The sequence below is a fragment of the Dipteris shenzhenensis genome, chromosome 6 (assembly GCF_047967505.1).
Source record: "Dipteris shenzhenensis isolate YYH24624 ecotype China chromosome 6, Dip_SZ_1.0, whole genome shotgun sequence".
NCBI classification, from domain to species: domain Eukaryota; kingdom Viridiplantae; phylum Streptophyta; class Polypodiopsida; order Gleicheniales; family Dipteridaceae; genus Dipteris; species Dipteris shenzhenensis.
In genome coordinates, this window is record NC_141601.1 from 46,830,319 (window position 1) to 47,098,766 (window position 268,448).

General features: G+C 42.2%; 3 protein-coding genes and 1 pseudogene across 4 annotated transcripts; 2 read left to right on the forward strand and 2 right to left on the reverse strand.

Moving 5' to 3' along the window:
• Positions 1 to 55,867: 55,867 nt before the first annotated feature.
• LOC147901245 (polyphenol oxidase, chloroplastic-like) lies at positions 55,868 to 182,902 on the reverse strand (annotated as a pseudogene). The gene is made up of 2 exons (XR_015541188.1): positions 180,861 to 182,902; positions 55,868 to 56,015 (listed from the first exon to the last, which is right to left on the reverse strand). The product of XR_015541188.1 is annotated as a polyphenol oxidase, chloroplastic-like (transcript).
• Positions 56,116 to 57,945, reverse strand: LOC147901246 (polyphenol oxidase, chloroplastic-like). The gene has a single exon (XM_087375876.1). The coding sequence runs from the start codon at positions 57,866 to 57,868 to the stop codon at positions 56,279 to 56,281; it is 1,590 nt and encodes a 529-aa protein (XP_087232002.1). The 5' UTR covers positions 57,869 to 57,945; the 3' UTR covers positions 56,116 to 56,278.
• Positions 98,128 to 128,586, forward strand: LOC147901247 (aureusidin synthase-like). Its single transcript, XM_087376456.1, has 3 exons — positions 98,128 to 98,298; positions 98,419 to 98,654; positions 126,813 to 128,586. Exons 1-3 carry the CDS (start codon positions 98,128 to 98,130, stop codon positions 128,383 to 128,385), a joined length of 1,980 nt encoding a protein of 659 aa, XP_087232582.1. The 3' UTR covers positions 128,386 to 128,586.
• Positions 182,903 to 252,603: 69,701 nt separating the features above from the next.
• LOC147901248 (uncharacterized) lies at positions 252,604 to 264,531 on the forward strand. Its single transcript, XM_087376458.1, is given in 6 exon segments — positions 252,604 to 253,117; positions 253,119 to 253,245; positions 263,029 to 263,135; positions 263,411 to 263,948; positions 264,041 to 264,305; positions 264,473 to 264,531. Coding segments are annotated over 6 exon segments (1,230 nt in total). The 5' UTR covers positions 252,604 to 252,983.
• The last annotated feature ends 3,917 nt before the right edge of the window (positions 264,532 to 268,448 follow it).

The following is a 268,448-nucleotide window of genomic DNA, read 5'->3' on the forward strand; positions in this document are numbered from 1 at the left end:
TGCATGTGGCACGAATCCTGCAGGCATCCACTACACATGGCACAAATCCCGTACATGATGCGACACACCCTTGAGTGCCACGATAGACTGAGGTGCGTAAGATTTAAAGTCCCTTCTTTCTAAGTCGCCCTATTCTTGAAGCATATATTGACAGTACGTTATGTTTTTGTTTAGGGGTCTACTAAGTGATGCCAAAAAACCTTGAGTGACAGGCTCAAGTCATAATTTGTGTAGACAGGCTCAAGTTATTGTGTGTCTAGTAATTCAATTTCATTGTAGTGAAGCCTGCATCTGAAACAAATCCACAAAAAAGAGGAGGAAAAATATCACATGTACTTTGCATATTTACACTAATATTTGTAGGGATAGACTTGTCATTAGAGACATTTCAATGAGCTCTTATAAGCAAATAGTGTTACAAATAAACCTAGGAATCCAATTTTGGACAGCGTTGGGTAGCATGGGCCCCATTGCATAAGAAAGCATGCATGATTTCTAGGCACTAACGAAAGGAGATATAAAACTTTGATCTAGGGCTCTATATCTCCTTTTGGCTCAAAGGTCAAAGGTAAGCCGTATTGATGTTGTCTATTGAGTTCATGGTGTAGTATTAGCTTATCCTCTTTTGTTGTTTATTACCTTCTGGAATTTTGGCGTACTGTTGCCAGCTTCTGTTGGCACTGCTCTCAGCACAGGGTAAATCAAAAGCACATTTACCCCTTCTTGCACTTTTTGTTCCCAAGCTAGGCCTTCCTGTTTTGGTTTTCATTTGATTGGCTGCCCCTTGATTTGGACATGAACTCATGACCACAAGTAATATGCATGTGAGCTCCCAACTTACGTAGCCTCACATCCACAAGGATGCCCCGTTCAATTTCTACATATGTCGATAGCACAAGGACTCTTGGTGATACAAAAAATTGTTTCTAGGGAGACATTAGTTATAAAGGGTCAGGGGGAGAGGTTTGAAAATGAGCTCAGAGGCTGGTGTAGCAGCATTTCACATGGTCTTCCTGTCGTGTGTCACGCTTGTATTTCATGCAGCGACTCAAGCTCTGCAACTTGTCAATTATATCCTCTGTAGAGGTTGTGATGTGTCTCTAACGACAAATTCATGTACCACATTATTCACCCCAATACAACTTCGACCTGGCACATTCTTCACACCTTTATCCATTATCCATTATTGCTTTCTGGCTATATCAACTGTAGCATGTGACGTGTCTCTAACAACAAATTCATGAAACACATTATTCACCTCAGTACAACTGCAACCTGGTACATTTTTCATAGGTCAAGATGACTTTGAATTTAGTAAGCAAAGAACGAGGGTGAAGTTGGGGTTGTAGTCCGCTTGAATAACTTGGCCCAGCGAATCATATGTATTTGTGAAGGGGCTTGCATTAGGTGGGGATGACATTTGATGTTGCCTTAGTCGATAGATGGTTGGTTGGTCGGTCAGTTGGTTGGTTGTAGGTTTTGATGGTGATGCATTATTGTGATCTAGCTCAGAAACCAAATTTGCCGCACATGCTGCACGTTCCACATCCTTGTGGAATCTACATGATGAAAGCAAGCTCAACCATGCTAGAGGGACATGTTCATATGGCATGGTGAGGATCAGATCCTCTGCCTCTTCCAATAGTCCTCTTCGCCCAAGAAGATCAACCATGCACACATAATGCTCCACTGAGGGAGTTATACACAATAGTCTCTTTTCATAGAGACAAAGTATTGCCTCCCATCAGCAACCAACCCAGTATGACTGCAAGATGTGAGAACACTGATGAAGGTGACCTTGTCTGGCTCAAAGCCTTTGGCCTGCATTTGACCAAACAGTCGCAGGGCCTCCTTGCTATGTCCATTCTGGGCACACGCAGCAATCATGGCATTCCAGGAGACCACATTCCGCTTTGGCATCTTTGCAAACAATGCTCTAGCATCGTCTATGCTCCCACACTTGCCATACATATTGACAAGGGTCATTCCCACAACAACATCCAACTCCCACCCACTGCAGGCAACAGTAACATGGATCACTCGACCCTCTTCCAGGGCTGCCACACTGGCACATGCATCCACCACGCGGATGAAGGTGATCTTGTCTGGCACGAAACCTTCTGCCTGCATTTGATCAAACAGTTGCAGGGCCTCCTTGGCATGTCCATTCTGGGCACATGCAGCAATCATGGCACTCCAGGAGACCACATCCTTCTGTGGTATCTCTGCAAACACTGCCCTTGCATCATCCAAGCTCTTGTTCTGGGCACATGCATCCATAACACAGATGAAGGTGATCTTGTCTGGCTTGAAGCCTTCGGTCAGCATTTGGCCAAGCAGTTGCAGGGCCTCCTTACCATGCCCATTCTGGCCACACGCTGTGATCATGGTATTCCAAGAGACCACATTCTGCAGTGGCATCCGTACAAACACTGCCCTGGCATCATCTAGGCTCATGCACTTGCCATACATCTTGATGAGGTTATTCCCGACAACAACATCTGAGTCCCAACCGTAGCCAGCAAGAGTAACATGGATTACTCGACCCTCTTCTAGGGCTGCTGCACTGGCACAAGCATCCATAATACAGATGAAGGTGATCTTGTTTGGCTCAAAACCTTCACCTTGCATTTGACCAAACAGTTCCAGTGCCTCCTTTCCGTGTCCATTCTGGGCACATGCAGCGATCATAGCACTCCACGATACCACATCCCGCTCTAGCATCTCTACAAACACTGCCCTCGCATCAACTAGGCTCTCACACTTACCATACATATTGATGAGGTTATTCCCCACAGCAACGTCTGCGTTCCATCTGTTTCCAACAACAGTAGCATGGATCTGTCGACCCACTTCTAGAGCCGTGATACTGGCACATGCATCAACAACGCAAATGAAGGTGATCTTGTCTGGCTGGAAGCCTTCGGCCTGCACTTGATCGAACAGTTGCAGGGCTTCGTCGCCATGCCCATTCTGGGAATATGCAGCAATCATGGCACTGTAGCAGACCACATCCTGCATGGGCATTTCTTCAAACAATGCCTTAGCATCATCTAAGCCATACATATTGACGATGTTATTACCCACCACCAAGTCTGAATCCCATCCGTTGCCAGCAACAGTAGCATGGATCGCTCGAGACCCTCTTCTAGGGCTGCCACGCTGGCACATGCACCGAGGATGCAGATGAAAGTGACCTTGTTAGGCTCGAAGCCTTTGACCTGCATTTCACCAAACAGTTGTAGGGCCTCCTTGCCACGCCCATTCTGAGTACAAGCAGCGATCATCGCACTCCATGAGACAACATCCCGCTGTGGCATCTCTGTAAACACTGCTCTCACATCATCCAAGCTCCCGTTCCGCGCACAAGCAGCGATCATAATGTTCCAAGAGTACAAATTCCGATCGACTAATAATTGTGTCAAACACGGCGCGGGCATACTCAAGGCGCCCACATTTGCTGTACATTTGAACGAGAAGATTACTCAGGAATCTGTTGCGGGCATATCCACGGAAGCTCAAGTGTTGATGCACAAATTGGCCGTGAGAGAGGGCAATGGCATCGGTGCAAATGTTCGAGCCTGTAATCGGGCAACATAGCTCAATGGCCAACTGACGCATGCCCATTCTAATAACTAACGAAAAGCAGCAGCAGAGGAAACAAAGAGCGCGCCACTCCAGCTCGCCATGGTGGCGAGATTGCTCTTCGAATGTTGCACGCTACCACACCTTGCTGAGGAACATGCGCCGCACAAGGCGACGCAGAGCCGCAAGATGTGCGCGTAGCGTCAGATTGCAGCTGCCAATCCGCACGCGTCGTGTAGACTGCCAGTCTCATCAACGAGCACAGTAATCATATGGTGGGAAATTGAGAACATGGGAAGAAGTAATATTTCCCACCATTTCAAGACTTTCCTACGATGTGTACATCTTTGCTTGTCATATGGAGGATGAATTTCCCACCACATTCCCCAAAAAACCCCTTCAGCATATGAATTCCATTTCCCACAAAACCCCTCCAATGTCATAAGGCCTCAAGTTGTAGGGGCCATTGCACAGAACAGGGCGGTGCAGACTGTGCGAACCATAAGCGAGGCCAACCACAGCCCATTCCCCCACGTGAAGGGCCAGCAAAAAGGGTCAAATGATTGACCTTGGGAGAAAAGCTGTTTGCGGATAGTCATTTCATTCTTAGTAATCCATGCGTGTTATTAAAGGTAATTGTGGGAAGGTTACTTTTGTAAGGTTATCCGAAATGTGCGAGTTGATGTTGGAGGGCTCGTTTCCCTTTATGAAAACTAGAGTGCTTGGCCAGCTGGGCTCTTGATGAATACTTCTCTCTTTTGCTATCTTGTTGAGGTTCACATGAGTCACGTTGTCAGAAATGATGCAGAAGATTGATGTTCAATTGCATGCAACCTTTTCTAGAGATTTCGTTATCATCCAGTCCTGCTTGCACTTGATGTTGTTCATGTCGACAGTAAAACGTAGTTTTTCTTTTTTTCGGAGGAAGACAAATTTCTATTCTTTGCACTGTAAGCAAATCTATTGTCATTCCACTTCGAGCGAAAGACGGGGAGATGTATTTCAGAAATGTATAAATAATAAATCAAAACCAAATTGAGCGAGAAGCATGCAACTGTGACAGGGAAAATCCAAACCCAAAGTTGCATTGCATGTACGACAAAAGTTCGAGCACCATTTGCAACTTCATTGGATCCCTTTTTTCGAAGGCGCAAATGTTTTTTTTTTGGGTCAAATTATGTTCCTACGCTTTAGGAAATAGTACTTCCGCGCTCTAGCCAGATGGCCCTCGAGCGTGTTGTAACCTAATGGACCTACTGTGTTGTGGCTCCTTATGTAGTACTGCTCTAAAGTTCGTGCTTTGTCTACAGTGTCTGTTGTTTCCAAAACTTTGATTTTGAAATTTTCTTCGAAGGGCTTGTAACGCTGCAAGTCCTCTTTCATTTTCGCCGGTGGTTTTTTATTGTGCTGTTTGATCCTCCGCGGCAGGTCCGTCGTGCTCCCTATGTATTTTCTGTTGTTGGGCTTGCACGTGATGCAGTAGACGACGAGGCTCGCGCGATTCCCTTGCGCGGGCGCTTCAGTGGAGGCTCCTCCTTCATCTCGAGGCTCGTGTCTTTCAATGTCGTACCTGCGTAAACATTGACAATTACGTTAGTCATCGAGGTTTTCGGACTTTTTTTTCCCGTTTGAGTTCCATAATAGAATGCATTTATTTACTTGCCCTGGTTTTTCTCTGTTGGCGTGAAAGGATCGTTTCCAATACCGAAGCGCTCCTCATATAAGTCCCTGTCGAAAATATACGTAAGCTTCTCCATTGTCGTCACCGTGTGCGTCGCGTCGTGCGTCCCTCCAAATTGTTCCATGAATTGTTCGAGTATAGCCGTTGCTTGATCGCGCGTCGTATCCCTCAGCAACTCCAAGGATACGTTGTACCCGTAATGCAGCAGCTCGCACGCATACGCTGTGATCCCTTTCGTCTTCGTGTCTAGTAGCTTCTGCCCCTCCAAACTTTCCATCATCCTATCGGTCTCATCGAACTCAATGTCAAGCTCGACAAGGATCTCTTTGAGGAGTCCTGCAGGAGAAGTGCAATCCATGATGAGTTTGTTGTTCTTGCAACTCGTTAATTCTTTTTCTCAATTGTTGCGGTTTTTTTTAATTTTCGAAAGCATTACGCACCATTTGCGAATCTCAAGCCTCCCGGCTGTCTTTTAGCTGGCAAACGCCTATTGCAGTTGTCAATGAAGTCGCGTAGTTCCGGATACGTGTTGAAGCCGTTGATGTAAGCTCCCGGACGTTCTCCTGCATTGTTTGCTAGCCGGAATTGCTTTGTGGTTAGGAAGAACCTCCTCTTTGCTGGTGGAGGTTTTGTTGCCTTCGCGTTGCTTTTGTATAGCTCAAATAGCTGCTTGCAGGCACGACTTATTACACCGTCTTTTCAAATGAGCCGTCTTTTTAAATCTTCAAGAAAAAAAGATTCTTTCATGCTGGTGGAATTTACCTTGTCTGCGTCCATGTCTTATGCTGCAATGTCCCGAGCTTTCTGATTCTCTGCACCTGTTCTCGACAACAGACAAGATATTAAAACCATTTTCCTTGCACGCATGTTTGACGTAACATATTCATGACTTGCCTCTGCCTTTTTCAATCTCTGGTAGTGAATACCTTTATGCGCGTGGTTGTGTTGTCGGCTGTGAGAACTGTCGTGGAATTGGTCTGAATATGTCTGGATGTGGGCAATGTAGTATGCGCAGCCTCGTTCTCTCAGTCACTCTGGACAACATCACGTATGCTAGGCCAGGGGCAAACACTCCTCGAGATATGAGCAGCGCTTTGTTGGATATGGTTGCGCCTTGGGATTTGTGTCCCGTGATAGCGTATGCTAGGGTTAGTGGAAATGTGGACTTGTGGAACCATTTTCCATTTAGAGCACGGCCGCTGTTGTCTCCACGACGACAGTGATACCGTTGATTTCCCCCCTGCTAGTTGCATTGATGCTCTTGATTTTGCACATTGCTCCATTTGCGGCACCTATTGCGAGGTCGATGTTTTCCGTTATCATTGCCTTGGCCCCCACGCAAATTTTTCCTATCTCGTTGAAGCTTTTGTCCTCCAACCATTCTTTGAGAGCTGGTTTGCTCGCGGCGTTACTGTGTATTTGAACGTGCACAATCATCTCGGGAGTGTTGAATTTCTCCACAAGCTCATCGTTGAAGGTAGCGACATCGACTCAGTGCGTGCAAATGATGGTTGTTTCGGCATCGATGAAGTGGCATGCACCTTCCTTGTCGACAATACACGGAAGGGTGGTAAGGGACGACGTTTCGGTGCTCATGTCCCGGCCGGTAATACAACCAACGTTGCGTCAGAGGGTCGAGGATGGGTTCATATTCTGGCTGTGTTGCGAAAGGGAAGCCGTGCTTGCAACTGTGGTGTGACGGTCCGACGTAGCACGCTTTCCTGCATACGTGCAATTGCTTCCTGAGAACTAGTTCTCGCAGCCTTGTGTTTCGAGGATCCAGGGCCTCGTCTCTGGGGACGTAAGCCGCAATCTCATTTGCAATTCGCTGACGGTCATCATGGTGGACCCACAATATGACATGGGCGTGTAGGGAGCCCCTGTTTTGTATCTCATAACGAACGACATGGTGTTGTATTCGGCCAAGCAGACCGTCGGATGAAAGCAAATGCTTGCGCATGAACATGTGGAAGCGTGCGTGGAAAAGTGCGACGCATTCAACAGGACAGTCCTTCCAAGTGAATTGCGCATTATAATGTGTTGCGATGCTCTCGATCACATTAATTTCTTGCCACCGTGTATCGGTGACCTCGTCTGCAGTGAATGTCAGAAAGAAATCTGGGAGGCGCCAAGCATCGACCATCGTTACGAGGTCCTTCAGTTGCCGTCGATGCCACGATGGGGACCCCGGCATTGTTGATGGCATGCTGTAGCGAAGCACGTGTCTCATTGCGTCTTCATCGATCGTGGCAGGGTTGGCTTTCCTATATTGGTCGATGTCTCGTTGCAAGCATGTAGAGTTGCTTGAATTGGCAATCATCACTGCCTGTTTTAACTGGAACATGATCAACAGGTACGGCTTGTAGAGCGTGTAGATAGAGAATAAGGTGCATATTCTCATTTTCACATAGTTGCTGAACTGTATGCAGCCATCATAGTAGCCCCGTCCGAAAGGGAACAGGAACAGGAACACTACTGACTCCATGGTTATGTCAACGCACGCACTGCCAGCTGCTGCTACTCCGTCGACGTGGAATGAAGCGACCCTCTCTGAAAGCATTTTTGTACCCCGTAGCTGTATGGAGGCAAACTCATGCTTGTCCCTTGCATCAAAGGCGCGACGGTTCGCGGGGTCCACCATGTTTTGCAAAAGCAGGAGCTCAGGCTGAGATTCCGCTATTGACATTAACTCGAAGGGAGCTGTCTCATCGTGTAGTTCCAAGATACCTGCAATGGTTTGAGGACTCAAGATGCACATACCCATCTTGATGTCCGCACGCTCTGCTAAAGAAATGTACTTGCGCAATATTGGATTGTTCTCGATGTTGTATGCGAGCACACCTGACAGCTCGTTCGTCACGATTTCTTGAGCCGAGCTTAGTGGGACGTTTCGCCAAGATATCAGAGGATTGTCTAGAAGTGACCTTCGATCGAGTGTGCCACGAGCAATCGCATTTGCAGTCGTGGTAACTGAAATGGATACATCTATGATGCTTAGCAGTTGCGTGTGGAGGTGGTTTGTTTTAAGCAATTGCCGAGAGTACTGTGGCACCAACCGCACAATGTATCTGCTCCGCTGGGCATCTCGTGTGCAGCTTTTGCATTTCCAGTAAGTCACTTGCATGCCCATATTCTCGCAGGCATCCAAAAGTATCATGTTTCCGAGTGCGGCGCTGTGGCTCGAGATGCCTATGCCTTGCGAAGAAACGATCCTTTGGTTTGCAGACAGTAGCGTGGTTATGCCACAGACACCGCAGATTTGAAGGCTAGAGAAAATAGCCGCGCAATTACTAACCCATTGCTTGTATCTATTTGCGATGGTCAACCACGATGACGTAGCTGGCCTCAAGGACATCTTTCTTGATGTTATATCAAGTTGAATAGCTCGACCTCTGGCTGCTCTTAGCGTTGACGAATGGTCATGTTCGAAGGAGTTTCCGGTGGTCATTTCTACATCGTGACATGAATCGATGTCTTATGTTCAGGTTTAAACACCTACAGGGATTAATAATAAAAACCATCCGAAACTTTGCTACAATTTCACTCACGTGGTTTTGTCTAAACGCAACAGGAAAACCAAAATGGACTGAACCTCTATCTTTAGAAGGTGAAAGAATTGATAAAATAACTTGAATCAAGCAAATACATTTTGTTGTGCGTACCTTTAGGAGAAGACACTCGTTTGGAGGCTGCAAACATCTCGAAAACTGAAGTGTTGCAGACATGATTAGTATGTTGGTCGAACCAAGCAAATGTAATGTTCCCTTGCGGAAACAGAATGTGCGAAGAAGTGTGCGTGCTCAAGATGAGGAGTAAAAAAAAAAAAAACCATACGTAATGTATGGTGGAGAGCTGGCACATGTCTCTCCAAAAATTATATATCATAGGGGAATGTGCCATCACCATGTTTCGAATAGTCACCTCCAGTGTTGGAGGTGTAGCGCATTAATGCGGACCAGAGCAACAGACGGTGCAGAAACATTTCAGAATTGAAATGATCGTACATTCTACTTACGTGGAGTGTCCTTTGTGACGTCCACAGCTCGACGAGAAGTCGCCTATTTCTTTGCTGGAATGTTGGAATCTGAAAAACAATCATGATTAGTCAATATGCATTCCTCGTGTTCTGCATGTTTGGATATGTTGGTTAGCATATGTGCAATTTCCTAAAGATGATAAATTCAAGCACAAAAGCTACACAATCCAACGTCAGACATCGTCCGTGTGCTGATATCTATCTCTCGGAGGCTCAGTTCCTTTAGTAATTATTTGTCAATGCTGCGAGCTTCTAGCGAGCTAGAGAATGTCAAAATTTCTCATCAGCGTTTTAGTACTTTTGTCTATCGACCTATATGCACTATTGATTGGAAATTCTGAGTTGTAAAAGGGGGTTCACATCCCAACCTACAACGAAACAAGGTTGTGGCAAGCCAACGCAACCTACAACGGAAATTAGAAGCAATTGTAGAAATTATAGCTAAAGAACTAGAGGATCTCTCGTTGCAAGCCCACACCGCAGAACCAGCAACCAATAAATCGACTTTTGCTGCAGTTTTGTAAGCTGCAGCAGCTTTGTTCTTCATGACTTTAATTCCTCTGCCATTGAGCTCTTGCAACACGAACCATGAAATGTGTAAATAAGATACAAAGTAAAGTAGCAGGAACCATGAAATGTGTAAATAAGATACAAAGTAAAGTAGCAGGAGGACACGCAGACAAGATCCAGCAGGAGCAGTAGCGGCAGCAAGAAACGTCCACGCAAGATACCATCCAGAGGGCGCGAGATAGTACCAGTGAGTATGTGCCGAAAGGCAGCGACGACAGTGCAATGCAGACGAAAGACCAAGGAGTGCAGAAAGCCAAGGATAGCGCAGTGCAGACGAAAGACCAAGGGGTGCGTAGGCTACGTGCAATCCGTGACAGACACAATCTCTCAGAAGGCAAGGGCGTAGAAGGAGACGCTGTTGGGAAAATTGGAGCAAGCGAAGGGAGCACCGGAGGGGACAGCAGAGGAAGCGAAGGAGAAGGCGAGGGGGGGTGCGCAATCGGCGAAGGAGGCAGTACAAAGGAAGGCAAAGGAAACGAGAGGAGCAGCTAGGGAGGCGGGGGAGCAAGGAACGGGGTATTTGCAATCGGTAGTAGAGACGGTATCAAAGACAGCAGTGTCGTTGAAATTGACACTGATGGGAAAGACGGAGGAAGCAGGGAATGAGGCGAGGAAGGCGAGGGAGCAAAACCTGGGAGAGATGAAAGTGGAGTAGTAGTAAATCGAAGCTCTCAGACATGATATTTCCGTAGCTTCATTTCATTCCGTCACCAGTTTTGTCGCTTAATTTCTACATGAAGATCTAGCAGACTGAACAGCAAGGTTAAGAAAGCGTTGTTTCTCCGCTTCGTCACACAGAGCAGAGTGGGCGTCATCGCCATAGACACTGTTGTTTTCGACCATGCTCATAAGGCCTAAAATGAAATCCGAATGGCAATTGCCAAACACGAAGAAAAGAGCTCAACCTTTCTAGAAAGTGCCACTACTAGTATGCATACAATCCCAAGATAGTTCTGGTTCGTCTCCAGCATAGACAGGACGTATGTTTGCCGTATAAAAGAAAGGATCTGTAAAACGAAAAATCACGAATAGAAGAAAAGCGAGACGCAGAGGGAGTTTTATAAACGGAGAAGCACTAGCTCGATGTAGCAAGAGCATGGCAAAACATACTACTCTCGCTCAACCGTTTCCTAACGTGGGTCTAGGTAGTAACAAGTAAGGAAGTAGAAGCAAACCTGATGGTGATGATGCATGATGAACAAACAGCAACACACTTGAAATTACAATGTTTTTGTTTCGCCTATATTTAAAGGTTTTGCCTTGGCTTTTTACGCAGTTGGCTTTTTACTACGCAGCTTTTCAAAAGCTTTCAAAGCTTTTTTCCTATATTTAAAGGTTTTGCCTTGGCTTTTTACGCAGCTTTTCAAAAGCTTTCAAAGCTTTTGGGCTTTCAGAATTTAATTACGCAGCTTTTCAAAAGCTTTCAAAGCTTTTTTCCTATATTTAAAGGTTTTGCCTTGGCTTTTTACGCAGTTGGCTTTTCAAAAGCTTTCAAAGCTTTTGGGCTTTCAGAATTAAAAAAAAAAGGTTTTGGGCAGAATTTAAAAAAAAGCTTTTGGGCTTTCAGAATTTAAAAAATCTAAGGGTGTATATTGTGCCATGTGGAAGCATAGGATTTCAGAATTTCAAAAAATGTCCTAGTGCTGGCCAAGTAATGACCACATCGGGTAGCAAATTAAATCTCTGCTGACGATGGAACTTTACTTATAGGGAATGGGCCCAAGAGCGATTTCTCGAGAGGAAAGTGCTTGAATTTGGTGTTAGCCGGAGGTTGTGAGTCAATTTCTGAGCACTTTCTGACCACGAAAGTATGACTCTAACCCATTCCCCTATGTGGAGGATTAGAGGAACATGGTTGGGTGGTTAACCATGGTTAAGTTTTCTAGTCGTTCCTTTATGTCTGTTGACAAAGTGATGTGTTTGAACCTCACTAAGATGTGATTGTTGTGGTAGTGTTTGCTGCTGTATTTCTTGCTGTTGAGTCTGGTCGGTCCTCTTAAAAGTCACCATTATATTTATAATGTGCTTCTCAAGTGTTTCTACCTTATCTTGGTTAAGATCCTTGGGAAGAATCTCTTTAGGAGCCAGCAGATAGGGGATCATTCGATGCAAAACATTCTTATAGCTCGACAGAGTTTGCAATCGTCCTTCTGGCATGGGCTGTTTGGTCATATTTACAAGCATGGCATATATGTCTTTCATATCATGCAGATACTTTTCCTTCAGTGCTTGGACCTTTCCCCAAACATTACTTTTTTTATCTGTGATTTCTGACAGCCCAGTCTGTGCAGATGATAATTCCTCAGAAACCCCTCGCTGTTGCTCAGCCCGGAGTGACTGTTGCTTTTGTTCTTCTATTGAACTTGCTTGCTGCATTACATCACTTGACTGTTGCTCAGCCCGGAGTAACGGTTGCTTTCTTGCTTCTATTGAACTGGCTTGCTGCATTACACCACTTGACTGTAGAAGCCGCTGCTGCTGTGATGAGGGTGGCTGCATTACACCACTTGACTGTTGCTCAGCCCAGAGTAACTGTTGCTTTCTTGCTTCTATTGAACTGGCTTGCTGCAATACACCACTTGACTGTAGAAGCCGCTGCTGCTGCTGCTGATGCTGCTGCTGTGATGAGGGTGGCTGGGTCTGTTGCAACGTCTGTTGTTGCCGCATACCCAACTGCCGGCGCGGTCGTACAGGAGCCATCTGCTGCTGCTGGGGCTGCTGCAAGCTGAGGATCTTGAAGTTGATGTTTCGCAAATAGTCATCCTGGTTTGCAGCAGCACGGAATACGTCGTCCTCAAAGCTGGCAGCGATCTTCCAACGTTGATTCAGGTCGACTTGAGAGAGCGTGGAGAGTGCTTGCAATGCAGACAAAATGGAGATAGAGTTTTTTTGGCGCAACTGGTGAGGTACAGCCGATCTCCAATTGCTGTTGTCCATAGCTAGATTGCCGTGAGCTCGCAAATTCTAACGCAGGAAGAAGAAAGAATGAAGAAGAACATCTGCAAAGGGAAGCTTTATAAGGATTTCGTTACTTTGCGGACACGTTTTTATTTTCAAATAAATTCTACATTTTTAGTCCAATTAATTCTTTTTTTTTTAAAATCACTCGCCACAAAAAAGCATTGCTTTCGGAGACGCGCTTTTGGCGGTTGAGCTTCGGGTGCTTTCCACTCAAGGCCTCCAAGACTCTTTTGAAATGAGCCTTGGAGCGCGGGTTTTTCTGCATTCTCCCTGAGCATCTCGGAGCTAGTTGCCCTTTTGCCAATCTTGCGCTATCGAAAGTTGTCAACCGAGTGAGCATTCACACTCGTCAGTGACCCGTAGGAACGTTTGCCCGCCAATCCCACTCAAATAGGCATTGTCGCTCGACTGGCGTCGAGCGGGAACGTCCTCTTACACACCATCTTTTCTTGTAGACTTGCTCAACCTCGTCACACTCTCAGTTGGTGGCGAGTGGGATTACACACACACGGCCAAAGATGTGGTCAGGTCCATCTCTAGGGCTAACGCCCGTGGCCTATCCTGCTAAAGTAGTAAAAGAGCATCACCGCAACAAAATAACAATATATTGAAGGATACAACCCACCAGCTGGTCTTTCCTGGTAACCAACATGCCCAAATCCCGCACATTCTCCTTACATTCAATCAATAGCAAAGGTAGCCTCTGCGTTAGAAGCAAAGACCCCAAACATCAGCTGATTCCTTACGGACTAGATCACCATTAACACGGAAGCTCATAAGAATGGCCAATCGCACATTAGTGTACAGTCTCCATCCTCCTCCACAGCTCACGAACTACAGAACATTCCCAGAATAGGTGTCGGATGTTCTCCTGCGCAAGACCACATAACAGGCATAAAGGGTTCAATTGCATCCATCTAGCTAATCTAGTTCTGACCAGGAGCCAACCATACATAATCTTCCACAAGAGGAATTTAAACTTCCCAAGGAGCACACTCTTCCAGATTTTAACAGCCCTCGCTCTCCACCGAGACTACGACCTTTGGATTTTCCATAGTGAATTAAGGTCATGAGTCTCCACCTGCCTGTTCAAGAGCTCTTTGTAACATACCCTAGCTGAAATCTTTGATAACATGGTCTTTCCAACTATCTAGTGATTTTCCCACCATTGACGGGAAGGGCAGGAGTTGGAAGGCCAGGATTGAGGCAAAGCAGCCACTACACTACAAAGAAAACGAGCTTCCAATGCAGTGAGACCAAACTCTTGCACCACACTACACAAGGGCTTCCAAAAGGCCTGATCGACATCCCAAAGGTCAAGCCAACATCTCACTCCTTTTCTATAAAGAGCCCTTGATCTCTAGATGTCAACAACAGCTAACGGCTTCCTTTCCATTGCTGTTGCTAAACCCCACTAGATACTTTCAAACAGGATGGAATCCGTGCTCTTAGCCCGTCTCATCCCTTCCACTGCAAGATAGGCATGCAAGACCACCAATCCTGCACCAATCCTGCACGAGCTCAGAGCCTTGGATTTTCAGTGGGAACCATGACATTAATTTGTCATACCAAGAAAGATTACCCTAGGTTCCAGTTCTAATCCCACTCGCTTTCTCCACCACGAAGTCCCGGATGACCTTGGACCACGGAGCCGAGCCTTTAAGAAGCTTAGGTAGCCATTTAGCAATAAGAGACAGATTTCTAAGTGAAATATCAGGTTGAGCCAGGCCTCCAGCACTTTTTGGAGCCTTCAATAGATTATGGGGGACATAGTGCAACCTTCTCGCACCGGCATCCTCCGACCATAAGAAAGCCCTCAGCATTTGGGATCTAGCATTCCACCTCAATTGGACTCCACTCCACAGCTGAAGCTTCAGCTTGAGCCTGTCCTTCACCTAATTGAGCCGTTGACCCATAGAAAGCCCAATCCCCAAAGGGGCTCCAAGGCATCGAACAATTTGCCTTCTAGGGATCCACTTAATTGGAAGAGAGGCGGCCTAATCAGGCAAATCATCAAAGGAGACCCACAACACATAAGTCTTATTCAGACTACAAACCAACCTTGAGGCCAAGCAAAAGCATTGCCGGACTTGCACTAAACAGTCCACACTCTGCTTGGATTCTTCCACAAAGGTCAACAGATCAACTTCAAACATTTGCAAACTAAACTACTTCTGGGATGGCAGTTTGACTCCCCTCATCATCCCCAAATCTACTGACTGTTTTATAGCACAAGTCAAAGGTACTGTACAAACAACAAAGAGAAATGGAGACAAGGGGCACCCTTGTCGGATAGATCTACATAGCTCAAACTTGCCCACCACACCACCATTGATACACAAGATAGCTGAGGCATTTCCAAAGAGCGTACAATATTTTCTGACCAGTTGAGCACCAAACCCCATATGATCAAGAACCACTTTGATAAACTCCCACGAAATCCGAACGTATGCATTGTCCAAATCTACACCCAAAACCATACATTTCTGACCAAAGGACACTGCATAATCCAACACCGAGGAAACGTTAAGAATGTTTTCTAAGATATCCCGACCTTTAATGAAAGCATTTTGTTCTTTATCCTCATTCTGCATGCACACTGTCTGCACTCTGATAGCTAGAACTTTTGCAATTAACTTGTAGGAGACATTAAGCATAGTGATTGGCTTCAAATCGCCAACTCTCAGCCCGTCCGAATGCATGGGGAACAACTTCAGAAGCCCATCATTCATGTCCTCAAAAAGAGTACCCCTCTCTACTGAGGCATTAGCTGTATTGACAAAGTCACATTTCAAAAGATCCCAAAAGTGCCTTAAAAGCTCAACTGAGAATCCGTTAGGACCAAGAGACTTGTCCTTCATTTACTCTCAAGGCATCCTCGAGTTCTTGAAGAGTAAAAGGATGAGCTAAACTGGCATCCTTTATTACTCTCCAGGTATCCTCAAATTCTTGAAGAGTAAAAGGACGAGCTAAACTAGCTCTTTAATATAGAAGTAGAGTATAGTTCTTGTGCACACCATAGAGCATGCCAGACAATGGATTGTGGCATGTTTTGGGAACTTTGCTAGTAATGAGTGGATGGCTTAGATTTTGTGAAATATACTTAGATATAATTTTGGACTTGTCTATTGTTTTTTAATCTCTTCTTCCGAGTTTTCTCTTCCTTCTTTTCTATTGAGGTTCTTCTATTGCATACACCTTATCCGTTTATATATTCACTGTTCCATGGAAAAGCTTGCCAAGGATCTAGGTTCTTCTATCAAGGATCTAGGTTGTTCTATTCCATACACCTTCTCCATTTACATCTCCACTGTTCCATGGAAAAATAGCCGAGAGATCTAGGTTATTCTAACATGGATTAGAGCCTTGCTACCTATCTAGAAGTGCCTTAGTGAGATATAAATTCAGGAGGTATATGCATTGGTGATCAAGCAACCTAGTAAGAGACTAACTTTGATAACTCAAAAACAAAAGCGGCTTTCGAGGAGTAAATATGTGACAAGAAGGTTAATGCGTGTAAGAATTCCCATTGCAAAAAAATCTGGCTGGGGGGGAGAGAAAAAAATAAGGAGGCATTGGGGTGTTCTAAGATAAGGACATAAAAGGGGGGGAAGAGGGGACAAGAGAAATCCAAGGGGATCACACAAGGGGTGAGATACAAAAGGGAGTGGGGGTGAGAGGAAATACAAGGAGGGGGAAGTGAGAGAATCATTGGTCTATGTGCTTGTCACATCATAATAATTATATACAATCAAAAATTGCCATTTAAATAATCTAATTGGTAAGACTTTTCAACAATGGCACTAAGCATCACAACTATTGAGAGGTTCACTAGGGAACGGTTTCACATCCAGGCTACACAAATGAAGTACCTCTCAATGCACAACACACACCACATCCTAGCCTCATGGGATTATCCATCCACTCATTGATTCCATCATACACACTAATCACTATGTGGTTTCTGGTGTGACTCACATGTCATGGGGATCTTGGAAGAATGCCGATGGAGCCTCCTACTCCATGCTACTTCTTGTGCGAGCAATGCATGCATGTACGAGCCATAAATGTCATGCAAATGGCTTCCGAAGTTGTTGTAATGCGAATTCTCATGTCAAAAAGGGGGAGAAGTGAGAGGAGAGAATTAATGAAATTTTGCATTTGGTAGGTGAGGCCATATGCAATAGCCACATTTGGAAAGTCGAAGCAAGGAAGATCATAGATGACATTGGGGTTACTCGCTTGGACCGTTTGGAAGAGGCCCCAGTTCCAACTGGCGGTGAAGAGGCATATATGTTGGGTGGATATGTCGATCCCGGCATGCATTACAGTACATGTGTCAATAATTTTTCTACTTTAAGAAATGAATCCTCCAAGCTAGTTGTACTCCAGCATTTATATCCACTATCAGCCTCTGGACTCCAGCTTATTTGTGACCTACCACTTCTAAATGGTCTTATCTACTATGAAAGTGGTCAGGGAATGAACCTCCATGATGTCGAGGCAGTCGATAGAGCGAGCGAGGAAAAGCGAGCGGGCCCAAAAAAGCGAGCGAGCTTTTCCACAATTTCCTTATCGAGGTACTCAACATAGCTTTGTGAAAACCACTATTTGGGAAGATTCTTGAAAATAAAACTTATGTTACTATGTGTAACTATACCAATATTGCGAATTATAGTCTACCTTAACTTCCAATTGGAGCCATACTCACATTATGCAACAATAGTATGTGGGTTTGAAAGAAACCAAATTTTCACTCCAAAGCAGATTCCATTACTGATACAACAATTCTTTTGCATTTGAAATGGGTCTTATTATCAAACTCCTTCGATAATCAAAACAAATGCGTTGCTTGATATGTTGAACTTAGTAATGTAAACATCACTTCACCCATATGCGGGGAAAAAAAAGTGTTTGTAGACTTCATAGCATGGGATTGCATCAACACTTATGACATTCAAAATGGTTCTTCTTATTAAAAGTGCTATCAACCATGAAAGAAGTGAATGTTTAAAAATAGTTAACCTGTATGTTGAAAAACATGTGTCATTTATGACATTCAAAATTGTTCTTGCAACCATCCTATAGTTGCTAGAGATTTTGCCCATACTTCCAACCTCTTCCCTTCAACCACTAAGAGGTATCTAATAGTTTTATAGAACACTTGAGATATCATCACCTCCTAATACAAAACCATTATTACTATTTGTAGAGCACTTGAGATATCATCACCTTTTAATACAAGACCATTCTTACTATTTGTACAACACTTGAGATATCATTACTCCTTCCCTTTAGCCACTAAGAGGTACCTAATAATTTTGTAGAACACTTGAACCATTCTTACTATTTGTAGAACACTTGAGATATCATCACCTTTTAATACAAAACCATTCTTACGATTTGTATAACACTTGAGATATCATCACCTCTTAATATAAGACCATTCTTAGTATTTGTAGATCACTTTAGATATCATCGCCTCTTAATATAAGACCATTCTTACTATTTGAGAGATTAATGGATTAAAGGTTTGAAGCTCATAGGAGACGAAGGAAGAGAAAGTCACTTTTAACATGAGGACAATAAAACTAATTGGAATATTTTGACTTATGTATTATACCTTTTTGAAAACTATGAATTTAAGTCAGTTTCAACATTAGGATGATAAAACTAATTAGAATCTTTTGACTTATGTATTATATATTTTTGAAGACTGTGAATTTTAATGAGGAGAGGCACGCACACTACTTAGTAAATACACTAGTACTACTACTAGCCTATGACTATTAAGCCTAGTAGCACCAGTGTGATTTTGAGCCTTGTATCAGCCTTTTGATAATTTTCTTTCATCGTTAGTGCAATAGAAATTATTCCTTCTATCAGAAGAATCTTGTCAAATTTATTCAAAGTGATGATTTTGTAGTCTATAGCCACTATCATCTTACTCTCAAAAATATATTAAATGTGAGCACCCATTTATCTTGTATGATCAACCCTAGACTATGCTGTGATAGGACACTACTAGAACAAAAAAAATATGAATTGATATGGCAATGTTCGGTGTGAAATAACCAAATTAAGGATTTAATAAGAAAGAAAACAATAGAATTAATAGGCTATTCAATGGCTTAAATCTGCATGGAAATTATAATGTGCCTCCCAACTCTTATGCATTCCAGCTCCTCATGTTTGATAATAATGCAAACAATAATGAAATCACATTATCTTTAGTTTCAAAGTAAGCAAAAAATCAAAAATAAATGCAAACGTATTGGATGAGGAATAAATAGGTATAGATATAGATAGACCTATGCATATGCATTCATAGATATAATGATGATTAAAGTTGGACGGTCGTAATAATATTATGTGTACTATCATTGCGATTAGGACTACTATTGGTAATATTGTATGTAGTAGTAGGAGAACTACCATTAAGGAACACTCTAATAAAATTAATAATGGTGGTGACAAAACTACCACTAGTAGTTTGGTAATTACCCCTAACATCTACAACAAATATTTGATGGGTAGCTAGTATTAGGTCAAAAGGCCCCAATTGTGCTATAATAATGGACCAAAAAAGGGAGTGCTATATCATCACCTAAGGGTCACTTTTTATCCATGAAAGAAACAAGTCGGTGCAACCTAGGTCATACAGATCTAGGTCATGTGGAGTGGTTTGCGTCTCTTTCCTTGACAACAAAGCTACACTACATTTGATAGTAACTATAAAGATTGCTGCCATAGTGCCGTAGAGTAGCCCCTAGGTTGCACCATCATCCTTTTTTGCTTTTGAGCCATTAAGTTTGATCCATTGATTTAATGTAGAATTATTCTACTATATGTTCACATGTCCTTAATAGAATCTTGATATAATTCCTTCCATTGTACGTACTTTTACTATAAGTTTCACATATCCTTAACAAACCACTAGGCTTCAACACAAATTCATTCTTATGTTTCAAGCCTCAAACTCAAACACCCTTGTAAAAGGGATAATGTATTAAAGCTACATTCAATCCATCAAATCTTTTGAATGACAGTTCTATTGAAAATTCATGTATCATCAATAGGATTTCATCCATTATATGTTCATTTGTCTTTAATAGTATGTCTAAAAATTCATGTATCTTCAATATTATTTCTCTCATGTGTTCCAATATCTTCAAAAGGATACCTTTATTTATGTCCAAACTTGAGCATTGATTTGTATTTATCAAACACAATTTCACTCCACCTATTCTTTAGAATGAAATTTTTCGCTAAAAGTGGGCCAAACGTTAGGTCTTTCCACATATTCTTAAGAATGAAAATTTTAGCCTTACGTTGGCAAGTCTATGGAATGAGGGTAAGGCCAAAGTCTCTGGTACGGTGCATTAGGTCTTGATTAATTCTTCTTTAGGCTTGAATATTTAATGCATTAACTTCACAACTATTATTTATGCTTGAACTTGTAATGTATTAATTTCATGACTTAGGATTTTATGAAGTTATATATAACATGTCCCAAATTTAATGGAAATTAATATCCTACATAACACAACAAAGTATCATCATATCCCTTCCCAAAATCAATGCAGCTACCTAGCAACTCTCTTGGCATTTACACTGCCTTGCATTTGAGTTAGCTATGATGAAGAATGTTGCCTGCCTTTGGAACCTCTTAGAGTTACCGTCAACATGATCTAATTTCATGTACCCCAAAACTTGAGACTTGAGATTCCCATATCACACCAGCGGTAGCTGTCTTGTCCACTCTCAATGCTAGTAAGAGCTGGGGTCCATAGACCGATAAAAGAAGTCTTATTCATCACCCTACATTTAACGCAAGAATTGACACAACTTCTTTTGGAATTGACTATGCAATTTACATCCCAAAATTGGTGCTAAAATTGCAAACTGGGAGATTCCCATATCACTCCAACGGTAGCTGTCTTGTCCACTCTCAACACTAGTAAGAGCTGATCCCCATAGACCAGTAAAAGAAGTCTTTTTGGAGGTTCAAATTTTTGCCTCCGTCTTCTCTGGCCCCATGACGGAATAGGATATATTCACATCCCTACATTTAATGCAAGAATTGACAACTTTTTTGGGACATGACTATGCAGCTTACATCCCAAAATTGGTGCTAAAATTGCATACCGAGCATCTCCATTTGCCGAGGGGTGTCCCTAGCGACCCCTTGGACTTGCTCTATTTGTCTAGTTGTGTCTCTCCACAAAAATCAAAGTGGGGCCTATTTTCCCCATCTAGTATGTATGTGTACTAAAACTACTAAAACTATATGCATCAAATAATGTTGTCAATTGTTACATTTAACGCAAGAATTGACAACTTTTTTGGGACATGACTATGCAGCTTACATCCCAAAATTGGTGCTAAAATTGCATACCGGGCATCTCCATTTGCCGAGGGGTGTTCCTAGCGACCCCTTGGACTTGCTCTATTTGTCTAGTTGTGTCTCTCCACAAAAATCAGAGTGGGGCCTATTTTCCCCATCTAGTATGTATGTGTACTAAAACTACTAAAACTACTAAAACTATATGCATCAAATAATGTTGTTGATCAATTTTTAGCATACCCCACCAAAATCAAGACCCCCATTGCAAAGAAAGGTAAGGAACACAAGTGCTTGTTCTTATGCTCATGAGACAATAAAATGCATGACATAGGCAACCAATGGGGTCTTACTTTAGATGTTTGTATGTATGTATGTATATATGTATGTACATACATACATACATATATATGTGTGTGTGTGTGTGTGTGTGTGTGTGTGTGTGTATATGTATGTATGTATGTATGTATATATATGTATGTATGTATGTATGTATGTATGTATATATATATGTATACATATATATATATATATATATATATATACATATATATATATGTATATGTATGTGTTGATGCATATATGTATATATTGATGCATACAATTTTGATATATGGAGAAAATGGACATGAAAACCATCTAAATTGGCTCTTGTCATTCGATTTGATATATGACATGATTTCATTTGGATTTGTAAGTCCAAAGATATGGGGTCCTACTTTTAGGGCCTGAATGCCTAAAATAGGCAGCGCGTTAACGTGCTACCTATTTCATGCATTTAGGCCTCAAAAGTAGGACCCCATTGGCAACACAATGGGGTCCTAATTTTGAGGCCTAAATGCATGAAATAGATAGCGCGTTAACGCGCTGCCTATTTTAGGCATTCAGATCCTAAAAGTGGTACCCTGTATCTTTGGACTTGCATATCCAAATGGGGTCATGTCATTTATCAAATCGAACGGCAAGATCCAATTTAGATGGTTTTCATGTCCATTTTCTCCATCAACTAAAACTATATTCATCAAATAATGTTGTTGATCAATTCTTGGCATACCCCCCCAAAATCAAGACCCCCATTGCAAAGAAAGGTAAAGAACACAAGTGCTTGTTCTTATGCTCAGGAGACAACAAAATGCATGACATGGGAAACCAATGGGGTCTTACTTTTGATGTTTGTATATATATGCATGTACATACATACATACATACATACATACATACATACATACATATATATATATATATGTATGTATGTATGTATGTATGTATGTATGTATGTATGTATATGTTGATGCATATATGTATATATTGATGTATATATTGATGCATACAATTTTGATATATGGAGAAAATGGACATGAAAATCATCTAAATTGGCTCTTGCCGTTTGATTTGATATATGACATGATCCCATTTGGATTTGTAAGTCCAAAGATACGGGGTCCTACTTTTAGGGCCTGAATGCCTGAAATAGGCAGCGCATTAACGTGCTGCCTATTTCATGCATTTAGGCCTCAAAAGTAGGACCCCATTGGCAACACCAATGGGGTCCTACTTTTGAGGCCTAAATGCATGAAATGCCAATGGGGTCCTACTTTTGAGGCCTAAATGCATGAAATAGGCAGCGCGTTAATGCGCTACCTATTTCAGGCATTCAGGCCCTAAAAGTAGGACCCCGTATCTTTGGACTTGCATATCCAAATGGGGTAATGTCATATATCAAATCGAATGGCAAGATTCAATTTAGATGGTTTTTATGTCCATTTTCTCCATCAACTAAAACTATATTAATCAAATAATGTTGTTTATTAATTTTTGGCATACCCCCCCCACTTTGCAAGGTAAGGAACACAAGTGCTTGTTCTTGTGCTCATGAGACAACAAAATGCATGAAATAGGCAATCAATTGGATCCTAATTTTGCTGTATGTATGTATGTATATATGTATGTATATACATACATATATATCTATATGTGTATATATGTGTGTGTGTGTGTGTGTGTGTGTGTGTGTGTGTGTGTATGTATGTATGTATATATATATATATATATATGTATATGTATATGTATATGTATATGTTGATGCATATATGTATATATTGATGCATACAATTTTGATATATGGAGAAAATGGACATGAAAACCATCTAAATTGGCTCTTGTCATTCGATTTGATATATGACATGATCCCATTTGGATTTGTAAGTCCAAAGATATGGGGTCCTACTTTTAAGGCCTGAATGCCTAAAATAGGCAGCACGTTAATGCACTACCTATTTCATGCAGTTAGGCCTCAAAAGTAGGACCCCATTGGCAATACAATGGGATCCTAGTTTTGAGGCCTAAATGCATGAAATAGACAGCGCGTTAACGCATTGCCTATTTTAGGCATTCAGGCCCTAAAAGTAGTACCCCGTATCTTTGGACTTGCATATCCAAATGGGGTCATGTCATATATCAAATCGAACGGCAAGATCCAATTTAGATGGTTTTCATGTCCATTTTCTCGATCAACTAAAACTATATTCATCAAATGATGTTGTTGATCAATTTTTGGCATACCCCCCCAAAATCAAGACCCCCATTGCAAAGAAAGATAAAGAACACAAGTGCTTGTTCTTATACTCATGAGACAACAAAATGCATGACATGGGAGACCAATGGGGTCTTACTTTTGATGGTTGTATGTATGTATGTATATATATGCATGTACATACATACATACATATATACATATATACATATATATATATATATATATATATATATATATATACATATATATGTATGTGTGTATATGTTGATGCAAATATGTATATATTGATGTATATATTGATGCATACAATTTTGATCTATGGAGAAAATGGACATGAAAATCATCTAAATTGGCTCTTGCCGTTTGATTTGATAAATGACATGACCCCATTTGGATTTGTAAGTCCAAAGATACGGGGTGCTACTTTTAGGGTCTGAATGCCTTAACACGCTGTCTATTTCATGCATTTAGGCCTCAAAAGTAGGACCCCAAATAGGTAGCGCGTTAACACGCTGCCTATTTCATGCATTTAGGCCTCAAAAGTAGGACCCCAATGGGGTCCTACTTTTGAGGCCTAAATGCATGAAATAGGCAGCGTGTTGGGGTCCTACTTTTGAGGCCTAAATGCATGAAATAGGCAGCGTGTTAACGCGTTGCCTATTTCAGGCATTCAGACCCTAAAAGTAGCACCTCGTATCTTTGGACTTGCATATCCAAATGGGGTGATGTCATATATGAAATCGAATGGCAAGATCCAATTTAGATGGTTTTCATGTCCATTTTCTCCATCAACTAAAACTATATTCATCAAATAATGTTGTTTATCAATTTTTGGCATACCCCCCCCAAAATCAAGACCCCCATTGCAAAGAAAGGTAAGGAACACAAGTGCTTGTTCTTATGCTCATGAGACAACAAAATGCATGAAATAGGCATCCAATGGGGTCCTAATTTTGTTGTAGGTCATATTCTTAGTATACGCATCATGTGCGACCGGAGTAGGAAACTCCTTTGGCTTTCATAGAAGGATTATGTTACAAAAGTGTTGCAACATTTCAATATGGAGGGGCAGAAGTCAGTAAGTACTCCATTGAGTCCATATGTGAAACTAAGTCAGAAAGATAGTCCCAAATCAGATAAGGAGAGTGTAAGAAAACAATACAATGTCTATGCTCAATAGATAACAGGACCTCATACGCAAGAGAGAAAATAGATAGTATGGAGAATAAAAAATTTGATTACTGTAAAACTGATACAATAGATGGTGCTACCTCCCAGCCGTGTGCTCCTGTGAAAGAAGCTTTGACGGCGAGCTGGAAACAGTAGAGGACGGAGGCTGGATGCTAAGGAATCAGGGTTGCTGTAGCCAGTGATGAAATGGGCTTCACGGGCTTGCTCTTATATAGCCACCAGTCATAGTCAGCTAGACCAAATTCGGTGACCGACCCAGTCCGCCCAAAATGGTCGACTGGGGGTCGGTCCCAAAATAGGCCACCGACCACATGATAGAACCGGTGCACAAAATAGAGCAACTAACCTAGGTTACCATTCGCCTAGAGCCATCCGGGATCATCTGGGGCTCTAAATGGGCCTCGCAACCTGGGAGTGGGCTGCCTCGAGAAATGCTCCATCTACCCGCAGTGCAGTTAGTCATGGAATGCCTTCCCGCACTTGCATGTAGCCTAGTTGGCAGTGTGTCAACTCTATCTAAAGTCGTCCAACCATCAGGCCACACATGGCCCCCATCTGGTGTCCAAACTAGGACCTATCAGATAACCGAGCTACTCAAATGCCTTCTCCTCATATGGGGGGCTTACAAGTAGAGTTAGCTGGTTCCCACGTAGTTACATGAGAGTGGAGCATTGATATCTAACACCCCCCCTCAATGTCCACCCGCAAGTGAACTTACCTTTTGAGCCCAATGCCAAGTCGATGAAGATGCCTCTCTAGCAAGTCTCTTCCAAGAGCCTTCGTGAAGATGTCCGCAGCATTCTCTGTAGTCGAACAGTACACCAAGTCAACCTCTCCATCCATGATGAGCTCGCATACAAAGTGATATTGAATCTCAATGTGTTTTGTACGAGCGTGGAACACATGGTTCTTTGCAATCGCCATGCAACTCTGATTGTCACATGATAACTACGTAGGCTTGTTCTGCATTGTACCCATGTCCCCTAAAATCCTCCTCAACCACACTGCTTCGCAAGAAGCAAAGCATGCTGATTTGTACTCAGCCTCGGTAGAAGAAAGAGCAACTGTGGGCTGCTTCTTGCTAACCCGTGACATAGCTCCAGATCCAAGTGAGAAATATTAACCTATCACTGATCTCCTGCTGTCCACGTCTCCTACCCAATCCGAGTCACAGAATCCGGTCAAGATGTTGCCCTTAGTATAGGTGATGCCATAATCAAGTTCCTCTTGATATCTGGCACATAAAGAACATCGGACAACTATTTTACAACTCCATCTGACTTGAGAGCAATCATACCTTTTTCCTTTGCTGGACATTTTGCATCATTGTCGACTGCTACCAGGATGTCATTCCCTACCAACCATAGAGAGGTATACCAATCCTTCTGACTGGTCATGTGGCATGATGTACCACTATCAATAATCCACAGTTCATCGGTAGATACATGAATTGCCTCCGTGCAAATCTCCTCAATTGCTATGAACAGCTCTCCTGGTGCTGCCTGCGTGCTGTTGCTGGACTCTTTCTTTACTCCGTTCTTCTCATCTGCAATCTTCTTCTGGCACTCATTCTGCTCGTGCCCTACCTTGTTGCAATAGAAGCACTTGATCTTCTTCTTTCTCTTTTTATCATCAGAAGAAGATGAGTTACCAGAGTCCTTACCCTAACCTTTCTTTGATCCAGCATAGAAAGCCGAATCTTCTCTAGCCCTCGTCTTTTGACGCATCTCCTCCTCTAGAAGCATTGCACTAAAATCCTCAAAGTTGAGGGGCAGATTTTTGTTTTGCATATTCAGCACCGTAACAAGACCGTCATACTTTGGTGGGAGAATCCGTATGCATCTTCGTGCTAGATTCTCATTGGTGATGGTGATGCCAATTGCAGTCATCTAATCGCACAAATTCTTCACCCTAGTGATGAACTTCTCTGTCGCTTTAGACTCAGACAGTCTCGTTCGTGAGTTGAGTCTCCAGATTCTGAATCCGCGTCTGATTCATGGACTCGTACTAATTTTTCAAGACGATCCATGCCTCCTCTGTTGTGGTGACATGTCAAATTAATGCCATGACAGAATCACTTACACTGCAGGCAATAGAACACAGTGAATCTGCATTTCTTCTTGTCCATGTGAGAATCTCATCCGCAATTGGTACTATTTGTTGTGCTACATTGGCCAGATTCGATCTCGGGATCGGCTTCATGTCCACCCCAGTAGTAGTATCCCAAAGCTCGTATGCGCTTAGGATGGTCTTCATCTTAAACTTCCAGAGTGGATAGTTAGTGCCGTCCAACTTTTCGCTTTCACCGAACGGTGGGATTCACAGTCTTACGAGCTGGGCCATCTCTCACAATCTACTCGCAAACAAAAACACACTACCAAATCTTCGTGCTAGAGTCTAGGCTTTGATACCATGTAAGAAAACAATACGTCTGTCCTCAACAGATAACATGATCTCGTATGCAAGAGAGAAAACAGATAGTATGGAGAATTAAAAATTTGATTACTATAAAACTGATACAATAGATGGTGCTGCCTCCTAGCCATGCGCTCCTGTGAAAGAAGCTTTGATGGCAAGCAAGAAACAGTAGAGGACGGAGGCTGGATGTTAAGGAATCAGGGTTGTTGTAGCCAATGATGAAATGGCCTTCAAGGGCTTGCTCTTATATAGCCACCAGTCGTAGTCGATTAGACCCAATTGGGTGACCGACCCAGTCTGCCCAAAACGGTTGACTGGGGGTCGGTCTCGAAATAGGCCACCAACCACATGATAGAACCGGTTTGCAAAATAGAGCAACTAACCTATGGTCTCCGTTCGGCATGAGCATCAAGGATCATCTGGGGCTCCAAATGGGCCCCGCAACCCGAGAGTGGGCTACCTCAAGAAATGTTCCGTCTACCCGCAGTGCGGTCAGTCATGGAATGCCTTCTCGCACTTGCATGTAGCCTAGTTGGCAGTTGGCCAACTCTATCTGAAGCCGTCCAGCCATCAGGCCACACATGGCCCCCATCTGGTGTCCAAACCAATACCTACCGGATAACCGAGCTACTCAAATGCCTTCTCCTCATATGGGGGGCTTACAAGTAGAGTTAGCTGGTTCTCACGTAGTTACATGAGAGTGGAGCATTGATATCTAACACCCTCCCTCAATGTCCACCCGCAAGTAAACTTACTTTTTTAGCCCAATGCCAAGTCGATGAAGATGCCTCTCTAGCAAGTCTCTTCTAAGAGCCTTCATGAAGATGTCCGCAGCATTCTCTATAGTCAAAAACAGTACACCAAGTCGACCTATACATCCACGATGAGCTCGCATACAAAGTGATATTAAATCTCAATGTGTTTTGTGTGAGGGTGGAACACAGGGTTCTTTGCAATCGCCATGCAACTATGATTGTCACATGATAACTGCGTAGGCTTGTTCTGCACTGCACCCATGTCCCCTAAAATCCTCCTCAACCACACTACTTCACAAGAAGCAAAGCATGCTGATTTGTACTCAGCCTCGGTAGAAGAAAGAGCAACTGTGGGTTGCTTCTTGCTGACCCATGACACAGCTCCAGATCCAAATGAGAAATAGTGACGAGCTGGCATCATTTCTACCATACACTTGCATCCATTTGAGACTTCTATGAAGAATATCTAGATTGCAACGCTGGTATTCCAAGGATGATGGCTTAATCAATTCTATCAAAGGCATAGTCATGGTAAAGTCGACGTAACATTCTAGTCAACGCCATGCAATTATATACAATGGGGTGGTAAAAGAGTTTCGGGATGTCCATATCGATGTCCATGACAATGTCCTCATGAAATTATGTCATCGCAATGATAGGATGGGCTTGGATGGTGGTGTGGTGACAAACCTCATCGAGGTTGTGCAAGGTGAGTGTATTATCAAAAAGGATATCACGAGGAAGGTGACAAAATATGAAGAGGGGAGAGGAGAAGAGTGGAGATGAGGAGAGAGGGCACAGTTAGAGAGCATACCGCAAATGACTAACTATACACTAGATTTAGTTGAAAATGTAGAATATATACAAACCCATTTAGGGTTAGGGTTAGGGCATCTAACCCTTTCCTTTATAGCACTCTTTAAGTGTTAGTGCTATTCACATATGATCACATGATGTTGAGCGTGGTCTCTCAACACCTTCCCTCAAGATCGACATCATGAAGTAGGCCTTCCCTCAAGATTGCAATTCTGGGGAATCGAAGAAGGATTGAACGTTAGATTCCATTACACCCCTTTAATGGGAATGTCATTCCTCTCCGTCAGAGACCAAGAGCTTGTCAGTGTTCCTCGAAAAGCTCTTTGTCGAGTGGTTTGGTAAAGATATCTACAACATTCTCTTTGCTATCACAATGCTACAGTGTGATGTCACCAAGTAACACTCTTTCTTTGATGAAATGCTCTCTGACATCAATGTGCTTTGTCCTAGAGGGATATACGGGATTCTTGGCCAATGCTTGAGCTGATAGATTACCATAGTATATTGTTGTTGGCTTTGACTCATCAAACATATTTGTTTCTGATAATAGTCTTATGAGCCATATAACTTCACATGCACCTGTAGTGAGTGCTCTATATTCTACTTCAGTCAAAGACAAAGAAACAGTTGGCTATTTATTTGACAACCATGATATATCACCTTGACCAAGGACAAATGCATATCCATGTGTGGATCTCCTGGTTGCATGATCTCTAGCATAGTCACTGTGACAGTATCCATGCAACCGTGGATGACTTCCTCTATATTCTATTCCAAACTGTATTGTACCTATGATGTATCTCAAAGACTCTTTTGGCTGTATTTCAGTGAGACTGTTTTGGATTTGCCATAAACTGTGCTAGTGAACTTACTACATAATATATATCTGGCCATGAGATAATTAGATATATAAGAGATTTGATGAGCTGCTTGTAGTACTTGTCATTAACTGTAGTCTTTTATGAATCTTTTGTAAGTTTCAAACTCTATTCCATGGGAGTGGCTGCAATTTTGCAATCTGCCATATGAAACTTCTTCAAGAGACTGTGAACATATTTGAGTTAACTCATGAAGGTGTTGTCTAAATCTCTCTAGAACTCAATTCCAAGACAATTGCTTCCTGACAATCAAGTCATCTACGTACAAAAGTGCAATCGTAATGTCTTCCCCTTGAACTTTGTAGTAGAGAGTATGATCTACATTGGATTTCATGTATGTCAGATTAGCAAAATACTTGCTGATTCTATTGTACCAACTTATGGGTTCTTGCTTTAAGCCATAGAGACTATTCTTAAGATGGCAAACCTTATTCTCCTTTATTGATTCAACATAACCTGCTGGTTGTTGCAATAGACTTCCTCGTCTAGGTAACCATTGAGAAATGCATTCTTGACATCAAGCTGGTACACATTCCATCTGCTGAGTGTCGCTAGTGATATCAATAACCATATGGAATTCATCTTTGCTACTAGAGCATAAGTCTCATCATAGTCTTGACCATATTGCTGTGCAAATCCTTTTGCAATTAGTCTGGCTTTGTATCTTTGAATACTTCCATCTGCATTGTACTTCACTTTGTATACCCATTTGTTTGCTATGGCCTTCTTTCCTACTAGAAGGTCACATAGTTCCCAAGTATTATTCTTATACAAAGCATCCATTTCTTCATTCATGGTAGCTTCCCATTCTGTCTTGTCAACTACATCTTTGAAGTACATTGGCTCTTCTGTAGCCATGATGGTAGTCATAAGAGCATAGTTGGTGGTTTCAACCTGAATCGCTTTGCCTTTCTAAGCATATGTAAATCTGGCTGGTGGTCTACTTTCCTTAGTAGACCATTTGAGCTGTTGTGGCTCTGCTTGGGGTGTTTCTGGCAATTCGTACTCTTCTTCATCAACCATTTCTCTAGATGACTGTGAAATTGGTGCGTCTATCTCCTGTGTGTTTGATCTTTTCCATTTTGATTCCTCATCAAAGATTACATCTTTGGAGATAATGACCTTGCAGTGGATGGAATCATACTTGTATGCTTTGGTTTCTTCACTGTAGCCAACCATGATGTATTTATGTGACTTTGCATCCAATTTCCTACGATGATCATCATGTATGTGGGCATATTCTATGCAACCAAATATGTGGAGATGCCTTGTGTGTTGGCTTCTGTCCAGTGAATGCTTCATAAGGTATCATACCCTGTATCGGCTCGATGGGAAGCCAATTAAGCAAGTAGTTTGCAGTGGCTATTGCTTCTACCCAATACTGATTCTAGTGCCATAGTCTTGCAGGAGTCTTGCAAGGCATTTGCTTTTTTCTTGGGTAGCATAAGACATCAATTGCAAACTATACTCTTCATGTAGTACAATATCCCTTATCTCAGCTTTTCACAAATTGCCACATTCTTATCTTATCAGTAAAATCATCCCTATATGCCTTAATAGATATTGGCTAAAGCTTTCACTTTCCCAAAAGTAGGTTCTTTTAGCATCTAGCCTCATTTTAGGGTAGTTTTGAGAACTAGCATATAGGTAGTGTGAAATATAATTAAGGAATACTGAGGGAATACCCAAGTCAAGTTCAAAATTGGGATCCACTTTTCTATCCATATTTTTAATAAATAAAATAATTTGTAGCCGTATGAGCACTTCAAATTCTCACTTGACTTCTAAATACATAATCTATATGACTAATCTATGTATTGATGTCTAACCTCACTATGATATCCACATGATTAATCTATGTGATTATGTCTAACGTCACTACAACTTCTACACATGTTTACATCCAAGATGGACAAGCATTCTAGTTGTTAATTTTTTTATCTCTCCCCTCAAGCATTGTTCATCAAGCTCCTAATATCTCTACATGACTACCATCTCTAGATCTAGAGTAGTGACATCAACACCTAGACATTAGGAAAAGACGGAGCTTATTTTGAGGCCTTTTAGGTTAGATAATTAATAGAGATCCTCCAATGAGAGAGAGGCCAGCATTACATTGGAAATGTTTTTTTTGTTTAATAGAGTTTTCTTGAAACACTGACATTTTGAAGTCTTCTCTCTTGTTTTCTAGTGTCATAAATGCTATGCTAAATTGCAAACAGATAAACTCAAATTTTAAAGTTCCTGCTCGAGCGTTTTGTAGTGTCATACATGCTACATCCAAGGAACCAAATGGATTTCTTACAGGAATGTGCTTAAGAAAGCGATCTAGGGCCAAGTGCCCAGATCGCTTTCTTAAGCACAAATGGATTTCTAGTATTCTAGTGTGAAATTTGGTGGTTTTGGCATCACCATTGTGTCTGGAATAGGCAAGAATCCCCAAAATAACATTTGAATTACAAAATTTGACCTCCAGAGGTGTCAAAATGAACAAACTAGGCACCTGACATGAATGTGCTTAAGAAAGCAATTTGGACACTAAATTTGGCTTTTAGAGGGGTCAAAATTGTGAAGAGAGTGAGAGAGAAGTAAGGAGTCTCACTTGCAACTTTCTCACATACACAATAAGGGAATACACACAAAGGTAGAGGATGAAAATAGTTTTTCTCTTCTTAGTTGTGTAAACCAAAAGAACTCTCTCTCTTAGTACAAAAGGAATAGATGAACCCTATATGTGGGTCTCAAACAAAAATCAGCTAACCTAGGTGGCATACTAGCTGAGCCACTAACTAGAGTACGTAAAGATAGATGTCATCCAGTATTATTCATGAGTGGTGTACCAACCGCATCTGTAGCTAACAAGTCGGTGACATAAATGCACAATGGTCACCCTGGCATATCACAGGTGGAGCTTGATATCTCAACACTCCTCCTCGAGCTCAATCCCAATTCTTGCACACCAAGTAGGTCTCTGAATTTGCGCAGCTTCTCTGCACCCAATGCCTTCGTGAATATGTCAGCTACTTGATCTTATGTGCTGACATAAACCAGATTAATAAGATAGAACCTTCTCCCACACATAGTGATAATGCACCTCAATGTGCTTTATTCTAGCATGATAGACTAGGTTATTTGCCAAGTGTATACTACTCATGTTGTCACAATAAATGACAACTGGCCCATCTGTAGACTGATGCATATCATAAAGTAGCTTACGCAACCAAGCTACCTCACATGCAGCCATTGCTACACCCCTGTATTTGGCCTCTTTGCTTGACAAGGCAACTGTAGGCTGTTTCTTGCTGCTAAAAGTGACTGCAGCACTCCCAAAAAAAAACACATATCCACTAGTAGATCGTTTATTAGAAATACTACCAGCCCAATCAGCATCAGTGTATTTATGCAACTGTATCTGAACCCCAGTCTCCTAAAATAGTCCATACTGCAATGTGGACTTCGAATACCTAAGTATGCATCTAGCTGCATCCAAATGAGGTTTCCTTGGAGCTTGCATAAACTGACTTACCAACCCAACAGCATAGCTCAAATCTGGCCTGGTAATAGTCATATAAATTAAACTTCCTACTATGCGTCTGTACATAGTAGGGTCTTCCAGAAGCTCACCTGCATCTGCACTCAACTTCACATTCAGCTCCAAAGGAACTGAAATAGGCTTACAGCCTGTCATCCCATATTTGGACAGCATGTCCAATCCATACTGCCTTTGCAAGAGCCATATCCCACTTGTGGATCTAATCACCTCAATGCCCAAGAAGTAACACAGCTGTCCCAAATCCTTCATCTCAAACTTTTGCTTCAATAGCATTTTCACATGAAGGATATCTTCATCACTATCACTTGTGATGATCAAATCATCAACATAAATGACAAGCAGCATAATACCTTTCTCTGTTTTTCTCACATAAAGTGAGAAATCTGCCATGGAAATCTGAAAGCCAATAGTGACAAGATTCTGTCCTATCTTGTCACTGGGTGCTTGCTTCAATCCATACAAGGCTTTCTTCAACCTCACAGCATGCACATAACCTAGTGGCTGCTCCATATAGACCTCTTCTTGCAAATCACCATGCAAGAAGGAATTCTTTACATCCATCTGATGTAAAGACCATCCCTTTGATATAGCCATAGCAATGACTGCTGTTATAGTTGCCATCCTTGCAACCGGACTAAATGTTTCTTCATCATCAATGCATATGTCTGTGCATACCCCTTGACAACTAATCTTGCCTTGTATCTGCTCACAGAACCATATGCATTGTGCTTCACCTTATAAACCCACTTGTAGCCAATTTCATTCTTGTCTTTAGGCAAAGGCACCAATTCCCATGTAGCATTTGCTTCCAAACCAATTCCCATGTAGCATTTGCTTCCAACGCATCCATTTCTTCATCCATGGCTTTCTCCCATTTTTCTTTTCCCATGGCTTGCTCAAAAGAAGTGGGTTCTGGTTCTTGTATCATTTTGACCATATAGGCATAGTGAATGGCTGTAAATCCATTATATTATAGCCTATCCATAGGATACTTGACTCTGGTAGACCTGTGCAAAATAGGCTCACTACCAGGTGCTCTCAAGACATCCCTTGTCTTTCGTACTCCGGGTGTAACAATAGAAGGAATACCCAACTCATCATCAAGGCTCTGTTCTGAGCCACTGGATTCACCATCCACGTAAGAGTGACCTGTATTCACATCAACCATGGGCTGATCTACTTTCTCTTTTCCCTTTCATGATACTTGCATACCACTATCTGCATTGCTTTGAGAAGATTCATCTGATCTCAATCTGCCTATCCATTGTGAAGTATGTGAACCTTTGCTAGAGGACACTACAGGTCCACTAATATTTTGTGATTGCTGTTGTGAATTCTGTGCAGCATTACCATTTTGTACATCTATATCATCAATCACATTTACTGGTTTATACCAACTGCTCATCTCATAAAAAACAACATCTTTGCTCATTGAAAACTTACGAGTAGAAGGGTTATAGCATCTATACCCTTTTTGCTATAGAGAATAACCAATAAAGATGCACTTCTCAGCTTTTGGATCCAACTTGGATCTCAACTCATTTGGCACATGAACATAGGCAATGCAACCAAAAACTTTCAAATGAGAAATATCTGGTTTCCTACCAGTATACCTCTCCTCTGGCGTCATGCCATGTATTGCTGCAGTGGGAGTCCTGTTCATTATGTAGACTGCTATAGCAACTGCTTCAGCCCAATAATAATCTAGCAGGTCTTTTTTCGTTGAGCATGGCACGAGCTACCTCTCCAATATGCCTGTTTTTCCTTTCTGCATGTCCATTTTGCCGTGGGGTATGACTGCATGAATATTGCTGCTTTATGCCATTTGAGAGGTACTCTCCCCCTCCATCTGACCTTAGGCATTTTATTTGCAAGCCTGTTTCTTTTTCAACCATAGCTTTAAAAGCTTTGAAATACCCAAACACTTCACTTTCCTTTTTCATAAAATAACCCAAAATTTTCTGTTGTAGTCATCAATAAAAGTAACAAAATAATGACAGCCTCCAATAGATGTAGCTTTAGTAGTCCACACATCAGAGTGAATTAATTCCAATGGCCTCTTACTCTCTTGAACATGTCTAGGAAATGGTTTCCTTGACTGTTTTCCAAATTGACAGGCTTCACATACCTTATGCATTTCTGCAACCTTGAACTTAGGCAATCCTGCAACAATATTTTGGGCCTGCATTAATTTAAGTCGTACATTGACATGACCAATGTGTTTATGCTAGATATCAATATCTGCAACTACACCGGTCCCATGTGCAAACATTGCTACACTCAATTCAGGCATGTCCACATGCAACCTAAACATCTTGCCCTTCTTCTTCCCTTTTGCTATCAAGCGACCTTTATTTTCATATCCTCAACAAAGCATCCATGAGGATTAAATCTGACCTGCAAGCCTCTTTGCTCTTCAGAAATTAGAAGAGCAATCAACTCCTCAAAATCAGAAAATTTTTCACGGATAGCAATGGATGTCCCGAACTGTGCATAATCCTTTCCTAGACCATTCAAGGTCACAGAAACTACTATTTTGGATTTGCCATAAACTTTGCTAGTGAGCTTACTACATAACAAATATCTAGTCGTGTGATTGTCAGATATATAAGAGATCCAATGAGCTACCTGTAGTATCTGTCATTGACTGTAGGCTTTTCTAAATCTTTAGTAAGTTTCAAACTCTGTTCCATGGGAGTGGCTACAATCTTGCAATCTGCCATATGAAACTTCTTCAGGAGACTGTCAACATACTTGAGCTGACTCATGAATGTGCTATCTAAATCTCTCCAGAACTCAATTCCAAGATTATAGTGCATAAGTCCAAGATCTTTCATGTCGAACTCTGCAGATAAGTCTTGTTTTAATTTTCTGATGAAGCTATCCTTGCTTCCTGTCACAATCAGATCATCTACATACAAAAGTGCAAGAGTAATGTCTTCCCCTTGAACTTTGTAGTAGAGAGTATGATCTGCATTGGATTTCATGTATCCCAGATCAGCAAAATACTTTTCAATTCTATTGTACCAACTCCTGGGTGCTTGTTTTAAGCCATAGAGACTTTTCTTGAGATGGCAAAACTTTTTCTCCTTTCCTGGTTCAACATAACCTGCGGGTTGTTGCATGTAGACTTCCTCATCTAGAGAACCATTGAGAAATGCATTCTTGACATCAAGCTGATACACATTCCATTTATTGAATGTCACTAGTGATATCAAGAACCCTATGGAATCCATCTTTGCTACTGGAGCATAAGTCTCATCATAGTCTTGACCATATTGTTGTGCAAATCCTTTTGCAACTAATCTAGCTTTGTATCTCTGAATACTGCCATCTGGATTGTACTTCACTTTGTATTCCCATTTGTTGGCTATGGCCTTCTTTCCTGGTAGAAGGTTACATAATTCCCAAGTGTTATTTTTATACAAAGCATCCATTTCTTCATTCATAGCAATTTGCCATTCTGGCTTGTCTACTGCATCTTCAAAGTACACTGGCTCTTCTGTAGCCATGATGGTAGTCATAAGAGCATAGTTGGTGGTCTCAACCTGAATTGCTTTGCCTTTCTGAGCATATGTCAATCTGGCTGGTGGTCTGCTTTCCCTAGTAGATTGTCTGAGCTGCTGTGGCATTGCTTGGGGTGTTGCTGGCAATTCTTGCTCTTCTTCATTAACCTGTTCTGTAGATGACTGTGAAGTCGATGCTTCTATCTCCTGTGTAGGTGAGGTTTTCCATTTTGATTCCTCATCAAAAATTACATCTCTGGAGATAATGACTTTGCGGTTGATGGGATCATACAATTTGTATGCTTTGCTTTCTTCACTGTAGCCAACCATGATGCATTTGTGTGACTTCGCATCCAATTTTCTGCGATGATCATCATGTATGTGGGCATATGCTATGCAACAAAATATGCAGAGTTGCCCAATGTGTGGCTTGTGTCCAGTGAATGCTTCATAAGGATTCATACCTTGTATCGGTTTGGTAGGAAGCCGATTAAGCAAGTAGTTAGCTGTAGCTATACTTCTGCCCAATATTGATTCGAAAGATGCTTTTCACTAAGCATTGCTCTAGCACTGTCTACTAAAGTCCCATTCTTCCTTTCAGCTATTGCATTCTACTGAGGAGTATCTGCACATGTGAATTGTCTTCGAATGCCATGATTTTTGCAAAAGTTCATGAATGCTAAAGTCATGTATTCACCTCCTCTGTCTGATCTCATGACCTTAATCTTTCTACCTGTCTGGTTTTCTACTATGGCTTTGAATTCTTGAAATCTACTTCAGATTTCTCTTTCAGAAAGTAGACCCAACAATATTTGCTGTAGTCGTCAATGAAGGTCAAGTAATAAAGTGAACCATTGATGCTGCGGGTCTGGGCATAACCCCATACATCTATATGTATCAAATCAAGAATACCTCATGCACGAGAGGTACTTCTAACAAAGTTGGTTCGCTTTTGTTTGCCGAAACAGCATGCTTCACAAACCTTTCCAAGAAACTATAGCTTTGGAATCCCGATTGCCATATTCTGATTCCTGAGATCTAACAAGTACTTGAAGTTAACATGACCATATCTCTTGTGCCATTTTGCAGATAGTGGCATCTGTTGCATTTGAGCTGACATGGCATGCTTATCTGGTACTATAGCTAGCATTCCGTATAAGCGTCCTTCCTTGACACCTTTTGCTACTAGCTGACATCTTTTGGATTTGTCTCTGATAATGCATTCATCACTGTTAAAGATGACTTTGTAATTGTGTTCCGTCATTTGACCTACTGACAAAAGGTTCTTGTTGAGCTTCGGAACATAGAGCACATCTTTGACTAATCCTTTTGTACCAGTGAAATTGTTCATAGGGATAACACCTGTCCCTTGAATTGGATTCGGTGTATTGTCTGCTGTGTAGACTGTGAACCATTCCTGATGATTTGTCATATGAGATGATGCACCACTGTCTATGTACCAAGGATCCTGTTCCACTTGGTCGACTTGATAGCTGAAATCCTCTTTGGGATTAAAATCAGTGTCTAGGTGCATTGTATCAATCTGATGCAATTTCTCACTTGCAAGAAACATATTTCCATGTTCATTTCCAAAATGACTTTGACTAGAGTGTCCACCATGGTGATTTCCTCTTCCTTGAGAATTCCCTCGATTACTACTGGATTGACCGCCTTGGTCGAACTGCTTCTTGTGGCAATCTCTTTCATAGTGTCCAAACTTGTGACAGTAGTTGCACTGAATGTTTGACACATTGGTGGATGCATTCCCTCGTCCTTGGAATCTTCCTCGATTGGAATAATTTCCTCTTTGCTGATTTTGATGTTGCTGAGGATGATGCTGATTCTGACTTTGATTTTGTTGATGATGACCACTTTTATGATATGATCTACCTCTGTTTCTGCCTTTGCCTCTGCTTCTGTCTGAAGCTGTGAATGCTTGATCATTAGAATGACCTTTACGTGCTTGAATGGCCTGAGTCCTGAGTTCTTCACCAAGTAGGACTGACTGAAGTTCTTCCAGTGTTGGAATTTGCCGTTGGATGGCAATACTCTGGACTAGATTCTCATATCCCTCTCCTAGTCCATTCAAGATTACTTGAACCATTTCTACGGGGTTCATAGTCTCTCCTGCTGCTGCAAGTTGATTATTGTAGTCTTTTATGCAAAGTACATAAGCATCACCGGTTTCACTGCTGTTGTGGAAACTTTGGTTAATTTGGTTTCTCAGGGTGAGAATCCTAGATGTGTTCGTAGAGAGCTGCAAACATATCCCATGCTTCTTTTGATGTCTTGACTGTGTTAAGTTGTCCTAGCATGACATCTTGCATATTCTGCTTGATCAAGTGATAGGCATACTTGTGTTTCTTATCCCATTCTGCTTGAGCTCGGGCAATGGCAGAATCTGCTACTGGTGCGAAAACTGTTTGTGTAGATGTAGATCCCGATGTAGATCCCGTTGCTGGTGCTGTGACAACAAATGGAGTAGAGCTACTGGTGGCTAGATCAGCCAATGGTCTAGGTGTAGACCCATCGACATACTCCCATTTGTCCTGAAGCACAAGAATGGTCTCCATTCGGTATTTCCATGTACCATAATTGGAGTTGTCTAACTTAGCAGATGCCTCCAGATTGAGGTTGCTAGTCGACATAGTGCAAGAAATGTACTCAAAAGTGTCGTGAAGATCTCTGTATGAATCAACTACAAATACACTGAAGATGCCAAGTGAAATCTCTGAACCATCGGTGAAGATAGAACTGCAGTATATAAAATCTGATCTGTATTACAAGGCTTGTGGCAATGATGCCGGGAATAGCCAAGAGGCTTTACAAGGCTGAAAATGATGTGCACGATGCCGTGAGATAGCCGAATAGGCTTTACAATGGTGGCACGTGTGTGTGAAATCAAATGCTATTTGCCCACTCAATCAATCTGCAATGCCTCTGAACTCTGAAGTCTGCTCACTGAACTGATGAACGTAAGGTTTCAGGTAATGTAATGATGTGAAACCGGATGTGAGCGTATGGACTGACTCCGAGTAGGTACTAGTCGGGAATTTCGGGCATGGCTTAGATTGGCAACTTGGGGAAATTCAAAGCGTCCCCTCTATGGAAATCTAGTCTACTTTGATCTAGATCAAAACCAACCATCGATCGATGAAAGAACAACAAATAATCCTTTTCTTTTGTTCTTTTGAAGTGCTGGGTTAGATGCGTCGATGTAGAGGCAAATGTGCGTGAAAGAAGTGGTTTTGACGGCGAGGCTCAAATGTGAAAGTAACTTGCACCGAAATGGGCATGTGATGTGACGAGCACGTAGAGCACAAAAAGATGAGCGACTTTCCTTTTCGGAGCGCCCTCAAATTCTTTCTGGATCAAGAGATACGACTTGATCTAGGTGGAGGGGCAAAAGGAGTGCAAATGGTGCTCAATGATGATGTGTCACTATGAGTCACATGCAGTGATGATGTGGCACTGTGCCTAGCAAGAGGTGTGCCAATGAAGCCTGTGCTGTGGTGGCAGGATTGGTCACATGAAGTGACTATGAAACACTGTGTGTGCCTACAAAGGTCAGTGCTGATTGGACAGCTGAAGTAGCACTGCTAGCATTGCTGAGGTGATACAGGTGACGTGGCAATGATGACATGGCTTGATGATGTGGCGAGATGATGTGGCAGTGGTGGCACTGATGATGTGGCAGTTGAGCTGGCAGGTGACATGGATATGCTGACGTGGTACTGATGATGTGTTAAGCTGACATGTCAGCTGACGTGGCAAAGGATAAGATAGGTACATGTGGCACACCAATGTGCTTGATGATGTGGCAAGTGGATAAGTGCCACGTGTCACAATTTTGACCACAACTTAATCGGGGTTAACTTGACCGGGTTAAGGTGACTATACCACTTAACTGAGGTCAAATCCAATCTGCCACGTGTTGACTTCTAAGGTCTCTGAACCTTTGTGAAGCAAAAAGAAAGACGACGGAGTTGGAGAGCTCGAAGCTGTGTGCAGATGGAGGCACAGATGGAGGCTCTGTGGCATAGAAGCTTGTTGAAGGAGCTTTGGAGCTTCCGTTTGGCTGAGCGGATCGTTGGTTGAGTTGTTGCCTGCAGGTGTGGACGTGAAGGCTTGTTGATGACTCATCGGTGCAGAGAGCGTTTGGCGGTGCGTGGAGCTCGTTGGCGCTGCAGAGTTCTCGTAGTTGAGCTACAACTGGACTAAGGCCGATAGCCGTCGTTGCATTTGGAGCGAAAGGCAGATAACTTAGACTAGTTTGGGAGCCCGTCGGATTCAAGAGGCTGTAGGTTGGAGAGATGGTCAATGGCGAAGGCAGGGTGGCATGGAGTTGAGGCAGGCGCTAGTTCCAAAGATTAGTTGTTTGTTGGAGAGAGACGTTGTGAGCTTGGAGCTCCTTCACTGTCGGTTGGAGGAGCCTTCTGTAGGCTATGGGGCTCCTTGCTTGTAGCTCGTGTCATTGATGAAGCTTAGGCCGGCTCGTTGGAGAGCGTTGAGGCGAACTATGCAGATGGAGAGGTTGTTGGAGGCGACGCAAGTCGATTAGTCACTGCTGGAGCTTGGCTTAGTCAAAGCTAGGAGCCTTATAAGAGCTAGGAGGTGCTAGAAGGAGCTACAGCCCATTGATAGAGTCGGCTGGCTGAGCGAGTTCTTAGAGGGCGCTAGTCGTTGCAGTCCGAGAAGGAGTCGGAGAAGGAGCTCGCAGTAGATGGTCAATACAGGCAAAGGCTTTGGAGCCTTTGCCTTTGGATTTTTGTGGTCGTTCAGCGAGTGTAGGTCCATGGAGGACACTACGAGAGGCGGCATTGGAGTAGGAAGCCTGTGAGCTCAGGAGCTCGCCAAGTCACTATCTGCCAACCATTTGGGCACATTTTGTTGGAAGTCAGCACTCTCTGCATGAGCTACATGCATTGCTACTGGAGAAGGCCATAGTTGAAGAGCCCGTTGAAGGAGGGTTGTTGGCCGAGAAGCTACAGATCTAACTTCTCTCCCTTACACTCCCTAGAAGCTCTTAAAGATAGATTTCCTCTAGGAAATCTCAGGAACTCTCCCTCTCTTGCAAGCAGCTCTCAAAGAACTCACTAAGTCTCCCAACAAATCTATTGCAAAAACAAAGAAGAATCTCAATGAATGGAAATTTCTATCATCAACGGAATGAAAGAATGCTCACTCAATGGAAGTTTCTCCCACGGAAGAAAAAACTTGATCTCAATCTCTATCTCACTCTCTCAAGGATCGTAATGCCTCAGTAGAAGGCAAGGAAGCTCTGATACCATGACAAAATATGAAGAGGGGAGAGGAGAAGAGTGGAGATGAGGAGAGAGGGGATCTAACCCTTTCCTTTATAGCACTCTATAAGGTTAGTGCTATGCACATATGATCACGTGATGGTGCTATGCACACATGATCACATGATGTTGAGTGTGAACTCTCAACATTGGCTTGTGCTTACCTTTGATTAGAGCATCCCTTAGTTCATATCTACGAGACCTAAGGAGCTCCCTCCTGCAAGTAAGAATGGCATTTGTTTCAAACTCAAACCCTTTAGGATTTGGAAATTGTCTCTTGCGGGCTTCTATGCAAGATTCCTTGGCTCTTTTGTCTTGTTGTTTCCAAGGTTCGAATATATCATTAGGGAATTGGGTGCTCACCAGCCTCCTCATGTATCTGGTGACTACCTTTCCGTCCCCATCCTGTATAACCTCCCCAACGATGTTCATTTTGTAGAAAAGGTCCTCGGGCAAAACAAAGTCTGAAGGATTCGCAATGTGGATGGAGTAGCAGAGCTAGAGCAAGGGGTGTTGCGAGCACTTACGGAGCGAGGAGTAGTAAAAGGAGTGAAGCGAGGAGTGGCAGAGGGAGTGGGCTCTGGGGTGCCACAGCCTATGAGTGGAGAGGGCAAGGGACCTAACTGGTACTGCATCTCATGACGAAGTGGAGACCTGTAGGGATGTGAGTGTGCAGACTCATCTACATCCCTTGAGCCACCACAGCAACCTCGACCCTTACTACTCTTCCTGGACCTATGATGGGTACGCCCAAGTGATGACCCCTCGGTCGAAGGGGCTACAAGGGACAGCTGTCGAGTAGGTAAAGCCGTCGATGGCCTTGATCTACCCTTGAGGGGTGTAGGAGAGGGAATAGCTGAGGCCTCTGGGACAACAGAGAGAAGAATCTCACTACCTTTGTGTCACTCATGGATGCGACAAACTCTTTGGGACTCCCAACAAAGCCATGGGCTATAGGGGTAGTTGCAAGGGTAGGCCCGAGAGGAGTTGGCCCATGGGGAGTCCACCCAGGGGTAGTCACAAAGGGTAGGCCTCGGAGGAGTCGGTTGAGTGGAATCAAAGTCCTCTAAAGAGTATAGATCATGACATCTCCTCCTATGAGGGGTTCCATACTCTCTGGATGTGCAATGTGATGACATGTCTAATTTGGGGGGATTGGACAAACACAGACACAAACACAAAAACAAACACTAACACAAGAGCGGGTAAGAAGCGTACTTACAATTTACCTAAAAGACAATACTTAAAATTTACTTAAAAAATAATTTATTACTTGAAACTCAAATTCAATTTACTATGAAAAGACAATTATTTACTTAAGACTTCATCATATATTATCATATATCTCCATAAGTTACATTACCATATGTATCCAAAAGAGTATTTACATACCAAATTTGGGTCCAAAAGAGTGTTACAAAAATTCTCGTAAAAAATAGTATTGTTAAACAAAATTTGTCTCCAAAAGAGACATTCTCCAAAAAATGCCAAAAGAGAGGAGGAGGTCTAATTCTCTGCATTACTATTCGAGGTACTTTCCTCCTCCTCACCGCTAGACGGGTCACTCAGGACCTCATCTTCCACTTCTTCTAATATATAATTATACTCTTCTTGGACTATGTACTCGCGGTCCGGGAAGACATCTAGACAAACCATTATGTCTTTGACATGGTCATCCTTGCTATATAGTCGTTCGTAGTGGTCTCTCCAAAGCTTACGGAGATCCCGTATGTTGTTTTGTGCCTCTTTCAATCCATGCCGTACCACGCGTGATCGGTCAAGACCCCACCCACGCGCATGCACTTTGACGTTATAAAACACATTACAAATCATATCACACCACTCATTCAAGATATCTAAAAGAATTCAGGGTACAAACAAGCTACATTCACATTCACTTCTATTCAACAAAATATATATATCGCACAAGCCAATATATTCAGAAAAGATAATTCTAGGAAACTTTATTGCATCCACCCTCCTTTATTCCACAATCTGCGCCAATCATGTCCCCTATCTCCCTATCCGCTTTATCCTTCTCAACCTTTAAACATTTGATTCTTTGCCTTTCCCTTCTCTGCTTCATCCTCCCATAATCTTTAAAGTCTTCCCTCCTCTCTTCTTTGTCTCACACTACTCCTATCTCGTCGCTCCCCTCCTTCCACTCCTCCCACTCTGCTACTTCTAGTTGCTCTCTTATCGCTTCTTCTCTCTCTCTCTCTCTCTGTGACTCTCTCTCTGCTCCCTTGTCTTCGCTCTCTCTCTCTGCTACTCTCCATATATTCTACATTTTCAACTAAATCTAGTGTACAGTTAGTCATTTGTGCTATGCCCTCTAACTGCTCCCTCTCTCCTCATCTCCACTCTTCTCCTCTCCCCTCTTTATATTTTGTCATGGTATCAGAGCTCCCTTGCCTTCCACTTAGGCATTGCGATCCTTGAGAGTGCGAGAGTGATTGAGAGTGCGAGAGTTCTCTTGAGTGATCATGAGTTCCTTCCGTTCACTTCCGTTGAGAGAATTTTCGTCCATTTGATTGAAAGAGATTTCCGTTCTATCATTGAGAGATTGAGAGAGTTCACAGAGATTCATTTTGAGTAAGAGAGATTCTTGAGTGTATGAGAGTCATTTCTTTCTAGTTGTGAAAGAGAGATTCCTTGTGTCAGTCCTTTTGAGAGAGTTCTTTGAGAGATTCATTCTTGAGAGAGAGAGAGAGATAGAGATATTGAAATCCATTTTTTTTCCTTTGGAGAGTTCTATGTGTCAGAGAGATCGATAGAGAGATCAGTCTCTAGGTTAGAGAGCCGACTTTAAGTGCGAGTTCATTTCTGTTTTTGAGAGACTCATTGGAAAGAGTTTTTCAGACTCTCTAAGAGCTTATCTGAAAGAGACGGGTGAGGACGCAGCAAAGCAGTGCCCTTTAGCTCGTGACCCAATCCTCCATCTATGGCTACAACCTCCGAGTCCTGTAGCGTCTACCCGCTGCCCAACCGATGAGCCAAGCTCCGCTCGACTAGCCTCTCCAACCGGGTCCTCAAACAGCCACAACCATCTACGTCTGTGCAACATCCATCTCAATCCGCAAGCAACCTGCAACAACAGCTGGCTCTACATCCTGCACCGACGAGCTACCTCTCCAAAGCTCCAACGCCTCCCAATGAACCAATGACTCCTTCTCTGCAGCAACCAAAGTACTTCCACGGCTCCCTAAGTGCAACTAGGTAGACCTCCAACGAGCGCACAACCCTTCATCTCTGCAGGCTCCTAAGGTACAGTACACCCTGACGCAGAGGCTCCCGAGACAGAGTGCGACAGCAACTCATAACGCCTCCATAATGGGCTGCTCCACTACAACTCCACAGGCGCCCTTAATGGAAATCCGGCGAGCTACTGCTGCTGACAGAATCTTTTCGATTCTGTCGAAATCTTAACAGATTCCAGTGGCACCTGCAAGGAATATTATAGCCTCACCTTATTCTTAGATTAACACATGGCACATCACCTAATCTTGCTGCGATGTCACCCTTATCCTGCCACGCCATTGGTGACTCATCTGCCAGGTGTCAATGTGCCACGTTAGCATCCACATCATCTACCACATTAGCGTTGACTCTAGATAGGTCAACTTGACTCTAGTTAGGTTAACTTGAAGTTGGGTTAGATCAATCTCTGCCACCCCATCATTGCCACATGTAGCAGTCCCCTATCAGGCACAGTTACCTCTTGCAAGGCACACACAGGCATTGCATGTGAATCCTTATGCCACCTCATCACACAGTGCCCCAGATGCACACCTCTTCACATGCACAGTCATCACTGCATGTGACCGCTGACTGCCACATCATCACTAAGCACATTTGCACTCCTTTTGCCCCTCCACCTAGATTAAGTCATACCTCTTGATCTAGGAAGAATTTGAGGGTGCTCCAAAAAGGAAAATTGCTCAATTTTTTGTGCTCTATGTGCTCATCACATCACGTGCACATTTCGGCACAAGTTTCACTCACTTTTGAGCCTCGTTGGCAAATCCACTTCCTACATGCACATCAGCCTCTACATCGGCGCATCTGACCTAGCACATAAAAAGAACAAAAGAAAAAGAAATTATTTTGCAGTTCTTTTCTTCGATTGATGGTTGGTCTAGATCTAGATCAGAGTAGACTAGATCGCCATAGAGGAGACGATTTGAATTTCTCCAAGTTGCCAATCTAAGCCATGCCCAAAATTCTCGACTAGTTCCTACTTGGAGTTAGTCCCTATGCCCACATACGGTTTCACATCATCACATTACCTGAAATCTGACATTCATCAGTTCAGTGAACAGACTTCAGAGTTCAGAGGCATTGACCGATTGTTCACTGGGTAGATAGCACATGATTTGATTTTACACACACATGCCATCATTGTAAAGCCTATTTGGTTATTTCACAGCATTGTGTACTTTATTCCAGTCTTGTAAAGCCTCTTGGCTACTCCCGACATCATTTGCCACAAGCCTTGTAACAGGTCAGATTATATATTGTAGTTCTACCTTCACCGACAATTCAAATTTCACTTGCTACAGTTAGTGTTTGGTAGCTGATTCAGACATTGATTTTCACGACACTTTGAGTACATTTCTTGCACCATGGCTACGATTAGCAACCTCAACTTGGAGGCATCTGCTATGCTAGACAACTCCAATTACGGCGCACAGAAAAATCGAATGGAGACCATTCTTGTACTTCAAGACAAATGGGAGTATGTTGATGGATCTACACCTAGACCATTGGACGATCCAGCCAACAGTAGCTCTACTCTACTTGTTGCCACAGCACCAACAGCAACGGGATCTACATCTACACCAACAGTTTTTGCACCTGTAGTAGATGCTGCCATTGCCCGAGCACAAGCATAATGGGACAAGAAAGACAAGTATCTCTATAAAGGGTAGCTGATATTGGTCTTTTCATGTAGCGGCATTGACCTTTTTTAGATTGACACATACTTAGATTTTGCCTTTCTTTTTTAGCATAATGACAATGGAGATACTTAGTCTGTATATTTGATCTCATAGATGAATCCCAGGTCGATGAGTTTTTGTATTTCCTCCCTCACAATCGTAACTTATTTGTTAGTGCCCTTAAGACATTAATCATATTCAGTGGGCCTATAGAACCAAGAACCTTAGAGTCATATGTGGCCATAAGTGTTCCTATCTTCTCAAACCCATCCATGGTCTCAAGGATGTGCATCCAATTATGGGAGCATACAAGTGTTCATCCCAATCCTCTCTTGCATCCTTCTTGTTGCAGGCTTGGAACACATTTACAGAGGTGATCCGTTGTGTAGTGTTGGATTCAATTGTGAATAGGTTATCAGTCATGGGGTGGGCATTCCAAGTCTAAAGGTTGACCCTCATGATTTGCTCAGATTTACACAGATAGATACAGCTAGAGGACTAATCATGAACCAATCCTACTGTGCGCATAAAGAGCCTTCCTAGTGTAACATCATAACCATCCAGTTGGTCATGGAAATCCATAACAATGAACCATACATGGTAGTTGAGTCTGAAGGCCTTGATCTTAATGTCCCTCAGAACTCCCATCGGTTGGGCTATCACTCCATCATCTACCTTGACTACTAGATTGGTACTCTCCATCTCGGGCCATTCCCACTTGGCCCAACATTATTTGGTGACTATGCTCACTCCTACGCCTCCATCCAAGATTGTCGTGGCACCCTTGTTCTAGTAAGTGATCATGAGTATCGCATTAGTGCCATCAGTTTCAAAGTATGGGCCTAACTTATTGATTAGTATCTAGAGAAGGTTCGACTCCTCTACAGGAGCTTCTGCTACCTCGATGGGCACTACCTTGGGGGTGACCATCTGTCCATTCATCTAGTCGGAGAGATCTCTCCAAAGGATAGGATTCCCTCTTAGCAGGGTTGCAATAGGCATTTTCACCTCTATGGACAAGAATGCAGCTAGGCTAGCCACATCTTGAGGTTGGGTAATTAGTTCTCGGCCTTCTGATTGTGGCTCTTCAAAGCCATAGAGGACATATGGTCCTCTTTTGTAGCCTGATGCCATGTGGGGTCATCCTCAAACATTTTATGCCTTCCATTGAAGAGCCGCACGATCATTCCTTATCCACCCCCATCCACCTTTTCCCATACGAGAGAGGCTTTAAGGGCTCTATTAAGGACTTGGTAGTTCATATGGATCGTATTCACACCCTTGTTGGTCTTGAGTCATTTCTTAAATCTCGCTTGGTAGTCTTGTACCAACTGTTGTACCTCAGCAAGGTGTTGTTCTAGATGTAGTAGCAAGGTCGGGGTATTCATCTTGATCCTTAGGGGTTGGGTTCTGCTTATAAGTTGGGACCCATATTGCATTGTCTCTTCCCTTAGGCCATAAGTTAGTTGGATTTGGAATCTATGGGGTGTGCCTTGAGAATAATGAAGTGGATATAGTAGTCGTGTCTACTTCAAGTCCGCTCTGAATAATCGCTCTATGTGGTCCTCTTCCTATTTTAACAGCATTCATGTGGTATGTATCCCTAGCCATTTTATCATTCTTGGCCTACTTATGGTGTTCCTTGCTTAGTTCTCTAGCCTAGGCCCTAGTTAAAACATTTTAGGACACCAAAGGGACTTGGCCTCTCTTGATACTTATCAAATTAATGCTAGTCTTAGGATTTGTGGCCATTCTAGGGGTCCTTTGCATTGGACAATCCTTGTAGAAATGGTCCACCCTACAGCAGCCAGAACACAATGGAGCATTCATGCTAGTGGTGGTTGTTACAGAAAGGGTTAGGTAATCCTTGTAAGGGAAGTCCCTTAGGAATTGAGATCCTTGACATTTAAAGCAAGCCACCAGTTGATTGGATAGCATCTTACAAAGACACTCACTAGTATGATGTGTTCCTTGACATATTGTGCATCAAGGTATTTATGTCCCACGATTTTTGAGTTACCGGTAGCATCTATTTGATATATCAGGATGTATTTTTTATCATGTATAATGTAATGGCTCACATAGATGGACTGATATGGGAGACTCTCATATTGTGAGGAGTCACTTGCCGTCGAAGCAGGGATGTTTTTATCGAAGGTATAGAAATATAGTATTATAATATACTGGCAAAATTTTTCATAAATTATTTTTAAAAGTCTTAAAGAATTGGCGAATTATATCTTTTGTTATAATTTTTGTTTCAAAACTTGGCTAAATATTCTAGGACATTTAAAAAACTTTCAATTTTCACAAATATATTAAAAACTCTATCTTTTCCGTTTTACATAATTTCAAAATACATGAAATAGCTAGCATTTAGGATACTGTAGAGTATGCAAAACATAAAATTGTTTAAGGATAATGAATACCCTTCAAATCCAATGGGGGAAGAAAATTCTCAAAGTCTTGTTTAAATAGTCCAAAAAAGCTAATTATAGCCTTTTCTTTTATAGCTTGACTTCCAGAGTGCTAATGCTCTGTCATACGGAAAGCTACTAACATCATAAGAACAAGAGTATAATCTCAAGCTAAGATCTAAGTTATCATCTAGCTTATTACGAAGCTTATCCTTCAAGTAACCGAGAGTACTAGAACACGTTTCATCCTCAACTGAGCCAAGAATAAAGGTTTGACATAAATTTGCAAGGTTGAAGTACTCAGAAATGTTATCTTGTAGGAATGTACTGCGAGAGAGCTCGTTCCAAAGCCGAACCATCGAACCTTGCATTTGAACATTTTCCATTAAATTACTTTGCTGGTGCATGACTTCTCCAAAAAGGGAAGACTGTGAATAAAGCTTTCCAAACTCCAGCAAACCATTGTACTTTATATTGTCCATGTCAATGTCCCATCCAAAGTGTTTTTTGAAAGCATCCAAATGATTCTTTAGACCTGCTTTGATATTTTCATAAGATCCATTGACCCAAAAATGTGGAAATATGATGGTAAATGCTTCCATTAAGTCATTTCGTGGAAACCTACTTCTAATCTCATCTACCACTGCACTTGCAACTTCACTAAGGGCATTTTTCACCGTTTTTACTTTCTTTAAAAAAGCCTCTTTTTTAATGTATTGTAGTCTTTTGTGTCGTTTGTTTTCTCTTGTCATCCTGAAAATCTGATTGTTTGCACGAAGGCAAACATATCCTTCTTGGTTACATGTTAAAAGTGAGGAATCCCCATCTAGGTCTATTAAACTTTTCCAATTTTTGAACAATTTCTCGTCTTGAAAACTGGAGCTTGACTTCTTATCGTATGCTGTTGTTATAGTCAAATTAGTGAGTTTTATTGCCTTGACATATTCATTGATATAAATATCTTTCGATTGCGACATTTTACTCAACATATTCATTTTGTCTAAAAGTGGAATAATTCCACACAATCCCAATATCGAATCTATGTTGGTCAGTTTATGATACAAAATATCTGCCTTTTCAACCTCTTCTTCTGCCTCCATGTGCATTAAATAGACCAAAGTCTTGTATTCATCCCATAATCTTTTCACTGGCTGAACCAAAGATATCCATCTAGTATCCACATTCTTCAAAATCTTCCTCCCTTTTGTACCCAGTGCTTCTGTAATAACTCTAAATTGATTGTATCTTTTTGGACTCTTGCAAAAGTAAGAGTAGCTTTTTTTAACCAACGTCTCGATTCGTTGTACTGATGGAAATGTGGACACAACTTTGTAAGCCAGATTTGTGCGATGAGCCATACAATGTATCCCAACACAGTAAGGAGCATATTTTGTTTCTATTTGTACAGAGACACCATTCTGACAACCTTGCAAGACTGAAGCACCATCACATGCAAAACAAACAAGTTTCTTGACCATCTCAGACTCTGTCACACCTCCATACTCTTTTAAAGCTTGGATCAAAACTTGCACTATGTTATTAGCATTGGATTCTGAATTAAGTTTGTGTACATGTAAAAAATATGGTTTTCTCTTATTGTTTTCCACCACGTACAAATGCATTCCCAACCACGATGTAGTATCCACAGCTGTGTACTCATCCAATGACACACAAAAAAAGTCGGCAAGTTTTAAAGTCTCCTTTAAATCATCAATTATGACTTGGTTCATGTGGTTAGCCATATCTGTTGCGCTACTCCTTGACCAATGCATGCTTGCCAAATTAGGAACATCCAAAAATTGAAGATATGATTGGTAACCCGAGAAGTTTATCAATGAGTATTAGGAAAAAAGGAAGCTCATTTTGGGGCCTTTTAGAAGAGAGAGAAAATAGGCTCTCAACCAATCAGGAGTGGGCCAACGTAACGTTGAAAATTCAACAAAAGAATATGAAAATAAGAAAAAGAAATAGTACTATATGTTCGTAGAAGCATGTCACATTAATGCGGTGATCTAATTTGAATCTTTTAAAAATTTATTTTCTGTGTAGAATCTGGTGATTCTGACACCGTAGACGCATCCGGAACGGCCCAAAACCCCAAAAACGGCACTGGAAACGCTGGAATCGGACATCTGGAGGCCCGGAAACGGCCAAAAAAGGCCGAAAAGTGGGATTTGCAGCAAAACGCGATCTGGCACCTTTTGAAGCCAGATCGCGTTTTGCTGCAAATCCCACTTTTCGGCCTTTTTTGGCCGTTTCCGGGCCTCCAGATGTCCGATTCCAGCGTTTCCAGTGCCGTTTTTGGGGTTTTGGGCCGTTCCGGACGCGTCTACGGTGTCAGAATCACCAGATTCTGCACAGAAAAGTGTTGCTCTTATATGAACATTGAATGTAAAGCATGTGAAAGAATATATTTATTCCTTTTCACACTGACATTTCTCACGCAAGTATCCATATTTTCTTGCTTTTGTAGAGAGAGAAAAGAGAAAATAGTGAATTTCTTACAGGGCCCCAAAATGAGCTCCCTTTTTTCCTAATGGGCCTTGCTTCAATATTTGCATGATAGTTGAGAGAATTACACTATCTTTTCTCTATCAACCTGATCATCGATACATTCCCAATGCTTTTTCAATGATCCTTCACTTTTATTTCTACTAGACTCTTGTGCAAGCAAGAACTTATTGTACTCAATCTCATTTTTTAAGTGGCGGTTATTTTCCTTGTCCCATTCTTTGATCACTTTCTTTTCATTACTTGTACCTTCTACAGTCTTGTAAACCTTCCCACAATGCTTCTCAATCGTATCAATCTTCAATTGTAACCATGCCTCCTTTTTCCTTGCCCATGTGCATATTTTACAAATGGCCCACTTTGGTGCATCCCCAGTGTCCACTTGTTCTACGTCTAACCAAGGATATTTGGCTACCCAATCTTCTTGAAAATTCCTACGAATATCCCAAGCTCTCTTTCTCTTCTACTTACTTGAAGAGTTGCAACTTTGTGATGCATTCTCAATGGCTTCTTCAGTTGGTGTTGACATTGATGATACTGTTTCTGACATTTTTCCACTTTCCAATCCAGTTAAATCCACTTCCTCATTATTTGTCAATGATGTGCCAGCTGATGAATTTTCAATTCCAACTGCATTCCCTTGATTATAGTTTTGTGATCCTATCTTCCCTGCTTAATGCCCATCAATACACGACAATACTCAAACCGCTGACTAGGTAGACTCTTCGTCAGCATATCTGCAGGGTTATCATCTGTATGAACCTTGACAAGCTCTATGCGCTTGTCCTCAAGTACCTTCCTGATGAAATGGTACCTGATCTCAATGTGTTTGGTCTTTGCATGAAAGACCGAATTCCATGCTAGCTGAATAGCACTCATGGAATCACTATGCAATGTCGGTACACCTGTATGAATCCCCAAATCTCCCACTAGCCGATCAAGCCATATAGCCTCCTTGCAACCCTTTGTGGCTGCAACATACTCAGCCTCTATGGTAGACAAAGCAACGCACTTCTGTGCACGAGACATCCACGACACTGCACCACCTACAAAGGTGAACACATAACCAGAAGTGGATCTCCTACTATCCGCATGCCCTGCATAGTCTGAATCTATATACCCAAGTACACGCATGTCTCCTCTAGATTGGAGCATATGCCTTTAGACTTTCTGTAATTGGAGAGTGATACAACAAAGACGCATAGCTGAAGATGGAATAACAAAATATATTCCTCTTACATGGAAATCAATATAAAGAACAACAACTTTGAGTCACCAAATCCTTTACACATTATACAAAAGCAGATCTTGTCACGTTAAATATAATATTCTTTATGTAAATTTTATGTTTTATTTTAAAAGAAATGAGTTTATGTCTCGAATATTATTTTTTATTCTCTCTTTTTTGAGACTTTGTTGTGTTTATGGCAGAATATTTGAAGATCAAGAATAATGGGATAAAATCATTGCTCTTTTGAGTGAGATTGCAAAATCCAATGTTGATGTGCCATTGATGTTGGAAGTCTTATCACAGAGCATTGAGCAAGAATAGCAAATTGGAAGTATGGATGTAAACACAGCACAGTCTAGAAGAGTAAGTATGGACATATCATAATCCTCTATACCTCTAATAGCAGAGACAATTGGTGAACATCACTCCATTGCTCCAATGGTGGAGACACCTTTGTATGAGCAAATTTTTCATGTTCCAAAAAAGAGGGATCGTGATGAAAGTGTCATTTATGGGAAGAAAGTGTTAGAAAAGCACTTTAGTAATCAACATTAGATCCTTCTAAAAAATTATAGCATTGTTAAAGGATGGTTTAAAGGACAATATTTGGCTATGGATTTATGACACAAGAAGGAGGAACAAGAGAAGTTAAAACACATCATTTATGAGAATCATCAAGAGATTTTGCCATTGAAATTTTCTGGAGTAACTTATACGTGGAAAGAAGAGGACATACATGAATGGTATGTATTGTCCACACAATCCAAGCAAAAATATGAGAAAAAGAAAACATCCCAATACCAGGTATTTGATCTTTACTCATATTTCTCTTAATGTTATTTTACATGCAAAATAATTGGACCACTTGATTCTATTATGTTTTGTTGATATAAGTTTACTTTTTTGTAGACAAATACACACATGGCAAAAGTATCAAAGCAATGTGAAGAAAAATTACCTGATTCTAACCAGGTAGGAGATAGCTCTTAAGATAAATAGGAGGCATCTCTTTTCTTTGTTACAAATAAGTTTGTGTTTTTGCAGACAAATATCCACAGAGGTGAAGCATACGAGCCTGAAGAAAGTGAAGAAAATAATTTACCTCCTCTTGTTCAAGTAAGAGATAGATCTTAATATTTTAAGAGAAAGCTCTTAAGGTTGCACTTTTCCATGTGATAAATTTTGTCATGTTACTAGATTCATCTAAGATATGGGTAAAATGGATATGTATATGTTGAAGATTTATGAAATTATGTGCTTCAAAATTAAAGAAGAATTGACTCTCTCTCTCTCTCTCTCTCTCTCTCTCAGTATCTCTCTCAAGAAGAAGTTCAAGCGGCTCTTGTGGAAAATGTTTCAAGTACTATAAGAAAAGGAGATCGAGCAAGAAAGGTGTGAATATGCGAAGAATTTTTATTAAAAATTTGTATGTTTCTCAAATATGTTAATTTTTTGATAATAACTTTGGTTCAAGTTTTTCTTTTTAACGCATTTATTATGTTTCTAAATATGCTTGTGATTTTATAGATGAGTGATAGGATGTTAAAAAAGAAATGCTCCCAAAAAAACTTCAACAAAATCCAAGAAGCAAAAGGTATGCTTTTCAAAACCGAAATGAATAGCTCTAAAGGATTTCCTTACCACGAGAATAAATGTTTTAGGACATTTTCTTTTTTTTTAATTTTAAATGTGGGATGTAATATGTTTTGAAATGTCTAATTCAATTTGATAATAGGACTTGACACAAAAAATTGGATTGAGAATCGAATCTACTTCTCTTTACCAAACTATAGCGAGGTAATAAACTTCTTATTGCATTGTCAATCAATAGAATCTTAGAATTATTATTTTTTATGTTACGTTTTCTTTTATGATATTTTGCTAAAGTATGACAAAAGAATAATGGATGTTTGTAAGTGATAAATACGAGTGAGAAACATGAGAAAACAATCCCTCAGTATATATGGATGTGCCTACGATCGATGACATGTAGAAAGGGCTTAAGGCATTGCATGCAGAGTTTAGAAAGACTTATGATAGTTTTAATAGTTTTTTGCTAGAACTAAGAATAGTCATAGTTACATTGATACCATGAGAAAGGACTTGCTATCTTGGTTACTTGCTCATGGCAAAGTTAGAGTACATAATATTTGCAATTAATGTAGTAATCTTACCATAGATGCATGTGCATCTTGATAGAGTAAGCATCAAACTACAACATTATTTTTTTATTCAATTGATACAATTTAACTTACATCTAATTCATTTTTATTTATTTTCTTTATTTCAAGTTTTATTAAATAAAACTTCTCCTCTTTGTCATATATATGCTTTAAAGTTTATTTATATGTAATTATTATGAAAGTTAGAATTTGCTTATGTTTATTTACATCTAATTATTGAGGAAATTACAATTTGCATGAAATTTATAATCAATACAAAATGCCTTCTTTGATTTTAATGTCAAGTGGAGAGCATGAATGAAGCTCAATGTCATATCGTAAAAATGGCTTTTAAAGCATAACATGCAACCATAATACCCCATCTTAGGACTAAGCAATTACTTGAAAGGAAACAAGCTTACAAATTGAATAAATACCTCTATTAAGAAATTCAATTAAAAAAAAAACCTGGTTACAATCTCTCTCGGAAATCCAGTATGGACAATTTTAAATGTAGAGAATGGCTTAGGATATTTTCATATATAAAAACATCGTAGGGAATTTTTCTAAATAGTAAACCATTATGGATCATTTTCCTATGTAGAGAATGGACGAGGAAATCTCCCTAGAGTTACTGTATATAGGAAAACACTATATCGATACTTATGGATAAATTTTCTATGTAGAGAATAGGCTAGGAAATTTCACTATATAGTATACTTATGAGACTAAAATTCCCTGGTTTGCCAATCTAGATAATCAACCATTTGCACTTTTCCTAGATACGTTCGTTTCAATCTAGGAAATCATCTAGTAAATTGCGTTTTTTTCCTATATAGACATTAGTCTTGTGTAAAAAAGTAAGATGCTGCCAAAACTGAAGCTCATTGAACTTCTCTCCTCCACGCATCATCAGTCGCTTCCTGTTGCACACACAAAATTTCGAAGCTCGCAATGGAAGCAGGCACACCAATGTCGGAGCTTAAGCCTCTCGGCACAATCGTCACTATAATGCTCTCCTGCTCCGTCAAATTTAATTCCTTCACGATTGCGCCAATATCGTAGCTCGCCGTCGTCTCATTCACTCCTACGTAAAACTGTGGCACCGTTGTGAAGAACCCAACGTACTCTACACATCCCGTCGATGTAGACCTGTTCGCTGTTGGAAGGTTCATGTAGATGTCGAAATCCGTCGGATATGACGTCTCCCACTCCACCCCGCCAAGCACCAGCTCCTCTTCTACGTCTGTGGTTGCCTGTTCCGGATCTCTCTGTACCACCGCAGAACAGGGTGTCAATATGAGCTCACCCGCCGTGCACAGTGTATCGTTCTCAGCTAGGCTTGCAACACCGTCGCTCAGCCTCACAGGAACAGCGTTCATCCATGGATTCTCCACGTCCTCATAGACATAACCCAAGTTCGTAGTGTCGAGGGAGTCTCTGACTTTCACGCTGACGAGCTGGGCTTCCTCGTTATAGAAGGCAAACTCGGAGTCCAGATAGTCTGGGTCATCGATATCTAGATTGCCTTCCATGCTCTTCCACACCTCCCATAGCCTGTCAATGTTAGCGTGATGAGCGTAGAACATCGGGTCGCGCGCAGCGGCGTAAAAGGAACCCATATCCTTCCAGCCTACTTGAGAGCGGCTTCCAGCCCAGAGATGTACTGAATTGTGTGGCCTCCTCTCCACGGTTCCATATCCAGGGCGTTGAGTGTCCCCCCTTCGATATGGCATGCCGAAAAATCTGTGCTGGGACGTAGCATCTCTGATTAAGGAGCGGTAAATGGTGTTTGCATTCTCCTCGATTTGTACTGCAGCAGTGCGTTCGTCTGTGTCATAAGTGTAATCGATCGCTACCAAAGCAGGAGGCTGGTGCCTACTGTCCCTCAGCGGATCTACAAGAGCTGGAATGTCGGTGAAAACCCATGGCATTGTACTCCGATTTGAATTATCATAATTCCAAAATGTGAGCGCAAAAGTGTCATCTCCCAGCAATTTCGACAAGATCCGCTCGTGGAAGTACAGATACCACCGATGAAACGAGAAGAAGAGCCAGGATCCGTGGACTTGGAAGACTTGAGTGGAGTTGAGCTGAGTGTAAACAGTGTTGCAATAGGCACAGTGGATGTTGGCTTGCTGCTGAAAAGAACGAGGGTCTTCGGGGGGGAGAGCGCGCATGAGATTGTAGGCTCGGAGAAGTTTCTCAGCATACGACTGATTGACGGCATGAGAAGGCTGGCGGACTTTGAGGGAGCTATAGGAGCTGCGATTAGGCTGGAAAGGGATTGGGGGGGAGGAGAAAGTAGGGGCGCAACAGTTGAAGGGAAGTTCAGCAGAGGGGAGGTCGTATGGGAGATGGCAACTACTCATGTTGGGAGAGATGGAAGCAGAGGATGAGGGAGTTGCGAGGAGGAAGAAGAAGAAGCTGAGAAGGAACAACGGAAGGCAGCAAGAGGCTGAAGAGGAAGCCATGGCCAAGAGCAAGAGTGCAAGGAGCAAATCAACTGTGATGGAGCTCTGAAGGGTGTGAATGCTCAGATTCCATATGAAGTGAAAGGTGCCAAGAAAGTACTGGCTACTTTAGGTGACTTAGCTAGCTACGTGCAAGACATTCACTAATTGCCATAGAAGCCAAGGCTAGTTAGCTACCTGCAAGACATTCACTACTAGCTTGTACTCTACGAGCAAAACAGCCAACGGACACAAGTTACAATTTACGCCATAGAAGACATTCACAAGGTACATTTACGCCATAGAAGACATTCACAAAGTACGATTAACGCAAAAGAAGAGATTGACTACTAGCCGTAGAAGAAAAGTCTAGCTTGTACTCTGCTAGCAACACGTGAAAGGAGCAAGGCCACAAAATTTATGCCAGACATTTCGTCTCTTACTGAAACACCGCAACTTCTTATGTAACGAACTTCTAAAAGCATAAACAACACAATGCAGAGGTGACGCCCCTCCTTAGTTTCGTTGCGGAAACGTGGCCCTCGAATCACCGCACCAGTTCCTTTACGTGAAGTAGAGCACACCAAATGCACACCACGTGAAGTTGACGGGTGCCATTGCACCTCGGCGGTCCCCATCCCTCGTATAGCTGCATTGAGAGGGCCTTCCCACTCCAGCCAGTGGTGCTGGGGAGCCTCTCTAGCATAGTATTTTTGCAGCCCCATGGTTGTGAACTATTCTCAAATCTTGGGAGTTGAATGCTAGCCTAGTTGAATGCTAGCCTGCTTGACTCGTTCAACGGGGCATTTATTTCTGAAATCGCCTATTGTTGAGACATGAGACGTTCTACAACATGTGGTGGAGACCTGGGATGCTAGTTTCACTTGGTCCAGCCAGTCTGGAGGACTGTAGTAGATCACTACCGACACATAGAGACATGTTCCATTCCACAGTATATCTGTTGAGTCGACAGCCTCCCCAGCCTCAGCCCTGATGCGGAGAGACCCTCTAAGTCTCCCTTTACAACTTTGGGCTTTCCCAAAAAGCATCAGAACTTATGAATCCTAGACATAAGGGCTACAAATCCAAACTCTCTTTCTTTCGTCTTGTGTTCTAAGGACCTACACTACATAACTCCGAAGCTCCCACATTCCATGCACATGTATCTCCCCCCACCATAGCCCTAGAAAGAATGAGCATTTTGGAGGCATTTTGCCTTGTCTTAGCATGTATGGGTTTGAGAGCTTCTGCACATGGGCCAAAAAATGTGAGGTTGATGTGCAGTTGGTGCACCATGGTGAAAAACTCACGTGAACTAAATGGTGAATTAGTATATACGCTTGCCTTTGGCAGAGATGTATACATTGCCATTCGAGTTCTTGCTCTAGAGCTTGGTCTGAGCCTCACAGTGTCTAGGTGGCCATTGTTTATTAGCTAGGGTAGATGAGCCTATCAATTGGCCCAACATTGAAGTCATCAGGATGTAGAGTCAGAGACATATGTGGATTGGGTAAATTGGAAATTGCACTCCATTGTTGAAATGTGCAACTTTGAAAATTGAGGTGCGAATTCCAACACCAAAGGCACTCCAATCTTGCATTAGCTCAAAAGTAATAAAACATGTGAACTAAATGCAGTGCAACTACTCGCACATTTCCAAGCCATCATGCATAAGCCCTGAGTGACCACTTTCTTAAAAGCAATGAGCTTTTTTCGTAGCCTTATGGATTATGGGATGGAGTGACCACTTTCCCAAAAGACTTCGAAATGGAGTGACGTTCCCAATGCTCTTTGTCTTGTAAGGACATGCTACAAAAGAGTAGTATTTCATAGCACTTGAACACAAAATGCCAAAGCATAAAGACTCTAACAAGTGAAACTTAAGGCAAGGTAGCCACAGTCACTACTTGGGGGGAGGTGTCACTATGTATAAACCCCATATATTACGTGTTCGAAAATTTGGTGGACATGCAAGGCGTTTGAACTGCACATAGAATTATAGAAATGTATCAAAGCCAATTCAGTGCTCTAGATTCAAACTCGTTCATAGAAACATGTTCATGGATTCATAGCTTGTTACACATATGGTGAGATGCAGAGAAGAAGGAAAGTAACTTCTACTAATGAGAAATCACACAACTCAATATAGACCTTTTTGCTCATGCCTACCAGCTTTGTTGCAAGATTATACAATACATGAAGACTAAAACTAATCTATGGACCCTACTACTTAACAGTAGCTGCTCCAACATATTATAGAAAGCTTGAAACACTAACCGACTCTCATCGGTGTACACACAGGTCTCGTGGACCTTCCAAGAGAAGAGAAGTAGACTCTACATTTGTGTATATGTAGAAACTTTTCTCAGAATATTGTTACGAGGTGGCCACCATGCAAAACACTTCCACGGTGTAATCATGTATTACCAACAATCATGTATCACCACAAGCAAATTGATTTGTCTTTGAAAAAAGGCCTTTATGAAGATCACTTAGCTAACATCATGTGCATTCAAGGCCTATTTGTAAAACCCATTATCTATAAATTTATCATGAATAAAACACACCCTTTTCTATTCGATGTGTGAATAGCCCTTTATATGATGCCCTTTTGTATGTACAAAATGTGAAAAAGGGGGAGTTAAATAACTCCTTCTATTGAACCCACGTGCTATGCTTTCATATTTATAAGTGACCCCCTCGAGAGTCACTATTAACCATCAACACATGTCTTGAACCTACAATGACCCACTTAGTACTTTTAACATAAAGTAAAGAGCACATTGACATGACCTCTCTTTACTTCCCACAAGAGAGACTACACTTGACGACACTTAGGATATATCCCCCAATAGATCTTTCTAGGTGGGTGCATGATTAGGTGGTTCAATGGTGGTATCCCACATAATACTATTAATGACTACTATTATAGATATTTAGGGTAGCTACAAAAGTCAACACAAATTATTTTGATTTTAAGGAATATCATACCTGATTATTCCAGAAGGCATATTTTTTTGTTAACAGGGTCAACGTTAGCTTGGGTGTAGCCAATCACGAAACTATTTTCGGGGCCATTTTGGGGCCGCGACGCAATGCACTTCTGGGTGAATATTTGAATTTTGTGTGGACCTCCGCTCTTGCTAAAAATTTTCCCGACGTCATGAAGGCACACTGCGTAATAATGAGACGCAATCTATTTGTTCAGAACACCGCATAACTCGACACATGGCATCTCTGCACTGCTTCATGCAAGGCAGTCTCTAACCTACAATGCCTGATCAGTTATTATCGCATAGCCTTTTGCTGCTATAGCTTTGCCACCTGCCACTAGGCACACACTGTTATGGATAAATTTGACCAAAGTAAAAGTTATATGGTGAAATCTCATGAACTGTAACTCTCTAACTATAGGGAGTTTCCTCGTGTTGTAAAAAGAAAAAGTACTTCATTTCATGTGCTCTATTCATATTTGATACTAGATCATAGATTTTGAAGTTTTTCAAGTTCACTCCTTGGATGCATGCCACACGAGGAGGGTGGATATTTATGTCACTTCTCGATGAGTTCAAGGATTTGGTGCTTGGTCCTCCGCTCATTACGGCTACCAATTGGCAAGATCTCTTTCTTGATCTTCATGTAGATCTTCAACAAACAATGCATGGTTCAAGGAGACGACGGGTGGGATGATACACCATGGATGATTCAAGGTGAAGAACTAGCGATACACTGGGAGGACTTTCATTTCAATTCTACTCATTGTGCGGTGATCGAGCTACTTGCTGCATCAGAGGTAATTAAAAGGGTGACATTCTTCGAAGGGTGGGATGCTCCCCAAGCTTGGGGGGAGATTCGGTGCATCTGCTTATTAATTCCTGTGGATAAGCTCGTCTTGAATGATTTCTTCTTGATCTCATTACAAAGGTTTCTAGGGCTTAGCTATGGTTGATAATGTTTCGACCAAGGAATCCCTTTGTACCTAATCAACCTTTTGTGCCTCATTTTGAGCTTCAAGTTATAATTCTTTTTGGTCTAAAGATAAACTATCAACAAAGGATTGCAAGTTTATTTGGTGCTGAACTTCTTGCTCAAGTGTTGAATTCTCCCCACCCTCTCCTTCTACCTATCTTGGACTACCACGAAACTTGGGATGTTTGGATTTTAGTCTTAATGTGACGACATCTTGGCTCCTCCAATTTGACAGTGCATACAAACCTTTGACCAAGGCTACTGGTGTGGGTGTGAAGCTCACTTCACTAGGGGGTGAGGTGTATTGTTATAGCAAGTCTGCACCAGTAAGTAGTTGCAACCAAGCTGAGTACTTGGCACTCATTTTTGGGCTACAAAAGACGCAAGAACATCGCATCAAGCAACTTGAGGTGCAAGGAGATTCTCAACTTGTGTGTGAACAAGTTAGTGGAAGGTGCGGAGTGAAGGCTTGGTTCCATGACAACAACAAGCGTTGGAACTTTGCCAACAATTTGAAGAGGTAAAAAATCAGCATATCCCTCGAGCTCAAAATATAGTTACTGATTTCTTAGCACATGAAGCTTGTACTTCAATCAAGCATGAAGTGAGTGGAAGCACTGCCCCAACAAAGCCGCAAGCCACGAATGAGGGTGATCATTCATAAGGAATGCAAAGGTTGTGGTCATCATGAAACTAAGCGTTGGACATATTTGATACGAGTTTAACGACTTCAGAAGATCATCAAAAAGGTCCTCAAGGACATTGCTCAAAAGAAGGATGCTAGACTGCACACCCCTTGAAGAAATAGCATGGCAATTACAAGAATTGGAAGAAGCTGAAGGTGATGTGCAAGCTCTCCAACTGTTGACATTTGTCATGGCATTCTTGTTTGCCCTGATTAACAACCTCATGTAGTGCCATGTCTCTAACCCTTGCTTGTAAAGATGCATGCCATATCATGAGGGTTGGTCCTTTTAAGATTGTCTATGAGCTATTCTATGCTGAAGATTCTTCCCGTGTAGTATTTCACAATACACCAGTCACACCCTACCCTACCTATGTGTGCTTTGTGGATGTATCTTCACACGATTTTTAGTTCAAGCTACCTCTTTCCATTGTTTGCCAATAGATAAGCCTCATTTCATCTCTCTTTTCCATTTTCCAAGCATGGCTGACATTCCTGTGTTTTGTGGATGGGTTGAAGAAAATCCAAATGAGTATCTTGTGGCCTTCAGGTGCCATTGTGTTTCTCTCAACTTTCTTACTGAAGATAGATGGCTATTGGTTCTTCCCACATTTCTAGAGGGTTTTGGCTCAAGTGTGGTATGAGAAGTAGGCTGAAGACATTCACCAAAGCTGGCCAAGGTTGACAGTAGCGATGATTGAGTATTTTGGCAAAGAAGAGGAGCCAGAGAATGTGTACCTGCAGGTGGCAAACTTGAAGCAATCAAAAGGTGAGACGACACATCGATATGTGGATCGAGCGGCCGTGCTCCTGGACCGTTTAATTGCCATGCAGGAGGGCAATGCTAGACTCATCATGTGCTAGGCTACCTTGTAGTAGGAGCAAGTGATGAATTCCACCTCAAGCTTAAATGGGAGAATCTAGAAACTATGGCCCCAAGAAGAAGGTGCCCTTCTCAGGGCCCTCAGATGCTAAGATGGTAGAACCATCAACAGAGAAGACTAAAAGATCTTGTAGGAGTAAGTGGTCACCCTCGGATTTTCCCATCGACTCGAGGCAAGAGGACTATTCGGTTGTTCAGGACCTTGCTCATAGGTCTTTGAGCATCACACTTCCTCAACTAATAGCATTAAGCCCTAAGGTGAGACATGAGCTACAGCAAGGGATCTCAACAAGGAGGAGCAAGAAAAAGGGAAAGGTATGAGAGGTTTCTTCTATCTCTGAAGAAATTGATCGGCACCCACATACAATAGATGTTATCATAGATAATTGTCATGTCAAAAGTGTGTATGTCGATGAGGGAGCTGCATGTAATATCATGGTGCCCCGTATCATGAAGAAATTGAATTTGAAATGCACAAGGCATTCCTCCACTTGAATCAAGATAGCAGATGGTTGATGACTCGCCACCCTGGGAATCATTAAGTATCTTTCAACTAGGTTGAGGTGCGTGCAAAGTATTATGACCATTGGATATGCTTTGCATGGTCGATCATGCATTATACACCGTTTTTCCCCTAGTGATATGCACATCTGCAAAAAGACACACCCTTAGGTGTGTTATCTGACCAACTACTTATTGGATGGGTGTGCCTGTTTGAAAACATGTCAATACCACCTAGGTTGAGGTGTAGGAAAAGTATTGTGCCCATCGGATATGCTTTGCATGGTCAATCGAGCATTAAATACCATTTTTGCCTTGGTGTCATATACATCCATAAAAAAACATGCTGCTAGGTATGTTATCCGATCAAGTACTTATGGGATGGGCATGCCACTTTGCATGTAAGTCAATTCCACCTAGTTTAAGGTGTGTACAAAGTATTTTACTCATCGGATATGCTTTGCATTGTCGATCAAGCATAAAACACCGTTTTTGCCTTAGTGTCATGCACAACCATAAAAAAACACACTCCTAGGTGTGTTATTGAAACAAGTACTTCTCAGATGGGGGCTCCACTTTTCATGCAAGTTTTTTTCAATTAGATTGAGGTGCGTACAAAGTATTGTGACCATCCGATATGCTTTGCATTGTCGATCACGCATTATACACCGTTTTTTCCCTAGTGATATGCACATCCGTAAAAAAACATGCCCTTAGGTGTGTTATCCAACGAAGTACTTATCTGATGGGTATGCCTCTTTGAGAACATGTCAATACCACCTAGGTTGAGGCATGTGCCCATCGGATATCCTTTGCATTATCGATCGATCATTAAATACCATTTTTGCTCTAGTGTCATGCACATCCGTAAAAAAACACGCCGCTAGGTATGTTATCCGATCAAGTACTTATGGGATGGGTGCACCACTTTGCATGTAAGTTAATTCCACCTAGCTGAAGGTGTATGCAAAGTATTGTGCCCATCGGATATGCTTTGCATTGTCGATCAAGCATAAAACACTATTTTTGCCTTAGTGTCATGCACAACCATAAAAAAACACGGTCCTAGGTGTGTTATTCAAACAAGTACTTCTCAGATGGGGGCTCCACTTTGCACGCAAGTATGTTTCAACTAGGTTGAGGTTCATGCAAAGTATTGTGACCATCGGATATGCTTTGCATGGTCGATCATGCATTATCCACCATTTTTCCCGTAGTGATACATCTGCAAAAAAACACGCCCTTAGGTATGTTATCTGACCAAATACTTATCGGATGGGTGTGCCTCTTTGAGAAAATTTCAATACCACCTAGTTTGAGGCTTAGGAAAAGTGTTGTAACCATCGGATATCCTTTGCATGGTCGATCGAGCATTAAATTCTATTTTTGCTCTAGTGTCATGCACATCCGTTAAAAAACACACTACTAGGTATGTTATCCGATCAAGTACTTATGGGATGGGCACGCCACTTTGCATGTAAGTCAATTCCACTAGTTGAAAGTGTGTGCAAAGTATTTTTCCCATCGGATATGCTTTGCATTGTCGATCAAGCATAAAACACCATTTTTGCCTTAGTGTCATGCACAACCATAAAAAAACACGATCCTACGTGTGTTATTCAAACAAGTACTTATCGGATGGGGGCTCCACTTTGCACACAAGTCCGTTTCATTTATGTTGAGGTGCGTGCAAAGTATTGTCAGCATTGAATATGCTTTGCATGGTCGATGACGCATTATACAACTTTTTTCCTGTAGTGATATGCACATCCATAAAAAACACGCCGTTAGGTATGTTATCTGACCAAGTACTTATCGGATGGGTGTGCCTCTTTGGAAACATGTCAATACCACCTAGGTTAAGGTGTAGGAAAAGTATTGTGCCCATCGGATATGCTTTGTAGGGTCGATCGAGCATTAAATACCATTTTTTCCTTAGTGTCGCACATCCGTAAAAAAACACACTGCTAGGTGTGTTATCCAATCAAGTACTTCTGGGATGGGAACGCCAATTTGCATGTAAGTAAATTACACCTATTTTAAGGTATGTGCAAAGTGTTATGCCCATGCAATATGCTTTTCATTGTCGATTAAGCATAAAACAATGTTTTTGCCTTAGTGTCATGCACAACCATTAAAAAACACGGTCCTAGGTGTGTTATTGAAACAAGTATTTCTCAGATGGGAGCTCCACTTTGCATGCAAGTCTGTTTCAACTAGGTTGAGGTTCATGCAAAGTATTGTGACCATCAGATATGCTTTGCATGGTCGATCACACATTATCCACCGGTTTTCCCATAGTGAAATGCACATCTGCAAAAAAACATGCCCTTAGGTATGTTATCTGACCAAGTACTTATCGGATGGGTGTGCCTCTTTGAGAACATTTCAATACCACCTAGGTTGAGGCATAGGAAAAGTATTGTGCCCATCGGATATCCTTTTCATGGTCGATCGAGCATACTATTTCTGCTCGTGTCATGCACATCCATAAAAAAACACGCCGCTAGGTATGTTATCCGATCAAGTACTTATGGGATGGGCACTCCACTTTGCGTGTAAGTCAATTTCACCTAGTTTAAGGTGTGTGAAAAGTATTATGTCCATCGGATGTGCTTTGCATTGTCGATCAAGCATCAAACACCATTTTTGCCTTAGTGTCATGCACATCCATAAAAAAACACGCTGCTAGGTATGTTATTCAATCAAGTACTTATGGGATGGGCGCTCCACTTTGCACGAAAGTCCATTTCAACTAGGTTGACATGCATGCAAAGTATTATGACCATAGGATATGCTTTGCATGGTCAATCACGCATTATCCACCGTTTTTGCCGTAGTGATATGCACATCCGTAAAAAAACATGCTCTTAGGTATGTTATCTGACCAAGTACTTATCGGATGGGTGTGCCTCTTTGACAACATTTCAATACCACCTAGGTTGAGGTGTAGGAAAAGTATTGTGACCATCGGATATCCTTTGTATGGTCGATCGAGCATTAAATGCCATTTTTGCTCTAGTGTCATGCACATCCGTGAAAAAACACGCTGCTAGGTATGTTATTCGATCAAGTACTTATGGGATGGGCACTCCACTTTTCATGTAAGTCAATTTCATCTAGTTTAAGGTGTGTGCAAAGTATTATGCCCATCGGATATGCTTTGCATTGTCAATCAAGCATAAAACACTGTTTTTGCCTGTGTAATGCACAACCATAAAAAAACATGGTCCTAGGTGTGTTATTCAAATAAGTACTTATCGGATGGGGGCTCCACTTTGCACCCAAGTCAAGTTAAACTAGTTTGAGGTGGATGAAAAGTATTGTGACCATTGGATATGCTTTGCATGGTCGATCATGCATTATACACCGTTTTCCCCCTAGTGATATGCACATCCGTAAAAAAACATGCCCTTAGGTGTGTTATCCACTTAAGTACTTATCTGATGGGTGTGCCTTTTTTCAAACAAGTCAATACCACCTAGGTTGAGGTGCAAGTAAAGTATTGTGCCGATCGGATATGGATTTCATGGTTGATTGAGCATTAAATACCGTTTTTGCCTTAGTATCAAGCACATTTGTAAAAAAACACGGTCCTAGGTATGCTCACGCCACTTTTTATGCAACTCAATAACACCTAGGTTGAGGTGGGTGCAAAGTATTATGCCCATCAGATGTACTTTGCATGGTATATCACGTATTAAACTCCGTTTGTGCCTCAATGTCATACACAACCATTAAAAAACACGCTTTTAGGTGTGTTATCCAACCAACTGCTTATCAGATGGGTTTACCACTTTGCATGCAATGCAATACCATAATTGTTGAGGCTCATGCAAAGTATTGTGCCCATCGGATATGCTTTGCATTGTCGATCAAGCATTAAACCCCGTTATGGCCTTAGTGTCATGCACAACCATCAAAAAACGCGGTCCTAGATGTGTTATTCGACTAAGTACTTATGGGATGGGCACACCACTTTGCATGTAAGTCAATAACACCTAGGTTGAGATGTGTGCAAAGTATTGTGACGATCGGATATGCGTTGCATTGTCGATCAAGCATAAAACAACGTTTTTGCCTAAGTGTCATGGACAACTAATAAAAAACATGATCCTAGGTGTGATTTTTAAAAAAGTACTTATCGGATGGGGGAGCCACTTTGCAAGAAAGTCAATTTCAACTAGGTTGATGTGCGTGCACAATATTGTGTCTATCGGTTATGCTTTGCATGGGGGATCACACATTATACACCATTTTTCCCCTAGTGTTATGCACATCCGTCAAAGAACATGCTCTTACATGTATTATCATACCAAGTACTTATTGAATGGGCATTCCACTTTGCATGGAGCACCATACCACTGATTTTGAGGCACGTGCAAAGTATTGTGCCCATCGGATATGCTTTGTATGGTAGATTGAGTATTAAATACCGTTTTTGCCTTGGTGTCATGTAGAACTATAAAAAAACACGATCCTAGGTGTGTTTTTCAAACAAGTACTTATTGGATGGGGATGCCACTTTGCACACAAGTCAATACTACCTAGGTTGAGGAACGTGCAAAGTCTTGTGTCCATTGGATATGCTTTGCATAGTCGATCGCACATTATACACCATTTTGTTCCTAGTGTTATGCACAATCATCATAAAATATGTTTGCAGGTGTGTTATCCAAACAATTACTTATGGGATGGGTGCACCACTTTGTATGCAAGTCAATACGACCTAGGTTGAGGCGTGTACAAAGTTTTGTGCCCATCGGAGAAATGTAGATGTGATAATATTAGCAAATTCTCAGTATGTGTATATGTGTGTGTGTGTGGCAAACAATTTTGATACAACAAAGTAAACATCTAGTGCACAAATTATGCACTTCATACCTTGAGTATTGTGTCAAAATAAAAGCTGAAATAAGCTTGTTGATGAGGATAAATTCACCCTTGAATAAAAGCACAGTTGTTGTATGACTACGATAGGATCGCTTTGACACCTGTGATTTTGCCCACATGTAAGTTTGCAAATCGTATAAAAAATCGTATAATAATATAATAATAGTTTGCAAATGTGTATAGCAAGTGAGTAATGGGAAGTGGAAGTGGGAGTGAGGAGGGAGGAGTGGAATGGGAGAGGGGAGGTAATAGGGGTGTATGATAATAAGTGTAAAAAATAGTATAATAATATATTAATAGTTTGCAAATGGCAAGTGAGTAATGGGAAGTGGAAGTGAGAGTGGGGAGGGAGGAATGGAATGGGAGAGGGGAAGGTAATAGGGGAGTAGGATAATAAGGGAGTGAAGTGAGTGAGGGAAGTTAATAGGGGATGAAAAAGAGGAGGGTGAGATGGGGAAATATGGGATTTTGGGAAATGGAAGGGTGGGATGGGGAAATGGGAGGAGTATGGGACGTGGTGGAAATGTGGGATGGGAGTGGTGGCAAGGGGGGAGGAAGAAGAAATGGATGGGGGGAGGGCCAATGGAAGATTGGGATGAGGGATGGGGGTCCAATGGGAGAGGGGGAGTAATGGGAGCCAATGGGAGAGGGGAGGAATGGAAAGCCAATAGGAGAGAGGGGAGGAATGGAAAGCCAATAGGAGAGGAGGAGGAAAACCTAGTTTTTCTTATATATAGTCTTCCTTCTTCATTCATTCTCCCCTCATTTCATTCATTGAAGCAAGAAAGCAAGGATGAGCAAGAAAGCAAGGAAGGAAGAGCAAGAAAGCAAGAAAGAGCAAAGTTACAAACTTTTTCCAAGTACTTGTAAATTTTTTTGATTAATTCTTTATCTAAGTTTTGTAGATTTGTTTTTTTTTAATTTGAAGAGAGGGAAAGAAAGAAAGAGAGAGAGAGAAAGTTTAGAGAGACGGAGAGGAGCCTTGGGGGCCGTGGCCTCCAGGAGGAAGAGGGAAGTGGAGGGGGGAGAGAGAGGGAGGAAAGGAGGGAGGGAGGAGAGAGAGAGGGGGGTATGAGAGAGAGAGGTTCGAGAGGGAGGTGGGGGGATGGAGGGGTGGAGGGGGGAGAGAGAGGGAGGAAAGGAGGCGGCAGCGGGAGGGGGAGGCGGTAGGGAGGCAGCAGTAGAGGGGGGATTGAGGGGGGAGGCGGCGGGAGGGGGAGGCGGTAGGGGGAGGCGGTGGGAGGGGGAAGGAGAGAGAGGGGGGAGAGGAGGGAGGAGAGAGAGGGGGGATGGAGGGGGGAGAGAGAGGGAGGAGGCGGTGAGAGGGGCGGCGGGAGGGAGAGGCAACAGAAGAGGGGGGAGCGACAGTAGGGGGCGGCGGTAGGGGGAGGCGAGGTAGGGGGAGGCAGGAGGGGGAGTGGGGGTAGGGGGCGGTAGGGGGTAGGGAGGCAAGAGGGGGGAGCGGGGGTAGGGGGAGGTGGGAGCGGCGGGGTAGGGGGAGGCAGGAGCGGCGGGGTAGGGGGAGGCGAGAGGGGGGAGCGGCGGTAGAGGGAGGCGGCAGGAGGGTGAGGGGGCGGGAGGGGGGAGCGGGGGTAGGGGGCGGCAGCGAGAGGGTGAAGGGGCGAGAGGGGGGAGCGAGGGTAGGGAGGCATGAGGGGGGAGCGGGGGTAGGGGGAGGCGAGGTACGGGGCAACGAGGTAGGGGGAGGCGAGAGGGGGGAGCGAGAGTAGGGAGGTAGGAGGGGGGCCGGCGAGGTAGGGAGCGGGGTAGGGGGAGGTGGGGTAGGGGGCAGCGGGAGGGGGGAGCGAGGGTAGGGAGGTGGGAGGGGGGAGCGGGGGCGGCGGGGTAGGGGGAGGCGACGGGAGGGTGAGGGGAGGGAGGGAGAGAGAGAGAGAGAGAGAGAGAGAGAGAGAGAGAGAGAGAGAGAGAGAGAGAGAGAGAGAGAGAGAGAGAGAGAGAGGAGGGAGGGGGGAGAGAGAGAGAGAGAGAGAGAGAGAGAGAGAGAGAGAGAGAGAGAGAGAGAGTATGTGTTTTCTAAAGTAACTGTAATAGACAAGAAATGAAACTACAATTCCATAAAGACTTTTTAGTTCTCTAATGTAAAGTTGTAATAGACAAGAGAGACAAAGATGAGATCTTCTAGGCTGAGCTAATGGAAGGTGTTTTTTGACACCATATGGCTTTGAGTTATATGATCTACTTCTTGTACAAATGTGTCGTGCTTTTTTTTAAATGTACTCTAGTTTTAATAACATGTCACGCCATTTTTCTAATTTGATTTTTTAAAATCTTACTTTTTGTCTCTTTTAACAATGTGATGTCCTTACTCTAGTTTTAATAACATGTCATGTCATTTTTTCTAATTTGATTTTTTAAAATCTTACTTTTTGATTCAAAGTTTTAATTTATAAGAGCCTCTTTTTTTTAAATGCTTTATCCAAAATAATCTCACAAAACGAATTTGGGTAGTGCACCAGTCCAAAATATATAAAATAGGTATTATGTGCATATGTGAGCACTGTGACTATGTAGCGGAAGCATGTACAATGAGTACAACTTATGATCCTATACATATCGTGGATTTCCCCCTCTTAAGTTATGGGTCATCCTTCGCCTTCAGGAATAAAACTTAGAATATAGGCCGAAAGGAAGAGGAAGGAAATATGCCAAAAGTAAAGTCCACCTAGATGAAAGACTAGTCGATCGTAAGATGATTGCGTGGGGAACTGTGTGTATGGCTGTGTTCTGAACATGTCATAAGTCGCCATGGACTGTGTAGCTGCTCTGTAAAAGAGGTATCCAGATGTGAGGTTAGTCGATGTAGCGATGGAGAAAGAATCGGGTAGGTTGTGACATCCGAGGGTGTCAGCAACCCAAAGAATTGACAACAATGTGCGAAGTATGTTGCAGTAATGTAATCTCTGTCGAAGATGTAGGGTCGAAGAAGACTGCATAGTCGGTGTGGACAGAGTGATCCAGGGTTTGAAAATATGGGGCCGAAGGTGCAAGTATGCTACACTATTGTGCTAATGAAGAATAGGCCCATAAAACTAACAAGGTATAGGAACTTGTCCAACTTTCATGCTCAACTGTCATGAGCTGAAGGCCATCTGATGTGTGCATAGCTAAACATCCATTGGCATGGGATGTAGCATTTTTCATAGGCTCGTTGAGAAGGAGTTGGTAGTATAAAGGCCTAGAAGCATGGAATATTACTGAGAATGCATAAGATGTCCATGAGGCATATGAGGTGCTGAATGCTGATGTAGGGATCGATTTGTAGTCATGGATCCAATGGCTAATGTGCATCAAGTATGGACTATATACGACAGCCATAAGTGCATGATGAGACACTGGATCTCCCCAGGTTGCACTATGGCTGAACTTGATGATGTCTACTACACTAGGGCAGGACATGTATTCTTGTGCTGAGGAATGATCTACTGATCGAAAGAGGTGATGATCATTGGATCCAAGGGTGTAATACAACACGACTGAGCCGATGCTAAAATGTCCTGAAGACTGATCTGCTGATCTGAAGTGCTAAAGGGAACTGAGCCCAAGGTATACTCGATGTCATAGGTGAAAGCATCAGTGATGGATGCTGAAATGGAATTACCTGAAGAGCTGGATGCACTATGGCATGTATCTCTACATGCGACAGAAGATGTGAGTGCCTCGTACTAAGGAATTACCTACTGCATGATCACTGGTGAGCTCCTGCTGAGTATCTGCATCTGATGTGATAGTAAATGGAGTCGGATCCATGCATGAATGTGATGTCTATACATCACTAGAATCAGTTTGTGCTGATATGAGTGGGACTGCCTCGTACTAAGGACTTACTGTCAAATTCGCCTCATGCTGAGGGCTTACTGCTAAATGTGCCTCATGCTGATGGCTTACCAAGGAATGTGCATGATCAGAAACTATAGGCTGATCCATGCTAACATGTGGAGAATCTACATCTGAACTGTCAAGGCCAATGAGGCTCAAGGTCGGCATCATAGACTAGTACATACCCTATGGCATGTGGCAAGATAGGATCATGTTGATGATATGGTAGATAGAAGTGGCAGAGGGGCACTGGTTGATGACATGTCGATGACATGGTAGATAGTTTACCACATGGCCATTTTGGAACCAAGTATAGGGGTCTATTGGATTCTACTAAGATTTTGATGGAATCTCTATAAGAATCTATCTCTATCGTCAAGCCGTGCCCGTTTGCTGCTAGTTTGAACAAGGGAGCCTGGGGGCATTGCTGTCTTTTGCAGCTTGTTGCAGATGCTGTTCACGTTGGTTGCTGGCGCGTAGATGGGATGTGGTCAGCCGTTGGAAGCTTGGAGCCGCCGTCGGGTTAAGAGTAGGAGATGCCGTTGAGTTCATCGTTGCAGAGGAACAGGAAGCATGCAGGTCATTGGCCCATGCATAACTGGGTGTGATGGAGTCTAGCACAAGGGACTTTGGCCCAATCTCTATATAGAAAATTGCTAGGTAAGTAGGAAATTTCAGCATATTTCCTAGATAGGAAGAGGGATTTTATCCTCTTTATCTAGGACATTCATTTTCCTACATAGACCACTTAGTGCTACCTAGGAAATTTGACTTTAATATCTAGAATAAAGTGGATTCTATGTTTCCTATATAGGAAATGAGGTCTTTTTGTATATCGGAAATTATATTCCCTATATAGACCATGCAATGCTATCTAGGAAATGTGACTTTTTGTATGGTGAATCATATGTTTCCTATATAGGAAATGAGGTCTTTTCTAAGAAATCTGAGTTTTTATATGGGGAATCAAAGGTTCCTATATAGGTAACTACCAAGAATGTATCTTTTCTATGTGGTGATTTCAATTAGCTACACACAAATGAGTTGTTTACACAAGCAAGAATATTATTTTATCCATGTAGGAAAAAGGTTGTATATTAAAAATCAGCATATATATAACAAGCTTGTATAATTGTAATTTTAATAAGATACACTGTAGGCTAATTATAATTTTTCTAATTTTAAAACTCTCATATTTCTTCACTATATCCAAGAATTTAAATGAAGTTTTATCTACTTCTAAGTCCAATATATAATAATATATCTATTTGTAAGTGCAACATACAATAATGCAATGTGAATTATGAAATGTGTAAATAAAAAAATATGACATGTAATTTCAAATTAATTTTTGAAATAAAAGTGTCATTTAAAAGTAGATGCACAATGTGGAACTCATATTTAGATGAAAGTCTCAATTGTCTAAGGTTTTCAAAGGAAAATTTTGACATTAAAGAGTAAATAATTCCTTGACCCATGAAATGCACAATGTGTGATGTGAAATGAGATGTTTTGGTCCTATTTTGGTGTCAGAATCAGTTATCTCATGTTAATCTAAATGATAAAATTATGAACGCAAGCATCATATATATATACATTGCCAACAGATATATAAAGTTGATTAAAATAATTGTGAATGGATGTTGATATCCTCTAGTGCACAAATTTTCAATTAGGTATGCAAACTTATATGATGTGATGTCAACAGTGTGCCCATGCACCTTCATTTCTTTGATTTTTTGATACCTTGAACTTCCATGTACATTTATAAATAAATAAGACAAAATAGACCTGTAGGTTGCTTGCTATATTCTCCATCCAAAAGTCAATCCAAAAGGAAGTAGTGTAATTACAATAACATAATTTTCTTAGGTCCATGCGAGCATAGTCACAGAGCTGGCCTGAGTTGTGCACATTCACCACCCATCCCTATGTGGTGCTAGGGAGTAGAGGCTCCCTGAAAAAATGGAAAAGTGACTCAACAGTCATCAAGTGCAAAACCAATGAGTGTTGTGTGTGGTGAGGATGGAAGTACCTCGAAAGAGGTGGAAAGCACTGATCAGAGTAGTGCCTCGAAAGAGGTGGTCTCTATGGGTGAGACTTCGAGTGCGAAGCTTGAGGAGGATGGATCGATGTCTTACATGAAAGCACTTGCAAAAAAGATCCAAGCGGGCTTCACTCTGTTGGATTTACAAGCAAAGGTTGCTCAACACGCGAGGGAAGTTGCCACCATAGGGTGGTATGAAGCGAGTTAGAAGCATGTTGTACACTGTGACCTCCAAGTTGAAGACATCAAGTCTGAGCTCGAGCGGTTGGCAAGTGTCTACTTCTTCTTTAGAGGCAGGCTACGAACTTTGGAATGCTCAAATAGTTCCTGGTTTTCGAATGTGATATTCCAGGCTTCGCCTATATTGCAAAATTCATAGGCAATTTAAAGGCTTTTTTTGTGCGCTTTGTATTGGAAGCTCTTTGCAACAATACTTTGGGTAGGTCCTTCATGTTTGTCGATGCTTTGGTGCTTTTTATTTCTTGGAGTGTGACCGTCTCTATGGACAAACTTCTATACCACGACTGCCCAATGTGGATGGATTTTTTGAATCTCCCACCTTGGTTGGGTGAATCCAGTGATAAGATTGCTAGAACACTAGGGAAGGTGCTGTTTAATCCTCCGACTGCATGTTCTCCTTTTGGTCATTAGAGTGCCTAGATCTTGTGGGATCATGTCCAGCTAGTTCTAGATTTTATTGAGGTTAAATTCCCAAGCCGGCTTTGGTTGGCTTACCTACCAAGTCACATTTGGTCCTCGTGCAAGTGGGCAAGGTCTCTTCACCATCGGATATTCAAGCATGCAAGAGGATGCACCAATCTAATATACCTCTAATTTAGCAATCCCATCATTGCACCCAACCAGGAGTGAATGCGATCATGGATCAACACACAATCAAGTGAACATTAGAGGGTGGTGGATAAAAAAGGTAAGTCCAAAGTGGTCGACTCTAGTGAGAAGCCCATGTAGAGTGTTGGCCCATTGCATGAATCCCTTGCAGTTCATGATAAGCAGCTATTGGTGTTGGATATAACAATTGTGGTCTCTTAAGTTCCAAACACTCCATAGATTGTCTTGCATTGTGATAAAGATCATCCCGGTGCCAACCATGAGAAATGCCTCCTCAATGAAAAATCTCAATCAGACCCACAAAGAGAATCAAAGAAGCTGCAAGGTACATTGTGTTAAGGATAGAGAAAAGATTTAACTTTTTTAGAGATGCCTATAAAGTCTTTGGTCAATAATTCGAATGCCTATAAAGTCTTTTCTCAATAATCCGGTTCGGGTATTATTGTAATGTCTTGGAATATTAGAGGATGGTGTGATAAAGGAAAACAAAAAGGTTGTCTCAATGTAGTGAAGCAGTGGAGACCTCAAGTTCTGCCTCTGTTGTAGAGTGTGACCTTCCAAAATGAACCACTTGGTTTGCATTATATGGCTAGAGCCCACGGTCATGTGCTTGGTCTCTCATCTTGATCACTAATGTGTATCTCAAGAGCCGACCCATAAGCCTTGGGCATCAAGTTACCAATCATCATCATCTATGGGATCCCTTGCCTTGTGAATGGGTATACGTGTTTGCAGTGTAGGAGACACACACATAGAGATGCATTGGTATAAAAAATATTTTTCTCAAGTAAAGGCACAAGGATTTGAGTAGATATTTTACTAAAAAGCATACAAATCTAAGCATAGGTATCCCCTTTGAAAGAAAAAATCTAAATTCAGGTCAATTTCCCTGGGGGGTCACTTCTTATAAAAGGGCCATGTCACCTGTGTGCATGAACCTAAGGTCTATGGATTGTTGACGCTAAGGAATGTCTTGCATGGACTTATCAAATGATCCCACTATGGTGGATGCAAGGAAGCTAGATATTACATGAACTTATCAAATGATCCCACATTTTGGTGGGTCTATGCACGGGAAATTTGTGTGTATCGATCGTTGACCCTAAGGTAAGTCTTGCATGAACTTATCAAATGATCACACTATGGTGGATGCATGCTATAGTTGGAGAGCTACATGAATATCACCTTGTAGAGCCCCTTTCAAGAATAGTTAAGGTGTAGCATGGCAAGGAGCACAAAATCCAAGGAAGAGGTAGTGGGATGTTAGAGCCAAACGGAGAAGGCATGACCCTAGCATTACCTCCCGTTACCTCAAATATAGTCATATTGAAAATTTTAATAAGTTAATGTAAATTTTAAGATTATGAGGTGTAAGTGCTATGGTGAATTGAAAGTGTTAACCTTAATTAAGTTAAAAAGATAAATATTAAGGTTAATTAAGTGTGGAAGGTTAATATTAAGGTAATTAAGTGTTTAAGGTTAATATTAAGGCTAATATTAAGGTTAATTACATGTTTAAGTTATAGGGACACAAGGTTTATTGAATTTGTTGGTTTCACTATGTTAGTTAGTTAGTATGGAAGGGGAAGGGTTAAAGGGTAAAGGGGGGAAGGTGCCAAAATGCATTTTGGGGGGAGAAATCCCCCAAAAATTTTCCTCTACTATACCCTGGCCTCAAACGGCTCTAGCTAATGGAACTATTGACCTGCTTGCAGCTTCTCGATGCTTTCACTCTCTGTTCTCGTGCATTAGTATACACACCTTCTTGCTTGGAACTCGAGTTTCGCATGAGTGCCCTGATATATTTCATGAGATTCGTGCAGACAGCTCGCAGCGCCTCGGGTCGCGGTGTAGTTCTGCTCTGTCGAGGGTACTACTCTGTGCCCGTTGTCTTGCGCAATTGCAGCTCGTCGCGCGGTTCAAGGTCGCATGGTTCAAGGTCGTTGCATATATTGGTGAAGGTCTGTAGCTAGCTAGTGATGGCGCGCGACCTACACGCAACACACAGAGAGCACACAGAGCTTGAGGGCACTCACGTCGATGTGTGCCACTTGGGCAAGCGGGCTTTCAGAGATAGCAATCTACATACTTTGCTGCGCCTGTCTACAGTACTGCAATATCTGGCCCGATGACGACATCGACATACGACGTACTAGCGCGATCCGATCAATATCCTGGTAAGTCGCTTGATTAATTCGATCTATCTGCTGCTGTACTACGCACATCCCTAATTGGGCCTAGCTAGCGTAGCTGCTCGAGCCTCATGCGAAGTTTAAGTATGCTTTAGTCTTTAGTCTATGCTTCTATATGCAATATGCCTATTCTTTAAGTTTATGTCTAGACTGTTTATGAATGCCTGCTTCTATATGTCTATATGCCTATGTAAATTCTATATGTCTATATGCTTCTATATGTCTACATTTCTATATGTCTATATGCTTCTATATGTCTATATGCTTCTATATGTCTACATTTCTATATGCCTACACTTCTTTATGCTTCTATAAAGATAATATGTTTATGTTTGTGCATGTTTCTATATGGTTCTATATCTTTATGCTTCTATGCTATTTATGCTTTATGTTCTATATAGATCTATATGCTTCCATATATGCCTATGCTTCTTTAGTTTATGTTTCTATATGTCTATGCTTCTCTAGTCTATATACCTATGCGAATGCCATTGTTACGCATAGAAGCATAAGGCTAAATGATGGGGTCTCATTTAGCTTATGCTTCTATGCATGACTATGCCTATACTTCTACACTTGCCTATGCTTGCCTATGTTTCTATATGCGCTAGTCTATGCTTGCTTATGTCTCTACATGCTTTATGTGCATGCCTATTAAGTTTATGCTTTATATGAATGCCTATTTCTATGCTTTATGTGAATGCCTATTTGCCTATGCTTCTTTAGTCTATGCTTCTATGCCTATTTAATGAATGCTTTATGTGAATGTCTATGTCTATGCATCTATGTTTATGTATGCCTATGTCTATGCTTCTATATGTCTATATGCCTATGTGAATGCCTATATGCCTAATTCTATATGCATGTTTTATGCTTTATGCTTTATGGATGTACTCTTTAAATGTTTATGGATGCCTTCTTTATGCTTAATGCCTATTTCTATGCTTTATGTGAATGCGTATTAAGTTTATGCTTTATGTGAACGCCTATCTCTATGCTTTATGTGAATGCCTATTTGCCTATACTTCTTTAGTCTATGCTTCTATATGTCTATATGCCTATGTGAATGCCTATTAGTCTATGCTTCTATGTCTATATGCCCATTAGTCTATGCTTGTTTAGTCTATGCCTCTATGCCTATTAAGTTTATGCTTTATGTGAATGCCTATTTCTATGCTTTATGTGAATGCCTATTTGCCTATGCTTCTTTAGTCTATACTTCTATGCCTATTTAATGAATGCTTTATGTGAATTTCTATGTCTATGCATCTATATTTATGTATGCCTATGTCTATGCTTCTATATGTCTACATGCCTATGTGAATGCCTATCTGCCTAATTCTATATGCATGTTTTATGCTTTATGCTTTATGGATGTACTCTTTAAATGTTTATGGATGCCTTCTTTATGCTTAATGCCTATTTCGTACAATGCAGAGGAAACAAGCCATTGTTTATGCTTCTTTAGTTCAGTGGGTTTATGCCTTGTCTATATGGTATGGCAATAATTCTTTTATTTGCTTATGGTATGGCAGTTTCATTTTTATGTTATGATATGCAATGCACTTATGCTGTGCTAGACACGTATCTATGGTCCTATGTGTGGGAGCTAAGTACCAGAAGTGACAAAATCTCATGGGTATAGCCCTTCTTTATCCATGGAGTCGTTGCTAGGGTGTGCATTTGCATGGCCTACAACGGCTTATGGGTGAGGCTGCTTTGATGATATCTGTTGGGAGGCCGTCTATATGACTGGCACTAGTTGCCCATACTTAGGACCCTACTATGTGTGTTTATTTTAAATGTGTTTATACATGTTTATAAATGCTATGTCTCTATGCTTGTGATGGACTTTGTTGATGAGATGTAAGTGTTTGTTCTCTAGGGTGTTTTATTTATGATTTCATGTGCCTTATTCCAGATGGCAATAGATGGTAGCCTACGGAGATGTAGATGCAATTATAGGTGTAGGCATTCGCCTCTTGGCTATTAAGATGTGAGCCAGAGGACGTATTATATGCATTTGCAACAAGACTCCATTGGAAACTTACACGCATCAATTTTGAAGAATGTGAATGAGGAGAACTCTATTGACAATGATACTGTAGTGAATGAAGAACTCATTGAATCATCTAATCGACAGAGGCGGGTATGGTGTAGATGTGAAACTTATTGCCATGGTGGTCGCTTGGTCGCTCCATCAACTTATGCAAGGCATATGCAAGTTGACGAGGGATTTGAAACTATTGCAAAGAATCTTGGTTTACATGCTCCACACTTCAGCTCTTGTGGACCTGAAGAAGAGGAGAACAATGAGCCTATGCATCAGATGGAAGGGAATGATGAATTTACTGATATGCATGAGCAGGATAGGTTGGATGATGAAGAGAATAACATGGATGCTTTAGGAGAGGATAGCCATTTATCTCTCGCTGATAAAATCATACAAAGATTGATTGAGTTACAAGCTCTTTGGGATGGACATCAAGCTTCAGTGGAGTTTCGAGATAGTATGCTTAAAATTCTATTTGGAGATATGGGTGGTCCTAGGTCTACAACACATGAAGGCGCAAAAAGATCGAGTTTGAGTAAACTATTGGTCCAACTTCCAGAAACATGGGATGGAAGTCTAAATGGAATAACTGTTCCCACATGTTGGGAGCAATTAACTACTATGTTGACAAGGCTTGGAATGGTTGAATCAAAGAGATATAGAATATGTCAAGGAAAAGAGGATTCCATACATGCTCCAATACTCTATCTACCAAGCAAAGAGGACGCTTATAGTGGTAACACTGTTGAATGCCAATGCAATAGAAATGTCACTGGAAAGAGAAAATTAAAGCGTGATTGTTTAACATGTTGTGAGAAGTGTGAGAAATGTGTAGTGCCTAGAAAGGAAATGTTATGTTTTGACTACATTTCGATCGGTGAACAATTGAAACTACTTACTAAAAGTAGATCTTTATGCCACGAATTATTGGAAATGTGGCGAAATAAAGACAAATGGTTGGTATCGAACAATTCTAATGAAAATATTAGAATTGATGAGTTCTGGGATGGCAGTAAATGTACAAGTGTTAAAGAGTTTTGGGATCCAGAATCAGAGTTTGAGTTGCCATTGCTATGTGACAAGGGGTATTCCAAACAAGCTTATACAGCATGGCCATCTTCACTTAAATCGGAAGCACTTTTGGAGGGTTGGAAAGAACGTGAGAAAATTTACAAATTTGTTTGCAAGGCTTGTCGAGCTTTGATACAAGGTCCACAAAGACTCTGTAAGGTAAATTTTTTACATATATACTATGTGTGGTCTCTAATTAATTTATGTTTGAGAATTCCACGTAATGTTGTACTCTAAATGTGTCTTTGTTTACATATACAGGGAGATCCATGCAATTTTGCTCTCTTATTGCACTGGGATGGGTTCCAGACATCAAGAACAACCCAGAAGAATTGTGGCATTATCGAGATAAAGGTTCTCAATTGTGGAAAGAAGTCCATAATTGGAGCAATACCAGTCTTGTTCATTCCATTTAGTTGCAAAAAAATTATAGGAAGCTCAAGCAAACTCTTTCATGTTTTTATGAAACCTTTGATAGATGAATTAGAAAGTTTGTTCATAGATGGAATTGATATAGATTTCAATTATCCAATGCCTTTAATTTTGGGCATGATAGCTCTTTTTCCCAAACCTTCAAAGCACATGCTATGCTTATGATGGTGACTGGTGACCATCCAGCTCAATGTAAGATTGGAGCTTTTAAAGATGGTGGCCAAGCTTTTTGTCGTAGAGACAAACCTATAGCTACTTTAGAATGTGAAGGATCGAGTCGATACCTTGATGACCCAAATAGATTCCAATTCAGATATGCTCCAGCCAAGAGGTCCACAAGAGATATGTTGAGAGACTTGCTTCTTGCAGAGCGAGTAAGCACTCAAACGCAACGTGAAGACATTCTTAAAGAGGCTGGTCTTTCAGGTAGATCATGTCTATGGAGATTATATGATTTTTATGGGTTCGACTTATCTCTTGATTTTGTGTACGATTGTATGTACATAATAGCATTGAATATGTTCTCAAAGTACATGAGCTCTTTAATGAGAGATATCGATAATAGAGTGAAGAAAGAAATCTATGAAGCAACTCATAGAATGACATTGGCCACACCTTATTCCATCCGATATGGTCGATGGCCAAGGTTTCCTAGCAAGTATTTTGAGAGTTACAAGGCAGAGGAAACACAAAAGTTCGTACAATGGTGTCTTCCTTATGTCCTGAGTGAAGTCTAAGGTATTCCTAAGAAATTCTATGATTTGGGTCTCTTGATCATAGATATTGCTCATGCCTTTTATAACTATACTAGAAGTAATGGCTGGTCTCAAGAAGACATAAACACTGTGAGGGTATTGCTTGCTTCTTGGAGAGTAAGATCAGAAGAGTGGATTGGAAGAAACTCAGCTCCATTAGAGCATGTTGTAGGTTTCGGAGAATTTCTTGATGATATTTTGCGACATGGGAGCCACGATGGGTTTTGGTGCTACATATATGAGCGTATGGTCTCAACATATGCTAGCATCAAAACAAACAATAAGGACAATGAGATCTCATATGCAAACTATCATCGAAGGAGATTTTTCACATGGGTCTTTCTACATATTCAAGAAGATGCTGATAGGTTGTTTCCTCATCAAAGGATGTTGAAAGAGTTTCATGGAGTTCTTTCAGTCCCAGATGGATATTTAGTGGACAAACATGGATGTTATGACTGTCCTCAATGGCATTCATTAGGATTGATACATGTATCATCCATTGAAAAAGCGAAACATTTATGGAGTTTAGCTACATTGCATGCGAAAGACTATCCTTGCCAAAGAGTCATTGGCCAAAAGGGTATTGTAATAGCAAGAAAGAAGCCAAAAGTTAGATAAGCAACAAGTGAGGAAAGAAGGTATGTAGAGCAAAATCTTCAATTCGGGATTGAGAGAGTAACAGAATATAAAGGTTTATAAGATTGAAGATAAGGTTATCATAAAGTCTGAAGAGGATCCAACATTAGTCTCTAGTGTGGGACAATGGAAAGCGTGTATAGCATCGTTTTTTTCCTTTTAGCATAATGGTGACATGCAACTATTCTTTGGAGCACACTACTATAGGCAACACATTGTTGTTAAAAGAGGATATGAAAGATTAGATGTTGATGGCACCACTGGCATGAGTGTCCTACAAAATGCATATTTGCCATACACCTGGAATTGTATAAGGCCAATTAGTTCTTTATTGCATAAGTTTATTCTTCTACAGCATGGAGGTGGTATCATTGCATATGAGACAAAAGATTTAGGATTGAGAACACATTTAATCCAGCCTGGTTGCATTGGATGTATTCCTCCTTGGCTAGAGGAGAATGATATTGTTTTATTGAAGTCTTGTCTTGCAGATACAATATGTTCACCAAATGATCTCAAGTATGCCGTTGTTAGAGATGTGGATCACATGCTAAATCAAGTTAAAGTAGCATGGCTAAAGCTGGTTCATGCAGAGGAAAAGAGATGGACGGTCTCGATGGAAGACAACGAATGGAAGGATTGGTGGTTTTGTGTGTCTATCAACGAGACGTGGAAAGTTATCAAGACAAAGAACATGGTAGTTCAGGGCAAAGCCAAGATAGTTCCTATCATGTGGCAAGCTTAGGCATGTAGCTAGGATACATGAAGTTAACATCATTCAAGGAATTAGAAAATGGATTTGGTACGTATTTGCATTTGATTTCCTTTTACATCTATTTCTATTTTGTGTGTTTTTATTTCATACTAACAATAGCTAAACTCTTTTATGCTTATGTTGTGCATGATCAAGATGGCTAGCAACAACATGGACATGGCGGTGCTACTAAAGAAAATGATGAGTGAAGATGCTGAAGGTATGTTTATAGTTATACCTTGAATGGTTCTCTACTTTTAGTAAAAAATTATACTTTTTCGTGTAATTTATGTGACATCTTACTTGGATTATTTAATTCATTGGCAGTGTATTGAAGATTCTATTTCTATTAGAGAGGAATTTCATGAACAAGGATATTCAACATCTCAAGTTGTTGACACATTTGAAAGATATGTTTTTTCAAGAAAAATTAAGAATATCGTATACCAATTGAACTAAGTTCTCATTCCTTTGGATTTCAAAATGATCTATAAGAGTTTAATAAAATTTTGTATGTCCATTTGAAACTTTTTAGAGATATATGGAGCCTCAAGCAACTACTCCTTGTATTGACGAGTCTCCACGTAATCCAATTTCACAGAAGGTATGTTTATATTAATACCTTGAATGGTTCTCTACTTTTAGTAAAAAATTATACTTTTTCGTGTAATTTATGTGACATCTTACTTGGATAATTTAATTCATTGGTAGTCTAGTGGAAATTCAGTTTCTATTGAAGGAAAATTTTATGGACAAGGATGTCCAACATCTGAGGTTGTTGAAGCATTTCCAATAAAAGATATGTTTTTAATTTTATAAAGAATATAAAATGTTTTCTTTAATAAAATCATATGTTCTTTTGTGTAGATAGATAAGTTCATGGCAAAGAGATTTGAAGGGTTTGAGTATTATCACTCTGATCAGGTGTGTAAGTTTCAATCATGAGTTGTCTTCTATTTTGAAAAAGTATTATTAACCATTCAGTTATTCACAATTCATCTATTCATTTTATGTCAGGATTCTTATGGTGAAGCGAATGATGATATGAATGAGATGACATTTTCTAAGATGCTTCATGGTGACATCACTACAAATGAAGATAAGGTATGAATTGCCTTTATCTTTTAGATATGCTTATGATTGAAGCTATTTTCTTTGATTCAATTGTGATCAGCATCTTCTTTTTAGACAAGTTTTAATTTAATTTTGTCATATTTTTAGGATCCAATATCAGATGTGATTGATTCTACGAATGAAATGTCTAGAAAAAGTGAATGAAAGAGAAAGGTAAAAGTTTTCATTTATGCAATACCCTTTAAAAGTAAAGCAAGTACTTTGTATGATTGTATTCTTTACATAATTCTTTCCAATGGCATTAACACTACTTGTTGTTTATCATTCATAGGTGAGTGAAAAAATGAGAGATCACTTAGAACAAAAGGCCGTGCAAAGAAGTGATAAATCCCAAGGAAAGAGATGCAAGGTATTCTTATATTTAGAATTTATTTTCTATGATTTGAAGTCTTTATACCTTGATTTTAATCTCAATTTTTTATTTGAATTAGAACTTAAAAGATATTCAAGGTACAAACATGGAGGTGACTACGATTTCAAGTGAGTATAAGAGGGTATGTGATAGCCTTTTACATTAGGCTTGATTATTTAAATGATTTGCTACGATTTTGTTAATATATTGTCACTTGTTTCGTTACTATGCCCTCAGGTGGATGACATTTCAGAGGAAAATATGGAGACGATACTTTTGAAATACATGGGAGTCCACACAATTCATGATATGTACTTTTCCTTAAAAAGTAGAAATGTGAGGCTTAAAAAGATGGAGAGTAGCTTCAAACAGTACTCTACAGACATCAAGAAACCAGCCAGTAACATTATGATAAGGGACATTGTGCATTGGCTTATTGAAAGTCAAAAAGTTAGATTCATGGAAAAATCTGATGTGCTTAGTTTAGAAGATATAGAGATTTTGATATGACATTTAGCTTAATTCAAATAAGTCTTCGAAGATGTTATGTAGAGCTCTTTTAGCTCTCTTTGGTTGTCTTATATTTCTTATAGTAGAAGTTTTTTGCTTTTTCTTTTGAATATTGTAATAACGAATGGACTTTTTACCTTCTTATTAATGAAGGAATATTAAAGAGAACTCCATAATCTTTTTGATGGTTTTGTTGAATCTTAGTGTAGATAATGTGAGTTAATGTAATTATAGTAACAATTGCTTATTGCTCTAGGTACTTTAAAAGTTCAAATTGCTACATATGAAAATGTGAAACATGAGTGCTTCATTTCTTAAATGATATAACTTATAGGAAAATAGAAGATTCTCAATATTGTTTACTAGTTCATAACCAGGAAGTTTGCAAACTATGAAAAATGGGGCATTTCCTAGTTTGTCTTACAAAGAAAAAGAGGATTCTATATATCATTTACTAGACTATAACTAGGAAGTGTGCAAACTAGGGAAAATGGAACATTTCCTAGTTAGACTATGTACGGAATTACCAATGAATTTCACTATCTAGGAATATTTTCCTATATGGTGAAATTCTCTAATGATTCCCTGCATTGACTTGCATAGGAAATTTTTTGATTGATTCCCTAGATAAGGTAACTAGGAAGTGTTCCATTTTCTCTAGTTTGCACTCTTACTAGTTATGTTCATTTCAAACTAGTAAATGATATAGAGAATCCTCTTCTTTTCCCATACAGAGAACATATCAAAGTTCCTTGTGTAGTAATTAAGGAGGTTGTTGGTGAGCCATGGCAGAGGTCAATCTGCTTTTGTAGAGTCATGGCTGTCCGTTGGTACTCAGATGGTGTAGAGAGATGTTGAAGGCAGTGCATCTGCCTTCACGAGTTGTCTGAGATGAGCTGGGGACTTGATAACGGCCATCGTTCCCTTTGCATGGGCCTAAGTTTTTTAATATGAAGGCATTGCCATTAATGGAGTTGCGGGGCTTATGAGCCGCTTATAGTTGAAGCTGGGAGTTGCCTGGACTGAGCCATTGAAGGGCCATTGCTGTTGTATGCTACTTCGTGAGCTTGTAGAGCTATGTAGAAGTCGTGGACGTGATGGAAGCTCAAGCGCTGGCTATCATGAGCCATTGAGGTAGCTGCAATGGAGCTAGGAGCTCTTTAGAGCTCGATTTGCTATAAGGCTGCTGGTTGCTAACTATGATAGCAAAGTAAAGAACAAAAAGAGCAAGCAACTTCTCTCCTATATCATTAATCGATTCACAACTCACAGAAAACCTTAGAAGTTATGAAAATCTCTCAAGGAGTGCAAAGAAGAAGGAACACTAAAACGACCATAACTCCCTATCCATAACTCCAAATGGCGAGCTTTCTGATGCAAATCAGAGCTAGAGGAGAGCTTCACAAGAAGAACTTGAGAAGAAGATGAAAGGTGCATCATGGAGAGGGCGTGTGCCTTGACGGAGTAAGAGATTAGGTGCCTTGATGAAGCAAGGGCTTGACTCTCTCTCGATGGAAATCTCTCTCAATGGAAGATGCCTCACACAAGGAGGGCTTGACACTCATGAAGAGAGTGGAGCACTATCAGCTTTGATACCATGATAGTGGAAGTGAGAGAGGGAGAGAGAGAGGAGTGCACATGATATAGCTACTGTGTACACACTAAGTGTATTGACCATGAACATGAAGATATACATGTGAACCCCTTAGGGTTAGGGTTAGGGTTTGCCCCTATGCCCAACGTGGATAGTGCAATTTACACCATCTTTAACAGTCCTCCCATATGCATATCTGGTGACAATTAGAACCCAAATCAATCTTAGAAAAATATCATGAACCCACAAGTTGATCAAACAACTCATCAATGAGAAGCAGAGGGTATTTATTCTTAATCGTGCCCTTGTTAAGACCACGATAGTCTACACGTAACCGCATAGACCTGTCCTTTTTCTTCATCAATAAAATTAGTGAAGCCCAAGGGGAGACACTTGGCCAGATGAAACCATGTTTTAGGTACTTTGGCAATTGATGTTCTACCTTTAGTGCCTCTTTTTGGCTCAATCGGGAAGGGGGTTTATTGATGCATTTAGAACTTGCTATAACATTTATAGCATGTTTTAATACCATGCGAAGGTAGTAAAACTTCAAGTGGCCTTCTTCTACTTTGAAGAGAACAAGAATTAAAGATCCTAGAGATTTTTTCAATTGCTCAACCAATTGATTAGTTCCTTAAATTCATTTCTAGGATTCTGGAAACAAAAACCACTAGTTGCACTAGGCGACTTTTGTACATTCAATGCATGTTTCCCTTTGTTGTGACTATGTCATCTAAGATTTGGGAAAATTTAATTGCCTCCTCAAGTGAATTAGGATCATTTTGCTTAACCTAATTTTTATAATCAGGGTCAAGAACACATATAAATCTGTGCAATTTTTAAAAGTCATCTATGCCTATAAGCTTCAAAGTGACTTCTTGATACTCATTGATGTATTGGGCTAGTGGTTGATTATTCATCTTGTACTGATCCCATGGATCCCAATTCCATTCTAGCTCATTATCAAGAAATAATTCCTTTCAAAAGTGTGTCTACAACCACATCCAATATTTGGTATCACATCACTCTCCATAAGATTGAACCATCACTTATATGCATTGCCCCCAAGAGACAACTTGGCATCCAAGGCATGCAAGTGTCTCAATGTCTGATGTGATCCATGCAAGTCATGCCACTTCCATAAGAAATTTGTGACCGCATCTTTATATTGCTCTCTTTCCTCCCATTAAAAGTGTGAGCTCTCAAATCGGAGAAGAATCGTGAGATGCACTAGAGCCCAAAGACGCTAGAGAGACAACAGGTGAGACTAGAAGTGGCATCAAATTTTGCTTCCCACTAGGTGTTGTGGTTGACACATGACTTGACTACTGAGGGGGAAGCAAGACTAATGGCTGTGGGATTGATGTGACTGTAGACCTAAAGTATGCTTAATATTATTTACAATCTATAGAATATTATCAACTTAATCTCTATACCATCATGACAACATCCAAATTTTAGAGCTAGAACAAACCAACCACAATATCATCCAACAAATATTCTTTGATGTTTTCATGCATGACATTACCTAGAGGATCCACACCCCCAATTGGACCAACAATCATCATAAACTGCTCTCTGCACAGATTTTCAGAGTACCCATAGAAGGAAAAATAGGTAGATTAGACTCCTCCATGGTGCCTAGAATATGTGTGAGAAAAAAAAAATTTACAAAGCTAAAAATAACAGACCACCTCCAAAAGAATTTGGGTGAGTTTTGGCAAGGACAAAAGAGCATATCCTCACCAGCAGCACAAGAAAGAAGACCGAATCAAGAAGAGTAAGAAAGTATGGATAGCGGTGCCAGAGGTGATTGAGACTAGGTCAATTGGGACAAAGACAAAGACACCCCAAAATAAGTCCACCAACAAGCCCACAACAATGCTAATGGAGAAAAAGTATCAAAGATATAAATGAAGTTTAGACAAGGACCGAAGGAATCCTTGTTCCCATGTTCAAATTTCCTAAGTATGGCTATGATCTTACAAGTCAATTGTGAGGAAGAGTACTTGATATACTTCCTCACTTGCTAACAAAGCCATTGATGATAGAGACACCCACCACAATCAAAGTGAATTTCTGAGCCTTCAAGGCTAATTGGCTATGTCTTTATATTGGCATATTGTCAAAAAATGTTCCTAAGACCAAATAGTCCATCAAATCAAACTCACTTTCATAGTGATTAACTACAAAGAGCTGGGCATTTGGGAGCTCAGTAGCAACCCCTTGAGTTTATTTTGGTGCAAGTAGCCTAAACAAGTAATTGGCTCCTAGGTGAATTTTACTAGGATTATGTATGATTTTGAAATTGAATTCCTATAAAAGAAGCATCCAACGGACAAGATGTCCTTGAATGATAGTCTTATTGACTAAATAGAGCAAAACCTGGTGGTCTACATAGAAATAAATGGATTTCTAGGCAAATAGTAACAGATTTCTACACAGTGAAGATCATCCCTAGAGCTTTACACTCTATAGTGCTGTAGATAGATTCTATAGGGGTTAACATCCAACTAGCATAATACATCGGGTAATCCAATCTACCATCTAGTTGTGCCAATATTGCCTGTAAGGCATATCCATAGGCATCAACATGCACATGAAAAATGACATCCCATCGAGGTTGCCTCAAAATGGGTGTAGGTAGCTATAGCATGGCTTTTTGAGTTATGAAACATCTCAGACAACTTAGGATTCCATTCAAAATTGATATCCTTCTTAGTTAATGCATATAATGGAGCTACAATCTTAGCAAAACCTCTTACAAAGTGTGTAAAAACTGATAAAGCCCACAAAAGAACATAATTGGGTTAAGATTTAGTTTTTTTTTGGAAAAAGAAAAGTTTGTTATATTGTGATAAAAAAAATATGAACAATCATGTTCATGTTAACCGATTGGTTAACAATATACCACCGTTGGAGGTTAGTGATTCTATTTGATGGTGGCAAGTTCTTAGAGCTAGGATTGTGCCTTGGAGCCAAATAAGCCCAAGATGGTTGTAAAAGAATGAGGAAAGAGAGTGGTATAAAGGGAATAGGGTTGGCCCTCCTTTCAAAAGGTGATATGTATAAAAGGTCAAGTGGTTGACTTTGGTCTTCATTGTTGGATACACAAGTTTGGAATACAAGCTCCCTCTTCTCTTCCAAGAGTGTTTTTGGGTGTTCTCTTGTTTCCTTTGTAATGCCTTTGTGTTTTCCACTCCATCCCCATTCATTCTCCTCTAGTCCTCCCCTTCTGCCTCTCTTCTCCCATCTCGCCTTTCCCTCTTTCTCTCATGGAAACACATTGCAACAATCCGAGAGGATTGAGTGACACTTGCGGATGGCTCATGCTTTGCATTGATCTCACAAGGAGTAGCTTGGAGTGGAGGCTCCATCAGCATTCCTTCAGGATCCCCATGACACCTGAGTCACTGTCGAGACTACACATCTTTGGCATTGCTATTAGAGAGTTCAAGGTATGCTTTTGCATTTCACTTTCCTTCTCTTGTCGTTTATCCATTGCACATTGTTTCAAGCTTAACTTGGAGATTTGTTAGTGGAGTTGTAGGAGATGAATGAGTGAGGTGTGAGTTTAAGAAGAGAAAAGAAGAAGTTGTCATTTTCTTTTTGGAAAGTATTTTGGATCATTTGAAGCTTGCTTTTTATGTTTTTTATTGTTTTGAGTTGGTAGGATGATAGTTTGGAAGATTGCTAAGGAGTGTATGGGGTTAAAACTCACAAAAAACAACCAATAAGGAGGAATCATGATGAAAATCAAAGTGGTTTTGAGTTTTCACAGTTAGCTCTTAAAAAAATCTCTCATTTTGCATTCAAATGTTGTTTTTCTTTCTTGTTTTTGCATTGAGTAGGTAGACGAGGTAGTTTAGGATCCCCCTATCACAAAAAGAACTAAATAGAAACTTCAAAGTCATCAAAAATCATCAAAAACCAATCAAAAAATCTATGAGTTTTATCCCTATGACCCGTCACCATAGCTTGGTATCCCATGGACCTATCACCTTAGTCCCTATCTCACCGACTGACACGTGTCAGCTTTTTAATCCACCTACCAAATTTGTGATCTAACAGGAGGGTTGACCTAGTGCTATAGCCATATCCCTTTGGCCGGTGCCATCCATTTATCCCATCGATCAGAGCCATGCTGATCATCCCATAGACCTGCTATCTTGCTGGGTCCGAAAGAAAAATATTCACAAACCCTCAATTTCGGCTACTATAGATTTATTTGGTATTTTGTGCAACTGTGCTTTGGCCATGGCACAATACTTGCATTAGAATGATACAATATGTACTAAGTCAACGTCAAATGACTTCACGCTAAAGATCAAGCAAAATATGCCAACATCCATGGAGGTAGTAATCATAATTTCAAAGAAATTTGATACTATGCAAGAAGATACATTTGACTTGTAAAACCCTCCCACCTCGAGACTTTAGCTAGCTTAGTATCTCCCTTCCATTTCTCGACCTCGACCTAATTCTAGAAAGCAACAATGGTCCTCCCTCACATGCCCCTTTGGTAGCCTCGCAAGGGATACCGATTAATGGTGTAGGGTGGTGCTACTAGGTAGAGGGTCTAAATTTAGCACTAGGGACAAGAGTTGTTCTTTATCAATGTGCATTATAATAGAAAAATCATTTTTTAGACTCCACTCCCACATGAAGAACCAATCAATCTAGAGATGCCATTCTTTATGGCTCACCTCGAGTGGGATAATGAACCTGAAGAAGATACCCATACCAATGATGACTCAGATTTTCCTTGGGACCTTGAAATAGAAGCTGAGAATGTTGAAATTGAAGGTCAAATCTTTGATAATGGCTTAGCCATTCTGCATGCCCTAATGGTAGTCGAGCTCCCAAATGTTGAACCTCCAAAATTGAATAATAGCAAAAGATCCCGCAAGAAAGCTAAAGGAGGAAATCGCAGAAAAGCCAAGGCCGAGCACTTGAATGAATTCGAACGAGTATAATTAAGAATCGTTGAATTGTACCTTGCAAAGTCATCTCCCTCAAAATCAAAACCACCACCTCTTGAATGGTCCCCTGAGGGACTGGAAGGAGTATGCACAGAAAATGAACCCTTACTTGGCAACACGTTACTAGTGGAAAAGTTACCCCATAGTTCTGAATGTAAGAAGTTTCAAAAATATAAGCCACATGTGCGGATGAAGCTCAATCAAGAGACTTCAGAAAACAAAAGTCAAAATGAGCCTAACAAATAGGTAAATGAAACAATGTGACCCAGTACACATGGCACATGTCAGGCTAGTTCAACACCATCAGAGGCCGATCTTCGAGAAGTGCCAAAATACTTCAAGAATTACACAAGTAGAAGTGCACCAATAGCAATGCCAAGACCACTAAGATAATCTAAAGTTCAAGAAACCAATAGCATTGGAGAAACTCCAATCTATGAGGGACTGGCAAAAACATGCACAATAAACCTCGCCCTTGAAGGGGAGGAAGAAAAACTGGTTTTCATTGGGAAACAACTTCGAGAAGAAGATGAAACCAAACTCAAAGCACTCCTAATGGAATACCGTGATTGCCTCGCATGGTCATACAAAGAGATGAAAGGAATTTCACCAGAAGTGGCAATACACACAATACCTATAAGGGAAGGTGCTCACCCTAAGGTATGTGGACCTTATCGCACAAATCCTAAATATGGCACCATGGTTTATGACGAGCTAGAAAAAATCCTAGATGCCAGATTCATCTACGAGATCGAGCACACTAATTGGGTTTCACCCATTGTCATTGTGCCTAAATGCAACAAGAAGCTCAAAATATGCATAAACTTAAAAAATGTGAATGCCGCCACAATTAGGGATCACTATTCCCTACCCTTAATAGAAATGTAAGAAAACAATACAACGTCTGTGCTCAATAGATAACAAGATCTCGTATGCAAGAGAAAAGCAAATAGTATGGAGAATCAAAAATTTGATTACTGTCAGACTGATACAATAGATGGCGCTGACTCCGAGCCATGCGCTCCTGTGAGAGAAGATTCGATGGCATGCTGGAACCAGTAGAGGACAGAGGCTGGATGCTAAGGAATTAGGGTTGCTATAGCCAGTGATGATAATGGGCTTCATAGGCTTGCTCTTATATAGCCACCACTCGTAGTCGGTTAGACTCAATTGGGTGCCCGACCCAGTCTACCCAAAGTGGCCGACTAGGGGTCGGTCTCAAAATAGGCCACCGACCACACGATAGAACCACTGCACAAAATAGAGCAACTAACCTATGCTCTCCGTTCGGCCCATAGCCATCCGAGATCATCTAGGGCTCCAAATGGGCCCCGCAACTTGAGAGTGTGCTGCCTCGGGAAATGCTCCGTCTACCCTTAGTGCAGTCAATCATGGGATGCCTACCTGCACTTGCATGTAGCCTAGTTGGCAGTGTGCCAACTCCATCCAACCATCATGCCACACATGGCCCCCATCTGGTGTTCAAACCAAGACCTACCGGATAACCGAGCTACTCAAATGCCTTCTCCTCATATGGGGGGCTTACAAGTAGAGTTAGCTGGTTCCCACTTAGTTACGCGAGAGTGGAGCATTGATATCTAACACCCCCCCTCAATGTCCACCCACAAGTAGACTTACTTTTTCAGGCCAATGCCAAGTCGATGAAGATGCCTCTCCAACAAGTCTCTTCCAAAAGCCTTTGTGAAGATGTCCGCAGCATTCTCTGTAGTCAGACAGTACACCAAGTCGACTTCTCCATCCATGATGAGCTCGTGTACAAAGTGACATTGAATCTCAATGTGTTTTGTGCAAGCATGGAACACACGGTTCTTTGCAATCGCCATGCAACTCTGATTGTCACATGATAACTGTGTAGGCTTGTTTTGCACTGCACCCATGTCCCCCAAAATCCTCCTCAACCATACTACCTTACAAGAAGAAAAACATGCTGATTTGTACTCAGCCTCAGTAGAAGAGAGAACAACTGTAGGTTGCTTCTTGTTGACCCATGACACAGCTCTAGATCCAAATGAGAAATAGTAACCTGTCACTACTCTCGTGCTGTCCACGTCTCCTGCCCAATCCGAGTCACAGAATCTGGTCAAGATGTTGCCCTTGGTATAGGTGATGCCATAATCAAGTGTGCCTTTGATGTATTTCAGCACCTGCATCCCTACCTCCAATGGTTCTCCCGGGGCTTATTGGAAAACCTGCTTAGTATACCAGTCACAAAGCTGATGTCCGGCCACGTGTTGCACAAGTAAATCAAACTACCTACAATCCTTATGTACTTCACTTCGTCCACCATTGGTGATGAATCCTCATTTGAGAGCTTCACGTCAACCTCCATAGGGGTGCCAACTGTCTTGCACTCAGCCATGCCAAATGCCTTCAGTATCTCTCCAGCATACTTCAGCTGTGATATGAAGATCTGTTTTGGCTCTTGCCAAACTTCAATCCCCAAACAGAAATGCATCAGTCCAAGGTCTGTCATTTCAAACTCTCTTCCTAGCAAATGCTTTGTCTGCAAGATCTTCTCTTCATGGTTCCCTACTATGATAAGATCGTCCACAAAAAGGACCATGATCATACACCTACCTCCTTCTCTGAAGATATATAAATTTGCATCAGATGGGCTCCTCCTGAACCCATTTTGTAGAAAGTAGGCATCAATCCACTGGTATCATGCTCGTGGGGCCTATTTCATCCCGTAAAGTGCCTTCTTTAGTTTATAGACTTAACCTTCTAAATGGGGGATCACAAAACCTGGTGGTTGTTCCACATATACCTCCTCCTTGAGATCGCCATTCAGAAAGGTGGATTTTACATCCATCTGAAACACGGGCCAACTTCCCTGTGCTGCTAAAGCCAAAACACTGTGAATTGTGGTTAGTTGAGTTGTGGGAGCAAAAGTATCCTGATAATCAAAACCATGCGCCTGTGTGAATCCTTTTGCCACGAGCCGAGCCTTGTACTTATCCAATGTGCTGTCGAACTTGTACTTGGTCTTGTACACCCACTTGGTGCTGATTACCTTGCATTTTGGTGGTCGATCCATAAGGTCCCAAGTGTTGTTCTTCATTATGGAGCCATACTCTGAGTGCATAGCCTCCATCCACCTATCATCACCCTGTGCCTCTTCAAGACACTTAGGTTCATCACCATGGATCACCTCTGTCATGAAAGCATAGTTGACCAAGTGTTCCTGCGCCCTTCTTTGCTCCTCTAATCTCTTGGACCGACAGTGTTCGGATGGTTCCTCCTCAATGGCTGGAGGTTCTCTGCCATCCAAATGCTGCTTTACCCACTTCAAGAATGGCTGTTGCCATTGTGGTTCCGCAAGCTCTTCTTCCTCTTCTTTATCTTGAATCCTCCCAAGCACCATTGGGGGAGTTCAGTCTACTATTGGTGGTGGTACTGGATGGATATCCTAGTCGTGGATATCTGGGAAGGAAGCATCCTCCTCCAATTGATGCGGTTGTTCTGAGAAGACCACATCGCGACTTACTATTACCTTCTTGGTAATAGGATTATAGAGATGGTAACCCTTCGCCTCTTCACTATAGCCCAAGAAAATACATTTCTGACTCTTCGATTCCCATTTTGTCCTATTAGCATTAGGGACATGCACAAAACAATCACATCCAAAAACTCTGAAATGTGCAGCTGAAGGTTTCTTACCAGAAAAGGCCTACAGTGGAGTCATCCCGTTCACAGCCTTCGTGTAGCTACGATTCAGAATGTAAACTACCGTGTTACATGCTTCAGCCCAGAAAGTATTTGGCAAATCTTTCCCTTTCATCATACTCCTGCCCATTTCGCAGATGATGCGCATCTTGCCCTCTGCTACTCCATTTTGCTATGGTGTATGTGGCGGGGGTTTCTGCCTCTTGATCCCGTGACTTTTGTAGTAACTCTCGAATTCACTTGATGTGAACTCACCACCTCTATCTGATCTCAACTTCTTCACCTTCCTCCCCGTTTCTTTCTTGACCATTACATGCCATTCTTTGAACTTACTAAAAGCCTCGTCTTTAGTCTTCATGAAGTATATCCATATCACATCGGGCAAATCTGTAATTTTTGATAGGTCTGCAATCATTCCACTTTTATGCATCTCCTTTAAAGAACTAAGGTTTAGATGACCAAACCTCTCATGCCACAGGTTAGTGTTGCTCACATTGGCTTGAGCACTGAAAGTTGAGAGTTTGTAGATGTTGTTGTGCCGTGTACCTTTACCAATGACCTTCCCTTGAAGATCCAAAATCTGTGTGCCATTCTTATCAAAGTGAACTTTGAGGTCTCGATCCGTGATCGTGGAAACGGACAAGTTCCTCTTGATGTCTGGAATATAAAGAACATTGCACAACTATTTTACAACTCCATCTGACTTGAGAGCAATTAGTAAAGGTCGGATTAGCAAGTTGGATCCACAACCTGATTCGCACCGCCCCAAGCTCTTTGATGTAATCTTCTTGAAGGAGTACCTACGGGCACCTCCATGTCTCAGAACCCATCCCAAGTTCTATGCAGTTCCATGGCGTAAAAAATGGGAAGCCAACATACACACTTTCGAGCCATTAATTAGCCAATGATTGAACCATACTCTGGTCTAGAATGAAATATCCAAGGCACAATGGTCCAAGCACTTCAGTAGCATGAGCAAATAATGACAAAACATGTGTGCCTCAGGATCTATGGAGCACTCTAAGGTGGATGGAACCTATGTGGAAACATGATGAAGAGAGTGCTCATGACATGTATCTCAAGTCAATTAGGTTCCAAGATAGATTAGCTTGGACTCATAAAGAGAATCTTGAGATAGTGCAAAGTGCTAGATTGATATTACTTCAAATGAACCTCCCTTTTATAGGTGAGGGTACTTACATCCATTTTGCTTGCTCACATGTGGGATATCTCCTCCATGCCATGTGGCAGCTTACCCTTTGCTCATACCTTTGCTCTACAAGTGCTCATGGCACCACAACTCTCAACACCTCCCCTTGGTGCCATAATCCTTTGGCTACTGCAAGGTGGTCAGATGTGAGTTACATTTCATCACCTCCCCTTAGTGCATACATTGCTACTTAAGGTGGTCAAGTGTGGTTTTTACATGTCAATACCTCCCCTGGGTGCTTTCATAGCTACTCTCAGGTGGTCAGGTTTGATTTACAAAACATAGGCAAGGTTGGCAAGGTTTTTGCTTTTCAATACATTCCATTGATGTCACCTTTTGGCTCATGGCTTGATGACGATACGTTTGCTTCTTTGTTTGGTGTAGCTTCATGCATGATGCTTTGTTCTTCCATGTGCCTTGATGCTTTCTGTGTGGATGCCATGCTTTCTGCTATGGTCATCTCATGCACTTGTGCTTTCGGCTTGCTTCTGACAATGATGTGTACATTCATGCTTTGCTTTTCCATTTGTTGCAAAGGTCTTACCATGAGCTTTATTTTGCTTCAATGGCAGTGTCTAATTGCATACAATGATTCTGATCTGACAGGCGTGTAGAGCTCGAAAAGACGATCACTTTTCCTTTTTGGAGCGTGTTCAAATTCTTCTTGGATTGCAAGTTATGGCTTCTTGAAGGTTTTGTGAAGAAGAGGGGGCCTTGATGATGTGGCATAGGCATTCATATGCTGCTTGCAGGACTGTGCTTGGCAAGGGGCCTTATGCCATGTGGCAAAACATTCACTTAACCAAACCTCAGTAAACCTAACCATGAACTTTAACCAAGGTTGACTTAACCATAGTGATTTCAAACTCAACCACGGGTGCTTCTAACTAACCCTAGTTAGTATTTATCTGCCACATGTCTTTTTGTGGGGAGACCTTAGGAGACTTTGTATTTCTTCTCTTCTCCAATTTCCGTCGATGGAGTCGTCTGTCGGTGGAGACTAGCACTGCTCCATCGCTGCTACTGTCGTTTAGAGATGGAGGGGCTGCCCATCGTTAGTGGAGGCTTTGGAGCTCGAGTCACTAGAGCCAAACGATTGCTGTGTGCGTCGTTCAAGTCGACGTTGGCGAGACTGCTCTTGCTTGTCTACGCTGTGTGAGGAGCCAGTTTGTGGAGGTGCCGTCAGCTTTGCTTACCTGCGCTACTGTTTGAAGCGTAGATGGCGGCTAGCTGCCCGTGTCAAATCCATCGATGGAGCTGTTGCTGGAAGCGTTTGATGCGAGAGTCTTCTTTGAGGTTGAGGCATCGAGGAGCGCTACTTTGCTTGAAGCTTTGGCGCAGTCGTTCAGTCAGCCGGTGAAGGAGTTAACATGCGAGGAAGAGATTCCATGGAGGCGCTGGCTGGCTCGTGGTCTTCCGTCGGTGCTCAGTGGACCTTGTCATATTGATGAGAGCTGCTGATGATGGAGTTATATGGCGATGGCGTGGCTCGGTGGATTTGTCAGCTGCTGCAGGTTGGAGACATTCGGGGTTGCTGCGTAGCTTGATGCGGCTGAAGGGCCGAATACATTGAAGCTTGCTGATGGAGAAGGGTCGCTGTGGGAGCTTGAGAGTTGTCGCGTTTCACCTCTGTCACCGGAGCCGCTGCTGCTTTACTTCTCGAGAAGCCATGGAGTTGAAGCTACCATGGGTAGAGGTGTGGCATTTGATAGTTGTCTAGAGGCTTGGCTGACTGGGCAAATTGTTCAAAGGGCGCTTGAGACTGGAGCAGCTTTGCAGTAGATGGAAGCCTTTGTGTCTCTTTGGAGCAGCTTGGTTGAGGCAGTAGACTTTTCTCAAAGCTCTCAGCTCTCTTTCTCACAAGCTTCCTCTAAGAAGAAGAAGAAGAACAACTCCTCATAAATCTATCTCACAAAATAAATCTCTAAAAGGAATGAAGTCTCTCTCTCTCTCAAAGCAATGAACAGAATTTTCATTCAATGGACGGAAATTTTCTCTCTCTAGGGACGGAAATTTGTTTTCAATCTAAAACTAAAACTAACCTAGGAGAAAAACATGAGCTCCTAAGACATGCCTACAACTAATCTAGGAATGGAAGCAATCCTAGTGAACTACTAATGAGCTAAACTAGGAGAGCTAAACCTATGCTCTGATACCATGACAAAACATGTGTGCCTCAGGATCTATGGAGCACTCTAAGGTGGATGGAACCTATGTGGAAACATGATGAAGAGAGTGCTCATGACATGTATCTCAAGTCAATTAGGTTCCAAGATAGATTAGCTTGGACTCATAAAGAGAATCTTGAGATAGTGCAAAGTGCTAGATTGATATTACTTCAAATGAACCTCCCTTTTATAGGTGAGGGTACTTACATCCATTTTGCTTGCTCACATGTGGGATGTCTCCTCCATGCCATGTGGCAGCTTACCCTTTGCTCATACCTTTGCTCTACAAGTGCTCATGGCACCACAACTCTCAACAAATAATGCGTAGCAACATTGATCGCTTCCTTCGCCTAAGTGCTATATTCTGTAAAACATTGGAATTCATTCTGGAGGTCCCATGTTACCTCGATTCCCATTTGCCTCCACTCCGTTTTAATCCCAATGCGATGCTCAGATTACAAGCCGATTCTATCAAAGAGTGATCTTCTTAGAAGCATGCCACATATCTCTGTTCGAGCAAATGGTGGATACAGGCTACCTGGAAATTGAGCAAAGATTGTATGGTGCCAAGGCTTTATAGCAGGATCGACTGGCATGACACAAGTTCCATAGCCACTAGATTAAAGGCATGGCAACCTACGTACATGCTCACAATAAGTGATAACTCGAAGACGGGTAATAAAATGGATTCAGGAGTATGTTGACTCTGTGCCAACATGGACTTAGGTAGAACAGAATGTGTGTGTAGAGTAGCAGCAAAGCTCCGCTTGTACTTGCATAAGGCTAGAAATAATCCCTCTTAGAAATCCAACATGCGAGTTCGACATGCAAGTTCTACATACGCCTTGTACATACGAGTTCTACATGCAAGTTCTACATACGACTTGTACATGCAAGTTCTACATACGACTTTGCAATACAAGTGCAGTACTCTACAATTTCGTTGGTGCACCTCAGTCTACTATGGAACTCGAGGGTGTGTTGCATCATGTACGGGATTTGTGCCATGTGTAGTGGCTGCCTGTAGGATTTGTGCCACATGTACCATCTTCTCTGATGTCCGCTCTCTCAAAATTGTGGTGTGGAGTAGAACATGAATTTGTGGCTTGATGACGTAGAGGTGAGTAGCCCGATTGGACATGTGTGCAGTGCAGTGCGAGTGGCAAGTCGTGGTGGCATGTGGTGTGTGCTATCCTTTGACCCGCACTCACGGCTATGTGTTGGCCTTTGAGGCATGCTACATGGCAATTTTTTGCACCCTTTCTAGCTCTATGTGCACTGTCCTTGCCATGTGGTGGATCGTGCACATCTTCTCTCTGGGAATGCCTCTGTGCCTTTACCCTGGATGAGTCTTGTCTTCCAACCTTCTTCTCCCTCCCCCAAACCTCCTTCCTCCCCCAAACCTCTAGAATTCATCCCCAAACCTCCCATTCCTTGCCTCGTGGCCAGTTTGGTTAGTCTATTTAAGGAGGTATAAGAAGAGTCTAATGAGCTACCACTATGTTCATGCTTAGAAGATTGAGTGTTTTGCTCATGGAATTTTTGTAGTGTGTTTTTGTCATTTGGATGGTGTTGTTGCATTATATGCTACCCTAGGTGTTCACAAGAGTGTCGTTGCTATAGGGAGTCCAAGGATGGGGAAAAGTAGGAGGGGACAATAAAAATTGCCCAAGATAGCAAGCAAAAGTGATTTCATGAAAAATTTCTCGTATACAAATCACACAAAATTTAGTTGATAGCAAGAATCTATGCTCTATGATGAAATCTGGCATTTATGTTCGCATTCTACGTGTTGCATCTCCACTAAGTTATCCCAATGAACTCCTATAAGAATTTGGAATGCACAAAACAAACATTAAAAGACATATCTATAATATGTGTTTGAGTATTGTACATAGTCGGGGTAAAGGCACAATGACTTTTAACCCCCACAACCTCCCACTTAAAGGACAATTTGCCTTTAAGGGAGAACAACCAGTGAGCATACTATCCAATGCCCATCAATACATGACAATACTCAAACCGCTGACTATGTAGACTCTTCGTCAGCATATCTGCAGGGTTATCATCTGTATCAACCTTGACAAGCTCTATGCGCTTGTCCTCAAGTACCTCCCTGATGAAATGGTACCTGACCTCAATGTGTTTGGTCTTTGCATGAAAGACCGGATTCCGTGCTAGCTGAATAGCACTCATGGAATCACTATGCAATGTCGGTACACCTGTATGAATCCCCAAATCTCCCACTAGCTGATCAAGCCATATAGCCTCCTTGCAACCCTCTGTGGCTGCAACATACTCAGCCTCTGTGGTAGACAAAGCAATGCACTTCTGTGCACGAGACATCCACGACACTGCACCACCTGCAAAGGTGAACACATAACTAGAAGTGGATCTCCTACTATCCACATGCCCTACATAGTCTGAATCTGTGTACCCAAGTACATGCATGTCTCCTTTACCAAAGCACATGCACATCTCGCCTGAATCTGTGTACCCAAGTACATGCATGTCTCCTTTACCAAAGCACATGCACATCTCCTTGGTACCCTTCATGTACCTCATGATGCACTTAACTGCCTCCCAATGCCTCTTTCCTGGATTAGCCATATACCGGCTAACAACTCCCACTGCAAATGCAATGTCTGGTCTAGTAGCTATCATAGCATACATAAGACTCCCAACTGCTGATGCATAAGGAACCTTGGCCATCATGGCCCTCTCCTCATCTGATTTGGGACTATTTGTATGACTCAGTTTCACATATGGAGGAAATTGAGTACTCACTGCCTTCCCCCCCTCCATATTGAAACGCTGCAATACTTTTGTAACATACTCTTTTTGTGAAAGCCAAAGGAGTTTCCTACTCCGATCATGCGTGATGCACATACCAAGAATATGACCTGCAAATCCCAAATCCTTCATCAAAGGCCTCATGCAACTTGGCCTTTAATGCATCTAGCTCATAAGTATTCTTGCTAGCCAATAGCATATCATCCACATATAGTGCCAGGATTATCAAGCTACTATCCTTCGCCCTTTTAGTGTAGAGGTAGTGATCAATTTCACTCCTTCTAAAACCCTGGGACAGAATGAAAGCATCAAACTTTTGATACCATTCTCTAGGTGCTTGCTTAAGACCATAGAGACTCTTCTTCAGCTTGCAAACTAAATGCTCTTTGCCCTTTTCTTCAAAGCCTTCCGGCTGCACCATGTAAATTTCCTCATGCAAATCCCCATGCAAGAAACCAAGTCCCAAGTCTTATTCTTCATAAGTGAACTCATCTCTGATTGCATAGCATACTCCCACTTGCGTTGATCCTCATGCATCATAGCCTCTCTGTAGCAAGAAGGCTCCCCGCAATCAGTAAGCATCACATAGTCTACCCCTGGAACAAACTTATCAGGTGGTCTAGACACTATAGATGATCTTCTCAAGGGCATTTCAGCTTGCTGTCCCACCTGCATATTAGCCACATTTGGCTCATCATTTCCACCAATAGATGATCCATCATCTACCCTTGATTGTATACCTGTGGGAGTACTTGGTGGTACCATTTCTTGCACATTTGGTGCATGGACAGCTTGCTGTCTATCAACATATGCAAGTGGATTCACATCCTGGAAAGTGATTCTCCTCATTTCCACATCCCTCATGGGTGCCTTATGCATCTTTTTCTCATTGAAGACTACATCATGGCTGCGTATGATCTTCTTTGCTTCTGGATCCCAGAGACGATAGCCCATCTCTCCACTTTCACCATAACCCAGAAAGATGCATTTCCTAGACTTAGGATCTAGCTTCTTTCGAAGCTCTTTTGGCACATGTGCATATGCCTCACACCCAAATATACGCAAATGAGAGTAAGAGGGCTTCTTGCCACTCCATGCCTCTTCAGGAATACCACCATCCAAACTCTTACTAGGTGATCTATTGATCACATGTACTGCAGTCTTCATTGCCTCAGCCCAAAAACCACTAGAAAGTCTTGCATTGGAAAGTATGCATTGCAACCTTTCTTGAATGGTACGATTCATCTTTTCTGCAACTGGATTTTGCTCCAGAGTATGAGGGGATGTGAGCTCCCTCTTAATCCCACGTGTATCACAGAAATGCTGAAAGTCATGAGAGAGATACTCTCCACCATTGTCAGTCCATAGGCATTTAAGCGTTCTACCTGACTGATTCTCAACCAAGGCCAGCCATTTTTAAAATACCTGGAACACATCACTCTTCCGAGCTATAGCATAAGCCCACACTTTCCTAGTTGCATCATCAATGAATGTCACATAGTATTCAGCCCCGCCTAATGACCGTGTAGGCATGGGACCACATACGTCTGAATGCACCAAATCAAGCTTTTCAAACTCTTTCTTTCCCCTTCTTTTATGGGCTGATTTAGTCTGCTTCCCATAGAGACAATGCTCACAAAATTCAAAATCAGAGAAACTCAAATGCGGTACATAACCCAAATGACATAAGACTTTCATTCCATTCTGGCTCATGTGCCCCAACTTGCAATGCCATAAAGAAGTGCTTGGCTGCTCGGTTATTGCAACAACATGATCAAATACCCCTGATACATGTAAGGGATACAAAGTCCCACACTTGGCACCCCTGGCCAAAAGCATAGAGCCCTTCTGAATTTTCCAACTCTGAAAGCCAAAAGTGGTGTGAAAACCAGCATCATCTAGCTGACCCACTGAAATAAGACTCTTGGTCAGCTTAGGCACATGTCTCACATGTTTCAAAACAAATGCAGACCCATTTGCAAAAGAAAAATTTATGTCACCTACTCCCACTATGTCACATGCATAGTCATTTCCAAGATGGACACAACCTGTCTTTCCACTGTCATAAGTGGAGAACCATTCCCCATGGGAAGTAACATGGAATGAAGCACTAGAATCCAAAATCCAATCCTAGGAATATGCATCATCTGAAGTGGTAAGCAACTCTGTAGATAAACTAGACATGAAGAGAACGTCATTGTCACTATCATGTGTGACTGCATTGATCTCCTCGATCTTCACTTTTCCTTTGTCCTCCCTTGGACTCTCTTCCTTTTGATTTGCACCCCAATTTGCATTCTTTTTCTTATCCTTTTGCTCTCTTTTCAGCTTGTAGCAATCCTTTTTCATATGGCCCTTCTTGCCACAGTGGTAACACTCAATGTTCCGTGCCCTGGATTTGCTACGAGACTTCCCTCTTTCTTGGGACTTCCCCCTGAACTGTGATCTGCCCCTTTGCACATTTAAGGCTGCATCCTGCTTGTTGCCATCCATAGAATTCTGTCTAATCTCCTCGGCCAACAAGCTACCCACAACATCATCAAATTTCAGTACTCCACCAGGTGCAGAGTTACTAACAACTGTACGGAAGGTATCCCATGAGGATGGCAATGAACATAAGAGAAATATTGCCTTAGTCTCCACATCAAAATTCATCTTCTGAGCCTGAAGCTGGCTGAAAATAATATTGAATTCATTCAAGTGAGAAGCAATGGAGACCCCTTCCTTCACCTGCAGCTCAAACAACCTCTTCATGAGGTAAACTTTATTAGAGGTGGTTTCCTTCTCATAAGTGGCACACAGTTTCTTCCACAAATCTTCCGTAGTCTGCTCATTTACTACTGTGAAATAAACTGACTCTACAAGATGAAGTCTAATAGTAGACTTTGCTAATGCATCCAACTCATTCCAATCATCCTCAGACATATTTGCAGGCTTAGCTTCAATCCCTGCCAAGGGTTTAATATGCTTCTTTTGAATAAGCACATCCCTTATTTGTTCTTTCCATAAAGAAAAGTTTGTCCCATCAAACTTTTTAATGCTAAAAAACTCCTTTTCAGACATGGAAGAGGATGCCATGATGCAAATAAAGCAAAATCCCAAATGCTAGTGCCTACAAGAGAGAATTACACCAAATACTAGGTGCACCTATGCCACAATAGAGTGAAATATCACCAAAATTCAAAGCTCAAAGCATCAAAAGATGCATCTAACTCATGTGCATATACTATGCATCCATATGAGCAAATCTGGCCCAAAAGAAAATGCCAATAAGTGCCAAATGACTCAAGCATAAACACCGTCCACTGGCATATGCATCAATAATATCTCATCCAAGAGAGCATAGCACTATCAGTGCATCGTCTGCAATGTGTCAAAGCTGTCCCTTAGCATAAAATAGCATCCATAAAAAAATAGCATCCCACAAGGCAATTTGGGCCTATCAGCGCATCCAATAAGGACCGCAATGCATCCAAATGGCCTATAAATCATCCACTGCAACACAATGCATACCACGAATGAGCACACACTACTCAAACTGCAACCAAAGTGATCTGCATAAGATATGCTCAAGAAATCATAGTCCCACGGTAATGACCGCTACTGAAAATAGAACCTGAGATGCCTCAAAACATGGGTGCCATTGCATAATCGGAATCAGCAAGAAAATCTACAAATATCTCTCTTCTTCCAGAACTCCAAAATCCCAACCGATGAGTGAGAAATGGGCGTCAACACTTATCCACGGTTTCAAAACCTTAGAATGAAAAATGCATAACAGAGAGACGAAATTGAATACACAGAGATCTATAACTCTGAAAATCCTCCATCGAATCATGCAAGAACTGACAGGTAGGGGTTTTCGGGTGTCCAGAACGCAATGGGATAGACGGTTTTGGAAAGTGTGGTCCCAATCACTGGGTCCAACACATGGACTGAAAAACGTTTTTGGAAACAGAGTTGTTTGTAAACTCCACTGGAGTGCGAATGATGAGCAACATAGAAGTTTTAGGACCTCCTAAGTCCACCGGAACTGACAGATCTGCAAATGGTTGCTCCAAACTTGAGTTCTAACACCCAGGCAAAAAACGCAGAAACTGACACAGAGAGCCAGAAATCCAATGAAATGATCCCAGATTCAAGAATGAAGGTGTTTCCAAGCTCCTGAAGTGAAGTGGATACCAAAAGCAAGCAATAATTGCCTCTACAAGTCAATACGGAGTCTCTGTCATCGAATGGAACAGGGAAAAGCTCAAAAAACGACTTTTTCTTTGAAACCACTTAACAGGCTCTCAAAACCACTTTGCAAAACCAAAGTGACTTTTCCAAAGGTTCCTCCAAGGTCTCTGCAGACTCGGATGCAAGAGGATGCAAGTAAAGTCACCCACAAAGCTTCCCACAGAGCTTCTCCTTCTTCCCACAGAGCTGCCGAGCTTCAAGCATTCACGCACGCTCAGCTAGATCACCCGAGCTCTGATACCAGTTGAGAGTGCTCTCAACGGAAGCAAGAACGGAAGAGGGAGAGAGAGAAATAGAGAGCCACAAGTTTTGGTGGGTGCAGAACCACCCTAATCTTCTTTTTCATTCATTTATATATGTGTTTGAGTATTGTACATAACTGGGGTAAAGGCACAATGACCTTTAACCCCCACAGAGGGGGATTTGCGAGTTCAATCCATCATTTGAAACTCTCCCAGAGATTGGGACAATTTCGTAGGAGGATTCCAATGGGAATTGACATAGGGCAACTCAGGATGCGAGAGAGTGCGGCTCCTTCAAGTTGACGTGGTGGTACATTATGTTGTGGAGTCTGTTTTTGAATAGAGGCTCAAGTACAGTATCAATACTTTGTGCGGCCAAGTCATGGATTGGGTCTTGAGCTTGTTTCTCAGCTACAAATTGAGCTTTTTTGTTTTGTACCCATTGTTGAGGTGCCTAAAAACGAGCCTTGTCCACCTTTGCATTTGGGTATGGAGCTTCTTTTATTTGAGGCTCGAGAGTTGATGTGGATGAGCTCAACTGCTCATTGCTTGGCGGAGGTGGAGGCACTTGTGCTTTCTTTTTCAGAAGTCACTTTGGTTGGATTGGAATGTTAGGGTCCTTGGTGGCCTCTTTCTGTTGGCATGTAATTACATTTATAGGTTGTGATATTACACTTGTCGGACACAGACTTTGATGGTCCACCCCAATGATGCCAATTGGGATGCCAGGCTTAACCTCTGTTTGTTCTAGGCCTTTATTTTTCATGGGACAATCCATACAGGCATGTCCTATGCCACAATCTCTACAAAGGGGTTGGAAAGTAGCTGGGCTACCACGATGAGGGCACTCGACAATCCAATGATTTTCTCCATAATTGTAGCACTTGATTGGTGCACGATATGTATTGGGACATATTTGATTTGCATAAACTGGTATTAGACCCTCTACACCTTCTACATAGTACACTGGGTACTTTGCTTCATACTCAAATGGCGAGTCTACTTCCTCGACTTGTAATTGATGTATCGGTACTGCTTGAGGAGTTGGATTTGGTACTCTTGGATATGGTCGTGGATTCGGATTCCTGAGTAGTTGTGGGACTTGCATCCGAATAGGAATAGAATTTAGCCTCGAAGCTCGAGGCACTTGTGCAAGTGTCGGTTGCCTGTATACTGGCATGGGTGCCACTTGGTATTGTTGAGGTCGAGGTGGGTTATTGCGCATGTTGAACATGCAACTATTCTCATCATGGTCGCCGACGATGCAGATATGGCACCACAACCTTGGTGGTAGATTTGCTTGTGCAGTGATCCTAGTTCTTAGGACCGAGCACTCATTTGCTATATGATTGACCATGCAGTGTGGAAACCAGACATTTTCTCGCCGTGGATATGTTTGAGTTGGCAGCTGAGTCAAGTGAAATTTTTGTTCCATGGCCTACATCATGTCTTCTTTCAGCTTCATGGTCATGGCCTCTAGGTGCTCTTCATTTGATGTTTCGGCAAGGGACTTGGATTTGCCTTTTTTTGAGTGCTTACCTCGTGTACTAGATCTATCGTCATCACTGCTAGTGTCTGAGTCGTTCATGCCATCCTCAATGTCAATGATTGCCGCATGAGAAGCACTGAACGTTTCATAGCTGCTTATCTTTTTCATATCCTTTCAGATTTTCTTTCTTGGTCTTTGCAATGAACCATGCCGTGAGGTACTTTGCATCTGGGCGTGGGTCACATTTGGCAATTAATCATTTCATCTTACCCATGTACGTGCATACATCCTCGCTAGCCTTGTTCGATCTTGCTTAGTTAGACACAGCGGGATCATCTTGTAGCCTCTCTGTTTGAAAGCATCATTTGAATTCTGTTTGAAGTAGGTCCCACGTGGCATGCTCTTCCGCTAGAAGGTCGAGGTACGATTTAGAGGCTTCATCAGTTAAGGCCATGGGAAACCAAGCCACCTTGGTTTCATGGGGATTGATCTCCACCTGCTCAGCATGCGGCATCAAAATGCTGGAGGAATCGGGCTGGATCTCCCCTACCATTATATTGGGGAAGTTCTAGTTTTCCCAAGGGGCATCTTCCTTGATTGTTATTATTTCTTCGATTAAAGAAATAGTCGGCCTCTACATTAAGGTTGATATCTCCATCATTGTCGCGACAGCATCCAGCCATGTTGGGGCATGGAGGAGTTAAAGGGAGTGATTGAATTTCAAGGGGGGATTCAGAGTAGATGATTGTCAGGGGTAGTAGTTGCAATGGAGTTGTATACAGATTTGGCGAGCGTTGGAGTCGAAGGCATTGGCCGAAACATAGCTGCATGCAAATTCGAGATTTGCAAAGGGTGTGTCTGCCACAAGTGTGGGTGTGGATGTAGTTTTGTTGGGAGGGTTAGAGTGGTGTCAGTTTTAGGGATAGTTGTGTTAATAATGTGCCTAAGATTGTCCTACATGTGTAGGAAAATGTGTTGGTGCAGACAGATCATTAATCGAAGGTCACGATGTGAAGATACGAGCGTATTTGGGCGAAACGAGGCCCACACAGGCGTGCAAATGAGCAAGTGCAAGGGATGCCAAAATGGTGTGAAATGGGGTAGAAAAATACCCCGTAGCGTGTGTTTCCATGTGTGAAATCTGGGTTCAAACAGGGTCCAGTTTAGGTCCCAAATGGATGAGTTACGAGGGGTTACAGTAGGGGTAAATTTTGCTTTGTGGGGGGGTTCCTAAGGGTGGTGTGAATGGACTTTAAGTCCAACTGCGGGGTTGGAACCAAGTTAATCTAGTTAGGTTAACTAACCTATATCCTCCAGTTAAGTACTAACTGAAGGTTAGTGAACCTAACCTAACTATTAGTAACTAACCTAAGGTAAACCTAACCTAGGTAGACTAAACTAACCTACCTAAACTAACCTAACGTAGTTAGACTAAACTAACCTAATCTAGGTGGGACTAACCTAACATAGGGTTAGTTTAGTGGTTAGGTTGGGTTTTTAATTTATTTTTATAACTATGTGTGGCGGGGCTTCCTTGGTAGCGGCGCGGTGGGGGTGGGGGGGGTTTCGCCCGACAGCATCAGGGAGCGCAGGGGGAAGGGTAGAGGGTAGGGGGAGGGGGGGTTTTTGCGCCCGCGGGGGGGGGGGGGGGGTATAGGGGAGGGGAGGGGGGTGGAGTGACAGCGGGGGGTGCAAGGGAGGGGAGGGGAGGGGAGGGGGGAGAGGGGACGGGGGCAGGGGTGGTTGCGGGTAGGGTGGGCAGAGCGAGCGCGGCGAGTAGGGTAGTGCGACCGTGGCACGTCGCCACGGGCAAGCACTGTGCGCGTCACCTGGCTGCCCTATGCAGCAACAGCAAGGGCCTTAGCCTTGCTTTAGGATAGGAGTAGGTAGTGTGTAGGGAGCGGCTGGTGAGGGGGGGTAGAGAGAGGAGAGAGACACATAGAGAGAGAGAGAGAGAGAGAGGGGGGGGGAGGGATATATATATATATATATAGAGAGAGAGAGAGAGGGGGGGGGGAGGGAAAGAGAGAGAGAAAGAAAGAGAGAGGGGGAGGGATAGAGAGAGAAAGAAAGAGAGAGGGGGAGGGAAAGAGAGAGAGAGAGAAAGAAAGAGAGAGGGGGAGGGACAGAGAGAGAAAGAAAGAGAGAGAGGGAGGGATAGAGAGAGAGAGAGAGAGAAACAAAGAGAGAGGGGGAGGGAAAGAGAGAGATAAAGAAAGAAAGAGGGGGAAAAAAGGGGGAAGGGGGTGGTGGAGATGGAGGGGGGATGGGGTGGTGGAGATGGAGGGGAGAGGGGGGAAGGTGGGAGGGGGTGGTGGAGAGGAGGGGGGACGGGGGGGAGGGGAGAGAGGGTGGTAGAGATGGAGGGGGAAGGGGGGAGGGGGGAAGGAGATGGAGGGGGGAGGGGGTGGTGGAGATGGAGGGGGGAGGGGGGAGAGGGGAAGGAGATGGAGGGGGGAGGGGGGAAGGGGGAGGGGGAAGGGGTAGGAGATGGAGGGGTGAGGGGGGGGGGGAAAGAGAAGAATAAAAAAAACTTGATGGACAGAAAAAAACTGACGAAAATCCAAAGGAAGGAAAAGGTGGTCACCTGAATGCTCCCCAAGTCTTTCTCGATGTAACATGATTGTTGAGGACCAATGGACGGTGGGTGAATAGCTATGTTATCACTGCGAGATGGGCTCAAAGTCACTTACCATGTGAGGATGGGAGTAGGGTGGTGGTCGATGGAGAGGGAGGAGTGTCTTGCGTAGGGCTCGGAATGAAGAAGAGGATGGAGGCAAAATGTGAAAGATGAAGAATGAGGGGGTGGAGTGGGTTTTTATAGGAAATGAGTTTAGGTTTAGGGTTAAACCCTAAACTCTTCCCGAGCCGTAACTTTTTATGGATAGCTCGGTTTGCTCTTCTGCAAAAAAGTGAAATGATCAAAATTGCAAGCTCTACCGATTCGTGTCTACTACCTAGCCTGATTGTTTATCAAGTGGCTTAAAATAAAGAAAATTTCTTAAGGTAGTAACCCAAGGTTGATGCTTGGGGTTGAAATGTTTGGCTAGAAATGGAAAAAAATTTTGCTCTCCTTGCCCTTGAGTGTTATGTTCATGAAAGTCCGAAGTAGTTTGTTTTTTTACACATACCTACATATGTTTACTCGTTACTTGAGACGCTAGTCTCCCCAGCAACGGCACAAAATGTTGGGTCTCTCCTATGGCTTCCGTAGAAAGAGCAGGGTTTTCTCAGTGTGCAGGGTTCCGAGGCTTTTTTTCACCTACAGATATATTGGGGTTGTTGTTTGTAGTATACGTGTAGCTTAGGACGTCGAGTCATGTTCTATTGAGAGACGTAGGCTTAAGTGTGGTAAGCAAACATAGTGCATGCATGTGTAAAAGGAACATGTATCATCATGGTTGAGGTAATGAAGGCTTTCAACTTCATTGGGGGTTGCAGGGCTTAGGAGGAGTTTAAGGGTTAGAAGGAGGTTCCAAGGTTCAGAAGGAGTTCCAATGTTTAGAAGGAGGTTCTAGGGTTAGAAGGAGTTCCAGAGTTTAGAAGAGGTTTCAAGGTTTAGAGTAGAGTACATGGTGGAGAACTCGTCTCCCTTGTAGATCATGGAGATTAAGGGTTGAGGAACTAAGGGTTTAGGGGGAGCATAGGAGTGGGAGAGGAAGAAGGTGTAAGAGCATGGGGGAAAGAGGAGAGAGGAGGGAGGAGGAGGAGGAGGAGGAGGAGGAGGAGGAGGGAAGAGGAGGAGGGAGGAGGAGAGAGGAGGAGGAGGAGTGTTGGGGTAAAGGGCAGTGTGCCCACCCACTTGTACAGTGCCCATGTATACTCATATATATATGACAGAGGAATAAGCTGGAGTAGAAACTAGCAGCAAACGGGCACGGCTTGACGATAGAGATAGATTCTTATAGAGATTCCATCAAAATCTTAGTAGAATCCAATAGACCCCTATACTTGGTTCCAAAATGGCCATGTGGTAAACTATCTACCATGTCATCGACATGTCATCAACCAGTGCCCCTCTGCCACTTCTATCTACCATATCATCAACATGATCCTATCTTGCCACATGCCATAGGGTATGTACTAGTCTATGATGCCGACCTTGAGCCTCATTGGCCTTGACAGTTCAGATGTAGATTCTCCACATGTTAGCATGGATCAGCCTATAGTTTCTGATCATGCACATTCCTTGGTAAGCCGTCAGCATGAGGCACATTTAGCAGTAAGCCCTCAGCATGAGGCGAATTTGACAGTAAGTCCTTAGTACGAGGCAGTCCCACTCATATCAGCACAAACTGATTCTAGTGATGTATAGACATCACATTCATGCATGGATCCGACTCCATTTACTATCACATCAGATGCAGATACTCAGCAGGAGCTCACCAGTGATCATGCAGTAGGTAATTCCTTAGTACGAGGCACTCACATCTTCTGTCGCATGTAGAGATACATGCCATAGTGCATCCAGCTCTTTAGGTAATTCCATTTCAGCATCCATCACTGATGCTTTCACCTATGACATCGAGTATACCTTGGGCTCAGTTCCCTTTAGCACTTCAGATCAGCAGATCAGTCTTCAGGACATTTTAGCATCGGCTCAGTCGTGTTGTATTACACCCTTGGATCCAATGATCATCACCTCTTTCGATCAGTAGATCATTCCTCAGCACAAGAATACATGTCCTGCCCTAGTGTAGTAGACATCATCAAGTTCAGCCATAGTGCAACCTGGGGAGATCCAGTGTCTCATCATGCACTTATGGCTGTCGTATATAGTCCATACTTGATGCACATTAGCCATTGGATCCATGACTACAAATCGATCCCTACATCAGCATTCAGCACCTCATATGCCTCATGGACATCTTATGCATTCTCAGTAATATTCCATGCTTCTAGGCCTTTATACTACCAGCTCCTTCTCAACGAGCCTATGAAAAATGCTACATCCCATGCCAATGGATGTTTAGCTATGCACACATCAGATGGCCTTCAGCTCATGACAGTTGAGCATGAAAGTTGGACAAGTTCCTATACCTTGTTAGTTTTATGGGCCTATTCTTCATTAGCACAATAGTGTAGCATACTTGCACCTTCGGCCCCATATTTTCAAACCCTAGATCACTCTGTCCACACCGACTATGCAGTCTTCTTCGACCCTACATCTTCGACAGAGATTACATTACTGCAACATACTTCGCACATTGTTGTCAATTCTTTGGGTTGCTGACACCCTCGGATGTCACAACCTACCCGATTCTTTCTCCATCGCTACATCGACTAACCTCACATCTGGATACCTCTTTTACAGAGCAGCTACACAGTCCATGGCGACTTATGACATGTTCAGAACACAGCCATACACACAGTTCCCCACGCAATCATCTTACGATCGACTAGTCTTTCATCTAGGTGGACTTTACTTTTGGCATATTTCCTTCCTCTTCCTTTCGGCCTATATTCTAAGTTTTATTCCTGAAGGCGAAGGATGACCCATAACTTAAGAGGGGGAAATCCACGATATGTATAGGATCATAAGTTGTACTCATTGTACATGCTTCCGCTACATAGTCACAGTGCTCACATATGCACATAATACCTATTTTATATATTTTGGACTGGTGCACTACCCAAATTCGTTTTGTGAGATTATTTTGGATAAAGCATTTAAAAAAAAGAGGCTCTTATAAATTAAAACTTTGAATCAAAAAGTAAGATTTTAAAAAATCAAATTAGAAAAAATGACATGACATGTTATTAAAACTAGAGTAAGGACATCACATTGTTAAAAGAGACAAAAAGTAAGATTTTAAAAAATCAAATTAGAAAAATGGCGTGACATGTTATTAAAACTAGAGTACATTTAAAAAAAAGCATGACACATTTGTACAAGAAGTAGATCATATAACTCAAAGCCATATGGTGTCAAAAAACACCTTCCATTAGCTCAGCCTAGAAGATCTCATCTTTGTCTCTCTTGTCTATTACAACTTTACATTAGAGAACTAAAAAGTCTTTATGGAATTGTAGTTTCATTTCTTGTCTATTACAGTTACTTTAGAAAACACATACTCTCTCTCTCTCTCTCTCTCTCTCTCTCTCTCTCTCTCTCTCTCTCTCTCTCCCCTCCCTCCTCTCTCTCTCTCTCTCTCTCTCTCTCTCTCTCTCTCTCCCTCCCTCCCCTCACCCTCCCGTTGCCTCCCCCTACCCCGCCGCCCCCGCTTCCCCCTCCCACCTCCCTACCCTCGCTCCCCCCTCCCACTGCCCCCTACCCCACCTCCCCCTACCCCCGCTCCCTACCTCGCCGGCCCCCCTCCTGCCTCCCCCCTCCTACCTCCCTACTCTCGCTCCCCCCTCCCGCCTCCCCCTACCCCGTTGCCCCGTACCTCGCCTCCCCCTACCCCCACTCCCCCCTCATGCCTCCCTACCCTCGCTCCCCCCTCTCGCCCCTTCACCCTCTCGCTGCCGCCCCCTACCCCCGCTCCCCCCTCCCGCCCCCTCACCCTCCTGCCGCCTCCCTCTACCGCCGCTCCCCCCTCTCGCCTCCCCCTACCCCGCCGCTCCTGCCTCCCCCTACCCCGCCTCTCCCACCTCCCCCTACCCCTGCTCCCCCCTCTTGCCTCCCTACCCCCTACCGCCCCCTACCCCCACTCCCCCTCCTGCCTCCCCCTACCTCGCCTCCCCCTACCCCGCCTCCCCCTACCGCCGCCCCCTACTGTCGCTCCCCCCTCTTCTGTTGCCTCTCCCTCCCGTCGCCCCTCTCGCCGCCTCCTCCCTCTCTCTCCCCCCTCCATCCCCCCTCTCTCTCCTCCCTCCTCTTTCCCCTCTCTCTCCTTCCCCCTCCCACCGCCTCCCCCTACCGCCTCCCCCTCCTGCCGCCTCCCCCCTCAATCCCCCCTCTGCTGCTGCCTCCCTACCGCCTCCCCCTCCCACTGCCGCCTCCTTTCCTCCCTCTCTCTCCCCCCTCCACCCCTCCATCCCCCCACCTCCCTCTCGAACCTCTCTCTCTCATATCCCCCTCTCTCTCTCCTCCCTCCCTCCTTTCCTCCCTCTCTCTCCCCCCTCCACTTCCCTCTTCCTCCTGGAGGCCGCGGCCCCCAAGGCTCCTCTCCGTCTCTCTAAACTTTCTCTCTCTCTCTTTCTTTCTTTCCCTCTCTTCAAATTAAAAAAAAACAAATCTACAAAACTTAGATAAAGAATTAATCAAAAAAATTTACAAGTACGTAACTTTGCTCTTTCTTGCTTTCTTGCTCTTCCTTCCTTGCTTTCTTGCTCATCCTTGCTTTCTTGCTTCAATGAATGAAATGAGGGGAGAATGAATGAAGAAGGAAGACTATATATAAGAAAAACTAGGTTTTCCTCCTCCTCTCCTATTGGCTTTCCATTCCTCCCCTCTCTCCTATTGGCTTTCCATTCCTCCCCTCTCCCATTGGCTCCCATTACTCCCCCTCTCCCATTGGACCCCCATCCCTCATCCCAATCTTCCATTGGCCCTCCCCCCATCCATTTCTTCTTCCTCCCCCCTTGCCACCACTCCCATCCCACATTTCCACCACGTCCCATACTCCTCCCATTTCCCCATCCCACCCTTCCATTTCCCAAAATCCCATATTTCCCCATCTCACCCTCCTCTTTTTCATCCCCTATTAACTTCCCTCACTCACTTCACTCCCTTATTATCCTACTCCCCTATTACCTTCCCCTCTCCCATTCCATTCCTCCCTCCCCACTCTCACTTCCACTTCCCATTACTCACTTGCCATTTGCAAACTATTAATATATTATTATACTATTTTTTACACTTATTATCATACACCCCTATTACCTCCCCTCTCCCATTCCACTCCTCCCTCCTCACTCCCACTTCCACTTCCCATTACTCACTTGCTATACACATTTGCAAACTATTATTATATTATTATACGATTTGCAAACTTACATGTGGGCAAAATCACAGGTGTCAAAGCGATCCTACTGTGCTTTTATTCAAGGGTGAATTTATCCTCATCAACAAGCTTATTTCAGCTTTTATTTTGACACAATACTCAAGGTATGAAGTGCATAATTTGTGCACTAGATGTTTACTTTGTTGTATCAAAATTGTTTGCCACACACACACACATATACACATACTGAGAATTTGCTAATATTATCACATCTACATTTCTCCGATGGGCACAAAACTTTGTACACGCCTCAACCTAGGTCGTATTGACTTGCATACAAAGTGGTGCACCCATCCCATAAGTACTTATTTGGATAACACACCTGCAAACATATTTTATGATGATTGTGCATAACACTAGGAACAAAATGGTGTATAATGTGCGATCGACTATGCAAAGCATATCCAATGGACACAAGACTTTGCACGTTCCTCAACCTAGGTAGTATTGACTTGTGTGCAAAGTGGCATCCCCATCCAATAAGTACTTGTTTGAAAAACACACCTAGGATCGTGTTTTTTTATAGTTCTACATGACACCAAGGCAAAAACGGTATTTAATACTCAATCTACCATACAAAGCATATCCGATGGGCACAATACTTTGCACGTGCCTCAAAATCAGTGGTATGGTGCTCCATGCAAAGTGGAATGCCCATTCAATAAGTACTTGGTATGATAATACATGTAAGAGCATGTTCTTTGACGGATGTGCATAACACTAGGGGAAAAATGGTGTATAATGTGTGATCCCCCATGCAAAGCATAACCGATAGACACAATATTGTGCACGCACATCAACCTAGTTGAAATTGACTTTCTTGCAAAGTGGCTCCCCCATCCGATAAGTACTTTTTTAAAAATCACACCTAGGATCATGTTTTTTATTAGTTGTCCATGACACTTAGGCACATATCCGATCGTCACAATACTTTGCACACATCTCAACCTAGGTGTTATTGACTTACATGCAAAGTGGTGTGCCCATCCCATAAGTACTTAGTCGAATAACACATCTAGGACCGCGTTTTTTGATGGTTGTGCATGACACTAAGGCCATAACGGGGTTTAATGCTTGATCGACAATGCAAAGCATATCCGATGGGCACAATACTTTGCATGAGCCTCAACAATTATGGTATTGCATTGCATGCAAAGTGGTAAACCCATCTGATAAGCAGTTGGTTGGATAACACACCTAAAAGCGTGTTTTTTAATGGTTGTGTATGACATTGAGGCACAAACGGAGTTTAATACGTGATATACCATGCAAAGTACATCTGATGGGCATAATACTTTGCACCCACCTCAACCTAGGTGTTATTGAGTTGCATAAAAAGTGGCGTGAGCATACCTAGGACCGTGTTTTTTTACAAATGTGCTTGATACTAAGGCAAAAACGGTATTTAATGCTCAATCAACCATGCAATCCATATCCGATCGGCACAATACTTTACTTGCACCTCAACCTAGGTGGTATTGACTTGTTTGAAAAAAGGCACACCCATCAGATAAGTACTTAAGTGGATAACACACCTAAGGGCATGTTTTTTTACGGATGTGCATATCACTAGGGGGAAAACGGTGTATAATGCATGATCGACCATGCAAAGCATATCCAATGGTCACAATACTTTTCATCCACCTCAAACTAGTTTAACTTGACTTGGGTGCAAAGTGGAGCCCCCATCCGATAAGTACTTATTTGAATAACACACCTAGGACCATGTTTTTTTATGGTTGTGCATTACACAGGCAAAAACAGTGTTTTATGCTTGATTGACAATGCAAAGCATATCCGATGGGCATAATACTTTGCACACACCTTAAACTAGATGAAATTGACTTACATGCAAAGTGGAGTGCCCATCCCATAAGTACTTGATCGAATAACATACCTAGCAGCGTGTTTTTTCACGGATGTGCATGACACTAGAGCAAAAATGGCATTTAATGCTCGATCGACCATACAAAGGATATCCGATGGTCACAATACTTTTCCTACACCTCAACCTAGGTGGTATTGAAATGTTGTCAAAGAGGCACACCCATCCGATAAGTACTTGGTCAGATAACATACCTAAGAGCGTGTTTTTTTACGGATGTGCATATCACTACGGCAAAAACGGTGGATAATGCGTGATTGACCATGCAAAGCATATCCTATGGTCATAATACTTTGCATGCACGTCAACCTAGTTGAAATGGACTTTCGTGCAAAGTGGAGCGCCCATCCCATAAGTACTTGATTGAATAACATACCTAGCAGCGTGTTTTTTTATGGATGTGCATGACACTAAGGCAAAAATGGTCTTTGATGCTTGATCGACAATGCAAAGCACATCCGATGGACATAATACTTTTTGCACACCTTAAACTAGGTGAAATTTACTTACACGCAAAGTGGAGTGCCCATCCCATAAGTACTTGATCGGATAACATACCTAGCGGCGTGTTTTTTTATGGATGTGCATGACACGAGCAGAAATAGTATTTAATGCTCGATCGACCATGCAAAGGATATCCGATGGGCACAATACTTTTCCTATGCCTCAACCTAGGTGGTATTGAAATGTTCTCAAAGAGGCACACCCATCCGATAAGTACTTGGTCAGATAACATACCTAAGGGCATGTTTTTTTGCGGATGTGCATTTCACTATGGGAAAACCGGTGGATAATGTGTGATCGACCATGCAAAGCATATCTGATGGTCACAATACTTTGCATGAACCTCAACCTAGTTGAAACAGACTTGCATGCAAAGTGGAGCCCCCATCTGAGAAATACTTGTTTCAATAACACACCTAGGACCGTGTTTTTTAATGGTTGTACATGACACTAAGGCAAAAACATTGTTTTATGCTTAATCGACAATGAAAAGCATATTTCATGGGCATAACACTTTGCACATACCTTAAAATAGGTGTAATTTACTTACATGCAAATTGGCGTTCCCATCCCAGAAGTACTTGATTGGATAACACACCTAGCAGTGTGTTTTTTTACGGATGTGCGACACTAAGGAAAAAATGGTATTTAATGCTCGATCGACCCTACAAAGCATATCCGATGGGCACAATACTTTTCCTACACCTTAACCTAGGTGGTATTGACATGTTTCCAAAGAGGCACACCCATCCGATAAGTACTTGGTCAGATAACATACCTAACGGCGTGTTTTTTATGGATGTGCATATCACTACAGGAAAAAAGTTGTATAATGCGTCATCGACCATGCAAAGCATATTCAATGCTGACAATACTTTGCACGCACCTCAACATAAATGAAATGGACTTGTGTGAAAAGTGGAGCCCCCATCCGATAAGTACTTGTTTGAATAACACACCTAGGATCGTGTTTTTTTATGGTTGTGCATGACACTAAGGCAAAAATGGTGTTTTATGCTTGATCGACAATGCAAAGCATATCCGATGGGAAAAATAATTTGCACACACTTTCAACTAGTGGAATTGACTTACATGCAAAGTGGCGTGCCCATCCCATAAGTACTTGATCGGATAACATACCTAGTAGCGTGTTTTTTAACGGATGTGCATGACACTAGAGCAAAAATAGAATTTAATGCTCGATCGACCATGCAAAGGATATCCGATGGTTACAACACTTTTCCTAAGCCTCAAACTAGGTGGTATTGAAATTTTCTCAAAGAGGCACACCCATCCGATAAGTATTTGGTCAGATAACATACCTAAAGGCGTGTTTTTTTGCAGATGTATCACTACGGGAAAAATGGTGGATAATGCATGATCGACCATGCAAAGCATATCCGATGGTCACAATACTTTGAATGAACCTCAACCTAGTTGAAACATACTTGCGTGCAAAGTGGAGCCCCCATCTGAGAAGTACTTGTTTGAATAACACACCTAGGACCGTGTTTTTTTATGGTTGTGCATGACACTAAGGCAAAAATAGCGTTTTATGCTTGATCGACAATGCAAAGCATATCCGATGGGCACAATAATTTGCATACACCTTCAGCTAGGTGGAATTAACTTACATGCAAAGTGGTGCACCCATCCCATAAGTACTTGATCGGATAACATACCTAGCGGCGTGTTTTTTTACGGATGTGCATGACACTAGAGCAAAAATGGTATTTAATGATCGATCGATAATGCAAAGGATATCCGATGGGCACATGCCTCAACCTAGGTGGTATTGACATGTTCTCAAAGAGGCATACCCATCAGATAAGTACTTCGTTGGATAACACACCTAAGGGCATGTTTTTTTACGGATGTGCATATCACTAGGGAAAAAACGGTGTATAATGCGTGATCGACAATGCAAAGCATATCGGATGGTCACAATACTTTGTACGCACCTCAATCTAATTGAAAAAAACTTGCATGAAAAGTGGAGCCCCCATCTGAGAAGTACTTGTTTCAATAACACACCTAGGACTGTGTTTTTTTATGGTTGTGCATGACACTAAGGCAAAAACGGTGTTTTATGCTTGATCGACAATGCAAAGCATATCCGATGAGTAAAATACTTTGTACACACCTTAAACTAGGTGGAATTGACTTACATGTAAAGTGGCATGCCCATCCCATAAGTACTTGATCGGATAACATACCTAGCAGCATGTTTTTTTACGGATGTGCATGACACCAAGGCAAAAATGGTATTTAATGCTCGATTGACCATGCAAAGCATATCCGATGGGCACAATACTTTTCCTACACCTCAACCTAGGTGGTATTGACATGTTTTCAAACAAGCACACCCATCCAATAAGTAGTTGGTCAGATAACACACCTAAGGGTGTGTCTTTTTGCAGATGTGCATATCACTAGGGGAAAAACGGTGTATAATGCATGATCGACCATGCAAAGCATATCCAATGGTCATAATACTTTGCACGCACCTCAACCTAGTTGAAAGATACTTAATGATTCCTAGGGTGGCGAGTCATCAACCATCTGCTATCTTGATTCAAGTGGAGGAATGCCTTGTGCATTTCAAATTCAATTTCTTCATGATACGGGGCACCATGATATTACATGCAGCTCCCTCATCGACATACACACTTTTGACATGACAATTATCTATGATAACATCTACTGTATGTGGGTGCCGATCAATTTCTTCAGAGATAGAAGAAACCTCTCATACCTTTCCCTTTTTCTTGCTCCTCCTTGTTGAGATCCCTTGTTGTAGCTCATGTCTCACCTTAGGGCTTAATGCTATTAGTTGAGGAAGTGTGATGCTCAAAGACCTATGAGCAAGGTCCTGAACAACCGAATAGTCCTCTTGCCTCGAGTCGATGGGAAAATCCGAGGGTGACCACTTACTCCTACAAGATCTTTTAGTCTTCTCTGTTGATGGTTCTACCATCTTAGCATCTGAGGGCCCTGAGAAGGGCACCTTCTTCTTGGGGCCATAGTTTCTAGATTCTCCCATTTAAGCTTGAGGTGGAATTCATCACTTGCTCCTACTACAAGGTAGCCTAGCACATGATGAGTCTAGCATTGCCCTCCTGCATGGCAATTAAACGGTCCAGGAGCACGGCCGCTCGATCCACATATCGATGTGTCGTCTCACCTTTTGATTGCTTCAAGTTTGCCACCTGCAGGTACACATTCTCTGGCTCCTCTTCTTTGCCAAAATACTCAATCATCGCTACTGTCAACCTTGGCCAGCTTTGGTGAATGTCTTCAGCCTACTTCTCATACCACACTTGAGCCAAAACCCTCTAGAAATGTGGGAAGAACCAATAGCCATCTATCTTCAGTAAGAAAGTTGAGAGAAACACAATGGCACCTGAAGGCCACAAGATACTCATTTGGATTTTCTTCAACCCATCCACAAAACACAGGAATGTCAGCCATTCTTGGAAAATGGAAAAGAGAGATGAAATGAGGCTTATCTATTGGCAAACAATGGAAAGAGGTAGCTTGAACTAAAAATCGGGTGAAGATACATCCACAAAGCACACATAGGTAGGGTAGGGTGTGACTGGTGTATTGTGAAATACTACACGGGAAGAATCTTCAGCATAGAATAGCTCATAGACAATCTTAAAAGGACCAACCCTCATGATATGGCATGCATCTTTACAAGCAAGGGTTAGAGACATGGCACTACATGAGGTTGTTAATCAGGGCAAACAAGAATGCCATGACAAATGTCAACAGTTGGAGAGCTTGCACATCACCTTCAGCTTCTTCCAATTCTTGTAATTGCCATGCTATTTCTTCAAGGGGTGTGCAGTCTAGCATCCTTCTTTTGAGCAATGTCCTTGAGGACCTTTTTGATGATCTTCTGAAGTCGTTAAACTTGTATCAAATATGTCCAACGCTTAGTTTCATGATGACCACAACCTTTGCATTCCTTATGAATGATCACCCTCATTCATGGCTTGCGGCTTTGTTGGGGCAGTGCTTCCACTCACTTCATGCTTGATTGAAGTACAAGCTTCATGTGCTAAGAAATCAGTAACTATATTTTGAGCTCGAGGGATATGCTGAATTTTTACCTCTTCAAAGTGTTGGCAAAGTTCCAACGCTTGTTGTTGTCATGGAACCAAGCCTTCACTCCGCACCTTCCACTAACTTGTTCACACACAAGTTGAGAATCTCCTTGCACCTCAAGTTGCTTGATGCGATGTTCTTGCGTCTTTTGTAGCCCAAAAATGAGTGCCAAGTACTCAGCTTGGTTGCAACTACTTACTGGTGCAGACTTGCTATAACAATACACCTCACCCCCTAGTGAAGTGAGCTTCACACCCACACCAGTAGCCTTGGTCAAAGGTTTGTATGCACTGTCAAATTGGAGGAGCCAAGATGTCGTCACATTAAGACTAAAATCCAAACATCCCAAGTTTCGTGGTAGTCCAAGATAGGTAGAAGGAGAGGGTGGGGAGAATTCAACACTTGAGCAAGAAGTTCAGCACCAAATAAACTTGCAATCCTTTGTTGATAGTTTATCTTTAGACCAAAAAGAATTATAACTTGAAGCTCAAAATGAGGCACAAAAGGTTGATTAGGTACAAAGGGATTCCTTGGTCGAAACATTATCAACCATAGCTAAGCCCTAGAAACCTTTGTAATGAGATCGAGAAGAAATCATTCAAGACGAGCTTATCCACAGGAATTAATAAGCAGATGCACCGAATCTCCCCCCAAGCTTGGGGAGCATCCCACCCTTCGAAGAATGTCACCCTTTTAATTACCTCTGATGCAGCAAGTAGCTCGATCACCGCACAATGAGTAGAATTGAAATCAAAGTCCTCCCAGTGTATCGCTAGTTCTTCACCTTGAATCATCCATGGTGTATCATCCCACCCGTCGTCTCCTTGAACCATGCATTGTACAATCAGTTGTTGAAGATCTACATGAAGATCAAGAAAGAGATCTTGCCAATTGGTAGCCGTAATGAGCGGAGGACCAAGCACCAAATCCTTGAACTCATCGAGAAGTGACATAAATATCCACCCTCCTCGTGTGGCATGCGTCCAAGGAGTGAACTTGAAAAACTTCAAAATCTATGATCTAGTATCAAATATGAATAGAGCACATGAAATGAAGTACTTTTTCTTTTTACAACACGAGGAAACTCCCTATAGTTAGAGAGTTACAGTTCATGAGATTTCACCATATAACTTTTACTTTGGTCAAATTTATCCATAACAGTGTGTGCCCAGTGGCAGGTGGCAAAGCTATAGCAGCAAAAGGCTATGCGATAATAACTGATCAGGCATTGTAGGTTAGAGACTGCCTTGCATGAAGCAGTGCAGAGATGCCATGTGTCGAGTTATGCGGTGTTCTGAACAAATAGATTGCGTCTCATTATTACGCAGTGTGCCTTCATGACGTCGGGAAAATTTTTAGCAAGAGCGGAGGTCCACGCAAAATTCAAATATTCACCCAGAAGTGCATTGCGTCGCGGCCCCAAAATGGCCCCGAAAATAGTTTCGTGATTGGCTACACCCAAGCTAACGTTGACCCTGTTAACAAAAAAATATGCCTTCTGGAATAATCAGGTATGATATTCCTTAAAATCAAAATAATTTGTGTTGACTTTTGTAGCTACCCTAAATATCTATAATAGTAGTCATTAATAGTATTATGTGGGATACCACCATTGAACCACCTAATCATGCACCCACCTAGAAAGATCTATTGGGGGATATATCCTAAGTGTCGTCAAGTGTAGTCTCTCTTGTGGGAAGTAAAGAGAGGTCATGTCAATGTGCTCTTTACTTTATGTTAAAAGTACTAAGTGGGTCATTGTAGGTTCAAGACATGTGTTGATGGTTAATAGTGACTCTCGAGGGGGTCACTTATAAATATGAAAGCATAGCACGTGGGTTCAATAGAAGGAGTTATTTAACTCCCCCTTTTTCACATTTTGTACATACAAAAGGGCATCATATAAAGGGCTATTCACACATCGAATAGAAAAGGGTGTGTTTTATTCATGATAAATTTATAGATAATGGGTTTTACAAATAGGCCTTGAATGCACATGATGTTAGCTAAGTGATCTTCATAAAGGCCTTTTTTCAAAGACAAATCAATTTGCTTGTGGTGATACATGATTGTTGGTAATACATGATTACACCGTGGAAGTGTTTTGCATGGTGGCCACCTCGTAACAATATTCTGAGAAAAGTTTCTACATATACACAAATGTAGAGTCTACTTCTCTTCTCTTGGAAGGTCCACGAGACCTGTGTGTACACCGATGAGAGTCGGTTAGTGTTTCAAGCTTTCTATAATATGTTGGAGCAGCTACTGTTAAGTAGTAGGGTCCATAGATTAGTTTTAGTCTTCATGTATTGTATAATCTTGCAACAAAGCTGGTAGGCATGAGCAAAAAGGTCTATATTGAGTTGTGTGATTTCTCATTAGTAGAAGTTACTTTCCTTCTTGTCTGCATCTCACCATATGTGTAACAAGCTATGAATCCATGAACATGTTTCTATGAACGAGTTTGAATCTAGGGCACTGAATTGGCTTTGATACATTTCTATAATTCTATGTGCAGTTCAAACGCCTTGCATGTCCACCAAATTTTCGAACACGTAATATATGGGGTTTATACATAGTGACACCTCCCCCCAAGTAGTGACTGTGGCTACCTTGCCTTAAGTTTCACTTGTTAGAGTCTTTATGCTTTGGCATTTTGTGTTCAAGTGCTATGAAATACTACTCTTTTGTAGCATGTCCTTACAAGACAAAGAGCATTGGGAACGTCACTCCATTTCGAAGTCTTTTGGGAAAGTGGTCACTCCATCCCATAATCCATAAGGCTACGAAAAAAGCTCATTGCTTTTAAGAAAGTGGTCACTCAGGGCTTATGCGTGATGGCTTGGAAATGTGCGAGTAGTTGCACTGCATTTAGTTCACATGTTTTATTACTTTTGAGCTAATGCAAGATTGGAGTGCCTTTGGTGTTGGAATTTGCACCTCAATTTTCAAAGTTGCACATTTCAACAATGGAGTGCAATTTCCAATTTACCCAATCCACATATGTCTCTGACTCTACATCCTGATGACTTCAATGTTGGGCCAATTGATAGGCTCATCTACAAACAATGGCCACCTAGACACTGTGAGGCTCAGACCAAGCTCTAGAGCAAGAACTCGAATGGCAATGTATACATCTCTGCCAAAGGCAAGCGTATATACTAATTCACCATTTAGTTCACGTGAGTTTTTCACCATGGTGCACCAACTGCACATCAACCTCACATTTTTTGGCCCATGTGCAGAAGCTCTCAAACCCATACATGCTAAGACAAGGCAAAATGCCTCCAAAATGCTCATTCTTTCTAGGGCTATGGTGGGGGGAGATACATGTGCATGGAATGTGGGAGCTTCGGAGTTATGTAGTGTGGGTCCTTAGAACACAAGACGAAAGAAAGAGAGTTTGGATTTGTAGCCCTTATGTCTAGGATTCATAAGTTCTGATGCTTTTTGGGAAAGCCCAAAGTTGTAAAGGGAGACTTAGAGGGTCTCTCCGCATCAGGGCTGAGGCTGGGGAGGCTGTCGACTCAACAGATATACTGTGGAATGGAACATGTCTCTATGTGTCGGTAGTGATCTACTACAGTCCTCCAGACTGGCTGGACCAAGTGAAACTAGCATCCCAGGTCTCCACCACATGTTGTAGAACGTCTCATGTCTCAACAATAGGCGATTTCAGAAATAAATGCCCCGTTGAACGAGTCAAGCAGGCTAGCATTCAACTCCCAAGATTTGAGAATAGTTCACAACCATGGGGCTGCAAAAATACTATGCTAGAGAGGCTCCCCAGCACCACTGGCTGGAGTGGGAAGGCCCTCTCAATGCAGCTATACGAGGGATGGGGACCGCCGAGGTGCAATGGCACCCGTCAACTTCACGTGGTGTGCATTTGGTGTGCTCTACTTCACGTAAAGGAACTGGTGCGGTGATTCGAGGGCCACGTTTCCGCAACGAAACTAAGGAGGGGCGTCACCTCTGCATTGTGTTGTTTATGCTTTTAGAAGTTCGTTACATAAGAAGTTGCGGTGTTTCAGTAAGAGACGAAATGTCTGGCATAAATTTTGTGGCCTTGCTCCTTTCACGTGTTGCTAGCAGAGTACAAGCTAGACTTTTCTTCTACGGCTAGTAGTCAATCTCTTCTTTTGCGTTAATCGTACTTTGTGAATGTCTTCTATGGCGTAAATGTACCTTGTGAATGTCTTCTATGGCGTAAATTGTAACTTGTGTCCGTTGGCTGTTTTGCTCGTAGAGTACAAGCTAGTAGTGAATGTCTTGCAGGTAGCTAACTAGCCTTGGCTTCTATGGCAATTAGTGAATGTCTTGCACGTAGCTAGCTAAGTCACCTAAAGTAGCCAGTACTTTCTTGGCACCTTTCACTTCATATGGAATCTGAGCATTCACACCCTTCAGAGCTCCATCACAGTTGATTTGCTCCTTGCACTCTTGCTCTTGGCCATGGCTTCCTCTTCAGCCTCTTGCTGCCTTCCGTTAGAAAGATGCGGAAGCTTAGGATCTTCCCTCAGAAAGATAGAGTATTTTCCTCTCATTAAGTAGGGAGGAGGGAGGTGCTAAGTTCCTTCTCAGCTTCTTCTTCTTCCTCCTCGCAACTCCCTCATCCTCTGCTTCCATCTCTCCCAACATGAGTAGTTGCCATCTCCCATACGACCTCCCCTCTGCTGAACTTCCCTTCAACTGTTGCGCCCCTACTTTCTCCTCCCCCCCAATCCCTTTCCAGCCTAATCGCAGCTCCTATAGCTCCCTCAAAGTCCGCCAGCCTTCTCATGCCGTCAATCAGTCGTATGCTGAGAAACTTCTCCGAGCCTACAATCTCATGCGCGCTCTCCCCCCCGAAGACCCTCGTTCTTTTCAGCAGCAAGCCAACATCCACTGTGCCTATTGCAACACTGTTTACACTCAGCTCAACTCCACTCAAGTCTTCCAAGTCCACGGATCCTGGCTCTTCTTCTCGTTTCATCGGTGGTATCTGTACTTCCACGAGCGGATCTTGTCGAAATTGCTGGGAGATGACACTTTTGCGCTCACATTTTGGAATTATGATAATTCAAATGGGAGTACAATGCCATGGGTTTTCACCGACATTCCAGCTCTTGTAGATGCGCTGAGGGACAGTAGGCACCAGCCTCCTGCTTTGGTAGCGATCGATTACACTTATGACACAGACGAACGCACTGCTGCAGTACAAATCGAGGAGAATGCAAACACCATTTACCGCTCCTTAATCAGAGATGCTACGTCCCAGCACAGATTTTTCGGCATGCCATATCGAAGGGGGGACACTCAACGCCCTGGATATGGAACCGTGGAGAGGAGGCCACACAATTCAGTACATCTCTGGGCTGGAAGCCGCTCTCAAGTAGGCTGGAAGGATATGGGTTCCTTTTACGCCGCTGCGCGGGACCCGATGTTCTACGCTCATCACGCTAACATTGACAGGCTATGGGAGGTGTGGAAGAGCATGGAAGGCAATCTAGATATCGATGACCCAGACTATCTGGACTCCGAGTTTGCCTTCTATAACGAGGAAGCCCAGCTCGTCAGCGTGAAAGTCAGAGACTCCCTCGACACTACGAACTTGGGTTATGTCTATGAGGACGTGGAGAATCCATGGATGAACGCTGTTCCTGTGAGGCTGAGCGACGGTGTTGCAAGCCTAGCTGAGAACGATACACTGTGCACGGCGGGTGAGCTCATATTGACACCCTGTTCTGCGGTGGTACAGAGAGATCCGGAACAGGCAACCACAGACGTAGAAGAGGAGCTGGTGCTTGGCGGGGTGGAGTGGGAGACGTCATATCCGACGGATTTCGACATCTACATGAACCTTCCAACAGCGAACAGGTCTACATCGACGGGATGTGTAGAGTACGTTGGGTTCTTCACAACGGTGCCACAGTTTTACGTAGGAGTGAATGAGACGACGGCGAGCTACGATATTGGCGCAATCGTGAAGGAATTAAATTTGACGGAGCAGGAGAGCATTATAGTGACGATTGTGCCGAGAGGCTTAAGCTCCGACATTGGTGTGCCTGCTTCCATTGCGAGCTTCGAAATTTTGTGTGTGCAACAGGAAGCGACTGATGATGCGTGGAGGAGAGAAGTTCAATGAGCTTCAGTTTTGGCAGCATCTTACTTTTTTACACAAGACTAATGTCTATATAGGAAAAAAACGCAATTTACTAGATGATTTCCTAGATTGAAACGAACGTATCTAGGAAAAGTGCAAATGGTTGATTATCTAGATTGGCAAACCAGGGAATTTTAGTCTCATAAGTATACTATATAGTGAAATTTCCTAGCCTATTCTCTACATAGAAAATTTATCCATATAGTGAAATTTCCTAGCCTATTCTCTACATAGAAAATTTATCCATAAGTATCTATATAGTGAAATTTCCTATGCTATCCTCTACATAGAAAATTTATCCATAATGGTTTCCTATATAGAGAAACTCCTCATGAATTTTTTATTTAGGGAGGTTTCCTCGACCATTCTCTACATAGGAAAATTATCCATATAAATGGTTCACTATTTTGAAAAATTCCCTACGATGTTTACATATATGAAATATTCCTAAGCCATTCTCTACATTGAAAATTGCCCATACTGGATTTCCGATAGGAGTTGTCATAACAACATAAAGCAACTATAGACGCGCTTGATAGATGCACAAAATAGCGAGCGCGTCTATAGGCGTTGCTTGAATAGAGAAATTACGGGCGCGTCTAATAGTGCATCTAACAGCTTGTCTATTTGCGCGTGTATCGACACGTCTATTAGCGCATCTACATTGAGAAAATACGAGCCCGTCTAATACTACGTTTGTCCGCAGGTCTATTTTGTACGCGTATTAGTGCGTCTACACTGAGAATTAGATGCGTATTTAGGTGCAAAATAGAGAATACAGAAAGTGAGATTTTGGTTTACATCACTGCTTTCCAAACATTACCCATGATTACCAAAGCACATAATTTTAACAAAAACATCAATGCTTTTTTACAAGCTCACGTATACAAGAATTAAGAGAGGTGAGGAAAATGAGACAATATGTAAAATAATTTTGCCAATATCAATGATGGGCTATGGTTCAATCTCATCCTCAATGAGATCAACCCTTGCCAAATTACCTACTTCAAAATCCAAACAAGTATTTAGATCTACAAATACATTCAACCCACTACTACTTGTGCTACTCATGTGCTCATCGAAATCAGCATCACCAATGGTAGGCTCGTCCTCATGGGTAATGGCCTCAATATTTGTATCTCCTATCTCATGATCATCCTCCTCTCTCGTATCACAGTCATCATCACCTCCATGGCCATGATCATCCTCCATATGCTCCATATTAGTAAATGTACTATACATCACTTTGGAACGTGGCATAATAGGTATGACATGCCACCATCTATTATTATCCACCATTGGTTGATAGACAACCTAATTCAAACACAAATACAATCATGTTATTTTCCTTGCATCGAAGGTATCAAATATTTAAAAGCGAGTATTTTTATGTGTGCACAATACCTATTCACATTGTTGCAGTAGTACTAGTGTGTCCTTCCTACTTTGCCAATACTTTGTGGAGTCAATAGTAACAAAGCCACTTGCATGGCGTTTGATTGTTGCATTAGGGTCTCTTTCCACCATGTCCTTAAACCACTTTACATCCAAAACATACACAAACAAGAGCAGAAAGTCAAGCTTAATAATATCTTGGATTATGCCACAATAATCATCCATAGCTCCATTGGCTCCCTCAAAGCTAGCAATGACGCTGCAATCTTGTGTGTTTCTCTTATCATCAATCCGTTGTGTTAAAAAATGCTTGCCCTCACACCATATAGCATTGAACATAGTGCACTACACTAAGAAAAAATCAATTAAATAAGCAATCTAAATTATTGAAAGCTCCTAACTTATGCATGACATTCTATATACCGACCTTGCTCATGCATCCCCTAGCATACTCCCATTCTTCCATTGTGATATGCATCCCCTCGTCTTTCTCTGCTTTCTCCATTTCGTCAAGTAGCCAATCCACATGAATATCCTTCGGAAGTGCTCTTAGATACTGAGGGTATGGCACACGAGATCCGTGGTGTGTACGAAAGAGGGCCCTTTCTTCTTGTCTTCTTACCTTTGCATCCTCGTATCTTGTCACCCATCTTTTCATCATATCACTATTAAGCACACAATAGAGATTGATATTATTAAGCAACTCCGTGTCTATTACTTTGTTGCATCCTTTCCCTTGAGGCACAATAGAGGTCATCCTTAGGTCTTCATCATCTCTCCATAGTCGTGGGAGAGAGCTATCCACATCAATAAGAAACTCAGAAATATATACAAGTGACTCTTGTACCAACCAACCCTCGGCCATGCTACCTTCGGGTCTTGCATTTTGTCTCACGAAGCCCTTTAAGGTCTTCATGAAGCGCTCGAGGAAGAACAACCATCGTGCATGTATAGTACTGCATATAGCAATCTCATCCACCAAATGCACTATGAGATGTAGTTGGCTTGTGAGAATAGAACGCGGAAATGTCTCCTCCACTAAACAAACCACCTCCACTGACATAACTCGAGCATTCTCAAGCGTGGTGGGATCTATTTCCTTTGAGCTCACATACCTAGAAATGAAAAAGTACACCATATTAGCAATATGAACACCTTGCATGGAGCATTGATACACATCATATTTTGTATCATGTAAAGTACCTCACAAGCTCACCCATCTTGTAAATACATTCTTTCACATCCTTCAATGCACTACGAGAAATGCTAGTAGGTAGTATGAACTGAACCCACGAGGAGGTGGTTGATTAGTTGCTTATAATTATTCACTCACAAACCCTCACAAATTTGAAAGGAAAAAGATATTATGCACATAAAATACTTACTTGGAGCATCTTGTGCCAATCATGAGATTTCAAGCCATATAATTGCTCTACACCTCTTTTCTTACTCTTTGTAAAGGCCCCCTTCAAACACCTCATGCATCTAGTGGGAGGACGAGGTAAAAAAACACGCCCATTTGGTCTCTCTTGTGGCCAAGCTTCACGCATCCTCCCTGTGGTACGTAGATCATCCCTTATGCCTACGGAATCTCGTGGCCCATTCAAATGCTCCCAAATGGTAGATGCCACATTTTTGAAGATATGCATGGGATCAAGCAGGTGATTGATCTTGAGGTGGGACCAATATGGTAATCGATAAAAGATGGACTATCTAAACAAAAGCTGGTGTTAGCAGGCAATCTTTATTTCTAGCCAATATAGCACACAATAGTTACAAACCCTTACCGGCTCATGCCAAGTGGTGGAGGAGTCGTGGAACCGTCCCAAATTCTCATCCAATCTCCCACAGTGAGTGATAGTGATTGTGGGAGGACGTCATTCCAAGGGGCAACATATCTAGGATGATCAGGTGGAAGAAATTGATGGTGATTCTCATAGATGACCTTATTCAATGCATCTACCCATGAGGCAACTAGCAAAGGACCACAAATAGGACATGCATGGTAACCCGATGTAGTGAGACTTGAACAATAGACACAATTAAGAGTTGAAGGTGGGTTCAAGGTGCCACATTGGTTGCCTACTCATAATTAAAAATGCAATGCTTACCTGAACACTTGCCATAGCCCGCGAAGTCATGCATCGTCCACATCAAGACTACTTTGCAGTTGAAGTCTTGTGACGAGGGAGGCCTGCTCACATCATGCACCTCGATACCTCTCTAAAGTATCTCTAGCTTGTCAATCAAAGGCTCCAAATAAGCATCAAGATTTTTGACTTTATGTTTCCTTGGAATTAGAAGGGATAACATAACATGTCCTTTCTGAATAGCCATAGAGGGTGGAAGATTATAACTCACCAATATCACTGGCATACATTGTAAGAGGTGCTTTTGAGACCAAATGGGTTCACACCGTCCATACCCAATCCAAGTCTCAAGCTCTTAGGTTCTTCCTTGAAGCTTGGCCATGTGTCTTCAATATGCTTCCACGCAGGAGTGTCTGCGGGAGTTCTCCACTTGCCATCGGTTGATCGATGGGAGGAATGCCATGACATGAGCTCTGCAATGGATTTGCACTTGAACATATGTTGGATGCGAGGGATTATGAAAAAATGTCGTAGAACCTTACGAGGCACATCCAAAGTTTTGAGTTCCGCTCTATATCTTGCCTCTCCACAAGTAGGACACTCTCTTGCATCCTTATGTAGTCCATGAAACAAAACGCAATCATTGATGCATGCATGGATGCGCTTGTAATCTAATACTCCAAGAGAGGTCACATGTTGCCTTGCCATATCTCTTGAGGTCGGTAATTTATTCTCCCTTGGAAGCATTTTACACAATAGCCTGCACGTGAAGACCATAAATGAGGAAAAGCATTCGAGTAATTGACCCACTAGCATAATTCACCATGTTTGCAAAATAGACTTTAAAGCTTACTTGAGTAATGCATTCAAACTTGCATTGCTCCATCCATAGATGGTTTACAAGTTTAGTAACTCAAGGGAGGCACGTAGAATAGATAATGTGCACCCCTCAAACAGTGGAGTCGATGCTGCGATAAAAAGATCATCCTGCTCCATGCTATCATCCCTCCCTTCGGATTGATGGACATATAAATCCTGCACCATATCATCAAACACCTCCTCCTCCATGGCTTCATGAGGTAATAACAGAGGGCTACTATCACCATCACTCCATGCATCTGTAACGATCCCTCCTGAAGATCCCACCTCATATTGCTGACGCTTCACCTCTCATGACGAGCATAGGGCAACATATGCAGGTGTGGCACTACATCCTGTATCAAATTAAAACGAGATCATAACTCAAATATATGAACACCCATAGGTATCTCAATCAACTTAACTCTTTAACACTTACCATGTTTACGGTCGCATCCCATTCTCCATACTTTGAGATGTGATTGCGTGTAATCCTGCGTGCATGATACATGTTTCCTTGACATCGACCACACATACATTTGATTTTTTGCTCGAACCACATTTCGCGATGGTGGATATGGAGGGATTCATCCTCACTGGAGCTACTTATTGAAGATGAAGAAATCCTACAAATAAGCAACCCAGAAATTTGGTTTTCTTTAAATATTTAATCTTAAAACTCTGTGGCGCATCTAAAACTGTGTCTATCTATTCTGTGGTGCACGTTTATAGGCGCATTTAAAACCACATTTGCTCTGTGTATTTAGATGCGCAATTACACACGTATTAATACGTGTGTATAGACACACCATTAGATGCGCTTATAGATGCGGTTTTCAAATCTACTTTTAGCGTGCTTGCTTTACTTTTCTTCACATACCTTAAGCTTCGCGCGGCTTGCTTGCTTTGCTATTAACAGATCCACAATTCTGACACTTATCTCTAGGCACCCACACTTACTTCCAAGCTTACACGATCATCTCCAAGCACATAGGAGAAGAGGGTGAACAAGGAACTTGAGAAGAAAGAGAAGAAGGACAAGAAGCTTCCATACCTCTATCCAAGTCTCTTTACGGTTGATCTTCTTTGAAAGTTACTCTCTTTGTATTCGTCCTTTGTCGTATCCAAGAAACGAATGTTTTTGGTATCAATGTTGCGCTTTTGTGTCGGGCGCATGTCCTTTTTGACTTTTTAGAATAGTTCATCTGTCAGAGTGCGTCTATGGATGCATCTTAGAGCACATCTAAAACCGCATCTACAGGTGCATCTATAGATGCATCTACTCTATTTTTAGAAATAGATAGCCACATCTATAGACGTGTTGTTATACGTGAAAATAGACGCGCTTCTCAGACGCGTCTATAGACGCGCTTCGACAGTTTTAGACCCTTCCCTTCCCTTCTCTTCCCTTCCCTTCCCTTCATTTCTCTTCTCTTCCCTTCCCTTTCCTTTCCTTTCTCTTTCCTCTTTCCTTTCCCTTTCCCTTTCCAATTCCACTTCCAAGAAAAGGATTTGCCTCTCTTTTCTTCTCTCTTTTCTTTTCTCTTTTCCTATATTTGCCTCTCTTTCCTTTTCTCTTTTATCCTCTCTTTCCCTCTCTTTTCGTGGTAATTTTCCTCTCTCTTTTTCTCTTCTTTTTCTCTTCTCAGCTCATCAGTAATCTTCTAAATTTTTTATTTTTTCTAGTTGATCATGTGGCCAGGAAGCTCTTCAAGCTTACTTGATCTTTAGGAGACCATCTTTCGGGAGTTATATAATCTTTTAGGGCACCCTCCCAGTCCTGGGGAGTTATACGGCTACATGATGGGTACTCTAAACAACCCCCAGGAGTTGGCACTACAGACTCCAAACCACCCCAACCCTACACCGACTGAGATTACCCCAGCGGAGTCAACACAGCCCAGCCGGCTACACAGCCGAGCCCCTTTTTCCATGCCGTCTTATGCCCCTTCCCCCATGCCATCTTATGCCCCTTCTCCCATGCCATCAGGAGATCCTTCTATCTCGCAGAGCCGTCGGCGTACTCCTGTGCAGTTGAGACTCGGTTCTCTAGCTACGAGTGGTCCACGTAGTCTCGTGCAGTCTCTAGCTATGAGTGGCTAGTGTACTAGCTCAACACGACATGGTAGCAGGCGTAGTAGCAGGAAGAGCGATGGGGGATGCATGGCACAGTGCTTTGGGAGGGGTGGTGGTGGGGATGAGGATGATTCAGGTGATTTAGACGTGCCTCCGGGTGATGGTACGATCTTCTATGACATCACTCAAATGGGAGGCATCTTGATGGATGCATGGGGGAAGGACATCATGGCCTTCATGTGCTGTATACTTGCTAACAATTACAGAGATTGCTTTATCCACTACAAAGACCATCCAAAGAGGTTGGTTGATGAGACCCTCACTGCTGTTCGCTCTAGGTATCCTTACCCCCCCAATCTTCAGTTCATAGATAAATGGGCCAAGTCAAAGATTGTTACGATACTTGGCAATAAAAGATCTTCGCTTAAGAGGCAGGCACTAGCAGAGCTTGCCAGGCTCAAGGGAGGTCAACCACCAAGGGGCCCGCCCCACACCGCTCACAAGCGTGAGTGGAAGAAAGCAATGAAGTCAGCAAGGGAGGAACCCAGTCTGCAGCACGTGGAGGCACGAAGGATCCAAATGGAGCAATATGGAAGCATGCATTTTGGAGCAGGGGGTGTTGAATCATGGGAGGCCCAATTTGTAAGTATCGATCTCAAATTATATTGTTTATGTAGTTTATTAGGAGGTTGTTTCTTTGTACTAACCCCTCCGCAAATTGTGTCATCTTACAGCTTGATATCGTGGGCAAATACCCTACTCGTGTCGAGACAACCTACCACCACCACCATCGCAGAGGAGATACATGGAAGCACTTCTATAATGATGGGTTGATTACTGAGGAGCAATATATCTGGGCTACTGGAGCATCCCTCGAGGTATTGAAAGTAATTAAATAATGTCAATATTATAAGTAAAGATTTGATTTTTCATACATTGATATATGTTGTCCCTTGTTTACAGGCCCCTGCACAAGAAGACGAGGAAGGAGGCGGAGAAGGGAGCGTAGAAGGGAGCAAGGACGTGGAGAACTTAGATTAGTCGTAGAATAGTACTAGCTACTCTTTTTTGTACTTAAAGCCCCTGGCTTGGCTTCATGCCTCTTGTATATACACTCCTCTTATTTTTGGTACTTGAAGCCACAGGACATGGCTTAGCTTCGTGCTATACATACATACAAGCACTTTTTGAGCTTTCAATTTTCTTGTGCAATGTTCTATCAATTAATGCCTTGTGAACTAAATGTTTTGGAGTTGTAATGTTTTATTTGGAATTGTAATTGTCGACTATAGACATGCTTGCAAGAGTGCTAATTAAAATGCGGTTGGCTGTAAGAATTGAATTACACAATGTGGAAATGGGATTCCTGTAACTACGTAGCATACACAACATACACAGCATTCTATTCAAGCAACAAAATTATGTAGCGCATCTATCAAACCGTCTAAAAATGCATCTATATACGCGTCTATCTGTTCGACGAGTGTCTATTTGTGCATCATCTATAAGACCGTTTATAAATGTGTCTATAAGACTGCTTATAAATGCGTCTATACCCGTGTTTATAAGTGACTCTTCTGGACTATTTTGTGTTTACATCCATACTTCCAGTTTGCTAGTCTTGCTCAATGCTTTGTGATAAGACTTTCAACATCGATGGCACATCAACATTGGATTTTGCAATCTCACTCAAAAGAGCAACAATTTTATCTATTATTCTTGGTCTTGAAATATTCTGCCATAAACACAACAAAGTCTCAAAAAAGAGAGAATAAAAAATATCTCATAAAAAATTATATATTCGAGACATAAACTCATTTCTTTTAAAATAAAACATAAAATTTACGTAAAGCATATTATATTTAATGTGACAAGATCTGCTTTTGTATAATGTGTAAAGGATTTGGTGACTCAAAGTTGTTGTTCTTTATATTGATTTTCATGTAAGAGGAATATATTTTGTTATTCCAACTTCAGCTATTCGTCTTTGTTGTATCACTCTCCAATTGTAGAAAGTCTCGAGGCATATGCTCCAATCCTTCCACTCCTCATCTTCAAAATCCACTATCCATTTTTCTCTATCTCTTAGGTCAACTTTCAACCATGCAACTTTGACTTTCTGTCTATCATAATCTACTTTTCTTATCATAGCATGGCGCATATTAGGGAAACCTTGTATTAACATGACATCATTTTCTTCTATCCAAGGAGGCATGCAGCCCACACTACCAAGTTGTAGTAGTCGTGTTCTTACTGTAAGATCTTTGGTTTCATAGGCAATGACATTGCTCCCATGTGGTAAAGGAATAAACTTATGTAACAAAGAGGAAATAGGCGTTATGCAATCCCATGTAAAAGGAAGACGAGCCCTTTGCAAAACACTCATGCTAGTAGTAGTTTCCAAAACTAACTTTTCATAACCATCTTCAATGTCAATATATTGTCTATAGTACTCTGGTCCAAAGAAAAGCATATATTTACCCTCGTGTTGTGAGACAAGAAACGGCATTATGCATGCTTTCCAATGGCCTACATTAGATATCACTTCATCTTCATGATCATATTTAACAACAACCTCATCACCAAACTTATAGATCTCTCCTCTAAACAAGACTTTGCTAACTATAAAAATATGTCCCAAAAGCATTTCATTGCCTTTAATACTCAAAAAATGTTTAAGATACTTTGTTTCTTCTATGGTAGGTGTTCGGTGCACTCTCTTTTTTTGAGCAATTATGATTCCCTTTTTCTCTATTGTCCTTTCACATGGATAGACTCTTTTGTTAGAAACGTAACATTTCCAAAGCTCTCTAGACTTTGAAACTGATGATACCTCTAACATCCCATGCCATTCATGATAGTTACGAGAATCAAGTCTGCCTAGATCATATCCATCTAGAGTAATTAGAGAACAATGCAGCTTCTGACACAATATTTTATATGGCATGAGGCCATCTCTATCCTCTTGTATATGAACAAAGATCCATGTGAATATTCTTATGCAATGATAGTGAGAATATGATATCTCATTTTGTAGATTGTTGGTTTTTATATTCACATATGTTGACACTTTACGCTAAAATCCATAACGCCAATAGCTATCATGAGAACCATGTCTAGTGACATCATCAAGCTTTTCTCCATTACCTGTCATTCAAGCATTGGAGAGATAAGTCACGTCTCAAGCTACCATTAGTTTACATAATACTAAACAATAATTTCAAACAAATTACATGTATTGTTAATTTCTTTAACATGTGAAACACACCTGCTACATGTTCTAAGGGAGATGAGTTTGATCCCAAAGATTCCTCGGACCTTACTCTCCAAGATTGTAGCAAGGTCATGACCACTTTGATAGTATCTTCTGACCATCCATTGTCCCTAGTGAAATTGTAAAATGTGTGCGCAATGTCAATCAATAAAAAACCAAGATCATGTAAGTGTGATGGTATGCCTTCCACCACACACAAGATATAAGGTAGGCACCATTGTACAAACTTTTGATTTTCTTCTGCCTTAAAACTTCTAAAATATTTACTAGGAAATCGAGGCAGAAACAGTAGAGGGGGATGAGCAGCTACTCCAAGAGGTGTTGTAGGTAGGAATGGAGGGAGAAAGAGTAGAGGGGGATGAGTAGCCACTACAGGAGGTACTGTAGCTAGGAATTATAGTTTATTGTCCTTGAGTTAGCTGAAGGCCGGTTTCAGTGGTTCCATTGCCGGGATAGTCACCATCTTCCTATAGAGGTGAGCCCTAGTAGTGTTGGGTGAAGAAAGCCCCAATTGCATTCTAGCTACAACCATTTAAATAGCAAGCATGTCACATCGTGAGAGGTCATTGACTATCTCAGAGTAGGAAGAAGACAGCTTTGAAGAGGAGCACAATGCCAGTGAGGGTGAAGAAGAACAGAATGATGAGGGACAATATGCTCTTTCGAGGTATCTGCACCTAGCTAGAGGTACATGGTGCCTCCCTTGCAAAAGAATCCATCTAAAAACTTATTGTTGTGAATGGCCCAGTGATGTGATTGTCCTGAACCAGTGTGGTTGAATAGACATTAGTTGTTGTCCAGCCTAGTGGCATGGTTGAGCAAAAATTAACAACAATATATTTCACAATATATTGTTATTTTACTAAACTAGCCTGGTGGTTGGAACATCATGCAACCATGGTTGCTTCACCTTAATCAACAGCTATGTGATTGTTCTGAACCAGCGTGGTTGAACAGACATTAGTTATTGACCAGCCCGGTGGTTGAAATTATTGTGTTTCTTAGTACTTAAATTTGCTAAATTTAATTTCCTGCTATTCGGGTCATATACCATTGTTAAATTGTGGAATTTAGAAATGAAAAGCAATATATTATTGTTAAATTGTGGAATTTAGAAATGAAAAGCAATATATTGTTATTTTCTAATGGTGAAATTCAAAAATGAAAAGCAATATACTTGTTATTGTCTAATATGTGAAGTTGAGACTGTGAGGCTAAACCATCCCGATGGTTGAAACTATCCAGGTGGTTGAAATTGTGACTAACCTAAATGTGCCCTAAACAACCTGGTGGTTGACTGTCCTAAACGTGTCCTTAACTAGCCTGATGATTAAAATTGTGACTATCCTAAACAAGTGTAGTGGTTGAAATTTGTTTTGCTTCATTATATACTTTAATTAGACTATGTTTTGTATTCTTTTAGTAGTAGCAAAAAGGGGGCTCATTGTTCGTCAATGTTGAAGGATCCGATAAAAAGAGATGACTACTGTCATATAAGAGCACCCAGCCAAGGGAGCCTATATGTCACGTGGTTCAATCCATACCAAAATATGTGCTTCACAATTTCATGGCCAGCTGCTAGCAGGATAAGCAGTTCAGGATGTGCCTTGCCAATTTTCCCCATGACACTATTGTATTTGTCATAGATTTTACAGAAAATTATTCTTTTCAAGAACAAGATGAGATACAAAGTGCTCCCTGGTACAACAAGAAGATAACAATAATTCTTGTGCATATCACGTACAATCATTTGCTTGATTCTTCCACGCCTGATGCCAATCTTCTTGTGCTGACTCACAGGAGTCTAGATCAGTGCAATGCACTTTACCATTTCTGCATTTCACATGATAGGGACCATGACACCCTATTTGTGTGACATGCTGTTTTATTGCATTGGGAATGGTTGAAAAAGGAAAATCCCCATGCAAAAAATATAAAACAACATTGGGTGTGGTCAAATGGTGCTGCCTCTCAATTTAAATCAGCAATGCAGTGTTGTTATTAAGCAAGCTCTGTTTAAACACCAATTAGCATGCCCTCAAGAAAAACTCAATGATGCCCATGATGCTATAACATGGCTTACAGCCAACGTCTCCACAGGTGCGCATTCAACACACAATAAACAAAGCCTTAAGAATACTGGATAGAGGTACATATTGATTACAAATGTAATTCAATTTCTTAAATGTGATTATTGCCAATGTAATTCTAAATTGTATTTGGTATGAATAGTCTATTGTCTAGTTGTGTCTTACATATGAATTATCCAATATTGTTGTGCCAACATGGACTTAGGTAGAACAAAAAATGTGTGTAGAGTAGCGGCAAAGCTCCGCTTGTACTTGGATAAGGCTACAAATAATCCCTTTTAGAAATCCAACATGCGAGTTCTACATGAAAGTTCTACATACGACTTGTACATGTGAGTTCTACGTGCAAGTTCTACATACAACTTGTACATGTGAGTTCTACATGCAAGTTCTACATATGACTTGTACATGCAAGTTCTACATATGACTTGTACATGCAAGTTCTACATACGACTTCTACATACAACTCCTACATGCAACTCGTACATGCGAGTTGTACATGCGAGTTGTACATGCAAGTTCTACATATGACTTCTACATGCAACTTCTATATGCAAGTTCTACATGTAGAGAGAGAATGTGTTACAATTCCTACATGCAGAGAGAGAAGCTCTCCAGCTTATATAAATACCCCATAATGGAATGAAGCCCACACTCTTTGGGGCATTGTGTTGAGTTCTACTTTGGTATTCCAAGCAACTGTCTCGTGTCCATCCTTCCTTGCACTCCACGTCCAAAAGCATGTCCTAACCTTGCAACTCCTCCTCCCCTCTCCTCCAACCTTACAACCCATCCTCTCCCTCTCCTCCTCCTCCTCCCTCTTCCTCCTCCTCCTCCCTCCTCCTTGTGGGAGAGGAGAGCACACACAAAGGGATAGGAGACACCAAAAGTGGTGGAGCAAAAGCTACTCCAGCTTATTCCTCTATCATATATATATGAGTATACATGGGCACTGTACAAGTGGGTGGGCACACTGCCCTTTACCCCAACAACCTCCCACTTAAAGGCAGTGTGCCTTTAAGGGAGTATAGTACACATATAATACAATCAGCCATAGGCTGAAAAACAAGATGACCAGACCGTCATCCTATGCCCATCGGCACTTTACAATGTGCAAAGTGCATAGAGGATAAGCTGCTAGCAGACATCAGGTTTGCAGGATAGAAAATGACAAGTTGCAAATGCCTGTCAACCAAGATCTCATGCCAGATCTCACTGGGAGAGTGAACTCTCACCACCACGTGCTCCTGTGCTAAGTCCATAGCACCCAAACTGTCACTGTGTAAAGAAAATGTCTCTGTACCACCTGTGACCATAAGCACATGCCCTACAATAGACCTCTGTTGGTCTACCAAACCTGCATCACCTGCATGTTGCTCCTAGAAGCATAAGGACCTGATGTCCACAACCGCTTCCCTACTGCCAAAATCTACCATAATCATGCTACCAACTCCCACTGCAACAGAAGCAAGAACTGGAAGTGTATCCCCAATGGCAAACATGTGAGAACCAAGTCTCAACACAGTCATGGATGCATGAAGTACTATGGCTGCCATATCAACCATAACTTGCTGCTCAACTAATCTGTGATTGTCAAACCTACTGTGTTTCAAGTATGGAGCCAATACAGGCAATGGAGTACTCAGTAACTTCCCCCTCTCCATACTAAAACAACCAAGTATCTGAGAAACATCATCAAGACCATGCAGCTCCCACTGCAAAGCATCCCTGTCCATAAGGAACCATATGGCAAGTAACCTCAGAAGGATAGCAACCTCCTAAATACTGAGACCATAACCTGTCTCACTGCGCATCACAGCCTGAGCTCTCATAACGGTATCAAACCTATGAAGCCAAGCTCGAGGGGATTGCTTCTGGCCATGGAGGCACTTACGAAGCAAACATATCAATGATTCCTGCCCATGCGCAATATGACCCGAGTCAATAACTGCAGAAACCACATCTGTCCTAGCATAACCAGCCAATGGATCATACCGGGCATCATTAGCCAAGGTTTCCTCCTCGCCATGCATAGCCTCGTCCTCATCTGCAAGAGGCACTCCGCATCCTAGGAGTAAATTGTAACTTTCCATAGAAGATGCATCAACAATCTCCATAGGAGTATAAACCTGTGGAATACTCGAGACTTTATAACCTGCTCACCGTGGGAAAAACCTCCCACTCCAAGGGATATGGGCTGTCCCTGCATAGAATTCGAAGGTATCAATGCACTTACACCCTCCTGGAACACCACTCTCCTGCTATCCATAGTCCTGGGATGTCCAAACATAGCATCCTCTCTAAAATAGACATTATGGCTACGTATCAACTTCTAGTTGAAGAATCCCATAACCTGTAGTCCCTACTAGACTCACTGTATCCAAGGAAGATACACCTCCTTGATCGGGAACCATGAGCATAAGCCTCGCAGCCAAACACACGTAAATGCTCATAACATGGTGCCCTACCTGTCAAGAAGTCAAATGGCACTCTACCATTCAGAGATCTCCTGGGTGACCTGTTAAGCAAGTATGCAGCTATCTTACATGCCTCAGCCCAATAGCATTTGGTAAGACCTGCATACCGTAGCATGCTACCAATCCTGTCCAATAGAATCCGATTTATGCCTTCTGCTAAGGCATCGTGAGCAGAAAGATGAGGAGTGGTCAACACCCTCTTGATACCAAGTGTATCACATAGATGCTGAAATCTAGAAGAGGTAAACTCTGCATCACCATCAGTCATCAAGCTCAATAGCTTCTTTCCTAACTGATTTTCAGCATTACCCAAGAAGCGTTGAAATGTATCATATACATCATGCTTCTGCCGAATCGGATAGACCCATATGTATTTTGTAGTAGCATCAATAAATGTCACAAAGTAAGAGGCTCCACCCAGTGAAACGGTAGGCATAGGCCCACAAACTGCACTATGAACCAACTACAATGGCTCAAGATACCTCTCACTGATTGTCTTCCTCACAAAGGAGGATCCTGACTACTGACCATCATCACAATCATGACATAAAATTTTAGAGACATCCATAACAGGAATGTATCTCAATGTTGTAAGGGCTTCCATACTTGCAGTAGACATATGTCCAAGTCTGGCATACCATAAACTAATTGATGGCTGCTTACTAATCATAAGCGTCTTATCCTAGACACCTAATACATGCAATGCATAAGAGAATCCAACCCGTGATCCCCTAGCCATAACCAGATTGCCTTTAGCAATCTTCCATGCATGATCACCCAAAGAGACATGATAAGCTGCCTCAACCAACTGTTCAGTACTGATCTTGCTCGTAGCAAGTCCTGGTATATGTCTAACCCTCTGTAGAACAAGAATAGAGCCACTAGGCATAACAAGGTGGATATCCCCATAACCATAGACATCCATAGAATGATCAATGCCCATCAAACCACTCTCCACAATGCATTCCTGATATGCACTGAACCATGACCTATGAGGGGTCATATGACATGAAGCACATGGATCTAACATCCAATCACTAAGAATGGGTACATCAGTGGCCAAGAAGGAGGTGTCAGACATAGACAAAAGAATGCCTTCATCACTGCTACTATCAGTGGAAACCCTGGCATCCACGCCTTGAAGCTCAACATGCTTCTTCTCCTTTTTCCTGTCATTCTTAACCTTACTCTTCTTCTTGTATTTTCTCAGCCATTTCCAGCAATACTTTTTCATGTGGCCATACTTTCCACAATAGAAACATCTAACACAAGTCCGAGAGCTAGACTTGCTCTTGGAATTCCCCCTTGAACATGACCTGTTTCTACCAATTGATCGACCTTTGGAGTGCATATCAAGGCTATATTTCAGCCCATCATGCTGTAACATAACACTATCATGGTCATACATCCAGCATATACGAGTGTAGAACTCATATGCATGGCAGTCTACACCCTGTACACCATCATGTACCTGCAGGTAGACTGACTTTGAGAGTGATCACTGAATGATAGAGCATGCTTGTTCATCCATGTCATCTCAATCACTCTGTTTAATGCTATTAGGCTTGACACCTTTGCATTGAATGAGCTTATGCTGCCTTTTCTGCACTAACACATCATAAATCTGCTCTTTCCAATACTGAAAATTTGATCCATCCAACCTCTCAATATCAAAGAGGGCACTACCAGATGTAGATGCCATATCTGTGGCACAATAGGTCACAACCAAAGAGCAGTATAGTCCAATAGGCAACCCAAATGACCAAAAAATATAGTGTTGTCCAAACCAATCAGGTCTCCAAATAAATTGGCTGATCCAATGCTCAAAAGCACTCAGCCATAAAGAGGCATAAACAAGAATATATGCAGCCCAGTAACCTGCCAATGCCTAGCAATCCAAATAAGAAATGCACTGAACCAAATGAGCAATGCCTGCTCAACCAATGGCAATAGGAGCCCAGCTCAACTATCCATAAACATCAGTGCAGCATCCACCAATGCAAATCCATAATGCATCGAAATGGCATTTACTGCATCACTAATGCATCACCTCAAGCACGCAATTGTTTGGCAACAAACTCAAGCATTCACCACTTGCCAAATGTGCCAAAGTGACTTGCCAAAATGCCAATAATGCCCTTGGACTGAAGTGAGATCCCAATCACTTTATATAATTTACTGTGAGTTCCCAATTCACTGTTGTGCAAGAGAAATCCCTACAACAATACCTCACAGCCACTTTGGGCAAAATAACACGCTGTCCCTGTCTTTGAACAACGATATCTTTTCACTGAAAGACCAGATGCCAATGCTGTAAACAGAAAAGTTGTAGCTGGTAGAAAGATCTACAACTTGTCAGTTGACCTCAAGAGAAAATCCCTGTGGATTCTCAGATATTCTCAACTAAAAAACAGCTTCCTGCACATTGGTCACAAATAGACAGCAGACTGCAACTTTTTGTGGTTTTGCAGAGGCTGTAACTCCTGCAACTTATACCGGATCAACTTGCTTCCAAAAGCAAAGTTGTAGTGTGCTCTGTGAACTACAACTTTCCAGTTCGGCACAAAGTGCAATTCCGCACCAGGAAAGGGATATTCAGTCCTGAAAATGACTGTTTTGTCATAAAAACAGCAACAGCAGCTTCCTTGAATGTTTGCTGCCCTTTACAGCACTCATCTGCTCCGGCAAAAAACAGCCCCAAAAATGGTCAAAATACATCCAGCAGATCACCCCATATGTCAACTGCAACACCAGCAAAATGGCAAGTACGATGCCCAACCAAATCAGTGCAAAGTGACTATCAATGTCACTGAACTCAGCATCAAGACACCTCACAAATGTTACCAAGGCTGTATTTTCTGCTCAACCTTGAGACCTCTCACAGCATGTGAGGAATGATGCATCCAAAATGTGTCAATTGACAACCAAAATGGCATCCAAATGGCATGTACCACTATATCATTTGTGCATCCAAGTAAGCGACAATATCATGCATCCGTTGTACCCTTGTGACATCTGCAAAAAGAAAAATGGCATTGTACTTGTGCTGTCACTGTCTTTAAATAGAAATATCTTTTGATCCAAAAATTGGATCAACTTGCGTCCAACAGCAAAGTTGTAGTGTTTTGAAGGATCTACAACTCTCTAGTTGAACACAGCAGCAGATTCTGCACAAGTGAAAAGATATATAGTCTGCAAAATGGCTGTCTGCACACTGATCACAAACTGTCCCTATTTTGGACAGTAAATAACTTTGTACTGTAAACTCGGATGACTGAGCTGTCAACAGAGAAAACGTAGCCCTTCCAAATTTCTCCGACTCCTCTGTTGGGAACCGAGCCTAAGTCCTTATGGATTTGCAAATACTTGCTGTCGAAAATGGCATTCTGCTCACTTTTACTGTCTGAAATACTGTCAGATTTCCAGACTAAAAACAAAGAACTCTCTCTTTTTCTTCGAAGTGGATGTTGTTGCTATCACTGGGCTGCTCTTCCTTTGCTCACGGGAAGGAGAAGGGTATGGAGAGAAAGAGACTCCTATCTACTACATCTAGGAGCTCGCAGTGGCTCACGAGCCATCTGCAGCAGCTGCAGCTACAAAGAGCTTCCCTACAGCCCTCTCCAAACAACGCTCTCCAATGAAGGCTCAACCTCAACTCCAGCCTGTAGCACACCCCAACGTAGAAACCTCTGCATTGAGCAACTCCTACAATGCCAGTCACACGGCATCACACCTCTCCAGTCAACGTCCTAACAACAACGCATCGCTCAAAGCTCTAGCCGTAGCAGTAGTAGCAAGCCTAAATGAGGCTCCTACGATCGGATCTCCGAGTCTCCAAACACTTCACAAGCAAGCCCAAGCCTATGGCCGTCAACGATCTCCAGCAAGTATCTACGAAGCAATGCCTCCATCAATGAGGCAATGAAGCTCCCAAATGATGTCTTCTCCAACCACTCCTACTCACGGCTCTACAACAATGTCCTGCAACAAACGCTCATGGGTGCCTCAACAGCCTGGGCTCCCTCGATGGCTCCATTGAACTCTCTCCTTAGGCTCTTCTCCTTGAGCTCCCCGTAGATCGAACGCCATGAGCTCTGATACCAGTTGTGGGAGAGGAGAGCACACACAAAGGGATAGGAGACACCAAAAGTGGTGGACTGTCAGACTGATACAATAGATGGCGCTGACTCCGAGCCATGCGCTCCTGTGAGAGAAGATTCGATGGCATACTGGAACCAGTAGAGGACGGAGGCTGGATGCTAAGGAATTAGGGTTGCTATAGCCAGTGATGATAATGGGCTTCATAGGCTTGCTCTTATATAGCCACCACTCGTAGTCGGTTAGACTCAATTGGGTGACCGACCCAGTCTACCCAAAGTGGCCGACTAGGGGTCGGTCTCAAAATAGGCCACCGACCACACGATAGAACCACTGCACAAAATAGAGCAACTAACCTATGCTCTCCGTTCGGCCCATAGCCATCCGAGATCATCTAGGGCTCCAAATGGGCCCCGCAACTTGAGAGTGTGCTGCCTCGGGAAATGCTCCGTCTACCCTTAGTGCAGTCAATCATGGGATGCCTACCTGCACTTGCATGTAGCCTAGTTGGCAGTGTCCCAACTCCATCCAACCATCATGCCACACATGGCCCCCATCTGGTGTCCAAACCAAGACCTACCGGATAACCGAGCTACTCAAATGCCTTCTCCTCATATGGGGGGCTTACAAGTAGAGTTAGCTGGTTCCCACTTAGTTACGCGAGAGTGGAGCATTGATATCTAACACCCCCCCTCAATGTCCACCCACAAGTAGACTTACTTTTTCAGGCCAATGCCAAGTCGATGAAGATGCCTCTCCAACAAGTCTCTTCCAAGAGCCTTTGTGAAGATGTCCGCAGCATTCTCTGTAGTCAGACAGTACACCAAGTTGACTTCTCCATCCATGATGAGATCGTGTACAAAGTGACATTGAATCTCAATGTGTTTTGTGCAAGCATGGAACACACGGTTCTTTGCAATCGCCATGCAACTCTGATTGTCACATGATAACTGTGTAGGCTTGTTTTGCACTGCACCCATGTCCCCCAAAATCCTCCTCAACCACACTGCCTTACAAGAAGAAAAACATGCTGATTTGTACTCAGCCTCAGTAGAAGAGAGAACAACTGTAGGTTGCTTCTTGTTGACCCATGACACAGCTCTAGATCCAAATGAGAAATAGTAACCTGTCACTACTCTCGTGCTGTCCACGTCTCCTGCCCAATCCGAGTCACAGAATCTGGTCAAGATGTTGCCCTTGGTATAGGTGATGCCATAATCAAGTGTGCCTTTGATGTATTTCAGCACCTGCATCCCTACCTCCAATGGTTCTCCCGGGGCTTATTGGAAAACCTGCTTAGTATACCAGTCACAAAGCTGATGTCCGGCCACGTGTTGCACAAGTAAATCAAACTACCTACAATCCTTATGTACTTCACTTCGTCCACCATTGGTGATGAATCCTCATTTGAGAGCTTCACATCAACCTCCATAGGGGTGCCAACTGTCTTGCACTCAGCCATGCCAAATGCCTTCAGTATCTCTCCAGCATACTTCAGCTGTGATATGAAGATCTGTTTTGGCTCTTGCCAAACTTCAATCCCCAAACAGAAATGCATCAGTCCAAGGTCTGTCATTTCAAACTCTCTTCCTAGCAAATGCTTTGTCTGCAAGATCTTCTCTTCATGGTTCCCTACTATGATAAGATCGTCCACAAAAAGGACCATGATCATACACCTACCTCTCTGAAGATGTATAAATTTGCATCAGATGGGCTCCTCCTGAACCCATTTTGTAGAAAGTAGGCATCAATCCACTGGTATCATGCTCGTGGGGCCTATTTCATCCCGTAAAGTGCCTTCTTTAGTTTACAGACTTAACCTTCTAAATGGGGGATCACAAAACCTGGTGGTTGTTCCACATATACCTCCTCCTTGAGATCGCCATTCAGAAAGGTGGATTTTACATCCATCTGAAACACGGGCCAACTTCCCTGTGCTGCTAAAGCCAAAACACTGTGAATTGTGGTTAGTTGAGTTGTGGGAGCAAAAGTATCCTGATAATCAAAACCATGCGCCTGTGTGAATCCTTTTGCCACGAGCCGAGCCTTATACTTATCCAATGTGCTGTCGAACTTGTACTTGGTCTTGTACACCCACTTGGTGCTGATTACCTTGCATTTTGGTGGTCGATCCATAAGGTCCCAAGTGTTGTTCTTCATTATGGAGCCATACTCTGAGTGCATAGCCTCCATCCACCTATCATCACCCTGTGCCTCTTCAAGACACTTAGGTTCATCAGCATGGATCACCTCTGTCATGAAAGCATAGTTGACCAAGTGTTCATGCGCCCTTCTTTGCTCCTCTAATCTCTTGGACCGACAGTGTTTGGATGGTTCCTCCTCAATGGCTGGAGGTTCTCTGCCATCCAAATGCTGCTTTACCCACTTCAGGAATGGCTGTTGCCATTGTGGTTCCGCAAGCTCTTCTTCCTCTTCTTTATCTTGAATCCTCCCAAGCACCATTGGGGGAGTTCAGTCTACTATTGGTGGTGGTACTGGATGGATATCCTAGTCGTGGATATCTGGGAAGGAAGCATCCTCCTCCAATTGATGCGGTTGTTCTGAGAAGACCACATCGCGACTTACTATTACCTTCTTGGTAATAGGATTATAGAGATGGTAACCCTTCGCCTCTTCACTATAGCCCAAGAAAATACATTTCTGACTCTTCGATTCCCATTTTGTCCTATTAGCATCAGGGACATGCACAAAACAATCACATCCAAAAACTATGAAATGTGCAGCTGAAGGTTTCTTACCAGAAAAGGCCTACAGTGGAGTCATCCCGTTCACAGCCTTCGTGTAGCTACGATTCAGAATGTAAACTACCGTGTTACATGCTTCAGCCCAGAAAGTATTTGGCAAATCTTTCCCTTTCATCATACTCCTGCCCATTTCGCAGATGATGTGCATCTTGCCCTCTGCTACTCCATTTTGCTATGGTGTATGTGGCAAGGGTTTCTGCCTCTCGATCCCGTGACTTTTGTAGTAACTCTCGAATTCACTTGATGTGAACTCACCACCTCTGTCTGATCTCAACTTCTTCACCTTCCTCCCCGTTTCTTTCTTGACAATTACATGCCATTCTTTGAACTTACTAAAAGCCTCGTCTTTAGTCTTCATGAAGTATATCCATATCACATCGGGCAAATCTATAATTTTTGATAGGTCTGCAATCATTCCACTTTTATGCATCTCCTTTAAAGAACTAAGGTTTAGATGACCGAACCTCTCATGCCATAGGTTAGTGTTGCTCACATTGGCTTGAGCACTGAAAGTTGAGAGTTTGTAGATGTTGTTGTGCCGTGTACCTTTACCAATGACCTTCCCTTGAAGATCCAAAATCTGTGTGCCATTCTTATCAAAGTGAACTTTGAGGTCTCGATCCGTGATCGTGGAAACGGACAAGTTCCTCTTGATGTCTGGAATATAAAGAACATTGCACAACTATTTTACAACTCCATCTGACTTGAGAGCAATTAGTAAAGGTCGGATTAGCAAGTTGGATCCACAACCTGATTCGCACCGCCCCAAGCTCTTTGATGTAATCTTCTTGAAGGAGTACCTACGGGCACCTCCATGTCTCAGAACCCATCCCAAGTTCTATGCAGTTCCATGGCGTAAAAAATGGGAAGCCAACATACACACTTTCAAGCCATTAATTAGCCAATGATTGAACCTTACTCTGGTCTAGAATGAAATATCCAAGGCACAATGGTCCAAGCACTTCAGTAGCATGAGCAAATAATGCGTAGCAACATTGATCGCTTCCTTCGCCTAAGTGCTATATTCTGTAAAACATTGGAATTCATTCTGGAGGTCCCATGTTACCTCGATTCCCATTTGCCTCCACTCCATTTTAATCCCAATGCGATGCTCAGATTACAAGCCGATTCTATCAAAGAGTGATCTTCTTAGAAGCATGCCACATATCTCTGTTCGAGCAAATGGTGGATACAGGCTACCTGGAAATTGAGCAAAGATTGTATGGTGCCAAGGCTTTATAGCAGGATCGACTGGCATGACACAAGTTCCATAGCCACTAGATTAAAGGCATGGCAACCTACGTACATGCTCACAATAAGTGATAACTCGAAGACGGGCAATAAAATGGATTCAGGAGTATGTTGACTCTATGCCAACATGGACTTAGGTAGAACAGAATGTGTGTGTAGAGTAGCAGCAAAGCTCCGCTTGTACTTGCATAAGGCTAGAAATAATCCCTCTTAGAAATCCAACATGCGAGTTCGACATGCAAGTTCTACATACGCCTTGTACATACGAGTTCTACATGCAAGTTCTACATACGACTTGTACATGCAAGTTCTACATACGACTTTGCAATACAAGTGCAGTACTCTACAATTTCGTTGGTGCACCTCAGTCTACTATGGAACTCGAGGGTGTGTTGCATCATGTACGGGATTTGTGCCATGTGTAGTGGCTGCCTGTAGGATTTGTGCCACATGTACCATCTTCTCTGATGTCCGCTCTCTCAAAATTGTGGTGTGGAGTAGAACATGAATTTGTGGCCTGATGACGTAGAGGTGAGTAGCCCGATTGGACATGTGTGCAGTGCAGTGCGAGTGGCAAGTCGTGGTGGCATGTGGTGTGTGCTATCCTTTGACCCGCACTCACGGCTATGTGTTGGCCTTTGAGGCATGCTACATGGCAATTTTTTGCACCCTTTCTAGCTCTATGTGCACTGTCCTTGCCATGTGGTGGATCATGCACATCTTCTCTCTGGGAATGCCTCTGTGCCTTTACCCTGGATGAGTCTTGTCTTCCAACCTTCTTCTCCCTCCCCCAAACCTCCTTCCTCCCCCAAACCTCTAGAATTCATCCCCAAACCTCCCATTCCTTGCCTCGTGGCCAGTTTGGTTAGTCTATTTAAGGAGGTATAAGAAGAGTCTAATGAGCTACCACTATGTTCATGCTTAGAAGATTGAGTGTTTTGCTCATGGAATTTTTGTAGTGTGTTTTTGTCATTTGGATGGTGTTGTTGCATTATATGCTACCCTAGGTGTTCACAAGAGTGTCGTTGCTATAGGGAGTCCAAGGATGGGGAAAAGTAGGAGGGGACAATAAAAATTGCCCAAGATAGCAAGCAAAAGTGATTTCATGAAAAATTTCTCGTATACAAATCACACAAAATTTAGTTGATAGCAAGAATCTATGCTCTATGATGAAATCTGGCATTTATGTTCGCATTCTACGTGTTGCATCTCCACTAAGTTATCCCAATGAACTCCTATAAGAATTTGGAATGCACAAAACAAACATTAAAAGACATATCTATAATATGTGTTTGAGTATTGTACATAACCGGGGTAAAGGCACAATGACTTTTAACCCCCACAACCTCCCACTTAAAGGACAATTTGCCTTTAAGGGAGAACAACCAGTGAGCATACTATCCAATGCCCATCAATACATGACAATACTCAAACCGCTGACTAGGTAGACTCTTCGTCAGCATATCTGCAGGGTTATCATCTGTATCAACCTTGACAAGCTCTATGCGCTTGTCCTCAAGTACCTCCCTGATGAAATGGTACCTGACCTCAATGTGTTTGGTCTTTGCATGAAAGACCGGATTCCGTGCTAGCTGAATAGCACTCATGGAATCACTATGCAATGTCGGTACACCTGTATGAATCCCCAAATCTCCCACTAGCTGATCAAGCCATATAGCCTCCTTGCAACCCTCTGTGGCTGCAACATACTCAGCCTCTGTGGTAGACAAAGCAATGCACTTCTGTGCACGAGACATCCACGACACTGCACCACCTGCAAAGGTGAACACATAACTAGAAGTGGATCTCCTACTATCCACATGCCCTACATAGTCTGAATCTGTGTACCCAAGTACATGCATGTCTCCTTTACCAAAGCACATGCACATCTCGCCTGAATCTGTGTACCCAAGTACATGCATGTCTCCTTTACCAAAGCACATGCACATCTCCTTGGTACCCTTCATGTACCTCATGATGCACTTAACTGCCTCCCAATGCCTCTTTCCTGGATTAGCCATATACCGGCTAACAACTCCCACTGCAAATGCAATGTCTGGTCTAGTAGCTATCATAGCATACATAAGACTCCCAACTGCTGATGCATAAGGAACCTTGGCCATCATGGCCCTCTCCTCATCTGATTTGGGACTATTTGTATGACTCAGTTTCACATATGGAGGAAATTGAGTACTCACTGCCTTCCCCCCCTCCATATTGAAACGCTGCAATACTTTTGTAACATACTCTTTTTGTGAAAGCCAAAGGAGTTTCCTACTCCGATCATGCGTGATGCACATACCAAGAATATGACCTGCAAATCCCAAATCCTTCATCAAAGGCCTCATGCAACTTGGCCTTTAATGCATCTAGCTCATAAGTATTCTTGCTAGCCAATAGCATATCATCCACATATAGTGCCAGGATTATCAAGCTACTATCCTTCGCCCTTTTAGTGTAGAGGTAGTGATCAATTTCACTCCTTCTAAAACCCTGGGACAGAATGAAAGCATCAAACTTTTGATACCATTCTCTAGGTGCTTGCTTAAGACCATAGAGACTCTTCTTCAGCTTGCAAACTAAATGCTCTTTGCCCTTTTCTTCAAAGCCTTCCGGCTGCACCATGTAAATTTCCTCATGCAAATCCCCATGCAAGAAACCAAGTCCCAAGTCTTATTCTTCATAAGTGAACTCATCTCTGATTGCATAGCATACTCCCACTTGGGTTGATCCTCATGCATCATAGCCTCTCTATAGCAAGAAGGCTCCCCGCAATCAGTAAGCATCACGTAGTCTACCCCTGGAACAAACTTATCAGGTGGTCTAGACACTCTAGATGATCTTCTCAAGGGCATTTCAGCTTGCTGTCCCACCTGCATATCAGCCACATTTGGCTCATCATTTCCACCAATAGATGATCCATCATCTACCCTTGATTGTATACCTGTGGGAGTACTTGGTGGTACCATTTCTTGCACATTTGGTGCATGGACAGCTTGCTGTCTATCAACATATGCAAGTGGATTCACATCCTGGAAAGTGATTCTCCTCATTTCCACATCCCTCATGGGTGCCTTATGCATCTTTTTCTCATTGAAGACTACATCATGGCTGCGTATGATCTTCTTTGCTTCTGGATCCCAGAGACGATAGCCCATCTCTCCACTTTCACCATAACCCAGAAAGATGCATTTCCTAGACTTAGGATCTAGCTTCTTTCGAAGCTCTTTTGGCACATGTGCATATGCCTCACACCCAAATATACGCAAATGAGAGTAAGAGGGCTTCTTGCCACTCCATGCCTCTTCAGGAATACCACCATCCAAACTCTTACTAGGTGATCTATTGATCACATGTACTGCAGTCTTCATTGCCTCAGCCCAAAAACCACTAGAAAGACTTGCATTGGAAAGTATGCATTGCAACCTTTCTTGAATGGTATGATTCATCTTTTCTGCAACTGGATTTTGCTCCAGAGTATGAGGGGATGTGAGCTCCCTCTTAATCCCACGTGTATCACAGAAATGCTGAAAGTCATGAGAGAGATACTCTCCACCATTGTCAGTCCATAGGCATTTAAGCGTTCTACCTGACTGATTCTCAACCAAGGCCAGCCATTTTTAAAATACCTGGAACACATCACTCTTCCGAGCTATAGCATAAGCCCACACTTTCCTAGTTGCATCATCAATGAATGTCACATAGTATTCAGCCCCGCCTAATGACCGTGTAGGCATGGGACCACATACGTCTGAATGCACCAAATCAAGCTTTTCAAACTCTTTCTTTCCCCTTCTTTTATGGGCTGATTTAGTCTGCTTCCCATAGAGACAATGCTCACAAAATTCAAAATCAGAGAAACTCAAATGCGGTACATAACCCAAATGACATAAGACTTTCATTCCATTCTGGCTCATGTGCCCCAACCTGCAATGCCATAAAGAAGTGCTTGGCTGCTCGGTTATTGCAACAACATGATCAAATACCCCTAATACATGTAAGGGATACAAAGTCCCACACTTGGCACCCCTGGCCAAAAGCATAGAGCCCTTCTGAATTTTCCAACTCTGAAAGCCAAAAGTGGTGTGAAAACCAGCATCATCTAGCTGACCCACTGAAATAAGACTCTTGGTCAGCTTAGGCACATGTCTCACATGTTTCAAAACAAATGCAGACCCATTTGCAAAAGAAAACTTTATGTCACCTACTCCCACTATGTCACATGCATAGTCATTTCCAAGATGGACACAACCTGTCTTTCCACTGTCATAAGTGGAGAACCATTCCCCATGGGAAGTAACATGGAATGAAGCACTAGAATCCAAAATCCAATCCTAGGAATATGCATCATCTGAAGTGGTAAGCAACTCTGTAGATAAACTAGACATGAAGAGAACGTCATTGTCACTATCATGTGTGACTGCATTGATCTCCTCGATCTTCACTTTTCCTTTGTCCTCCCTTGGACTCTCTTCCTTTTGATTTGCACCCCAATTTGCATTCTTTTTCTTATCCTTTTGCTCTTGTAGCAATCCTTTTTCATATGGCCCTTCTTGCCACAGTGGTAACACTCAATGTTCCGTGCCCTGGATTTGCTACGAGACTTCCCTCTTTCTTGGGACTTCCCCCTGAACTGTGATCTGCCCCTTTGCACATTTAAGGCTGCATCCTGCTTGTTGCCATCCATAGAATTCTGTCTAATCTCCTCGGCCAACAAGCTACCCACAACATCATCAAATTTCAGTACTCCACTAGGTGCAGAGTTACTAACAGCTGTACGGAAGGTATCCCATGAGGATGGCAATGAACATAAGAGAAATATTGCCTTAGTCTCCACATCAAAATTCATCTTCTGAGCCTGAAGCTGGCTGAAAATAATATTGAATTCATTCAAGTGAGAAGCAATGGAGACCCCTTCCTTCATCTGCAACTCAAACAACCTCTTCATGAGGTAAACTTTATTAGAGGTGGTTTCCTTCTCATAAGTGGCACACAGTTTCTTCCACAAATCTTCCGTAGTCTGCTCATTTACTACTGTGAAATAAACTGACTCTACAAGATGAAGTCTAATAGTAGACTTTGCTAATGCATCCAACTCATTCCAATCATCCTCAGACATATTTGCAGGCTTAGCTTCAATCCCTGCCAAGGGTTTAATATGCTTCTTTTGAATAAGCACATCCCTTATTTGTTCTTTCCATAAAGAAAAGTTTGTCCCATCAAACTTTTTAATGCTGAAAAACTCCTTTTCAGACATGGAAGAGGATGCCATGATGCAAATAAAGCAAAATCCCAAATGCTAGTGCCTACAAGAGAGAATTACACCAAATACTAGGTGCACCTATGCCACAATAGAGTGAAATATCACCAAAATTCAAAGCTCAAAGCATCAAAAGATGCATCTAACTCATGTGCATATACTATGCATCCATATGAGCAAATCTGGCCCAAAAGAAAATGCCAATAAGTGCCAAATGACTCAAGCATAAACACCGTCCACTGGCATATGCATCAATAATATCTCATCCAAGAGAGCATAGCACTATCAGTGCATCGTCTGCAATGTGTCAAAGCTGTCCCTTAGCATAAAATAGCATCCATAAAAAAATAGCATCCCACAAGGCAATTTGGGCCTATCAGCGCATCCAATAAGGACCGCAATGCATCCAAATGGCCTATAAATCATCCACTGCAACACAATGCATACCACGAATGAGCACACACTGCTCAAACTGCAACCAAAGTAATCTGCATAAGATATGCTCAAGAAATCATAGTCCCACGGTAATGACCGCTACTGAAAATAGAACCTGAGATGCCTCAAAACATGGGTGCCATTGCATAATCGGAATCAGCAAGAAAATCTACAAATATCTCTCTTCTGCCAGAACTCCAAAATCCCAACCGATGAGTAAGAAATGGGAGTCAACACTTATCCACGGTTTCAAAACCTTAGAATGAAAAATGCATAACAGAGAGACGAAATCGAATACACAGAGATCTATAACTCTGAAAATCCTCCATCGAATCACGCAAGAACTGACAGGTAGGGGTTTTCGGGTGTCCAGAACGCAATGGGATAGACGGTTTTGGAAAGTGTGGTCCCAATCACTGGGTCCAACACATGGACTGAAAAACGTTTTTGGAAACAGAGTTGTTTGTAAACTCCACTGGAGTGCGAATGATGAGCAACATAGAAGTTTTAGGACCTCCTAAGTCCACCGGAACTGACAGATCTGCAAATGGTTGCTCCAAACTTGAGTTCTAACACCCGGGCAAAAAACGCAGAAACTGACACAGAGAGCCAGAAATCCAATGAAATGATCCCAGATTCAAGAATGAAGGTGTTTCCAAGCTCCTGAAGTGAAGTGGATACCAAAAGCAAGCAATAATTGCCTCTACAAGTCAATACGGAGTCTCTGTCATCGAATGGAACAGGGAAAAGCTCAAAAAACGACTTTTTCTTTGAAACCACTTAACAGGCTCTCAAAACCACTTTGCAAAACCAAAGTGACTTTTCCAAAGGTTCCTCCAAGGTCTCTGCAGACTCGGATGCAAGTAAAGTCACCCACAAAGCTTCCCACAGAGCTTCTCCTTCTTCCCACAGAGCTGCCGAGCTTCAAGCATTCACACACGCTCAGCTAGATCACCCGAGCTCTGATACCAGTTGAGAGTGCTCTCAACGGAAGCAAGAACGAAAGACGGAGAGAGAGAAATAGAGAGCCACAAGTTTTGGTGGGTGCAGAACCACCCTAATCTTCTTTTTCATTCATTTATATATGTGTTTGAGTATTGTACATAACCGGGGTAAAGGCACAATGACCTTTAACCCCCACAGAGGGGGATTTGCGAGTTCAATCCATCATTTGAAACTCTCCCAGAGATTGGGACAATTCCGTAGGAGGATTCCAATGGGAATTGACATAGGGCAACTCAGGATGCTAGAGAGTGCGGCTCCTTCAAGTTGACGTGGTGGTACATTATGTTGTGGAGTCTGTTTTTGGAATAGAGGCTCAAGTACAGTATCAATACTTTGTGCGGCCAAGTCATGGATTGGGTCTTGAGCTTGTTTCTCAGCTACAAATTGAGCTTTTTTGTTTTGTACCCATTGTTGAGGTGCCTAAAAACGAGCCTTGTCCACCTTTGCATTTGGGTATGGAGCTTCTTTTATTTGAGGCTCGAGAGTTGATGTGGATGAGCTCAACTGCTCATTGCTTGGCGGAGGTGGAGGCACTTGTGCTTTCTTTTTCAGAAGTCACTTTGGTTGGATTGGAATGTTAGGGTCCTTGGTGGCCTCTTTCTGTTGGCATGTAATTACATTTATAGGTTGTGATATTACACTTGTCGGACCCAGACTTTGATGGTCCACCCCAATGATGCCAATTGGGATGCCAGGCTTAACCTCTGTTTGTTCTAGGCCTTTATTTTTCATGGGACAATCCATACAGGCATGTCCTATGCCACAATCTCTACAAAGGGGTTGGAAAGTAGCTGGGCTACCACGATGAGGGCACTCGACAATCCAATGATTTTCTCCATAATTGTAGCACTTGATTGGTGCACGATATGTATTGGGACATATTTGATTTGCATAAACTGGTATTAGACCCTCTACACCTTCTACATAGTACATTGGGTACTTTGCTTCATACTCAAATGGCGAGTCTACTTCCTCGACTTGTAATTGATGTATCGGTACTGCTTGAGGAGTTGGATTTGGTACTCTTGGATATGGTCGTGGATTCGGATTCCTGAGTAGTTGTGGGACTTGCATCCGAATAGGAATAGAATTTAGCCTCGAAGCTCGAGGCACTTGTGCAAGTGTCGGTTGCCTGTATACTGGCATGGGTGCCACTTGGTATTGTTGAGGTCGAGGTGGGTTATTGCGCATGTTGAACATGCAACTATTCTCATCATGGTCACCGACGATGCAGATATGGCACCACAACCTTGGTGGTAGATTTGCTTGTGCAGTGATCCTAGTTCTTAGGACCGAGCACTCATTTGCTATATGATTGACCATGCAGTGTGGAAACCAGACATTTTCTCGCCGTGGATATGTTTGAGTTGGCAGCTGAGTCAAGTGAAATTTTTGTTCCATGGCCTACATCATGTCTTCTTTCAGCTTCATGGTCATGGCCTCTAGGTGCTCTTCATTTGATGTTTCGGCAAGGGACTTGGATTTGCCTTTTTTTGAGTGCTTACCTCGTGTACTAGATCTATCGTCATCACTGCTAGTGTCTGAGTCGTTCATGCCATCCTCGATGTCAATGATTGCCGCATGAGAAGCACTGAACGTTTCATAGCTGCTTATCTTTTTCATATCCTTTCAGATTTTCTTTCTTGGTCTTTGCAATGAACCATGCCGTGAGGTACTTTGCATCTGGGCGTGGGTCACATTTGGCAATTAATCATTTCATCTTACCCATGTACGTGCATACATCCTCGCTAGCCTTGTTCGATCTTGCTTAGTTAGACAGCGGGATCATCTTGTAGCCTCTTTGTTTGAAAGCGTCATTTGAATTCTGTTTGAAGTAGGTCCCACGTGGCATGCTCTTCCGCTAGAAGGTCGAGGTACGATTTAGAGGCTTCATCAGTTAAGGCCATGGGAAACCAAGCCACCTTGGTTTCATGGGGATTGATCTCCACCTGCTCAGCATGCGGCATCAAAATGCTGGAGGAATCGGGCTGGATCTCCCCTACCATTATATTGGGGAAGTTCTAGTTTTCCCAAGGGGCGTCTTCCTTGATTGTTATTATTTCTTCGATTAAAGAAATAGTCGGCCTCTGCATTAAGGTTGATATCTCCATCATTGTCGCGACAGCATCCAGCCATGTTGGGGCATGGAGGAGTTAAAGGGAGTGATTGAATTTCAAGGGGGGATTCAGAGTAGATGATTGTCAGGGGTAGTAGTTGCAATGGAGTTGTATACAGATTTGGCGAGCGTTGGAGTCGAAGGCATTGGCCGAAACATAGCTGCATGCAAATTCGAGATTTGCAAAGGGTGTGTCTGCCACAAGTGCGGGTGTGGATGTAGTTTTGTTGGGAGGGTTAGAGTGGTGTCAGTTTTAGGGATAGTTGTGTTAATAATGTGCCTAAGATTGTCCTACATGTGTAGGAAAATGTGTTGGTGCAGACGGATCATTAATCGAAGGTCACGATGTGAAGATACGAGCGTATTTGGGCGAAACGAGGCCCACACAGGCGTGCAAATGAGCAAGTGCAAGGGATGCCAAAATGGTGTGAAATGGGCTAGAAAAATACCCCGTAGCGTGTGTTTCCATGTGTGAAATCTGGGTTCAAACAGGGTCCAGTTTGGGTCCCAAATGGATGAGTTACGAGGGGTTACAGTAGGGGTAAATTTTGCTTTGTGGGGGGGTTCCTAAGGGTGGTGTGAATGGACTTTAAGTCCAACTGCGGGGTTGGAACCAAGTTAATCTAGTTAGGTTAACTAACCTATATCCTCCAGTTAAGTACTAACTGAAGGTTAGTGAACCTAACCTAACTATTAGTAACTAACCTAAGGTAAACCTAACCTAGGTAGACTAAACTAACCTACCTAAACTAACCTAATCTAGTTAGACTAAACTAACCTAATCTAGGTGGGACTAACCTAACATAGGGTTACTTTAGTGGTTAGGTTGGGTTTTTAATTTATTTTTATAACTATGTGTGGCGGGGCTTCCTTGGTAGCGGCGCGGTGGGGGTGGGGGGGGTTTCGCCCGACGGCATCAGGGAGCGCAGGGGGAAAGGGGGAAGGGTAGAGGGTAGGGGGAGGGGGGGTTTTTGCGCCCGCGGGGGGGGGGGGGGGGGGGTATAGGGGAGGGGAGGGGGGTGGAGTGACAGCGGGGGGTGCAAGGGAGGGGAGGGGGGAGAGGGGACGGGGGCAGGGGTGGTTGCGGGTAGGGTGGGCAGAGCGAGCGCGACGGGTAGGGTAGTGCGACCGTGGCACGTCGCCACGGGCAAGCACTGTGCGCGTCACCTGGCTGCCCTATGCAGCAACAGCAAGGGCCTTAGCCTTGCTTTAGGATAGGAGTAGGTAGTGTGTAGGGAGCGGCTGGTGAGGGGGGGGTAGAGAGAGGAGAGAGACACATAGAGAGAGAGAGAGGGGGGGGGAGGGATATATATATATATAGAGAGAGAGAGAGAGAGAGGGGGGGGGAGGGAAAGAGAGAGAGAAAGAAAGAGAGAGGGGGAGGGATAGAGAGAGAAAGAAAGAGAGAGGGGGAGGGAAAGAGAGAGAGAGAGAAAGAAAGAGAGAGGGGGAGGGACAGAGAGAGAAAGAAAGAGAGAGGGGGAGGGATAGAGAGAGAGAGAGAGAGAAACAAAGAGAGAGGGGGAGGGAAAGAGAGAGATAAAGAAAGAAAGAGGGGGAAAAAAGGGGGAAGGGGGTGGTGGAGATGGAGGGGGGATGGGGTGGTGGAGATGGAGGGGAGAGGGGGGAAGGTGGGAGGGGGTGGTGGAGAGGAGGGGGGACGGGGGGGAGGGGAGAGAGGGTGGTAGAGATGGAGGGGGAAGGGGGGAGGGGGGAAGGAGATGGAGGGGGGAGGGGGTGGTGGAGATGGAGGGGGGAGGGGGGAGAGGGGAAGGAGATGGAGGGGGGAGGGGGGAAGGGGGGAGGAGATGGAGGGGGGAGGGGGAAGGGGTAGGAGATGGAGGGGGGAAAGAGAAGAATAAAAAAAACTTGATGGACAGAAAAAAACTGACGAAAATCCAAAGGAAGGAAAAGGTGGTCACCTGAATGCTCCCCAAGTCTTTCTCGATGTAACAGGATTGTTGAGGACCAATGGACGGTGGGTGAATAGCTATGTTATCACTGCGAGATGGGCTCAAAGTCACTTACCATGTGAGGATGGGAGTAGGGTGGTGGTCGATGGAGAGGGAGGAGTGTCTTGCGTAGGGCTCCGAATGAAGAAGAGGATGGAGGCAAAATGTGAAAGATGAAGAATGAGGGGGTGGAGTGGGTTTTTATAGGAAATGAGTTTAGGTTTAGGGTTAAACCCTAAACTCTTCCCGAGCCGTAACTTTTTATGGATAGCTCGGTTTGCTCTTCTGCAAAAAAGTGAAATGATCAAAATTGCAAGCTCTACCGATTCGTGTCTAATACCTAGCCTGATTGTTTATCAAGTGGCTTAAAATAAAGAAAATTTCTTAAGGTAGTAACCCAAGGTTGATGCTTGGGGTTGAAATGTTTGGCTAGAAATGGAAAAAAATTTTGCTCTCCTTGCCCTTGAGTGTTATGTTCATGAAAGTCCGAAGTAGTTTGTTTTTTTACACATACCTACATATGTTTACTCGTTACTTGAGACGCTAGTCTCCCCAGCAACGGCACAAAATGTTGGGTCTCTCCTATGACTTCCGTAGAAAGAGCAGGGTTTTCTCAGTGTGCAGGGTTCCGAGGCTTTTTTTCACCTACAGATATATTGGGGTTGTTGTTTGTAGTATACGTGTAGCTTAGGACATCGAGTCATGTTCTATTGAGAGACATAGGCTTAAGTGTGGTAAGCAAACATAGTGCATGCATGTGTAAAAGGAACATGTATCATCATGGTTGAGGTAATGAAGGCTTTCAACTTCATTGGGGGTTGCAGGGTTTAGGAGGAGTTTAAGGGTTAGAAGGAGGTTCCAAGGTTCAGAAGGAGTTCCAATGTTTAGAAGGAGGTTCTAGGGTTAGAAGGAGTTCCAGAGTTTAGAAGAGGTTTCAAGGTTTAGAGTAGAGTACATGGTGGAGAACTCGTCTCCCTTGTAGATCATGGAGATTAAGGGTTGAGGAACTAAGGGTTTAGGGGGAGCATAGGAGTGGGAGAGGAAGAAGGTGTAAGAGCATGGGGGAAAGAGGAGAGAGGAGGGAGGAGGAGGAGGAGGAGGAGGAGGAGGGAAGAGGAGGAGGGAGGAGGAGAGAGGAGGAGGAGGAGTGTTGGGATAAAGGGCAGTGTGCCCACCCACTTGTACAGTGCCCATGTATACTCATATATATATGACAGAGGAATAAGCTGGAGTAGCTTTTGCTCCACCACTTTTGGTGTCTCCTATCCCTTTGTGTGTGCTCTCCTCTCCCACAACTGGTATCAGAGCTCATGGCGTTCGATCTACGGGGAGCTCGAGGAGAAGAGCCTAACGAGAGAGTTCAATGGAGCCATCGAGGGAGCCCAGGCTGTTGAGGCACCCATGAGCGTGTGTTGCAGGACATTATTGTAGAGCCGTGAGTAGGAGTGGTTGGAGAAGACATCATTTGGGAGCTTCATTGCCTCGTTGATGGAGGCATTGCTTCGTAGATACTTGCTGGAGATCGTTGACGGCCGTAGGCTTGGGCTTGCTTGTGAAGTGTTTGGAGACTCGGAGATCCGATCGTAGGAGCCTCATTTAGGCTTGCTACTACTGCTACGGCTAGAGCTTTGAGCGATGCGTTGTTGTTAGGACGTTGACTGGAGAGGTGTGATGCCGTGCGACTGGCATTGTAGGAGTTGCTCAATGCAGAGGTTTCTACGTTGGGGTGTGCTACAGGCTGGAGTTGAGGTTGAGCCTTCATTGGAGAGCGTTGTTTGGAGAGGGCTGTAGGGAAGCTCTTTGTAGCTGCAACTGCTGCAGATGGCTCGTGAGCCACTGCGAGCTCCTAGATGGAGTAGATAGGAGTCTCTTTCTCTCCATACCCTTCTCCTTCCCGTGAGCAAAGGAAGAGCAGCCCAGTGATAGCAACAACATCCACTTCGGAGAAAAAGAGAGAGTTCTTTGTTTTTAGTCTGGAAATCTGACAGTATTTCAGACAGTAAAAGTGAGCAGAATGCCATTTTCGACAGCAAGTATTTGCAAATCCATAAGGACTTAGGCTCGGTGCCCAACAGAGGAGTCGGAGAAATTTGGAAGGGCTACGTTTTCTCTGTTGATAGCTCAGTCATCCGAGTTTACAGTACAAAGTTATTTACTGTCCAAAATAGGGACAGTTCGTGATCAGTGTGCAGACAGCCATGTGCAGACAGCCATTTTGCAGACTATATATCTTTTCACCTGTGCAGAATCTGCTGCTGTGTTCAACTAGAGAGTTGTAGATCCTTCAAAACACTACAACTTTGCTGTTGGACGCAAGTTGATCCAATTTTTGGATCAAAAGATATTTCTATTTAAAGACAGTGACAGCACAAGTACAATGCCATTTTTCTTTTTGCAGATGTCACAAGGGTACAACGGATGCATGATATTGTCGCTTACTTGGATGCACAAATGATATAGTGGTACATGCCATTTGGATGCCATTTTGGTTGTCAATTGACACATTTTGGATGCATCATTCCTCACATGCTGTGAGAGGTCTCAAGGTTGAGCAGAAAATGCAGCCTTGGTAACATTTGTGAGGTGTCTTGATGCTGAGTTCAGTGACATTGATAGTCACTTTGCACTGATTTGGTTGGGCATTGTACTTGCCATTTTGCTGGTGTTGCAGTTGACATATGGGGTGATCTGCTGGATGTATTTTGACCATTTTTGGGGCTGTTTTTTGCCGGAGCAGATGAGTGCTGTAAAGGGCAGCAAACATTCAAGGAAGCTGCTGTTGCTGTTTTTATGACAAAACAGTCATTTTCAGGACTGAATATCCCTTTCCTGGTGCAGAATTGCACTTTGTGCCGAACTGGAAAGTTGTAGTTCACAGAGCACACTACAACTTTGCTTTTGGAAGCAAGTTGATCCGGTATAAGTTGCAGGAGTTACAGCCTCTGCAATACCACAAAAAGTTGCAGTCTGCTGTCTATTTGTGACCAGTGTGCAGGAAGCTGTTTTTGAGTTGAGAATATCTGAGAATCCACAGGGATTTTCTCTTGAGGTCAACTGACAAGTTGTAGATCTTTCTACCAGCTACAACTTTTCTGTTTACAGCATTGGCATCTGGTCTTTCAGTGAAAAGATATCGTTGTTCAAAGACAGGGACAGCGTGTTATTTTGCCCAAAGTGGTTGTGAGGTATTGTTGTAGGGATTTCTCTTGCACAACAGTGAATTGGGAACTCACAGTAAATTATATAAAGTGATTGATATCTCACTTCAGTCCAAGGGCATTATTGGCATTTTGGCAAGTCACTTTGGCACATTTGGCAAGTGGTGAATGCTTGATTTTGTTGCCAAACAATTGCGTGCTTGAGGTGATGCATTAGTGATGCAGTAAATGCCATTTCGATGCATTATGGATTTGCATTGGTGGATGCTACACTGATGTTTATGGATAGTTGAGTTGGGCTCCTATTGCCATTGGTTGAGCAGGCATTGCTCATTTGGTTCAGTGCATTTCTTATTTGGATTGCTAGGCATTGGCAGGTTACTGGGCTGCATATATTCTTGTTTATGCCTCTTTATGGCTGAGTGCTTTTGAGCATTGGATCAGCCAATTTATTTGGAGACCTGATTGGTCTGGACAACACTATATTTTTTGGTCATTTGGGTTGCCTATTGGACTATACTGCTCTTTGGTTGTGACCTATTGTGCCACAGATATGGCATCTGCATCTGGTAGTGCCCTCTTTGATATTGAGAGGTTGGATGGATCAAACTTTCAGTATTGGAAAGAGCAGATTTATGATGTGTTAGTGCAGAAAAGGCAGCATAAGCCCATTCAATGCAAAGGTGTCAAGCCTAATAGCATTAAACAGAGTGATTGAGATGACATGGATGAACAAGCATGCTCTATCATTCAGTGATCACTCTCAAAGTCAGTCTACCTGCAGGTACATGATGGTGTACAGGGTGTAGACTGCCATGCATATGAGTTCTACACTCGTATATGCTGGATGTATGACCATGATAGTGTTATGTTACAGCATGATGGGCTGAAATATAGCCTTGATATGCACTCCAAAGGTCGATCAATTGGTAGAAACAGGTCATGTTCAAGGGGGAATTCCAAGAGCAAGTCTAGCTCTCGGACTTGTGTTAGATGTTTCTATTGTGGAAAGTATGGCCACATGAAAAAGTATTGCTGGAAATGGCTGAGAAAATACAAGAAGAAGAGCAAGGTTAAGAATGACAGGAAAAAGGAGAAGAAGCATGTTGAGCTTCAAGGCGTGGATGCCAGGGTTTCCACTGATAGTAGCAGTGATGAAGGCATTCTTTTGTCTATGTCTGACACCTCCTTCTTGGCCACTAATGTACCCATTCTTAGTGATTGGATGTTAGATCCATGTGCTTCATGTCATATGACCCCTCATAGGTCATGGTTCAGTGCATATCAGGAATGCATTGTGGAGAGTGGTTTGATGGGCATTGATCATTCTATGGATGTCTATGGTTATGGGGATATCCACCTTGTTATGCCTAGTGGCTCTATTCTTGTTCTACAGAGGGTTAGACATATACCAGGACTTGCTACGAGCAAGATCAGTACTGAACAGTTGGTTGAGGCAGGTTATCATGTCTCTTTGGGTGATCATGCATGGAAGATTGCTAGAGGCAATCTGGTTATGGCTAGGGGATCACGGGTTGGATTCTCTTATGCATTGCATGTATTAGGTGTCTAGGATAAGACGCTTATGATTAGTAAGCAGCCATCAATTAGTTTATGGTATGCCAGACTTGGACATATGTCTACTGCAAGTATGGAAGCCCTTACAACATTGAGATACATTCCTGTTATGGATGTCTCTAAAATTTTATGTCATGATTGTGATGATGGTCAGTAGTCAGGATCCTCCTTTGTGAGGAAGACAATCAGTGAGAGGTATCTTGAGCCATTGCAGTTGGTTCATAGTGCAGTTTGTGGGCCTATGCCTACCGTTTCACTGGGTGGAGCCTCTTACTTTGTGACATTTATTGATGCTACTACAAAATACATATGGGTCTATCCGATTCGGCAGAAGCATGATGTATATGATACATTTCAACGCTTCTTGGGTAATGCTGAAAATCAGTTAGGAAAGAAGCTATTGAGCTTGATGACTGATGGTGATGCAGAGTTTACCTCTTCTAGATTTCAGCATCTATGTGATACACTTGGTATCAAGAGGGTGTTGACCACTCCTCATCTTTCTGCTCACGATGCCTTAGCAGAAGGCATAAATCGGATTCTATTGGACAGGATTGGTAGCATGCTACGGTATGCAGGTCTTACCGAATGCTATTGGGCTGAGGCATGTAAGATAGCTGCATACTTGCTTAACAGGTCACCCAGGAGATCTCTGAATGGTAGAGTGCCATTTGACTTCTTGACAGGCAGGGCACCATGTTATGAGCATTTACGTGTGTTTGGCTGCGAGGCTTATGCTCATGGTTCCCGATCAAGGAGGTGTATCTTCCTTGGATACAGTGAGTCTAGTAGGGACTACAGGTTATGGGATTCTTCAACTAGAGAGTTGATACATAGCCATAATGTCTATTTTAGAGAGGATGCTATGTTTGGACATCCCAGGACTGTGGATAGCAGGAGAGTGGTGTTCCAGGAGGGTGTAAGTGCATTGATACCTTCGAATTCTATGCAGGGACAGCCTATATCTCTTGGAGTGGGAGGTTTTTCCCACGGTGAGCAGGTTATAAAGTCTCGAGTATTCCACAGGTTTATACTCCTATGGAGATTGTTGATGCATCTTCTATGGAAAGTTACAATTTACTCCTAGGATGTGGAGTGCCTCTTGCAGATGAGGACGAGGCTATGCATGGCGAGGAGGAAACCTTGGCTAATGATGCCCGGTATGATCCATTGGCTGGTTATGCTAGGACAGATGTGGTTTCTGCAGTTATTGACTCGGGTCATATTGCGCATGGGCAGGAATCATTGATATGTTTGCTTCGTAAGTGCCTCCATGGCCAGAAGCAATCCCCTCGAGCTTGGCTTCATAGGTTTGATACCGTTATGAGAGCTCAGGCTGTGATGCGCAGTGAGACAGGTTATGGTCTCAGTATTTAGGAGGTTGCTATCCTTCTGAGGTTACTTGCCATATGGTTCCTTATGGACAGGGATGCTTTGCAGTGGGAGCTGCATGGTCTTGATGATGTTTCTCAGATACTTGGTTGTTTTAGTATGGAGAGGGGGAAGTTACTGAGTACTCCATTGCCTGTATTGGCTCCATACTTGAAACACAGTAGGTTTGACGATCACAGATTAGTTGAGCAGCAAGTTATGGTTGATATGGCAGCCATAGTACTTCATGCATCCATGACTGTGTTGAGACTTGGTTCTCACATGTTTGCCATTGGGGCTACACTTCCAGTTCTTGCTTCTGTTGCAGTGGGAGTTGGTAGCATGATTATGGTAGATTTTGGCAGTAGGGAAGCGGTTGTGGACATCAGGTCCTTATGCTTCTAGGAGCAGCATGCAGGTGATGCAGGTTTGGTAGACCAGCAGAGGTCTATTGTAGGGCATGTGCTTATGGTCACAGGTGATACAGAGACATTTTCTTTACACAGTGACAGTTTGGGTGCTATGGACTTAGCACAGGAGCACGTGGTGGTGAGAGTTCACTCTCCCAGTGAGATCTGGCATGAGATCTTGGTTGACAGGCATTTGCAGCTTGTCATTTTCTATCCTGCAAACCTGATGTCTGCTAGTAGCTTATCCTCTATGCACTTTGCACATTGTAAAGTGCCGATGGGCATAGGATGACGGTCTGGTCATCTTGTTTTTCAGCCTATGGCTGATTGTATTATATGTGTACTATACTCCCTTAAAGGCACACTGCCTTTAAGTGGGAGGTTGTTGGGGTAAAGGGCAGTGTGCCCACCCACTTGTACAGTGCCCATGCATACTCATATATATATGATAGAGGAATAAGCTGGAGTAGCTTTTGCTCCACCACTTTTGGTGTCTCCTATCCCTTTGTGTGTGCTCTCCTCTCCCACAAGGAGGAGGGAGGAGGAGGAGGAAGAGGGAGGAGGAGGAGGAGAGGGAGAGGATGGGTTGTAAGGTTGGAGGAGAGGGGAGGAGGAGTTGCAAGGTTAGGACATGCTTTTGGACGTGGAGTGCAAGGAAGGATGGACACGAGACAGTTGCTTGGAATACCAAAGTAGAACTCAACACAATGCCCCAAAGAGTGTGGGCTTCATTCCATTATGGGGTATTTATATAAGCTGGAGAGCTTCTCTCTCTGCATGTAGGAATTGTAACACATTCTCTCTCTACATGTAGAACTTGCATATAGAAGTTGCATGTAGAAGTCATATGTAGAACTTGCATGTACAACTCGCATGTACAACTCGCATGTACGAGTTGCATGTAGGAGTTGTATGTAGAAGTCGTATGTAGAACTTGCATGTACAAGTCATATGTAGAACTTGCATGTACAAGTCATATGTAGAACTTGCATGTAGAACTCACATGTACAAGTTGTATGTAGAACTTGCACGTAGAACTCACATGTACAAGTCGTATGTAGAACTTTCATGTAGAACTCGCATGTTGGATTTCTAAAAGGGATTATTTGTAGCCTTATCCAAGTACAAGCGGAGCTTTGCCGCTACTCTACACACATTTTTTGTTCTACCTAAGTCCATGTTGGCACAACAATATTGGATAATTCATATGTAAGACACAACTAGACAATAGGCTATTCATACCAAATACAATTTAGAATTACATTGGCAATAATCACATTTAAGAAATTGAATTACATTTGTAATCAATATGTACCTCTATCCAGTATTCTTAAGGCTTTGTTTATTGTGTGTTGAATGCGCACCTGTGGAGACGTTGGCTGTAAGCCATGTTATAGCATCATGGGCATCATTGAGTTTTTCTTGAGGGCATGCTAATTGGTGTTTAAACAGAGCTTGCTTAATAACAACACTGCATTGCTGATTTAAATTGAGAGGCAGCACCATTTGACCACACCCAATGTTGTTTTATATTTTTTGCATGGGGATTTTCCTTTTTCAACCATTCCCAATGCAATAAAACAGCATGTCACACAAATAGGGTGTCATGGTCCCTATCATGTGAAATCTAGAAATGGTAAAGTGCATTGCACTGATCTAGACTCCTGTGAGTCAGCACAAGAAGATTGGCATCAGGCGTGGAAGAATCAAGCAAATGATTGTACGTGATATGCACAAGAATTATTGTTATCTTCTTGTTGTACCAGGGAGCACTTTGTATCTCATCTTGTTCTTGAAAAGAATAATTTTCTGTAAAATCTATGACAAATACAATAGTGTCATGGGGAAAATTGGCAAGGCACATCCTGAACTGCTTATCCTGCTAGCAGCTGGCCATGAAATTGTGAAGCACATATTTTGGTATGGATTGAACCACGTGACATATAGGCTCCCTTGGCTGGGTGCTCTTATATGACAGTAGTCATCTCTTTTTATCGGATCCTTCAACATTGACGAACAATGAGTTCCCTTTTTGCTACTACTAAAAGAATACAAAACATAGTCTAATTAAAGTATGTAATGAAGCAAAACAAATTTCAACCACTGCACTTGTTTAGGACAGTCACAATTTTAATCATCAGGCTAGTTAAGGACACGTTTAGGACAGTCAACCACCAGGTTGTTTAGGGCACATTTAGGTTAGTCACAATTTCAACCACCTGGATAGTTTCAACCATCGGGATGGTTTAGCCTCACAGTCTCAACTTCACATATTAGACAATAACAAGTATATTGCTTTTCATTTTTGAATTTCACCATTAGAAAATAACAATATATTGCTTTTCATTTCTAAATTCCACAATTTAACAATAATATATTGCTTTTCATTTCTAAATTCCACAATTTAACAATGGTATATGACCCGAATAGCAGGAAATTAAATTTAGCAAATTTAAGTACTAAGAAACACAATAATTTCAACCACCGGGCTGGTCAATAACTAATGTCTGTTCAACCACGCTGGTTCAGAACAATCACATAGCTGGTGATTAAGGTGAAGCAACCATGGTTGCATGATGTTCCAACCACCAGGCTAGTTTAGTAAAATAACAATATATTGTGAAATATATTGATGTTAATTTTTGCTCAACCATGCCACTAGGCTGGACAACAACTAATGTCTATTCAACCACACTGGTTCAGGACAATCACATCACTGGGCCATTCACAACAATAAGTTTTTAGATGGATTCTTTTGCAAGGGAGGCACCATGTACCTCTAGCTAGGTGCAGATACCCCGAAAGAACATATTGTCCCTCATCATTCTGTTCTTCTTCACCCTCACTGGCATTGTGCTCCTCTTCAAAGCTGTCTTCTTCCTACTCTGAGATAGTCAATGACCTCTCACGATGTGACATGCTTGCTATTTAAATGGTTGTAGCTAGAATGCAATTGGGGCTTTCTTCACCCAACACTACTAGGGCTCACCTCTATAGGAAGATGGTGACTATCCCGGCAATGGAACCACTGAAACCAGCCTTCAGCTAACTCAAGGACAATAAACTATAATTCCTAGCTACAGTATCTCCTGTAGTGGCTACTCATCCCCCTCTACTCTTTCTCCCTCCATTCCTACCTACAACACCTCTTGGAGCAGCTGCTCATCTCCCTCTACTGTTTCTGCCTCGATTTCCTAGTAAATATTTTGGAAGTTTTAAGGCAGAAGAAAATCAAAAGTTTGTACAATGGTGCCTACCTTATATCTTGTGTGTGGTGGAAGGCATACCATCACACTTACATGATCTTGGTTTTTTATTGATTGACATTGCGCACACATTTTACAATTTCACTAGGGACAATGGATGGTCAGAAGATACTATCAAAGTGGTCATGACCTTGCTACAATCTTGGAGAGTAAGGTCCGAGGAATCTTTGGGATCAAACTCATCTCCCTTAGAACATGTAGCAGGTGTGTTTCACATGTTAAAGAAATTAACAATACATGTAATTTGTTTGAAATTATTGTTTAGTATTATGTAAACTAATGGTAGCTTGAGACGTGACTTATCTCTCCAATGCTTGAATGACAGGTAATGGAGAAAAGCTTGATGATGTCACTAGACATGGTTCTCATGATAGCTATTGGCGTTATGGATTTTAGCGTAAAGTGCTCGTAAAGTGTCAACATATGTGAATATAAAAACCAACAATCTACAAAATGAGATATCATATTCTCACTATCATTGCATAAGAATATTCACATGGATCTTTGTTCATATACAAGAGGATAGAGATGGCCTCATGCCATATAAAATATTGTGTCAGAAGCTGCATTGTTCTCTAATTACTCTAGATGGATATGATCTAGGCAGACTTGATTCTCGTAACTATCATGAATGGCATGGGATGTTAGAGGTATCATCAGTTTCAAAGTCTAGAGAGCTTTGGAAATGTTATGTTTCTAACAAAAGAGTCTATCCATGTGAAAGGACAATAGAGAAAAAGGGAATCATAATTGCTCAAAAAAAGAGAGTGCACCGAACACCTACCATAGAAGAAACAAAGTATCTTAAACATTTTTTGAGTATTAAAGGCAATGAAATGCTTTTGGGACATATTTTTATAGTTAGCAAAGTCTTGTTTAGAGGAGAGATCTATAAGTTTGGTGATGAGGTTGTTGTTAAATATGATCATGAAGATGAAGTGATATCTAATGTAGGCCATTGGAAAGCATGCATAATGTCGTTTCTTGTCTCACAACACAAGGGTAAATATATGCTTTTCTTTGGACCAGAGTACTATAGACAATATATTGACATTGAAGATGGTTATGAAAAGTTAGTTTTGGAAACTACTACTAGCATGAGTGTTTTGCAAAGGGCTCGTCTTCCTTTTACATGGGATTGCATAAGGCCTATTTCCTCTTTGTTACATAAGTTTATTCCTTTACCACATGGGAGCAATGTCATTGCCTATGAAACCAAAGATCTTACAGTAAGAACACGACTACTACAACTTGGTAGTGTGGGCTGCATGCCTCCTTGGATAGAAGAAAATGATGTCATGTTAATACAAGGTTTCCCTAATATGCGCCATGCTATGATAAGAAAAGTAGATTATGATAGACAGAAAGTCAAAGTTGCATGGTTGAAAGTTGACCTAAGAGATAGAGAAAAATGGATAGTGGATTTTGAAGATGAGGAGTGGAAGGATTGGAGCATATGCCTCGAGACTTTCTACAATTGGAGAGTGATACAACAAAGACGAATAGCTGAAGTTGGAATAACAAAATATATTCCTCTTACATGAAAATCAATATAAAGAACAACAACTTTGAGTCACCAAATCCTTTACACATTATACAAAAGCAGATCTTGTCACATTAAATATAATATGCTTTACGTAAATTTTATGTTTTATTTTAAAAGAAATGAGTTTATGTCTCGAATATATAATTTTTTATGAGATATTTTTTATTCTCTCTTTTTTGAGACTTTGTTGTGTTTATGGCAGAATATTTCAAGACCAAGAATAATAGATAAAATTGTTGCTCTTTTGAGTGAGATTGCAAAATCCAATGTTGATGTGCCATCGATGTTGAAAGTCTTATCACAAAGCATTGAGCAAGACTAGCAAACTGGAAGTATGGATGTAAACACAAAATAGTCCAGAAGAGTCACTTATAAACACGGGTATAGACGCATTTATAAGCAGTCTTATAGACACATTTATAAACGGTCTTATAGATGATGCACAAATAGACACTCATCGAACAGATAGACGCGTATATAGATGCATTTTTAGACGGTTTGATAGATGCGCTACATAATTTTGTTGCTTGAATAGAATGCTGTGTATGTTGTGTATGCTACGTAGTTACAGGAATCCCATTTCCACATTGTGTAATTCAATTCTTACAGCCAACCGCATTTTAATTAGCACTCTTGCAAGCATGTCTATAGTCGACAATTACAATTCCAAATAAAACATTACAACTCCAAAACATTTAGTTCACAAGGCATTAATTGATAGAACATTGCACAAGAAAATTGAAAGCTCAAAAAGTGCTTGTATGTATGTATAGCACGAAGCTAAGCCATGTCCTGTGGCTTCAAGTACCAAAAATAAGAGGAGTGTATATACAAGAGGCATGAAGCCAAGCCAGGGGCTTTAAGTACAAAAAAGAGTAGCTAGTACTATTCTACGACTAATCTAAGTTCTCCACGTCCTTGCTCCCTTCTACGCTCCCTTCTCCGCCTCCTTCCTCGTCTTCTTGTGCAGGGGCCTGTAAACAAGGGACAACATATATCAATGTATGAAAAATCAAATCTTTACTTATAATATTGACATTATTTAATTACTTTCAATACCTCGAGGGATGCTCCAGTAGCCCAGATATATTGCTCCTCAGTAATCAACCCATCATTATAGAAGTGCTTCCATGTATCTCCTCTGCGATGGTGGTGGTGGTAGGTTGTCTCGACACGAGTAGGGTATTTGCCCACGATATCAAGCTGTAAGATGACACAATTTGCGGAGGGGTTAGTACAAAGAAACAACCTCCTAATAAACTACATAAACAATATAATTTGAGATCGATACTTACAAATTGGGCCTCCCATGATTCAACACCCCCTGCTCCAAAATGCACGCTTCCATATTGCTCCATTTGGATCCTTCGTGCCTCCACGTGCTGCAGACTGGGTTCCTCCCTTGCTGACTTCATTGCTTTCTTCCACTCACGCTTGTGAGCGGTGTGGGGCGGGCCCCTTGGTGGTTGACCTCCCTTGAGCCTGGCAAGCTCTGCTAGTGCCTGCCTCTTAAGTGAAGATCTTTTATTGCCAAGTATCGTAACAATCTTTGACTTGGCCCATTTATCTATGAACTGAAGATTGGGGGGGTAAGGATACCTAGAGCGAACAGCAGTGAGGGTCTCATCAACCAACCTCTTTGGATGGTCTTTGTAGTGGATAAAGCAATCTCTGTAATTGTTAGCAAGTATACAGCACATGAAGGCCATGATGTCCTTCCCCCGTGCATCCATCAAGATGCCTCCCATTTGAGTGATGTCATAGAAGATCGTACCATCACCCGGAGGCACGTCTAAATCACCTGAATCATCCTCATCCCCACCACCACCCCTCCCAAAGCACTGTGCCATGCATCCCCCATCGCTCTTCCTGCTACTACGCCTGCTACCATGTCGTGTTGAGCTAGTACACTAGCCACTCATAGCTAGAGACTGCACGAGACTACGTGGACCACTCGTAGCTAGAGAACCGAGTCTCAACTGCACAGGAGTACGCCGACGGCTCTGCGAGATAGAAGGACCTCCTGATGGCATGGGAGAAGGGGCATAAGATGGCATGGGGGAAGGGGCATAAGACGGCATGGAGAAAGGGGCTCGGCTGTGTAGCCGGCTGGGCTGTGTTGACTCCGCTGGGGTAATCTCAGTCGGTGTAGGGTTGGGGTGGTTTGGAGTCTGTAGTGCCAACTCCTGGGGGTTGTTTAGAGTACCCATCATGTAGCCGTATAACTCCCCAGGACTGGGAGGGTGCCCTAAAAGATTATATAACTCCCGAAAGATGGTCTCCTAAAGATCAAGTAAGCCTGAAGAGCTTCCTGGCCACATGATCAACTAGAAAAAAGAAAAAATTTAGAAGATTACTGATGAGCTGAGAAGAGAAAAAGAAGAGAAAAAGAGAGAGGAAAATTACCACGAAAAGAGAGGGAAAGAGAGGATAAAAGAGAAAAGGAAAGAGAGGCAAATATAGGAAAAGAGAAAAGAAAAGAGAGAAGAAAAGAGAGGCAAATCCTTTTCTTGGAAGTGGAATTGGAAAGGGAAAGGGAAAGGAAAGAGGAAAGAGAAAGGAAAGGAAAGGGAAGGGAAGAGAAGAGAAATGAAGGGAAGGGAAGGGAAGAGAAGGGAAGGGAAGGGTCTAAAACTGTCGAAGCGCGTCTATAGACGCGTCTGAGAAGTGCGTCTATTTTCACGTATAACAGCACGTCTATAGATGTGGCTATCTATTTCTAAAAACAGAGTAGATGCATCTATAGATGCACCTGTAGATGCGGTTTTAGATGTGCTCTAAGATGCATCCATAGACGCACTCTAACAGATGAACTATTCTAAAAAGTCAAAAAGGACATGCGCCCGACACAAAAGCGCAACATTGATACCAAAAACATTCGTTTCTTGGATACGACAAAGGACGAATCCAAAGAGAGCAACTTTCAAAGAAGATCAACCGTAAAGAGACTTACCTTGGATAGAGGTATGGAAGCTTCTTGTCCTTCTTCTCTTTCTTCTCTTCCTTGTTCACCCTCTTCTCCTGTGTGCTTGGAGATGATCGTGTAAGCTTGGAAGTAAGTGTGGGTGCCTAGAGATAAGTGTCAGAATTGTGGATCTGTTAATAGCAAAGCAAGCAAGCCGCGCGAAGCTTAAGGTATGTGAAGAAAAGTAAAGCAAGCACGCTAAAAGTAGATTTGAAAACCGCGTCTATAAGCGCATCTAATGGTGTGTCTATACACACGTATTAATACACGTGTAATTGCGCATCTAAATACACAAAGCAAATGTGGTTTTAAATGCGCCTATAAACGTGCACCACAGAATAGATAGACACAGTTTTAGATGCACCACAGAGTTTTAAGATTAAATATTTAAAGAAAACCAAATTTTTGGGTTGCTTATTTGTAGGATTTCTTCATCTTCAATAAGTAGCTCCAGTGAGGATGAATCCCTCCATATCCACCATCGCGAAATGTGGTTCGAGCAAAAAATCAAATGTATGTGTGGTCGATGTCAAGGAAACATGTATCGTGCACGCAGGATTACACGCAATCACATCTCAAAGTATGGAGAATGGGATGCGACCGTAAACATGGTAAGTGTTAAAGAGTTAAGGTTGATTGAGATACCTATGGGTGTTCATATATTTGAGTTATGATCTCGTTTTAATTTGATACAGGATGTAGTGCCACACCTGCATATGTTGCCCTATGCTCGTCATGAGAGGTGAAGCGTCAGCAATATGAGGTGGGATCTTCAGGAGGGATCGTTACAGATGCATGGAGTGATGGTGATAGTAGCCCTCTGTTATTACCTCATGAAGCCATGGAGGAGGAGGTGTTTGATGATATGGTGCAGGATTTATATGTCCATCAATCCGAAGGGAGGGATGATAGCATGGAGCAGGATGATCTTTTTATCGCAGCATCGACTCCACTGTTTGAGGGGTGCACATTATCTATTCTACGTGCCTCCCTTGAGTTACTAAACTTGTAAACCATCTATGGATGGAGCAATGCAAGTTTGAATGCATTACTCAAGTAAGCTTTAAAGTCTATTTTGCAAACATGGTGAATTATGCTAGTGGGTCAATTACTCGAATGCTTTTCCTCATTTATGGTCTTCACGTGCAGGCTATTGTGTAAAATGCTTCCAAGGGAGAATAAATTACCGACCTCAAGAGATATGGCAAGGCAACATGTGACCTCTCTTGGAGTATTAGATTACAAGCGCATCCATGCATGCATCAATGATTGCGTTTTGTTTCATGGACTACATAAGGATGCAAGAGAGTGTCCTACTTGTGGAGAGGCAAGATATAGAGCGGATCTCAAAACTTTGGATGTGCCTCGTAAGGTTCTGCGACATTTTTCCATAATCCCTCGCATCCAACATATGTTCAAGTGCAAATCCATTGCAGAGCTCATGTCATGGCATTCCTCCCAATGGCAAGTGGAGAACTCCCGCAGACACTCCTGCGTGGAAGCATATTGAAGACACATGGCCAAGCTTCAAGGAAGAACCTAAGAGCTTGAGACTTGGATTGGGTATGGACGGTGTGAACCCATTTGGTCTCAAAAGCACCTCTTACAATGTATGCCAGTGATATTGGTGAGTTATAATCTTCCACCCTCTATGGCTATTAAGAAAGGACATGTTATGTTATCCCTTCTAATTCCAAGGAAACATAAAGTCAAAAATCTTGATGCTTATTTGGAGCCTTTGATTGACAAGCTAGAGATACTTTGGAGAGGTATCGAGGTGCATGATGTGAGCAGGCCTCCCTCGTCACAAGACTTCAACTGCAAAGTAGTCTTGATGTGGACGATGCATGACTTCGCGGGCTATGGCAAGTGTTCAGGTAAGCATTGCATTTTTAATTATGAGTAGGCAACCAATGTGGCACCTTGAACCCACCTTCAACTCTTAATTGTGTCTATTGTTCAAGTCTCACTACATCGGGTTACCATGCATGTCCTATTTGTGGTCCTTTGCTAGTTGCCTCATGGGTAGATGCATTGAATAAGGTCATCTATGAGAATCACCATCAATTTCTTCCACCTGATCATCCTAGATATGTTGCCCCTTGGAATGACGTCCTCCCACAATCACTATCACTCACTGTGGGAGATTGGATGAGAATTTGGGACGGTTCCACGACTCCTCCACCACTTGGCATGAGCCGGTAACTATTGTGTGCTATATTGGCTAGAAATAAAGATTGCCTGCTAACACCAGCTTTTGTTTAGATAGTCCATCTTTTATCGATTACCATATTGGTCCCACCTCAAGATCAATCACCTGCTTGATCCCATGCATATCTTCAAAAATGTGGCATCTACCATTTGGGAGCATTTGAATGGGCCACGAGATTCCGTAGGCATAAGGGATGATCTATGTACCACAGGGAGGATGCGTGAAGCTTGGCCACAAGAGAGACCAAATGGGCGTGTTTTTTTACCTCGTCCTCCCACTAGATGCATGAGGTGTTTGAAGGGGGCCTTTACAAAGAGTAAGAAAAGAGGTGTAGAGCAATTATATGGCTTGAAATCTCATGATTGGCACAAGATGCTCCAAGTAAGTATTTTATGTGCATAATATCTTTTTCCTTTCAAATTTGTGAGGGTTTGTGAGTGAATAATTATAAGCAACTAATCAACCACCTCCTCGTGGGTTCAGTTCATACTACCTACTAGCATTTCTCGTAGTGCATTGAAGGATGTGAAAGAATGTATTTACAAGATGGGTGAGCTTGTGAGGTACTTTACATGATACAAAATATGATGTGTATCAATGCTCCATGCAAGGTGTTCATATTGCTAATATGGTGTACTTTTTCATTTCTAGGTATGTGAGCTCAAAGGAAATAGATCCCACCACGCTTGAGAATGCTCGAGTTATGTCAGTGGAGGTGGTTTGTTTAGTGGAGGAGACATTTCCGCGTTCTATTCTCACAAGCCAACTACATCTCATAGTGCATTTGGTGGATGAGATTGCTATATGCAGTACTATACATGCACGATGGTTGTTCTTCCTCGAGCGCTTCATGAAGACCTTAAAGGGCTTCGTGAGACAAAATGCAAGACCCGAAGGTAGCATGGCCGAGGGTTGGTTGGTACAAGAGTCACTTGTATATATTTCTGAGTTTCTTATTGATGTGGATAGCTCTCTCCCACGACTATGGAGAGATGATGAAGACCTAAGGATGACCTCTATTGTGCCTCAAGGGAAAGGATGCAACAAAGTAATAGACACGGAGTTGCTTAATAATATCAATCTCTATTGTGTGATTAATAGTGATATGATGAAAAGATGGGTGACAAGATACGAGGATGCAAAGGTAAGAAGACAAGAAGAAAGGGCCCTCTTTCGTACACACCACGGATCTCGTGTGCCATACCCTCAGTATCTAAGAGCACTTCCAAAGGATATTCATGTGGATTGGCTACTTGACGAAATGGAGAAAGCAGAGAAAGACGAGGGGATGCATATCACAATGGAAGAATGGGAGTATGCTAGGAGATGCATGAGCAAGGTCGGTATATAGAATGTCATGCATAAGTTAGGAGCTTTCAATAATTTAGATTGCTTATTTAATTGATTTTTTCTTAGTGTAGTGCACTATATTCAATGCTATATGGTGTGAGGGCAAGCATTTTTGAACACAACGGATTGATGATAAGAGAAACACACAAGATTGCAGCGTCATTGCTAGCTTAGAGGGAGCCAATGGAGCTATGGATGATTATTGTGGCATAATCCAAGATATTATTAAGCTTGACTTTCTGCTCTTGTTTGTGTATGTTTTGGATGTAAAGTGGTTTAAGGAAATGGTGGAAAGAGACCCTAATGCAACAATCAAACGCCATGCAAGTGGCTTTTTTACTATTGACTCCACAAAGTATTGGCAAAGTAGGAAGGACACACTAGTACTACTGCAACAATGTGAATAGGTATTGTGCACACATAAAAATACTCGCTTTTAAATATTTGATACCTTCGATGCAAGGAAAATAACATGATTGTATTTGTGTTTGAATTAGGTTGTCTATCAACCAATGGTGGATAATAATAGATGGTGGCATGTCATACCTATTATGCCACGTTCCAAAGTGATGTATAGTACATTTACTAATATGGAGCATATGGAGGATGATCATGGCCATGGAGGTGATGATGACTGTGATACGAGAGAGGAGGATGATCATGAGATAGGAGATACAAATATTGAGGCCATTACCCATGAGGACGAGCCTACCATTGGTGATGCTGATTTCGATGAGCACATGAGTAGCACAAGTAGTAGTGGGTTGAATGTATTTGTAGATCTAAATACTTGTTTGGATTTTGAAGTAGATAATTTGGCAAGGGTTGATCTCATTGAGGATGAGATTGAACCATAGCCCATCATTGATATTGGCAAAATTATTTTACATATTGTCTCATTTTCCTCACCTCTCTTAATTCTTGTATACGTGAGCTTGTAAAAAAGCATTGATGTTTTTGTTAAAATTATGTGCTTTGGTAATCATGGGTAATGTTTGGAAAGCAATGATGTAAACCAAAATCTCACTTTTTGTATTCTCTATTTTGCACCTAAATACGCATCTAATTCTCAGTGTAGACGCACTAATACGCGTACAAAATAGACCTGCTGACAAACGTAGTATTAGATGGGCTCGTATTTTCTCAATGTAGATGCGCTAATAGACGTGTCGATACACGCGCAAATAGACAAGCTATTAGATGCACTATTAGACGCGCCCGTAATTTCTCTATTCAAGCAACGCCTATAGACGCGCTCGCTATTTTGTGCATCTATCAAGCGCGTCTATAGTTGCTTTATGTTGTTATGACAACTCCTATCGGAAATCCAGTATGGGCAATTTTCAATGTAGAGAATGGCTTAGGAATATTTCATATATGTAAACATCGTAGGGAATTTTTCAAAATAGTGAACCATTTATATGGATAATTTTCCTATGTAGAGAATCGTCGAGGAAACCTCCCTAAATAAAAAATTCATGAGGAGTTTCTCTATATAGGAAACCATTATGGATAAATTTTCTATGTAGAGGATAGCATAGGAAATTTCACTATATAGATACTTATGGATAAATTTTCTATGTAGAGAATAGGCTAGGAAATTTCACTATATGGATAAATTTTCTATGTAGAGAATAGGCTAGGAAATTTCACTATATAGTATACTTATGAGACTAAAATTCCCTGGTTTGCCAATCTAGATAATCAACCATTTGCACTTTTCCTAGATATGTTCGTTTCAATCTAGGAAATCATCTAGTAAATTGCGTTTTTTTCCTATATAGACATTAGTGTTAAATTCTTGTGTAAAAAAGTGAGATGCTGCCAAAACTGAAGCTCATTGAACTTCTCTCCTCCACGCATCATCAGTCGTTTCCTGTTGCACATACAAAATTTCGAAGCTCGCAATGGAAGCAGGCACACCAATGTCGGAGCTTAAGCCTCTCGGCACAATCGTCACTATAATGCTCTCCTGCTCCGTCAAATTTAATTCCTTCACGATTGCGCCAATATCGTAGCTCGCCGTCGTCTCATTCACTCCTACGTAAAACTGTGGCACCGTTGTGAAGAACCCAACGTACTCTACACATCCCGTCGATGTAGACCTGTTCGCTGTTGGAAGGTTCATGTAGATGTCGAGATCCGTCGGATATGACGTCTCCCACTCCACCCCGCCAAGCACCAGCTCCTCTTCTACGTCTGTGGTTGCCTGTTCCGGATCTCTCTGTACCACCGCAGAACAGGGTGTCAATATGAGCTCACCCGCCGTGCACAGTGTATCGTTCTCAGCTAGGCTTGCAACACCGTCGCTCAGCCTCACAGGAACAGCGTTCATCCATGGATTCTCCACGTCCTCATAGACATAACCCAAGTTCGTAGTGTCGAGGGAGTCTCTGACTTTCACGCTGACGAGCTGGGCTTCCTCGTTATAGAAGGCAAACTCGGAGTCCAGATAGTCTGGGTCATCGATATCTAGATTGCCTTCCATGCTCTTCCACACCTCCCATAGCCTGTCAATGTTAGCGTGATGAGCGTAGAACATCGGGTCGCGCGCAGCGGCCTAAAAGGAATCCATATTCTTCCAGCCTACTTGAGAGCGGCTTCCAGCCGAGAGAAGTACTGAATTGTGTGGCCTCCTGTCCACGGTTCCATATCCAGGGCGTTGAGTGTCCCCCCTTCGATATGGCATGCCGAAAAATCTGTGCTGGGACTAGCATTTCTGATTAAGGAGCGGTAAATGGTGTTTGCATTCTCCTCGATTTGTACTGCAGCAGTGCGTTCGTCTGTGTCATAAGTGTAATCGATCGCTACCAAAGCAGGAGGCTGGTGCCTACTGTCCCTCAGCGGATCTACAAGAGCTGGAATGTCGGTGAAAACCCATGGCATTGTACTCCCATTTGAATTATCATAATTCCAAAATGTGAGCGCAAAAGTGTCATCTCCCAGCAATTTCGACAAGATCCGCTCGTGGAAGTACAGATACCACCGATGAAACGAGAAGAAGAGCCAGGATCCGTGGACTTGGAAGACTTGAGTGGAGTTGAGCTGAGTGCAAACAGTGTTGCAATAGGCACAGTGGATGTTGGCTTGCTGCTGAAAAGAACGAGGGTCTTCGGGGGGGAGAGCGCGCATTAGATTGTAGGCTCGGAGAAGTTTCTCAGCATACGACTGATTGACGGCATGAGAAGGCTGGCGGACTTTGAGGGAGCTATAGGAGCTGCGATTACGCTGGAAAGGGATTGGGGGGGAGGAGAAAGTAGGGGCGCAACAGTTGAAGGGAAGTTCAGCAGAGGGGAGGTCGTATGGGAGATGGCAACTACTCATTGGGAGAGATGGAAGCAGAGGATGAGGGAGTTGCGAGGAGAAAGAAGAAGAAGCTGAGAAGGAACAACGGAAGGCAGCAAGAGGCTGAAAAGGAAGCCATGGCCAAGAGCAAGAATGCAAGGAGCAAATCAACTGTGATGGAGCTCGGAAGGGTGTGAATGCTCAGAGTCCATATGACGTGAAAGACGACTTGTGATGGAGCTATGAAAGTGATGACTTTCAGAGCCCATATAAGGTTAAACTTAAGGCTACTATGATGAGAAAATGAATTCGAAGAGCCCCAATTGAGGCTACTGCCAAGAAAGTACTGGCTACTTTAGGTGACGTAGCTAGCTACGTGCAAGACATTCACTAATTGCCATAGAAGCCAAGGCTAGTTAGCTAACTGCAAGACATTCACTACTAGCTTGTACTCTACGAGCAAAACAGCAAACGGACATAAGTTACAATTTACGCCATAGAAGACATTCACAAGGTACAATTAACGCAAAAGAAGAGATTGACTACTAGCCGTAGAAGAAAAGTCTAGCTTGTACTCTGCTAGCAACACGTGAAAGGACAAGGCCACAAAATTTACGCCAGACATTTCGTCTCTTACTGAAACACCGCAACTTCTTATGTAACGAACTTCTAAAAGCATAAAGAATACAATGCAGAGGTGACGCCCCTCCTTAGTTTCGTTGCGGAAACGTGGCCCTCGAAGCACCAGTTCCTTTACGTGAAGTAGAGCACACCACGTACTTACACTAGTTGACGGGTGCCATTGCACCTCGGTGGTCCCCTCCCCATCCCTCGTATAGCTGCATTAAGAGGGCCTTCCCACTCCAGCCAATGGTGCTGGGGAGCCTCTCTAGCAGAGTATTTTTGCAGCCCCATGGTTGTGAACTATTCTGAAATCCTGCGAGCTGAATGCTAGCCTAGTTGCTTGCATTTCTCAACTTCCAGCCCAGCTTACACTGCTGGACTGGTTCAACCGGGCATTTATTTCTGAAATCGCCTACTGCTGAGACATGAGACGTTCTGCAGCATGTGGTGGAGACCTGGGATGCTGGTTTCACTCAGTACAGCCAATTTGGAGGCACTGTAGCAGATCACTACCGACACACGGAGACATGTTTGATTCCACAGAGACATCTACTAAGTCGACAGCCTCCCTATCCTTAGCCCTGATGTGGAGAGACCCTCTAAGTCTCCCTTTACAACTTTGGACTTTCCCAAAAAGTGTCAGAACTTATGAATCCTAGACATAAGGGCTACAAATCCAAACTCTCTTTCTTTCGTCTTGCGTTCTAAAGACCCACACTACATAACTTCAAAGCTCCCATGTTCCATGCACATGTATCTCCCCCCACCATAGCCCTAGAAAGAATGAGCATTTTGCCTTGCCTTAGCATGTATGGGTTTGAGAGCTTCTGCACACGGGCCAAAAAATGTGAGGTTGATGTGCAGTTGGTGCACCATGGTGAAAAACTCACGTGAACTAAATGGTGAATTAGTATATATGCTGTTATGGATAAATTTGACCAAAGTAAAAAGGCATAAATATGAGTGTGTGTTGGTATGTGTGGCAATAGTATAATAAAATATGGTGTGCATAGGGCCCAGGGTTGAGGTGGCAGGGCATGACCATGTGCCACCCTTCCACGTAAGAGGACCCATAAGGTGTGATGTACATAATCCATGGTAGTTTTATTTAAAAATGTAAGGTGGCATGGCTCCTCCATGTGCCACCCCTCCACCTAAGCTTCATTTAGTGAGATATGGCCCAAAGTCCATGGGAGAAGTAATATAAAATAGGTGGAGATGGATATTATATTGGATTATTCCCTCCATGTAGGATAGGCCCATGTGGGGAAGGTATAGAAGGTCCAAGAATGCAAGTTAAATAATGGGAAAAGTAGGATGAGGTGGCAAGATTCCTTGTGCCAACCCTCCACTTGTCCTCCTAGATGTTTGAACGTATTATAAAATTGGAAAGAGACCAAGGGAGTATCATAGACTTGGGATATGGGAGTTGATATATGTGGAAAAATGTGGCCAAGCATTATCACCGTAACTCTTAGCCCACATGGGAGACTTTTTCACACACCCCATGCATGTGGGAGGATGCATTTATTGGGAAAGACCCCCTCTCTTGGCTATAAAAGGAGAGGGCTATTCCTTGATGAGACACTCTCATTCTTGTAAAGCCACCTAGCTAGAACTTTGATATTTTCCTCTCATCCTTTCTTTCAAATAAAGCATGGTCCTCTTCCCTTGATGTCTCCATCTCTACATTCCTCTTCCCATCATGTACATGCTCTTCTTTGCCCTCTCTCTCCCTCCTTGTGTCATAGTCTCCCTCTTCATTCCCTTCCTTCTTAGTCTCTTTTCCCCACCCAGGTTAACGCTTCTCCCCTCACATTCCCTATTCCTCTATTGCCCTCGAGCGTCACCATACCTATCCTCTAGCCTCTTGTCTTGATTTCTTTTCTGGCTAATAGAATTGGTGTGGCTGCTGGGATCGAAATCTCCACGGCTAGTGGTGTAAAATCTGTTACTCCTACCACTGGATGCGCCTCTACGGCCTCTTCCGTGCGCAGTTCTCTACTTTTGCACCTCCAAACTGTGTGCCTTCCCTGTCTCTACGACTGCAAAACCTCCTTGCTTCTACCTTCCAGTCGGCCTGCTTTTTGCTTGCGGTTCCTATGTGTATTCCTATGTGTATTCTGGCTGGTGAATCTTCTACTTGTACCTGTCGCATCTACAGAACTGCAACATCTATGCTCCCTCTGAGCTCCTACGTGCGCATTCATGCGTCCACTATGTACACCCGCGCACATCGCGGACAGATCGCGATGGTTTTATGGGCTCCTACGTCTTCTGGTCACGGACAGTTTTTCTAGGCTCCTATGCCTTCTTGTCGCAACGGTTTTTTGGGCTCCTGCGTCTTCTAATCGCGGACAGTTTTTCTAGGTTTCTGCAAAACTGTAATAGATCCCGCGCCCCCCCTCTCTCTTCTCTTCTACTTCTCTTCCTCTTCTCCTTCTCCTCTCCTCTCCTCTCCTCTCTTTTTATTAAAGAGTGGGATTTGAACCCAAGACCTCTCCCTTCACAAAAGGGAGACTTATCATTGGGCCAACAAGTAGGAAGAGATGATAATGTAATGATTTTTGTTTATATATTGAAATCTCGAGAACTGTAACTCTCTAACCGTGGAGAGTTTACTCTTGCTATAAAAAGCAAAAGTATTTCATTTCATGTGCTCTATTCACATCTCCTACTAGATCGCTGATTTGAAACTTTTTCAATTTCACTTCACGCATGCACGCCACATGAGCAGGGTGGATATTTATGTCACTTCTTGACGAGTTTAAGGATTTGGTGCCTAGTCCTCCGCTTATTACGGCTACCAATTGGTGAGATCTCTTTCTTGATCTTCATATCAACCTTCAATGGCTGATTGTCGAGTGCATTGTTCAAGGAGACGACGGGTGGGATGATACACCGTGGATGATTCAAGGTGAAGAACTAGTGATACACTAGGAGAACTTTGATTTTAATTCTACTCATTGTGCGGTGATCGAGCTACTTGGCCCTTTGGAGGTAATTAAAAGGGTGTCCTTCTTCGAAGGGTGGGATGCTCCCCAAGCTTGGGGGGAGACTTGGTGCATCTACCTATTAATTCCTGTGGATAAGCTCGTCTTGAATGGTTTATTCTCAATCTCACTACAAAGGTTTCTAGGCCTCGGCTATGGTTGGTAATGTTTCGACCAAGGAATCCGTTTGTACCTAATCAACCTTTTGTGCCTCATTTCGAGCTTCAAGCTATAAGTCTTTTTTGTCTAAAGATAAACTATCAACAAAGGATTGCAAGTTTATTTGGTGTTGAACGGTTGGCTCAAGTATTGAATTCTCCCCACCGTCTCCTTCTACCTATCTTGGACTACCAAGAAACTTGGGATGTCCAAATTTTAGTCTTGGTGTGATGACATCTTGGATCCTTCAATTTGATGGAGCTTACAAACCTTCGACCAAGGCTGCTGGCGTGGGTGTGAAGCTCACTTCATCGGGTGGTGAGGAGTATTGTTATAGCAAGTCTGCACCTGCAAGTACTTGCAACCAATCTGAGTACTCAGCACTCATTTTTGGGCTACAAAAGGCACAAGAACATCACATCAAGAAACTTGAGGTGCAAGGAGATTCTCAACTAGTGTGTGAACAAGTTAGTGGAAGGTGCGGAGCAAAGACTTGGTTCCATCACATCAACAAGCATTGGAACTGTGCCAACAATTTGAAGAGGTAAAAATTCAGCATATCCCTCGAGCTCAAAATATAGTTGTTGATTTCTTGGCACATGAAGCTTGTACTTCAATCATGCATGACATGAGTGGAAGCACCACCCCAACAAAGCTACAAGCCACAAAGAAGGGTGATCATTTGTAAGGAATGCAAAGGTTGTGGTCATCAGGAAACTAAGTGTTGGGCATATTTGATACGAGTTTACCGACTTTGGAAGATCATCAAAAAGGTCCTCAAGGACATTGCTGAAAAGAAGGATGCCAGACCGCACACCCCTTGAAGAAATGGCATGGCGACTACAAGAACTAGAAGAAGCTGAAGGTGATGTGCAAGCTCTCCAACTGTTGACATTTGTCATGGCATTCTTGTTTGCCTTGATGAAAAACCTCATGCAACACCGCGTCTCTAACCCTCGCTTGTAAAGATGGCTGCGATATCATGAGGGTTGGTCCTTTTAAGGTTATCTATGAGCTTTTCTATACTAAAAATTCTTCCCAGGTAGTATTTCACAATACACCAGTCACACCCTACCCTGTCTATGTGTGCTTTGTGGATGTATCTCCACCTGATTTTCAGTTCAAGCTACCTCTTTCCATTGTTTGCCCATAGATAAGCCTCATTTCATCTCTCTCTTTTCCATTTTCCAAGCATGGCTGACATTCCCGTGTTTGGATGGGTTGAAGAAAATTCAAATGAGTATCTTGTGGCCTTCAAGTGCCGTTGTGTTTCTCTCAACTTTCTTATTGAAGACAGATGGCTGTTGGTTCTTCCCACATTTCTAAAGGATTTGGCTCAAGTGTGGTATGAGAAGCAGGCTGAAGATGTTCACCAAATCTGGCCAAGGTTGACAGCACTGATGATTGAGTATTCGGCAAAGGAGGAGCTGGAGAATGTGTACCTATAGGTGGCAAACTTGAAGCAGTCAGAAGGTGATACAGCGCATCGATATGTGGATCGAGCGGCCATGCTCCTGGACCGTTTAATTGCCACGCAGGAGGACAATGCTGGATTTCAAGCTGGAATGACTCAGCATGTGTTGGGCTACCTTGTAGCAAGAGCAAGTGACGAATTCCGCCTCAAGCTTAAATGGGAGAATCCAGAAACTATGGTGCTAGCACATGAGATTGCTCAAAAGTTTGATAAAGTTCAGTCTGACACCGCTTCAAAGAAGAGGATTGTCCCTCCGCAACCCCCTCAATTCTTGCAACAACAACCTGGGGGGTCTAATGCAGGGGCATACTCCGACCCCCCATTAGGGATGGATCCACGGCCTCCACCTTGACCTCGGGAAAAGAAGTCGTACCACCTCGGACCCCTCTCCAAGAAACCGTGGACTGGGCTGCCCTAGGCAGAAGGTATCCTTATCAGAGCCCTCAGATGCTGAGATCGCTGACCCACCAATAGAGAAGACTAAAAGATCCCGCAGGAGTAAGTGGTTGCCCTCGAATTTTCCCATCGACTCAGGGCAAGAGGACTATTCGGTCGTTCAGGACCTTGCTCATCGGTATTTGAGCATCACACTCCCTCAACTAACAGCATTAAGCCCTAAGGTGAGACGTGAGCTACAGCAAGGGCTCTCAACAAGGTGGAGCGTCAAGGCATGGATGGGGTACTAAGACAGGCCATTCATGTAGATGAAGTGCCTAAGGTATTGAAGCATTATCATGATGGATTTTGTGGAGGCCACTATGCCAGTGACTATACAGCTAAGAGATTTTGCATGCTGGATACTATTGGCCGACCTTGTTCAAGGATGTCACTTTGTATTGCAAAACTTGTGAAACATGCCAATTCTTTGGTAGGAAGGATTTGCATCTTGGGCAACATCACCCATTGATCTCCATCCATCCGTTTCAGAAGTGGGAAATAGATTTTGTCGGGCCCTTGCCCATGACTGCCCGCAAAAGGAAGTATCTTTTGGTAGCCACTCAGTATGTCACTAAATGGGCTAAAGCTATCGCCCTCCCCACTGCAAATGGTAAGGCAGTTTGAAATTTCATATTTGAACGTATCTGCACAAGGTTTGGGACACCCATGGAAATAGTCTCTGACCATGGGAGTCCATTCTTAAATGAAGCAGTGGAGTTACTCATGGATCGCATGGGTATTGATCATCACACTTCTAGCATCTATTATCTAGCATCCATGGGTCAAACGGAGTGGACCAATGGCCTCCTTTGTAAAACCATGGGAAAAATGGCCGTAGGGAATAGGAGCCAGTGGGATCAGAAGGTCGTTGAAGCTGTGTGGGCTTACAACATCACTCATAAAATGTCTACAAGTCACACTCCTTTTGAGTTGGTGTATGGTACTAAGGCAGTTTTTACCACTAGAGATAGAGATTTTGGCCTTGAGATTGGCACAAGAACAGAGGATGATAGAAGATGAACATGTAGAGGCTAGATTGGTACAACTTGAGAAGTTAGGTGAAACCCGACGCCTTGCACTACACCAAACAGAGATCTAAAAGAATCGACAAAAGGCTCACTTGGATGATAAGATTCGCAAGGGATAGGAAAGACACTTTGTTGAGGGGGATGTCGTGCTATGCTTTGATAATAGATCGGACCACCAAATGGATAAGAAGTTTCTGCCACTGTGGATCGGTCCATACAAAGTCATCAAGGAACGTAGCAATGGGTCTGTACAAGTTCAACAGCTGCATGAGCCATATGGCAAGAAGGTGATCAACAAGCGTTACCTCAAGCCCTTCTTTGTGTGTGATGGTCCCAGGCATGGAAATGCTGTGCATTCCTTGCCTGGGGGGGGGGACTGTTATGGATAAATTTGACCAAAGTAAAAAGGCATAAATATGAGTGTGTGTTGGTATGTGTGGCAATAGTATAATAAAATATGGTGTGCATAGGGCCCAGGGTTGAGGTGGCAGGGCATGACCATGTGCCACCCTTCCACGTAAGAGGACCCATAAAGTGCGATGTACATAATCCATGGTAGTAATATTATAAAATGTAAGGTGGCATGGCTCCTCCATGTGCCACCCCTCCACCTAGGCTGCATTTAGTGAGATATGGCCCAAAGTCCACGGGAGAAGTAATATAAAATAGATGGAGATGGATATTATATTGGATTATTCCCTCCATGTAGGATAGGCCCATGTGGGGGAGGTATAGAAGGTCCAAGAATGCAAGTTAAATAATGGGGAAAGTAGGATGAGGTTGCAAGATTCCTTGTGCCAACCCTCCACTTGTCCTCCTAGATGTTTGAACGTATTATAAAATTGGGAAGAGACCAAGGGAATATCATAGACTTGGGATATGGGAGTTGATATATGTGGAAAAATGTGGCCAAGCGTTATCACACACAATTGAGAGTGTGTAACCACCTAGCCCACATGGGAGACTTTTCCACACACACCATGCATGTGGGAGGATGCATTTATTGGGAGAGACCCCCTCTTGGCTATAAAAGGAGGGGGCTATTCCTTGATGAGACATGCTCATTCTTGTAAGGCCACCTAGCTAGAACTTTGATATTTCCCTCTCATCCTTTCTTTCAAATAAAGCATGGTCCTCTTCCCTTGATGTCTCCATCTCTACATTCCTCTTCCCATCATGTACATGCTCTTCTTTGCCCTCTCTCTCTCCCCTTGTGCCATAGCCTCCCTCTTCATTCCCTCCTCTCTTAGTCTCTTTTCCCCACCCAAGTTAATGCTTCTCCCCTCACGTTCCCTATTCCTCTATGGCCCTCGAGCGCCGCCATACCTATCCTCTAGCCTCTTGTCTTGATTTCTTTTTTGGCTAATAACGCTTGCCTTTGGCAGAGATGTAAACGTTGCCATTCGAGTTCTTGCTCTAGAGCTTGGTCTGAGCCTCATAGTGTCTAGGTCACCATTGTTTATTAGTTAGGTAGATGAGCCTATATCAGTTGGCTCAACATTGAAGTCATCAAGATGTAGAGTTAGAGACAGATGGGGATTGGGTAAATTCGAAATCGTGCTCCATTGCTGAAATGTGCAACTTTGAAAATCGAGGTGCGAATTGCAGCACCAAAGGCACTCCAATCTTGCATTAGCTCAAAAGTAATAAAACATGTGAACTAAATGCAGTGCAACTACTCGCACATTTCCAAGCCAGTGTGCACAAGCCCTTAGTGACCACTTTCTTAAAAGCAATGAGCTTTTTTCGTAGCCTTATGGATTATGGGATGGAGTGACCACTTTCCCAAAAGACTTTGAAATGGAGTGATGTTCCCAATGCTCTTTGTCTTGTAAGGACATGCTACAAAAGAGTAGTTTTTCATAGCACTTGAACACGAAATGTCAAAGCATAAAGACTCTAACAAGTAAAACTTAAGGCAAGGTAGCCACAGTCACTACTTGGGGGGAGGTGTCACTATTTATAAACCCCATATATCACGTGTTTGAAAATTCGGTGGACATGCAAGGTGTTTCGACTGCACATAAAATTATAGAAATGTATCAAAGCCAATACAGTGCCCTAGATTCAAACTCGTTCATAGAAACATGTTCATGGATTCACAGCTTGTTACACATATGGTGAGACACAGAGAAGAAGGAAAGTAACTTCTACTGATGAGAAATCACACAACTCAATATAGACCTTTTTGCTCATGCCTACCAGCTTTGTTGCAAGATTATACAATACATGAAGACTTAAACTAATCTATGGACCCTACTACCTAATAGTAGCTACTCCAACATATTATAGAAAGCTTGAAAGACTAACTGACTCTCATTAGTGTACACACAGGTCTCGTGGACCTTCCAAAGAAGAGAAGTAGACTCTACATTTGTGTATATGTAGAAGCTTTTCTCAGAATATCATTACGAGGTGGCCGCCATGCAAAGCACTTCCACGGTGTAATCATGTATTACCAACAATCATGTATCACCATGAGAAAATTGATTTGTCTTTGAAAAAAGGCCTTTACGAAGATCACTTACTAACATCACGTGCATTCAAGGCCTATTTGTAAAACACATTATCTATAAATTTATCATGAATAAAACACGCCCTTTTCTATTCAATGTGTGAATAGCCCTTTATATGATGCCCTTTTGTATGTACAAAATGTGAAAAAGGGAGAGTTAAATAACTCCTTTTGTTGAACCCACATGCTATGCTTACATATTTATAAGTGACCCCCTCGAGAGTCACTATTAACCATCAACACATGTCTTGAACCTACAATGACCCACTTAGTACTTTCAACATGAGTAAAGAGCACATTGACATGACCTCTCTTTACTTCCCACAAGAGAGACTACACTTAACGACACTTAGGATGTATCCCCCAACAGATCTTTCTAGGTGGGTGCATGATTAGGTGGTTCAATGGTGGTGTCCCACATAATACTATTAATGACTACTATTATAGATATTTAGGGTAGCTACAAAAGTCGACACAAATTATTTTGATTTTAAGGAATATCATACCTGATTATTCCATAAGGCATAGTTTCTTATTGACAGGGTCAACATTAGCTTGGGTGTAGCCAATCGCGAAACTATTTTCGGGGCCATTTTGGGGCATGACGCGATGTGCTTTTGGGTGAATAATTGAATTTTGCGCGGACCTGCACTCTCGCCTGAAATTTCCACGGTGTCATGAAGGCACACTACGTAATAATGAGACGCAATCTATTTGTTTAGAACATCTCATAGCTCAACACATGGCATCTTTGCACTGCTTCGTGCAGCGTAGTTTCTGACCTATGTCGCCTGATCACTTATTATTGTGTAGCCTTTTACTGTTGTAGCTTTGCCACCTATCACTAGGCACACACCCATGCAAATCATTAAAATTGAAGGTTGGCATGGAGAGACCATCGCACTGGTTCTTGTCATAATAATTAGACGCAATCTATCATTCTGAACACCACCACAGCACAGCTGACCATGTGTCATCATGTAGCCTTTTGCTGCTTCTTTGCCCGTAGCCCATGCAAATCATAGGTTGGCTTAGAGAGACCATGATACTAGTTTTTGGCATAATAATGAGATGCAATCTATCATTCTGAGCATCGCCTTAGTGCAGTAGTCTCCAGCATGACCACCTATCATCGCCCAAAATTCAAGGTTGCCTTGGAGAGACCACCACACTGGTTCTTGGAGTTATAGCTCTGTTACCTATTTTTATGTATTACAGGAGGAGATCTATGAAAGCCACCGTGCTGGTTCTTGGAGTTAAATATTTGTGTACCAATGAAAATGTATTTTGTTGTGCAACCAAGCAAAATGCAATTGACGATATGGCCCTTGAGGGGTCCCCTTTAGTGGCAAGGGCCATATCTATGTGCATTATACAATATCCAAGATGCCATTGGATAGAAATGGCATGTCGATATGGCCCTTGGCCCTAAAGGGGATCCCTCAAGGGCCATGTATCATCAATTGCATTTTTTGAAAGTTTAATTGTATTTTTCTAGATGTATCTCCATGCAACCACAACGGTGGAATCGTTGGAGTTATTTTAGCGCTATTTTGGTCATAAACCAAGGAAATTGTAGTCCTTTCTTGGTATTTAGTCCTTGTTGCAATAAATATAAATGATGGCAAAAGTATAATTTATAGAGTGAAAATTGAGCAAAAGAGATTACAATGTACAGTTATGTCCAACAACAGGTTATATACAAATTATCAAATTATACCGAGTAAAATTTGAACAGAGGATCTTACATTTATAAAAACGCAGCAATTGCTGAGATCCTTAAACAAAAGATTATAGGTAGCGGCCATAACCATACAAATATAAAAGTTAACAAGAGCGCATATTGAGAGCCTCAAATTGAACAAAAAGAGATTACATAACTGCCTTAGTCTCTTAGAGACCAAAACATTACATACAATGAGGAATTTGTACAATTTATTTTTTAGCCAATCTAGCTTGTTGCATTAACAATTTTTAGGGAGCCAAAGGAGGATATGATAGAGAGGCCGAAGACCATGCACATTGCTAGGACTCAGTTAATCACCCCCCCAGCAAGTCAAGAGTACTCTGCTCTGAAAATATTGAGGGCTTTGTCGACATCTAGAGGAAACCCATACAGCACAACCACAAAGAGGCACTCTGTGAGCATGTTATCCAACGTGATCACATTCACATGTGTGGGGAGTTTCCTGTGGGAATGAAGAGTCTCCACTAGTGCGAGCATTTCTATTCCACTAGTTTGTAAATTCTTCCCTGGCTTCAGTTTCTTCCTCGTCAAAACTGTCTGTAGCTCACAAAATTTTATCATTCTTGTGGGTGCTCAATCGTGTCTGTCTAGCTGGTTGTTTTGTTCTTGTGACTTCCTTCAGGTGAAGTCATGATGACCGTTTAGGTGATGACCGTGTGGGTGTAGCTTGAGAACTTAAAGAGCTGATGGAGTCCCTATTGCAGCTCCGTGATGCGAAATTCATAGAAGCATGTCCAACCTTGAACACAAGACTATCATCAATGTTGACCCTATGAAAGCTTGCATTGAAGCTTGCTGTTGACGGAGAGCAATTGGAGGTGTAGTCTATGAAGGCAAAGCTCTAGTCAACAGATATCGGAGCTAGTTGTAGATGCATCAGATTGCTCATTGAAGACATTGTAGTCATTTGGATCTGCATATCTATGAAGAATGCTTCTTTCGATGGAGAAACTATGAGACTGTCAGATGGACTTGGAGCATGGAAGGAGCCACTGTGGTCGTCGCTTATGATGTAAGCACTGGCACATGGGCTGGAGTCGGCTGCCTTGGAGAAGCGTCGTTGCAGATGGCATAACGAATAAAAATATCCAAGAGGTCTTGTGAGCAAGAGCCCTTGTAGTGAGACGGAGCTGCCATTAGAGCTGGAATTTTGAGGCACTTTGAGTGATGGAGGCTAGTCGCTGTGCATCTTTAGGAGCTCGTTTGTTGCAAGGCCTCTCAGGCTTGGAGAGGTGCGGAGAACTAGCTTGGCTGTTGCTGTGTGTTTGAATGTGGGTCGACTATTGGAGGCAAGTTGTGGTAGAGCTTGTGTGTTGTGGGCATCAAAGGAGTTGTTGTCAATGAGGCATAGTTTGATGCATGGAAATGTTTGGCTGTTGAAGATGCTACAGAGTTCGTTGAAGGCCACTGCTCCAAGTCAGCCTCTTGTGTGAAAGTTCAAGCTTGCGGGCTGTGACTGAGATGTCTCTTTGGAGACTCAATATGCTCTCTCTCTCTCACATAAGCATAGAAAACTCACACAAAGGAATCTTTCTCTCTCACGTAGAGAATAAAACACACTGAGAATCTCTCTCAATCAACTGAGTGAACACTCAATGGACTCTCTCTCACACAATAATCTCTCAAAGGGAATGAATGAATTGAAGAAGATTAGCAGAAACCTTTCAATCTCTCAAACTATCACTCTCTCTCAAACTCTCATATACGGATCGCAATGCCTCAGCAAAAGGCAAGGGAGCTATGATTCTCCTCTGATACCATGTCAAAGTGGGGATCGTACTAGCCTAATCTATCACTTAATGAGCATAGAGATCACGGAGGATCAAAACAAGTATGAAAAGCCATGGGGAGAGAGACAGGAAGTGTGAAACACTCAATCTATTGCAAATGTGTATTCAACAATACATGATAGGCTTCTTATATAGAGAGAGCCTTTAGAATAGTCAACACATGTGGGATCCTCTGATCCACATCTCTCCTTATGGATATCCTCAATTCACATCTCCACATCATGTAGTCCACATCCTAGGGTGGCTACTTTGATTCTTTCCTTAGCACATACCTTAGCCTCTAATTATGTGCTCATGGCACCACAACTCTCAACACACTTAGGATGCAACCCCCAACATATCTTTCTAGGTGGGTGCATGATTAGCTGGTTCAATGGTGGTGTCCCACATAATACTATTAATGACTACTATTATAGATATTTAGGGCAGCTACAAAAGTTGACACAAATTATTTTGATTTTAAGGAATATCATACCTGATTATTCCAAACTCATTCCAAAAGGCATATTTTCTTGTTAACAAGGTCAACGTTAGCTTGGGTGTAGCCAATTGTGAAACTATTTTTGGGGCCATTTGGGGGCCGTGACGCGATGGGCTTCTGGGTAAATATCTGAATTTTGCACAAATCCGTGCTCGTGCCAAAAATTTTCCCGATGTCATGAAGGCACACTAGCGTAATAATGAGATGCAATCTATTTATTCAGAACATCGCATAGCTCGACACATGGCATCTCTACACTGCTTCACGCAGTGCAGTCTCTGGCCTACGCCGCCTGATCACTTATTATTACACAGCCTTTTGTTGCAGCTTTGCCACCTGTCACTGGGCACGCACCCATGCAATTGAAGGTTGGCTTGGAGAGACCACCGTGCTAGTTCTTATCGTAATAATTAGATGCAATCTGTCATTCTGAACACTGCCGCAGCACAGTCTCTGGCCTGACCACGTGTCATCATGCAGCCTTTTGCCGCTTCTTTTCCCACAGCCCATGCAAATCATAGGTTGGCTTAGAGAGACCACCACATTGGTTTTTGGCGTAATAATGAGATGCAATCTATCATTCTGAGCATCGCCTCAGTACAGTCCCTGGCGTGACCACCTGTCATCGCCCAAAATTCAAGGTTGTCTTAGAGAGACCACCGCATTGGTTCTTGGAGTTATAGCTCTGTTACCTATTTTTACGTATTATGGGAGGAGATCTATGAAAGCCACCGTGCTAGTTCTTGGAGTTATATTTTTGTGTACCAAGGAAAATGTATTCCATACGATATGGCCCTTTAGTGGCAAGGGCCATATCTATGTGCATTATACAATATCCAAGATGCCACTGGACAGAAATGGCATGTCGACATGGCCCTTGCCCCTAAAGGGGGCCCCTCAAGGGCCATATCGTCAATTGAACAAAAAGAGATTACATAACTGCCTTAGTCTCTTAGAGACCAAAACATTACACACAGTGAGGAATCTGTACAACTCAGTAGTCTAGCATTAACAATTTTTAGGGAGCCAAAGGAGGATACAATGGAGAGGCCGAAGACCATGCACATTGCCATGACTCAGTTAATCACCCCCTAGCAAGTTGAGAGTACTCTGCTCTGAAAATATTGAGGGCTTTGTCATCTAGGGGAAACCCATATAGCATAGCTACAAAGAGGCCCTCTGTGAGCATGTTATCCAAGGTGATGACATTCAAATGTGTGGGAAACGAAGTCTCCACTAGTGCGAGCATTTCAATTCCATGTGAGAGCAATGCAATGACCTTATATGTGAACGCAAATATAAATGGAATCATAGAGCATTGAGGGGGGGACCAACTAGGCATGCTAACGATGAGTGGGTGAGCAAAAGATGAGCAGGGGAGTAGATGCAGTGACAAGAGTTGGAGGAGGGAGCATGGAGCAAAGTAGAGCAGGGGAAAAAGAGATAGAGGATAGAGGAGGGGTGTGGAGCAAAGTAGCAGAGCATGGGCATATCAGAGCAATGTAGTAAAATGCCAAATGCCACGGATCTTATATATATATAAAGTTTGAGCCACGGCTAGAGCCCGCTGGGATTCCATCCATATTAATTGCAGAGGCCACCGTGGTGGAATCCCCCAGACGGTTGGGCTAGTAATCATGAAGAAGATGCCATGTGGTGCCACTCCGGTGGCTGGTAATTAACTTAGCCACGATAGCCGTGGCTAATGAGAGCCACCACCACCAGGTAGTAATGCTCATTACCATGTCTAATCACTCATTACCATGCACTCTAGTTCTCTACTGAGCATGCAAGCCTAATGGCTAGTAATTTTTACTGCACTCATAGTGATCATGCATGCTAAAGCGTAGTGGTGGGTGAGCAATGGCATGACTGGTAATTTTTATTGCACTCGTAGTGATCATGCATGCTAAAGCACAGTGGTGGGTGAGCGGTGGCACCTGAAATCGTAGCCATGGCTGATGACAGCCACCACCATCAAGCAGTAATTCCAACAAAAGTAAATCATGAAGCCTAATCACCTCTAATCCCTCATGGTTACCATAATTTACTGCACTCGAAGTAATCATGCATGCAAGCTCGGTGGTGGTAACTGAAAGCTGAGTAATTGCATGCCACTACGGTGGCTAGTAACTAATTGCTGATAGCACAGTGGATCTTAGTCACCACCACAGACATGGCTAGGAATCTTAGATGCCACCACCTCTAATCATTCATTACCATGCAAGTCAGTACTACCGCCTTGAATTATTCAAAATTTAGGCCAACCACCGCGATGGCTCTCACCTTGACAGTAGTTAGGCTACAACCACCGCGGTGGCTCTTACCTTGATAGTCTAATCGGCTATTCCATTCCCTTAACCATTTCCTCTTATATCCCTCTCGAACCTTTCTTCTCCCTTGCAATCTCAAGCCTCCACTATTACATTTCCTTCACTGCTTCATCTTCTATCCCTCTTGACCATTTTTTTTCTTCCTTGCACTCTTCCTACAACTTCTATCCCCTCTCGTAATGGACCCTGCATGGTCTGGGAGCTCCTCACACAATATTTCCTCCCCCTTTGCGGCACAGTGCCAAAGCCCCTCCTCCCCTCATCTTAAAATCGTGACATATGGGAGCTCCTCTCTTGCTATTCAAAAGCCCAATTTGGATGCTCTCCAAAACTTCACCAGGATGGTGCAAGAGGTGAACATGAAGGATGGGCAACTAGTCTATCAAGGTCACACGATTGCCATCAATGAAAGCGTGATTGAAAAGGCTCTAGGAATTCCTAGAGGCAGTACGCAAGCACAATTTTCGAGAAGCAATAAAAGAGATAGGATTTTCTAGACATATACCCCAACGCTCAGATTAGTAAAGATGGTGGAGTCAAGATTTCGAGCTTGCCAACAGACCTCCAAGATGTCCTGAAGAAGACAATTCACTTCTTTCCTGATACGAGAGGAACCTGCAAGTTCTGGCAGGTTCAAGCAGTAGTAGAGCAATTGAAAGGACGTGATGTATCTTTCTCAAGGGTGATCTCCAAGAGTGTGTTAACCAACCTGAAGAATTGTGTGGATGGCAAATCCCAATTGTCATCTCAGTCCACTAGAATTGCAATACACTTGATGGCATCCACCCTCAAAGGTATTTTTGAGCAAATCGAGAAGCAGATGTCTCAAATAGCAATATGGTTAGGACTATGATGAGACTTATGCTCCAGTAGCAAAGATGGATTCCATACGGTTCTTGATATCACTAGCAACACTCAGCAAAAGGAATGTGTATCAGCTCGATGTCAAGAATGCATTTTTCAATGCTTATCTAGACGAGGAAGTCTAGATAACCATTGAGAAATGGTTATCCCATTAAAGGGGTGTGATGGAATGTAATAGTCAATCCTTCTTTGATTCCCCAGAATCACCATCTTGAGGGAAGGCCTACTTCATGATGTTGATCTTGAGGGAAGGTGTTGAGAACGCTCAACATCATGTGATCATGTGTGCATAGCACCATCATGTGATCATATGTGCATAGCACTAACCTTATAGAGTGCTATAAAGGAAAGGGTTAGATGCCCTAACCCTAACCCTAAATGGGATTGTATATATTCTACATTTTCAACTAAATCTAGTGTACAGTTAGTCATTTGTGCTGTGCTCTCTAGTTGTGCCCTCTCTCCTCATCTCCACTCTTCTCCTCTCCCCTCTTCATATTTTGTTTGTTTGGCCTCTTTTCTTCGTCATTGCTTTGGTGGTGATGGCTATGGCGCTGAGGAGTGCCAATGCAAATTATCTTCAGCCAGAGCTTGCAATTGCATGATTGAGAGTGAATGCTTGGGAGCCATGTAGCCTATGAGATTTGTTAGAGTGGAGTATTGGTAAGGATTGGAGATCAATGCATGTGAACTGAGCCAAAGTACGAGTGTGATTTTTAGGTTGCCCTACCCATAGTTGGTTTGTGCATGTGGATTGTGATTTTTGTGCTCGACTCGTGCGAGAGTGGTGTCAAGTGGAACGTTGATTGGCTCCTGTATGATTCAAAATAATCGCGATAATGTCGGGAGTGTACCAGCAGTGATCAAAGCCTTGTGCAGAGGTCATGCATTAGTGGGCAAGGCATGGTGTAGAAGTCGGACAGCAGTGATTGAGGCGTGACTCGGACGTCGGACTTCGGTGGTCAAGGAATCGAAGAGGAGTTGGATGGCGGTGTGTCACATCACAATCGGATGTGTTGGGATATGCATTTCATTGAGGTATGTATTAGTGTGTCGGATCGTTGCCTCTTTGTAATGTTTGAAGTTGGATTGAGGTTGCGAGCAGGCAGCGGTTGGAGTGCGAGACCAGTTGACATATATTGAGCGGGTCAAATTCTACTTGGCAGTCATACCGGAATCCCACTATCTTTTGCTTTCATGTTATTCACCCCATGAGCAATCGGCTGCCCTGCCTTGTGGCTCCCAATTAGGCACCCTTGTGGAGGGCATTCCTCCTTTGGTGTCATCCATAGATCCAGGTGTGACTAGTTGTCCAATGGCTTCCTGTCATGCATCATCGAGGCATGGTACTTGGCTCGTTCGGCTACTTCTAAACTTGTGGCAGCCGGACTGAGTGATGTAAAAGTAGCAAATAATTCCTTTTCTTTGTTTGTTTTAGGTGATGGGTCAGATGCATCGATGTAGAGGTTGATGTGCCTACACATGGGTAGCAGTGCTTATTAGCAGGGGTCAATGCCACATGGTAGTGCTAATGTGGCAGGGTGACTAGGCTATGGTTGATTATGTGGCAAATAAGAGCCTAAGAGATTGCCATGTGTCAAATAGAGAAAGGGCCAGTGGTGTGCCACATGTCAATTTTTTTGAGCCAAGTGTGATGATAAGATTTTGGACTGGGAGGCCTTGGTTAACGCGTAAGCTCTCTTGCAGCAGTTGATGGCTCATGCCATGGTCGCGGAAGAGATAGTTCTATACAGCCAGTGAAGAAAGAACCTTTGTGTCTTCATTTGGGCGTGCATCTGCTAGTCAAGACGCTACTGCATGTTGCTTCGGAGTTGGTCGTTGATTGTAGAGGCTCTATGCGGAGGCTTGACCATGGAGGCTTGTAGACTGTGGAGCTTGATGTTCATCTGGAGCTGAGGTGGAGGCGAGCTGTGCTGTTAGGAGCCATGGCATTGAAGTTCAAGGCGTTGCTTTTTAAAGGTGTTGGCTAGAGCTACTTTTGATGGAGCTTGAGATGCATTGTAGAAGTAACCAGGGTGGTGGCTATAGGAAAATGCCATGAAGTACAGATTCAAGAAGTTTGGAACTATAAATTTGACTGAGAAGAGGACTTGACAGCTTGTAGACCAGCTTGGTTGGTGATACTATGTAGCTATTGTTCGAGCGTCCCTTGTGTTTGCACCTCGATTGGAGTTGTTGGTTAGTAGTTGGAGAGCTTTGTGAAAGAATCTCACAAATCTCTCTGAAACTCTCTCTCTCTCTCTCTCTCTCTCTCTCGATTCTTTCTATCACAATGATGGAAATCTATAATCGAAATATCCCGAAGGACACTCTCAATAGGAAATACAATGAACAAAAAGTTGAAAAAATTTTCTTTCAATGGACAGAATTCTCTCTACGGAAGTGAACAAAAGGAACTCATGATCACTCAAGAGAACTCTCAATCTCTAAATCACTCTCACTCAAGAATCGCAATGCCTCGATGGAAGGCAGAACCATGCTCTGATACCATGACAAAGTATGAAGAGGGGAGAGGAGAAGAGTGGAGATGAGGAGAGAGGGCACAGCTAGAGATCACACCACAAATGACCAATTGTACACTAGATTTAGTTGAAAATACAGAATATATACAAACCCTTTTAAGGTTCAGGTTAGGGCATCTAACCCTTTCCTTTATATCACTCTATTGGGTTAGTGCTATGCACACATCAAATACATGACGTTGAGCATGGTTTCTCAACACTCCTCTTAGAGTATTCGGTAGTTCTTGTATCAACACTGTGTTGGCTTGTGGGGGTTGTTATGCCGCTTGAGGTGATGGTAGACCTCGATTGACATATTGGACAATTGGAATTCCCCTTCCAAGTCGGTGCTACATGGCATAGTTGGGTCTCAAATGGTGACCATCTGTTGCTAGGCAATAGCCACATTATCCTGATTGTTGTTGATTCCAATTAGTTTGTTGGTTCAAGTTCCTTTTCTATCCCCAATTTCTTTGTTGTTGTTGTTATTGCTGCTATGCAATGACCACTACATTTGCTTTAATGGCTACTACATTGTTGCCCATTGTTGCTAGAGTTCTCTGTGAGACTGTTGTTGTGGATTGTTGCATGCAATAGGGATGTACCAGCATGTTGCAGTTGGATGATTCTTACTGCGAATCTCGCACTACAATTTGTAGTCAATTCTAATTCACCCCCAAAGTTTGCAACTTTTGCTTGAGTAGTTTCTCCAAATCAAAGGTTGAAGGAGTCTTTTTTGACTTCGGCTTCTCTTCTTCATCTTCTTTTTTTCCTTTTTTATTTTCTTTGCCGACTTCTTTTTCTTCTTTGAGTCAATATATATGAATCATTATCATACTCATTACTGCTCATGTCAGATTCGGATTTGGATTCAACTGTCCGATAACATTTGAATCTTCTTCGGTTTCCACCTCGAATTTCTTATCATTCTTCTTGATTGTTCCTATGCATCTTCAGCTCTTTTGGCTACATCAATGAGGGCATTGAACCCATTTGCACCTGCTAGTAGTAGGAGCCCACCAACCGAACTGCGAATGTCTAGTTTTAGTCCCTTGCAAAAGTATTCTGCCATTGTTTTTGTGGACATAGTCTTCTATGGACAGTTTCTTTTGTTTCAATTGCCTTAGCTTTCTTCTAACATCAATGGGTATTTGAACTATTTGAACCTCTCCAAAAATTGTCTTTAAGTCATCATAACTGGCAAAATTTCCCACTCCATACGGGCTAAACCACCGCATAGCTTTTCCAACCAGTGTACCTGTGAACTATTGTTTGGATCCCCAAACAAGGTGTCGAAACTACTGGCTTGCCACTGCGTTTTGAATTGCATACCATAATTGTCTGGTTCGTGTTTATATTTACCATGAAATTCAGTAATTACATTTTAAACTTGCTACCTATAGGTGTGCCATCAGGTAGACTAGTGTGTTTGGCCTATGTGCCGGTGGTGATGGTGGTGGTGAATTTGTATTCAGACTCCTTGGACTGATTGGTAAAGTATAAAAGCTTTATTCTCTTCGTCTGAATCTATTTCTTTATCATCGAATCTTTTGTCCTCCTGAACTACTTCTTTTTCCTCGCATCTTTTGTCCGAAACTGCTTCTTTTTCTTCGTATCTTTTGTCTGAAGCTGCTTCTTTTTCTTCAAATCTTTTGTCCAAATTTTGTTCTCTTGCTTCAGAGCCTTCACCCAAGTATTCTTCTTTTTCTTCAAAATCTTTGTTTGATTCTTCTTCCCTATTCTTGTTGTCTACAACTATGTCTTATGCTACTTGTTCAAAATCTATTGCTGCCTTGTCCCCAAGGTCTTCAAGCCATGGAAGATATAGTGGTAGTTCATCTATGTCCCCTTCATTTGTTTAAACTAGATCTAATGGTAATTGATGATTGATTCTTGTTAGATTAGCTTAGTTTGCTCCAAGAATGCTTTAAATCGCGAGATCTCCCCCTTGATTCATCCTCTGGGCTTTTGACCTCAATTTCTTTTTGTGTCGTCGGTTTTATCACGCCTTCTTGGCTTGATTTATGTGTTAGTGCCATCGCAACACTAGCGTTTACTTCGTCATCTTGTTGTTTTTGCTCTTGCTATCTTTGAAGTTAGAGTTGCAAATGCATACGTTGAGATATGGGGTTGTCGTCTTGGCTATTTGCAAACATTCATTCTTCTGTATACGCATTGCCATGCCAAGAACATTAGTGTACTCAATTCAAATGAATATGCATTATACTTGAATCAAAACACATTCGAGACTATCAGAGCCCGCCATCTTTCAAAAATATCAGACTATTGTTGCGACCTTATCTATTGTCAGACTGAGTTTTCTGCTCTACCATCCCGGATGTGGTATACGGACAATTGGTCTTTTGAGTCAAAGCCCAATTGGAAGATACCCACGGTGTTGGTGCATGGCATGGTTTTGTGAATCACAAAACCATATATATATATATATGTATGTATGTATGTATGTATGTATGTATATAGATACATATATGTATTCCTACATGCGAGTTCTACATGCAACTCCTACATGCGAGTTATCCATCTCCACCTATTTTATATTACTTCTTCCATGGTCCTTGGTCCATGTCTCACTAAATGCAGGCACGGGACCACCTAGGTGGAGGGGTGGCACATGGAGGACCCATAAGGTGTGTTGTACATAATCCATGGTAGTTATATTATAAAATGTTAAGGTGGCATGGTTCTTCCATGTGCCACCCCTCCACCTAGGTGGTCCCGTGCCTGCATTTAGTGAGACATGGACCAAGGACCATGGGAGAAGTAATATAAAATAGGTGGAGATGGATAACTCGCATGTAGGAGTTGCATGTAGAACTCGCATGTAGGAATACATATATGTATCTATATATATATATATATATGTATGTATGTATATATGTATATGTAGATACATACATATGTATGTATGTATATGTACATGTATATGTATATATAAATATGTATATACATACATATGTATGTATCTACATATACATATATACATACATACATATATATATATATATATATATACATATATGTATATATATATATATATATACACATATGTATATATATATACATATATATACATACATACATATATGTATATAGATACATATATATACATATATACATATGTATGCATTTTTCTTTTGCCACAAGCAACCCTTTCAAAAAAATAGCGAAAGTATGCTCTTTCACAATTCAAAGATTGAATTTCCTCTATCATAGCGAACCTGTTAGTTATGTCATAGCAAACCGCCTGCTACCTCTCTTGGTCCATTCTGCTAGCCGAGTTTTTTATAGCTGGAATCTATTTCATATTCCAATCTCCACACTTCCTACTACAATGGCACTTGCGTTGTCAGCTCTACTTTTGTCTTATGTGTGAAATTAAAAACAATAGTAGAACTTTTATTACATGTCCTTAAAATTGTTGTATATAGTTTGTGTTGTCATTTGGTCTTTTTTTAAAATACTAATTGTTATTTTTTGAAATTAAACAACTTTTGTTGCAACAGGAATAGCCATATCAGCATGCTCATATGTGGAGAGAACATCTCCACCTTCTCCTAGAGCTAATGCATTTCTACTTGCATCCCCAAGTAGACCACCTAAGGAAAATCTATTGAAAATTTCCCCAATTAAGAAGACACCAAGACGCACTCTAAAGAATTCTTTCCAAAGAGGTTGCACAGGAGGCATACGTCCAAGGTAACAATCAGTTTTATTTTGTATATTTCAAAAGAAAGAGCACCATGTGATTAGTTGTTCTTTTGTTTTCTTGTATTCAGTGAAAAAGCTTATGCGACACAAATGGGAGAATGTGAATTTTAAGTGTACTATCACATCTCGTGTACAATGTGCAAAGAAGCATTTGCACATGAACCATTCTGTCAAGAACAATGACCCACCCAAAAAAGGAGCATCTGAAGTGATCAACATTGACTTTGATTGAATAATCATTGGACATAATTATTTGTTTATTATGTTTTGAAGAACATATTATGTATTGTTGGGAGGATTTTAAGTTTGTATTATTTACAATTTAAATAATATAGGCATTTGTATTTGCTTTGTAAAACATTTCTTTATGCATTGTGTAAATTGCTTTCAATTGTTACATAGACATGTTACTAATAGTGGTAAATTGCAAATAGAAGATTGAGTGAACTTCTTACAAAAGTTGATTTCTTTAAGCTCACTTTCCCTTTTTCTTGAATTTGCAGAAGCAAGCAACATGTATCCAAAGAAGAAAATGATGAAGCAAATTCACACAATGCAATACCACATAACTTCCCATATTGTGCAAAAGCCATTGTGCCCTCAAAAGAAAACTTCGTAGGAGGTGGTAATACATTGGTCTCCCTAGGAATTACCCAACTATCTGATTATGCCCCATTTAGATTTGTATTTGAGGGGAAACTCCTTTGCAAATATGGTACCTATAAGGTTATGAACCCTAAGTACCCAACCTTTTTGAAAGGAGACTTAACACACAAATATTGTTCCCATACAGTAACCTTGCTTATCCCATCTACATATATTGACCAATTTGTAAACTTCTTGCAAATTGGTGAATTTTATGGAGTAGAGGGTGCAGCTGTTGTGCCAAAGGGTCCAACTAAAGGTTGGACATCTAAGTTCTCTTTACTAGTTAATGCAACCACTTGCATCTTTGAGGAGAACCATTTGAAGGTAATCTTTGATTGGAGCCCAATCATTCCATTTGCATATATGTGCATTGGGCTGCTAAACAAATCAACTTTGGAAAGCTCTCAATATCTTATGTTATGGGGCACTTGCAATAGTTATTATCAAAGTTGCAAGTGAAGAAGGTATGGCAGACCAAATCATAGTTGCAAATGGGCCAAGAAATGAAGACAGAGCTGCTGTAAGTGAACGTTTTTATTCTCTAATTGCTTTCTTCCAAATGCCTTGCAAGCAAAACAATATAATCCTAAAGTTTGTTATGTAGTTGTCTTTTGTAAAGGAAAGAAAACCCACTCTTACTCAATTAGTCCAAGAGTTCAATGAAGAAGGAGTTGTTATGTACGTCTTGAAGAATGTATCATTCTTAAAGGCAAAGGGAGCAATTTGTGTGTTCGATTTTACCATCTTGGCCGAGGTTCCTGAAGGGCCAACAAAAGACGATCTCAAGCAAGCTTTTGTTAGCCAAGTAGCTCGTCTTGGCTACAGAACACAGGTAATGACACCTAAACTTAAGACCTTCTACATAACAACGTTGCTAAATTTGTGTTTGTTTTTATTAAGGTCTTTGGTACTCTTCATTTCACCAACATCAATGCCAACTTGTTGTACGTATGCGAGGTTTGTGGCAGTGTTCGTGTGAGCCATGAGCTTCTTCAACCATATTGCTTCTTGTGCAAGGGTGCTCAAGCCATTGCCCAAATTCCTTCATTGTTGACAGCAGAGATAGTGCAACGTGGTGGAGAACAAGTTCCTGTCCATATTCGCGGACCCTATGTTGACATTGTGCTTGGTCTAGGAGTTCCTTTTGCTGATCTTTATGATCAAGATCTTATGATGGCTCGTAGCAAGCTTAGAACTCTCAAACCTATAGGAAGCTTCACTGTGAATAGTTTGGGCTTCATTATTGCATTTCATGCAAATGTATGATGTATGTTTATTTTTCGTATTGGATATCCTTCATTGTTGATTTCACATTACTTGTATCTTTTTTTGTTAGAAATTTATAAAATTATCTTTGCTTACATTTTTTATTGCTTCAACATGAATATCTTCGAATACCTTCAATAAAAGCAACTAACAATAAATGAAGATTTCACATGTAATAACCCAATGAACAAAAACACACTTACTTGCCTTCTCCCTCTCCCCCCTTTCCCGCCCCTTCCCCTCCCCTTTTCCCTTTCCCTCCCTCCCTTTCTCCTCCTTCCTCCCCTTTCCCCCTCTCTCCCCTTTCCCCCCCTTTCCCTCCCTTATCTGATGGGCACGATACCTTGCACGTGCCTCAACATAGGTTGGATTCACATGTGTGTAAAGTATCATGCCCACCAAGTATGAGCGCATTCTAATGACACACCTCAAATAGTTTCTTTTGACGGTTGTGCATATTACTTGGTGAAAAATGGGGTTTGTGGCGACATTGACCATCCAAAGCATATCCGATGGGCATGATAATTTGCGCACGCCTTAAAATATTTTGTATTAATGTCTACACATAGTATCGTTCCCATTGGGTATGTGCACGTTCGAAAAACACACCTCAATTTTTGTAGCTCACCTTCCCTCTCAACTAGCATTTCATCTCCTGGGTATTGGGCCAATGTAGCCACCCACATGTCTCCCCACCATTATCCTCCACACGGAGCCCTTGCCTAGAAGTGTCACCCTCGAGACTACATATACCCACAAGTTTTCTCCAAGATATTCCTCGAGCCATGGACCAAGGCATTGAGGAGACAACATGCAATTCACTTCGAGCTTATTTTGGACATAGATAAGAAGATATTGGCAAAGAAGATCTTGTCAAGTTGGACTATGTGTATGTCCTTGCAAATGTGTGTGTCTAGGTGTGTGTATGTGCATCATATCAATGTGCAATTCTACCTTTCTCTAACTTATGAAGAGTTGGTAAGTCTTCTCAGTGACAACGTTTGCTTGACTTCTATACAAAAGAATACACCATGGCACAACTTGAGTATGCATAAAAACGATGTAGTCATAACAAAAGAAATCATACAAGGATTCATAGAAAACTCTGCAACTTCACATGCTCTCATTGTAGATATACTTGAACGTTTCATACCATGTTTGGGACATCGTTCACTTTAATATGTTATGATGGAATAAAGTTGGGAAAGAAAATTATTATAGAAAAAGCAAAAAAAGCACTTACCAAAACCTTACTTTTAGAAGAGTCAATGGACATTAGTAGAGTTATTCCACTATGCAATCTCAAATACAAACATACATACAATGTATGGATGGAAAAAGATGAAAACTTGTTGCACACTCTAATTGTACAAAATCCAACACTATGTGCAAGAGATATAGCATTGTTGCTTTATAGCAATGTTTTGGAGAGGACATACTCGCTACAAGCAACTCTTAACAAAATATATAAAATGAGAAAATCTATTTTCCCAAATACTAGTATTGCAACAACAATGAAAATGTCAAACCCAAGTATAATTGCTTAAACTTGTAATCGCAAATGAAAGCAAAACCTCACAACTCCATAAGAAGAATATGCACGTAAAATATTAGATACTCTAAGCCACCCATGCAATTGTTGTGGATCATTGAAGTTCAAATGCAAATTGCGCAAAGTAAAGGAAAAACACAATATTTTCTTGAAAACAAATGCTATCAATATGTACAAATCCCACTCTTCAAATCATTATCTTTGTTCTATTTGCTACAAAGACATCAACAATAATAAGGTGCCGTTGCTAGGTTCACTATACATCAAATCTTAATAACGTTGAAGCCCGCCTAGTTTCAATTAGGATTCCATTTTCCCAAATCAAAGAGTTGACCTATGAGGGCCAATACGACCTTCATGGTAGTGTCATAAATGTATTTGCAGACATAGATCGAGTACAACAAGTGTTGCCCAAGTTCCTCCACCAAAACGACACAGTTGCAGTTGCAATCAAATGAAAATTTTCATTTAAACACAACTACATGAGTGGCGTTGTTCGCCCTACATTTACAATGTTCGCTCTAAAAGAATTATTGCAAAGCACTTTGTACATGCAATATAATGTCACAATAAATACTCTTTGGGTAGAACATATAAAACTTTTACAAGAGGAAGAGCTATGAAATGAAAACAAAGATGATGACTATATTGACACACTTGACGAAGATATTCAAACCGATACTTTAGTACCGACGAAAAGACTGGTAAAAAAACTCGTTACAATTGTGCTTCGCTTTACAATGAAAACATTCCTTTAAATTGGACGCCAATACATCCAATCACATGTGACTTACAAATAGGGAGAAACTACTTAAACACAATTTACGTACACAATTTCCTATACAACCTGCTGCCGCTTGAACAATCCATTGTTCGCAAGGATTAACTATGGATTCACTTGCATTTGATCCTTCATCCATTAAAGCACATGGCCTCGTATACACAGCGCTATCACGTGTAAGAGACCCAAACAACCTATACCTCCTCAATCCAATAGAAGAAAAACATATCAAAGTCGATAAGAATGTTATCAACGAAATGCAATGCTTGCAGAATGAATGACAGTGGATTTCACATCAAAAACACTTCTCCACAAATATACAACAACAAAAGACATTACAATCTCTTAACACAAGAGCCCTTAAATCACACTATGATGACATATTAAATGATAAAAGCCTATTAAGTGCTACAATTATTTGTTTACAAGAATTGCATAACAAGTCTAACACACTTTTGTTACCTCACTTCACATGCTTGTAAAAAACAAATGGAGTAGGAATAGTAACATGTTATAAAAAAGAAATGCAATTGCAAGATGAATATGACATTCAAAATAAAGGTTGTGAATGCTTGTTAACTACCTTCATTACAACAAACATGGACAAATTTGCACTAATAAACATATACAATTGTCCTTCATCATCCACATCCACACTTTTATATTCACTTCAAACAATACTTTCAAAAGTTGAAAAACACACACTAACAACAATCATAGGAGACTTCAACATTAACTATGAAAACCAAAACCAAAAAAATAAGGAATTGCAAACATTCATGACAGAAATACATATGTCATAATTAATTCAACAACCAACAACTGTTCGTGGTTCAATTTTAGATCACATATGGACAAACAAACCAAAACAACATACACTAGCAAGAAGTAATTTCATCTAGTGGTCTGACCATTCATTGACCATTCACTTATTTACACAAACTTATATTCATCTTAATGGCAGGCCTTATGAATGTAATTCAACTTGTTACACAACCACTCCCAAAATCCTTAAGGAGTGGCTTGTGGGGAGCAATAAATAAACGTACCCTAAATCTTATATATAGCACTACGGTACTGGAAAATTGGAAGTTGGCCAAATTTGCAAACGACACCATGTCCAAGACCTTCTCTCTCTTCTTCGATGGTGGCTCACGCAACAATGGCGATCGAGCTTCACGCTCTGCTATCGGTTTCATCATCTTCGACCCTTTCCAAGTGCCTCTGCACGAGTCTTCCTCCTTCCTCGGTTATGGCTTCACTAGCAACATGGCCGAATACAAGGCCCTCATCGCCGGTATGGAGTCGGCTCTCTCCAGCGGTGTCCGGCGCCTCCTCGCCTTTGGTGATTCCGAACTTCTCTGTAATCAGGTCTGTGGTTTCTGCAACTTGGCTTCTTTCCATCTCTTGGCGCACTTCCCCTTTATCATTTGCGGAGAGTTGTGTGCGTCCACAAATAAGCCTGAGAAGGACGCGGAAATCTTTTGCCTAGGGTAATCTATCCCATAGGCTGCATGCTCGCTTGGCTGGTTTATTTAGACGAACAGGCTACTTTCCGTCCTTGGTTGATTGGTCTTCGTAAGGAAGCTTGACAGTCTTTGCTATGCAGGTAACAGGACGCTACAAGATCAGAAACCCCATTCTGCGGAGATATTACAATAGGGTGATGGAGCTTGCCAACGAATTTGAGCTTTTCCGCGTGGAAAGCATTCCAAGAGCGTCAAACAAGAAAGCAGACGCTCTTGTAAACGCTGCCCTAAATGGTAAGAGCCGAGCTGTCACGGATGATGGTGATGAAGTCTTGAGAAGATGTAGTTCGCCGCACGCTGCTTTCGAATTTTTGCTGGAGCAAAGAACCGAGGGTTATGACAGGATTAGGTTCATTTTGGATTTACTCGAAGAAAACGATACGGAGGCTTACGAATACATACAGGAAAACTGTTGTTCTTTGGAGGAACATGAGGGCGTTTGTATGGTATGCAGCATAACACGACACTAGAAAAGTCTGAAGAAATTTGAACGCTGAAGTTGAATCTTGCTTATGAAGTTGTTCACAGGTCTTATCTACGATGCTGTATACTTATTAGCTGTAAATGCATAATGTTCTGAATCAGATTAAGGTGTACTATCTCAAAATTGTACACCCTCACATACAAGAGCGGAGTCCTCATGTTCTTCCACCTTAAGAGGGGAGTCTCGTATGATAACAGGCTCCTTGTCTCAACTGCACAAGCGTAGTAAATACTAGGGCTGTGTAAGCAGCGGACTCTGATTAGTGTAGTATCTTTGAGTCATTTAGCTCCTAATGTTTCTGTGTTCTAATTTTTTGTGGACACCTAGGCAAAACTAGAGGTCTCTGTTTGAGTAATTGTGCTTGTGGGTAGGTTTTTATGTGGTTATTTTTGTGATTTCCTTTGTTGATCGACGGGTCACGGGACTGCGAAATTTAAGGTTGTATAGGCAATCTTGATAAGATGTGATTTATAGGTAGTGTTGAAATTAGGTTGGAACTAAGCAAATGCTTTCATGTATCACTCATGTCAAAGGGTAAAGTACAAAGTGTGTTTTCTCATAGGGATACTAGTACACCTCACACTGGGAGCTTTGCTTATGTCAAGCGTGATGGGGTTGGTAAACCAAAGAAGAGGAAAGGCCGTTATGGTTCCTACAATCAAAGGATGGAACAGTGTGTATGAGGCCTAATTTGTTATCTGTGTTCCATTCGACTATTTAGGTACCACTTTTGTGAAACTAGTGAAGTACAAAGAGTGCTTTCTCATAGAGATACCATTTATGCTTTGTTGAAGTGGGGCTTAATGGGGTTGGTAATGAAAGAAGTAAGAGGAAAGGACGTTACAGTTCCTACAAACAAGGGATGGAATGGTGTGTATGAGGCCTTTGTTATCTGAACCCTTCCTAATACGTTGTTATGTGTGGAGAGCAATACATGAGATTTAAGGATGAGTTGTTGGCAAAGGTTGTTTGAGAATGAAACTCATCAACGACAAGAATGTGTGCTACCGGATGATTAAGACTAGAGACAATTGAACAAACTAGGATCTAGCTAGCATGAACACAGATAGGTGATAAGATTTGGAGTTGGAGGGAACTAGTTAGTTGCCCTAAAAAGATCTAGGACTATGGAGTAGAATCCAAGCAAGAATGTCTATTGACACTTTCTATCCTCTAGCTAATTTTGGAGAGGTAGATTTTGTGCCATCTACCTTTGGTGATGTGGATCTGGGTCTCCCTATCAATAGGGCATCACCTTCCACAAGCATTGGGGTTCTTTTCCATGCGGATTTCCCTCCTCTCCACTACTATAAGAGATCTTCAACATAGGAGGGAGCTGTTTCTTTATTTTAATACAGAAAGGAATTCTATAAGATTATGAAATACAATCAAAGAGCAAAGCTCAAGGGAGAAGTAAATCATGTAAAACATGAGAAAACCAAAGCCCTAGTAGGAAAAAATCAAGGCCCTATAAGAGAGCTAGAAAATATCCAAGGTTGAGGCTAAAGTGCCACCTCAACCTTGTGGGGGACTCTACACAAACAATGGTGAGAATCCAATGCCTAAGCAAGGCATTATGTGGCATCATGTACTTGCATTAAGCAAAGTACTCAAACTGATGCCAGCCTTTCCCAATTTTCGAAGGCTTTCTTTAATCAAGCACAATGTGTGTTGCCAATGTTCTATCCACACCCTGGACCAATACATCTACTCAAATTTGCAAAGGTTTTTGAGTAAATTAGAGGAAAGTCTCTTCAATGTTTTTAACACAGATGAGTTCCTCAGTGCCCAAGTTATCACTTCCTCTCCTCCACATCAATGTTTCCATAAGAAGTTTACACTAATAATCTTCCAAATGATGAATTTTATTTCTCAAACCAAAGAAAATGTATTTACATTAAGTGGCTGGGTCATGTGAGACCTACATTAGAGTCCCACAATTGTTCATATATTTCAGATCGAGTTTAAACAAGTGGTTAAAGGTTAATCCTAAATGTATTTCCTTGCAACAACTGTGCTAGTTCTATTTTAGTACGGTGGTTGCACAAAGTCAAATATTTTTCTACGTTTAAAAGTTAGTCCTAAACGAAGGAAATACATTTTCCTTTGTTTTAAAGTTAATCCTAAATGAATGAAAATGTGTTTCCTTGTGCAACCACTGCGTAGGTTCTATTTTAGTGCAAGTTGCAGTTAATCCTAAACCAAGAAAAATGTATTTCCTTGCTACCACCATGTTGGTTCTGGAAACTATTTTAGTGATGCTTGCAGTTAATCCTAAGACCAAGGAAACGGTATTTCCTTATGCACCAATTGCTTGTGCAATGTTAGCCCTGTGGCAATAAGGCCCAAAAGTCACTACAAGGCACAGGCCCTTTTCCGACAGAAATACCAACCTTTTTTACACTAAAAAGTTTTTTTGGACGGGCGCAAAGGTCCGTATTTACGTTGCTATAAGCATCAAAAAAGAACAGTCGCTATATAAGCGTCACTATATAGCGACACTAGTAAATGTCGCTATATAGCGACAGTGGTAAATGTCGCTATATAGCGACGATTAACAAAAGATTTCAAAAAACATTAGTGGGGCTAAATAGGGCCACAACAAGCCCTATTTTGCCCCACTAATGTTTTTTTAAAAGTAATTACAAAAGAATGTTGTTTGTTACAAAATTTCCTTTGTGAAAAGGGTGATACAAAATCGCTCAAACGAGCCGAGTGACAAAAGCATATACATGTCTATACAACATTGTTTGTTACAAAATTACCCTTTTGAAAGAGAGGAGAAAAGAAGAAAAGAGGGGAAACAAGAGAAAAAGAGAGAAAGCATATGCTTATGAAAAGAAGAGAAAAGAAAATGAAAGAGAGGAAATAAGAGAGGGAAAAAGAAGAGAAAGAAGAGAACGGAAGAGGAGAAAAGAGAAGGAAAAAAGAGAGGGAAAAAGCATATGAGCATATGCTTATGAATAAGCATAAGCATAGGCAAATGCATATGCTTATGAAAAGAATAGAAGAAAGGATGAAAGAGAGGAAATAAGAGAGGGGAAAAGAAGCGAAGGAAGAGAAAGGAAGATGAGGAAAGAGAAGGAAAAAAGAGAGGGGAAAAGCATATAAGCATATGAGCATATGCTCATGCATAAGCATAAGCATAGGCAAATGCATATGCTTATGAAAAGAAGAGAAAAGAGGATGAAAGAGAGGAAATAAGAGAAGGGAAAAGAAGAGAAGGAAGAGGAAGGAAGAGGGGGAAAAAGAATGAAAAAAGATAGGGGAAAAGAGCATAAGCATAAGAGAAGGAAAAAGAAGAGGGGAAAATAAGGAAAAAGAGAGGAGGAAAGAAGAAAAGAGGGGAAAAAAGAGAAAAAGAGAGAAAGCATATGCTTATGCTTATGCATGAGCATATGAGCATATGCTCATGCATAAGCATAAGCTTATGAGAGAGATACATAGACAAATGAATATGCTTATGAAAATAAGAGAAAAGAGGATGAAAGAAAGGAAATAAGAGAGGGGAAAAGCAAAGAAAGAAGAGAAAGAAAGAGGGGAAAAGAGAAGGAAAAAATAGGGGAAAAGAAGAAAAGAGAGGAAAAAAGAGAAAGCATATGCTCATGCATAAGCATAGGCAAATGCATATGCTTATGAAAAGAGGAGAAAAGATAATGAAAGAGAGGAAATAAGAGAGGGGAAAAGAAGAGAAGGAAGAGGGAAAAAGAGAAGGAAAAAAGAGAGGGGAAAAGCATATGAGCATATGAGCATATGCTCATGCATAAGCATAAGCATAGGCAAATGCATATGCTTATGAAAAGAAGAGAAAAGAGGATGAAAGAGAGGAAATAAGAGAGGGAAAAAGAAGAGAAGAAAGAGGAAGGAAGAGGGGAAAGAAGAATGAAAAAAGAGGGAAAAAGAAGAAAAGGAAGAAAGAAGAGGAAATAAGAGAGGGAGGGAAAGAGGGGGGAAAGAGGGAGGAAAAGACGGAAAGAAGAGGGAATAAGAGAAGAGAGGGGAAGAAAGGGTTCCTATGCCCATCACTGCAGCTAGCGCTTAAAGATAACGGAAACAAAAAAAGAAAAAAAGAGGAAGCACTTTCTTACCTAGAAAAGTTCCGGTCAGTGTTTCGTGGACTGGCCCTATAAAAGTAGAGGAAGGAGGAGTTTGGAGAAGCAACTTTCCAAAGGGATTGGATTGAGGGGACAAGCATAAGCCTACAAACAAGGAGAAAGCACGAAAGGAAGGGAAAGAGCAGGAAGAGAAATACCAAAAAGAGGAGCAAATCTCACTTTTTGTCCTTAATCTCTGAAAATCAAGCATGAAAATTAGCACATAGGCTTAGCAATGCAAGGAGAAACATGCTTCAACACTCACAAAATGAAATCTCACAAAAAATGAACCTACATTGCTTAAAGAGACACACCTTCTTAAAAAACTTTCTTTCACACAAGTAGAGAGGGAGAAGGGTGGAGAGGTAGCACAAGTGTCAATGGGAGAGGGGCTTGGTAGGAGTGAGGAGTGTGGGTAATAGAGGAGGAAAGCGAGGTCACCTAATATAACGTAGGAGGAGAGATTTTTTATTTTCTTGCAATAGAGTTGTGAAAGACGGTGTCGCGTGGGGTTTCGAGTTTTAGTCCCCCAGCGTCGCTATATAGCGACACTAGTCAATCATTATATAGTGACACTTATATCCTAAAAGTGTCGCTATATAGCGACACTCATACCCTAAGTGTCACTATATAGCGACACTTATACCCTAAAAGTATCGCTATGTACTTATACCCTAAAAGCATCGCTATATAGCGACGAAACAAGGCAAAGCGTTGCTATATAGTGACAGTTCAGGACACTTGATCTAAGAAGAGAGGGAAGGAGCTCATGGGTGGCTATTTTTTAGATCTTAATGGATTTCCTTGCATTTTGTGTTGTGATTTTGGAGGTGTGCAGATGGAAGGGACGAGTGGAAGCTTGTCAGATGATGCGTCAATGCCCGGGAGCGCAGAGTGGCTTACGGAGAGGTTGTATTGTCATTGCACTCATTGCAAGCGAGAAGTACGACATCAATGCCGTATTGTCATGCATCACTTGAGGATGTATGGGGAGGAGCCCAAACCAGTACCCATCGTTGGTGGTGCACATGGTGATGGATCATTGAAAAGTCAATGCTATTTGAGTTCGTGATTAATATTGCCTGCGTAGATGACACAAAATCTTGAGACAAGATCTTATATTTACACGAAACCTTGAGACAGGATGAGGAGGGTGGTGAGGGTGGTGTGTATATACCTTCATACTTTGAGAAGGAGTATAGTCTCCCGGATGTGCCAAATGATGAGGAGGGTATGGTGGACATGATGGATTCTATTTTTAGGAGCAATGCACACGATGTCCAAGTCTGAGGCCATGTACATGGTACCTTTAATAGAGGAGTTATAGATCTTATGGACAGGAGTGCGAGTCTTTAATATTTCCAGAGCTCCTAGACATACCAATGACATTTCTGTGTGGAACACATCGATTGAAAGAGAGTCACGCATGATTGTGGAGTCATGGTTAATTTCACACAAAACAACGCAAAGCGTCGCTATATAGCGACGCGGTTCAGGGCACTTGATCTAAGAAGGGAGGGAAGGAGCTCATGGGTGGCTATTTTTTGGATCTTAATGGATTTCCTTGCATTTTGTGTAGTGATTTTGGAGATGTGCAGATGGAAGGGAGTGGAAGCTTGTCACATGATGTGCCAATGCTCAGGAGCGCAGAGTGGCTTACGGAGAGGTTGTATTGTCATTGCACTCATTGCAAGCGAGAAGTACATCAACGCCATATTGTCATGCTCCACTTGAGGATGTATGGGGAGGAGCCCAAACCAGTACCCACCGTTGGTGGTGCACGTGGTGATGGATCATCGAAAAGTCAATGCTATTTGAGTTCGTGATTAATATTGCATGCATACATGACACAAAATCTTGAGACAAGTTCTTATATTTACATGAAACCTTGAGACAGGATGAGGAGGGTGGTGTGCATATACCTTCACACTTTGAGAAGGAGTATAGTCTCCCTGATGTGCCAGATGATGACGAGGGTATGGTGGACATGATGGATTCTATTTTTAGGGGCAATGCACATGATATTCGAGTCTGAGGCTGTGTACATGGTACCTTTGATAGAGGAGTTACAAATCTTATAGATAGGAGTGCGGGTCTTTGATATTTCCAGAGCTCCTAGACATACCAATGACATTTTTATGTGGAACACATCGATTCAAAGAGAGTCACATATGATTGTGGAGTCATGGCTAACTTCACACAAGATAGGCGAGCAAGTGCTTCGGATATTAATCTTCTCTCCTCACAGTTGAGTTATTGTGGGACCATACACAAAATCTATAAAATTGATTTCAGACGATTTAGTATTTTCATTCTTGATGTAAAATAGATTAGAACTATTTACGACGGTCTTTGTTCTTCCCAAGCATTGTGAGCAGGTGCATACTAATGATTTAATTAATTGAATCTTTCGTTTTTAAATATCAATTGGTACATGTACTTAAGCATAGTTTCATATAATTGATGGCATTTGGCACCCATCTTCAATATAGGTGGTTTTTCATGTGGATCATTCTGATCCAAGATGGTGGTACGAGATCCAAGTTGCACCACGAAGTAAGCAAATTTTTGAAGATAGAGATGTCGATATGGAGATGTCACTACCAATGCCAAATCCAATTGATCCAGATGGATTTAGAGAAGAAGATGAAGATCACAATATGAGCCAAGAGGAATAGCCGAGCAAGTTCTTCAGATACCAATCTTCTCTCCTCACAGTTGAATTATTGTGGAACCATACACAAAATCTATGAAATTAATTTTAGACGATTTAGTATTTTCATTTTTGATGTAAAATGGTTTAGAACTATTTATGACGGTCTTTGTTCTTCCCAAACATTGTGAGCAGGTGCATACTAATGATTTAATTAATTGAATCTTTTGTTTTTAAATATCAATTGCTACATGTACTTAACATAGTTTCATATAATTGATGGCATTTGGCACCCATCTTCAATATAGGTGGTTTTTCATCCGGATCATTCTGATCCAAGATGGTGGTACGTGATCCAAGTTGCACCATGAAGTAAGCAAATTTTTGAAGATAGAGATGTGGATATGGAGATGCCACTACCAACATCGGATCCAATTGATCCAGATGGATTTAGAGAAGAAGATGAAGATCACAATATGACCCGAGGAAGATGTGCATAATGACATCATATGGGAGGAAGATGGAAATCACGATATTGAGGAAGAAGATGACGATCATCAAGAATCACCCGACTTTATTGAAGAAGATGATCAAGTCTATGGTGAACGTACGATGCCAGAGTACGATGATGATATAAGAGATCAACTCAGTATAGAGTTGGAGATAGACTTGTTTGGCGCACTAGACTTGAAGCCGTCTCAAACGTGGACATGAATATATGAGCTTCAAACTTGATGTACATGCTCTTGTACTTTTATTCTTTCAAATGATCAAACATGTATGAGAAGAATTTTTTTTCGTCATTGGATAAAACTATCTTTAAAGGTCGGTATGGGAAAAAACACTCTTAAAAATGTCGCTATATAACAACCTTATACAAGTCTGGCAAGTGTCGCTATTATAAACATTGCTATATAGCAACGTTATAAAAGTGTCGCTATATAGCAACACTTTTTAATCCCACTTTGCATACCGATGGTTAGCACCCCACGTGCGCTAATCGTCGGTGCTTAACCATCGGAATAAGGCCCATGTGTAGTAGTGAGTGCAGTCTAGGGCAACAACGATGAGAGCATTGTGTGTAGAGTAGCGGCAAAGCTCCGCTTGTAATATCTTGAGCCTAAAAGATGGTATGATGAATCTTAAAGGATGAGGATAGCCAAGATCCTCTCTAGAAAAGATCCAATCATACTTGCAAAATCAGGATCTAGAGAGAAAATACTAAATCTAGAGAGAGAAATGCTAAAAGGCTACACTTTTTGAGGTCCCCCCACTTTGTGTAGAGACCCAAAAGGTCCCCCCACTTTGTGTGGAGACCCAAAAGGTCCCCCCTAAAAGAGGAGGGACTCTTGTCCAAAAGGTCTCCTACAAAAGAGGTCCCAAACCTAATAGCTCTTACTAAATGAGAGTACACAAATGTTTGCGAACTCTAATGTAATAGTTCGTAATTGTGGCCTATCTTGGATGTTTTTTTGTATGAGATAGCTCCAACTACTACATCCCACTTCTCATAGCAGTTTTTTCCCAATGTCCTACACTGCAACACAAAGTATGGGTCATCTTTCTTGTTCTACCCAGAGTCAACGACAACTACAAAGTTATCCCCCTCTTCTAGATAGTCAATGAGGTCATCATAAGACAATTCCCCAAACTGTGGTGAGTCGTTGTTGGTCTCTCCATTTTTTGTCACTCCATCTTCACGTAAAGGGAAAACTTGAACTCTCTTCCATCTGCTCTTCACAGTTGCAATGTCCTCACAATTGTGATGCGAATGATATCCACGTGCGAGGTATTGCTTAGCACTTTCATGATTATAGCACTTACCTCTCTCTTTCCCTGCACACATATTGTGGTTTTTGAGTGCACCACCTGTGAACAAAAAAACATCCACTACTGGCGTCCTATTGCTTCATGCAGACGCCTATCCTCCTCGATCTTTATGAGAAGGGCCTCCAATCTTTTAATTGTCCCTATGAATATAAGGACACCATTGTCTGCAAGCACTCGATCTACAAGATCGAATGCGTTGCAAGCATTCTCTTCAAAATCGTTCCACCACTTAATGGGATCCCCTAGACTAAGTCCAAATATCGGCGATGCATCAGGGAGGAGAACCACCATGATTTTGCATGAGCTGTTTGTTCTCTGACCATCTACCTATGGACACTTCCCATGGTTCACCTCCTCCAAAGACTCCAATAACCAGTTGAAGTTCTCATAATTCCACTCGTTCCGTAGCGAACTTCCTGCCTAGAATGGATTGCATATAACAACCTACCATTTCAGTGGAATGTGCTCGGTGGATATCTCCATGCATGTAGACGTCTCACATGCAACATCAAGATGCCTCTCTTGGACCTCCTCACCCCTAGCCGTGTTCAAGAAACTCACAGTTACAAGTACCTCAAAAATGGATTATTGATTTGCATGGATTTTGTTGCTTCTAAACCGTCCTCACAAGTGGATTGTTCGCACTCTCTTGGCAGGTCCTCCTCGTTCTCTTTGCATCCACCTGATGCTTGTATGTTTGTAGTTGTGGCCATGTCAATTGGGGCTATGGCAGCTAATGAAAATTATGTTTTAGAATGATGTTTACGACAATAATTTAAAAAAAAAGAAGCATGCTACTTGCCTGTTTGGGTTAGATGTGTAGATGCAGTTGGACCCCCACCTGCACTAGTGGATCGAGGGCCAACTTGGTCCCACTTGACTACTTTGCATTGGCAATTTTTTAAGCGCCTGCCTTGCTACCTCTAGGAATTCTACCACATGAAGCTCCTCCTCACCTTGATCTCCACATTGAGCTTCTCCCCCTACATCTCCTATTTGGGTGCTTCAAACTTGGGTAGCCAATGGCTCTATTTCTACAGAAGCTAATACATTGCCAATTATTTGAGGCCCTCTAAAAAATAAACATTCCTCTGTTTTGATGCATGTTCTCGATGTGAGGGCACAAGGAAATCCAAGCTGGTTGGATGCAAGATCAAAAGATATCGACACCCTTATTCATATGGTTGTAGTCCTTGTGATAATGAGGTGACAATATTTTAGAGACTATGAGGACCAATTATGCACTCTTATGAGCATCACCTTATTCATGTATTTGTTGGGCTTCAACTCCCAAAACGCACAATTTACAAACAATATGGCCAAGTCCATAATAAATCACCACCCCTGATATTTGCAGGGAGGATCGGTGGGTCCCAATGGACCATGTGTTGTGTCTCATGTCCATATTTTTACTCATTTATTCTCTTTTGAAAATTTGATAAAATGTTAGGATTCAAGTTCATTTTGAGTTAGTAGTTACGTGCTCGACGACAAAAAGACTGCCTATTACAACTCTAGTTTTTTTTTTGGGGGGGTATGGGTTGGATCATGCTATCTTAGCGTAGGCCCAACACTTTGTCCCACGTTGTTGGCCGCAATTTTGTAAGGGCTTGTTGGTGTGCCCCCCCTCTTCTAATTTACGTCAGCAGTTGGTTTTCTTTATAATTTTTTTAAAAAAAATCCTTGCAATTTTGGTGATGTTCAGCGAGTTGTGTAAAAATCCACTTCTTCTTTTTTTGGTGAAAAAAAGAAATACAGTTGAATCAGTATCAACAAAGTGACATGTGGTTCAATTCACAGAGATTTTTTCAATCATTCTATTATTGGTGCTTTACTGCACGTTGTTGATGAGTGGTGCTATTTTTTATGCTTCTACTTGCTTTTGCTTGGTGGTTGCACGGCTTGGCCAACGCTGGAAAGTTTAGTAAAATTCTCAAATCCTATGATGCCATGTGGCACATTCTAAACCCTTAGATCTTAGATAAGAAAAGTAGAACACCGTTCTAAAACAACCTTGTGTTAAAAACCTCTCCCCACATCTTGCAATGCCGCCAGATAGAAGTGTAGTCTTTAGATCATCCCACCTCCTGCAATGCTCTTGATCTCACTAGATAGAAGTGCAATCTTTCAATCATCCCACTGGCACCTTGCTTCTCTACTAGTGTTAGCACACAATCGTTACCATCAAACATTCTGAGATAGGAGCGACACTAATAGGTTGCCTATGCGGACTACCAGGAGTCAAATATTCAGCGAGATCAACCTTGTTGCTAGAGATCTCCCACCCAGTATCCACAATGGTCTCTATGATAAGTATTGTATAGTAAATAGTCGAGGTCCTTCAAACTTTGTCTTTCGTTGTCTGCATCAAGAATAGTCATTTGCCTTTTCTACGCTTCTTGATGTTAAAGATTTATAAGGTTATACAATGCTCATATATGATCTCATAAAGGTTTTTGTATTCTCCTCGCCTCTCATCAAATGTGAATTTTCCTCTAAGAGGAAAATCAAGAGGCAAGACTAAAATACGAAATTCAATGTTAATCGGGCGAGTGGCAAGAAACCGAGTGAGGTAGGTCACGAACATCGAATTGCAACGATGGAAATGGAGCTACTTATCAAATGGGAAAAATGATGGGACGTACGAGCAGTTTCCAACAGAGGATTTTAAAGTGGGAGGTCAACTAGATCATGGACGGTCAATGGGTTGGTAGCAAAAGAACGTCAGGGCAAAGGTTGGCACAAAGGCAGTGTCAAAGAAGAGAGTAGTGCTGGTGAGAGGTTGGAGATTGTCGTGCTAACTATGTGCCATGCTGTAGGTTGTCATCATGAAGAGGCTTTCGTAGACCTTGGATGATGTTTTTCGTTGTACAAATTTGATCATATTAGGAGAAAGAGTAGAAAATAGGCTATTCTGAACTTCTGCTTGGATGAAAGATTTTTTAAAAAGTTTTTATATTATAACCAGCTCATAAGATATACATTTGTGCTCACAAAATTACAGTTATAATAGTAGATCTGCACAACTCGAAACATTCAGATGATACTCAATAACCAGATCAATCTCATAGTAGAGGATCCCTTGAAGTGGCATTCTTGGTTGAAGGTCTTGAGGTGCTCTTGTTTGTGGCTCTTGATCTCCACAAAGAACAGTTCGAGGTCACTATGATAGATTCGAGATGCGTGCTAACCATGCAAAAAACATATATTCTACATTAGTAAGGTTCACATTAAATTAAAATTCATTCTTGGAGATCCAAACAAACCACAATGCGTGTGCCCAGATGAGTGCCCATCATGTGTTCTTGACTTTAGATGCATCGCCAAGAAGAATTTCTTTCCAGCTGACTGGCTCACCTGATTGTAACTATACTTTTTTCCAGACTTTCCTAGTGGAAGGGCATGCCACAAATACATGAAAAACATCTTCTTGAGATCCAAGACAGATTCTGCACTTATGATCACCTTTTCCAATCCTCATCGCCCTTGCATTTGTCCAAATCGCCTTAAGCATGATGAGTAAGAGCAGGGTTGAGATCTTCTCCAGAATGGCTTTAGGCCAGATATATAACAAAATCTCCGCTTCCAGCAAAGTGCAGAGTCGGAGGTGTTCTATCGGGAATTTAAAATACGGATCATGTCTCCAATATAATCATAGGGTGTACATACAGGAAGTAGATGGGGGGCCTAGTATCCAGCTAAACTCTAAGGTGTAGTTAAGTATTGATTCCTCATAAGAGGGCATCAAATCAGAAATACTAGTCTAGTGGTGACAAAGAGCGCATCTTGATTGGTAAGTCTGAATTCCCTCCTAATTTCCAGCAAAGTCTTCCATCTGAAAATTGATCCTTTTGCCATAGCTATCCCCAAGATTGGAGGTTGTTGAAAAGGAAGCAGGCTCTGAGAAAATCAGTATTGCTAAGTAAAGCATTACTGTGTATTGCGGAAGCCTATATGGAATCGAGCCTCATAAAAGAGCCTTTCCCTAAGAAGCGTAATTGTGTTTGATTGATTCAAGTGCCCTCCAAAGAGATTTACATAAGTCACTTTCCTTTGTTGAGCATGGTTCAGGACAAAAAACAGCAGACAAGATAGGGTATTTTTTCCACCTCTTAGCTCTGACAGGTCGAATATGCTTGAAGTTCCATGCTAGCAGCATAGCCCAGGTTGAATATGCTTGAAGTTCCATGCTAGCAGCATAGCCCATTAGGAAAAAAGGGAGCTCATTTTGGGGCCTTTTATGGTTTGGAAAAATAAGCTCTCAACCAATCAATAGAGGGCCAACGTAATGTTGGAAATTCATGAAAATTAGAGAAAATAGAAAAAAGAAACAATACTTTATGTAGGTACAAGCGTGCTACATTAATGTGGAAATTGGTTTTTTATTCTCACAAGATCTTTGGACATGAAGATAGAATCTAGTCTAATATTTTATCTGAAAAGGGCCTTCCCGCTTCCACCTTCCTTTGAACTTTGAAATGTTGTGCTGCCTTTCCTTCGAAAGGTCTACCATTCTACACCACTGCCTCATTGTGCAGCAACCTCTTCTTTTCCAAAACTGCTCCCTTGATCCTGTTTGGCGTAGAGTAAGATGTTTCTTGTCAACTGTCTATCTGCCCACTTTCTCTTTCTTGAAACTTCAATTTGTTATCTTTTTTACATTACTTGTTGTTGTTACAGATTCACAAGGTCTCCATGGTGAATAAAAACCATGGCCGTTCTTGTGGAAGATGCTCTGTGGATGATAATGCTATGAAGGTAGAATTATACCACACATTCTTACCCCATCGACCTGCTTCTTCTATTTCTTCGGTAGAGAATTCAAGTACAGTCAAAACAAAAGGAACTTGGGAAAGGTTTAGTGTTTCGAAAGGAGCATGGGTGCTCATGCAACCTAGCAAAAGAAAAAGACCCCGACAAAAAACATTTTCTTGGCGTCATGGAAGGGAAGAGTATGAGATTTTAAAATCACCAGAGGGAAGATATCGGTGAAAGAAGTTTTGATTCAGCATATGTACATGCATAAAGAACTTGTCTTGCGAGACTATCCAAATGATCTTCCACAACACAGGCCTAATTGTATATTTTTCTATTGTGGTTTTTTTCTTTACGAGGTGTATGGATTTTTAAGATGAAGCTTTCTTTCTTTGCTTATTGACATTCTTGTGTTGTTTTATTTCAGATTTATACCCTTCATCGTATGAGACATGGCAAAACATCGATTGTATTCTGGGATTTATAGATGTTTTGCATGGATCAATAGGAGAACAACAATACCAAGGTCGATGTGCAACAAAGTTAGCTCAATCGGGTATATTTTTTATTGATCATTTTTATCAGTTGCTGGACAATGCTAACACACATGCTGTGTTAAGGAAACAAGACCTTCCGGCATGGAATTCAGTGGATTGGCCTCACCCACATTTTAGTGTTACAGAGGCATATAGGGCCAAGCTTTTCAAAGAAGTACAGAAAGCTCTAAGGCCCAATATTGCCACAAGGATAATAAAAATTTCTTTATGCATGCCTCTCACAGTTTTTGTGGACTTGTTTGATACCTTTCTAGTAAAGGTTTCAAAAACAATGTTCACAGTTAAAGCAACAAGTTCAGCATGCATGCCACAATTTTTGGATAAAGGTTGGAATAAGAAGACATGTAGTTCAGTGTTTTGTGAGGTTGTCCAACCTTCTATGCAACTGAAGTACATGGTTGCATCACAAAATTTTATTTTTTCTTTTTATTATAAGCGCAGTCGAATGATAGGCACAAAACTAGTCCCAATGGATCAAGATGAAGTTTCTTTTGGTGCAGAAAATAAACTTCTTAATATTGATGTTGTTGAGAATGGTGATGTGCTAGTCAATATCTCATTAAGAGAATGTTGCTCCCTAGCTCAATTGCGCAATGACATTCTATTTGAGACAGAAGGTTCTATTTCAAAGGAATTTTTATTTAGCTACAACAATAAAAAGGTACACCGTCTGATTTATCCTAGTCTCATTAAGCATTGCTATTAGTTTACTTTACCCTATTGATTCATATTGCTTTTGTGTAGGTGCTCAAAAGAAGAGAGAGTTCAATAAAATGCAAAGACATTGAAAATTTGAAAATTGAGATAATAGAGGCTCCATAAACAAAGGTATTATATTCAATAAAGTAAAATTTTGTACAGAAGTGTTTAATTGTACATGTAGAACATATTCTTGACAACCAATTTCTATTTATCTACAGCTTGATCCAGAGGCTGCTCTACATGGTCCAAGCTCTCCGTATCATCATTTTTTGGAGAATCTGTTTTCTGCTGCTCCATCCTGTCCTGTACAGTATCTTGGTGCTACCCCATTGTCTCCTCTACTGCCCCTGGAGCATCTATTTGCTGCTGCTCCATCTTCTCCTCAACAACATCAGCAGTAGGTCCTTGTTCCTGTGGCTTCTCCTCATCAACACTAGGTCCTTGTTCCTGTGGCACCACATCAGCTTCATCTGTATCATCAAGGTGTATGACACCTTCTCGGACTTTAGAGCTCTAACCTAACTCGACAGTAGCTGGTACAATATGCTTGGGGGAGGCATAGCTTAAAAACTTCCAATTTGTATTAGCTCTGAAATTATATACATAGTTTGAGCTGAAGCTATCTTCTCTCATCTGCAATGGCATATGATGATTTAGAACACTTTGTACCACTATCAATTATCTTGAAGCTAAATGACAATTATTTTTTCTTACAAGGTCTGGCTGTCCTATCTCAAAATAGCTTGAAAGTAGTTTGATTTGACATGGATATCAACAGAACTAGAAAATTTGCAACAAAATGCGAGGAGAGTGCTTGACATTTTCCAAATGGTCCTACATCGCATTTTCCTACAAATTCATGTGTCTCTTTTGGTTCTCACTTTTTCCTCATTGTTTTGCTATCTTTGGCCCTATGGAATTCTACTGCTATAATTAGACTACAGCAATCACCAGGTGAGTCATGAGAGCTCATGAAGGGAATTATTTGGTGATATCCTATGCATTCCCTGATTGCATATGTCAGCATATAAAATTCAATGTATATAAATTTTGGAACAGGCAAAAGAAAGAGACTGGAGCAGAATGCTGAGTCTTCCATCTCAAAACAAAAGGAACCAGAAGAGGACAAATCTCCAAATTTGCTCCTATTTGAGTTTCTTCACAAATGCAAGGCTCAGAGGAACTTCCACATATACCACATTATTTTCAACATGGAGTTCACTATGAGCTCTGTACTGGAGCATCACAAAGATTTTCTTTCAGACCATTGGGATACCTTCAAACAACTGACAGAGGCAGGAAGAATTGTGGAAGGTGAAAAGGTTTTTGTGCATATAAATCAGATTGTCTCCATTGACAAGCTGAGGTACCATGTGAATAGAAGATTTGACAGCCTGCCTGATCAATATAAATTCAACTGTAACTTGCACACCAGAAAGTATAGAGTGCTTGAGGAAACCATGGCATTCCTTATGTACATTGTCTTCAGTCAGGACTCTCTGGATGAACAAGGGTAGGAGGCTGAAGAAGAAGACACACCTAAAGCAGAGGAAAAAGAGGATGTTCCTTTGGTAACAGAAATGGCAGAGCAAGAAGAAGATATCAACCTCCAAGATGAGGGGCTGCAAGTGGTTGCTCTTGACCTTGTTCAACTGAGGACAAAAACTCTTAGGGCAGCACAACCAGTTGAAGATTTTGATGTTCAGAGCAGCAACTATGCAGTGCCCATGCTTCCAGGTGTCTTGATTGGTGGAAAAGATTATGTTTTCCTCCATGATATAGAGTGTATGTTCAATTTGAGGGAGGACTATGCCATTTCCCTTATTGCCCAGGCTTCAAGGCTTGACAAGGAGGTTGGCATAGAGGATGACCATTCACTACTAGCTTTGGAAACAACTTTTGATCCTGCAGAGGCCCTTACTATTTGTTTCAAAGAGGCTGAAAAGTTCCAAGAGCCAGGTGAAGCTGCCTTCCAGCTCACACAGGAAGCTATGAATCTCTCAGCACTATACACGAAAAAGCTTAAAGAAGAGGCTAGACTGGAGGGGAGAGGAATAAATCTTTGGAAAGATGAACTGCTTGTTGCTGATGAAAATGAGAAGGTATGATCTTGTTACTTCAAATCAAATACTTTGTCTTCTACTTAAATGTTTTGTAGGTTGTGTATTGTCTCACTCCAATCTTTTGATATGTGGAAACTACAAATTGAGGATGACACATTCCTCCAAAGAACAAGTGGAAGCAGGCCGGCTAGGTTTGGCAAACTGTCAAGCCTAGCTCATTATATTCATGATCTAGGCAGTGCTAAGATCTTGATTTACCATAGGCAGTTGAGCAACAATGGAGAAGCCATTGTTTACTTCTTAAAATGTTTGTCCAGGGTTTTAGGTGGACATGATCTTTCATGGCAAAAGGAAAAGATCATTTTGATAGAGAGGTTGTCTGCCATAGATATATTTGGGGATTATGTGAATAAGCAAGCCTCTAGGGCCTCTTACTTTTTGTCTTACACTTCTTATGCATTAGCATGTGGTGTTAAGGAGCCCAAATGTTTGGAGGGCTATGGAAAACACAAGCTCATAAGGTTTCGAGAGCCGGGCCATGATTGCATCAGGCGACACAATCCAAGAAGAAGAACACGTGGAGATAGCTGAAGAAAAGGATACCCCTCCCAGACAAGCAATAGAGGCAAGCATTGATAAACAAATAGTCGACATCAAGCCAATAAGGAAGAAAAAGAGTCCAATCAAGATCAAAAAGAGAGTTCCGATCGGCAGGCCCTGAGAGAAATAGGATTTAGTCATCAAATATAGCACAAACATTATATTGAAGTTGAACCGGTTTGTACAAAATCTTTGATGTCTGGTATGATCTTGTATAAATGAACAATAAGTTGAAGATGAACTGATTTGTACAAAGTCCTTGGGATAGATAGAGTGGTGTCATTAAATATTAAACAAACAATATATTGAAATTGTGAACAAATTGTATTACGTTTAGATCACATGTTTCATAAAAGGAATACTGTTGATGGAGTCTCAAATCATATAGGCATAACACCAAGAGTCACTTGTTCCATTAAAAAAAATTCTATTGATTGAGTTTGAAAACATGTGTACATAACACGAATAAGTTACAAACTGCTATTCATGTTTACTTGTCCATTTATGGTTTCTAAATATCTTTGATTCCCTCCATTGTCTATGTCTCTCTGCTGCCATTGAATTGTCTAGAGTTTGTCTTCGTCTTTGCTTTTGGGCTAGAAGAAAAGCAAGCTTGACTTTGGAGCTAGCAACTTTTCTTTTAGCATGCAACCTTTGTAGTATGCCTCGGTAAAACCATTGGAAGACTTTTTTTAGACTATTTGCCTTTTGACTCCCTCCATAGTGTTGTGTGTGTCTGAAAAATGCATTATGTGCCATGTAGTGAGACTTCTCCATGCCTTGGGTAGACCAATTGCTGGGCATCCATACTTTTTGACAAAATAGGGAAGGTGGTTGTAGATGATATGCTGTAAGACATAGGAATGCATAGTAAGTAATAAAAAAAGAGGATCACACTTAAGTAAAAGAAGAAGACAGAACCTTACCATGTAGTGAGTTATATTGCAGGCTGTCCACACGTCTTTCATTGACTTCCCAAAATGTTTAATTGCCTCTTCAAAGTTCTTGTAATCACTCTTTGTCCATGTTACTTTGTCACAGAACATGAAGAGTTGATCAAGAGACCTCCACACCTCTACCTTCACATTTCGTGCTTCCCCATCTGCCTCATGATCTTTCACGGCATTATGGACTTGCTTCCACAATCCATAATTAATCTTTGAAACTGTTCTACGGTCTTGCCTTACTTGCTTACTGTGTTTGGGTCGAGACAAGAATCTTCTTGCCTTAACACCACCAATAGAGGGCTTGATTGGTACCTCCTTGCCATTGGTAGACTTTTTAAAATCCTTTGTGATTTGAACATCTCCTCCATACAACCCTATATCGGATAACACTTTTTCCAATGCTTGAAGAGCATCCTTTCTATTTTTTTTGGGACGGAGCTTCCAAGCAAATCCAATATACAAAAATACCAATTTCTCAATAATTCGACATAGACCATGCAATGTGCAAATGTGAACATTACATAGTGGAATGTCTAGAATGGCCTTGAAGTCAGGGTCAACTTTATCTCTATTAGGTGCTCTCTTCCACTATTTGGAATCCATTACTTGAGCTGATTCTTTGTAGTAAAGACAAAGAGACTTTGAGTTGCCTCCTTTACTAACGTTATACATGCACTTAAGTGTTTTAAGATCCCCCGCCATGTGCCACTCTACTTGAAAATCACCTTTTCCTGCAACATGGAGATTCTCACCTTGCACTTGTCTTTTGATTATTCTTGGTATTTCCGTGTGGTGAAACACCCAATCTAGTGTTTCATGGTCTTCTGTCTTCACCTGCCAGATTATAGAAAACAAAATTCTTACTATAACAGATTTGAAAACAATGACCAAAATCAAGTACGAAACAAAAAATGATCATACCTGGAACGAGCCTAACCACCATATGTGTTTCTTTGACTGCACACTAAAATACTTCGAACTTGCTTCAGTCAATGATGTATCAAGTGCTCCATTCATCAATGTAATAGTAACCCTTTCCATTTTCTTTTCCTTTACAACCTCACACTCATCCAGTTTGATAACAAATTTCAAAATGCCTTTGCACTCCTCAAATGTTATTCCATAAAACTCGACCATTCTTCTTTGAAGTTGTTGTAGATCTATAAATATATTGTTCCAAGGGTCATACACAGTGGTTCCTTTACCACCATGAAATATTTTTTCAATATGGATATATTGCCCAATAAACTCATCTATACTTTCATTCAAATGACCTCTTATCCTCCACACGGTTGCTGGATTTGGCAGTAAAACTCGTTTAATCCTTTGATCTTTCAAAGTTGAGGATATCGCATGGAAAATCGAACTATATCCCTTCTTGCTAACTCCACTAACATCAAGAGCCTCTTGGATTGTAGTGCCATCAACTTGATTATTGGATACAAAGTCCTCTACAACATTGCGTTTGACTATTTTGTATTTTTTTTCCTCAATCAAACCTTTTGCTACACCACAAGAAAGCAATCCTTTCATTTGTTTAACAGGAAGAAGGTTTGGATCCATATTTTCTTTTGCAGGCTCCAATAATTTCCTATAGTAACAACACAATATGCCTATATCATTCAACACCTCCATTCTTGTTTTACAGTAATGGATGAAATAGATATAGTCATTTGAGAGCCTTTTTGAGTATACAAAATGATAAATTTCAATCTAACCTTGCTTCCTGAATTCTTCGCTTGCATCCACCAGTCCCAGCCTTCAAATTTGCAATGTTTTTAATCTTCTTGCTTCGTAGTCTATCTCCAAGCACAGTTCTCTTCTTTCTTGCTCTTGTCAACTCTTTTTTACTCTTTGAATGCTCCTCAATTTCATTCTGCAACTGCTGCTCCAATTTTGCACGAATGGCTATCTCCTGCATCCTAGCCCCCTTTTCTTGTAGGTACATCATTTTATACATTTCTGTAAATGCAGACTGCGCTGAAATATAACCAAGAAGTCCATTTTGTCCATCGCCGGCAAACCTCAGTAATGTGGTGGGATTGAAAATGGAGGTGTAGAGTTTTTTACTTGACATTTTGGATATATGCTTCCATCGCACCATAAGTCAATATTTTGAAGCCCTTCTTTTCTCATATTTTCCCGCTGTTGAGCATTCAGCACCGTATCCTTTCGTCTTTTTTGTGCTGGAGCATATTGTTCTTCTAAGTCGATGTGAAGATGGTGTAATCGCTTCTTTTGAGATAGTGACTCACTAGTATCGGCCATTTTTTGTGCTTCTGAGGTTGCAAAGTTTGCTTGTCAATCTCATAGTCGTTTTGTAACATGAATCGTGGAAGTGTGGCGGCATCCATGTAAATATTTTGAAAACGTGCAATCACCAAGTTCAGTGATGGATTCTTTATGAGAGGCCTACACACGTCGGCAAAAGAGATGTGGAATCTTCGGGAAACAAAAAAAAAACTAAGGAGATATTTAATGCAAAATCGTGTTAGTTAGACAAAAGATTATCTTATTCCTTTCTGAACTGACAGTTCTATAGTCCTTACTGACAGTTCTGAGCCACGTTTCCGTATTTTATTATTTTTGAGGTCTTTTAGGAGAGATAAATCAAAAAATAGTGAATTTCTTATAGGGCCCCAAAATGAGCTCCTTTTTCCCTAATGAATCAAGTTCAGGGCTTAGGAGGACTTTGAGAATCAACGTAGCAACCAACTTTGCAGCCGCCTATTTGATGTCTACTACCCCTAGTCCTCCTTCACTCTTGGGTCGGGTGCAAAAGTTCCATCTAACTTTGGCATTTATGTTAGTTCCTCCCCATAGAAAAGATCTACATTTGGAGATAAGCTTGTCTAGATCTGCCTGAGTTGGATGCCAACAAGACAGGTAGAAGATGGTAATGGGGTACAAGCAATGGCTGAGAACCATTCTTCTTCCCACCAGATTTGCTTGAAATCCTCTCCACTTTTCTAGCTGAGCATTTAACTTGTTTAGCACCTAGTCCCATCGCTCCTTCATGGACACATTGAAGCCCATGGGTATGCCGAGCAGTCTGAACACTGTGCCTTTATGGATCGATTGACAGCCCAGGCGATCTGACTCAACTTGCAGCTTTCCACTGAGAGTGCAATATCATGTTTTGTTATGATTGATGAGAGAGCCTAAGGCTAGACAATATGTTTCCAGACATTCCATAACTTCACTAACGTCACGAGTGGTGTTTCTAGGCATAAGATTAGTATCATCTGGGAATTGTTGCATCACCATCTGCTTTCCAGTAGGCAACTCAATTCCTTTGACTGTTTTCTTAGAAGGTTTTTCAATGAGCAACTAGCCCAAAGCGTCAGCTGCTATAGCATAGAGGAGAGGGGCAATGGGGTAGCCTTGCCTAATGGATCTTCTCAACGGGAAAGGTGAGGACATCTCACCATTAATGCAAACCTTGGATGAGGCACTAGAAAGCAAAAGTTTGACCGCGGAGATGAAATTCGGCCCAAGTCCCATGTCTTTCATGGATTGCATTAGGAAATCCCAGTCAAGCCTGTCATAAGCTTTATCAAAATCTATTTTGATGAAGCAAATATCTTGACTCGAATCCCTAGCATGTTCACAGCCTTCCCAGATATTCACAATAGCCTCTAGGAGGCACCTCCCTTTTATGAAACCCTTCTGTTCCTGCAAAATCCATATGTCCATCTTGTGCTGAATTCTTAGTGCTAAAGCTTTGGCAAAGATTTTGTAGCTGCAGTTAAGCATAGTCAGCGGTCTCCAGTTTTAAATCAAATCCTTTCTTCCTTCTTTTGGAATCAGCTTGATTGTTCCACTATTCAAGTGATCAGGAAGACAAGAAGTAGAGATACTTTCCTGCCACACCTCCAGAAGTCTGGGACCTATCCAATCCCAGAAGACCTTGTAAAACTCTATCGGTAAGCTATCCTCTCTAGGGGTCTTGCTGTCTTTCATGACTAGCATTGCTTCCTTGAGTTCTTCTAGAGTAAGAGGGGCCTCCAAGCTCTGATGGTTCAAACCTGCGACTACTCCTTGTCTTGCAGATTGGCATCTATGTCTTGCTCAAACCACTCCATCATCCGATTGCATAGTTCTTGACAGTAGATTCTTAAAATGCTCACAAATAAAATCTTTGTTTTCAGTGTCGGATTCAGCCCAACTGTTTGTACTGACTTCAATTTTATAATTTTATGGAGTTAAAGATAATATACATACATAAGGGGTTTTTTAATCCAAAAAGTGAAAATTTTCATGCATAAGGGATGCTTTAATCATCTCAAAATTACAGAATGGGTGTATATAGGTTATAAAAACTTGTAGGTAGGGGGTTTCTTTAATACCCCTTGATTGCACGTGCTATATGGGGTTTTTACATAGTGCCCCCTCCCTAGGGTCAAATGCATCAAATGAATTTTATCTTGATTCATTTTATGTGCTGGGTATGCTGCAATGGATCAAAAGGTGGTTCCGATGAAGAGGATTCAATGATGCTGACCTATGGAAAAGTTTAAAAGAAGATCCAAGGTGCTCCAAATTTGGTGAGCATTTTTGCTTTTTGGATCACCTCCAAATTTTACTTGGATCAAAAGTTATGGCTTCCGAAAGAATAGGCCAAACTTTGATCATGGGGAGTGGTCAAAATGATGAGGTGTCCAAGCATGAGGTGGAAGGCTAAGGTCACATGCAGAAATGCATTGTGCCTGTCAAGAGGCAACTATGCCTGGCTAGATCTCTACCACGTGTCATGATGACATGGCATGAAGCTGGCTAGGTACAAATGACTAAACATATGACATGGTTGGTTGATGGCATGTGTCCAAACTTAACCAACCCTCCCAACTCATGGTTAATTGAACTTTCTGCTAGTTAAATCAGATCTGACCACTGACTAAACCCAAGGTGAGCTTTCAGCTAACCCACGTACCTGCCACATGTACTGCTGACTTAGACTATGCAAGGTTAGTTGAACTGAACCATGGATCAACCCTTATCTGGTGGCTTTTTCCTAAGGTCTGAGACCTTGGGGAAGAAAGAAGATGATGGAGAGCTCGACGGCGACGGAAGATGTGGCGCATTGACGGCTATGGCAAGGCGAATGAGACGGCTATCAGCGTCAGTTGTTGCTAGAGAGGCTTGCTTGTGTAGAAGCATGCGAGGAGTTTGGACGTGCATAGAGGGAGAGGCCGTGGCTGTTGCTGGCGCTTTGCGTATGTGGTCACCGGCATGTGACCTCGTGTGCAATGCAAGAGATGTAGGCGATGTTTGGAGACGAGCGTTGATTGTAGAGGTTGTCGGCTCCTTGAAGCTGTGGCACCAGCCTTGTATGGAGTCGCTAGGAGAGGTTGGAGCTGCTCAGTCATTGAAGTCGAGACAAGAGCCGTCGCCTGGCTTTGAGTGGTGACTAGCCGTAGGAGAACTGTCGGATTTGGGTCGACGGCGGCTAGGAGGTTGCTGATTGCGTCGCATGCGGTCAAGCTGATTCTCTGAAGACTGGAGGCGCCTCTAGTGGAGAGTCGTCGTGTCCTGTGGGCGCTTCTTGTTTGTTGGGCTGTGCCTGAGCAGAGTTGGATCGGTGCCTGGGCAAGAGGTCATTGATGCAGACATATAGAAAGCATTGCTAGTGTCTAGAAGCCAACTGCTCGTATGCTAGCTCGGCTATGGCAGACGCCTTGTGGAAGGAGCCGCCTATTCTGAGGCGGGTGTTTTAGGTAGCAACTGCTACTCGTTGTGAGTAGCTTGTGAGCTTGCTGTTGGAGCTATTTTTTGTCTCTTTCGTTTGGAGAAGTTCAGGCGGCTTTTGTGTCGCTAGTTTGCTCTTAGTTGCTGGCTGAGTTACCTTGTTGGAGGCGCTGTAGGCTTGCTTTCAGTGGTTGAAGCTAGCTGTCTTCAAAACAGACATTTGGGAGGAGAGTCTAGAATCTTCTCTGTCTCATACGAGGTCTTACAATTCCGAAATCACTGAAGAACTCAGAAATGAATCTCATAGGAGAACTTAGAACACTAGAATGAACATAAGTGAGGCTCCATAGACCGAAATGATGAACTTTTTGAACCAAATCTGAGATAGAGAAGTGCTCTAAGGGAAGAGCTGAAGAGGTGATGAAGGTGTCTCAAAGGGAGGGCTTGTGCCTTGATAGAAGCAAGGAATTAACTCTCTCTCAACGGAAATCCTCTATTGAACTTGACGAATCTCGCTCTTGGAGAAGGAGGATGCCTCACGGAAGGAGGGCTTGACACTCATGAAGGGAGAGGGAGCACCTGGTGCTCTGATACCATGATAGCGGAATTGAGAGAGGGAGAGAGAGGAGTGCACACAATATAGCTACCTGTACACTAAGTTGTATTGAACATGAACATGAAGATATACATGTGAATCCCTTAGGGTTAGGGTCAGGGTTGAAGGAACCCAAAGAGGAACCGTTGATCGAGGAAACGTCTTTACCTTTTGAGGCTGTGGAGGAAGCAGGCTAGGAAAGTCAGCAGGTCGTGGTTCTTTCAACTCCAAAGCAATGACAGGTTTGGCCACCTGGACAAGCTTCAACACCCAGCTCCTCATACGTGGGGGCTCTCCAGTAGAGCAAAGGGGGCTTCTTCTCAGCCCCCTTCAGAGAAAGACAAAACCTATTAGAAGCGAAGCATGGGTCCCAGACCACAACTACGAAGCCATCCCAAGAAGATGGTCCATCGTCATCCAAGAACTCCCACAAAGCTAATGCCCCCTCCACCGATGGCACAGAGTAAGGAAACCGAGCACCTAAACTCCACAAGGTGTTCAAAAGCCGAGGCCTTCCAAGAGAGAGGACGTCTACTGAACCAAGTAAAACTAAATTTGTACAGGTTGATGAAGATCTACTTCAAGAGTCTGTCGAATGTCTTGAGTCGCATGCACTTGTCAGGTATCTACATGAAACAAGAAGAAGAAGCATGCAAGAAGGAAGTAGATGCTGCCATAGAAAAACTCTGACAAGAATGGGCCCTAAAAAATCCAATACAAGAGGAAGAAAACATAATAGATATTACTTAGGAGCCTAGTGGACAGACCCCTCCTCACAGCTCGATAGGTGGCTAAACCCAAAATCTGACCCAGGAGCAGGTCAAGAAGCTGTAGCCAAGCAATAAACACAGGGACAAGGAAACACTAGACACAGTAGCCTCACTGTCCAAATGCCTACCAAGACATGAACACTATATCTCTGATGCATACAACTTTGTAGAAGGCTCACTAGACTTATGTGCAAGGACACGTCCTCCAGCTATGTTTCTTGAGAACTGGTTTAGAACCAACTGGAGTAGGAGAGGCAACTTAGTCACCAATGTTCGCATCCTTAGACGAGGATACTTCATTTTTCTCTTTGAAAAAGACGAGCATGCTTCGAGACTACTTCTTCATGGTCTTTGGACCCCGTGCTCAATCAATCGCTCTATCAGAATAAGTGGTCTCCTTTCTTCAATCCAGATAACCCACGCTCCACTATTCTCCCGGTTTGGGTAGAACTTTTTGACTTGCCGTTCTCACTCTGTAATCAAGTTGCTTCAATTTGTAGCAGCCTAGGAGAGTGTGATTCGGATGACCCCATTTAAATTGTGTCAGACCTACTACCCCCAAGGGAATGGACAGGCCGAATCCACCAACAAAATATTATGCATTATCCTCACCAAGGTAGTAGAACCACACCGTTCTGATTGGGCAAAGAAACTAAATGAAGCCTCATGGGCATACCGAACCACACTTAAGTTCATTATAGGGAATACACATTTTCAATTGATGTACGGTCTGGAAGCTATGGTCCCACTAGAATTTGTAATACCAAGCCTACGCATAGTAGTATAGGAACGCATGGGAGATCATGCATCCGTGAAAGAAAGACTCTATCAATTGGAGAAGCATATAGAAAACATATTAGTTGCCTACCATGCCATGACAATAGAAAAACATAGAAGAAAGGCATGGTTTGATAGAAACCTTAAAGCCAAAGACATCAAGGAAGGTGACCTGGTCTTACTATACAATGCTAAAGTCCACAAGGGCAAACTCAAGTATAGGTCAAGGACCTTACCGAGTAAGAAAAATGAATCCCATCAGAGTTGTGATGCTAGAAATATTGAATGGAGTCCAATTCAGCACAACCATAAATGGGAGTTGATTGAAGTGATACTACATCAACACACAAGCCATCCCCAATAATAATGAAGTTTTGGGAACGCCAAGTCTTCAATACTTAGCACTAGATTGTTACACGTGCACTCACTACCATATGCACGTTTTTGAACATGTAGGAAGACCTAATCAACTTAGGGATGATTGAGTCTTAGTTGCCCCATGAAATCCCACAAATAAGCATATAGTTAGTCCCTACCTAATCCAGAACACGTGCACTCACACCATTTTGCATAGGCATATAATAGATTGCATCAATAATAGTATCACACACTTTCATTCCATTCTCTCAAAGCATGCAATGAATTCACAAGCAGGGCAAGAAGCTATGCCAAAATTCAAGATGAATCAACAAAAGTGTTTGCAGCATTAGCAACGAGACCCTCGCCAAACATCACAGCAATCTCTTAACTGCACAAATATCACACTTGCATACAAACTGATCTACAAGTTCAATGATCCGGGTGCAATTGCATCCAACATGAATGCAAAATAGCAAGAAATGCCAGCCTCGGCAACAACAAGAACCCTACTAAACCTCTTCCCAAGAAGATTCAATGGCAGAGTCCGCAGCCTCAGCAAACGAGATCCCCTCCAAAATTCACAACCATCTACCTCTCCTCAAGTGGAGATAAGCTTCCTAACTACAGACAAAAAATCCACAGCCATCTACCTTTCCTCAAGTGGATAAGCTTCCTAACTACAAACCAAAAATGGTATGGTCCAAAAGCATTATAGCAAGAGCCACTGGCATGCCACAAGCTCAACAACCACGCATGGCATCCCAACTCTGAAATCAAAATAAGCCATACCCGACGATGGGTAATAAAATGGATCTAGGAGTATGTTGTCTCTGTGCCAACATGGACTTAGATAGCACATAATGTGTGTGTAGAGTAGTAGCAAATCTCTACTTGTACTTGCATAAGGCTAGGAATAATCTCTCTTAAGAATCCAACATGCATGTTCTACATGCACGTTCTACATGCGATTCCTACATGCATGTTCTACATGCAACTCCTACAGGCAAGTCCTACATGCAACTCCTACATGCAAGTCCTACATGCAAGTTCTACATGCAAGTCCTACATGCAACTCCTACAGGCAAGTCCTACATGCATGTTAAACATGCAACTCCTACATGCAACTCCTACATGCAACTTCTATGTGCAACTTCTACATGTAGAGAGAGAATGTCTTACAATTCCTATGTGCAGAGAGAGAAGCTCTCCAACTTGTATAAATACCCCATAATGGAATGAAGCCCACACTCTTTGGGGCATTGTGTTGAGTTCTACTTCGGTATTCCAAGCAATTGCCTCCATGTGTCCATGCTTCCTTGAACTCTACATCCAAAAGCATGCCCTCTCCCTCTCCTCCTCCCTCCTCCTCCTCCCTTCTCCTCCCTCCTCCTCCTCGCTCCTCCACCCTCTTCTCCTCCCTTTTGCTCTTACACCTTCTTCCTCTCCCACTCCTACGCTCCCCCTAAATCCTTAGTCCCTCAACCCTTGACCTCCATGATCTACGAGGGAGAAGAGTTCTCTGCCATCTGAACCCTGAACTCTTTCTAAACCTTGGAACCTCCTTCTAAACCCTGAACCTCCCTCTAACCCTCAAAATCCTCCTTAACCCTTCAACCCCCAATGAAGGATTTAGGGAGACGAGTTCTCCACCATGTTCTCTACCTTGAACCTTGGATCCTCCTTCTGAACCCTGAACTCCTTCTAAACCCTAAACCTCCCTCTAACCCTCAAACTCCTCCTAAACCCTTCAACCCCCAATGAAGGCAAAGGCCTTCATTACCCCAATCATGATGGTGCACGTTCCTTTCACACATGCATGCACTATGTTTGCTTACCACACTTAAGCCTACGTCTCTCATCGGAATATGACCTGAGGTCCTAAGCTACAACTACAAATGACGACACTGATATATATGAAGGTGACAAAAAGCCTCGGAACCCTGCATATAGAGAATACCCTGCTCTTTCTGCAGAAGCAGTGGGAAAGAGCCAACAACTGTACCCTCTATGTCAGGTTTAATCCACCATTCTCCTTCAGTAAAATAGATCCAATCTTTCTAACCTCCAACTACAAGCACCATGATGATTATGCCAAGTAAAGACTTTATAGGGTCTTAATGCTTCATAATCAACCCAATCAACTAGTCTACAAGCCTCAACTAAGCATTCCTAATCACACATTTCTTGATCAATGATTAAGCATATCAGTTCTTATGTACAATCTATCCCCACTTTCAATTACATTGTTTCAATCACCAAGGCATGTCACATGTTTGCAAGATAGAACTTGCTTGACCTTCTACCATAAACGAGCTCTTTGCATAGAGCTATTGGGTGCATATACAAACCATACACAAAGGATTCACCCAATAAGATTCATTCAATGACAATATATTCGCCATCTCCATCCTCCCTCCATCCATAGTAACTGCATCAACCTTACAAATCGCTCTAATCAAAATTGGTGTTCCATCCGTACCAACATATGAACAATTACAAAAGGATTGGTATCCCGGCATTTGAATGATTTCTAGAATAATATTGCCGACTTTTAGCTCTTGTAATGCAATAAACATTGGACCATTTCTATTCACTAAGAACTTAATGATAGCCTTCTTCCATATTGAGCAAGTGCTTATAACATTCTAGGACATGCCCACTACCAAAAATCTTCTTTAGTTTGTGCTATTCATGACTACTGTCTTGTTCCATGCACATAGGTTCTCATGATTTGAGGGGCTAGCTTCCACAGCTTTTAGTAGCCTCCTTCTCACCTTCTTTTGTAGTAGAGAGAGCTCATTTGCTGTTAGTCGATGATGCCATCTTAGTCCAAAAACCGACTCTCAGATTGTAGCCTTTCTTCTTCCACTGTCGACATCTTTTCTTCGCTCTCCATTGTTAGACTTGCCCTTTGATTACTACATTTTCTCATCATGCATGTCGTTTGTCTTTTGATGTCCTTCTACTGCATGTCCATTTCCTCTAAAGAAGGCAAACATTCAAATGGTTCTACACGTCTCAAAGGACGTTTGGCAAAATGGCCAGTGAATCTGCAAACATAGCAAGTATTAGGGAAACTACCAAATCTAACCTCAACAAAGAGGCTCTACCTGTTTGGAAGAACCAAATTAAGCCCTTTAGGTGGTTCTTTTCTTGTATCCTAGAGAATGCAAATTGCCGTAGAAGATTTCTTGAGTTGAACCGATCCCAGGATGTATAATACTCTCCCAAGAGAGGCAACAACTTTCTCCAGCTCCACCAATAGCAACTTGTTACTGTTTGGGAAGTGGACCCAAACTTGGCATTCATATGGTAGAACCTCCTCTGGGGCATGATAGTGGAAGTGAGGGTGGGAGAGAGAGAGAAGAGTGCACACGATATAGCTACCTGTACACTAAGTTGTATCATGAACATGAAGATATGCATGTAAATGCCTTAGGGATAGAGATAGGGTTAGGATTTCGCCCTAATGCCCTAGAGGTATGGTGCAATTTACACCATCCTCAACACCTCCTCTTAAATTGCACTAGGTAAGTAGAGGATGCATATAGAAGACCTTTTTTTGGATCCATTTGGTGCATATCAGAGCATCCAAAAATGAAAATAAAACTGAAAAGAATCAGAGTACGTGCGTGTGAGAGCACAGTGACCATGTAGTGGAAGCATGTATAATGAGTACAGCTTACGATCATGTATATAACGTGTTTTTCCCTCTATTAAGTTGTGGGTCATCCTTTGCCTTTGGGAATAAAACCCAGGAAATAGTTCGAAGGGAAGAGGAAGAAAATATGCAAAAAGAAAAGTCCGCCTGGATCAGATCAAAAGATGATGAGGTGAAGAACGGTGTGTATGTGCTCTGTGCTAAACATGTCATGAGTTGTCCAAGGAATGCTCCGTGTCAGGAGTGAAAGCATAATTGATGGATGTTGAAATGGAATCACCTAAAGAGGTGAATGCATTGTGGCATATATCTGCGCATGCGGCTAGAGATGTGAGTGCCTCATACCGAGGACTTACTATTGAGAATAACTGCATGATCATAACTGAACTCCTACTGAATATCTGAATCATTTGTGGTAAAATATGGAGTCGGATCCATGCATGAAGGTGATGGCTATACATCACGGGAATTAAACTGTGCTAATGTAGATGAAACTGCCTCATCGTGAGGGCTTATCGTCAAGTATGCCTCATGTTGAGAGCTTATTGTCGAATGTGCCTTGTGATGAGGGCTTACCAAGCAATGTTCATGATCAGAAACTATGGGCTGATCCATGCTCATGTGTGGAACTTCTGTGTCTAATCACTCAAGACCAATGAGGCTCGAGCCATTGTCGTAAGCTAGAACATACCCTATGGCAATAAATTGTTGAAGAAGGTTCTCTTCCACTCACGGATCTCATCTAGAGTCATGACTGGTGTATCATCAATTACATGATGTGAATAGCTCCATGCTAGAGGCAGTCTGGTGCTCTGTGCAAGAGGCTTACTTGTGTACCGGCGAGTGTCTACCCATGAGAACATCGTGTGAAAGCTACCACTATGGGGCTTATGCTAAACGGTCAAATCCAAGTCATATGAGAACTGCAATGTGCCAAGGATCAAGCCTATAGTGAAATGATGATGATAATTGAGTGTCGGCATAGCCAAGAGGTTGTACAAGGCTGATGTGTATGTGTAGGAACCAATGCTAGAAAATAGTCAACAATGTGTGACTTTACATGGGTGGCATAAGTGTGCAAGATGAATGTGACAATCCTGAATCCGATGAAGAGATAACTCTACCAAGTGTCACACTAAAGTGCTGAACTTTTGAATGTCAAGGGATTGATCATTGAACTGGTGTTAGATGTGTGAATGTGCACACCGATGATAGAACCAAAGGGACTAACGCATGTGGCAGTGGCATTGGCTTGGTGGAGTTGGATCTCCTCTAAAGCAATGCTAGTCTATAGCTAGACTACACATTAAAGCATCAAATGCTTGGGGAGGAATAGAATTTCCTCTAAAGCTCTCTTCATGCAAATGAGCTTGAATGTTTCTTTGGTGGGTATGTCAAGTTTACCTGCTTCTAGTGTATAATCTAGCTGATGAGTATCTTATGCTTTCCAGTCTGGCTAGTTTGCAAGGTGAAGGTCAATCTGCGCTTGAGTATTTCCGATGTGCACCTAGGCTTCAAGAGTATCGAGACTCTTTTGGACAGCATCAAGTCTCTGACGGCGGACTTTGTCCCTGAGCTTTCTGGCCTACTTTAGGACTTCCTATTTTAAGGACATTCCGTATCCAAAAGTCAGCCGCTGATCATCACTGTGTCTAGGAGCAGTCCACAGCTCCTTCACTTTGGCTTGTACAGTGCCTAGTTGGCAAAGACTGGGATCAGCAGCCTTAAACCAGGATGAGGCTCTAGTTCCTGAACCAAAGCCACACTAAAGTAAAAGCGGTTTGTGATCCGAAATTGCAAATGTGGAGTAGATGGTACTTTTGTAGCTAGAAGTAGTTTGAAGGAGAGTCTAAGAAAGATAGGCTCTATCAAGCCTTGCTTCTCTCCTTGACTCCCCTATCTGCCTATTAGACCAAGTGAAGTTCCCTACACAAATCGTGTCAACCAACTAAAGAGACTCTTTGAGGTTGCTCCATGAATGAAGCTCAGAACCTCTTAAAGTGTTACCTTTACCTAGCCATCTGTTAGAGCTTCTTTCAACCATGTTAAAGTCTCCTATGAGCACAACCTCATCACCTAAATTAGATAATGACTTCCATGTAATACATCTCTCATGACAGCTTGTAGGTGCATATACTGACACTAACGAGAACTTGATTCCTTTGAGAAGGAATTTCAACAGAATCCATATGTTGTCAATGTCAACAACAACATGTAGGATGCTTATCAATACACTTGAGTCGTGCGTCTAGAGCCTCTCCTATAGTTTTAACCTCTTGTAGAGACAAAAAAGTTGAAGAAAGAGAATTATCTCTTAGCCAAGTGGCCAGTATACCTGCCATGTTGGGGTCAGTGAGACCACAAACATTCAGGGACAAGAAAGAAATGGGTTTACTTACCGTGCTTTTTCTACTCCTTTTTGGCCCTGGGGTTTGGGCTACTTGTATGCATAGACCTTTGGCTGTAGGCAGTCTCCTCTTATTGTGAGCAGTGACTATTGGTTTAACTTTAACCACTATATCTTTATCTGGTTGGGGGGGAAGAGGAAGATCTTCTGTCGAGTCGTCAAGATCCTCTATCAGCATATCATCACTCTTAATGACTTCATCCTCAAAGTCTTTGGTGCATTCATTTACCTGTTCTAGCTCGAGAATGAGCTGGAGGCTGGGTTCAGGGACCACCTCTGATAGCGCCTCGAAAGCATTTTTCATCTGGATGTCAAGAGTAGTTTTGGCTTCAGGCAGTGGGGTGCCATCCTTCTTTGGTTTAACCGAACTGATTGGTCATATGGGAACTTCCGACTATTTGGGAGCCACAGGCTATTTGGGAATCCATTGCTCCTTAGGAACCTGAGGAGGATCTATGTTCCCTTTGGGCTTGGATCACTTCAAGGGATAGTTTTTAACTGTGTGGTCTGACAGACCATGCAGGTGATCACATTCTCGTATAAGAATCGTGTTGTGCTTCTGGCATCTGCCTTTCTGATTGCTTTAGCTTCAACCCATTTGGTAAAGTAATCAGTGGCCACAATGATGTAGCGTGCCTGTGTTCCCTTCATTGCTTCTGGATGGATGGTACCCACAAAATCAATCCCCATTTTTGTTAGGGGATTGAAGTCCTTGTGTTGTGGTTTAGTAGTCCGTTGGCATACATCACAGCTTTTAACATATTCATAGGCATCTGCCCAAAGTGTTGGCCACTAGTAGCCTAGGAGGAGGACTTTTCTTGCTGTGGCTTTCCCTTGGAAGTGTCCTCCTACAATGCCTTCATGGACTTCACTAAGGATTGGCATGATCTCATCAGGCATTACACATCTCCTTAAACCTCATCCTTGCCCATCTTATATAGTTGTCCTGCAATGAGTTGATGGGGTGTAGCTTTTAAAACTAGTTTTCTCGCATCCACTGCTTTCATTTCAGGGGGTGGTCTTCCTACCATTAAGTACCCAATGATATCTTCAAACCAATCTAGAACAACATCTATCTAAAATAGTGTGGCATCTGGCAATTCATCTTCTACTCTAGTGGCTTCTTCTCCCGACTTGACACGAGACATGTGATCAGCAATGTAGTGTTGGGCACCTTTGTAGACCACTAATTCGAAGTTGAATTCTTGTAGCAAGAGGAGCCATCTGGTTATTCTTCCTATTGTACACAAACAGTTCACAAGATAAAGCAATGCTTGATGGTCGGTGTAGAAGACAAAGTCATTTGCCAAAAGATAGTGTCGAAATTTCTTAACACTATACACCATTGCTAGGGCTTCTCTTTCTGTGGTGGTATAGTTGATCTCTGCATCATTGAGTTGTCGACTGGCAAAGTAGAATGGGTAGTCTTTCTTATGTTCACCAGGTTGGCAAAGCACACTCCCAATTGAATACTTGGAGCCATCAGTATGAACATGGAAATCAATATCCCAATTGGGAGATATAAGGATGGGTGTTGTGATTAGATGCCACTTTAAAAGCTCAAAGGCTAGGTTGCACTCTTCTATCCATAAGAATTCCACTAATGATTTGTAAAGTGGTCTGGCTATCATGGAATACCGCAAGATAAATCTTCTATAATAGCCGGCATGTCCCATAAAGACTTGTATGCCTTTGGAATTTGTAGGAGGAGGCAATTCCATGATGATTTTGATTTTGTCCATGTCAGTTTTGCAATCCCATGTTGAAAAATGATGTGTCCCAAAACAACTTCGTGGGTGACCATGAACTGGCATTTTGTTGGATTTAGGGAGATGCCATACTCCCTGCATTTGATTAGAACTGCTTCAAGACATTTTAAGTGGTTTTTTTTGTTCAAGTGGATGCACAAATAACACCTATAGAAACTTATTCAAAAATGACTTGAAAGCTATGAACAAGACTCTCTAGAATGTGGCCGGGGCATTACAAAGGCCGAATGGCATGACTCTATAGGCAAATATACCCCATTTTGTAGCAAATGTTGTTTTTGATTGATCAGCATGAGCAATTTGCACTTGGTTATAGCCACTAAAGCCATCCAAGAAGCTGTATATCTCTGATCCATATCTCTGATCCAGCCACCTTTTCCAACATTGTTTCTGCTAAGGGTAGGGGATAGTGAACCCTGATTATGGTGGCATTCACATTCTTTAAGTTAACGCATATTCTTAGCTTCTTGTTGCATTTAGGCACGATGAGATGATGGGTAAAACCAAATCAATGTGCTCTATCTCATAGATAAATCTGGCATCTAAGAGTTTTTCCAGTTCGTCATAGACCATGGTGCCATATTTTGGATTTGTTCGATAAGGTCCACATACCTTAGGGTGGGCACCTTCCCTAATAGGTATCGTGTGTACTGCCACTTTTGGTAAAATTCCCTTCATTTCCTTGTATGACCATGCTAGACAGTCTTGGTATTCCATTAGGAGTGCTTTGAGCTTTGTTTCATCTTCTTATGTAAGCTGTTTCCCAATGAATACCAATTTTTCTTCCTCCCCTTTAAGGGTGAGGTTTATTATGCAAGTGCTGTGGATACTCCTTCAAGTCCATCAGGGGACCATTCAAGAGGAGGTGGCTTAGATTTTGGGGGAGCTAGCTTGGTAAGATACAACTCGACAATCCTAGTTTGGACTCGTTGGAACTTCATTGAAGTGTTTGGCCTTGGCTTTGCGGCAGCGATATCCTCCTTCAGATTTCTTGCGGGATCTTTTGCTATTATTCAACTTTGGAGTTTCAACTTTGGAAAGTTCGACTGCCATTAGGGCATGGAGAATGGATAAATCATTGTCAAAGATATGGTATTCAAATTGAGCATTTTCAACCTCTATTTCAAGGACCCAAGGAAAATATGAGTCCTTATTATCATGGATATCTTGTTCAGGCTCACCATTCCAGTCAAGGTCAACCATAAAGAATGGCACCTCGATTGGTTCTTCATGTGTGAGTGGAGGATTTACCTGCATGGCCTTAGCATCAATTTGCGAGAAGATGGGATCTAGTGAATGGCAGTTGGCAATGGTCGCCAATGCTTGGATCCAATTATTGACCACGAAAGCACATTGTTGCAGGGGGAATGATTTGCTTGAGATCATCGTTGAAGAGGTTTCATCGAATGCTCTATGGACAATTGGTTTTATTGCTCCTGTCCCCACATTGACTCTTATTGTGGTGTCATGATTTTGGATTGTCAATCTATCAGTTCCCCAATCATGGAGAACTGATGCCTCATGCAACCAAGGAAGTCCAAGCAAGATGTGATAAGATTTCTTGGGGAGATTCAAGATTGTGAATTGAAGAAAAAATCAGACTCTTGAGACTTTTGTTGACACTCCATTCACTATTCCTAAGGGCTTTGCACGTGAATCATCTACAAGGCCTATGTTGAAATTAGCCTTTTTCATTGGTGGGAGACCCAATTCATCATAGAGCTCCTTGGATAGGACATTCACACCTGCTCCACCATCCACTATGGCTTGGACTTCATCATATGCTTTATGGATCAAAGGCATAATGATGTTGCGTATGTCATCTCTCTCACCAATCCGCACAGGGATATCTTCTATGTCTTCCATAGGTGGAGGGGGATTTGCTAGTTTACTCCATCCTTTGAAACTCTCCCAGAGATTGGGACAATTCTATAAGAGGATCCAATGGGAATTGACACAGGGCAACTTAGAATGCTAGAGAGTGCGGCACCTTCAAGTTGGCATGGCGGTACATTATGTTGTGGATTTTGTTGTTGGAACATAGGATCAAGTACAATGTCAATACTCGATGGGGCCAAGTCAGGGATTGGATCTTGTGCTTGCTTCTCGGCCTCAAATTAAGCTTGTTCCTTTTGCACCCATTGTTGAAGTGCCTAAAATCGAGCCTTCTCCACTTCTGCATTAGGGTATGGAGCTTCTTTTATATGAGGCTCGGGAGCTGATGTGGATGAGCTTGGCTGCTCATTTCTTGGTAGAGGGATAGGCACTTATGCTTTCTTTGGAAGACGTTTTTGGGATTGAATTGGAATATTAGGGCCCTTGGTGGCCTCTTTTTGCTGGCGTGTAATTACATTCACAGGTTGCAATAATATGCTTGTTAGCCCTAGAATTTGATGATCCACCCCAATAATGCTGATTGGGATGTCATGCTTAGCCTCATTTTGTTGTGAGACCTTATTTTTCATGGAACAATCCATACAGACATGGCCAATGGCACAATCTCTGCAGAGTGGTTGGAAAGTACCAAGGCTACCATGATGAGGGCACTCTGTGATCCGGTGATTCTCTCCACAACCGTAGCACTTGATTGGCACTCAATGTGTGTTGGGCCAAACCTCATTTGCATAGACCGGTATCAAACCTTCTCCTCCTTCCACATAGTACACTGGGTACTCAGCTTCATACTTGAATTGCAACTCCAACTCCTCGACTTGAAGTTGTTATATTGGAACTGCCAAAAGAGCTGGATTTGGCCCTCTTGGATATGATCGTGGATTTGGATTTTTGAGTAATTGGAGGACTTGGGTCCGAACAGGAACAAGATTCAGCCGCAAAGCTGGGGGTGCTTGTGCAAGTGCTAGCTTCCTATACACTGGGATGGGTGCCAGTTGGTATTATTGAGGGCGGGGCGGGTTGTTGTGCATGTTGAAGATGCAACTAGATCCTCATGCCCATCAACTACGTAGATGTGGCACCACAACCTTGGTAGTGGATTGAGTTGTGCATTGATCTTGGCTCTTAGGATGGGGCATTCATTTGTTGTATGATTGGTCGTGCAGTGTGGACACCATACATTTTCTCATTGTGGATAAGTCTGAGGTGGTGGCTGAGACATGTGAAGCTTTTGTTCCATGGCCTGCATCATTTCTTCTCTTAGCTTCATGGTCATGGCCTCTAGGATATCTTCATTAGACCTTTCTGTAGTGGACTTGGATTTTTCCTTTTTAGAGTGCTTATCTCATGCACTGGCCCTTCCATCATCATTACTGGTGTCATAGTCGGTCATGCCATCCTCGATGTCAATGGCTGCCGCATGCGTAGCACTGAATGTTTTGTAAATACTAATCTTTTTCATGTCTTTGCAGATTTTCTTCCTTAGGTCTGCAATGAACCAGGCCATGAGGTACTTATATCGGGGCATGGGTCACATTTGCTAATTAAGCGTTTCATCTTGCCCAGGTACGTGCATACATCTTCTCACCGACCTTGTTTGAGCTTGCTTAGTTGTAGAGCAGGATCATCTTGTAGTCTCTCCATTTGAAAGCGCCTCTTGAATTGTGGCTCTTTCTTCCACTAGGAGGTCTAGGTACCATTCTGAGGCTTCATTGCATCAATTAAGGCCATGGGGAAGCATGCGACCTTGGTTTCATTGGATTGGTCTCCTCTAGCTCGGCATGTGGCATCAAAATGCTAGAGGAACCTTGCTGGATCGCCCTGACCATTGTATTTGGGAAGTTCGAGTTTGCCTAGGGGGCCTCTGCCTTGATTGTTAATTGTTGCGAGGGTTAAAGAAATTGTTTCCATCTGCTTCGAGTTCAAGGCCACCATCATCACGACGATGATCTGCCGTGTCGTGTCATGGAGGAGTCAAAGGGATTGGCTGAATTACAGGGGGGAATTCGGGGCAGAGGGTTGTCGGAGGCGTTGACCAGAGCGTAGTTGCATGCAAAATCATCGAGATGTGGAATGGGTGCCTCTGTCGCAAGTGCGAGTGTTGATGTAGGTGTGTTAGGGGGGTTAGAGATGCATTCATGTAGTAGGGACCATCATGTTAAGAATGTGCCCAGGATCATCCCACGTGAGTGTGGAATTGTGCCGGTGTAGACGGATCATCAATCGGAGGTCACGGTGGAAATTTATGAGCAAATTAGTGCAAAAAGGGACCCACACAAGGGCACAAATTAGCGAGTGCTAGGGATGCCAAAATGGTGTGCAATGGGCTGGAAAAATTCCTCGTAGCATGATGTTTCCGTGTGTGGAACGACGGTTCAAACTGGGTTTAATTTGGTCACCAAATGGGCGAGTTACGAAGGGTTGAATGTGGGGATAAAATGTGGCCCTTTTCTGTTTTGGGGCGGTCCTTGGCCTTTAAGCCTGGTGTGAATGGGCTTTAGACTTTAAGTCTATGTTGAAGGTGCCTTAGGTGGACTAACCCCAATTGAGTTGGGGTAACTGGTAGTTAGTTCAACTGAGTCAATTTAATTAAGTTAGTTACACTAACTATAGTTAATTCACTAACTATAGCTAGTTACACTAACTGAACTTTAGTCTAGACTAACCAAACGTGGGTCAACTAACCTAACCTGAATGTCAAACTAACCTAAGTTAACACTAACCTAACCTAACTAGGGTTAGCAGGGGTCAGGTTCGGGTTATGTTAGTTTTTTTTTTTTTTAAAGGGGGGGGCTGGCGGGTGCTGTCGAGTGGGAGAGGGGGAGGACAAAGGAGGGTGGGCAGAGGGGGGCGGGGGCTATGGGGAGTGGTGGAGGGGGTTTGGAGATGAAGGCGTTGGAGGCAGAGGGAGGCGCGATCGTTGGAGTTGGAGGGTGCTAGGCAAGAAGCCGTCGTCGGGGGCAGAGATGGTTGTCGGGCAGGTTGAACAGCCACGCGTGGGCATTTAGCACCGTCACTGGCGACTACCTTTATCGCCACAGGCTTTATCATTGATTAGTTTTTTATTATTTCCTCTAATTTTTGAGTTTGTGTGTAGGGTTGGGAGGCTCTAGGGTATGCTACACTACCTATTTACATAACGCAAAAGACAACAAGAAACAAGAATTTCAAGGTGCAAAATGAGATGTTTCCAAAAAGTGACTATCAACAACGTTCAAACCACCTTGAAATTTGCTTATCGCTTCATTCTTAGTGTTTCTTGTGAGATTTAACTACATTCACACCTTAGCAATCATCTCTACTACCTATTCCTATGATTCAACACTGAAAAACAATAAAAAGACAAGCTTCAATCACTTAAAATGCTTGAAAAATAAAAAAAGACATCTTTCTTTTCCTCTCACAAACCACGTCCTATACACCACAATCAACACTCCTAGTTAAGCTAGAAACATTTAGCAGTGGGTAGATAATGAGAGAACACTTACTCATTGCAAAAGCATACCTTGAACTCCCCAACAACGGTGTAAAAAATGTATAGTCTGGTGGTGACTCACATGTTGCGGGGATCTTTAAGGAATGCCAAGGGAACCTATCCTCCTAACTACTTGTGGGAGCAATGCAAGCAAGAACCGTTCTCAAGTGTCACTCTTGAGACTCCCAGATTGTTGCAATGTGTTTCCACGAGAGGGAAAAGGGGAAGGGGAGAGGAACGAAGAGAAGGGAGGGGGGAAGAGAAGAGGGGAATAAAGGGGGATGGAGTGGCACAAAAAGGCACCCACGCCCCTTAAGGCCTTACAACAATCATGAGACTTTTGTGAGAAACGGGAAATTTAATGCCAATGTGGTATCTTTTTTAAAATTTTGGCCATGCTAAGGGTTTATGGAAAGTTGGGGATTTTTTAAAATTCCTTTGTATTTGGTCAACGTGACTTTTGTGAAATTGAGGTTAGTGTTAAGTATTGTATTAGATTCATTATTATAAGGCGTTAATGGGCATTGCAGGTTGCAAGTGCTACCTCAAATACTTTTCCTTTCACTGACGCAAGGCCATTGGCCATTCTAGAAAGTATTGTTAATGGGCATTAAATATTGCCTTTGGTACTACCCAAACTACACTTCCGTTCATAAAGTAAAGCTATAAGGGTTCCACCAATTGAAAACATGTAGTCCACCTTCATGGAAATCTAGCTACAACTAGAAGGGGTGTTGGCACAAGGGTGTCCCTGATGACTTATTTTGGCTTGGTAGATGGGATGATGTGTGCGTTTAGTTAATGTTAGACCTAGCTATTGGAAGTGGAAGCAACCAACTATATAAATATTAAAGAGTAGGAGTAACATGCTATATAAATATCAAAAGTGGGAGTAAGTCCTTTATGGAAATACTAAAGGGGAATAGAGAGGACCACTTATACTTAAACATGAGGATGCCCATCAAAGTCCTACATTGGCTCTGCTCCTCTTGACTGAGGCTTGGGTGGGGGGGAGGGTGGGTGTCGGACAACCTTCTCTTTCAACGGACAAGCGATGGTCCACCATTTTGTGGTAAGTCCCTTTTGGGGTCATGTTTCCACGCACCCTAAATGTACACATTCGGGTGCTGTGGAGATTTATGGATGAGATGCGGTGCTCTAGAAGCGCCTAGGTGCCAAATTGAGTCCAACAATTTTCGTTGGACTCATTTGGCCACCCCTAATGCTAAATTCTCCAAGCCAATTAGCTGCACTCGAATCCACCTCCCTTTCGACTTGCAACTCGTTGTGCAGCTTCCTACAATCCGCAAACTCTACTACATCAATTTTGAATTCAAAATTTTGGGATCCACCCTCCCACTACCAGGTCTCCAAATGGACACCGCATCGACCTGTGGGACGGGGAAGCAGGCCGTTGCGAGTGGTATCAAAACGGATCTCAGCCAAGAAGGGCCAACCTCTTATGAAGCTAGAATGAACCAACAGCTCACCATCACCACCTAGTGCCATTGCCTTGGACGTGTAGGAAAGGGCATGAGCATGCGCTTTCCACCGGGAGATGGGCATGCTCATGCCATTCAGTGCGTAAAACCTGAACTAGTTCTGAGCATACACAATGCAATGAGCTCCTCTTCCTTTCACCTCTGCTCTCCCCTGCGACACTCCATCTCTCGCATGGCTGCCTTGGCATCGCCTGCACCCCCTCTATCCTGCACAATTCGCTCAGAAGACCCCTGGCGTCGCCATGACCTCCTCTGTAGACGATTGCGCCAGCTTTCCTCCCAAGAAGCTCAAAACAGATCCCTCCACTTCTGACAGAATCTCGAAGGCCTGGAAACGACTGGGAGAGCCGAAGCTCATCGTAGCACCCATGGTTGAAATCCGAGCTACCGTTTCGAATGCTGTGTCGGAAGCACGGCGCCACTGCTGCCTACACGCCGATGCTTCACTCCCGACCTTTTGCCGACGACGCCAAGTATCGAAGTAGCGAGTTCACAACTTGCCCGGTAAGATAAGTGGTGCAAATTTTATATGATCATTGTTTCCAGTTCAGGAGTATTATGCTTTTTTTAAATTCAAGGTATTCTCGATCCCTCTTTTGAGTTGGAAAGTGCGCATGGTGGAACTGTTAATGGCTCAACTTGCCCGGGTGGAAAACTGGCGAACATGAAACATAGCCTTCTACTAATGCTGCCTAACAGTAGCTAAACTTAGGGATTGCTTAGCAGGAAATAGCAGAGACAGCAGAAATGGAAGCAAGGGGATAGGGTAGAGTCTCTCTTACATGAAGGGGCCATGGGAATTACGTGGTCTGTCTAGCATGAATGGTAGATGCTGTCCTTGCATTGTACAGCTTTCAAGCTGATGCTTAGGAGGTACAAACACTCAAAGAAAGAAGTGTACTTGCATTAGTGTTGAATGAGAATGCAGTACAGCTGAAGCCGCTTTATATATTCTACAACAGGCTGCCATGACAATAAAGCCTAATACACTCTTAGAGTGTACAAAAGAGTATTGAAGTGTGTACATGAAATGTGACACCATTGAATGGCTAATTGGGCCCCCATTTGGGTGGGTACTGCTAACCCTAGTGTACACCCTACTGTTACAATCCCCCCTACTTACAGAAAATTTTCCCTCAAAATGAATACAAGTAATATAAGTAGCTGGAAAGAAGAGTGCAAAAGTACTGGCATGAACATGGAGGGCTTCAATTCAGCTCAGTAGGTCTGGGGACTGTTGCTGTTCCTCCTCTGGTAAGCCCTTCCACTTGATGTAGTACTCCACCAACACCTTGTTCTTGAGGATTTTATCAATGTAGCCCAATGTCCTTTCTGGAATATACTCTATCTGGTCAGATTCATCCATGAGAGGCAACTCTGTGGCAAGTGGAATTTCTGCCCCTTCAGCAAGGATACATGGAATACATGATGAATTCTAGTGGTAGGAGGTAGGTCCAGCTGGTAGGCTAAGTCACCAACCCTCTTTAGAATTTTATATAGGCCATAAAATCTGTGGGCCAGCTTTGTGTTAGTGTTCCCCTTCAATGAGGCATACTTGCATGTATGTAGCTTGAGGTATACCCACCCTCCCTCAAATTTCACATCCTTCTTTTCTGGTTTGCATATTCCTTCATCCTAGATTGTGCCCTAAGAAGTTTGTCCTTGGCCGGCTGCAGAATGGCTTGCATTCTGTCGACTTCATCCCACGCATGCTGATTGAGAAGAATCTGATCTCTGATGGCGGAAGGGAATTGGACCTGGCATCCATATAATGCTTCAAATGGAGACATGCTAATACTGTTGGGGTAAAGGCACATTGCCTACCCTTATATTAAAGAATTAAAGTTAGGACACCTATGACTGTCTTAAGACAGTCATAGGGTAAACCTAATCCTAATAAAACTTAAGTGAGTTTGTGGTGTGGCTCACTCATCACTTCACACCCGCAATAGTGTGTCTCTCTCACTCTCACTCTCTTGCTCCTTTTCCAACTCTACTTCCCCCTCTCAACTGGTATCAGAGCCTACTTAGCTCCCCTCTTCCCTACCCAGCCCTCTCTACCTCGACCTAACCCGTACCGTACGGACGTACGGACAGTTCCGTACTGCCGTACTTCGTCCGTACGACCGTACGGACCAGGGCGCAGAGCCGTACGGCGGTCGCGAACTGCAGGGCGGCCAGATCTGCGCGGGCATTGTCAGATCATCAGGGCGGCGCAGCAGTCGACGGCGCAGGAGCAGTCCAAGGCAGCGGCGAGCAGCTAGGGCATCAGAGCGGCGCGTTTTCGAGGGCTTCACGGGTGGCGGCGGCGCGTTTTCGAGGGCTTCACGGGTGGCGGCGGCGCACTTTGCAACTAGGGCACGGGTGGCGGCGGCAAACTTCGCAGCTAGGGCGGAGCTGCACCAAAGGCAGCTGCCAGCAGCCGCTGTACACAGCGACGCTGCGTCTGCAGCTGTCTAGCTGCTGTGTGCAGCTAGTCCTACTACAACCGTACGGGCTGTCCGTACAGTCGTACGGACTGCCGTACAACTGTACGGACGACAGTTTTTCACCCAGGAAGCTGGATCTCCTTCGACGTGCGTGTGTGCGCGTAGGGAGCCAGGCAGAGACTCGTTTTTTCTTGGGAAGTGTGCCTACAGCAAGTCGAAATTCTTGTTTTTTGGGGGGAAGTGTACCTGCTGCAAGGACAGAAGTACAGCAGGACAGCAGGAGTTTCTATGCATTTACTGAGTAAAAATCTCAGTTTTGGGTGATTTTATCAAAGGGCTTTTGCCCGGAAAGTGATGCATTGTATGCCTTGAGGCAGTGTGGTGCCAGAGAGCACACTTTTGTCTTGATTTCCGCAGTGTTGAGGAGACATTTCCTTGCAGATCACATTTCTTGTGCAACACTCAGAGAACCTCAGTTGAGCCACGCTTGGCCAGGGCGCATCGAGTTTACTCGGTCCCTAACTGTCCATCGTTGACAGTGCTCAAAAGGTTCCTCATTGCGTGTTTGTACGTTGGGATCTGTGTATGTCATTTCTACACAGGGCAGTATATGCATTACACTGGTAAATAATTTTGTCAGAGAGATTTTCACATTGCATGCTACCTCAGTGTTGAGGTGTTCTCCACTTGATTCAGGTGTCAGATCAAGGGGCTTTTGCCCAGACTTTGTTTGATTGCACTTGGGTTACCAACAGAGATCTTCAGATGCATTTTCTCCCCTTGGTATAAGGGTGATTGCTTGGGATTTATCCCATTTCCTGTTGCAGGTTTTGTGTGACAGGCTGAAGAGTCATTTACTGTTTTTGGAGTGTCTTCTGCAATTTGAGACAGTGACATACCTCATCTGAGGTGGGAGAAGTGATCAGTACAGTCAGTACAGCAGTGTTTACAGCAGTCTGAGTGGTTTTGTCAGATAATTATGCACTGTTAAGCTCTTGTTGAGCAGCAGCAGCAGTCTGAAATTACTGTTTTTATGCCTCTTTGAGCTCAGAACAGTTTGTCAGAAGGTACAGTACTTGCAGGGACATTTACTGTTTTGCTGCAGATTTTACTGACAGTAAAAAAACAGCACTTTTGAGAGTGCTACTGGCTCTTGAATAGAGCAGGCCTTTTTCTGAGAAATCAGAACTTTATTATTCAGTCTTTTTACTTCCAGGGAGTCAGGTACTTTCCTCATCTGATATGGCATCAGGAGGAGGTGATTCTTCAATTCTGAACATAAAGAAACTGGAAGGAGCACATAACTATGCATTATGGGCAGAACAGTGCTTGAATGTTCTTCTGTTAAAGAAGATTGCTAAGCCCATAAGGGTAAAGGGTGTCAAGCCATCTGATATGGCAGCTGATGATTGGGAAGAGCTTGATTTGTCCGCGAGGGCAGCTATCATGCTCACTATTTCAGACACTCTTGTGTTCAATGTACAGACTGAAAAGACCTCTTATGGTCTATGGCACAGACTAGAAGAATTGTATGCCCAAAAGAGCTCAGCCAGTAAGGTTTATTGGCTGAAGAAGCTGGTCGATCTTCGCATGAAGGAAGGTACAGCTATGACCTCACATTTGAGTGAGTTCAATGCTATCTTTACACAGCTGATTGCACAGGGGTTGAATCTTGATGAGGAGTTCAAGGCCACTTTCTTGTTGTGTACCCTCCCTGAGAGTTGGGACACTTTCAAGACCACCCTGTCAAATTCAAATGTTATTCTTATGTATGCTGATGTAGAGAGCTCTCTCCTTATGGAGGAGATGAGCAGGAGGAATAATGCGGGCAGCAAGTCTTCAAATGCTTTGCAGGTACAGGATAGAGGCAGGACTCAGCAGAAGGGGAAATCTGCTAGTAAGTCCAAATCCCGCAGTCAGTCCCGTGGCAAAAAGGACATTGAATGCTTTTATTGTGGCAAGAAGGGACATGTGAAGTCGAAGTGCTTCAAGTTCATACGGGATCAGAAAGCCAAGAAGGCTGAATCACAGGATGCAGGAAATGCAAGCAAAGGCAAAGGCAAGGCCACGCTAGTTGAATTGGATGCAGTGAATGTTGCAGCAGAGGACAGTGACAGTGACATACATGATGTTTTATGCTCTTCTGCTGTAATAGCACATGCTTTGGTTATTGATGGCCATGACATGCACACCTGGCTCTTGGATTCAGGTGCCTCTTTTCATGTTACACCTCACAGGGAGTGGTTTACTTCCTACACAGGTACTCATGGAGTTGTTCATCTTGGGAACAACTATGCATGTCAGATTGCAGGGATTGGTAGTATAAAGATAGTATTTCCTGATGGACAGTCATTTATGCTTGATGGTGTTCGCCATGTGCCGGAAATCAAGAAAAATCTGATTAGCACTGGCTTATTAGATGACAGTGGTTACCACACCACATTTGGGGATTCCAAATGGGTGATTACTGATGGCCAGACAGTAGTGGCTGAGGGTTTTAAGAGTGATACCTTGTACCCTCTTTATGTTTCCAGTGTGGGTAATCATGTTGTTGCCATAACCGAGCTGCCAAAGGTTTCATTGTGGCATAGCCGGTTGGGACACATGTCTGTTAAAGGAATGCAAGAACTATCACGTTTGGGTTATCTGCCGTCTCTTTCATTTTCAGATTTGCCTACTTGTGATCATTGTATTTTTGGCAAGCATTCTGTGACTCCTCATAAAAGGAGAACTCCCCAGAATAGAGCACCACTTGATCTAGTGCACACTGATTTGTGTGAGATGCCACAGTTATCACTAGGGGGTGCCAAATATTTTATTACTTTCATTGATGATGCCACACGTAAGGTGTGGGTCTATTTCTTGAAGCATAAGGGAGATGCCCTAGATGCTTTCAAGAGGTTTGTTGCTCAGGTTGAGAATCGGACAGGTCGTAGGCTGAAATGCCTCAGATCCGATAATGGGGGTGAGTATGTGTCACATGCTTTTGTGCAGTTTTGCCAAGCTAAGGGCATCAAACAGGAACTCACAGCCCCTCATAATGCATCTCAAAATGGTGCAAGTGAGCGGATGAATCGAACTATTCAGGAGAAAGTTCGATGTATGTTGTCTTATGCTGCATTACCCCATGGCTTTTGGGCAGAAGCCGTGCAAACAGCAGTTCACATTATTAACAGGTCACCAAATAAGGCTTTGGAGTTGAAAGTGCCAGAGGAGGTGTGGTCTGGCAAGCCACCCTCATATAAGCACTTACGGGTATTTGGCTGCGAGTGCTTTGCTCATGTACGCAAAGATCTCCGCACCAAACTGGATCCAAAGTCTATCAGATGCATCTTTATGGGATATGGTGATGAAGGTGAAATGGGGTACAGATTATGGGATCCCGTTAAACGGAAGATTATACGCAGCAATGATGTCATCTTTAAAGAAGATTGTGTACACAAGGAACCCGTGCAACCTGTGGAATACAGGCGGGTTATTTATGATGATGTTGGACAGCAAAGAATGCCTATTTATATGCAGCAGCAGCCTGCTGCAGATCACCCTGTTCAAGAGGGTATACAGGCTGAAAATCAGCCAGCAAATTTTGCCAATAATGCACCACTGGATGTGCCAACAGATGGGGCTGTAGAACAGCCAGATACGGTGGTACAGCCACCTGTTATGCATGAAGAACAGGCTGGACAGCAGCCTAATCCGGAACAGTTTGTTAGGAGGAGCACCCGTGCACAACGGCCTCCTGCCAGGTTTGTTCCAGGAGCCAATAATGTGGCTGATTTTATCATGCTAACAGATTGTGGTGAGCCTTCCAGCTTCAAGGAAGCTATGGGAAGAACAGAGAAAAAGAAGTGGGAGAAAGCCATGCAGTCAGAAATGGACTCTCTACTTCAGAATGATACATGGGACTTGGTGCAGTTACCTGCAGGCAGAAAAGTTTTGCCATGTAAGTGGGTTTACAAAGTCAAAGTGGATTCAAATGCTTTACCGAGGTATAAGGCCAGATTGGTTGCCAAGGGATTTAAGCAGGAGAAGGGCATTGACTTTGATGAGATCTTTTCCCCTGTAGTCAAGATGACTACTTTGAGAGCAGTGTTGGCTCTTGTTGCTCATGCTGACATGGATTTATGTCAGATGGATGTGAAGACAGCTTTTCTTCACGGAGATCTCCATGATGAGATCTATATGAGTCAGCCAGAGGGATATGCTGTTAAAGGGAAAGAGCAGCTTGTGTGTAAGCTCAAAAGGAGCTTGTATGGACTCAAGCAGGCGCCAAGAGAATGGTACAAGAAGTTTGATGCATTCATGCAGTCCCAAGGGTTTCATAGGTGTGAGACCGATCATTGCTTGTACACCAAACGGGCAAAGGATGGCAGTTTGATGCTACTCATTCTATATGTGGATGACATGCTTATTGCCAGTAAATCTCAGCATGAGATTAGTGCTTTGAAGAAACAACTGCATAAGTCTTTTGACATGAAAGACTTGGGTGATGCAAATCATATTCTTGGCATGCGTATTACTCGTGACAGGTCCAAGGGACTTTTGTTTCTGTCACAGAAAGAGTACATTGACAAAGTACTGCAGAGGTTTAAAATGGAGGGGGGGAAGTCCATTAGTACCCCGTTGCCTCCACATTTAAAACTCAGCAGTAAGGACAGCCCCAGATCAGATGATGATAAGGCTGAAATGGCCAAGATTCCGTATGCATCTGCAGTTGGATCTTTGATGTATGCCATGGTTGCCACTCGTCCGGATATTGCTTTTGCGGTGGGAGTCATCAGCAGGTATATGGCAAATCCAGGCAAGCGGCATTGGGAAGCAGTGAAAGGTGTCTTGCGGTATCTCAAAGGTACCAAAGACTTGTGCATATGCTATGGTAGGCAGGATGCATTGGTGCATGGTTTTACAGATTCAGACTATGCAGGGAATGCAGATAACCGGAAGTCTACTACCGGTTATATTTTTACATTTGCAGGAGGTGCTATATCATGGGTGTCTCGGTTGCAGAAATGCGTTGCACTATCAACCACAGAAGCTGAATATGTTGCAGCCACTGAGGCTTGCAAGGAAGCAATATGGCTTACTCGGCTGGTGGAAGATTTGGGCATTACAGGAGATATGCCAGTTCTGCATTGTGATAGTCAGAGTGCTATCATGTTGGCAAAGAATCCGGTCTTTCATCAGAAGACCAAGCACATAGAAGTGAAATATCATTTCATCAGGGAGGTACTGGAAGACAAGCGTCTTGAGCTTGTGAAAGTACATACTGATGATAATCCTGCAGATTTGCTCACTAAGAGCTTGCCTACAGAGCGGTTTGCACATTGCCGCCACATCATGGGATTAGGATGAGACCATTATTACTTTATGGTCTTGTATACAGTAACTGTATATTGCTGTATTTTTATTCTTTTCTCCCCTTTAGGCACATTGGCCTTTAGGTGGGAGGTTGTTGGGGTAAAGGCACATTGCCTACCCTTATATTAAAGAATTAAAGTTAGGACACCTATGACTGTCTTAAGACAGTCATAGGGTAAACCTAATCCTAATAAAACTTAAGTGAGTTTGTGGTGTGGCTCACTCATCACTTCACACCCGCAATAGTGTGTCTCTCTCACTCTCACTCTCTTGCTCCTTTTCCAACTCTACTTCCCCCTCTCAAATACTACTCTCTCAACCTTTGGGGATCTTTCTCTAAACTCTGATATTTTCTATGATGCGATCCATTCCCTCATATTATCTCCATTTGCAGCACAATAAAACTGCTTGCTTCCCAAGAGAAGGGGCAATTTTCAGCATATCAGCTCAAATCTTCCTATGACAGCAAAAAAAAGGTTGAATCCAGTTGGAGACCGTGTGTCTGGTTGAAAACCAGCAGTGCAGGGCAGAAATCAATCAAATGCAGCAAAAGCACGTTGTTTTCTAGTCCAGCAGTGGTGGTTTTGTCCAAATCAGGGACGGTTGTAGAACAGCTCCAAGAGTGTTCCAGACACCATTAATTCTGCTGACTGAAAATAGTTCTCCTCTAGCAGGATTTCTTGCAATGAAACCGAGGGTTTTCATGACGAGAATGCTTCTCGAGGGAGGGGAAGGCACAGGGGAGTGAGAGGCAACCAGATCTGATACTCCTAAAAGCCTAGGGGGTTAAGGCCTTTACAAACAACTAACTCAACCACTAACTATGGTTAAGGTTCTTTGCAAAAAAAAAAAAACTATCGTTAAGGAGAAAAAACCTCAATGCGGTAAAAAGTGCCCTTCATCTTATTACTAACGTAACATTGACCATTTCCTTAATGTTTCTAATAATTGTAGCAAGCTAGGCATCTGTTCATAGTGCCATACTCTAGAACATTGCAATAGTCTTCGCTTAACAGGCCTTGAAGTCTCCACTCGAGAAATACTTGTTGTCCTTTACCTTTACAAAGGAATCTGAATTTGTGCACCATTGCTCTCCGTCTCACAGCAGTATAGTCACCTCACTGTCTGAATGGTATCGGAGATGCTTGCAGCAGCTCTAACAAAAGTTCCACAGTTACCAGGCCTGTGGTTCTTCCTTTTGGATTGGTCGACCATGGGAGCAGTGAGCAAGGGCTATTACTCTATGACTCTCAAAATGGCAGGTGGAGAGTCACTGAAGTCGGTGTAGCTCCTCAAATGGGAGAGATTACGCTTTAGGAAGGTCTTATGGATCAGTGTTAGTGTCTAATCCTTTACACTAAACTGGCAATCGGCCTTTTTCTTACCACAGTCCAGGCATTTCTTTTCTTTCTTGTCTCTGTCATCTGAAGAGTTCGTTGCCTCATCTTAAGGATTACCATCAGTCTTCTTCCCAGCTTGCTTGTCTAGGCTTGGCCTTGTTTTTATTTGCCTTTCCTTTCCCTGAATAACAGAGGCCTTGTGCTTTCATTGCACATCTTCTTCATGGCTTCCTCTTGTAGTAGCATCGGCCTCAATCCCTCAAAGGTGCACTGTTGTTGTCATTGATGTAATTCATCCCCTGAAGCTCTTAGGAAGCATGTTGAGGACTAACAATGCTTAAAGATTTGTGTCATCCTTTTAGCCATACGATCATCCTTGATTATCTTGGCCTTCACCAAGTGATCACTTAAAGATTTGCTTCCTCCATCTTCATTGTATATGGTTGATTTTGGAGCCTTCGAATCTTCCGAGTGCGTTTGGTTCAAGTCTTTCAGGATGTCCAGGCCTCCAAGAATGCATCCGCAAAATTGAATATGCAGAATCACACTGTCTGAGATTGTCTCAATGGTCTTGGATAGCACCTCAGGATCCTCCTCCCATTCTTCTACTTGGGTTGAGTCTGCCAGTGTCAATACCTTCCTCCAGGCATACCAACATATCCTCGGGTTTTAGCTCTATGCTAGTGGCTTCCCTTCACATCTCCCTAGCCACCATGTGACTCCTAATCTTCGCCTTCTAGTTGGGTAATTCACAGCTTGGCATTGTCTCGAAAGTTTGGTAACGGCATTTGTGTATGTATGTCGCACGCACACACTCACGTAGGCGCACACGTGCGCACGCACACACACACACAGAGTATATATATGTGTGTGTGTGTGTGTGTGTGTGTGTGTGTGTGTGTTGCATGCTGTAGCGTGTGTATATACATACATAATGCATGCATATAGCTATTATCTCTATATCTATATCTATATGTATGTAAATGTGTGAGTTAATGTGTTTAAAATGTCTATTTCTTGGAGTGTGTCAAGGGCAAGCAGTGTTCGTAAATCTTCTAGTATTCATTCAAATCTGGGTTAGGCTGCTAATCATTCTGCACCATTTACTTGCAGGAAATAAATATTCATACTAAAAACCTGTTATGTCATGCTCGTTTCAGGAAGATCAACCACTATTTGTCCAGGTTTGTGCAAATGATCCTGAGAAGCTTTTACTTGCTGCTCAGATTGTGGAACCTCATTGTGACTATGTCAACATCAATCTAGGGTAACTGCATAGGAGCCTGATTCTTGAGATAGCAATGATTAAAATGTTATCTGTCTCATAACTTGGTTTGTTGTTTGCTTTGCAAACTGAGTTAGTTTGATAGCTGTTGATTTTCCTTTGTTTCTTTTGCTTGATGGGGATTGCTTGGTATGCTTATACTAGAATGTATTAGCAAGTGTAAAATACAAATATGTGAAGGGGTTTTGACGGTTGCGATAATGCTTTGGGTCCATAATCTTTTCTGCATACTCTCAAGCTTATTTCCCACTCTGCAGGTGTCCTCAACGCATTGCAAAACGAGGTAACTATGGTGCATTTTTTATGGACAATCTTCCACTTGTTCGTGCTCTTGTACACAAACTTGCCTCAAGTTTGTCTGTGCCTGTTTCTTGCAAGATTAGAATCTTCCCAAAGCTGGAAGGCACACTTGCATATGCTCGTATGCTTGAAGAAGCTGGTTGCTCCTTGCTTGCCGTCCATGGCAGAACATGTGACCAAAAAGACAGCAGGATTGTCACGGCAGATTGGCATGCCATCAAAGCAATGAAACAGGTTCTCAATATCCCTGTTCTAGCGAATGGTAACATTCAATGCCTAGATGATGTGTACAAATGCATGAGAGAGACGGGGGTGTATGGAGTCTTGTGTGCAGAACCACTACTTGAGAATCCTGCCCTCTTTGCTGGTTATAAACTGGCTGATAGTGGCGATACTATTTCAGATGGGACATCGATGGAGAATAGTGAGATGCTTCAGAGGCCATTGGATCAGCCGAGGCTGGTGCTAGAATATCTCCCTGTTCCATGGCGCATGGTTCGTGCACACGTCCATCGAATGCTTTGCAACTGGTTCAAAATACACCCTGACTTGAGAGAGGAGCTTAATAAAGAGTTCAAGCTTTCCAGGGAATTCTTGGAAGGGTAGTCTGTAGGCTTGTGAACCGTAAGGAAATGATATATCTCTTACCTCCCCAAACACCCAGTGAAAATCTTGCAGAAGCACCTCTTGGAATGCTAGACCTGTCTCCGATTTTGTTCAGTGGTGCAGCTACTGCATGTAATGGACATGCAGTTTCTGCTGTGCAAGAACTGGCTTTCCGAGTAGAATCTAGTGCAATGTCTTCCGTGCCAGATGAAGGTGGCATAGAAACTCCTCAGAGTGCCATGAATGGTGCGTGATATCTTGCTACACAAGAAAGTACTTCGCTGCTGATTAATATAAACCTTTTCCTCCCCATTTTTTTTACCAGGAATAAAATTTTAGAACCTGGTAAATGTATTGCTCTGGTCTCAGCATACTTTACAGGTTACGTCAACTGTAAAGTGTAAGATCTGCAGGCCTTTTGTCTCTTGGGCTTTCAGATTTGTTCCTTGCACGCTGGACCGGAGAATATTGATGTGAAATGATACCAACTTGTGTTTCATTTTATGAGTACCTTCATTATGTTCTTGTACGCATTTTCTTCTGCTGTTTCGAGGAAGGGTGGTGAATGATATTGTGCTCTTAACAACTGTCTTACACATCAATTACTGCTTGATTGTATAACTTTTTCGATGTAGCGATGCTGCTTGAATCGTCAAAAGGCCATTCATGTTCTTCTGAATGGGCTTATGATTGTGATACATGATTAAAAACTAAGGAGCAGTTTCTCCAACATGACAATATAGCTAGTTTCTTTCCCAGAGTAATGTAACAGTCTTCAAAGTCGTTGAAAATAATTGTTATTTACCAACTGAATTTTTAGCTCATCATCAAATGGGTACTTAGCCTGATCCTCTTAACTCCTTGCCCTTTGTCCTCAAGGGTCCTCAGATTGAGGAATTCGTTGTTGCAAGCCCCAAATGTTTTATTACTCTCACTCCTTTGGGTCTTTTCCCTCTTTGATAGGTTTGTTTCTAGGATCCTCCTTCGTGGTGTGGTTATTGGACTTCTTGTTGGTGGGGTCGTCACCCTCTTTGACTCTATTTTGACGTCGTAGAAAATTCAGTCTTTCCAAGTGCTCAGTTATTGGTCAAGTAAAAAGTTCTCTTTTACCCTTCTTTTGGCTCATTTTTTACCCCTGCATAGAGTGGTTTTTTGGGATCATTTGGTCATCGTTTCTCGAGTTGTAAATTGGGCCTTGCTTTCGACAGTTAAGGCAACATTTTGAGCAATTTTTTTGCTAAGTTTTCCTGAGTGAAACAATCGTTTACTGAGCCTTCAGTTGATGCTATTTTGGATGCATAATAGGATCTTAACTAGCACGGTGGTAGTACAAGATAACTAAGTCACAAGCATCCTGGATCACAAGATTGCAAATCAACACAGTGGTAACACCAGATCAGTGGTCACCAACGTGGTGGTTGGTTTCCCATGATAACCAACATGGTGGTAGTATTGGATAAGTGATTACCAATGCGATGCTGGTTGTGCATGATAACCAGCATGGTGGTAGTATTGGATATGTGATCACTGGTGAACCAATATGGTGGTAGTGTTGGATAAGTGATCACCAACACGGTGGTTTATTAGCATTTTTGGCCTGAATGTGGAGTCGAGCTCACTGATCTGCTCAATTCCTTTTGTCGATCGATTGCAACGAATAAATTGGCGCCCCTTGACTATGTTAAATGTTGTCTATAAAGTCATGCTTATAGGATTAAATTTCTTTTGCCTAAGACTGTCCATAACTGTCAGTATGGCTTCGTTGATGGCAAAGACATCTAGGATGCTGTACTAAACATAATGGTCTCGCTTAATTATGCTTTGACTCATAATAGAGACTTTGTGTTGCTTAAACTTGGATTTTTATAAAGCATATGATAGGGTTTACTGGCCATTCATCTTAAAGATTATGGGCAAGCTCGCAGTTGGGGCTGGCTTAATCATCATGGTGGTAGTATAAGATAAGTCACAAGTGCCATGTTTAAGGATCACAAGATTGCAAACCAACATAGTAGTAACATGTGATAAGTGATTATAGCATGGTGGTTGGTTGTGCATGATAACCAGTACGATGGTAGTATTGGATAAGTGATCACCAACACGGAGGTTGGTTTTGCACGAATCACACGATATTGCATTTGTACGAGATGAATGCCATAAGATTCATTCTACCTATACAAACTAACTATAGATACATTTTCCATTTTGCAAGATAAGTAGAATACATTTTCCTTGGTCTCCAAGACACCTCATGATGTGCTCATGCGTCTCTAAATCCATTTTAAATACCGTCTTGCCCTTGTTTCATCCAAACACTTCCTGTAAAGCTAAAACTTAATAACTCTTATTAGATGAGAGTACACAAATGTAGGCATACTCTTATTTAACATGTAATTGTGGCCTCTCCTGGATGTTGTTTTGTACCAAATACCTCCAGCTGCTACATCCCACTTCTCAAATGTTTGGCCCTAATGATCCTCCAATGCTTCCTCAACCTTGTGCTTGGGTTTGGTACAGTGCAACACAAAGTATTGGTTGTCTTCCTCGTTCTCCGACTCAAAGGCAGCAACAACTGCAAAGTTATCCCCCTCTTCTAGAGCATCAATGAGGAAATTAGCTCGGGGGGATCACTCCATCATAAATGTGGCTATCACGTGAGTTCAACGCAAGGATATATTTAATTTCATTTTATCTCACATTTTCACATACAGAAGGGTTCCATCAAAGGTTTTGGGAAAAAAATTACAGATTGAATAGGAAAAGGGTACATTTTATTAATGAAAAATTCACAGGTACGGGGTTTTACAAATAGGCCTTGAACACACGTGATACATAGAGTTTATACATAGTGAACCCTCGGAGGATATTAGACTCCTCCCCAGAAAGAGGTGCATCATCGTTTTTTATTCCATCTTGATGTAGAGGAAAAACATGGCTTTCGAATCAGCCTGTGGATTCTAGTTGGTTTTCAGGTTTAAATCCTTGTCGGTGTAAACATGATGTGGAATTTATTTGGATATAGCCATGGCAAGGGGAAACATGATGGATGTGGTGTTGTTATTAAGAGAGCTCTGTGTAAACACCAATTAACATATTCCCAAGAAAATTTGCATAATGCCCATGATGCTGTAACATGGCTTGCACTCAAGTACTCCACGGGGGCGCAGTCAACATACAACAAACAAATATAGAGAAATAGCGCAATGCACAGAGTCTTTCATGAAGTGGAAGGGAATGAAGTGAAAATGAAAAATAGACTGGATTGTGAAGCCATTAAATGAACTCGTAGTTTGCACGGTGCATGGGGCTTTTCAAACAACCACCAACTCAAAACAAGAAAACTTTCTTTGTTTCTGTAGTGCGTGCATTACAGGGAATCATGACAATTGTGAGGACATTGCATCTGTGAAGACATGGCTCCTTCAACATCGCCCATTTCAAATCTCCTCCATTTTAGAGCAAGGATTTCTTCCCTCATTTCATTTGGGGAGACATCAAATTGCTTCTTCACACCACAATGTGTGCATGTACCACGAATGCATTCAATGCCATGCCACTCAAACTCTACAGTCTTTGGACAGAGCACTAGCTCCCATACAAACCTTAGGCTGCCAAACTTGCTCTCCCTTGCAACACATGATGAGGATCTAGGTGGCCTGCAAATTGAGCTATCTAGGAGACATGGGCATCTATCTCTATGGAGAAATTTTCCAACATGACTAGATCTAAAGTCATTCAATGCTTGCTGGGCTAGGTCAAAGTCTATGTGTGTTTTGCAACAACATACATTCATGTCTTTGAGTTTCTGCACATACTAGGGCTTACAAAGCTCAAAGCTACTTTTCCCAATTGAAACGTCCGTGTTTTGATCCATAAAGTTCAGATAGAACTTTGACTATTCACCCAATCCAAAACCAAGCCGTTGAAAATTCAATAATTATACACAGCAACTACTAGATTATTCACTATGAGAAAACAAAAAAATTTCAACCACCCGGCTGGTTTAGGACAGTCACAATTTCAATTACCTTCAATCATTAGAAAAAAAATCAGTTTCACCACCGGTCTAGTGCATCATTTATAGAAAAGATCAATTAGACTAGTAACAAAAAGATACTTGTGAACTATATATTGTTGTTGCAGTTGGAAGTTCTCGGCTGTATGTTGCATGATGTTCTAGTTCCAGCCACCAGGCTGGTTTGGACGATCACATTAAGAACATCAAAATCAATCACATAGTAAGAACATCATCTAATACACATTAAGCACATCACCAACTCAATGATATTGCTGCTTATTTCTATTCCAACAACGTTGATTTAGGATAGTCACATAACTAGTGTTTGACCTGAACCAACTCAGTGGCATGCTACTGTTTATTTCTATTCC

Bases quoted from the DNA above. Each gene is read 5' to 3' on its own strand.
- LOC147901247 (XM_087376456.1), top strand. From the start codon at position 98,128: ATGGAGCTGTTGCTGGAAGCGTTTGATGCGAGAGTCTTCTTTGAGGTT. The intron at 98,299-98,418 runs GTGCTCAGTGGA...GTTGCTGCGTAG, and splicing joins TGGCTCGTGGTCTTCCGTCG to CTTGATGCGGCTGAAGGGCC. The intron at 98,655-126,812 runs GTAGATGGAAGC...CTCATTAAGTAG, and splicing joins GAGACTGGAGCAGCTTTGCA to GGAGGAGGGAGGTGCTAAGT.
- LOC147901246 (XM_087375876.1), bottom strand. From the start codon at position 57,868: ATGGCTTCCTCTTCAGCCTCTTGCTGCCTTCCGTTGTTCCTTCTCAGC.